We start from the raw sequence: 288,358 nt of genomic DNA on the forward strand, positions 1-288,358 counted from the left end.
ACCCCTGCTCAGACCCTGGACCCAATTCCAACCTCAACCTTAACGTCACGTCTTCACCTCCAAACTGTCCTTTCACATTTGACTCCCTGACGAAGGTGCACGATCGCTGAAAAGCCTTATATAGGGCTTATAATAAAGGCAACACATGCTGTAAGTGTGATAAGTGGGCTACAAATACATAATGAGCATTCATGATGAAATGTTTATTTTCACTGCAGCGCATCCTGGAGAGAATGACGCACCACGTGATTCATCTGCTGTATGATTAATCTTTTTAATCTTTAAGTTTAACTTCCATTATAATGAGATGTTGAAAATAAATATTTATTATACACATTTATACAGCATTGGGAAACTTTAAGAATGTTTGTCACGTTTTTCCTCCTACAGAAATTACATTAAAACAATTTCCATTTTCATATTTTTGAAAAGGCTCTAGGGAGCCACTAGGGCGGCGCCAAAGAGCCGCATGTGGTTCCAGAGCCGCGGTTTGGTGGTCTGATCCGTGCGCTTCCATGGTAATGATGACCGTTTCACTGTAATCGCATCATCCGCCCACAATAACAGTGGTTTTAGAGAACTCTGAGGGAGCCTTTGTCTGGTTCTTTCACAGAATCTCCTGGTTCTGTGTGGCTCGGTGGGTGCAGTGGCATCGCCTGGTCCCAGGCCAGCGTGCACGTCTCCCATGTGGAAGATGAAAGGATCAGACATAATGGAGGAATGCAAGGATGGGGCCCAAACAGCTGCAATTATTTTTCTACTTAGGGAATCTTTTGAACTTTTGAGCACGTGCTGTGAGTGAAGAGCAGAGCCCAAGACCGGCGACGGAGCATCGGGTCAGTGTGCAGGAGAAACACGGAGAGATCTGATCCGCTCCTGACCGAGAAATACAACCTCAACGGCTGCTCACATTGGGATATTTCAAATCCAGTAACAGTTTCGGGATCGGATTTAATCTAACTTGGGCTAAAACTTTCACCCTGTTGACTTGGCGACAAATCTTCCCACTAACAGATTATCTCGGGTGGTTGGTTGGGCTTGTTAGCCCAACCTTGTGCGAAGGGTTGGGGTTAGCCCTTCAGAGACCCCCCCACAGACGCTGCATGGTGAGCAGATGTCCTGAGTGATGGATCTAGGCTGACACACCAAACACCAAATATTGGATTTTTGCCTCTCCAGATGTAAGCGAGTGTAGAGGGTGTAGCAGCTCAGTTCTGAAGCCTGTGTCCTCCTCAGTATTCCTGGGTGTCCCGGTGGCCTCCCACACTGGTTTCCTGCTACAGTCACTAAGATTCTGACAAATGCTTGTTGGTCCCCTTCGGTTTGCACGCAGATTTCCATCTGATGTATGCTATAAAGTTCCCTGTGAAGCAAGAATGCCAAGAGAAATCTCCCATGAGATTTTTCCTTATTGTAAATCACTGTGAATCAAGACAAAAACACTTACTGGAGACCAGAGAGCCCAGTTATGCAAGAACCACTGGGGCAAACAAGGCAATCTGGAAAGCATTACTCCGATATTACAATAAAACTGCAACTGCAAAAAAATATCCAGTTTAAGCAATAAAGTGGGATTGTCATCTTAACTTGTGTCTAAATGGGCCTGTTTTCCGCTGGAGTGTGGTTCCATTTGTTTTAACCTACAAAGCCCGCCACAACAGCGGCTAAATATCAGACGTGGCTGCTAAAGTGGGCAGAGGTGAAGATGTTTACGACCAAAACCCAAAGGGTCAGGGTTAGAGGTGGCGCTCGGGTGTGTTAAAGACAATTGAGTCTGCATTTTTAGATCAAGGTGGAGATTAACAGATGCAAAAAGTTCCCTGGGAGCAAGTGGCCAGTGCTAAGGTACGCTAACATACGTAACGTGGCTCGTCCTTCTGTTAGCAGGCTTATGCTAACAGTGTTCTTTATTCTAAAGTTTCATCATTGTGATTATTTTGAATTTCTTTATGAATTTGCCATTACACAACAAAACAGGGATGCATAAAACAAACACAAAATCTCCACGGTGGGAACAACACTCCACAAATCCTCCCCCAATGAGTGGAGCGGGCTGACAGAGCAGGCGTGGAGCATTCAAAGGAGGCTTTGTGTTGGGAGAAAGCCAACAGAATGCCGCACCTCTCAACGGGCTTTCTTAGTGTGAATAAATCATCTCATATTTGATGTTGTATCCAGCCCATCTGTATCCCCCCCGCCTGCCCTCCATCTTGTATGAACCTTTGCTAGCACAAAATGTACTAAAAATCCTGTGTTCTTTTTTAAAGGTGGATAATTTACACTCATCCTCGGGCATGGCACCATGAAAGATTCTGACCTCACGTCAACTTCATTACACCGTTTGTCATTTCCAATCTCGAGATTTTTTTTATTAGTTTTGCTGTCCTGAAACGCTTCCGTAGTTGATTCTCCAGGCAGCCATTACGACCGTTAGCTTCACAAGATAAATCAGCTGCCGTCTACTTCCTGCTGCTCTGTTTGTGTGTACCGTCGATAACTGAATTATATCCCACATCGCTGTAGCTAGCACCTTAAAAGGATGAGAAGGATGATATTACGCGCAATCAGTCCTGACCATCGTGGGTCCGTTTGCTCTGCAAACATCTCATACAAGCATAAAACTCCCATCGCTCTACCTTAACTCCAATCGACTATATTTTGCATTCAGGCTTTTCAGCTAAAAGTTTTTACCCAGAGATAAAAACAAGGCAGAAGCTGGAAAGTCGGCGCTCTCGGTTCTCTTTAGATTGGAGAAATAAATAAACAAACCAATGCCCGATTTTTAAAAGAAAACAAAGTGGAAAAACAAAAAAAAACAACAACTAAAAACCAAAAGAACGCGGGCGCTCGTTTTCCGCCGGTGACATTAATCCGTCTTGGAAACAGCTCCGAGCGTGTTGTTCTGTCTACTATCTAATGAGCAGAAAAACATTCGTTGCACCAAAGCTGCCTGGGAAAACAACACGATGAACTGCGCCTGAACCCACACGCGCGGACTCGTGGAAAAAGGGCAACGTTTGGCGCAGCAGAACCCGAGGACGTTCCTCTCGGTGGTCCTGGGGGCTTCGGCGTCTCCGTCCACCTGTGGGCCAGAGGCCGATCATTCAAGGTGAGAGGCGCGAGTCATGCCGCCATGGCACCTGTCTGCTGCATGTTTCTGTCATCGCAAGCGCTTCATTGAGCGGTTTCAGCCGCAAATTACAATTCAGCCATCATCGCCTCCTGGTCGCCGTGGCGATGGAGGGCTGCAATTACATCCAGGGCATCGTCTTGTGCGAGAACGAGGCTTTTGCCAAACAATAACCGCTAAAGTCTGTGCATGCCTGCGTTGTGGTGCGGTCCAAGGCTCCACGTGGAGCCCAGAAACCTTTGATCAGCGCCAGCGAGAACAAAGCGGGGAAAAGCGATTAAAACCTGGCTCCAATTTCGCAGTTTTCGCTCCGGTTGTATCACACCCGGATCCGCCATTATCAGGCGTCATGTTTCTGCTTTGGTTGATGTCGAACCCATCACCAATCGAGTGGGCTTGGAAAGACTACGGCTAATTATCCCCCCACAGTTCAACAGTCATTCAGTCCGCAGGGCCTTTTCCTCCGGAGCTGATTGGGCCGAGTCCGGACCGGATCACCGGTCAAGCTGTGCTCTTCTTGTCTCCTCTTAATGGAGCGAGAGGAACCCTAGCAGGAGAAGCGGAGCTATTTTTCCAGCACCAGACTTCCTTCCACAGAAACCAGATTTAATTGCACTCAAACGTGAGCTGGTGTCTCATCTGCTGCCACGCACACTTGAGAGCAAACAGCAAAACACTTTGGATCTTTATTTCCCTGCTTTATTCCACGCTCATCATTCAAACCCTCTGCTTCCCATTAAACAGCCATTATCCCCACAGCGTTCCCGGATGGACTGAGTGTTTCTGCTGACACCCGAAACCAAAAATCCAAACGAGTTGCTCTGTTTCATGCTCTCGTTTTCAACTGAGGGATAAACTGGACATAGAAAACTACCTTGGATACAATGACCTGGATGATTGAGAATCTACACAGACATCTGAGGGATAAACATTTCCTTTGCACGAGGTTGGACTCCAAAGTCCTGAGCGGCGGCTGCTTCCACACTCAGGATAAATCCTGAATCTGACAGAAAGCCTCGGTAGAAACATTCCATGTCCTTGTAAGGGCATGAAAAATTGTTTTCCAAAAAAACAACAACAGGATGAGCCTTCCTTCACAGCCATTACGACAGTCTACCTTATTCCTTTCTCATTCTGAGAGAGCATCATAAACATGAGGGGATATATGACCTCATGTGAGCAATATGTGCGGAGAAGACGACTGGCCCTCCCACTGGTGATGAACAGCGCGAGGAAAGTGAGGCCAGAGGAGGTTACTCATCTCGGCCTCTTTGGAATTAAGCTGAAAAAGGAAATAATGTGGGAGGGCCACTTTGTAGAGTTGTTAATGGGAGACTTATTGGAAGTCATGGATCAGATTTCATTAGAAGTTTTAAGATTTAGTCCAAGCAGCATGATTGGGAACAAGAAAAGCCTTCCTTGCCTCCCTGGGAAATTCCTGTAACTCCAATCACAATGGCATTTCCAAAATACACAGACTGCAGGCGTGCACAGCTCATGTTAACGTGTCCCGAACACGGAAATAAACAACTGGGGGAGATAAGAGCTGGTGCCGGTAGTTGCAGTGTCGCCGAACATCCTGCAGGTGGCAGCACAGGCACAGTGTTTGAGGCCTCTCAGAGAATTCAAAGCATCTCTCCCTCCCTCCTCCCTCCCTCACTCTATCCACCCCCCCACATCCATCCATCCCTCCCTCCATCCATCCCTGCTGACATTCAGTCATAATTTGATGAATAGATTTACTACCCCATCCCCTCTCGCGCCCCCACCTCCCCCGCTTGGACTCTATATACCCCCGAGGTAGGAAGTGATCCTGCTGCTTCTGCATATTAATTCTTTATTTTTTCCTGCTCCCCACCTGCTCATTTGCCCGCCGTGCACCACCGCCCGTCTCCTAGGCGTATCACGCGGCGTCCCTTTTACTGTCCTGGCTCCAGTTCAAATGTCTGTAAATCTCTTATTATAAAGGGTGGCCATAAACACCTAATGGGGCGCCATGAATATTTCAGAAGGCTGGATATCATACCGGAATGACCTGTGGAACTCTGCGGCACATCTCAGGCGGGTAACCTCCACCACGGGGAATTTTCTGGGTTTTTTTTTTTCTTTCTTCTGGCCCTTTTCTTGTCTTGATTGGATTGGTTTGCCTCTAGAAACAGAGGGGCCGTGGCCACGAGGCCATGGATAATCCAATTTATGGCTTTGCCATTTATTACAGATTTCTGTAGCTTTTGGGTCCACTGTCACATCGATTCGTTGATTGCTTGCTTAGCTGGACTCTAATGAGCTGCTGTCTGAATCGCTGCATAATCGCCGGCCTAATTCACTTCCTTGGCCACCAGACTCGTCTGTCGGTTCACCGCGACCAGGAGAGGAGGAGAATGGAAGGCTCTTCTCGGAGCAGACAATTAGCACTGTCATCCTTGAAAGGAAGTGCCATTTTGCAAATGTTACCCTTTAATAAATGCCAGTCTTCTCTGGCTGAGCCAGATTGTTGTCACAAATTGGCTCTTCGTGCGACGGAGCTCACATTATCGACGACACGCGTGAGTCGAGTAATCACCATCAGCCAAACATCGCGGAGGGAGACTCGAAGTTTGTCAAACCATTATCGCGCTCTACAGCAAATATTGGTGAGATCACAGCCTGAAAAGGAACACGTGCCGATTAAACCATCCGTCGGTTAGAAGGTTGAGTGTAGCGTGGAGGACAGGCTCAGGAAGGAGTTCATCGAGCCCGTTTGGGAGATGAAGCCACACTGAGATGGAGAAGGACCGAGGCGGAATAATGAAGACACCGGCGGAAGGATGCCGAGGAGGGCACCTCCAGGCAGGAGGCCCACAGAGGAGGTTTATGGATGGAGAGAGGAGGATGCAGAGGAGTGGGTTGGATGGAGACAGTCGCCGTGGTGACCAATGTGGAGGAGGAGGAAGAGGAGGAGGAGGAGACGCGTGTCCTTTAACCTGGAAGGAGCCAGGCACTATATGACGCACTCATGATGGCGTCAGATAGCAAAAAAACATGACCAGGTGCTCCTACGAGCCAAGCTCAGCTCATCTGGGCGGCCTGAGGAGGGAAGTAAGGACACAACGGGATACGTTTGTCACGAAGCCAGAGGGCCACGACGCTAACGCGCTAATGGAGCCGTCCACCGACGAACGCAGAGCACCTGTGCGCCTCGATACTCGCCGCTCCGACCAACAGCGCTCAACGTTAGCAAAGCTCACAGGGAGGACCATTTTCAGACAACATTTCTTTAATACAAAGTTAACATATCTACATACACAGTGGCTTTCAACCAATCATTGTTTCAGTTAGAAGTAACAGTTTGAAAGTGACGGCTCTCGGCTCTCATACAAAGGAAACACCGTTCAGCTGAGGCCTTTTCTGTCCGTGTTCTCTAGATGCTTTATTTTTCCGGATGCTATATTTCCTCCCCCTTCCCAGATATTCCTGTGATGTTGGCAGCTGTTTTCAAAAGTCTTTACATGGAGTCAGAACGGGTCAACGCACTGCACAAGCGTCCAAAGACTTCCACGGATACACTGTTGGCGTTCGCCAGTCTTTCCGAGTCCCAGAGGGCTTCAGGCCGCAGGCGACCCTCGCGAAATTCGTCGGGAGGCATCCGCTCGGAGGCCATGTGCCCGACACGGGGACCTTTTTGGTCGTCTTCTTCCTCCCTCGGTTGCGCCGCACCTGCTCCCGAATTCTCTCCGGCCCCGGGATGAGCGAGGACACCAAATGAAAATAAAATGCAGTGGACAGAAAATAAATCAACACAGGTCGCAAATTTATGACCTTCGCTGCCGCCATGTTTATCAGATCAGCTGGAATATTTTTGGCCGACGCCTCAGAATTCCAGGCAACCTTGGAGCTTCTGGGAAGATGTGGTTAGGGTTAGGCGTCCAGTTATCCGCCAGTCCTTAAACGCCTCACACTGTGGTGCTTTGATGGTGCGAAAAAACAAAGTCCCCAGTTTTTTAGACCTTCCCGTCATTCTGCGAATAAAAAACTCAACAGGATGTTGAAATCAAGACTGATCAATGAACTGAACCGTTATGTGAAGATTTTAAAAAGAAAGCAAAAAGAACTGGAAGGGAGTGAACAGAAAACAGGCTTCACATACGGCAAAGGGGGGAGAAATACGAGCCGAAACCTCCACGTCTGGAAATTTGATCACACGGAAACTAATTTGATCTTGAGGGTCAAATGATACAAATACATATAATCTGGATATTGGTTTATTTACAGGTATAGTCTTGATCATAGTGGATACCTAACCAAGGAATAATAAAAAAAAAGACCACATTGCCTCTGAAAAGAAATGTTAAAAAAAGGAAAAAGCGGCATCATTTCTTAAAAACTCTGAGAGACGTCGGCTGTACATGATCATTGAGTACGTAAAGGAGGGGCACAGAGAGCAAATTAAAACATGATTAGATACTTTTGAGTTCTTCTGTTTTTTTTAAAAAAGGAACACTACCGTCTAAAAATGATAACGAAGAACGTCAAAGATTAAAAATGGCATCTCCTCATCGGCACAGGGTGGATCTGAAAAAGACACATTTCAGCCTTAACGCTGATGTGGACTCACAAAACTGAAGAAAAAAGCCAACAACACGCAAGAAAAAGGACTGACCACATTATCAAATATGAGAACTGGCTCATATAGAAAAGAAAAGGTAGAAAAGAAAAAAAAGATGAGGAGAACAAAAAACTAGTATTAATACTAAATGTCTGGATATAATATATTTATATTCTCATTTAAATATATATGACTGTGTGAGTGTGCAGTATATATGAGCCCATACATGCACACTGACCCAGACATGTTATTTTGAACATTTCTACAGTGAAAAAATAGAATGTATTTCAACATAATATGAACAAATAAGCATTTGTCTTTTACTGCTAAGCTTTTAAAAATGTGAAACGACATCTCTGTTAAAAAAACAAACAAATAAAAAGGAAAACGATGTAAATGCAAATTAAGTCGTCGTAATACAACATTGATGATCTCGTTACCGTAACAATAAGGCTTTTCTGGAAATAAGAAAAGAGGACACACAGTTCTGTCCATCGCTCTGGTTTTAGCGCACGTGCACGCTCCGTGCGCTCCTCTAGACCAAAAATCCAAACCCGGTGACATCAGAGCCTTGATGTTCCTGCTCTTTCTCCACATTAGTGCATCGCATCCACTCGATACGCCTTCTTAAGAGCCTTTATTTCAAGTTTTTCCTTTTAAATCTGGAGATGCTAACGTTAGCGTACCATAAATGGGACTCTCCCGCCGCCTGAGCTGGCAGTCGAGGTCCGACATGGCCGCCTGGTCCGGCTGTGGCATCCGCACAAAACGGAGGACGAAGAAAACCCAAAGCAACTACTGGTTTATCCAACTGTTACAAAACACACACGCACAGTGGAACTAAAGGCCTTTTTTTTGTTTTTTTTCCCCAACCACATGGATGCACAGCTTTTACTCCAGGACTCTTCGCCAGTCACGCTTTAGTGTCATTTGCAAATAAATAGATGATCCGATAGGAGGTTGGAAATAAACGGAGAGGCGGTAAAGACCCATGTGTATCGGTGTTGTTCCCCCCCGGACGCGGGCGGGTTAGCGGGACAGGCGTCGGACTTCTTTCCTCTGGAGAGTAGCATGTACAGCACACACGAGATAAGCAGCATGTTTAGTTTTGACAGAAAATAGACTTCAGAAAAGAAAAATTAAGGTTGATAATTCCTCATGGGATTAAAAAAAAAGAGTCCAAAGTGATGCGAATGAGCGTTGGTCACTGCCCGGACTCCATCCTGGCTCGGCTGTCAGGTTTGTCTCCAAGCTTCTCGTCCACCGGTCTCGTCGGAGAGACGGCGGCACCGACGCCCCACGATGCGAAGGTCCGAAAGAGAGAGGGGGGGTGATTGTAAAAAGTCACGGGTTTGATAGTTCTGAAGAATCGGCCTCATCTTCTCTCGACAGCCGAGGCTTTCTTGGGTTTCTCAGGCGACGGACAGAAACCTCCCGGAGTACCTCAGGGGTCCATTCTGGGACTTTTCCACATTTGTAGTTTGTAGTTTTTTTTTTTTTAGCTATATGCTGCTCATTTCTGCTTCATGGAGTCATTTGACATTTACGTGAGTAATCAGACTGAAGTTTCCACGTGAATCAGGCGTGTTTGATGACAGATGGTGGCGGTTTCAGAGGATTTTCTCCTTTTCTTTTACCAAATTTTGGACAACCTCCCTCTGGATACTAATTCAAATGGAAATTCCCTTTTCACTTGCAGGCATATGAGAAAAGAAAGCCCCCCCCCATCTTGGCTACATCCGTTTTTTTTTTGCTGCTGTCACGAACTCTTTCTTGTTGCTGTCGTACCGCGATAAAATATCTGGAGAAACGTCCACAAATGTTTACAATGTCCTCCACTTTGAAACACTTGAGGTGAGGTAAGCAGTCTGACGTTTGATCGATTCCACAGCTTGAGCCACAGCGTCAGGAGGATGGGCCCCCCCCCCCCCCCTCGCCTCCCACCCACAGGGGAGGGGGTCTCTAGGTCGAATCGGAACTACTCTACACCGGTTTTCCTGGCGTCTGGAAATCTACGATAGGATCCTGGTTTGGATTAGCCATGGCGTCGTTGTCGTCTGCAGTCGTTGGTTAAAATTTTTAAAGTTTCTATGGCTCAGGAGACTGTTGGGGGAGGGGGGGGGGACTCGGGAGGGGGTGGGGGGGGATGATGGCTTTTTTTTTGTTTTTTTACTCTTTTTACGTTGCATAGTGATCAAAGCTTCCTAAATACTCCAGAGCCGCGTGATAGCAGAATTGGTACTCATCCTGTAAGAAAGGAGCAGGAGACAAATGCATCAGAATAGAATCTGGGCTTTAGTGACAAATCTGAGGGGTCGTCTGGTTAAAACTAATTAACCGGTGACCGTGTCCTCGCTACGACAGGAGAGATAAGTCAGCGTTTCCTGGTGCTAACGGGCTACGCTAACGCTAACTGAAAACCGATAGGTGACCTCTGACCTCAGTCTGGACCATGGCCGGCCTCTGTGTCCGCAGCATCTTCACGGTCTGGAAGATATCGACCACGCCTTCGTAGCGCATTCGCTCCAGGACGATGCTGAGGGTGATGAAGACTCCGGTCCTCCCCACGCCGGCGCTGCAAACACACGGCCAGACGGCGGTTAAAGGTCCGACCCGGGACAGTTTGGAGGCTCGTAGCGGCGAAGAGCGCAGGACAGAAGCTGTCCTCGACCCCTCCCTGACCCCTCACTGCAGCGCCTGTCCCGTGCGTCCACGGGGGGACGTCCTGTCCAGAGGTCCCTCGTTGACGCTGTATTTACACGTTAACTTCAACAACGTTCATATTTCAGTGTGTATGTTTGTTCAGGGCTGCTGCACAAACATAAACAGCCTGGTTCCAGCACACCCGGAGGACGACTATAGCAATCAAGAACCGTCTTGAGTTTATTAAACAATAAAAAGAATGTTTATGTTTATTGTTTTCATTTTCTGACGCCAAAGTGTTGAGTCTTTGTGGAGCTCCTGATGCTCCTGCAGCGCTGGGACGCAGTCGGTGTGGGGAGGACGCACGTGAGCCACACTCGCTCATGAACGGCCCGGCCCCTCCCATTAAGCCCCTCCCACGTGCGGAGTAAATTCGGCCCGCCGCTCCACAAACGTGGGCGAGTCTTAACTCCGCTCCTGAAATACTCGAGAGCTGCCTCTCTAAGCCGCTTTGCCGCGGAGCGACTTCCACTTCACCGACGGAACAATAATTGATATGACAAGCCAGTTATTTGCGGTCCTTTCGGCCCCCAGTGGCGTTTCGTTGAGTGAGGAGCGGAACGCGGCGGCTGCTGGTCGGCATCGGAACGTGGGCACCTCCGAAGTTCTCATCTGTCGGCAGATGAAACCATGATTGGGATGGGGGGGGGGGGGGGGGGGGGGGGATGAACGGCTGTAATTAAATTACTTCGAACACAGAAGTTATTAAGCCTAATCAGGCAGAACACGAGACAACGGCCGACAACCAAACCCCGGCCCACCCGGAGCCTCCGCCACGCGGACTCTCAACAGAGCGCCGGCGCCGCCCTCTCCCTCCGCCAAGATCGACTCCGAGCGTCTGAGGAGACCGAGAGGATTTGGTGTCCCCGTTCACAGGAAGTAATCAGGCAATTAATGACCAAAAGCATGTGGGTCCTTTAGATAGAGGCTGAGGAAGAGGAGCAGGAGGAGGAGAGGATGAGGAGGATGAGGATGAGGATGAGAGGAGGATGAGGAGAGGCTGAGGAAGAAGAGGAGGAGGAGAGGATTAGGTGGAGGAGGGGATGAGGAGGAGGAGGAGGAGAGGAGGATGAGGGGGAGGAGAGGAGGAGGAGGAGAGGAGGATGAGGATGAGAGGAGGATGAGGAGGAGAGGCTGAGGAAGAGGAGACGGAGGAGAGGATTAGGGGGAGGAGGGGATGAGGAGGAGGGGATGAGGAGGAGGAGGAGAGGAGGATGAGGGGGAAGAGAGGAGGAGAGGAGGATGAGGATGAGGAGGAGAGGCTGAGGAAGAGGAGGTGGAGGAGAGGATGAGGGGAGGAGGAGGAGAGGATGATGAGGGGGAGGAGGGGATGAGGAGGAGAGGATGAGGAAGAGAGGATGATGAGGAGGAGAGGCTGAGGAAGAGGAGGAGGAGAGGAGGAGGAGGAGAGGATGAGGAAGAGAGGATGATGAGGAGGCGAGGCTGGAAGGAGGGAGAGAAGGAAAGAGGATTAAGAAAGAGCAGAAAGGCAGGAGGGTGAAAGAAGAGGGAGATGATGAGAGGATTGTCAGAAACTATTTCAAGAAGACGAGCGTTCCTCGCTAATGTGTGTGTGGCCGCTGCTGCTCGCCCACCTGCCCCCCCCCAGCGCTCCGTTAACGCAGCACATCTTCCCCTCCTGCTCTGCTCCAGAATCAAACAAACCCATCCAGGCATTCATCCGCCGAACACGTCGGCGCTACATCGGCGACCTCATCGCTCACGCCAGTCTGGTGACTCCTCTTAAAACAAGAAATCATTTAACGGCGACAGCTCCCCCTGCCCCCGCCACAGCGAACTTGTGGAGAGGGAGAATAATTCAGTCTCATTGGAGCTTCCCTGACACCACTTAGAACTCCCCGGGGCCCGTCGGACGGGCGCTGACATCATCCTTTAAAGACAAGGAGGTGACGTTAGGTTTGATGATGTCATGGGGCAGAAAAAGAGACTCATTCTGCAAGAAAAGACCAGAGGAAACAGATGAAGCGGAGACAAAGCCAAGGAAATTTCTGCCCGTTTCTTTACGGCGTGGAGCCAAGGCGCCGCCGCCCAGCAAAGATGCTCGTCAGGAGCCACTCAGTGACTACTGGGCGGGGGGGGGGCAAGGATAAGCTACGACCTCAGTGGTGACCACAACCAAATGGTTTCCCTCTGCCCAGCACATCCCGTTAATGACGAAGGTTACCTTGGAAGCTACATCAGTTCTGATGAAAAATGCATGGCGTCGCCGTCGTAAAAAGCGGCGAGAATGGCCGGATCGTTTCGCCGGGCTCCTCTTTACAAATGCCACGGCACATCTCGGCCTTATCAATTATGGAGGAGAGGTGCCCGCGGAGGTGCGGGGCTAGCGCGCCGCCATGGCGGAGCGGGCGAGGAGGGATGGGATCGAGCCTGATGAGGCCGTTACAGCTGCGCCGCAGGAGATGCAGCGCCGCAAGACATTAAGCACCGCGAGAGGCGATTCAATCTTAAAGCCTTTAAAGGAAGCGCCGCCTCAGCCCGGAATGCTGCCATAGAGGGAACATTCCCAGAGCTCCTATTGGCTGTCTTTAACTGAGAAGATTACCTGCAGTGGACGGAGATGGGTCCGTCCTGTCCAAACTGCTCCTTGGTTTTATGCACCTGGCCGATGAAGTCGATGAATCCCTCCCCAGACTTGGGAACGCCCTGCTCCGGCCAATCCGTGAACTGGAACTGTCGGACCGTCCTGGACTGGCCGTCCTGCAAACACGGAGGATGAGGATCAGGGAAACAGGGAAAATAGGAAGCACGTGACATCTATCAGGCGTGCCGGCGCGTTGAGGTGCGCTCAGAGCAGGCGCTCCCAGTTAAAGCTAATCGATAGCACGTCAGCCGTCACACGCGTCTTCCTCGCCGCGGCGAATAGGATGATCCCGCCCTGTGATCGATGCGCTGGCCTGATGGAGGATCGGAGCCGTGCAGTTAAGACGTGAACAGAAAATAAGGAAAAAAAAGGCCACAGGGTGACGTGCTAATGCTGAAAATGTCAGCTTGGACTTGACGCTGTAATCTTGTTTTATTGCTCCTCGTGTGAGTTTACATCTTGATAAGAGGCCAGCGAGCAAACTGGGATGTTTATCCCGCTGCATGCTGGTCCCAAAAGTTGAGCTATTTTAGCGCACGGACGCGCGAGTTGGTAAAATCCACGTCTATCCTGCTCCAGCTTGTTTTTTTAGCGATAAAAATCAGTAAATATTGGGAGCAAATATAAACAGGCTTAGTAATATATGCAGAAACAACAAAATGCGCCACTTTAATCCCCTTAAACGGTTGCAAACATGGTTAAATCTTCCATACTGAAGGCCCCAAATATGGAATTACGCTATTTGCCAATGCTTCGACATAACAACAGCTTAAAATCTGATTGTCACAGCGTCCCGCCTTCTTATTCATCCATGCTAATGATTTCTCATGTCAACAATTCCTGCTACGAGCTGCAACAATGGACGCACCACGAATGCAGCTATTGTACGCGGCGATATAAATAAACCGCCTATTGAATCCTTGTGTTCTGAATGTTAAATCCCACTGTTCCGCATGCTGACGCGCGCCGCGTCGCTATCGTAGCCGCTGCTAATGGCGGCGCACCTCCAGCACGCTGCCAAGATGCATTCAGGTACATTTGTTGTACTTGACAAACGGCGATTTGGATAAGCTGCTTGTCTCCTCGCTTCTCTTATGGTGCGTCGCGCATTTTCTGCCTTTGTTTTTCATCATGAAAATGGTTTCTTGGGGGAGGGGGGAGAGGGGGATTACAACGAGAACACAATAAGGAATATGGACAGAAGAAAGAGTAGTGTGGCGCCAGGACAGGGGTAATTTACACGTACGACCCAAGGGCCCGCCCGGCGTGTCCAATTGGGCGATTAAACACGCGACCGCTTCGATAGATTTGAGCGCCGAGGAGCAGCAGCGTTGCTGCTAAATCACAGCGGCACAAAACGCACTTTCATGATCAGAGGCAGGAGAACGACACGCACTTTTATCATTTAGGGAACGGACGCGAGGTTCGAGTGGTGTCGGGTGGCGTGGGCGGAGCCTGGCCACGCGCGAGCTGATGATTCGCTGACAGTCATCACCTGCGGCGTCCCGTGGTTGAGAGAGCGAGAGAGAGAGAGAGAGAGAGAGAGAGAGAGAGAGAGAGAGAGAGAGAGAGAGAGAGAGGGAGCGCTCGTTTTCTCCTTTGTTGCTGAATTTATGGACCGCTTTGTTGTAGGACGCTATGATGTCATGCTACTTTGCAGCTGTTGGCTAATGAAGCACCAGCCAGCACTGAGACGCCCCCCCCCCCATCCACCCCCCCGACCTCGGGATGACAAAATGAAGCTGTGAGGTGCAGCCTGCGTTCAAGACCCCTAACGGTCCGATTCGTTTGGACCGATCCTCTTACCCTGGCGTCTGTGACCTTGAACTCTCGCAGGATGTACTGGGGCATGTTGTACTCCGCCATGGGGTCCACCACGAAGTACTGGTACCTGGCAGAACGCTCCGCGGGCCAGTACTGGTGACACTTTTCCTTTGGGAGCAAATAAAAACCAATGATCGACTTTAGAGGCGAGGCAGGATTTGACCCGGCTCCGTCCTGCAGGATCTCCTACCCGTCCCATTTCTCTCAGTTTGGTCAGCATGACCACGATGGTGGAGTTGTTCTCCCACAGCATCCTCCAGAAGTCCTCCGTAGTCTCAGCCAGAGGGCCCTGTGTCGCAATGTAGGCCTTCTGTTGCCTTGAGAAGGAAAAAGGATGAGAGAAATCATCACGCTTGTACACCGACTGATTCCACTTCCTGTTTCGACCTCAGGAACAGAAACCGCCATTTTCTTTGTCTGCATCTTCTCTTCTTACCTGTATCCGTCGATGAAGCTGGCGTTGATGTAATCGGATCCCTCCAGGCCTCTGATTGGCTGCAGGCAGACGCGGGTGGTCTCGTAGGGCATGATGTTGACCAACCGGTTCTTGAACTTGTTGCAGGGGAGGTTGGCGCTGATGAAGCGAGACGTGTGGGCTTTGGAGTTGGCCAAACGCTGGAAGAGACGGGGGAAAGGACGTCAGCGCGGAAGAGCGGGGATTTATTTAGGAATCCATCCTGCTGACGGAAAACTGCCCACTGCAGCGTCCGACCAGGCTGAGCTCCGCGATAACGGGGAAGGTCGGCGAATTCAGCACGCGCTAACGTTAGCATCTTAGCTTTTTTGCTAAAGATGGAATATAAAACAAGTCGAGAAAAAAAAACAAGATGCAGAAGGGGAAGAAAGAGGGTGTTGATGCCGGGGAGGATGATGAAAGGAGAGACCGGAGGGAGGGAGGGTTGAGAAACAGATCAGGAGAGGAGTGTGTAAATAAGTGAAGAAGTGCAATTATCCTCTGGTGCAGCGTGTGAGGTCCTGGAGGGCCGAGGATGAAGATGGAAAATAACCCTGGCTAACAGTCGGGCCGGATCCCACGTGCACGGCGCAGAAAAGATGCCTGAAAGTGGGTCAGTGGACCCCGAAATCAACGCCAACCGTCATCGCCTCGTCCTCACCAGGACCTCGGTGGGAGTTTTCCTGTCACGTGACACCCGCCAACGAGTCGACCGCGTGGAAACGCTTTAATCAGGCAATGTTTGGACGGAGAGAACCACAAGTGCAAGTGGGGGGGGGGGGCAACAATGGAGGCAGATTTATAGAAATGTGTTACTGCCACAACCTGAATCTCCCACCGCAGCCTAATTACCCCGGAGTTCAGGCGACGAGCGAGGAGCTTATCCAACTTTCCCTCCCCTCCTCCCCCCGTGCTTCACAAAGACACCTGGACTGGAGGTGGCCTGGCAGCGCTGGGGGAGGCGAATACCGCAGAGGTTGTGGGGGGGGGGGGGGCGTCCAAATGGGGTAGAGAAGCATGCTGGGTATTCTCAGGGCCGTTCCCATTTGTAGCTACAAGATGCGTTTCCCAGCGTGAAACATGCGTCACGACTACAGGGGGAATCATGTTTGGCCACAGCACAGCTGGCTGGAGAAATTCCATTGTCTTAATCCTAAACTCCGTGACGGTTGCGCTTCTCTTTGGGATAACAATGCAGCCGCCTGACAATTATGTTTGTGGTAATTAACCAGGTCGTTCCTGGCACGCTCGCCTTATTGTTGGGATTCTGCTGATTTCTCAACCCTCCCCTTTAATATTTGAGGTCCCAGCAGCCCCGCCGCTCCCGTTCCAGCTCGTGTTTTGATTAGCATACGCTGTGTTCAACAAATCTTCCTGCTTCAGTCTGACAACTTCACCCTGACTCCCGCTTCATCTTCCCTCTTGTTAATCCCTCCGGCCACGGTTTCACACCCAAGAATCACAACCCCCCCCCCCAGCTTCGGCCCACTCAGCGCCTCAGTTAGCTGTGCTCATTAGAGACGCTTTGCCCCCGCCCCCTGCCCCACCTGCCCCACGCCTCCATTTGTCATCATCAAGCTTTAATTACCCGCTCCTCCATCATTCCTCACCCACAGCTCCCTCTTCTCTCCCAGCTTTCATGCGGTGCAGCGTGGATGTTATTAATCCCCATTTGAGTCCTGACGCCAGCTCAGCAGTATCCCAGCGTGACGGTGGCGGAGATTACATCACTGGCGGGTGGCGGCGAGTGGAATCTCTGGAAATCTACTCTCATCTACGCTCTTTTTTAAAGATGGCTGGAGAAATGGTTCGGAACCAAGGCATGGAAACAACTTTTCCTAATCTGCGATTACAGATCAAAGGTCGGCTGTGGAACCGGGAACCAGGCTCGCCGCCTGCACCCGGTAAACTAGCCGAGTCTAAGAAATTGGATTTGCATCTTAAATATCTTCGGGGAACAGAATTTAAAAGGCTTACAGTCGTCCAGGACAAGGTGACTGAACTCACAAGGCGTAAACAATAAACTGCTTAAGTTAGCATTGTTGTGATTGAAGCCCCGAGAGAGACGTTAATGAGTCGCCGTGTGAACATTCCTGCCCTCTGTGGCCTCATTTGCACGCATTCTCCAAATTCTCTGCGTTTCAAGTCGGCCTAAACCGCAGCCACTGAAATTTCTACCTGCGTAGAAAGAGTAGGCCGTTTTCATTCATAAGAAAGGCTAAAGTTAGGTTGGCAGTGAGCATGAGGCTAACGGGAGACAAAAATAAAATGCTAAGCTAATGGCGCCTGTTAGAAATCAGAGGCAGCAGCCGTGTTTTCCTCAGAACTTGGGAAATGTCTTCTACTTGACCACTTTTATGGCTGTTTTTACATCCCGAAGCACCGCAATCAAGCGTGAAAACTTCCCCATCACACTTTTATGACGCGATACTTTCAAATGTGCATAAAAAAATGGGTGATAAAAGCTGGGCTAAGAGCGTAACATTCATAAAACTCCCTGGGAAAAAAAAAAGAAAACAGACTAAATGGGATCCCTGCTTAGCTACCTTAAACTCGAGCTCCATGCCGGTGACGTGCTCGCCGCTCTCCACCTGGGCCAGCTTCTGGATGTACGAGTACAGGCTCCTCGCCGCCACCTCCGTGTTGCCGCAGGCCACCGCCTCCAGCAGCGCGTCGTGGATGAAGCTGTACTGGTCCTCGGTCTGCACCATGTAGTTCCGCTGGGAGCGCATGAGCGTCACGTGGCCGTAAATGTCCACCGTCTTCTCGTGCTTGATGCGCTCCAGCATGGCGTCGATGACGATGAAGCAGCCCGTCCTTCCGACTCCGGCGCTGCAGAGAGAGAGAGAGAGAGAGAGAGAGAGAGAGAGAGAGAGAGAGAGAGAGAGAGAGAGAGAGAGAGAGAGAGAGAGAGAGAGAGAGAGAGAGAGAGAGAGAGAGAGAGAGAGAGAGAGAGAGAGAGAGAGAGAGAGAGAGAGAGAGAGAGAGAGAGAGAGAGAGAGAGAGAGAGAGAGAGAGAGAGAGAGAGAGAGAGAGAGAGAGAGAGAGAGAGAGAGAGCATGAACTATTATTGTGCTGTGCTGGCGGTTGTGTTGTAGGCAGTGAAACACGCTTTTCCCCTGATTCCTGAGGAATTTTCAGCCTCCCATTTTAAATAATTGAGTAGCGGCAGGAAAGGGAGTCGTCGGGAACACGGAGACAAACAACAGCGACGACAACAAAGGAGCGACGGAGAGACAAGCCGTCAAATTTCAGTTGTCCTGAAGAGGACGGTTTCAATGTCTGCGAGACGTCGCCGAAACCTCGCTGGTAAAAGGGGAAACGGAAGAGAGAGGAAAAAGAGATGGGAAGAAAAGGAGACGGAGGCGGGGAGGAAGACGACCGTCCAATCAGGAAGACGACCCGTCCCCGACCGGGATCAAAGGGTGTCCGACCTGCAGTGAGCGATGATGGGACCGGCGTCCGGAGGGTTGCAGGTCTTCACCCGACGCAGGAAGGCCAGGAAGGGGGTCGGGTACTCGGGAACGCCGTGGTCAGGCCACGCCGTGAACTGGAACTGGCGAACTTCCCGCTTCTCGCTCGAGCCGTTCTGAAGGAAAGAGGCAGGAGTGAGTGAGCTGGTGCGCCTGAGGAGGAGAAGAGCTGCGGCGGCCGTTCCCAGCAGGAACGCCAAGTTTCCCTCTCAGGACGGAACAAAAGCATCAAACAAATAAACACATAAATAAACGGCTGATAGATAAATGCAATAAATGTTGGGATTCTGTGAAATTCTGACCTTTTACCACAAACTCCTGCTTATTAATCAAGTCCGTGTTCGTGTTTACTTTAGCTGGGGTGGTAATAACATGTGTAATAACGTGTGTAATAACAATAACATCGCTGCTACCTTTCAAGCTCATCGCCGCTTTCTGTAATGGAAGAAAACCCGGCTTATTTGGGAAAAAATAGGGAGAGTTTGGAACTTCACATGCAGTTCTGGGCGCAGCTTCGGAACAGGGCGGCCAGTTTCTCCGGTTTTCTCCGGTTTTCTCCGGCGCTTCAGATGAAGCGGTTATAACACGCGGCGTTAAGAGGCGACGCCCTGCCCCCGGTCTGAGACCTTCGTACCGTACGGAGACGAGCGGTCAGCTCCCACCTCAAACTCAACCCTCCGCGCATCCACGACAGAAGCCGGGATCCGGAGGACGGGAGGAGAGGAGACTAAAATCCCTCCTGCATCTTCACCCCCCCCACAAGAGCCTCTAATGGAGGCACTGTTTGCATTTCAATGCAGGGTTTCTGCTTCCCTGACAGAGATTTTCTTTCCTCGCTGAATAAATGAATAAATGAACGTGGTAATTAAAAGCAAACTGACCTAAATCTTATTTTCCTTTACTTTATTTTCCCTGTTTCTGCAGATGGGGCCGGCTTTGGGAATTTAGAGGCTCTTCTCCCTCCCCCCTCCCTCCATCCATCAACAGGAACTGCAGGAACCTTCTGACACGCTCTCGTGCACGCCTCCTGCAACGTGCACCCCTTGACAGCAGCACTTCTCGCCACCGCGGGTCAGCTGACCCGAGAGCCTCACGTCCGTGTGATCGCCGGCGTGTTCATCAGGCCTGCGACGCTTTAGCTAACAGCTAACTGCAGTGGAGCAGAAGTGAATTCTCATCATAGCCTGCATCTGCCTCCGCCTGTGCGTGTGTGTGTGTGTGTGTGTGTGTGTGAGACTTGTCCAATTATGTATATTGGGTTTCGCGTCTCCTCACTTTACTTAAGTGCTCCAATTTGGCAGATGCACATAAACAGATGATCTACTGAGCCGCGCGGCGGACTGGAAGGACAATGACGATAAAAGCTTTCATGTTTAAGTAAAAACTAGATTAATTTGATCGCTGCAGGGCCAACAGTTTATCCCATTTTGCCTGGATTTCCTTGGTGCATCCATTTCCTAGTTACTTTTCCTCCCATTTGTGACCGAACGGGATAATGAGGCTGATTCTGGCTGCAGAGAGCAGCCGTGTGGGTGGGGGCAGAGCGGAGCTCCTCTCACCTTGTGCAGGGAGAAGGTGCGCACGCAGAACGTGGCCAGTTCGATGGTGTCCAGCAGGGTCACTTGGGTCATGCCGTATGTTTCTGTGCCCCGGCTGGGCCAGTACTGGTCACACTTGATCTGGAGGGTTGGACAGAGGGCATCGGTTAGCGTCAGTAGAGAAACGTGTGATCGTACAGATGCTGGTAATCCGTAAAGAAATACAGAGAGAATCAGTTTGCAATTAACGCTTTATTAATTAAAATGAAAGCCCATTTGGCGTAAAGGGGCCAGGGCTTGGTGTAATCCCACTTATCCACCATTTTATCCAGCTGTTCTACAGAACACCTTGAAAAAGCCATCCTGGGCTCACTCCAGCCCCCCCACCAACTCCACCCCACCCCTCGGCGCCATCCCACTCAAGATTGATACAATATGGGATGTGATGCCAGTGGACATCAGATGAAATGTGATGGCCGGGGAGGGAGAGACGCCTCACCCCGGATTCCTCTCCCATTTCCTGCTGAGGCGGCCAACTCGGACCACCCACCAGTCCTGATTGCGTTTGACAGGAGGGGGACGGAGGATCGGTAAAGAACTGAACAGGGACGGAGGGACGCGAAATGAGTGCAGGCGCCCGGTGTGTGTGAGAGAGAGAGAAACATGGTAGCGTCGCTTTCTGACCCGTCGGCTTTGTGGTCACTGCCGGACACATTTATCAAAAAAAACCCCAAAAACGACACCTTCCCGTGTGTTTGGAATCCTCATCCACTCACACGATCAGGAAAACTGGTGGGAACATAAATAAGTGTGTGATAAGCAAACCTCTTGAGTGAACAGGAGTTTATTACCTACTGACTATGATTTTTAAACAACGCCCCCTACAGACAACAACCCGTTACTACATCAACGCTAAAACCACCTGTCCGGAAATTCCACTTATTTGTTATTTCCCAAAGTGCAGCGTGATGTTCTTTCAAGAAAATACATAAAAATAAAGCAGGAATGAAGAGCTCCGGCTATATAATATTAAGAACCTCATTCATGTATTTAAACTACCCAAAGACAGAAAAACAGTCTCCTTCTTCCTTTGTGAGAGTTTGCCAACGCTCTCTTTGCTCTTTATCCTCTAACTTCCTGCCTCAACAGATGGTTGTGGGAGGCACTGGTCACACATACAGAGGGGAAAAGAAAGAAAAAAATCTCAAGGCCCTCTGTTGCAGTTTAATTTTAGTTTCTGCCCTGTGAAGTGAAAGCGCGGCAGCTTGTGAGCTGGCGGCGCCGCGGGGAACGCGCAGCAGCGTGTGCACGTCACTGCAAATAAAGAACGTAAACGGAGCCCAAGCCGGCGAGGGTCCGTGCCGCGGTCGTGCCGACTCATCAGATGTGTTTTAAGGTTTAAAAGCGACCGTGCATACCCGTGATTTCTCCTCCAGCCGGGTCATCATGACGACGGTGGCGGAGCGCTGCTCCCAGACCATCCTCCAGAAGTCCCCGAACGTCTCCGGTAACGGACCCTGAGTGGCAATGTAGGCATTCTGCTTCCTGTAGCCGTCGATGTAGTTGGCGTTGATGTAGTCGCTACCGGTGATCCCTGGAAGAATGAAAAAAACCACGGAACTCCATCAATTTCCGCCATCTAATTCGCTTTCGCTCGGAACTTTCAATTTGAGGATTTTTTTGTCATTCCGGCGCTATTTGCACCATCTGGAGCTTCACACATGCTAACCTTGTTTTTCATTAAATGAAGATGGAAATACTCCAGCCCGTCTTTTGCAATGAGGCCTCACACGTCTTAGGTGCAAACTGGATGTGACAGAGGAAAATGCTGGAAATGCCCGGCGAGAGCTGGCCGGCGTTCCAAAAACGCCCCGGCTATTGTTCGGAACGCCGTTGCGCTTGTTTCGAATCGCTAATCTCAGAGCTGCTGCCTCTCTCCGCCTTCGTCAAACTGGTATCTTTCTTCACCAAACGCTTTGCCACATGCGCCCGCCTCGCTTTAGGCGGCATCTCGCACCTGATTCACCACCAACGAGGACGGGATGCAGCTGATAATGGGAAGGAGCGAGGAGGAGGCCGTGCACGGAGCCGGGAAATAGCTGGGCTGAACATGGAATCAGAGGATCCCAGAATGCTCCAACGCTAACAAGCACGTGGTTGACTGCAAGATTTCACCACGGAGCCGTCCCAGAGTTGAGGTGAAGACTGTTCTCAAGCTCGCTGGCGCCCCCCCCCCCCCCCAAAGAAAAAAGCCAAGGCTGTTGCGAGATCACAGCAGAATTTTAAGCAACTTTGAAGAACAGACGGGGGATCTGTGCCGACAGCCTTCCTGACAAATTAACGACGTCAGAGAAATAACAGAAGCAGTTCTTCCCTAATTCAGTGAGGACAATAACGAAGTAATGAGGAGATGGGAAGCCGTTCCGACCTGAACAAAGGGGAGAAAATGAACTAAAGGCTGGGACAAATATCATTAAACAGATACTACGTAGCTCAGGCCAACGGTGCTGCCTTGGCTTTCGTCCTAGCTAAATGAACAAAGGCGGCGTGCATGAACGCGTCTCCTGCTGCAACTAATGGCAAAAACCGCTGCAGTGTAAAATAGAAATTTCAGACTTGATTAATTTATGTATTTATGGATGAGGCCTTTTTCCGGGGGATCTTTTTTTCCCACCTTCCTCACCAGGGTTGTTGCAGCCTCAAATTGTTCTGAAACCCAAGCAGAGTCGCTTGGCTTCCGCGATGACGCAACACCAGAGCGATGTCAGTCGTGAAGGGTGAGTCCCTCTGACAACGTCCCTGGAGATTCCGGAGCGCGTGGAAGAGCGTGTGGACGATGAGCACCGAGGCCGTGGGCAGTTGGTGACAGCGAGGTGGGGGAACAAGCCCCCAACCTGGAATAATCGGACCCCCCCTGTTGTTTGCTGCTCCTCGGACACAGTCAATAATTTGTCCTGAATCTAAACATTGCTTCGTGTTCTCTGCCTTTGTTCCTCTCTGATTAAACACAAAGGGATGTTCCACTGCAGGAATTTCAACATTTACATTGATCGTTTGGAGAACGTCAGTGTTTGTCAGGGTTGTTGTGCACAGACGGACATTTGAGTGCAGCTTATTCTAAAACTGTTCGCTCTTTTGCCATTTTATGGATCAAATTCTTTAAATAAGACCGTCTCCGTCATACTGTTATAACCCATCCCTGTCTAGGCCAGTAGAGGGAGGTAGAGAGTCTTTCCAGTTCACATTCCTAATGACTTAAACTGGTTTATAATTATGGAAATTTCCCAAATGATCCATCAAGGCCCGAGCTCATATCTGAGGCGCGTGGGTCGGCCTTACCTTCGATGGGCGCCAGGATGACACGGGAGTGGTCGTAGGCGATGACGTTGGCGTAACGATTTTTGGGCTTGTTCACCTCCAGGTTGGAGTGTTCCCAGGTGAACTGCTGGCCCGGATCGATGGACTGATGAGGGCCCGAGGCGTGCCGGACATGCACAGAGTGACAGAGAGAGAGAGAGATGAGGAGAGGAGAGGAGAGGGAGAAATCAGGGGGGCAATAACAGCACGAGTTCCCTCGGAGGAACAGGAGAACACGGAACACGAAATCAGCCCAACTCTGGCCAGATCCGTCACCGTAGAGGCAGAGAACAGTATTGATGACGGGAACGGAGCGCTGCCCCCGGGGGAGGCACGAAGCACGGCTCCACCAGTGCGGCCGTCCCTCATACGTGCTGCGTCTGGACTGAATAATTAAGCATTCCATTAGCGAGCCGTTGTTTGGCGACGCGTGTCAGCCCGAGACGGAGGACTGGAAAGTATTTGCATTGGAGCACTGAGCCGGGGGAGGGGAGCAACTGGGCCAAGCTAACAACTTCCAAGCCATCGTCACAGCGACCAGAGCCTTCCTCTGCTTTAATCTCTCTCCATTACCGCTCCCCCTCCCCTCCCCTCCTCTCCTCTCCTCTCCTCTCCTCTCCTCTCCTCTCCTCTCCTCTCCTCTCCTCTCCTCTCCTCTCCTCATCTCCTCCTCTGTCCTCTCCTCTCCTCCCATCCTCTCCCCTCCCCTCCTCTCCTCCCATCCTCCTCCCCTCCTCTCCTCCCCTTTCCCATCATCTCCTCCTCTGTCCTCTCCTCTCCCCTCCTCTGTCCTCTCCTTTCCTCTCCCCTCCCCTCCTCTCCTCCCATCCTCTCCTCTCCTCTCCCCTCCTCCTCTGTTGTCTCCTCTCCTCCTCCCCGCTCCCCTCCCATCCTCTCCTCTCTCCTCCCCTCCTCTCCTCCCTCCTCTCCTCCCCTCTCCTCTCCCCTCATCTCCTCCTCGGTCCTCTCCCATCCTCTCCTCTCCTCTCCTCTCCTCTCCTCCCCTCCTCTCCTCCCCTCTCCTCTCCCCTCATCTCCTCCTCTGTCCTCTCCCATCCTCTCCCATCCTCTCCTCTCCTCTCCTCTCCTCTCCTCTCCTCTCCTCTCCTCCCCTCCTCTCCTCCCCTCTCCCCTCATCTCCTCCTCTGTCCTCTCCCATCCTCTCCTCTCTTCTCCTCCCCTCTCCTCCTCTGTCCTCTCCTCTCCTCCTCTGTCCTCTCCTCTCCCCTCATCTCCTCCTCTGTCCTCTCCCCTCCCCTCCCCTCCTCTCCTCCCTCTCTTCTCCTCTTCCTTATCTGCATCTTTCCAACCTCCAGAGAATTCCAGTGTTTTTGTCCTCACTTCTTTCTCTCCTTATCGCCTCTCTGATAGTCACACCCCCTGTCTGAGGCGATGGCACTGATTTTTCATTTTCTCTTTGGACTAGGGATGCACGTGCACGTGCGGGTGTGTGCACGTGCCTTCCAAGTCCAAAAATGTGGGTCTTTTTAAGGAATTATGGCTGAATCATGGCTGACGCAACCTGATGTTCATGTTTGGGGAGTGGGGGAGGAGGAAACCTGCGGGGGCACCAAAGTGGGAATTGAACCCGGAACCTTCTGACTCCGATGCAACTGTGCTGCTCGGGCATCGTCTGGATAAATCAAGTGTGCTTTGTGGTTGGCATTTATGTGTCAGATCATCTCCTCTTTATCTCCCCGCTTCAGCTGAGAGGCTCTGCTCTCTCTCTCCTCCCTCAACTGAAGTTCCATCATTAACCCAGCCTCCGTACCTCATCTCTCTCCCCTCCACTTCTCTTTTTTTCCCTCCCCCTTTCCTCCCCGCTCACATCCCGCTCGGCTAAAAACCAATCAGTCAAAGCCCCGTCGAGCCGCGCTCGGTGAGCCGGGGCGCTCGGACGAGCAGCCATTCATCAAGAAAATAACAAAATTAAAATTACACTTCTCTATTTAATTTGGTCATTTATTTTTTCGGAGGGGCGGCCGAGGGGAAGGAACGCGGTGACGGCGAGGGAGCGAACAAGACGGAGTGGGAGAGGAGGCGTGCCGGCAGTTTAATGCTCTCTTTAAGCCAAGTAATTAGAAGTTGTTGTAGCGAAGTGTCAACTTTGGCTACGTGGCTCTCATCTCTCTTCCCCACGAATGGAACAAGCTTGTCCATTTGGACCCGGCTCCGATGTGGATTTATGAATCATTGATAGCCGCGAAATGCCGGATCACTACGAGGAGTCATTATCCTCCAACAATCACCAGCAGGCACGGTGACAGCAATCCGAGCTGCTCTACCTGCTCTCGACAATGCCGGCGTGCAGCGGGGGCGAGGGGGCCGTGAGTTAGGGAAGGCGGGGAGGGAATATTGCTCGTATGCAAACGAGGGCTGATTCAGCATTCCTGATTTCTAATCAACTGTGGTGTCATTTATTACGCCGCGGGCTCAGCTCTCAGACAGCTGTTAGCTAAACTACACTGTTCTTCTAGTCCTGTGAGGACTCCCTCTAACCCTTAAAGGTCTCACACAGCCTCAATGGGGACCAACCGGAATGTCCACACTTCCCAAAACTGGCGTCAATCGGGGGGTCAAATTCGTGTTGTGGTCCTCACCCACATGTACAAGACATCTCACACTCACATTCCACAAAATGTCTTGACTTTGCTACTAAAATATGCATTTTTAGTAGTATGTTGGAAATCCCAAGGTTTATTCAAAATTCCTGGGACATTGTGATCCTATTAACATCCAAATGAATCCATAAGACTTCCTGTCGGGTGCAGCAGTGGGTGTCGGTGTTGCCTGGGCCCAGCCGTCTATCAACAGGGACGCCCCTGTTGATAGACAGGTCCTTGGTCCTTGGTCCTTTTCAGGTAATAACTGGGGTCTCTGCACGGTTTGAAGTATTTCATCACTACGTCACTGGCTATACTGCTGGGGGGCTCCAGGTCAGATGGCCCCCACAGCCACGGAGGACCCCTACTAAAATAAGGGGGGAAATGCACGGCTTTGGTCTTGAGTCTTGAGGTCTCTGAGGTAGTCTTGTCGTTTTAATTGTCACTGCCAGGAAGAACCGCCACTGAGTGGCAGGTCTAACCTCTAACGTTGTCAACAAGTCCACAGAAAAGGCTCGAAGGAACAGAAACAGACATTTCCCCTGAGGGAGAGCAGGCAGACACACACACACACACACACACACACACACACACACACACACACACACACACACACACACACGCATGCACGCGCGCTGGCAATGAAAATGCAATCGGACAGAAATCGATACTCCTGCAGCAGAACCTTTGACCTTTGAACCTTTGTCCCACTCACCTCATATTCCTGCGAGAGCTTCAGATTGTCGTTGGCCTTGAGGAGCTCTGTGTGCTCGGCCAGCTCGGAGATGGGGATGGGAGGGTGATTCATCATGCCTGCTCATCAAACAGAAAGAAGAAAGACGCACCCAGGGGAGGAGAAGGAGAAAGGAGTCCGTTAGCACAGCAGATATCAACTGGAAAACACTGACGACTGGGGATTTCCTGCTAATATACCGACGGAAGGCTTTGGTGCTTGGGAAGCTTGTGCAGAACACGGTGAATTTCACACAAAGGAAAAAATAAAGAGTGACGTTATCGGCGCTTGACTGAACCAGGCCAGAGCTCAAAGAATTTTGCAGCGCACATCTGCAGCCCAAAAGATGAAATGCTTGGACTACTAAAACCAATAAATAGGAAAAATCCGGGAGAAAAAGACAGCCAGTCAGTCATATTGGAGCTTGTTGAACTCCTGATGAAGCGAATTCAGTCCCGGGTGACGAAACTTTGACCTGAAATATGTCTTTGACGATGGTTTTACTGGAGGCAGGACTGTTAGATTCCACTCTAAAGTCCTCCTTCTTTCATTACCTCTGCCCCGACAGCGTCCAATTGATCATTTCTCTCAACATTTGAGCTTTATTATATGCAGCGGCGCCCCTCAATCAAAGAGAAGGATGAGAGAGGAGCATCGAAAACCGCTTTTCAATGGGGTGAAATATCCCACAGGCCTAGTCCTGCTCTATCCGTAATCTCTAAAGCTCCAGTTATGCAGCGTTGTTGGAAAGTTGACACGTTGAAAGTTCAGACCGGCCTGACCGCTCCAGAGAGAGGTATTTATTCAAGGAGCCCTGACCTGGAGGGGGCTCACAGGGAGGAGAATAAAGGGAGTTTAGGAGTGTGAGTGATGTTGAGTGACAGTGTGAGCTGCTCCATTCCAGCCTGCCAGTTCTCCCACCCCCTCCCCCTTCTGTTGCTTCCCTCAAACCGGAACATGAAGACCCTCCAAAATCAGAGAGAGACAGCCAGTGCCGGGTTCACATCCAACATTTTTCCACTCCCAAATCGTTCTACCGTACATCCCAAGCGGCTGTGAGGGAGAACCAGCTCCCCAATTGGCAAAAATAGTGAGATTTATTATTTCTTCGCCTTACTCCAATATCCACTGAATATTGCATTGCTTTTGCCACAATATTATCTGCACTGCTGTGCACCCCAGTCACTAATCCATTTATGAACATAATGCTGGGGCCATGTAATGGAATATGAGGCAGCCATAGATCGCAGCTCCGGCCCTGCCAGCTCACTGGCAACACTGAGCGCTTTAACGCAGTCTCTCAGTCTCAAGGTCAAAAAGTCGACGATATGATGAAATCTCGTTGCAAAAAAAAAAAAAAAGAAAAAAAAATAGACGCACGAGAGGCTTTAGAAGCGTAACCAGATTAACCGGCCTTAATTTCCCTCCCTTTCAAAATTCTTCAAACGGTCCCGCCAATGTCAAGGGGGCCTCGAGTGTCTGGGCTGCTTTTGTACCCACAGTCTTCATTAGGGACGGTAAATTAGGAACGCCGGCGGAACGAAGCTGCTGCGTCGATTACACGAAGATTACCGGAGATGATTCCGGATGCTGCAGCCGGATGGACGCAGCGCAACGCTCAAGGAAGAACCTGGAGTCTGGCGTCACGCGTAGCCGAGGACACGGACAGGAGAAGGTTGTTGTTGAAGAGTCAGAGGCCTCCTCGGTGTGTGTGTGTGTGCGCGCGCGCGTGTGCGTGCGCGTGTGTGTGTGTGTGCGTGTGTGTGTGGACAGCTTGTCTTCTGTCTCCATGAGCTCCTGACATCCCCACACTCCATCAGTCTCCTTTCAGTTTGTTTTTACTGCCCACTTCACCGCCCGCATGTTTCAACACCGGCTACAGGTCGGAATAATATTTCTCCTCATCCCGATAAAGGGCGACAGGCTGCCAGCGGGATATTTGAGGGTGGGGCGTGCAACCGTTTTTGTTTTTTTATATTAGCCCTAAACTTTACTCTGACGTGTGAGGAAGCTGGAGAGATTTTTTTTTTTTAATCCGTTCGATTTGCCGCTTCCAGTGACTGGTTATGTTATCAGCCCCCCCCCGGTTCTCAAGACCATCGAGTCCACTGTGTCCGATTTGTTCCTGTATTTATTCCCAAAGCCAGCCTTTGCTGTAACCCACACGGCAGCAAAGTCATCCAAGGACAGCCTGTTGTTATTTCTCTCCTCTCTCCCTGCCAAAGCCCTCGTCTTCCTCTTCAAGTTCCTCTTCCTCCCCCCCATCCCCTCCCATGATCAATGAGCACGGGGGCAATAAAACTAGCAACTAATTGCACATTTGAAATCTAGCGATCCGTGTCCGCGCCCGAGGACTGTGGCGATAACTCCCGATAAGGCGAAACATCCTCTCTACCTAAAAGCCCGTTCACCACGACGCCTGTCTGCTGGTACGAAAACCAGAGCGGCAGAAATAAAGCGAGGGAAAGAGAGGAGCCCCCCCCCCCACTTGGATGATTCCTCTGCAGTCAGCAGAGGTGGGGCGGGTATCAACTGTCGAGCCATTGTTTGCAGCTGCTTTAATTAATTCGGCTCGTTATCTCTTAGCGCAGAAAGAGCGCGTTACTTCAGAACGGAAATGGAGCAGTGCTGGTGAAGGGGAGGGAAGGGGAATGGAGGACGTTGGGGGGGGGGGGACGACAGGAGGAAGAAAGAAACCAAGCTCTTGTAATTCTGTAAAAGGAAATTCACAATAATGAATCACTTCTCAATCATCTCCACATCAGAACACACGGTTATTTATGCTTGTTGGATTAATGAGCAGCCAAAAAGCCTGAGTGACTCACGTTAATTACCACAGAAACACAGCAGCTAAACAGCCCAGTTAGCACTGGACTTTAGCTTCGCGGTGTGTAAAATAAAGGCTGAGTTTAATTGGTGAAGGGAGGCAAGCCATGCTGATGCCAGAACCGTGGAGACTAACTTTCAGAGTCAAATTCTGCGTCACTCTGAGGGCTGCTTAGACCCGAATCTGTGGGGGACAGCAGAGATCATTTAAAGATGAGAACCTGCGTCAGACACATGTTTCACAACAAGAACAGGCTGACAGAACACACAAAAATCCAAACACAAATGGGAATTTCAGCCCAAGACAATATGAACCCTTCTGATATTTGACTGTGGGCACCATGGAAAAGGTCACGGAGGTCAGGGATAAAGTGTCGGCCGTCTTGAAGCTTAAATAAGCAGCGAGAAGGGGCCGCTGGCAGGAAGGAGAACAGGGGGAAAAAATCAGTGTGGATTTCCTGATGAAAACCAACTCTAAAAGTCTCCTTTGTCTGCAGTTTGTTGCTCAGGCATTCGGAGTGAAAGGTGTGGAAATGTGTCCACATTCTTCCCTGACAGCTCTGGAGCCGGCGCCGATGGCGCTCGCTGATGGTCTTATCTGCTCCAGCAGAGGCTTCTGAGGCTGCAGCCTGCGCTTCTGTCCAGATTCCGCCGCGTCGCAGCGGCTATTAAACCAAAAATGAGCCATCTGCTCCAACATCAACCGCGTATCTGTCCTGGAAATAGGTTGATGGGAAATTTTGCCCGGTAAGAATTTTGCTTTGCTCACTCGTCTGTGGTGGCAAAAGAGCTAAAATGGAAGACTCTTTTTATTACTAACGTGAAAAGGTGGCTGCTAAAGAGATCTTTTTAACTTCTCTTTCACTGAACAGCAAGTGTGCTGTACTGGGTTTACCCATTTCTGGGAGGACGACAGGCCAGAAGTGCTGAATAAGAGGCGAGGAATGAAGACGTTTGAGCTCCCTCCCTCCTCCTAATTGATTTGTGACAATGACTAATTAAACCTGGCAGGGGGTGCTCTGATCCACCGTCTCCAGACGTCATTCATCGCAGCAGGAGGGAGCGTGTCTGATTGCGTTGATGTCGCGCTGGCGGGCGCACACGCTCGCTGGGGTGGGCCGGGCGCGATGTTTACAGCTGTAGGTGGGGGCGGCAGAAGGATGTAGGCCGGCGTTACGTGCGGGCCAGAGGCGCCTGGCTGCTAGCGAAGCCTTGTGCTCTGGGAGAATTACGGGGCTGCGCCGTGAAGGGAACGCAGACGGAGCCGGCGTGGGACAGGAAAGACATCAGAACCGTGCTGCGCGTTGAAAAACCACAACCTCGGTCCACCTGCTTTCGGTTCCAACAAAAAGCTCTTTTTTCCTCCGGTAGGAGACGCGTTTGTCTCGGAAGAAACGACTGAGCTAACGGGCTGATTGGACGCGCTGCAGATTTGAAATGAGTCGTGCTGCTTCATTACTTTGGCCCCATTTGCCAATTAACCCTCAGGCGGCGATGGAGATAATGACAAAATGTGCCAATATGCTCTTCAAGTAGTTAAAGGGTGTCACGTGACCCACAGCACAAAGTGCACAGCACGCACACACTCGACCACATGCATCGGCCCGGCCTTTAAGGAGACATCATCATAATCGGATTCTCTTTCGCTGTCCTGCAGCACTCGGGGGCAGCGAGTGCACGCTGCTGATGTGGCATATGCACTGCTGGACCGGAGCCGCGCATTAGTGCGCTGCTAGCATGCTCGTTTGAACAATGGTTGCCATTAGGTGACGGGGACGTTCGCAAATGCTCACCGACCCACTTAATTGGGTTCAAATGTCCGTTCAAATTAAATTCCCAGGGTGCGCAGATAACAACTTCACCCAGTTCTGGATACTCCGTCTATACTCCGAGTCTCAGCGTGCAGAGGTGAGCGTGAGCGAGGCGCCGAAACAGATGTTATTTAAGCGAGGAAGGCACTGGAAGTCATTGAGACAAACAGCAGGAAGGACCATGATCATTACACCAACAGCGATGCACCGAGAGCTCTCAGAACCCCTCTGAATGCACGCGGCGTGAAATTCAGCTTCGCGGAGCATCTGAATCAATCAAACCAAGAAGGGCGGCATGCAGCCGGTAACAGGCGGCCCGGGGACTTCTACAATAACCCCATTTGCCTCCTTGCGTCACTGACGCCGCCTGTCCGTTAGCAAACCCAACCAGGGAGTCACTGTGGCCGCAGATTTTAAGGCTCTGATCACGGAGTTTAACAGAAACGGCGCCAGGTGGCCGTCCAGGCAACCCAAGCTCGTCAAATACGAGCAGTTGTAGTTAAAAGAATGTAGTGATTAGAGACCCGTAGTTTTCTGGCCAAATGCAGATGATATTTGGGTCGAACAGGTGTAGACAGCAACCCGTCTCCCACCGCTCCTCATTTCACTGCATATCCTCCTGCTCTCATATTCCTCTCCTCTAATGTGAAAATCTCTTCTTCTCTTTTTTTTTTAAAACCAAGGCACAAATGCTGAAAGAAATGCCCCATTTTGAAATCCGAGCCTTTGATGGAGCTGCGGATGACAGATGGTAGAGAGACAACTAGGCTAGGAGACAGACAGGAGGGGAGAATGTGATGGAAAAAGGAGAGAACACAAAAAAAACCCACTCCGCATATTTACTCCACCTCTTGAGGATTTGCTCTTTTCCCGACATTCCGTTTAACATGTGACAAAGGTGCTTTGACAATGAAGCGCACGTTCCTGGCCTCAGTCAAAATAACAGGAGATAATTCAAATAATCCATCCAATAATCCATCAAGTGGAACACTGCTGGGCTAACTCCGGAGGAACCAGTCACATCTGTTTACGGCGTTCCCCTAAACGTACCAATAACCTGTGATCAAAAGTAATTACCGTCAAATGGTGACGCACAAAGGGAGCTAACGAAGATGCCGCGCGCGTCTTCGCTATTCACCCAGCAGAAAGACAGGCTGCGTCTGAAATGGAGTCCCAGCATATAAGAGCCAATTTGCTGTTGTTAAAGCTGAGATTTAGGGTGGATGAGCACCAAATTGAAAAGAGAACCTCGGAATAGGATTTTAATCTAACGGCTAAACACTCACAACGGGCGCAAGCTTCCAAATACTCGCTGAATACGAACGACGGCAAACACACCAATATGGGACATTTTGTCAAAAATGACGCCGGAGACGTCCAAGAACATCGGCGCACGTTTAAATGTCTCCTTTTGCATCATTTCAATGTAAAAATATGTTTTTTTTCTTATAAATATAACAAATCCAACACAGTGCCAATTAAAACTAAAAATCTAAAGATTGGCGGAACAATGAACTGATGTGTGTTTGCTTTTAAAAGGACTGACCTAATCTACTGTCCCTGCAGTCAGACAGATCATTAAACCGCCATTTGAATTAATTAGGCTATAATTCTTCAACGATCTTAATAGTCGCGGTAAATTATGTTTTTGATCGAGATCCGACTCCGTGGCCTGCATCTGGTGGAGGCGTCATGTTGTCTTGTCTACGCGAGGCTGTTGTAGCAGAGCCATTACTGTGATTGATGCGGCGCTGCCAGGACAAAGACATGAACAACGACACGCCGGCCGTAAATCCCGGCCGATTCCTTCATGCCAACGACATGGGATGGAACGTCGGGCCATTCTTGGACGCGTCCTCTTTCCCAGCTCTTATTCTCATCTACGGGAGTGTGTGGCGCGTGTGTGTCCGCTGCTTCACCTGGAGTTTGGAAGTTGATGCGTCTCATCTCCACAGGGTCTGTGGGGTGATGGGGGGCGATGTCTGTGTTGTTCAGCAGGCACTTTGTTCGAGGCTCCGACTCTTTTCTTTTGCGACTGGAGAGCAGCCAGGAGACAAGAAGAAGAAAATTACTTCTCAGTACACAAGGACTTGGACGGGGAATTGAGAATTCAAGCAAGTAAACACACACACACGCACACACACACACACACACACACACACACGCTATAATTACAAACATCTGCTTTGCTGAGGCAGGCTACTTTCACTTCCCCTGTAAATGCCAAGCGTACAGCTAAACCTTACCTGTCAGGTTTGCTGTTTCCACAGAAAGCATCGAGAAGTCAAATAAATGTATAAAGGTGGCAAAACACAGCACAAAGGGGGGGGGGGGGGGAGTGGGAGGCAAGAAGAGGAGAGACAAATCAATAGTGAACAGCACAAAATTTCACAGGGGTGAACGCTGGACACGCTAGTTAGAACGCATCTGCATCCAAAACAGTGCGGCGCACGTGCGCAGGTGTGTACAACAGGTGTGTGTCAGTGTGTGAGGAACTACCGAGCGAAACGTGACTAGAGGCGCCCGCATGTGCCAGGCTGCGTCTCGGGCTCTTTGTCCGTGTCAGTGTGCTGCGAAGTGTGCGGTGACGTGTGTGCAGTAGGGCGCAGACACAGATGGGAGAGGGTGATGTCAGGGCCAAGGGCAGAGGCGGGAAACGGCGTTCACCGGGGAGCAGGACGGATCAGAGATACGGCAGAGCGGGCAGAGAAAGAGAGGGGAGAAAGGAGAAAAAAAGAGCCAAGGAGAGGTGTTCCACTCCCTAACCACCAAGATGGAGCTAAGGCAAGGTCAGATAGTCGGGGATCATCTGACAGTAGAAGGCTGCGCTTGTCTCATCTTCCCTGATATCTGTGGACACCACCGCTCCCTCCCTGACTGCTGCTCATCCCAGTCGGAGGGGCTAAAGGATGGTGAACCCACCAGCTACACATGGAGGACCCTGCCGCAGGATTCCTAATTGCAGTTTTTATTTTCAATATAATGCAAGAATTCCGCAGACTCCTCGGAGGGCGTCCTACTTCTTTAGGTAACATTTACCAGTTGCCTCCCCCTCTGCTTTCTCATACACCCTCATTTATCCCGACCCATCATTTTCCAAGGAAAACAAATGTTTACATGCCATGTCATGCTTCTGAGGATGTAAACCACCAGCCGCCCTTTCTAAGTGGGCCCCACAACATGCAATTAATGCCCCGATCGCTCAAAGCCCCGACAGAGGAACTTCAACTTCAAATGGGGAGAAAACCTCTGAAATGCTGCTGCGCTTAACCAAAATAAATGAACACCAGCATAACGAACAAAAACAATTCAAAATATATGTAATATACCGTATTTTCCGGACTATAAGCCGCTACGTTTCTCCCACGCTTTGAACCATGTGGCTCATGCAGAGATGCGGCTTTTCTATGAATTCTTCTTTGCCCCTCAGGGGGGCGCTGTAGCACGAAGTGCAAAAATGAGACATTTTTACACCCTCACCCCCTCATAATGGAAAAGACACGAAGAAATTCCCAAGATGCAGCTTTTAAGTCCATCGATCTGGCTATCCGTGAAGGAAACAGAGCGGCTGCACGTCAGCCTGCCGTTAATGAATCTATGGTGAGACGTTGGCGGCGGCGGCGGGAAGAATTGATTCAATGCCAAAAGACAAGAAAGGCTTTCAGAGGGCATAAAAGCAGGTGGCCTGAACGTGAAGACGTTCTTGAGGACTGGGCAAACACAGAGAGCAGAGGTGTATCCACTGGTGGTGCTTTCTTAATATCTTATTTCTCAGCCTGGATATCGGCGGATTATAATACAGAGCAGTTTATATGTGACAAAATATATATTCCTTTGAAATTTTAGTGGCTTATATTTAGGTGCGCTCTATAGTCCGGAAAATACAGTACATCCGGTGCAACGTGATGATCAGTTTTCTGTCATTTGAAGTTGGAAAACGGAAACAATGTCGTCTCCGAATCCTCAAAACGATGCCCACGGAAATCCCGAACCGACTCACTTCTTATATAAGAGGATGGCGATGACGATACAGATGATGAAGACCACGGCGAGCACTGGGCCCACCACCCATATGAGCCCATCGCCCGTCTCGATGGGCAGGGGGTCAACCTGCACCGGGGTTATCACCGTGTCGGTGTAAGCGCTGGTGGCGAACATTTTCTGTGCAGGGAAAATCAAGGAGAAACGCCACAAAAGGAGCATTGAAAAATGTCCAGTGCGACTTTGCCGACTTGAAAAGAATCCTCCGATGAAAACACTGAAAGTTTGACTCACCCCTGCGGTGCTACTGAGCTCAGCCAGCAGGAAGAAGACATACTCCTGACCTGATTCCAGGGGTTTGTTCTCACAGTTGCTGTAGCTATGGTCAGTTCCCACCGTGAAGCTGGACGGCAGCTGCTTGAAACAGGCGGTGATGTAAGGGCTCCTCTGGTCCAGCTGAGCCAGCTGTCGGCGCGAGCGGCGCTTTGGAGTCACGTCTCTTAACAGCTAAAGGCACAATAAGCTTTACTGTGATGTTTACTTTCCAATTTTAAGCGTCGACAAAATGACACAATGAAGCGAGGGGGAGGGAACCCGGAGGGAACCCGATGCCACGGACGGGCCGGGTTTTCTGTCTAAGCAGATAGATATGCATCTCCACCTGGGATCCCTGTTTCCATGGGGAAATCAGTTGTCTACCAGGTAGGACAGAAAACCCGGCCTGACTGGGAATCTCAGGACTTGGCTGCCTAGGCCTGGCAGATGTGGCAGATCTGGTATTCTAGTTGTCCCCAGGAGACAGAAAGTGGACCGGGTGAACGTGTAATGACCCCTTTTGCTTTAGGGGAAATATTAACATAACTGACAAGGATGCTTCTCAAATATTTCGATCCTGAACCACTGAGAAGGCTCGTATTGTGTCCGGGACATAATTTAGGTGCTTTTTCCCCCCACATATCGTACCTCTTCCATGTCCATCTCATCAGGGTTGATGAGGTTCTTTATCGTTCCTGGTTTCCTCTTCAGAGGTACGACTACCACATAGAAGTTCCTGGAAAGACGAATAAGTCACCGAATCCAAACATGTAGGATTATTGGATACATTTTTATGTCGTTGCTCACCTGACATCCTTGACATCTACGGGTGAGAAGAACATGGTGAGCATGTTCTCCGGTTTAGCCAAGAGGTCCAGCTTGGGCTTCTTGAGCAGAATGAAAGGTGCGGTCTTGGCAGTCACGCGGTGTCTCGGGCCGCCGTCCGTGCTTTCTTGGCAGGTCACGGTAAAGTTGTAGCTGGTGTTGTGTTTTAGCCCGTTGATTAGGACCCTCATCTTTTTGGCATCTACGACCATCTTCTGACGGTTGTACTCAATCTGGTGTAACAGAGAACCCAAAGATAGTGGTGAGTAATTCATGTTAATATATTAATCATTAATTCAATAATAACGAATAACATAAACACTGGATTAACATCCACTTTTGAATTAACATCCACTTTTATCGTGCAATCTCCAAACTCACCGTGCAGTTGAAGGGAGACCTTTGATTGTACTTCCACGCAATCACCACGGTGGTCTTGGTGGCCCACTTGACTGTGAAATTCTTTGGAACATCTGTCGAGCGGACGAGCAGAAGAAAGAAATAAAACGGAAAACGTGCATCAGCAAACTGAACAGGCGGTGGGATCAATGTAAAGATACAAAAGACAGGTTTCCCCGCCACGCTCCTCTGGGTTGGAGAGTGAGTGTAAAGGTGAGCTGTGATTGGCTGTGAGAGAGGCAATGCCACTGGTTAGGACACACGGTACAGAGGACTGATGGACGACAAAACCCCACGCAACACAAGGGTGTGTCCACTGGCTAAGCCTTCTGGGTAGTGCCAACCCGGCTCACGCTAGCTTTGAAAACGCAAACCTGCCGAGGATTCAGGGCCGAGAGCCAACAATTCCTACACTTGCACAGAGTCTGGGTTGGTGCTACCAGTGAGCTGCCAGGAGGGCACAGAGACAGACCCCAAAAACAGCATGCCTACAGTCAGCAGCAGTGCATCGGGGTGATGCCATGCCACAAGGTTGCCCTATTCAGGGAGGGGGGGGGGGGGGAGGAGGGGTGGAGCAGTTGAATAAGAAGGGGGTGCAGAGAGAAAGCATTTCTTAAAAGAATTCCAAAAGCAAAAGTAATCAAATTGCTCTACATCCTCTTAAAAAGCTCTAGTAGTCACGTGGTGGGTTTGACAGAGGTCCTACCTTGTCTGAACACTGGGGACGTGAGATGGCATTCGCTGCGTGACTGTGCTTGGGTTGCAAGCATGACTGACAGGAGTGTCTGACCAACCAGCACTTACCTCGGAGACCTAGGCTGCTCTCCTCTTACTCAAGTGACTGACTTTAAACGGACTGACTTGGGTTTTACCTTGTTGGGGTAAGTGAGGTGAGTATCCCACAGCAAACACATTTAAAACAAATCTTTTTTCGTTGTTGAGAAGTGGAGGAGGTTGAAGGAAGGGGTGGGGCACATTTCTATTTTGTGCTGTTGCAGAGCAATGTCCAACCCCCGGCCAACCCGGCTGGGGAAGAAATATATAAGCCCTACCTGTTGGATCAAAGGCCATTGTCCGATACTGGATAGGCGGGCTGTAGGGCCCTGGACCTATGCTGGTGTGTGCGCGAATTTTCACATCGTATGCCGAGTTGGGTTTAAGGCTGTTGAGCACGTAGCTGGAGTGGTTTGGGGGCAAGCGGAGCTCCCGTGGCGCTCCTCCGGTCCCGGCTTCTTTATAGGCCAAAGTGTACTCTGTGATTACCCCATTTCTCTCCGCCAGTATCGGCGGATTCCAAGACAGCTGCACGGAGCAGCAGGTCACGTTGGAGCCCTCGTTTATTTGAGGGTATCCTCCTGGTGTGTTTTCAGGCACACTGAGCTCCACCGTGGCTTCCTCCCCAAAGCCCCTCCTGCACTTGGCTGAAATTTTAAAGACATACGTGGCCCCTCTGTGAATGCTGCTCACAGAGTACTGTCTTTCTTGAGGGGCAAATTCCAGCGTGGCTAAAGGAGCAACATCTTTCCTGCCAAACTGCAGCCGGTAGCCCTGCAGGTCGGTGCCGCCGGTTACAGCTGGCGGGTCCCAGCGAACCACAGCCGTTGTCTCGGAGTCTTGAGCCACTGATAGAGTGGGAGGAGCAGGCACTGCAGGGACAAAGGAAAACAAGCTTAATTTCTATATTTCCCCAAAGGGTGAGAACATATATTTAGGTTAAAGGCTAAAGTGGTAAAGAATGGACTAAAACTAATGACGCCAACCATCACAACCCAAAGAAATGATCCATGTCGACTCCAGCCTAAATCATCCCTGTGCTGCAAGGCACCGCTAAAAGTTAACAGTGCAACTTTGAGCAGCCAGAGCCATTACTTGTTGTAAAATGGATGACCCACAGCGGGGCTCTAGACACCATTCTTCAGGCTGGCCCAGTTTTGTTGCCGTTAAGGATGACTTGCCTTAACTCTACTTTTAAGGACCCATCCAGTTGATTGACAGCTATGGGAGGCTTCTGGCTGAAAGTGTGGCAGGTGCCCACTCGAGTCCCGACATTCTGCGAGCCGTTTCCTGTTTGACAGCCACGGCGTGCCCCGCCTCTCCCTCGTCCGCCTCAGCGTGGCTCCAGACGCACGATGCAGAGGCAAATCTTGCGGATTTCCTTTATTGCAGGAAGCTGCTCAGTCTTGGCAATTAAAACGCCCAATAGCCCGAGTGCAAACGATAACGCGGGAATTCTCTTTCACTTTCTGCGTCTCGAGCAGTCGAATGTTTTTTTGAACGGACCGTGAATTTCCTGCAGCAGCATCACCGCCGCACCGGCACACAGAGGTTTCTGGCCTGTTGCCCAGCGTGGACTTTAAAGTAATTTGAAGAGAGCGGCATTAGTCTGGGACAAAGTATTCCATTCTCAGGAGAAAAGTATCCTTTTGCCGTCTTGTGTGTGTTTGTGTATGTGTGTATCTGTGTGTACGGGCCTTGATATAGGGTATATATTGCTCATCTAAGCCTCACAACACACACACAGACACACAAATGCAATCCCCTCTGTGCAGTCTCCCTCTGCTTATACTGCTCATTTCCGTTTGCTAATGGTCTTTTCTCTGAGTAAAGTTGGCTATTTGTGGGTGGAGGGCGGCAAGATGACAGAAGCTTTTCTGTTAATGGATCGTTGGGGGGGGGGGGGGGGGGGGGGGGTGCAGCATGAAATGAATGCTCCATAATGTAGGTCTGGTGTCATTTCAAAGCTAATCAATACAATATATGCACGTAAAGATGCAAGTTTTCGCATCTTTTTTGGTCGTGAATTTTAAAATGTGCTTGTTGGCTGATGAATTCAAAGCTGCGACTTCTGCCTTCGCTCAGGGAGCACTGATAAGGGCTGATGGGCGGAGATGGATCCGTGCAGGGGTGGGGGTGGCGGTACGGGTTGAGCTACAGGGTGATGAGAGGGAGAACAAGGGCACGAAAATGAATGAATGAGGGGATGATGAAGGTGACCGGGGACAAGAAGCAATCTGCAGCAAAGGGGGCCCAACGGGGATTCGAGGACAAAAATGTGTGCACGTGTGTGTGGGTGTGTGTACATGAGTGATTCTGTAAGTCTTGGACACCTTGATTGTCTCCCTGTTCACACATACACACACACACACCTTTCCCTGACTCACCTCGTCTCCCAGCATACACTGCCCACCCCCTCCTTTCATTTCCTAACCTTTCCCCAGTCTTTCTCTCACTCCACCCCCCTTCTTCCACTCTCCATGTGTCCATTTCAGGTTTGACCTGGGGACAATCCCTCCTTGTGGGTCTCGTGGCACGTTTCCCATCAGGCCATGGTATTAACAGCCAGCTGTTGACGCTCCCTCAGCCTGATTGAGAAAAGGCAACGCTGGACTCCTTCTCACTTCCTGCCGCTGTTGTGCGCATTACATTCGCTCTCACCCAAACACACACACACACACAGAAAACAACCATATACTGTCTATAAGGGGTATATCAGGGGTATAGGCACTTTCTGGCTGCTTCACTCTCGCACGTGTGCAGCAAAGGAGACGGATAACTTCGATGGTTGCTCGATGTTTAAATGTCATGGATGCGCATGTCTGATAAGAAAGATGAGTAAAGGCAATAACCGTTGTTACAGCAACTATTTCTTTCATATTTTGTCCTAAGATTTTGTGAAAGTCAAAGATATGAATCACATAAGAATGTTTGTTCTGCATGACTTCTAAGGTAATTTCTGTATTTTAGTGGCCAGTCATTCTGTGCGTTCGCTACAGAATGACAGAATGCAGCATAGTTTTACATGTTTTTCAGTCCTTCCGAAAGATCTTTTGGATACAGTCATGGCAAGGGAGGGTTTTTTTATGTCTGGAAGACATGTGTCTCACCAAGAGACATCAAGAAATATTCCACTTGTAGTTACTACTCAGGGGTTTCTGCATGCTAGAGAGGCAACAAGACTAAGCCCTCCATTTTCTGGCGGCAGTGGTGGGTTAGTGAGCGGAGTCTGAAGATTGAGCCCCGGGATGGTCGGACACCGCAGACAGAAGAACTCCATCTTAGGACCTCATATAAGCAGAAAAACAAATTTCATTTTCAGATATTCCATTGAAAATCCTGCCCTTTGCTGCACAATCCAACCACGCCTGTGAAAAAAAACCCTCTTAACCTCCAAAACGTCTGCCGAGGCCTCGTCTCTCCCCGCTTCTCAACCCCATCCCCTTGCTATTTATTCTTCCCTCACAGCAGAAACCTTCTCTTTACACTTGTAGAACCGAAAACACAAAGTTCTGCCTCTGTGGGACGGAAGAAAACAGCTGGGAGAACAGTCAGCCTGGCCTGACAAGCAGCCCGAGGTGACAGATTTCCCTCACAGCTGAACGTGACAGCGCCTTTTGTTTTGACATTTTCTTGTTAAGCAGGAAAAAACATAATCCTTTTTTAATGGAGCTTTATATGGAGGCCTTTCCTGTAATCGGCATTTACACATAATGACTCTGCTTTCTGAAAATCTGAATTTATTATGACGCCAACACCTATAATGAATTCTACACATAAATAATGGACAATAGTGTGCCAATAGTTAGAAGCGTTCATAAATATTTCAGATTTCAATTAGTGTTGTTTGGCATATTCATCATTAAAAGATTTGTAGCATGTTAGTAGCTATTAAAAGCCCATTTTGCAGCTCTTGCACTGATTTAACCCCTTACTTCAGCAAGTAAACAATGCTAACGTATAATATGCTTGTGATTAATTATGACTGTCCTTAACGTGCTGATTTTCTTGTAAACACCCTCTGGGCACATGCACTACAATTACAAAACTTTTAATTTAACGATCATAATGCAGCTCTGAGAGATGAAATCTTTGGAACAGCGATTAGCAGATATGTTGCATTGACATAGGACCTTAGAATTGGGGGCAAAAGACTTGAGACCGTGATTATTAAACAATTCTTAATATTCCTGTAATCATTATTATATCACATAAACCATTATAAATTACAACTAGATTCTAAGTTGCTATGGTGTAGCATACATTATGTATGTTCCTAATGAATAATATAAACCGCAGCCTGGTAAAATATGAAGTTGTGTCCATGATTGTTTGAGGCATCCCAGTACTAACTGGCACAGATGCTAACGCAACACAGTGCTTTTATATTGGCTTGCTGCCTTCAATTTTCTGGAAGAAGGCTTTCATACTCCCAGGCAGGCGGCCTCATGTTCATGCTAATGCCGCTAGCTTCCAAACAGGCTCAAGTGGTCTTGTTAAACTTGTGTGCCTAACGGTGGTAACAAGGGAGAGAGTTCAAAAGAAGAACAGGCTTTGTAGCGTGCAAACATTAGCCTCTGGTATTTCATTCCTAAAGCTCAAACAAACGACCCAACAGGGATACTGGAGCCGTCATAATCTATCTGAAACGTGGAAACCTCAAAATAATTCATGCCGTCTCCCCGATACAAAATTCTCCGGCGGAAAATGTGAAAGGAAGCCTCAAAAAGTAGAGCCGCATTCTGGGCCGTCGCATTCATCCACAAACTGCAGTTCATTGCAGCAAAAAGACCCCAAACGAGACTGACCTGCACCTTTGGTCACCACCAGTTTGGGCTTGCTGCGCGCACCGTCGCCTTTGGTGGTGTACGCAGCCACCGTGATGGAATAGGTGGTGTCTGGCTTGAGTCCTCCAATGACCATTTCCTAAAGGGAGATGAGGGGAAAATAAAAAGGAGGAGGAAGAAAAGGTTTAAAAGGCGCCTTCAATTTTTGATGATCCGACCCCCATTTCATGCAGGACACACACCCCTAAGCAGAAGACAAGCTAAGTACTTCCTTTTATTTATTCTTTACAAGGCATGCATTAAACGTAGCGTCTCCTGCTGAGCGTCAGAAGACCGTTCCGTTTCGTAAATCCATAAGAGCAGCAACGGAGTGGGAGGGACATTTAGGATGTAAATGGAAAGTAGTCCCCCTTTATTCTTCCTCCAAACACCCTCACTTGGTGATAAATGCTTGCTGAATGCATCCTGCCCATTTGCTGCCCGTTTTTACCCCGGCCATTACGTTTCTGCGAGTCCTCTTCAAAGAGAGGCTTCCGATCAATTCTAATGAATTTTTCAAAGGGAACAGGTTTGAACGAGTGCAGAATTGGGGGGGTGGGGGGACTGGGGAAGAGGTCAGTAAAGGTAAATGAGCTGTGAGGGCTGTTTCAAAAATCTCCAGAAATCCAAAAAGTTCCAAAACTCTCGTCAAAACCTAATTCAAAAATGGTAAAACTTAAAAAACCACACACACACACACACAAAGATAAAGAAAAACACACATGGCACGAGCAGACAGGGCCAAACCTACTGTAGCAACACACAGCACGACACAAACAGCGGGCAGAGGGTGCGGCGGATGTTGCATCAGCCGCCATAAATCGTGGAAACGTGGTGGCTCGCGCAGACCCGGCTGGTCCGCAAACTTCCAAAACAAACTTCCAGAAGCTCTCGGCATGAAGGCGGCTGATGCAATACCCACCGGTTCACAAGGCACTCAGGTGAAACATCGTACTCACGTATTCAGCCGTATCGTCCGTTTCCCACTAACCCCCCCAGCCAAAGAGGAGAGCGCAGGAGAGAAAGGAAGAGCGCTTTATTTGATTTTTGGTTTCAATAAAGAGAGAAAAGAAACAGGTTTTGAGAGAGTGGGGGGGGCACTGCAGGTTTAGAAGCAAAGAGCGGGAAACAGGTCAGTGGCTTTGTGAGGCCAGGAGAGGCAAAGGTTGTGTTATTAGGAGCAGCTGGGGGGAGGGGGGGTCTGACTGGTACCGACGTTAGCGACATTAGCTGTAAATGTGTTTAATCGATGGGTCATTTTAGGGAATTAAAGAATACACACGAGGGTGAATTTATTCATTTCTCAGAATATGTAGAGTCGTACACAGCTGCATTCTTTCCAGTGATGTTGAGTGTTGCTTAAAGGCTGTAATTTCCTGTGGTGAGAGTGCTGCCGTGTAAAAAAGTGACACCCGCGTGGGATGCTAAAAAGAAAATAAAGGAGACCATTGTAATGGTTTTCATTGCAATTCCAGCTGTCAGCAGAAGTTGAATTTTTGGGGGGGTAAAAATGTTTTCATGCCAATTTGACTGTTTTTTTGGGGTTTTTTTGTTAACCGAAGGCAGAGGGTCCTATAATCAGCATTTGCTTTGAGTCTTTGCACAATAAGACGTTTCATGGTGGATGTTGCCGTAAAGACGGGGTCTGGACAAATAAACGGGACGAGAGAGAAGCTTTGATTACAGCTCTTCTCCAGGGAGAAGAGAATATTTCAGCCAAACGGAGAGAAAGAGATCGAAAAATAACCCCCCCCCCCCCCGCCATTGTTCCCTATGGCGCAACATCAGGAGGGAGCGTCGGTTTACATTTCAATGACAGGATCGGTTATTTTAAGCCGCTTTGGGTGGTGAAATCTCAGCTGAAACGACAGGAAGCTAGCGAGATACCTGTGCATCGGCCAGCATGACGTCCTTGATGAGGGGCAGGCCCCGTGACTCGCCGTTCTCCACGCGCACGTAGTGGACCTGGTAGCCGCGGATCTGGCCGTTTTGCTTGCCCGGCGTCAGGGACCGCCACATCACCTTTATGGCCGTGGAGTTCAGAATCTCCACCTCCACGCGCCTGGGAGGAGCCCCGGGAACTGCGGGCAGACAAACGGAACGTCAAAAACAAGATTCACCAGATCCGGCGCAGCTCCCCGACAATCATCCGGCGCTCGACTTCAGCGGGACGCGGTCGCCATTTGTCTCGCGCCCTTTTCATTAACGTCTGATGCGCGTGTCTGCTCGGCGACAGCCCTCCATCACCACGACAGGTGCGTTGGGAAGGCCTCACTCCTCGCCGCGCCACGTGCCGGCCTTTACCAAGACGAATGTGCCATTAGCGGGGCTCTACCCATGAAAACTGCTTCCCAGGATCCCCTCTCCCCCCTCTAAATCATAACCTCATTTCCCAGCAATCTTGTTTATTACCGAAAATCTTCCCCACCTAATCAGGCTCTACTTTTACATCTTCAGGCGCCGCGGCGAGGGCGTCGGGCCCGTCGCCGCCCGGCTCTTACTGCAGGGAGGTGTCACAGGTAATGGATGTGACTCGGGCGGTGGAGGATGGAGGCCGGTGTCAGCCATCCGTCACCGGTTCAGACGGGCTGTGACGTGCCCACATCTTTACCCGTCACTTAATAGATTTTACTGCGACAGCTCCTGTCCTTCATGGCAGGTTTTTATTTGGCTCTTTCCACATTTAACTAACGTGACAGTCGAGACGTTAAAACACCTCCGCCATATTGCAAATATATCAGAGACCGAGTGTCTCCAAACGTCTGTTTAATTGTCCAACTCTGGACGGAGGAGGAGCGTACCATCTTCATCGGTGCGGCAGATCAGGGGCTCGCTCTCAGGGCCTGGCCCGACCACAGTGGATGCAGACACAGAGACGCGGTACTGGGTCCACTTCTCCAGCCGCTGCAGCACCACCTGCTCTTCGCTGGCAGAGGTGGAGGCCTCCTGCAGGAAGTCCTGGTCCACGCTGCCCCCGTCTGACGGGCCCAGCACCTGGTAGTGCACCCTATAGCCCGCCAGGGCTCCGTTCTGACTCTCCAAAGGCGGCGGACGCCAACTTACCCGCAAGGTGGTAGAGCTGGTGCTGCTGCACTTAATGTCTTGAGGGGGGGCTGAGGGCTCTGGCGAGGTGGAAAAGGAGAGCGAGGAAGGTAGGGGGGGGGGGATGAGGATGAGGAGGGCGGGGAAAGGGAGGGGGGGAAGCAGGGTTGAAAATTTCAAAAAAATGGGAGAGATAAAGAAAATGATAAAAGGGTAAAAACATAAGAATAATTCAAACAAAAGGCTGCTTAATAAAGGAGGAGGCAAATGTGTTTAAAAGAAAAACACACCCAGCAGGCGAATGGCAACTGAAAACTGGGAAACATACGATGGACGAGCTGGTGTAATAATGAATCAAGATGGCTGGCCTCGCACAGAGCCCGGGGATAGACGGACGTGAGCGACGTCAGGACGGAGAGGCAGCTCGTTAATATCACACAGCCAACTGTTGCAGCTCCGGAGGAGATTCAGCTGGCAGCGACTGACGCTCGCCAGATAAAAAGAAAAGCAATCCTCCTCCATAAGCATTTGCCCTAAACTACAACCTCCAGCTTAAATGACCACCAGAATCATCACTTATCCTGCCGCGAATCACAGTACAGGATGCAGGACGATTTGCCTGATTAGAATATTTAATTCTAGGTTATTCAGTCAGACAGAGCGCTGCCAGATGGACGAGGTTAAACTCCCTGTGTTCCATTTTCAAGCCTAAAGGCTTTAGTCCTCAACAAGTGAAAACTAAAGGTAAACATGGCACTCGCAAGCAGAAAAACCCTCATTTTCGCTGTCAGGGGCTCAGCAATTATGCCAATCAAGGTGCCACTCTACCGTCCACACAGGGATTAATAACATACTATCATGTCATTAAAGGCAGCATTAAGTCAATGGAATATTTTCAAAAGGACGCATTCATAAATTCAGCTGGTTCTGTTGCCCGGGACCCAATGCGCTCGTGACGGTTTACAAAATAAAATGGCTGTTTGTGTGGGAACATGTTCTCTCCATCTTGATGTGGTGACAGCTCATTATCACATTCAGAAAAGGAAAAAGGAAATCAAAACGGTAGGAAAATAACACCAGAAATCAATCAGTTCATTCCACATTCAGCAACTCAGGAAAATGGTTACAACAAAACACCCAATAATAAGCAGGATGCTGTCATTCCCCCCAAAAAGGAAAGAAATAATGAACAGAAGGAGGGTACGGGGAAAATGATTTTCTCTGTAACCCAGGCGACTTGGGGGGGGATAAAAACAAAACAAAGTTTGCCAGAAAAACAGTTTATGATGAGAAAAGGTGAATTAGAACGAACAGAAAATAAGAGTCAACATAAAAAGACGCCAACAAAAAGAATTCAGAAGCACCGTTTGCCTCATACGTACCTGACTTTCACACTAAACACATTTTAAAGACTTTCTTACCACCAGCACCTGACTGGCCTGGAGTCAGTGAACAGCAACACTTTCCCTCCCTGAAGGCAGCCAGGAGCTCTGACATCAGCCCACGGTTCAGGTCAGCCACCGAATTTAAACCTTTTCCAATTCTGAACCATCGCTTTGAAGGGGGTTAACGGGAGGGAGAGAGTTGGTTCTGTGCTGTAGCCATGGCTGTGTCATACTCGTATATGTGGGCCGGAGGGTCCATCAGCCTGAGAGTTGGAAGCCAAGGGCCCGTTAATCCACGCAAGCTTAACTCCTCCTGAAGGAACAGGTAAAATAAACCCCATTTCATAGCCTTGTATCTCTGAACAAAACAAACTCAAACAGGGTTTTAGGTGGAAAATGTGGCTCCTCCTAATGAAGGTTTGGAGTTCCAACGCACAACAAATAGGACGGGACCTTAGCCACACTTTCCAAACCCTTCCCTGTGTCCAATGGGCTTATTTACTTAGGGTCTTACTGGATTTCAAGCCTTCGACTTCCTTCCGCCGCTCATATTGTACTTGCAAAATCTCCACGTCAAGAGCGATCGCTCAGTTCTCCGTCTTTGTGGGGAGGGGAAGGCCGGGAATCTGACAGGGGCCGGGCTATCAGAGTGCCCAGGCACACCCGATAAGAGTTTAACACCAACTGGGGCACGGCTTTTCAAAAAGTGCATATCTCCTGAAGGGCTGGCCTCGGGATTATGGACAGGAGAACTGTACGTCCACAAAAGAAGAAAGTCAGTTAATATTCCACTTGGAGATACTCCAAAGGTTCCCAGCAAGAATTTTCCTTGTGTGTGTTTTTTATTTGGTCTGTTTAGATCCATGGAATCAGAGAATACTCTTAGTCCCGGTAATCCCGACACCCTACACGCCTCCGCCCGACAAAAGATGCAAACACTTCATACGTGCCGCATGGCCGGGGCATGTGCAACCAAAGCGGGAGCACACGTGCACTTTTTTAATTCATCAAAATCCTCCAACTGCAGGATGTTCATATTTGTAGATCATTATGGAATTAATCCTGCCTGATGCCGAGTGGCCCCCACGCACGAGTACTCCAATAAAGCTAAAAACCTCTTGCCACTACAGTGCGTGGGGGGGGTTCGAGCGGAGGAGGGGGCTAAACTGCTTGTTTGGCTCAACACAGAGGATTTGGAATCTGCCACTTTAATTTGAGAGATAGCATTTACTAGCTACTGGCAGGTTCGAGGTATAATCTCAATGTGTAACAAAGCCCGACGATCCAGGGGCCTCGCTCACAGCTCAGCGCCGAGCATGAAATTAATTCTGACGCTATGAAATGGGATTCTTATCTGCCACTCTGGGACCCTGCAGTCCCTCAACTCCCACTCCTAGAGTCCATCTTACCACACGCTAGCGTAGTTTGTACAATAACCGGGGAATACTGGGAGTCTTCCCAACTCTCGGGCCGTGGAACCATTCCGGCCACGTCTGAACGGGCTGGTAACGTCGTTTTTCCACCTAGGCTGGCTGGAGCAGCATGTCTCAGGAGGCCATGTTTCTGAATGGGGCCTACTGTGGTGCATTTATAAATGCTCACGAGAGGCCAATCAAAAGAGATTTTGGTGCTCTTGATTAAAACAACTGCGCACCGCGATCCATTCGGATGATTTTTAGTGCTTTATCACAAGTTCTTCACCCAGCAGTCCCCATGACATTGGCCCCCTGGCTGCCTGGACTTAGCACGGACTTCAACCATCAGCAAACATTTTGTACCACATATAAAACAGACAAAAGCAGACCGAGGAAACACATCGTCTGACTGGCTTCTAAAGTTGTGGAGAAGTGTTTCAGTCTGCCAGCCGATACGTTTGCTTTATAGTCTGAACACACAGCTGTATTATTAGAGGCCAGCACAGAAAGGTCCAGAAATCAACAAAACACCATTAAAATTTGCCGCAGTAGGAAAGTCAAAAACACGGGCAGCTGAGGTTATGGCAGACTGAAACCCTCAACCACATAATGACTTACCTCAGAACAGCCAAAAGATCAAATTATGTATTGTGCTGTGGGAAACTTTTGTTTTGCCTGGCTCAGACTGTGATTATACAATGAGAAAAAGTGGGCCATACTCGTTTGAAGGGGCAATAAAAACTACCAGCGTGAAGCTTAAAACTGGAAGGTTACAGATAGAAAAGCAAGATCTTAAGTAACACACTCATCTATATGGTATTTTATAGAATTCACCCAGCAAAACATCTATTTATGGTCAAATGCTGATGGATGTCAAACACGTACGGAAAATTTCCGATTCTGCATTTACAATAGAGGAAACTCAGAACTTCTCAAAAGATTCAACAGAAAAGGAAAAGATAGTAAAATGAGCGAGGAGGTTAGCCATTTCAGAGAAGCGCTTTTGTTCCATAAGTAGAGCAAGAGGAAAAGAGAGAACAGTTTGGGAGGGGGGGGGGGTCGAAGGGAAAGAGAGGAGTGGTGGGGGGGTCAGGAAACAGCAAACACGGTGATGGGTGAGGATGTGCACAGAGACAGAGATGAAGCTGTGTGAACATTAAGCAATTTCATGCCTGGACTGGACACAGAGCAGGTGATCGGTTCTCATCAGCACCCCCAGTGGCCAGGGGTGCGTATTGCATGCAGCTGCTCCCTGCCAGCGACTGTGCTCTGCCTGTGTCAATCTGCTGCCAAAAAAAGATAAAGTGAGGTGGTTGTTCCAAAGCCTCCATGGCTCAGATGGGGGGGTGCTGCCAACAAAGGTGCACTGGTAGAAACAGAAAGCGTGTTAGAATACTCCCACCACCATGGCTCTCATCTGTACCAGCAAATGTCCACCGGCTTAATCTCTGTAGTCCGCCGTAAACACGACCACTAACGGCGATGGGTGATCTATTCTCATTAGTAATTGCTGAGTATTCGGGTGACTTTACTCCCCATATATCTTGCATGCCTGTAAGATACACCACCGCTCTTATTTTTAGTGATGTCCTTTCAATAATTCAGCGGCGTTCTTGCCATCCATAAAGCAGATGCACTCGGATGAATTGTTTTTTTGTGCGTGGAGGCCCAAAACTAAATTGATTTCGTGAGAGCCCTGGTGGCTTTGGAGGAGAGCTGACATTTTTTTGTGTCTCTGTCGCGTGGAGGGAAGTGCACTTGCTGTGGAAAAGGAAAGGTAAGCACAGAGCGGAGTGAAAGGAAAGTTAAGAAGTTCACAAATAATTCAGTCTCCGCGGACGTTTGGATTGGCTCGTTGGGTACAATCACACAAAGAAATAGGAGCAAATTAAAAAAATCCACATCGCCGGGAAGTGACTCAACCTCAGGTTTCCCACAACACTGTTTACGGTGTAAAAATTCACTTTACGTAACAGAAACATACAGTCATATTTTTACACTGCAGTTGAAAAACAGTCAAACCACATTTTCGAGAAGGAAGTCAACAACATGCGAGTTCAAGGGGATCATTTCTGCATCTGTTTATAACGCCGATCACGTGGGAGGAAACAGTCAAAGTTCAGATGTAAAGATGTAGGTGTGAGGGAATCTTAAATTTCAGCTAGCTTTCAAATCAACTTCGCTATGGTAAATTCCTTAATACCTAAACCGCAGAAAGAAGAGAAGAAAAGCGTAATAATGGCTACATACTGGCTTGGAAGGTCTTCTGGGATATTTCATTGGTGAAGGCTCCGATGCCTTTGTTGGAGATGGCTGCCAGGGAGAAATGGTACTCTGTGTTTGGGCGGAGACCTTCCACCACATAAGAAGATGTGGGTGCAAATGCTTTGTTGATCTGTTGACAGAAGTTATTAAGAGATCTGACGTGAAATGACGGCAAACAAATCGCGTGAGGGGAGTGAAAAGCACGGCCTGTAAAGCCAAACACAGTGACACTCCAAAAAGGAAGCGCTAAGATCCTTGCCTGGGGGCCCAAACTCTCCCTGTACCGGAGCTCGTAGTTTATAATCCCTTCTTTCTCGTAGGCCAGGTCCCAGGTCAGTTCTATGCTGGTGTCAGACACGCTGCCAAATTGGAATTTGGATGGCTGACCTGGAACTGAAGAACACAGCAGAGGGTATTGTTGTGAGTCATGTTATGTGAAATTAGCAAAGACATATTCAATTACCACTGGGAGCGAAGGAAAGTTGCCAGCAGAGTTACTTTTCCTCGTCAGTGATTTCCTAATAAAACTGCATATTCGTTTGATACCCGCTAACACAATGAGTATTATAAGACTTGGCAAGAGGAGACAAAAGATTTGATTGAATTATTATTTTTCTTATAGATTGTAATTGGTGGAAAATTTGTGCCTTCAGGTCTGATCTGAGGCTACTAATCGTTGGAGTTTCTGAGCCCGTTTGATCTGTTACTTTAACAGTCCAAGTGAAAGTCTAAGATGCACTTATTTTTCCTGTCTTTGTCAATACTCGTCCCTTCTCGACCACAAGGTCACCTGGTGAGGCAAGTCGGCAAGTGCGAGCAAGGCTAATGGATCTTTTTAAGATTTTTTAACAACTCCTCGATATTGGACTTTAATCCATTTCTCTGAAATTGAGGTGGGGTGGAAACACAAACCACACCCGGGTCAATAGATAAATGTCGCTGAAAATAAAGGAAATGTTGGTTGAAAAGGGGCTGCGTCTCTAAAATCAGAGGACATGCACTTACCTCCTTGCAGTACTTTAACATGGACGGGCTCTGAAAAGGGTCCGTCACCTACAGAAGTGAAGGCCAGAACTTTGATGGTATACGTCTCTTGAGGAACCAGACTCTGGATGGTGGTGATGATGCTGTCTTGGACGTTATGGATCTGCCAGAGGCTCATGGGCTGGGAGTCGTCCATGGTGTAATAGACGCGGTAACCCTTGATCTGCCCGTTGGGCTCCTCCGGCTCTTCCCAGCGCACCATCATGGTGTTCTGAGAAATGATCTGGGCCTGGATGTTTCGTGGCGGACTGGCGGGGGCCTGCTCACCTGTCCGTGTATCCACCGGTTCGCTGGGAGGACCCTGACCAATGGTGTTCACGGCTGAGACACGGATTTCATACTCTGTGTTGGGGTACAGCCCACCGATGCTATAACGCGTAGTGGTAATGTCTTCCACTGTCTCGTATTTGCTGTCTGGGGATTTGGCTCTATACTGGATGATATAGTAAGTCACTGGGTCCGGGTTGCCCGAGTCCCAGGTTATGGTCACACTGGTGGCGGTGGTTTCAGTAACCACGGGGGTCCCTGGAGGCTTGGGCAGAGCTGTCATGGTGGTGGGGGGGAAACAAAGGAAGCCTCAACGTTTGAAATCGGTTTTAGAGTTATCTGGTATTCTTGGTGATATTAATAAATGAGCACAATCTCTTACATTTAACAGTGATCTGTGCCACAGATTCAATGATGCCAAGGCTGCTCATGGCCACGCAGGTGTAGTTGGCTGACTCACGAACGCTGCTCAGCTCGAGAACGTTCCTACCTACTGGCATCTCGTCCTCCGGTGTCAAATCCTCGGCGTTCAGCATCCACTTGACATAAGGCATGGGCGAGCCCACCGCCACACACGTTATGTTCACACTGGCGCCGGGCATTATTTCCTGACTGGTTGGCGGAATAGAGAAGCGCGGTGGCACCCGCCGGACTGGGGGGAGGCATGAGGGAGGGGGAGAGGATGACAAAAGAAGGTAAGGGAGTCAAAAAAAGAGAAAAAGAGACGTAACAAGAGAGGCAGATAAAAATGGACCCTTCTCAAAGGACTAATCAACACAAAGGGTTCGACATGTGCAATCTGAACTGAAACACAAGTCTTTCAAAACATAACGTAGAAATAATGAGAAAGAACTAAACTAACAGAACTGCTTCAACAACAATGTACAGTAGATTAACACTAAAGCAACGATTCATAGCAACAAGGTTCCATTGACCAAAATTTGACCCATCACAGCACAATTAATGACACAAAAATCTATTACTAGTTTCTCATCTTTGGGAGTGAACTGCTGTTGTTCGCAATTAAGGCAGAACCTGATCGGCAACACTAAAGGTCTATAGACAGGCCTCGCGCTAATGTTAGCACGCAAGGCCCACACGGCAACCCGGAACTTCCTGTCCTCTCAAGCACTCATGCCAAACGTGAAGTCAGCCATTATGGGCCTCTCCTACGGCACAGGAAGTGTGGGGTTACTGGGGTAGTGACCATTTCTCTTCGGTCTGTGGGTAGAATTCTAGCACAGGTTTGTTTGGCGCCCTACCTTTCTGGCTAACGTATGGTAAAGATGAGAAACTTTAATCAGATTTTTGTGGTTCAGGGTAGATCCACTGGACAAAGCCTTATTAAGATCTGACACGGTTCCATTGATAGATGCAGCTATCAGTTTCACAGACAGCATGCATAAATAGACCGAGGTAAATCAAGAAGTAAATGGTAACAAAATCAGATATAAAAGTTGAGATAAAATGCATAGAGGGATATAACTGAGGGGTCGCTAGCATGCCCAGACAGGAGACGATTGGAGAGGAAAGAAGATTTACAAGATAAAGAGGGGGAGGGGGGGGGGGGGAATAAACATCTGAGGAGAGGATAGAAGAGAAGGAACAGAGGAGCAAAGAGCGACAGGAGATGAAAAAGACAGGGGAGGGTTCGGAGCAGGGTGAAGGGGGGGCGGGGGGCGGGGGGGGGGCTACCCGCTTCAGTGCAGTGTAAAACTTAGTTTTTCTTCAGCAAATGTGACAGACTGTGACGGTGCACGTTGTCACATCGCAGTCCCAGTTAACACACAGTAAGTAGAGGAAGAAGGCGTGGGCCTATTAATACACAGAAACAGAGCTGTAGCGCTTGTGGCAAATAGAGACTACTATCACAGAGTGGTGGGGTTACGGAACAGAACTGTCTCAACAGGGAGGAGATATCCAGAGAACAGGAAGGAGAGAGTGGATCAGGCAGAGAGGGAGATGGGGAACAGACGGAGACAGCTCAGAATCATGGGGGAGGCTTGGGCGGTACGACACCGAGCGAGTCTGAGACGCAGAGGACGGACACCAGAAGTGTTGTTTACTCATATGTGCCTTCATTTATATACATATATATATATATATATATATATATATATATATATGTATATTGTTTGATGAGGGTGGTGTGTGTGTGTGTATGGTGACAGATTAAAAATAGAGTGTTTATGGAAACCATCCCAAAAAACATTCAAACTGAAGGAGGCTATAATTTGTGTTACATAAGAGGTCTGATCCTGGAGCTCAGTGTCAAAATCAAAATGTTTGTTGGGAGGCACAGAATGAGGAGGATTTAATGTCAGTGTCAGAGTAGAAAACTAAAAAAAAAACAGAAGAGTTGACTTAAAAGACAGACAGACAAGCCAAGAGAGGCATGGACAAAAGACAGGACGCGAGAGGAAAGGATAGACACGGGCAGCACGGCCGGAGACAAGAGGGCAGACGGGAGCGGATGTTCGCCCTGACACGCCGCGCACAACGCAAAGGGAAAGGGCGGAGGAGGGGGAAAGGAAGGAGGAGTTCATAGGTGGGGGGGGCAGAAAAGGAGTGAATGGGAATCAAACCATACAAACCCAACAGAAATGAACACATCATGGGTTAAAGTGGGTTTTCAGGTCTCGCACACTGGGGCTCAAAACAAGAATCCCGCCCACCTCTCCCTGCCCGCGCCTTAAACACAGCACCACAGTGTGGACGTGACTTAGGAGGTCATGTGGTGGGGGGAGTGTGGATGGGTGAACAGGACTTTCAGGGTGGGAGGGGGGGTCACCACAGATAGGTAGCATTCCAAAGAACACTGTCAATCCAAATGGGATTCAAATGATCGTTGCATGGGAGAGTAAGGACACAGATATAACACAGTCTGGGGGTGGGGGGGGTTCACTTGATATTTACTGACCTGAGCACCAAAATAAAACCTGTAGGGGCCAATCATGTAAGTAGGTGATTGTTTTAAGGCTTTTAACAGCCACTTCAGTAATAAATAACTCACAACTTCTAACTCAGAAACACTGGAGGTGTAATAATTACTGGCTTTAATTGACAATTCCATTTCCTCTCAGTCCTCTAATTTGCTGTCGAGAATGTTACTACGTCCAGCACGCTCTTGAAATGGGAGCAGGGACATTGTCAACACTGGCAGATGTTGTTGTCCTCCCCAAAAAAAATAAAAAAAATAAAAATGGACTAAATGAGAAAGACACGTAATATTGGCTCGGTCCAAATGGCAAGAAGTGAAAAAGAACAGCTGAAAAATGAAGAGGCCCACAGAAACAAAAATACCGAGTATCTGTATTTTCATTTGGCAAATAACAATAAGGACTAAGCAAAGGTGAAAGGGCAATCCCATTCCTCACGAGGTCATGCATGGGTGTGCCTGTAGCGTGAGTGACATATAGGGTGTGTGCCCATCCACTGGGGCACACACCACCAAACTGAAAGAATCCAAAAATGTCACCCAAACCCATCCAAGCATGCCATCCATTCCCAAATATAGCACTGTTCCACACACGCGCACACGAAATCAAGTGAGGAAACAAATGAAACTGAACAAAATCCACGAAAAGAAACGACATAAGACAGGACCAGGGTGCAGCTGTGTCCCACACAGTCTTGCATCGACGCTATTAGATGTTTTTCCAGCGAGATTTGTGTCTTGAAATGCACTTCTGATGAAATAAATGGCCTAAAGCTGATAAGACAGAGTGGGCATGTTGGCACGAGGGGGAGGGGAGGGGGGGTGTCCAGTCAATGTGATGTGATGCACTTCTCTCCCCGGGGCTCAGGTCAGCCGATGGACCGGGAAGCTGTAGGGGCTGAGTGAATGAGGTTTCCCTCCAGGAAGACGTTTCCCTTCCTGCCCGGGTCCCAACGCTTACATGCGCATTAGTATTCCTCTAAAAAATATATCCTTAAACTTCGTGAAAACAGCGCATTAGGATTTTGGAGCGACAACAAACGCAAGTTTGTAAGTTAGCGAGAGCCCGACGTGTCGTCTAGTTCGGTTGTGAGGACGTGAGTGCAGCCCGAGTTCAAAAGAAGCCCGTGGCTACATGTAAACAGGAATGATATTGGAGCATTAATCTCAATTAGCCATGGAAAAGGCTTAATTAGAACTTTGCCTTTATCTGTACAAGGACAAAAACAGAATATTATTGCGCATGTAAATGGAGCCTCTGTCAGGGCAAATGAGTGACTGCAGTGGTGCAGTCGCGACTCACTGCTGGTCAAAGTGCAGCTTGGGAAGCCGCTCCTCTTAACAGCGTGCACATTATGGCTGACACATACAAATTTTGGCCTTTGGAGGCATCGCAATGTCAAGCGCTCGGGGTCAGTTGACGCTACGCCGCCGCAGGTCTCAGATCCACGTCGACGCATTAACTCTGGGTCTGACCGCGCCGTTGCCCCGAACGTAGCGAGCGGGGCGAAAGAATCCCAATTGCGTGGACGGGCTCCTCATTCACAGAGACCGGGAGCCCAGCCGGCCCATTTTGGAATCGAGCGAGAGTGAATCAAACATAGGCTGTTCTTTTGGAGTACTACCAACAGTTAATCTCGTTTCAAGCCCCAATGTGGAGAGAAAGACAGGAAGCCTTACAGTGAACGAGGTGGAAAGCAGTCGAGAGAGAACGCCAGAGTACTGCACTACCTCTAACAGTGGGCGGTGGGTGTCGTGGAGGGGTTCGTGCCAGAAAACAGAGGTCAGAAGGTGGACATTATCGGCCATTTTGGTGAGACAGTCTTTTTGGTTTTTGGTTTTTTTCGCTGCCCCAAAATGAAGGAGGGGGAGGGGAAGCCAAAATAATGTGCAGCCTTTAGTGTCACCTTGAAGCTGAGATTACACCCTCTTGCTGCCTGAGGACACAGGCGCAGTATGGAGATCCTTTAGACACACTCGCTGGGTGAGTCCTGCGGCATTTACATATGAGCCGCAGGGGTCGGCCCGTATTAACATACCTCGGCTGCGTCGATGCTAAAAAGTCACTATCGGGAGCTCATCAAAATGGAAATTATCACCTAAATGAAAGCGGCAAAAATCGTGGGAGGGGTGCCGAATAATGGATTGAGGGGATTTGGGAGTGTATCACTTTTATTTTCAATCGACTTACAGATGACGAGCAGCCAAATAATAATAGAAGTGTGTGCCCTCGCTGCGATGATCCCGTCAGTCAATGTTACCCACAGGACCGGGACAGGGAATGCGTTCTACACCGAGCCCCTTAAAACCGACGCCATTCTAAAAGAAGCACGGCCTTCTGGGGGGCAGCTCTGAATTTCAGGACCATTTGAGACAAACATCTAATAGAGAGGGTCGGGCATTTGTTTCCGCTTTGGCCACCGAGAACATAAGGTGTAATCTAGCTTTCTTTCCCAACGTTACACACAAATGCACACAGCGGTGGCATGCGAGCACATTCACCAGCAGGCAGGTAACCAGTGAAGGAGGGCAAACATGCGCATGCACACTGGACATCACAGCGCAGTCTTTCTGCATCGGGCCTGATCTCGGCACTTTACGGGTTTGGTCGGGCTGTGTTGTTCGAAGGCGGCCGCGGTCAACGATTGACGAGCCGCTTCTGTACATGGATCGAGGGTCTGCATGTATCGCCCACGGGGGGGGGTAAAGGCGTAAATATGCCGTTGTCTAGGGTGACGGCTGAATGAGGAGAAACTAAGTGCAGCTTTTACGAAGAAAACAAACTATCGGGCGTCAATATCAAGGTGCCCTTCAGCAAAACGTGTTCCTGCTTCAAGTCATTAAATCATAAGTGCTTCGATGGATTTCCAAAGGTTGCCAGAGTGTCTAGCGCTAATCTGTTAGCTGTTGAGGCAGTAGTGATTTTCAGCTGTTACACGTGAAGACCATCCTAATCCCCTGGAGATCAGCAGGCTCTGAGAGATACAAATATTTCCCATTTAGAGGAGAGTGATGGCAGAGAGAAGCGTCTTATCTCTTCTACCTCGATGAATAAAACGTCTGATGTCGGGGCGCGGTGAAAGCGCGATCCCTCTTCAAAAACGCCCTGCGCGGAGGTGTAACGCGCACCGATAAAAGATCGATGTTTACGTAAGAGCCGGAGATGACGCAGAGCCTTCGGCGCTGGGAACCAGGGGATTCTGCCGGCACCGATCTTCATTCTGCTCCTAGGTTGTCCGATTTGAGAATCTCCATTAATTCGGCACATCAAGCTGAAAACCACTTCGGCGCTCTTGATGTGTGTGTGCGCGCGCGTGTGTGTGTGTGGACAAGAGCGAGAGATTTTGAATAATAAATTATTGTTTGATTGAATGTCACGGCAGCGAAACAGGCTGGACTCGACCAATCCAATCACCGGCCGCCGCCATTTGCACATAAACGTAGCTTTGAGCGCCCGCTAAGCAACAGCAGATATGATGTCAAGGTCGTTATAATGTTATTGATCCACACAGCACTGTAAATGGCGCCTTTTAATGGCTGCCTGCAATCACCCTGGAACCTAATCAGGCCCCAATGGGGTCTCATTCCTTTCAATAATGGCCGGCTGTAAACAAGATGACAGGAACACTGGCTGTATACACACTTATCATTTCATTCGGCATTTGCATTTGCACTCCGTGAGTCAAGAAGCAGAGCAGCATCAGATTGAAAAAAGGAACACAAACCTCACACACAAATGAACCACAAAGAGAGGAAAGAAACTGTAATAATGGCGGGGGGGAAACGTAAAAACAGGAAGGTTCGGAAAGACAGAAAGAAAACACAAACACTTGGGAACACAACACAAAGAGAACGAAACCACAAAAGCCAAAAAGGCCGTATCAGGGAAAACACTTGTGAGGAAATTAGAGGGAGGATGGAAACAACAGAAAAAGAAAAAACAACACAGGAAATGCTCAAAGAAAAGGGAAATAAACGGCCAAAGTTCTTTCTGTACAGGCATGCAAGCACAGTTACATTCTCCCATCATGCAACAGGTCCTGTTATTTAGGCATGCTGCGTTTCCATGACAACACATGCAAGAAAGCATTTAGGTGCAGAAGCAGTACCAAAGGATGCAAAAACGAGAAAAGGCCCCACAATGCAAACATAAAAGTAAATTAACAAGACCCGAGCTAATCGGGTTTGCTTTCATCATTTCTCCCTTGGAAATAAAGCAACATTTCTTTCATAATCACTTAACAGTTTGGATTAACCGATTAGTATTTCTTTCTAATTAGTCATGAATCGAGCTCTGCAATAGGCAAATACAGCTAAAATTTTAAACACGTTGATTTTTCTTTGCTTTCTTTTATTTATTTATTTTTCTTTCAAATGTGGGTTAAAAAAAGTAAAAAAGAAAAAACACACCAACCTTCTCGAAGCTCTGAGGGATGTAAAGGGGTTGATGCAGAACACAATGACATGAGGAGAAGAGAAAAATAGGGGAAACACAGAGAGAGTAAAAAAAGCCACCTCAAGGTGTTTAGCTGCAGCTACATTTCCCTTTTCTTTAATTTTTTGCCCTTCTTTTCCATTTGTCCCTGCTATCAGTGACACCCAGTTGGAAAGTACACTTGCCTGCACCCACCCCTTAAATAAACTTTGAACCAAAACAATCAGATTCACCCCAGTGGCCACACTGTCGCTTGATAAGAGGAAATTATTGAGGCGCCACTGGAGTCAAATCAAGCGTAGCATACTCATAATTCAAAATTTCACAAGGTCCTTATAGCCACAAGGAGAGCCTCCTGTGGTGGCTGTATTTGCTTTGGTTAGCAAAGGAAACCAAATAAAGAGAAAATAAAGAAAACTAATGAGAGATAGAAAAGAAAAAAAGACAGTTTGGGCTGAAATTAGCAGCTGCAGTTTAAGACAGGCGCCGTAAATATTGTGTGGTTTCAGTGATTAGCAGGGAAACGGTGGCTTCCACCGGGGGAAGGAGTCTCAATCGGAGCCAATACAGAATGACCTTGAAAGAAAATCAGATCCTTTTCTTATTTCTGAGTAGGTTTGGGTTTTCCTTTCCTTTCTTCTAAATCAATCCCCACCACAGCTGCTAATCTCAGGTGCATTTTGCTTTGAGAACAAAACATAGTAAACATCAAGTATCAGAATTGATTGACAAAAGTTAACTGAAAACAGACAAAGGTCGACACCATCAAGGCATAACAAGTGTGTTACATAGTGTGGAAGTACCTGAGCAGTTATGACCCCTGTGTTCTCTTAATAAAAGCATGCTGATGGAGCCGGTGTTAATGGAGACTGCGTGGATGACATATCTGTGCGACCCCAAACAACTCTAGCGCTGTGTCAGCAAAGTGTTCCCACGGCTATCGTTAAAGGGTTCTTTCAGAACTCTGAGCTCACTAGGAACCTCTACGCTGTCTCTAATTCAGTCTCGGAGAACGGCTTGAGCCCCGACGATAAACGTAGCCGCCGAGAGACGCTAATCTTGCTGAGCCAGGTTTCTTTCCTCCCTTTTTTTTTTTATACCTTGGACTCCTCGCGGCTGAATTCTCCCTCCCTGCGCCGCTGCTCCTTATTATTTCTCAACAATAATGAAAAAGCAGATCCCTGACCCATTTTATTATGTCAGACTGGTGAATTATTTATCGGGAACAAAGTTATTTGGTACACAGCAGAGGGAACAAGCTGAGCAGATACCGAGGCAACCTCATTTGATATGCACAAAATAAATAATGTATGCGGAAAATGCATCTGCTTCAATTTATCAAAGCTCTCTCGACTGGGATTTATTGTCATTTAGCATCAGTGGGTACTGGAAGGCCTTTTGGGTTCATTGGCTGTTTCCTATGAAACTCACTGTTCCCTGCGACTGTTTGATTTTCATATCGTCACATCACAGAGCTGTTTAAAAGATAATAACCCACCAGCAGAATCAATGGAACAGTATAGATTTATGCTCCCGAGCACCAGGAGGAAACAGCCCACCAGGTGTACTATTTATAACACGTGCGACTGAGTTTTCATTACACAGTAAATCGCGTTAACAGTCCATTTCTATTCATTCACCACATCCTCAATAACCACCCCCAAAGGTGGGGGAGGGGCATCAAAAAAGGGGCGTTGCGATTTTGATTGGTGGGTAATAACAACCTCAGCGCGCAATCAAAATCCACACTTACCGTTCTGTTCCGGTACCTGAAAGGAAAAACGGTCAAAAAGAGGTCTTCCCGACTCTTTGTGGTGGGGGTTCCATAACTGATGGAGAGGGAGGGTCGGGACAATTACAGATTAAAAAAGGTGTCTCACAACTGGGGGAGTCAAGACATACGGCTTGTTGTGCTACACATTTCCTTCCGAGTGAGTAAGGGCGGGCGTTCGAAGACAAAATAACATTATAACAGAGAAGAACGTTAGTTGGTCAATTGCAGTCTGACATTGGGATGTTTCAGTGCATATGAACAGTGACATCAGGGCTAAATTCCTACCAGGCTGGTGATGGTAGTTCACAAAATGCATTTTAGTGCAGGTATAGTTGAGCTAAAATGGAAGCAGGTATCATTTAATCGGCGAATCAAGTGAGCGGGTGAGTATTTTTTAATTGCATTTCAATTAATTTAAGTAGTAAATTATTCATTTTGGCCTGGCTCTGGGGACGGGTTTCTCCCTACCTCGCACATAAAGGTTAGCGGGGGACGAGTAGCGCACGCCTTCCACGTTAGACGCCACGCACTCGTACTTCCCCTGGTCGGTCTCCTCGCTGTTCTCGATCTGCAAGGCACCTGGGAAACGACAACATTGGACAAACAAGCAGGACAACAAAGAGAAAGAGAGAGAAGGGGAGAACAAGAGCAGAGAGGGAGTGATTAGTCCATCTCTTAGTGGCAGTGCATGAAGGAGGACGACAATCTTCTTAATGGAGGGTCTGTTGCATTTCTCTCAAGCATTTTGTCGGGATTTGTTTCCCCCCGCGATGCTAATGCCGGCTGCCGTGACAGACAGAATCCTCTCCGGCCTCGGCCGGCCCCAAACGAAAGAAGAAAAGAAGTTCAGTAAATGGAAACACGGGCCGACTCGGCCGCGCCGAATTAGCCGGTGCATGACATTCGATCTCGTTCGAGAGGCATCCGCCCGAGCGATGCTTCCAGCGCGCCGAAAGGCGACGCGACGCCTTTGTGCGACGCGTGACACGAACAAACGGCCGAGGGAAGACGCGGCGTGATTTTTGGAGTCGCGGGGAAATTGGCAAACGTGCGGCGCGAGATCAAATGCGCCGCGACGCTGTTTGGTAAAGCGGCGAAACAGTTCAGGCAATTTATTTTGCACGATCACAGTCGCGACGAGACAAAAATAAAGAAAAGGCATTGCTATCAATATGATGATAACCCTTCCGTTTGGCGCCCTCTTTAGCATGCAGGCTGCTCTTCTGCCTGTCATATCTTCAGGTATACACACGCATATGCACCCCTTCAGGCTGCCTGTCTTCCCTATCTGGTTCAAGATTGTATAAACGAACTCAATCAAAACATGTCTAGTAGTGATGCCCAATGAACGATACGTGTGTGTGTGTGTGTGTGTGTGTGTGTGTGTGTGTGTGTGGGGCAGGAGGACAAGAGCCTGATCACTCCTTGTTAGCACGCTGTTGATGGCACTTCCTGATGCTATCATTAGGGTTTCTGGCTGGCTTTAGCAGACAGATTGCAGCTCTGGCCTCACTGTCTAACACAACACCATCACTCGTTAGCATTCAGCCAGGACACATCAATTCGCCAGCTGCAGCCCAGGACGCTCTGTAACATACCATAACCGTCGCCATCACTGGAAGCGGCGCAGATGGGGCGGCGTTGTACAAGCTGTAGTTACTATTCTGCTTCAATAAGGCCTTTGAGCTGGGCCATAAATGAGCTGATCGAAGCTGCTTCATTATACAGATCAGTCACTCTTCCACCTTGGCCGGAGCCTAAACCTCAAAGACATCTGCAGTCGAAACAATAAAGTAGACCTGAAGGGGAAAATGCTCCACGGACTCTCCCTTTTCCTCATCTTCATTTGCCTGTTCGGATCACATCGGCTTCATTCGTCCGGTGGGAGCCGTTCCTAGCAGAGGGCTGACGGAGCCCGTGGAAACGTGCAGGTGGAGGATTCCTGAAGGCGCCGCGCGCGCCGGGATCTGATTTCACATTATTTTGACGTGTGCTCGAAACAGCAAATGCCAGCCTGGTGGCAGGTGGGCTGGAATGTGCTCAAAAGCCTAGCGCTTCCACACCAGGGAGAACCCAAAAAACCCCAAAAAGGAAGTGTTTGTGAGGTTCAACTCCAAGAGGAGCTCCGAAAGCTCTGCCAGCAGCTCCTTATCCTTGGTAGCTGTGCTGAATTATACATCTCTAGAAGACTAAGCTGGTGCAGTTTTGTAACGCTTCATAAATAATAATTCTGAAGAGCAGTTGTGGTAAAGAAGGACTCTTTGTTGAAGCTGTCAAACAGCTAAATCAGCTCCTTTCGATCCACGTCCAGAGGACTTCTTCTGAAGGTCGCTGACACAACCATCAACATCGGCGCCACGGGCTGCCGGGAAATCAGACCCCAAATAACGTGATTACCAGCCAATTAAAAGCAGCACTGTGAATTTTACATTATAGTTACAAAGAAGAGTCAAGAAGAAGAAGAGGATTCTTTGAGGACTGAAAGATTTTTATCTATTCTCTGTCATCTTACTTCCAAGAACCCAACTGACTTCATTAGATACCGTGGCTGCTGCGTGGAAACACTGGAGCGAAGGCAAACGAGAGATTGACGGAGGGAAAGTGAAGCAAGAAGGACGACAGCGGCGCAGACGGAGCTCGAACTGCAGTGGAAATCACTCCAGTGGTCACCTGAAAGCATGGAATCATATAAAGCAAAGGTGTGTAAAGGCAGCTTTCTGTCCATATCCAGTTTATTTCGGAGATGTTTTCCACTCTCCACTCACATAATACCATGTCCTGCTGATGTTCCTGCTCATGAAATGAGTAATTAACTGCTTCCAGCCCATAAATCTGCTTATTGATGTCCGTGCAGAGCCTCTGCTGGTCACCAGTGTGTGTCCACGGCAACAGCGTCAGTGTTTGTCCTGCTCCGTCGGGGTGAGCGGACAGGGGAGGTTTTTTTTGTTGGTGTTGTATTTATGACAAAAACAGCACAAACGCAATGAAATAAGCCCTGAAATTGATCTTTCACAAGAGAGACTAACAAGCGGCGCGCCGACACAATGCTCGTTTAATGATAAATACCTGTCTGGTCACAAGCAATTTGAGATCTGTGTAAAAGCTGCTTGAATTAAAACCGGGTTGGGGCGCCGTGGCGCGACTCCCCGTCTCCAGCCATGAGCTCTTATCACAAACACAACAAAAGGCAAAAATGGCCGCAGTGTTGCTCGACTTTATCAGGAAGCATGAAAGCGGCCGGCGGCCCAGCAGGCCTGACTGGCTCAGCCTCTTTAATGGCGTGAGCTGACTTTGTTTCAAAGCCCAAATAACCCAAATGTAAAATCACCTCCGTGTTGTATTTGTTGATTGATGACCAGCAGAGCCTATCGGGCCACGCACGGCCGTCTGCGACCCCGAGGACTCGCCGTCTCTCACGATTCCTGTTATCTGGGTCAGAAAAGAACAGACCGCTGCCAGTTCCTGTGTTGATTGCGTGATCTCGGCTGCGCCATTAGAACGGGGGGGAAAAAGCCTCCCGATTATGACATCACTTCCACATGGGCCAATTAGTCCCCAACTGAACGCCATCCATCCTGCCCACCAGCACTCACAGCCTCCACCACTCGCGGCTGTCTTGCGGCATGTTCGCTTCCCTTTTTTTCCAGGCAGTAATGGGAGATGGGCGTCTGACATTTGTCCCGGCCCTGACAGCCGCCCCGGATAACCGCGCCGCTCTCAACACGCCGGTCTGCCGGGGTGCAAAAACACCCTTTTCTTGGGGGAGCTGAGAGATTATTAGTCTTGATGGGAGATTCAGCAATCTCCATAAAACTCTAGAAAATGTAACTCCGTGAAACATCAGCCTACTGTGTCTATTAAACGAGCTGAATAATAATGCGATATTATTATTACCACTAATGATAATAACAATAAAAGTTGCTGAAGCTTGTAGCACCTCAGTTATGAGACGTTCCAGCCAACAGTATTGTCTTAAATAGAAGAAAATACAGTCCTTAAAGTGCGAGAGTGTAACGCACGAGGACCTCTGATGTGCGACAGGGACGAAAATGAAAAGAGAGGGATGGATTGGTGCAAGCGAGAGAGGGAGAGAGGAGGGGACGAGTGGAATGGAGAGAACAGCAGTGCGGAGCAGAAGGAGAGATGGAGATAAAAGAAAAGCAAGGAGGGGGCAGCATGGATGATTAATTTCAGAAAGTGCCTGAAGCTGTGGACTGCCCACCCCTGTCGCTGCTCTGTAGCAGCTTTGCCATGTGTGCCCCCCTCCCTGTCTCATTTGTGTAATTCAATTAGTGTGCTCCAGTGGGCCTTGATTGATTTGTTTAGGCGATCAACAAAATGGCTGGCCAAGTCTCCCTCCTGCTTCCCCTCCCTCTCCCTCCTCCTGCGGCCCACTCAGACCTGCCGGTGGCACACTCTCCCTTTCATCGCTCCGACTCTGGTTTTTCACTCCCCATCTCTCATTAATCCCTCACTCCGCTACCCGTCATTTCATCTTTGGCCCCTCCCGCCGACACTGCTCGGGAAAGTGCTCCGCAATTAAAGGCAGAGCAGACGACGCGCTCGGAATTACAACGGCGAGGAACGGCGGGCCGTGAAGACCCCTCATGTATGGCGTGGCCACGCTGGTGTCTGTGGAGAAACATTTGCTGGCCGTTGGACTCAGAACTAGTCTGCCGATTCTTGGTTCTGATCAGGGTCCCCCCCAGGCCAGAGCCGAGGCAGGTGGCGAGCCCTGGAAGCTCTTTCTACCTACCGGTTTATTTCAGGCTGCAGCACCCACGAGGCTGCGCATGACTGCGGGACGGATGATCGATTTTACATTCTGAGCTTCAGCTTTAAGGCTCCGCCCCCTTTTTTGTAGGCGACGTCAGCCTGCGCCAGCGTTCACCCTGATTACTCTGATTAGTCTAATTATTCGGAACGGCTCGACCCACCTTCATTATCAGTGTTTTTGGGTTAATTCATAATAAACCAGGAATGTGCGGTTCTAAAAACAAACATTCCAACCCACCCCTCGCCCGTTACTGCTGTTCTGCAGGTCCCTGTCAATCCCTCCCTCCCCATGTGTGACTTTCCAGTGAGTCATCTTTGGAAATTCAGGGCACTGTTCTAGCCACGCTGTGCCCAAACTTCTCCGAAGAGAACTTTGGAACACCGCTGTGTGCTTCAAACCCTCTCTTTTCAGCCCCGAGTTCCCCCTGCCGGTCTCACGTTCTCAGCAGTGGACCGCGAGCTGTGCTGGGTTCCGTGTCCGGCTCCTCTTCTCCCCTTGTTTAAAAAGCCTCAGTACCCATCTTGGATCTTGATCCTTCAATAAATGCCACCGTTCTCCTAATATCTCTATCCGGCCCGTCTCATCTTTCTGTCGCTTTGCTTCTTTTTCTTATCACTATATAAGATGAGGGATCTCTTTCCATGTTAGTGCATGTGGATTCGCCCTTGATGATCCCCATTCACATTAATTGAAATTAAGACTTGTTACACGGCAACGCAAATTGATTAATGGGGGCTGGTTTTGTCGGAAAAGCTTGTGGGTTTTTATTTGGAGTTGACAGCTGATTGCTGTTCTTTGAGCACGTTTAGGTTTAAAAGATCAATGTCATGCACGGCGCCTATGGAATGGGGGAATGGGTCCAGGATGGGGGAAATCTTTTACATCTTTTGTAATTTTAGAATGTTTATAGCGTCGCCATGTCTGCGGCACACATGGCGTGACGTGACTGGGATCCACTCACCTGCGCCACCTGTGAAGCGAAAGCATTAAACCACAGTTAGCGCTCTGAACACACACTCTGAGCCCCTTTCACATCTGCAGTCCAGCGGACCGGATCAGGACCCCCACCCAGAACACACGCCTCTGCCTGCCGCAGCAGGAGGGCCACCACATCACACCGCACCTCTGATGCAGCGGGACGTTCCAGGGAGATGTTTGAGGCGTGTTCGCTCCACCCACGCCGCCTTCCTGTAGTCGCTCATGCACAGGCATATGCCTCGCTACCCCCCCCCCCCCCACCCATCCCCGACATCTGTCGGACAATTTCACCGTCAGTCCACCCCCCCCAGCAGCTCTCCATCCCAAGGTCTTCCACCTCTGTCGGGGTTTTTTTGCCCTCTGATTTGTTTTCCTCTGCTTATCTGTCAGTCATGGACCCCCCCAGCCTCTCCTGCTCTGTTCATGCACCAGCGGGGGGTCAAAAACGCTTCCTTCCGATGCATTCATACAGTGCACGTGTGAAAGGGGCTCTGTAAAGAAGACCTCGGAGACAACCTCTGTTTTTGAATCACATCTAAAAGATAACTTACCATGTAAAATTGTTGGACCTACAACAACTTTACCTGTGTTCCCTTGCCGCTTTGCTACTCCGCCCAGTTTATTATCTGGGGTTACAGGTTGTGGTACCATAAAAGGGGGTGTATGTTGTTATTCTTGGAGAGACCGCCACTGCGGCCTGCACGTTGCTATAAAAACGTGACTCCGGCTCCAGCGAACAGATGGATGAGGAAGATATCAAAGCGGAAACTTAGAACGGGAGTAACGGTTGCCTGCTTGGACTGATTATTTAACCTGGCCAGCAAATAAGGTCTTCAATACCCATCCAGCGACTTCCTTCTCTGGCCCATCTACCCAATCCCCCCTCCCCCACCCTCCTGACAATCTAAACATCCCCTCCCCCCACTCCTATCAAACACCATAATCTTGTATCATTATCAACCCAATCAGAAATCACTCGGTAGTTTCCTGACGCTGATGCTGAGGAGCTAGCGGGGTGGTAAACACACGCGGGACACGCACACAGGACACACACAGGACACACACAGGACACACACAGGACACACACATGTTGGCATGAGCGAGGGGGAAATGGGCAACAAACACGTGACCACGCTCACAAATCCCAAACACAAATGGTGTGTTAGTGGAGACTATTTTGGAAACTTTGAGAGGTAGAACGCTGTTAGATTAAAGCAAGTGGGTGGAGTTAGCAGGAGTTATGTCTGGTTTAGTGTTAGTTAAAGAGTATTTTAACCCTTTTTCGATGCGTTGGTCCATATTCTTACCTCGAATCGGGGTGCCCTCTGGAGGAGACACAAAACGAAGACACAACACAAGTTTAGTTCAGCGTTAGTGTTAGTTAAGTTCGGAGGTGTCCGGATCGAGATGTGGATCTCTGGGATTACATCTAATTATTAGGTTATTTCTGGAAGTTTCAGAGTTTTTCTTTTACCAGCTACTGTTGTTATCACAAAGGAAGAATGAGGAGGGGGGATTATTTGATTATTAGGTGTTTATTGTCTCATTTTTGACTTCTGTATTCCTGTCGGATTCAGATGATGAAGTGTGAAAACTGGTGGCTAGTCTTCAAAGATCCTTGGGCGGAGTCATTCTATCAGCCATGCTTGGTATTTCCATAAAGCCAGCTTCACTAATGGCACAGCTCACACACTCCCACCACTGTGCATGCGAATGATCAGACTTGGTGCAGAGAAAATCGGTCAAATTAACGTAAAGCGTCCTCATATGTCCCGGCTGTCTCTCTGAAGCTTTTCTCTGCATTGGGGAAATGCAAACGATTCAACCGAAACACACCGCGTCTCCACTCTTGCTCCTCCTACACATGTGTAATAGAATCATGTAGATTTTCATTCTGACAGAATTTCATCACAGAACAAATTTACTGTCCCGTTAAACTTCAGGCGGTGCCTTCAGGCGACTACAGGCGGAACCGAACACATACAAATTCATCCTGCACGTAAATCTTCACCTCCTGCTCCATCCCATCTCCTGTTTCATTCAGTCTCCTCTATTTTTATAGCTGGGTTCTGACTTGAGTTGTGTGTACCTCCATTCTTTGTTTATGGTAGGTCTGCCAGCTATTGTGTTACATGCCTGCCTGCAAGCCAAAAGTCCCATTAGGCCCAATAAAATATTGAGCTTATCCTGGCTGGTGGGCTTTTAAATATAGCTGCTGTCATGTAAAATGCTGCCCTTATAGGCAGAGCTTCAGGTTTCTTTATGAGTGCCAACATCAATTCAACTCCCTTTCTCCTCAGCATTAATCTGTCCTTTCCTTACAGCCCCCTATTTTCTTCATCAAATGTTTTTTAAGAGCTTATAACCCCCTTTTTCATTCTTAAATGTCTACTGCCCTTTCCAGAGTCTCTACGTATGAACCTTTCCCACAGTTCCTTCCTTTTACTTTCCTCTTTTCTACTTTGGATTTAAGGCTGACTCATAGCAACAACTCGCCTTTGGCCACCCCTTGAGGGTGCCAACAGGGCAGCATAAATCATGGGGAAGTGCCCTACTTAGTATAAATGGCCTGCAGGCCCAGTGCTGAAGGTCAAGGGTGTCTACAGCCTATTGAGCCCCACACTAAAGGCCTGGCCCCTCTCTTTGGGTGTGCCCGCATTCATCCAAATTGGATACAACTTAATACAGCAATCCTTGGCGCGATGTTTGGACACCATCTGGTATTATTTTTGAAACTCTGCATACCAAGCGTCCTTTGTGAGAACAGCAGGTAGAAGGTAATCAGTTTTGCCCAGTTTGCAATGCAGGGAGGCTTTGGTTCTTGTGTTTGCCTCACATATAAAGGGTCCTTAAACCCATTAACTGCTTTATTATGTTATATTTCTGTAGGGTGCATTCACTGTCCGCGGTAATCATCGGTCACTGAAACCAGGCAAAACAAACGTTAATTATTCCGCCTTTATTTTGGAGGCCACATAATCATCACAAGACAAAAGGCAGGTCACAGGTCTGGGAAGGAGTTAGTGTTGGATTAGAGGGCTGCAAATGCTAGCTGGTTTATTTGGCCTCAGCTGATGACGTTTGAGGTGAGGGTTGGGGTTAGCTGAGGTTAATGTTAAGGTTGGGTTTGGGTTAGGATTAGTTTATGGTTAATAAAGCAGGTTTTTTGAAGGGAGAGAGTTATTAAAGGAGGAAGCAACAAAAGCAGAGACAGAGGATTAATTGAGAGGAAGAAAGGAACATGGGGAGACACTAAAGATGTCTTCTATTTAAGCTGTGAACTGTATAAAGGAAATCTAAGCCGTGTATTGTGTATATTTATAGTAACGTTGTGTGAAGAGCTGAAAATAGAATAAATATAAGGATCAGGACAGACAGGCTGGGATAAACCTGCTCCACCTGTGTTAGGGCCACATCCTACTGCCCACATGCTCTCCTGCTAAGCTTTGGTCAGCCAGGAGTTGATCAGCTTAGCGGCACAAAGACCCAAATACACCTCCAGAACGCTGACCTCCTCAAATTATAAAATGCGGCATTACGCGCTCCACAGAACAGCCCATCTGTTTCTTAACCGACCCTGTGAATGTATTACAAATATTAGTGAAAGATGTGCTTTAAGCCGGGGGAAATCTGGCCAGATTCACTGCCCATCTGCGGAGGATGGGGGCGTGGGGGTGCGCCACTGGCCGAGCGTCAAAATATGACCACCCTCCGGAGGGCGACTGGCTGACCTTATCGCCGCATACATTTGTCTGGGTCGCTGGACGCGTCACAGCAGGTCTAGCAGAAACCTCGGCTCTTGTTGCTACATCTGCAGAGGTCCGTGGCGCCCCCCCAGCAGGGGGCGGGGCGGCTGGGAGGCAGCGGGCGTCTGCCATTTTTAGTTTGAATGCAACTGAAATCGATCGGTTTGTGTTGCTCGTCATTTAACACCAGGTCTCCGCGTGGGGCCTTTACACTAAAAAATGACCTTAATCTTCAGGTCCTCCCGGTTCCCTCGGCCTGACATGGCTGCAAAGGGCTTGGGTCTTCAGCCAGGGGGGGCTTGGGGGATAAAAATGTCAGACTCACTACACACCTCTGGAGCACCTCCTCAGGGGACCCTGACACAAATATCACCACCCCAGCAGCTCAGCATGACCTGGTATATAAGCAGCCAGTCGACCAGCAAATCAGCTACCCAGAAACAGCTGTCCGGTGGGCTCCAGCTACCATGTTCTTATCCTGCTCTCGCATCGGGCATGACTATTTCATATCACGCTTGAGCGCTATCGATGCATTTTGCACATTAGCGGCATCCATCTGGTTGAGTAGGGGCCGGTCCCAGTCTGTTGACAGTCCACCAAACTGTCCCAGCTGTCTAAGTATAGAGTTTTTAAATCTGGAAAACCAAAGCGACCCCTCAAAGTTCAGAGACAAAGGAGGAATTGGTGGGCTGTGTGCACAGGCCTTTTTCTCATTAGCACAAATCCAGGAAAAAAAGCCCCAAAGCTAACATTACCTTGCTATTGAAACGAAAGAAAGTAATTTCCTTTCCAGCCCTCCCACGTGCATGCAGAGTATGAACCATAAGTAAAATATACCTGGCTTTATGAGGCTTGCTTTATTTCGGCAAGTAGTTCAAATAGTCGGGAGTATAGAATTTGGAAAATCACTTGAGCTGCTGCCCTCTGGGCGGCACATTTTCAACAGGAGCTGTGTGAGTCAGCGGGGGGGTGGAGAGGAAAGAAAGCCGTCGCCTCCAAAATGGTGGTCAAGGGCGACTCGGGTCACCGCGGGGATTGACCACACAACAGAAATGCCCCGAGTTTTATGAAGACCCGTGGTACCGGGGACGCATTCCTGGATATTTTTGGGCAGCAACTTTAGCTGTTGTTGTTAAACTTGAATTTTAACTATGAACATCTGGAACTGAAGAAGAACAGAGACACTGAAGTCTTGAAATCGGGGCTAATTACTCGCACAAAGCCAGCTGTCAGGAAGCAAGTGAGAGAAATACATGGCCGCGGCTATCGGTAGTCTACCGCCTCAATAACGGAATCCCGGGAATAAGGGGCAGCAGCTACTTCCCAAGGGCGACTTGAATAGGATTTTGTTTATGGCGAGCTGGGACGTGTAGCCAACACATCTCTGTCTGATGCTGCCTGTCCTTGATTTGCCTTTCAGCTCGAGGTGTGTGCTAACTGTGTTTGGGGGGGTGGGGTGGGGGAAGTTAAGCTGATAGTGTGGGGAAAACAAGGGGAGAAAGGGGGTGTGTTTGGGGAGCAGGGTAAATGGAGAGCAGGGGGTGCATGCTTTCTGACAAAGACGTTTAAATGTGCTGTCTGCTCAAAGGAGAGATGGGCTTGCTGGGCTAAGTCACTTACCGATGGTTTCTGAAAATGACAAAGCCGGAAAAGTAAGAAAAAAGGGGAAGAACGACATCATTTATTCAAGGCTGGGGGTGAACGGAGCTGCCAAGCAGTCCAGGTCCACAATCATTCATCAAAGTTTTAGGTTTTCTGTCAGGAAGGAGGGGGGTCAATTGTGGAATACAGACATTTTTTAATGCATCATTCATGCGGAATTAATTGCTTTATTTGGTGAAGTGTGTTGTGGGAGACATTTTGCTGAGTTTGCTAGAGTTTTAGACATGACAACAGACAACAGACAACAGACATAGAAGAGAGACAAGAACACTCAGTTGTGGGGAGACAGGACACATGAGCACGACTGGGGGGGGAAAGATGGAGAAAACAGATAAAGAGAGGTGATAAAGAGGGAAGTCAACAGGCAAGAAGTGCAATTTCTCCTTCAACATCCACAACGAGCCCAATAAGCCATGTTACAAGAGCCCCCGTTTTTACAGACTCACACGATCTCCCGGCGTGCTCGAGTAAACACAGCAAGAACTGTCACATTTCAGACATTCCAAAACGAATAAGAGCAGATTTGGCAGAGGATTCTGAAGATTTCTCTGGGAAACCAAGGACAGTTTTATCTTTTCCGGACATCCGGACATGAAAAGCATCTGAAGGCGGAGGCGGAACCTCAGTGGCGGCGGCGCTTTATGTGCCTCCCTCTGCGCTGATTTACAAAGAATTGAATTTTTTTCCAAATGGTGACAAATCATTGACCTAAAATATCCACCCCGTATTGCCCAGAGCCACTTCAGGCCATCACTTAATTAGCTATATAATTAGACTTTGCTTTCCTGAGCCTCTCGGTGGGGTTTAATCAATGGGAATGAGACAGCACAGCAACAGCTAGGCTGTGTCAGTACAATGTGGACCTTGTTCTGGTTGTCTAATATGACACACTTCTGGGGTGCTGTGAATCAGTTGACCTCCTTTGCTCAATTTAGGCTCCAAAACAAATTGCAAAATGCTTGTATAACATGGCCGGAGTAATGTGGGTTAACACCAAAACTCCTGGACTTCTTTGCAATCCAGCTCATTTAGAAGGACAACACCTACGAACGCATGGGCAAAAAGGATTAGAACAAAGTTTGGTTGATGAGGCGGAGAACAAAACTACCCTGAAATATAGAAATGTCATGTCAAGGTGGAGAAGCAGCTAGCTTGGCTGCTTTTCCAGCTTCCCTTACCTGAGCGTAGCTGCTTTATCCGGCCATTACTTGCACTGGGGTCAATGGGAAGGAAGTCTTTGTACCAGGTGATTTCAGGATCTGGGTTCCCGCTGGCGGCGCACAGCATGGTGGCCGTTCGAGTGCGCTCCACCACTTTGAGCTGAGGGCCCATGTCAATGTTGGGGAAGCCTGGTGGAAGCAGGTCCTCTGTGAAAGATGAGAGCAAGAGGGGGCGGTTGAGTGTGAAAGCTCAGAATTAGCCAAAAAGTCCCCAAACCAGGCTGGATGCTGGGATGTCTGAGCCCCATCTCAGTCAAAACCTGAATTTAGGTTTAAAAAAAGGAAATCAGGTCTATTGGTGCATATGTATGCAGAACTGCTTTAGCCTAGAAGGCTTTCTTAGCCCAGATTACCCTTGACAAACGCTCCTCAGGAGCGTGAGATTATAGCCAACCATGTACAAAAGCCTCATCATAAACCAATTGAGGATATAATGCTTGAATAAACATGCAAAATGCATTTCATTAAGAGGACGCCTCAAAGTGGAAAAGAAAAAGCCTTCACTTGGGCTGAATTTACAAATCCGGTTACGTGGCACCTTCCCACGGGATTGTTTTTGTGCTTTAGAACATAACTGCTGTAAAACAATCAGAAAATAACATTTCTCCCCTCCTCCCTCTCTCCATTCTCACTGGAGTTGACACGACCCCCGCTGCTGTCTGCCTGTCGGCGACGACAATCGTACCCTTGAATAGAATTCTTACAAAACAGCACAAAACCAATCCGGAAATAAAGGTTTAACGCGGATGAAAGATCCACAAACCTTCGCTACACAGCCTTTCAGGAACAGTGGAGAAAAGAGAAGGACAGAACAACGTGGACGGAGCCATTATGATTGGATCAAAACTGAAAGACGCATATTCTTGACCATATGTTTTCAAATATTGAATCTTTCGGAGGAGAAAGTTTGCTGGACTTGAGGGGGCCCGGGCCCGAGCTCAGACACGTTAGCGCTAACTAAAGTCGACGTCAGATGGGCGCGGTGAATATTTCAGGAGGTCGCTGCACAGAAATCCAGACATTTACACAGTTTAGGGCTCCGTGCCGTAGCCTCCCATGGATTATTAATGATCACCTCTGTACAATCTTTTCATACCGAGTTCCCCCCGAGCTCACAAAAGCAGCGGCAACCTGGAGCTTTCGTAACATCACAACAAGACAGAGCAGTGTGTTAGGACGCGTTGGCTTTCCTGTGAACCCGTGTATGATGGTGTAGCAACACTGACACCGGGCCAAAGAAATCCTGCAAGGAGCCGAAGAAACTGGATGCTAACAACCGCTAGCCAATATCTACGCAATCAGCCATGGGCACGCTAACTGATCTATGAAGCAGAGCAACGGAACCAACACCTGACTATATATTTAGACCCAGAGTCTCTGCTTGTGCAGCCTTTCCTGAATAAATGACGTGGACGCTGGTTGCTTCACCAGGAGCCTCTGATACGCTTCCGCCCACCAAAGCCTACAGGGTCTGTCGATAAAGGCCGCCATGCAAAAATAAATAGATCACTCATCAAGAGGGTGGAACTGCAGGGGACGTTAGAGTGACTACGAAGAGGAGAAGGGAAGCGGCGGCGGCGCGCTGACAGTATCTTGGAAGACCCTGAAGGGCTCTTTTCCCATAATGGTTGAGCAATCACATTTGCTGGAGGTCCTCTGCGATGACAAATCTTCACGTTGCAAATAGAACAGACAGATGCGCACAATTGGTTAATGTCTGGAGATTCTGCCGAGAGCCCTGACTGAGGCCAGGAACCATCGGAGAGAGCCGTGTGGCCGGGGGACCGGCGCAGGCTTACAAATGACCCTTTTTTGTTTAATATAATGTTAATTCATTCAAATCTTGCACATTTTGGATTTCTGCAGTCACATCGGGCTTTTTGCACTTTGCCGGATTGCCGCCATAATTGCGTTGCCTTTTCCTGTAGCAGCTGCAAAACCTTCAATTAGCCACTTTTAGCAACGCTAAAAGCTAGTGACCTATTGTTGAAAAGTGTTCTGCGCATAAAGATGGAAAGCAGATTGTGGACTACAGCTCTGCAATGGGGCTCGGGCATTTAAAGATATTCTAATAAAAAAGATAAGCTACTTCTGATTAACTGCAAACTAACTTTTGTTGGTCATCAGCGCGTGAGCAGTTTTTCTCAGAGAAAGACAGAAGAGAAAGTCAACTGTCCGTCAAACGCTGTGGGACGTCCCTGCGGCCTCTGCACCAATTACTCATATTGTTATTTTCACTCGCTGAAGTGATTTAATTCCATCAGTAGCATAATCAGGTTAGCTGATTATCCCGCACCATGCGGACTGTGCGGACTTTAGGCAACATCTGTGTGTTAATATGATGAGAAGATGGGCAAACCCATCAGTAGGCTGAAATAAAAGGAACCAGAGGGGATTAAAGGCCACAAACCGTTAGCTTGACGCGCTAACTCGCTGTTTTTCAGGTGCATGACGCACTCCGAGATGTTAACACGTCATGTGCGCCGCTCTTCTCGGCGCTGCACATGCAGAAACATGCCGGCAGCTTCATTTTCTTTCATGGAATGTTGCAGACTTTTGTTTAAAAAAGAAAAAAGAAAAGAAACGTGTTTTAACAGTTACAAAGAAAATGCAAGTTTCTAATTTCCAAACTAGCACATAAGGAAATAATGACATTACAGGAACTGCGGAACGAGTCAGGATGTCGTATTTAAGTGCTGAATATCCAACAATATGAGGTCGTATTTGACTTTCCCTTGTAATTAACATCATTATCGCAGAGCATCGCACATATGGGATATGAATAGAAATAGAGTTTCTTCTTCCCTGAGTTGAATAACTAAAGGAGTTTCATTGAACTGTTTCAGCAAAGGGAGATGAAGGAACAGTGGAACCATCCAGGGACAGAGTAAGATAGCAACACGGGGGAAATGTAATCACAGGGTCTCTGGCCCGTGCTCCGATAGCCTCTCTGGACAGCCGTCGCAGCTGAATAATGGTTATTATACAGCCAGCACTCAACCTGCAGCCTCCACTCCACCGCTCGGCTCCAGGAAAATACGCCTCGTGTCCCATTGGTATTCTCTCCACATTTACTGCAGCGAGCCATCAGAAACCACATTTACATCAGAATCTTCCAACTACAAGCTGAGGGATGGGAATTGCGGACCCCATGCTGGACTGGAGGAAACAAGAAACAGGAACGATTGGAGGCTGATTACTTATTGTGCCAGGATATTAGTTTGTGGGTTCGCGAGAGGCAAGCTGCAATCTAATTCTGGATGGATTTATGTGTTTCGCAGATTTAAAAAAAACAAAACTGCAAGCAAGCAGTTTTTCCTTCTTTTTTTTTTGCTAAAGAAAGATAATGATGGCGGCCAAGAACAGGATATTTTTAAGAAGAAATGGCAGCATCCGCCACAGATCCTCACTCCCCATAGCCAAAAGAATCAGAACAAAAACTCCACTCAAATACCAACACAACTCTAGGAAGAAGTTGGCAGGAGGCAATTTTTAACCCTCAAACTGGTGGTACAGGATTAGGGTACAATTTCCTGACCATTAGAGTTGGGGACAGGAACAAACGGGCTTTTATGGAGAGCACGAGGCCCAGAAAGGTGAAATACGGAGAAAAGGGCAGAGATCTACTTAAATTGGGATTAAATATTAGACTGTGCGGGAACGTTCGCTGCCTCCGACAGTTCTACTGCTTTCATTAAAAATGAAAAAGGAAGCTGCGCCGGCTGTGTGACGAGGAGCCGCCGTGATGGCACAACACAGGCGAGCGGGAGAGGTAATTATCTGGGACAGCAAGGATCCCCTGCCTGGGAGAAAAGGTAGAAGGGGGGAAGGAAAAAAACAACTTAAAAAGAAAGAAAATCTCTTAATCCATCGGAGTGAAACTCTCCCGTCTCTCCCGCTCTCTCCACTTCCTGTCAGGCTCCCGAGGCATCTGTGGTAAGACAGGCGAACACCAGGGGAGACAAGGGATGAGGCTGAAGCCATTAAAGGAAGTGCCTCTCCGCGGAGAAACGTCAACCAGTCAAGACTGGTTTAGTGATGGCTGCTCCTGAGCATGTCGCTGTGTATCTCCAAGTGTGCACGTGCACGCGCCTGCACGCACCTGTAAACACGCCGTGTGCGTAAGATGGGCGTGGACTTGTGATGCCATGAAATTAAAGTCATTCTTTGGCAGACGAGGACCTAATCTCCCTCAGACAGCTATCTTTAAGAACTCCACTGAGGGGGGCAATTAGGCCGGTGGCGGCGGGTCTGGAGCCATTTCTCATCAGCAAAGCTACAATTTAGCACGTGTGACGGCTGAAGTAATTGGGCGATTGTATTTTGGCGTGGCGTTATGATGAGCAAGCGCCGTCTTTACCGCGGCAACAGCAGTTCAGGACCGCCGGGAAGGTGGATTATGTGGAAATCTGGCCACAGTAGGAGATCAGAGCCAAAGAAGAGTGGAGGCTAATGACACCCCCGCTCACAGAAATAAACCAGCTGTGTGCTCTGCTTGTCTTTGGGGGGCGGGGGACACAGGGCGCTTTGGGTAGGACAGAAAGACTGGATCCGGAGCGCCACTGGACCTGCTGTTGCCTTTAACAGTCAAGGACCACGATGTTCCTAAAATATGAACAGCTGTTGGGAGAGCCAGTTGAATCCGGGCGGCACTCCAGAAGACAAGTCCTGTAATCACCAGGAGGGCCTGGACAGCGTCCCCTCGGCGGATTCCTTCAGACGGCCATTTCCTTTCTTCTCTCCCTCTCACTGTTTGCCTCTGATAAATACATCTATTGGCGTGCGTCGCTAAATACGGCCACGTTCGCGCTTTATTTATAGAATTTGTCACTCCCCGACATGCGAGGGTATGTTCCCATGCCACCCAGCATGGTGGGAGACGAGCCTCTGCCATGGAAACCTGGGATCTCCACAACTGGTCACACTGGAAATAAATGTGTGATTCAAACTGGACCAAGATTAATCAAAAAATAACAGTAATGACCTTTGTGGCTAAGCTAATGATTTATACCCATGGATCTGACCTGGGCTCCATCCTTCCATCAGACAAATCCATTCACCTGTGAGTCCCGACCCAGCAGAAACGCTGCCACCCAGGCTGCGAAGGGAGCCTGCAGGTCCCACTTATCGGCTCAGCCAATCCCGCAGGGCCCCAGCGCGACCTCTGCCTCGTGCAACTTCAGTCGCCTGGGCTGCTGGGCTCATGTATATTCATGACGCCGCTGGTCCAGGTCACATCCCCCTCGCTTTTCTTTATGCATGAGCTGGACCACTCCAAAGGTCATTCCACTGGAAGCGCCTGTCTCCCAAATCTCATTTCTCCGGGACCGTTGGATTCCAGCGCGGCCGCTGATACCAGCGGTGACGATTTCATCACCTTCTGCCGCGCCTTCGGGCCGGTTACAGGGCGGCGCCGCCTTTATCTCCACTTCTCCTCACGTTGGAGGCTGGGGTCAGATGTTTGTCCAAAGGTTCACGAGGGAACTAAAACAAGATGGCGGGAACCCCTGCGCGGAGGCCGACACCATCCATTTCTCCCCGCTCCCCATGCATCACCTCTTCCCTCCCTTTGTCTGCCCCCGCCGCTCGAAGTGTTTTCATCCCACAATCACAATCGCTCATCGCGCTCCGAGCTCAAAGGTCGTGAACTCTCCCTTTTGAGGCAATGAAACCCTTTTTTCCTCCACAAATGGGGGAAGATGGGGCCAGAAAGGCAACGTGATTTGGCCTGGCTACGAGTCCATCGAAGAAATATCTTCACAAAGCAGAGAGGTGAAATATTTGTGAGAAAAACAACAACAACAAAAACGGCATGGAGTTATTGGGGCCGCTTCCTGGTCAAACCCAACCTATTGATTTGTTGTTTGCGCCCTTCAACGCCAATAACGTCCGTGGAATTTGAGCCGGGCACTTCATGAGCGCCATCACAGAGCAAAACATCTCGACCAACAATATGAAACTCTCCTCCACAAAACCGACAGCCTGAACAGTCAGAGGAAGATCCGACACTCAATCATCCGCGGGTGGAAAGAAATGAAAGAGGGTGCAGGGAGCGCGTGAGGAGCCTCTCACAGGTGTGCACGCAGGACGGAGCAAGTGCTCTCAGAGCAGGTGAGCTCCACGGTGGAAGCACCACTATAAACACATGTATTATTTACTGGGGGGGGGTCGCGAGTGCTGCTGGGGAACGACAGCGGACCCAGAACAAACCAGAGATAAGCATGTGGCAACAACAGAGGGGCATAAGCTCGGAGTGGGCGAACCCGGGGCTTTGCCCGGCGACACTCTCTCTTTCCTCCGCATTTGTGCTGGTGTCATTTGAGGACGCCGTCCTCCGGTCGGCAGACGAGTGTGAGCCTCCAGGGCTGTCCAGGTGAGCAGTCGAGCCCCGATAACATCGAGCACTCAGGTCCGAGTCCTTTTAACCCTGAGCTAACTTTTTTAAAGTGCAACAAAGGCGGCGCATGGAGCTCAGCCAGTTCTCCTGGAGCAAGTCAAAACCGTTCCTTCTTGTGCATAAGTCATACCTCTCGGCTGTTCTTTTCAGCTTTTTCTCCCCTGTAACTTTCTTGCTCTTTGTTGTGCATGTGTGAGAGGCGTGGGAGAGGTCAAAGGTCATCTCAGAGGCTGGCTGAAAGGAAGAGGGAGAACAGCCAGATCTGCTGCTGCTACTGCCAAGCTGTCTGTCTGTCTGTCTGTCTGTCTGTCTGTCTGTCTGTCTGTCTGTCTGTCTGTCTGCCTGCCTGCCTGCCTGCCTGCCTGCCTGCCTGCCTGCCTGTCTGTCTGCCCGCCCGCCCGTCCGTCCGCCCGCTTGCCCGCCTCTCTGTCTGCCTGCCTGTCGGCTCTGTCTGCCTGTCTCTCTGTCTGTCTGTCTGCCTGTCTCTCTGTCTGCCTGTCTCTCTGTCTGTCTACCTGTCTACCTGCCTGCCTGTCCCTCTGTCTGTCTGTCTGCCTGTCTCTCTGTCTGTCTACCTGTCTACCTGCCTGCCCGCCTGTCTGTCTCTCTCGTTCGATCTCTCTCTCACACACACAGTAAAATAACTCTTACTTGCTCTCATGTCTCTCTATGTGTCCTATAAATTTTTCATCCAGCCTGACCTGAATTCACCTCTACCTCTAAAATAAACACACTGAAATAAGTATTCAAGCCTTTTACACCGCAACAGCGCAACATTAGCACTACAAAGAGAAAAGACAGAGGGGGAAGGAAGTGACCACAAACAAAACAAGGGCTGAAAAGGAAAAATGGAAATCTACAAACTGACTTTCAGCGCAAAGAATTTTTGTGCTCCCCTTTTCTCGAAAAGTTGGGAGAAAAATGCAGTTTTGGGAGGCCCCGCAGCACGAAAGGGTCATGATCCAGCCCACGGGGAGCGTTCCAAAACTCCGTGCGCATATTTCTGAGCTTGCTCATTAGGCACGGATGCACACGCACCGAAGAAATGAATAGCTTCCAAATCTTATGGCAACAAAAACACTCCTCAATCCGCATTCTCTTTCTTTTCCTAACTGCTTCATAAAAGCAGAGAGGATCAGAGCTGATGCCGAATCAGTGCAAACGCGTTTTAGAGCTGCATGAATATGGAAATAATTCTTCACAGCAAGATGCTTGATTTCAGATGCAGAGAGATTACAGAGTGTGACAAAGAAATGGCTTGTGGGGAAGCAATTTTCACTTTCCTGCTATTGTTGATTTGTCATTACTGGAGACCACAAATGAAACTGAACTCTAATTAAGATCATTTGTCCAGCCGAAGACCAAATATATTCAACCCCGACACATTATTATCAGATTTCTCCAGGGCACTTCATACGCAAGGCTTCAATAAAAAAAAAGGATAGAGCGCAAAGAGAGAGAACAACCGAGAGACGAGACAGTTTGGACATAACGGACAGTGCGTGAGAGGACCCACAACAGGTGGCAGGAGGCGTCTGGAGGCATGGCCATCGGGCAACCGCTCCATTGGTCCATATCCTTTCAACTTTCACTCCTGCTCTCCTACCAACTCACAGGTGCTCCCACCCCCATCACATCATAGCGCTAACCAACAGCCCCCCCAGCGCTCCTCATCTTATACACCGAATTTGCCGGGCTTGATCTCCTCACTCTCTGCAGGTATCACGACCCAGAATCCCATTAAAATTCACCATTACCTCCCCCTCCGCGCGAGTGTAGCCAATTAGCAGACAGCCTGATCAAACAGTACCGCAGGCGCACATCATCCAACCCCCCCCCCACCTTTTCCCAGGTGATGTTAGCTGCACCTTCCAACCTGAATTTACAGTATGCTTAAAAATCAGCAAAGGAAATAAAGTGCATTTCAAACAACAAAAGAGCTGAAGTACAGACACGAGAGCTTTCTTCCACCTTCCTGAGGTGGGTTTCACAGACCAGGCAACAGCAGGCGCAATCCAGCCACAGCTAAGGCCGCGCGCGGTTCTTAAATATGAGCGGCGGGATAAAAAACTAAAGAGATAAACCGCTTAAATATTGGCAACGGAAAAAGTGCCGTGGATGGAATCCAGACGAGCAACTTGGCACAGGCGGAGGAACATGAGCGGGGGGAGGCGGAGGAACGGAGCAGAGAGGAAGGCTGAGTTTCACCAGTTCCGCTTGGTTAGGAATGGCCGGAGAAAACCGGCAGAATCTGAGAGGCGGGGTGGATCTGATCCAAAACGCTCATCGCTGCCGCCTCCAAACCAATATTGAACGCTATCGGTGGAGAGGCCTGATCAGAATGGCAATAAAGATATGTGAAATAAAGCCAGGCAACAGGTAAAGCTTTTCCAGCCCAACAACATAATTCCAGACTTAATGGAAGCTCCGGAACTTTGAGACTTTGCGATATTTTGCTTCCCTAACGTGTCGCCTTATGTCTGATGGAAATCCTGCCGCAGACAGATATTATAGTTCCAACCTCTGTCATCAAAATATCCCTTTTTTCTCTCTTTAGGAGGCCTCGAGGGAGAATTTATCAGCAGCAGTAATCACAGGGCTGAAGACTACAGGAGCGTGATAGACGTGCACACAAAGCAAGATAATGCCCCGCCATCTCCTCGCAGCAGCGTGAGCTGACAGCATCCCAGTGGCAACTCTGCCTTCCCACTGACACCATTTGTTTATCAAAAAGAGGAAGATCCTGAACACACTCACGGGATGAAAAACAACAATGAAAAAGAGCCACAACAGAAACCCCCAAACCCAGACAGATCTCCAGAGTGGCTCCCTGTCCAAGGACTCCCAGAGGACTGTGTGAAAGTGCTGCCGGAGCCAGATGGCCCCCATCTTAGGTATTCAGCTGAGGCTGCGAAGCACCAGCCAAGGAGGTGTCACAGTCGGCACGTAATGCACCCTGCCACGAACGTGCACGCGCCCGTGCACCAATGCACAGCAAAGACAACAAAGGAGAAAGTGGCGTTGGGTCACTGTCACGGAACAGATGGAGTTTAAATTCGGTCTGTCTGTCATGTTTTGTCTGAATAAATCCCCTTTATTACTACAAGTATTTACACCTTTCAAGCTTTGCGTGCGTGACTGGAAGAGCGCGCTCGATTGTATATGCATTCGATCTGACAGGAGGTGGTTGTGTTCCTGCCTGATCCTGTTCCTGGGCTGTGTTTCAGCAGGCATCAACGCTAGCAGGGCAGAGTATCCACGTGCGTGCACGTGTGTGAGTGCTATGTTGTGTTCCATACTATTCCAAACCCAGGACGCACTCCTCCGTCCGTCAGGGCAGACGAGTCGGGCAAAGACGGCGTCGCTCCGGTGTGCAGACCTCATTTGTATAATGCTTCTGCATGTCAGGGTCACTTGGCTTTGTTCACGATTTTTAAGGTGCAGTCAATGGAGCTCGTGCACGTGGAGCCACCCCCTCTCTCTGTGTGTGTGTGTGTGTGTGTGTGTGTGTCAGGGCTTTCCGGCCAAGTCAACCATCTTTCCGACCCATTTTCTTCCTCTCCAGGTCCCAGAGCCCAACTCCTCTGTCTATGCTGGATGTGTCCCTCGTGCCTTGTCCCATATCCCACAATCCTTTGCCACTGTTCCAACAACCCATGTTCTTGTATTGTCCTCCTCACCTATTCCACGCCTGAACCGTATGTTTCATCTTTGGCCAATTTTTGGTTTCCACATCCTTCATCCATCTTCCCCCTCCTCTGCTCCACTTTCACCTTGTTCTATTGGTGGCTTTTCATCCATTCCCACTCCATTACCAAATCCCCCCCCCCCCCCCATTCACATTTTTACATTGTTCAGCATATATTTAATCACCTAGATGCTCCATTTTCTATATGCCTACCTACTCTTTCTGTGCAGTAATGGTTTAATGTGCCGCCCCTCATTAACACTACAAAACAAAGAAAACACGCTGCCCTCTGCTCAGCTCGCACCATCGCTTTCATCACTCTCTCCTCTCACCATCGGCCTCAGCAGGAGAGCTGCTGCCTTCCACTGGCTGGCCTCTAGTGGACCTCTAGGGGAGTTAAAATTGCATGACCTTACATTTTCCTCTCCATCTTGTGGGCAGTAAATAATGGTGTCTGTGTGTTGTTTCAGCTTGTTTCAGTGGTTTTATATTCCGCATAAAACAGATGGTGAACCCTGCTTTTTTTTTGCTCCAAATGAGGTCCCCCAAATTACTGCACACAGTGTCTGGGTGTTTGTTTCGGAAAATACGAGATGGAAGGTCCCTGAATGCATCGCCAACCTGCTCTAAGCACATTTCATTAAAGTTGACCGCAGGAATGAGATGCACGGATAATCTGGCATGCTAATGTGCACTGACCACTTTGTAATAATCTCATCAATTAAGACAAATTTAAACAGCGTTTGGGATTTTTACACACCCTCACAGTTCTGGCCAATCACAGCTGGGATAAACGCCGAGGCAGGACGTGAATGAAAGGCAAATTTACGCCGTGAAAATTAACATTCAGACAGCAGCTGAGAAGCTGACAACAGTCCAGACACATCAGAGTGACATAAAGCTCAAAAGCGCCAAAAATGTGTCTTTTTTTAAATAATGTTCCACACATGAGATTTTGTCTGTGTTGAGTTTGGGTTCAACCAAGGTTTGCTGGCGTGTCTGGTCTAAAACAGTCAGTAAATCCTGATGCACTGGCAAGTAGCATTTTTTGAAACGTATATCAAGTTTTGGAGGTCATCTGAGGCAATCAATCAGAGGGGGTTGTTGCTAACAATTACTAACCCAGAACGTTGGACCAGGTTTCCAGTCCCTGGTCCAACATCTCTCCCCTAGTACTGTCCCTCTCCCTCTCCCTCTCCCTCTCCCTCTACCTGACCGCCCACTGATCTGTCAGCCAGGAAGGCCTCACTCGAGCGCTGCCAGCCGGGCAGCAATAGCTCAGCTTCATCCAGCCCTGGAAACACGACAGATGGCAGCAAGGGAGAAAAGAAGAGACGACAGAGAAAGAGAGAGAGAGAAAGTGCACGTGCGTGCGTGCGAGGGCAGGAGCAGGTGCAAAGAGAAGAAGTGTGTGACCACCAGCTTTGAAAATGGTGACATCTGTGTTCAAACTAAACCTGCACCTATGGCAACCACTGATCTTATGTTTGCATCTTCACATTGTGTGTGTGTGTGTGCGTGCGTGCGTGTGTGTGTGTGTGTGTGTGTGCTGAACAAATAGAGGTGCAGCTGGTCTATGACAGTTGATTAAATTGATGGATTGTTCAAGCTTCCATCTATTTGTTGTAAGCAGACTCTAATTTAGCTGCACAAAAGACTGAGAAAGCGATTGTGGCCAGTCTGATGTATCTGTTTTATGTATCACTGCTGATGTGACCTACATTACATCCCATAATAGGGTTACTAAAGCACGCCATTGATTATTTTTGCTACATTCATATAATTGGTTCATATCATGATAATGTATGCACGTATATGCATGTGTGGATATTTTGTTCAATATGGAAGGGAAACAATTCTAATGAATCGAAACTACGTCTCATTAACAATTAAAGGCAAAAGCCGCCGTGTTAATAAGGAGCGCAGCAGCAGCTCCGTGGCCGGGCGCCAGCACCGCCACGGCATCCACGTTAAAGATTTCCTCTCCGGTTGCTCCTCAGCGCTGCAGGACTCACCTCGGATGATGGACAGCTTGGCATTGACGGTGATCTCGCCCTCCACGTTCTCGGCCACACACTCGTAGATGTTCTCGTCGCGCGGCGCCCGCAGCGGCTGGATTCTGAGCACGGCGCCGGCGCCCTCGTCGAACTCGATGGTCTGTAGGAGAGACAGCAAGTGTTGCTCCAGCAGCTAAAAGGTGTGTGTGTATCATATATCGGATAGGTTCGTTTGACCCCTTTACCCCTCCTGGGGTCACAGGGAGGGTGCACATGGGTGAGGTATGTGAGCATTTGTGGCTCGGTACCTTGCTCAGGGGCACCTCAGCAGTGCTCTGGCACCTCCTCCTGCTACCAGAACACCTTCCATTGGTTTGTCCGCACTGGGACTTGAACCAAGAACCCTCGGCCCAGTTCCTGCCAGCCCCCCACCCCCTACTCGTAGTGGATATTTATTGACTAAATAACAGCAAAGCATCCATCTATATGATGGGAGTCAGTGTTTAAAACACGGCCCCTGTTCCATATCAGATCTCATTTAGACTAACTGATCCTGATGTGTAAAACGCCGAGAACAATGCCGCGTGTCTGATAGAACCTGCACCTACTGATGAATTAACTCATTAACTTTAATGGCTCCGCTTAATCAAAATCCATTTTGGCCGGAGTTTCATTAGAAACCGTGCAAACTTTGCGTCCCTCAGCTCTGCGATGTGATGCCGGTGGCTGCGTTTGACAGCGGCGCAGCTGCAACGTTCAAAAACCACCACGAGTTTTGAGCACCTTACAAATCAAATTCGCGGCGTATATCCTCCGACGAGGAGCCGGCTGAAGTCTGAGGAGGACGGCCGGAACATAAATGACGGCATTCCTGAGCCAGTAACTCCTTACCTTGGATATTGATGGTCAGTGACAGTCGCTTTGCCGAGCTAATCTGAGACGAAGCGCCTCAAACTGTCGGCCTCAAACAAAGCTCCCATTTTAAAGGACATTCCGTCGGAAAGCCGCTCAGACGCAGAGGTCTCGCGGATACAAGTGGGAAGTCTCCGGCAGCCCTGCTGCTTCCCTGCTGTACATCTCTGGGCTAATTAGGCTAAAAATGCCGCTGAGCGTGGCGGCATGATCACAATCAAAGCAGCTGTCGAGAGTTTTTCTAAACGCATCGAAGCCTCTTCAATTCCTTTTTTGGATTTTTTTCTACAAAACGGAGGCAGGGAAGCATCCAATCAGCCGGCCCCGCTCACGCCACTGGCTTTGCTTCTCGCTTAGTATGCAGAAGAAGAGCACGTTCCAATACAACTTGTCTTTTTACTCCGTCCTCCTCCGACACGTCGGCTGTCCTTCTCTTGATGTTGGCTTTTTATTTTATTTTTACCCCGGTCGCCTTTGGGCTGCCTGCGTGCCGCTGACGCTCACAACGGCGGCAACTTTTTAATTAAGAGACACTGAGCATCAATCACGCACGTTTCGAGGCGCCATCTGGGACGTCTGCCACAAACTTACTGAAAACCTCCCCAATAACGTGCAGACGTGTTTATAAAACAACCCAGAGCACCGGAGTCAAGCAGGCGACAGCAGCAGCCGGACGCAGCGAGGACGAGGACGGGGACGAGGACGGGGACGAGGACGGGTAACGAGTGTGCTCTCAGTAATTGGGCGACTGGACCATGAGGTGGGGCTGCACGTTGCTCCGAGGTTAAAGAAAAGACGGAGTTGTGCTGAACCTTCTCAGAAAGCTGTGGGTGAGCAGAGCTACAAAAACACCCTTTCCAAAAGCTCTCTGAGGGGGACGAGGAAAAAGACTTTGTTGCCAGGCCGTGCTGAAAAGTGTCCAAACTCAAATGGGACTGTGGGGAAGACGAACCAGATCCGAGTTCCTGCCTAAACCTCGCAGGGTCACGAAGAGGGTGCGTGAGTGACTGTATCTACTCTGGATCTCCACCAAAATCCAATTTAAGGCTCATTTACATGCATTTTTTGTCCATTATCGCTGCTTTTTCGTGTATTTATGTGTTAAACAACTCACCTCTATGCGCTGGGAGTTGACCTTCTTGCCTTTCTTGTTCCAGCTCACTTTCGGCTTGGGGTCGCCTGCTGCTTGGCACACAAATGAGACCACGCCCCCCGAGACCCCGATTTGGTCGACGGGAACTTTGGTGAACCGTGGTGGAACTGGGGAGAGGACAGACAAAGAGGAGGACATTAGGACTCGGCAGGAGGAGACGTCCAAGCGTCTGCAGAGATCCCGAAGGCCCGCCGTACTGACGGGATCCGGTCTGGCCACAGCGCGTCTTCGGGCAGCAGCGCCGACCGGAGAATTCGCCAGACATCTGCTGCTGATGTCCCGGGGTCGGGGGCAGTGGGAGCGTGACGCTGGAGATTCATCGACGGGACCTGATGCTTTTATTTGTCAGGAAAAGCTCTGAAGCGCTGGGACTACTGGGCCGGGCCGCACGCTGCGGTGTTTGGGATTCGCCGGCCAAGATTCCTCTTTCGCAACCGCGCTCCTTATTATCACTTACAACTTCGACTTCAGACCAAAGGAATGTCGAAAACATGCCTTCCTGGAATGTGGATCCAACCGATTTGGGAACAAATCGCGGGGAACAGTGGAGCGCAGAGCAGCACAACACATAAATCTCTGGTGTTTGAGTGAAATCGACCCTTTGGTGTCGACCCGGGTCTTAATTGGACGCTCGGATGTCTCCGGGATCCTTTGATTTGAGCCGCGCTACGTCAGATCGGCGAGATTTTGGGCGCAGTCGGGCGTTTGCTTCCACCTTTCACGTGGGACATTCCCGACAACAAGCCGAACAGGAAGCAAAAGAAAGTGAGGGGGGAAAAAAGCCCAGCAGAGTCCTGAGGACCTCGTTAAATCTGAGTCATACAGATACAGTATGGAGGAACGATCAAACGGCCAGCGCACAGCCAAATTAATAATTAAGGGACCATGGGCCGACACCCGTCCCCAGGCGCTGCTAAACACATATGAAGGAGAGCTCCTGCATTCATTATCACATAACGAGAGACGGAGAGTGGGAATTTCAGAGAGAACCGAGCAGATTACACTGAGGCCTGGTTGCAACTGTGCAAACAGATCTGATGCAAATATTACAGTAAAGTCAGTCAATGACTCACGCAGAGACCAGACCGGGACGTCTCACACCCCCGGGGGCCACATCCGGCCCCCGCGACTATCCTGGAACAGCCCCTGGATAACCTGCCGCCTCCAGCGCGCTGCTTTTATTTTGAAGGATTGCTGACGCGCACAGTCGGGGCCTCCCCAGCACTTCATCACCAGCTAAAGCTAACGCTAAAGCTAACGCTAAAGCTGTTCCGGCACCGCCCGCCTCTATCAGACGCCGTCCACCTTCCTCAGGCTTGCCTGCAGGAACGTCCTGCTCCTTTCCTGTTTCCACTCAATTTTTTTTTTAATACCCCTTTTTCCCTCGGAGGTGTTCGGCTCTGGAGGTGCAACGGCGGCGGGGCTTATGAGGTCATTCCCACTGTGCACAGCGCAAGAGCTCTGAATCAGTCTGCTCCCATCATGGAAGTGGAATGGAATTATATATGATCAAACATGGTTCTGAGTGCGGGATATTGAGAGACGCCACGCTGGGCTCGATGAATCAGCCAAAGGGCAGGGATGAAACTCTTTCCACTTTTATAAGAAGTATTAAAGGGTCGTGGAGCCTCCAATCATTTTAATGATGGAGGACATTGATTCCTGGCTGTCTGGTGGCTAAAGGAAACTTGATGATTCCTGCATCCAACAAATCTTTGGCATCACTGAGTCCCCCTCTGACACAGACTCTCCCCTTGAAGCTGTTGCTTTAATGTAGGCCTCAGAAACGTGCGCTAGCCCTCACATACCGTTTGGAACGTGGTCGCGGGCGCCGTGTTGACAAAAGCAAGGTGACGAACCCCAAACTAGAAGAACTCTGGCCACGTCTGTCACGGCCACAGAGCCATTAAAAATGCTAATTGGATTAAAGAATCCGAGCAGGAAGCCTTTTTGATTGCGCCGGCGAAGACGATATTCCCTCGCGGCACCGTACGTGCCTGCTTCTCCCTTTGAAGCTCCACACAAGCGCTTGACCGTGCTGCACGATGGCGGAGCTTCCAGAGGACTTTGATTGGTTTCCTCTGATTCAGCGCGATCGTGCACACCGGCTCCTCGGTTCAGGTTCACCTCCTGGAAGACCTGCGATGTTCTCAGCATATGGCGGATTTACCTGGTGCTCAACGGCGCCTGCAGACGGTTGGAGGACAAACCAAGAAAGAAGTGATGGAGCTGGAGTGTTTTGTAGGGTAGAGTCCCCAGAAGGATATACAAACCCCAGGAAAGAACTGGAGAGGAACCATCTCCTCCAGACAGAGCTCGTTTCTCTCGTCTATGGATTGACGTTAGCTTGGTTAGCAGGGTTTACCTGCCACCACAAACACAGAATGGTTCCACCCGTCTCTCCAGAGCTTCCTGGTCTGCCTCCGCTGCCTGAACCAAACCGCCTTAGAAAAATATGAAGCTTTTAAATGGATCAAATCGTGGTTTCAACCTTTAAATGTAAAAGAGCGCACTCCCAAGTACGTTTTCAAGACTAAAATCTTGATTTGTGTCATTTTCAAAGCCACGAAATTTAGCCAAAAATAAATGCTTTACTTTTTAAATGAATGTGTCCAAGAGAGAGACAAAGAGAGACGGAGAGAGAGAGAATCTGGTGTAAAAGAGGTGCCCTGGACCCACGGCTACTGCCCACTCTCCACTTAGGAGTGTCTGAAGTTACACACAGTCATCAAATAAAGCTGGAGAATTACAGGTTTCATCCGTGACCGTGCACACCGTGCTGTCTGATTTCACTCTTAAATGATGCTTTTAGCCAGTGGTCGCATCACTTTTCGAGCAGTAGGACCAATATTTCAAAACAACCAAATGATCCTAATTCGCGGGAATCAGCTCTCGGTCTAAGTGGGTCTCGGTGGAAATGAATGACGCGAGTTGGTGGCTGAGATTTGGTGGCGTTCTGCTGTGACGCGCCCGTCCCTGCTGCCCCCAGTTACCCACGCATCCAGTAAATGTGGTGTCCTGTTACATGAGATGACATTGAAAAGACTTTGCATCCACTGTGGCCATTAGTAACCTTCCACCGACGGCCCTCTTTATTATCCCCGACAGAGTGAGGTCCAGCTCTGCCCAGATAAGCACACAGGCCCCGTCTGTGTGTGCCTGGCAGGGGGACGTGGCCCGAGCTAAAATAACCAGCGACGGGGGCCCGGCTATCTTCACAAGACCCCAAGAATAGAACAGGATCATGCAAACATGACCGCCAAGCGGGGAGGAAGAGGAAAAAAAACCCCACACTGTCCAAACAGGCGCTTGTTTAGCTAATACAGAGCCACCTGCTAGTGTCCAGTACTCCTGTTAGCACTGATAAGACAGGGTACACGGGTCTGTGATTAGAACACGGCAGAGGAAGTGAGGCAGGTGTGGGAATACAAAATGGCTCCATTATAGCACTTTACTGTTGTCGTTTGGTGGGGGGGGGCTTTTTAAGGGGAATAAAGGGACCCGCTTTATGACTCATACGGTAATTGATGAGGAAAAATCGCTTCCTGGGCCGTAACTGGGAGACATTATCCTCTGAATTAGTAAAGTGCTGGACAAAATGAGGCATAATGTCCAGAGAAACGCAGGGGATTCTAAAAAAAAGGCACTTATCCGCCTCGCTGGGAAATAGGTGCGATCCACATCACATGGAGCTCTTTTGAAAGGAGCAGATGCACGACAGCGGATGACACCGACCACTTCTGTCCCTGCCTGGTGTCTGGGCCCGGGACAAAGGCCGCCGTGCTCGCAGGTGTTTCGCAGACGGCGTCTAACTTATTTCGCGTGCCCTCGTCCCACGCGCTGCCACGTTATCGCAGCAGACACTCGGCGCTCCGACGCTCGGCGCTCCGACGCTCTTTTTTTTGGGGGGGGGGGAGTCAGCTTGGTAATCAGTCTTCAAGCTAATTTACTGAAGCTAATCTTAGCCAGGATTCCACTCCAACTCACCAACCAAACAACACACACACCTTTGCACTTCCGTCACCGTGGGGACGCCGACATCATGCATTCCAGCTAAATTCCTGACCATAATCCCCAGCGCACGCTGCGGGAGTTTAGTTTAGTGATCTTAATAGAAGCAACGTCTCTAATAATATGAGGGAGTTTGATGTGTGCAGACTTGGGGACGCTAACGCCACCTATGGCGGCTGTCCCTCATTTCCTGTCCCATTGGGTGGCCAGTAAAGGGGAGTTTCTGAGGCTGATGGATTATTTAAAGTCATTGATAATGCAGCAGCTCAGCACTGGCAGTCTGTCTCACACTGTCCACGGTGCGACCCCCCCCCCCACGCATTGTGGCCATCGCTATGGAAACCAAGCTTCTCGGTTTTATTTCACATTTTGTATCACCATTGTGCCGATTTGGGGAAAATTCCCAGTTGTTCTCGGAAAGTTCCCAAACGTGATTTACCTCTCTGCCATCGACACAGCAGCACGCGAGCTGGAGGATAAAAGGGTGGAAGCTAATCTCACGGTTCTGAGGGCACGTTTAGGTTAAGTCTCATTTCATATGTAACCTTTAGCACTGTGGTCCAGGCACCAGGGTTAATGGAACAGTTGCTTTACCAATTAAAAGAGAAGGACGGAAGGCTAACTGGGATTTGAACCGGAGAAGCTGGGCTGGGAAGCAGTTGTCAGTTTAATGAGCAACAAAACCCACGTGGCCCTTGACGGATGGGCTAGCCGCTCCCTCCGACTTAACAGTTCAATTTTCTTTTTTCAACATTAGCCTGAAAACAAATAATAACCTCCAGTCCCAAATCTGAACCGCGGCTCTCAAGACAAGACTCGGAATTGTTGAATGACTTCATGCGGAATTTCTGCCCATCTGCCCAATTATGGAATTTAAGCGTTAGCGCCACGTATGACCAGGAAAACCCAATATTTGCGTACACGCCCTTCTTTGCATCAGAAAGCGCTCCGCCTGCACCGGCTGTGCTCTGAACGTGCACGCGGAGCTCAGGCATCACGCTTCATGGGGGATTCTGTGTACAGGATGTGGGAAAGCAGAATAAAAGGAGTCTCGGAGTGTGCCCAGAGGTGACAAACTCACGCCGTCACAGCAAAGCTGCATTTTAAAACGAGTCGCACACTCATAATCTGTGCAAATTGGTCCCACTGAAACCATTGTTAGCGGCGGAGGAGAAAAGTGGGAGGCGTTCCGTCTCCTTCTGCCCACTGGAAATGAACCGAAGCCTCCGAGAAGCAGGAGACGTCGAGCTTAAGAGTACGTCCCATTTCAAAATGACTATAGAAGACGCGGAAAAGTATTTCATCATCCGATAAAGGAGACGACATGAAAAAGTTGTGCTAAAACCACAGAAGAGAATTAGGAAATGAATACAAATCAGTCCTGCCTCTTTTCTCGACAGGAAAATAAGTGAACGAGGCTTCAAATCCTGCTGGAAAGTCTTTATTTCCTATTATTCCTATTATCTTTTCCTGTGTTGAAATAATTCCAGGTATTAGCCAAATCACAAGCGTCCATCATCCCTTTTTGTTCCGTGCAGCTGGAACATTCAGGCTCAAACGCATCTACATCCTGTTATTTTAGACTGATGGGGGGGGAAAATCACCGATCCATTGTTAACGTGCTTTTAAAATCCACGATTCAACCGTATTCATGCATGTGTTGATGACAGGCCGCAGTCGACCTCATTGGCTCGCCGTGGCGATGGACACATTGTCCGCTGAGCGATGTGACGTGTCAAAAAAAAACAGCCCCGCAACGCGCTAGCTGAGCTAAAACGTGCTAGCTGAGCTAAAACGTGCTAACGTCGCATCAATGCTGAACCAACAAGGAGGAACAGTAGAATAGAGCTCACTGCAACAACATGAAATCAATTAAAAACAAACTTCCCCTCGTATTAGCTCGCACAGACGAGCATATGTAAAATTGAATTTCGTAGAAAATGACTCATATTAGCTGTAGCGACGAGGAGAGATAAGCAGACGGGAGAAGACAGAGTCGAGTGGAGGAATAAGCGGCGAGGAAGCCAGATGAAGGGAGCACGGACGAGAAAATAACAGCTCCGCTAAGGCGTTTCATTTTTTCCCAATTGGCGGCTTCAAAGGGATATGAATAATTGAACAGCCTCACCCCGTCACTGAGAGGACCGGCCAATTACTATCAGGAATACTTTGCTACGAGTGCCACTACTGAGGACTGGGAAAGGCTGATGGAGGAGGAAAGGATGGGCGGAAAGGTGGGAAACCGGAAAAAGAATCCAGGTTTGAAATTAAAAAGAGGGCGTTAGCTTGTGCAGAGATAGCAAAACAGGATGTATGACAGGATGCTACATGACAAGATTCAATAGTGGCGTCAATTTATGCTAATATTCAAGCCTTTCTAATTATTTTAGTAATAACATTCCACTCATGTTATTCCTGTGGAGATGAGGTGTCATGCTTTAGTGGTAGTTTCTTCTTCTCCAATATGTCTTTTTAAAGACTAGCAGGAAGAAAACTTCCCAAGTATAAATTTAGGTGGTTCGTTTTGAATCATTTGGTCAACTAGTGTCCCAATATTTCTTCTAAATCACCTAAAACTGGAACGTTCTGAAGCGTTGTAGCGTTTATCACATCAGAGGTGAAGAAAAAGGGGCTTCAAACGGAAATCTAAAAACTTCTTGTCTGGCCTGGATTTCCAAGGACGCGATTGGTTCCAAATTGACCCGAAAAGCTTTTTTGAAGGCATTTTCCCTCTAATTTTCCTCTCGTTTGCAACATTTAGATGTGCTTGATTGCTGTTGGCATGGATTTGGTTTCCCTCACTTCGGGAGAAGGTACAAACACCAGACGTCCATAAACCTCTCTGAAGATTAGAGCGTTTTTACACAGGCTGATCCACGCCAGAGTTGATTGATTAAAAACGGGGTGAAATGATGTTTTTGTGGCACTGAGACAAACTTTTCCATCAACGAGAACGTTGTCCTGATGCCTTAAATGTTGCTTCTGAAAGAATCGAAGCCACGGTTGAAATAAACAAGCAGCACTGACCCGTTAGCACGCCGCGCCCGTTAGCACGCCGCGGCGCCTACACATGCACGTTCATTTCCCAGCGCGTTTGACAGAAGCACGCAGGCAAATGTAGGCACAGATGCATTCTGGGAGCTCGGCATTATTACAGCTCAGGTGGCCGCATTTATTGAGGCGTCTTTCTTTTCTCTTTTGATTAAAAACGTCTCCTTCCTGCTTTGATTTATGAGCGTACGTGCAGATAAGGAGGGTGGGGGGGGGTGACATCATGCTTCCAGCCGGGCCTTTTCTCCTCCGTGGACGCGCTCGGGCCCCTCCGCCCGGTCGGACCGCCTTGTAATGACACCAACGCGCCATTTTGGCGAGAGTGGCGAGATTAAGTGCGCAGGTGTGACGGACGATCCGGGAGAGAGAGGAGATAATGAGCGTTGTGCGTAGATTTAAAGACGTAATGGATGGACGTGTGTGGTCCCAAATGGAGGGAATGTGCACGTGTGTGTGCACGTGTGTGTGTGGCGAGGTGCAACGAGCCAGAGAGACGTGGAAACAGCGACGGCTGAGCAGAACCGCTCATGTTCTCCTCCTAATTCTGCGTTTGGGAGCTGAGCACCTGCACGTGGAGAGCAGCGTGAACCCTCCTGACGTAGCGGCGGCGAGCGGAACGCAAAACACAGCGATCCGAGGACGAGAACAAAGCCGAGAACAAAGCCGAGAACAAAGGCGAGAACAAAGGCGAGAACAAAGCCGAGTGTTTGCATTCCACAGACGGCAATTTCAGATGTTTGCAGCCAGCTGAGCTGAAAGACTCAGAGTCTCCTCACAAACACTCCAGGATCAGGAGAGGAACCAGGGCCCCTGGGGGGGCTGGACCCCCGGGATCAACCGAACCGCACAGAGGACAAAGTCCTCCTCCCCACTCCTCCTCCTCCCTACTCCTCCTCCTCACTCCTCCTCCTCCCCTCTTCCTCCTCCTCCCTCTTCCTCTTCCTCCCCTCTCCTCCTCCTCCCGTCTCCTCTCTCCCCCTCCTCGTTCCTCCTTCTCCTCCTCCTCACTCCTCCTCTTCCTCCCCTCTTCTCCTCTCTCCTCCCTACTCCTCCTCCCTCCTCTTCCTCCTCCCCACTCCTCCTCTTCCTCCCCACTCCTCCTCCCTTCTCCTCACTTCTCCTCCTCCCCTCTCCTCACTCCTCATTCCTCCTCCTCTTCCTCCTCTCTTCTCCTCTCTCCTCCCTCCTCTTCCTCCTCCCCACTCCTCCTCCCTTCTCCTCCTCTCTCCCCCTTCCTCCCCCCTCCCTCCCTCCTCCCCTCTCCTCCTCCTCCTCCTCTTCCTCCCCTCTCATCCTCCTCCCTCCTCCTCCCTCCTCTTCCTCCCCCCTCCTCCTCCCTCCTCCTCCTTGTATCGCTCTGCAGAGCCTCCTCATTGTCGGGGCTCCTAAAGCTGTGCTGAGCTCATCTTAACAGGGAAATGGTGCAGAACAAATCCTGAGCAGGAGTTGATGGGATGGGATAAGAGAGTGCTGATGTTCTCCATCACCAGAGAATTTAACGGGGGGGGGACTTCTACAGAGAAGAAGTGAGTCTAGAACATAAATGCTTCTAGAAAAATGCTGCCCCCCCCCCCCTTCATTCTAAAATGGCTGACTAAGAAAAAGCCAACATTGGACGAAACCGCGCTTGGCTTTAAGCGCGCTGAGCAGTCCAGTGAAGTCCCCCCCCCCCCCCCACACACACACACACACACACACTGACCACAAAACGGCGGCGGGCTCATACTCACGTAAGGCGTAGGACCCGGTGAGCAGCAGGGACAGCAGCAGAGAGGTCACAGGCAGCCGGAGCGGCAAGGAAAGGTGATGGACGCTGCCGGCGGCCATGTTGGCTCCAGGCGGGAGGTGGGAGGGGCCGGGGAAGGGCGGGGCGGGGCCGAACTTCGGCCGGGCCGGAGAGCCGAGGCCTCAACTGCTCGGGTTCAGCTGAGGGATTCACACAGGCGGCCGGACTCTCTGCGAAACAAACCAAAAAGTGGATTTTAGGCACATTCCATCATTTGGAATGTGAATTACTGACAGCGAGAGCAGCACTGATGGAAGGACGAGTGAGTGTGTGACAGCATCACACACCTCCTCATGAACAGGGAGACACTCTTCTTCCTAAACCATCACCTCTTTTCTTTATTTGTCTTCTCCTGCCTAATTAGACGCCCAATGATCTCCTTGGCACCGTCTCTTTGTTTAGGAGCAATTGCTGTTAATCCTCTAATCGCGCACACACACACACACACACACACACACACACACACACACACACACACACACACACACACACACACACACACACACACACACACACACGTTTTCACATATTTCTGTGATTTGCTTCACACACACCCTCCTCATTCACCCAGGTAAACCTTCATCGAGGTCGTGCTCGTCCCAAACCGTCCCGGCCATCACTGACAGGCCCGTCCTGAACGTGCGCGGCCGTACGGGACAAGCGGCGTCTCGTCGACGCTCGCGGCGGTCCATCGGGGTCGTTTCAAACCCCCCTACCCCCGCTGCCGTCGCCATCTGTGTTTTGTGTCTTCACCCGCAACGTTTCAGCCACCCTTCATCTGCCGCCCGCCCGCTGACACCCAACAAAGGCGCGGCGCCCGATAATAGGTGCATTGTGGGAGGAGTCTTAAGGGAAAAAGAGGCTGTTGCTGAAGGTCAGTTCATCTTTCATCACAACCACAAAGGCGCTCGTCCAACATGTGTCTGATAATCTGTCCTCTTTTTTCTTCTCCCGTCCTGGAGAGCAGGTCAAGGGAACGCGAGGAGGGAGACGGACACAAAGGGTGAAAGGGTGGGCGGGCGCGCGGCGCTCTGACAGACGCCCTGAATGTAGAGACGGTAAATGCTTCTGTAGGCAGAGCGAATCCCACGGCGCCCGCTGGGAATCGCTCACAACCTTCATGGGAACGCGCCGGTTGCTGGGGTTGCGATTTGTGGCCCTCCCACGGGGCCGCGGCGTTTTATCTCCACCTTTGGCCGCCGTACAAACTTCACAACACAATTACGGCGGCTATTGTTGCTGAATGTCCTCGCGGCGTGTAACCTAAGGCCGCGTGTGGGCGCCAGCACCGTCACCAGGCTTGTTCTCTTTAAACGAGTATGTAAACTGAGACGGAGGCGCGTGTCATCCTGACTACGGTGTAAAGGCGACGCAGAGCGGCGCCGGCGTGCGTCGTGGTAACGCAAACACGCCGTCATTTGTGTTGAATGGAGCGCGTGCTGGAGCACATCAACACATCACCGGCTCGTTTAAGGCTTCGCTGGACGCTCGTCTCGGTAGAATTCTGACAAATAAAACCTGGATTTGACTCGTTTATATTTAGATATTATCCTGACGCCAGGCCTCTACATCGGCAGGACGACGGTCGGCGGTCTGGGACTATCAGGGATTCCGACTTTGACATGGTCAAACTCGAAATGCAGCTGATTCCCTGTGCAATATTGATACTAATGCGCTTGATTAGTGAGCCTGAGAGGGCCGACGAGACGCCAATTTGTGCCTCAAATGAGAGCAAGAGGCGTCGTGAAGCCGCACAACAATAACGGGAGTGTACTGTACGTTCACACGCACAATCGCGCACACAGACGCAGAAAAAGTGTGAAATTGGATTCCGCGTGAAAGAGAAAACAATCACTGGAGGGAGCAAATGAATAATTGTTTTATTAAACAAATCATTTAACTCTGTGGAAAGTTAAAAAGACTTCAATTTGTTGAGTGTTTGTCGTTTTGGGGTTTTTTTCCAATTCAAATGCACAAACACGCTGTGTGTTTATCTCTGATCCCACAAATATCCCATCCTGGATCACGCGTCCTGCATTTGTGGACGGGACAACATTAAAGGCGGCGTGACGGCGCTGTGGCGCCGTTAAAGACGCCCTTTCATAATGAGCGATGACCCTGAGACGCCCAGAACAACAGCTGCCATGTGACCACAGCTCCAGCACGGATCCCACTCAGGACAGCGGCACGCCTTCGGAATCCTCAGAAGGTGGAAAAGAAATAAATACACGACTAAAAGAATCTCATCTGAAGTGATTAGCGTTACAAGATTAATGGGTAATTATTGTTATAAAAACCAATTTCCTGGATATTTGACTGTAAATTTAATCAAGAACCCAAAACAGGCCTTTCTTCCCCCTTATTTTAAAGCAATAAAACATTTAAAATCCCCAAACAACCGACTGTTTAATGGCTGATTGTCAATGTTTGGAGTTGGCTCAAAACCATTTAAGCTCTTTCTTTGCCATTTAACTTCAAACTGAGACGTCTCTCTTTTCTCTCTGCTTTACTTAGTTCCGTTAAGGAGGATGAATATTAGCAGGATTTAACTTCACATGTGAACTCAACGTCCACCCACGAAGTCAGTTTTCAGTCTTAAGGCCACGTGGAATAATTCCAGGTCCAGGACTGAGCGATTAACTGAGTTTGAAACCCACAAAAGCTGCAATTAATTCTATCCCGACCCAGCGGACTCTGTAGATACGCTAATGAATAATTAAGATCTAATATAATCCATCATTGGGCCGATACAGCTGGAGGCTACATTTACAGTTGGGCATATATTCATCGCTCCATAAGTAAAGGGATATCAGAACTGGGTCATTTATTCCTTACATACCTACGTGCACACATTCTGTACATTTTCCCGCCAAACTAGCGGCGCCGTCGTAGCACCGACAGCTCACGTTTGGGAAAGCTCGGATGCGAACCCGTAAAACTTCCAACCACATCTGCTGTGGGCCCTCCAATATTGCTTAAAGATGCAAATCTTGCTGTATATCTCTGCTGTTCCTGTATTTATGAGTGCATGTATGCATTTATGTGCTCATCAGATGGGCTTATTAGGTGCGCTTATTTATGAGAGCATAAACATGCAGATGCAGCGCTCAGCAGTTTCTATTTGTGTTCTCACGGGGTGCGGCCAGAGTTTATAGTCCCGCGTACGAAATTTAGTGTCTCGCTCCGACTTCCTTGTACTCGGAGATTTCATCTGCGCATCATCGCCCGCGGAAAGAGTGATTACACGAGTCGGGGGACAAGTTTGGTACCTCTGGACCCCAAAGAAGAAAATAATAATATAATAATATAATGAATCTTAGGAAACAGTGTTGCTGATTAGAACTGGATTTCTGTTAGGAAAGAAGCTGAAAACATCGTCTCCACAGCAACCGCCCCCATTAGGTGCTAAAAGGCATTTAGAATCTGCATCCATCCGTCTGTAAAATGAAAGGGGGGGCATTTATACATGTATGGGTGGAGAGGAAGGTATGCTTGGCATTTAAATATATACCATTGATCAGACTCAGCATCCTTCAAAGCCGTCATCGGCGTATTTTCCTCCACCACCACCCCTCCCCACCCCCCGCCCTGGAATTCATGCATACTAAACTCCTGCTTGCATTGCAGATGTTTGGTGGGGAATCACATGGATTTGCATGGTCCTGCCGGACCATTATGCAAATGTCCCCGTGCGTACCTACCTGCCATCCTCGCTCCTCGCCGGCCTGAAAGATTTACATCGTAGGAATTGGAAACATGGTGCGCTTGTCAGGAAACGTGAGCCGGCGCGGATACACGCTCATGCTAGCTTGACGAGGCGTTCAAAACTGTAGGAATAATATGTATTTAGCTCGCGCTTACGCGACAAGATTTTAAATTAAAATAGAAATATCTGTAGTTTTTTGCGACCCCGTAAATGATTTACATGCTGCTAACGCACTTTTATGTCCCCATAACGATGCTGTGACCTCATTAGGAGACACAAAATTCTCTCCCGTGGCAACCGCTCCATGGCGTTGCTTTCCCGCGAGTCTTTTTCAACCTCCCAGACGTGGAGACGGTACCTGACACCAACACTGTTTTGGTCCTCTGTCATCCCTTGAGGCTCACCCAGACCCCTGAGAACACACGGGTCCCCTGAGCTTTGTTTTGGAGCACAGCAGCAGCTGAACGGCACAAGGATCTCTCTCTAATCTAAAAGTGTCCAGCTTTTCTTATGAATCAAGCATTCGGATCAGGCGACCGTGGCCCCAGGATGGTTGTATTTAATGCTCAAAAACATCTGATCAATGTTGTCCATAAAGAAGCACGGGAAAAAAATGCTGCGTTCACTGACAAAAAGAGCAATTTATCAGACGAGTTGCTCAGGAAAGGAGTTAGACATCTTAAGGCTCCTCTGTCCAATAAAGACAGCAGATTTGGGGGATTTTAGCTGAGATTCACCTTTGTCGAGGTTGAGTGCACCGTGGCGAGCCTGGGGGGGCCACGTGGCGGCGGCCCGCTGATTGGAAGCTGTGAGGTATAGACAGGCAGCTGACCCCTGAAATGTCGACTTTATTGCACGGCCGTTTTGTTTACCACCGCGGGAGAACAAACTATATCAGTCCCGCCTAACCTCAACACTCGTCAGGAGAAAACACACACTGGCTACGAACTGGCACGGATCCGGAGAGTCAGTGATTCCAGGGGGGACTCTGATGTGATCACAAAAGGTCTGCAAAGATCTTCACCCCATACGCACAAGGGTGGTTTAATTACGGGACACTGAGAGATGCTAGGTGCCATTAGCAATGACGGGTTGGAGCGTGTATGCACAAGAGAGCGTGACGCTAGTTTCTTACAGAGAGAACGGGACACCTGTCGGAGTTTGGAGCTCTTGTGGGGGGGTCAAAAGGATTTCAAGTGATCGAGGAGGCAGCGGGGAAGCAAGAATCTGGGTTTGTTTCCAGCATATGGCAGCGCTGGACTTCAACACAAACACCGATATTTGCATCTACAAAATGTCAACATCCTGGCAACAAACACACACACACACACACACACACACACACACACACACACACACACACACACAGCCGCAGCTCCATTCAGCAGACAGGTCCTCGGTGAAGACCACCGTGGTCCGAACCTGACCGGGCTGTTCGGGGTTTTGGGTTCTGCGTCTGCAGCTGTCAATCATGCTGTGTTGCAACGCACAGACAGATGGCGAGGTCGACCCACGTCTGCCTGTTCGTCTTCCCGTCACCGTCCTGCAGCAAGAACTGGAAACGCGGAAGTGCAGCTGGGTTTGACGTCTGTTTTGTTTTGCCTTTTTTTTTTTATCTGAGAGCACAATTATGTGAGCAACAAAAGATGACAACCGTGAAACATGACAAAACAAGGTGTCTGGTGACAGCTCTGTCACGTGAACGTCAGAACCGTTAGCAGGCTACAAGCTAATGCTATAAAAGGCCGACAGGGCACACGTGACAATCCTGCTGGTGGACTTTTGCTGATGACTTTCTCCTTTTAGATTAATAAATGACAGGACCAGGCCAAGAAAATGCCAGTTTCATAATCAACGGAATGAACAAAGTTCTGTTTGAAGTTTCTCTGTGTGAAGCAGAAGGACCCCTTTGTTCCGAGACCAAATATGGGGGCTCAATGCGTCCCGTGTGGCCTGCAGGATCTGCCAGATGCCGCCTGGGCGACTGTGGGAGCCAATGAAAGGTATCACTGGGCGGCAACAATGCAGCGCGATCCATATTAATGGCTTTCTGGGCAGACAGTTCTAGACACACAGAGCTAGCGCTGTTGTCGTCCTTACGTTCCTCCCACCAGTCAGAACAAAGGCCTGATTTTGGTGGCAGACACAAGCTTATTGTGCACGACGGACACGAGCAGATGAACGACGATAACGGGAACAGTGTCGGCGCGGCAACTCTGTAAATACGACGACACGTGAGTGTTACGCGTGTCGTTTTGCATGTTCCATTCACACAAACGCGCCCTTCCACCGCCATCATACAGCCTCACCCCCCCACACACACAGCTGCACGTCACCTTGACACGGCATCCAGTTGAAAACGAGTCCCGGTGGGCTTAAAGAGGCCTTCGGCATTTGGGAAAGGGCGTTAGGGATGGGAGGTGGCGGGGGGTCAAAGGTCAGAGGTTAGACAGCTGGTAAACGCCTTTAAATCTTTTTTCTCCTTTCTTTTGAACCCAACACATTCCTTCACAGCAGGGTCCTGCTAACTATAGCCAACTATCAATGCCGCCGTGCACATGTGAGCTTCTGGGGGCCTTTTTCTCTTATTCCTGCCCTGGAACGCACGCGGTTGCAATTTTCGGAGACCAACGAAGACAAACACTAATTTATTCCACCGCATTTATAAGAGCATCCGGACGGGTGGGTGGTGGGTGGATGCCGGGTTTGTTTGTTTTTTCCTGTGTGCAGTACCCACGCTGATTTTAAGTGGCGGCAGATTGTGTGTGAGTGTGTGTTGGGGGGGGGCTTTTAGTGCTGAAGCTAATGCATGAACAAGACCCCCTTTCTGCTCACCTCACTGTCTTCTCTGCTGCTTCCTGCCACACGGCCTGGAGACCATAGAGAGCAACCTCGATCATCACGCTAACAAATCAGAAAAGCGCTGCCTGCTAACACCCTTTTTTCTTTCCCCAGTCGGCCACCGTCAAATAAAAAGACTGAGCAGAAAAATTAGGACCAAATATAAACTGCTAAAGCGTAAATATAACCAACACCTGTTTACCCCCCCACCCCCCAATCTGAGAAGCACAATTGATCTGATTGCGCAACGACACAGGAAACACTCCACTTTCCCGGGAACGTGAGCAGCCGACGCGGTGGCGTGGAGCCTGAGTAGGTGTGTGATAGAATAGTAACGCTCTGCTGCTCCTTTGAACTTTGGAGGCGTCCGGTTTTATCACTAAAAGAAGGATAAATGGGTTTTAAGCACGTCTTTGCTACCACAGGCTTGACTTAATCCCCCCCCCACGCCCGAACGCGCCCTCCTTCATCGGCAAACACACGACGAGCTGCAGCAGGTGAAAACCGGAGCATCTGATGAGGAAGCACGAGCTCGGCGTGTCGCAGGTGGCGGGATAGAGGAAGGAAGCCTAACAGATTTAAAGGAGACAGACGAACATCCCATATTATCCCCAGACAGCTCCACAGCCGTCAGCTCCAGTGATCTGGAGAACAATGGCTACTCAGAGAGAGTGTTTTGGAGAGTTCACACTCCAGAGGCTCTGAGCGCTCCACACTCGGCTCAAGAGCACTCGGGCTGCGATGGCAGGGACTGTAACTCCTGCTGCCCTTGAATCAGCCGCTCCTGACTCGCACAGTTGAACCTCCTGACGAGAGTTAACCCAGACACTTTAGTTAGCCGGCCGGGGACAATCAAGCGAATCTGAGCTAAGAACTCCTTAAACGCACCGCTCTCCCCTGTAATCCACCTCTAGATTACCATGTTTTTACAGCATCATCCATAACCAGATTTTACATCTGTCGCAGCTTCTCGCCGGGCCTCGGGGCAGATTTTCTGCTCTTCCGGGACCCATCCGAAAGGGTTTGACTTGGATTTAGACTCTTGGTTTTGGCTACTGGTGTCAACCGCGATGTTCTGGGGGGATTTTTGGCCAGCCTGGATTACAGCACCCTTAGCCTCCTCATCTTGTGGAACTTCCTGGAGGAAGCATTAGATGATAAACACAAAGCGAGGAGAGATGCCAAGTTCCCATGAGAAGGCTCCGTGGTTTAGAACACACCCTGGAGCCATTATCCATGGTGCTGCGGTCTTTGCCAAGGATTCACCATCACCAGCCAACTATCTGCTTTTTATAGTGAATCTTAGGAGGAAGCGCTGCCGTCTCTTCTCGTTCCGCATGTGCGGCTTTCACTCATCTTCTGTCTCTTTGCTTTTTCTTTTTTACTAAATAAGCTGGAAAGAGTTTTGGAGGCAACACAAAGGCAAAAGAAACTGATTAAATTCTGCATTATCTCAGGGGGTCATATTAATTCAATAACTACCAGGACGTTACGGCTTTATAAGACAATTACACAAATACGAACAATGAAATGTGATTTACTGGATCCTTTTCAGCTATAATCCAAATTACATTTCCAATTTTAATTTCAAAATAGAGCCACGACTAACCTGCAGACAGCAAAGACTCCCTCTTAAGGGCAGCTCTTTTGTTAGTCCAACATGCATTTGCACCTCCTGATGCCCCCAAATCTTTGTTGGGAGGCTTTACTACTGTCACAAAGCCAACAGGAAGAACTATGCAGTGTTATTTTCTTGCTAAATAGATCAGGGTAGTAAAATGGGTTCATTTGCCAGTGCCCTGGCCTAACATCACTACTTCCCATCAACACTCTTCACATTTAGAAAAAAAAAACACGTTTGACATTTGTAAATTCATTACTGAAATCATTCCTGGGAAAAAAGTAATTCCATCGATCTGTTCCACCCACACCTGTACGACAAGTATGCATCATTCTTAAAAACCGTCTTTCTTTTTTAAGTAAAATTCTTGAGGCTTTCAAAAACATTTGCAAACACTACAAACGGGTCTGAACCGGCCTCACATAACCTGCCGCCACGACCGGGAACAACAGGTGAGGCGGCGTTCCTAAGAGCTTATCGACGGGGCCCAATCGAACATCGGGGAGCAGATGTAGATGCACGGTGAAGAAATATTAGGGAGCCTCAGTGACACAAACAACAGGTCAATTAGTTAGCCAGAGAAAAAGTGCTCAGAAACTGAGAAGAACATTTAAAAAAAGCTGGCTCCCGCAGCAGCGAGCAGTTCATCCTCTTGGCTCCAGAAACAGGCTGGATTAGACCCAGCCGGCGAGCCCGTTTCTTTTTTTCCCTCCATTTTGTTTCTCTTTGTTTTCCTTATTTACCATACGAGTTGTGTACCACTCGCTTGCTTCACATATTTGGATTACCCTCACTCACATTTCTTCATTGGACTGGAAACGTCTGGTTTTTTTTGGGCCACGAAATGGATGCAGGCTGGAGTCCAAAGCCCCTAATCAGAGCTGAGGAAAAGGCTGACTGGAGAGCTGTGATTGGAGGGAGAGGAGGGGGAAATGAAGAGATGTAGCAATTAAATTCATCATTTAGATGATCTACATCGTGCTGGAGGCCCTGACTCATTGGTCCTGGTGTGGACCCTAAAGACGTGTCTCGACTGTGCACCTCCGTGTAGCAAATCGCGTGTGGCGGTGCGAGTGCGAGGCCTGACACGGCGGACCTCAAGCTGTTCAGCTTTCGTCAAGCGCACTCAGCAAGAAGCGGCCTCTCCATCTGGTCATCCCCCCCCCCCCAGCACCGCCATGTTGTGTGCGAGAGCGGTCACACGTTCCCACGTGAATGCCTATGTGCAAATGTTACGCGATGTACCTGAACTCATCACCTCTGTCCTCGGATGCTGTGAAATCAATCATTTTGTTCATATGAGAACAAGAGCGTCCAGACTGTCACAGAGACCAACAGAAGGCCGTTGAGACGTGACCTTACAGGTCTGAAGGATTTGAGATGGCGAGATATGTTTGTCTGAACATGTCGTCCTGGTACCAACACATTGTTAAGAGCCCCTCGCCAACGGTGTCTGGGAGCTGTCCAGATGTCTGCCCAGACCCGTTGGAAGAGCAGAAATAGCAGTGAACACACCCAATAGGCTGCCTTCGCTTCAGAGCATGAGCACGTCGCCTGGACCACGTGTTCAAATCAACTCGTCAAAGCCTCAACAGGCATCATGTCGACATATTGAAAACGAAATCAGGTTGTGTCTCGTTGCGCTGCAATAAATAGTGACATGCTGTATAATTAATACAACCTCACTCTTCACAGATTTCCATGGGAGATAGTAATTATGATCATGACAATCGCTGTAATTACACTATTCATCATCGGAGTGTGCCAAAAACAGTCATTCCGGCTTTATTTGCTGGTTTCCTTCGCCTGAAGCATCTGCACTCTGGAATCGTGCGTTGGTGAACGATTCCGCTCGGCTAGAAAATGTGAGTTCTGCAACAAAGATCCCCCGTTTGGCCAAATGCTTCTTGGGAAACGCGGGCAGGGACCGCAGGTTTGGCGAGTGTGTTTGTCGGTGTGTTTGTCACTAACTAGGTCCCAGGAGGTCGGCCCGATCGCCCGGGCATTGCAGCACGGCCCGTATCCAGGTCGCCTCATGAATGAATGCAGGGAAAAGATCTCCGGGTGCGTGAGACGGGCAGGAACCTTTAGAGCTTCAGCTCACCACCTCACAGCACCAACTTCTGCTGCTTATGAAGTAAGCAGCGATTGAATTTTGGGACTTTCGTCTGACGTTCGGGAGCCGTTCATCGTTTCCTCTGAACAAAGATTCATTCAGATTGACCAGTCAGCTATCGATCTTTCATGTCCTTTAGCGTCACTGGAAACACCGCGGAAGCAGTAAAAATGGTGAAATACACCTTTGATCAGTGGAGATCATCCTCTGAAACTGACTTCAGGCCCATTAAACACAGGAAACAGCAGCAGAATGTGTCATTGTCAGCAAAAGACCACGTTGGACATCCAGATCTGTGATTCTTGGCCCCGGTAACAGAGACATCTGGACCTTATTAGATATTTCGATCAACACTAAGTTGTTTCTCTTCAACACTTGGAATAATTCATGGGGAGTCGTTCTTTCAATCCAAACATAATGAGGTAACTAAGGTATATGAATATTGAAAATGCAGTGTGATTATTGTAATCATACGTATCGAGAATGTGAGAAAATCTGAAAGAATACAGCCGTATTTGTTTGTATTCGCACAGGCAGACAGTCATACTTCAAAGATCAAATTCTGCTGTTTTTGATGAATATTTTATTTGTAATTTAATCAGGCGCAGCCAGAAACATGGTTGATTTTCTCCAAAAACCCAATGTTTTGTTTGATGCAGCCATTCGAAAGACCTCGGGCTCTTTTCTCTTTCATGTTTACCCTCTTCTGTTTGTATTATATTTTCCCATAAATGCTGTCATTCATTCTCCGCTCCTCCTCGGCATGCTGCCCCTTCGTTTTGATGACAGTCTCTTTGATTATTTTTACTTTCTCTGCTGCATCACTCATCTGCTGGCTGTTTACCATTTATGCCATCCATCCATCCACCCATCCACCCATCCATCCATCCATGGATCCATCCATCCATCCATGGATCCATCCATCCCAGACTTCCTCTACTCTCTAGGAGAAGAAAAGAAGGTCTTCAGGCAACAACGTGAACAGTTTTGGGGTTGTATCAACGTGCACGTAGGCCGATTGTTCAGGCTCAGTAAATAAGCTGCAGGAATGTGTGCTCAGACGCCGCCTGCTAAGCAGACTGATTACCGGCAAAAGCTAAACGAGCCGTGCCTTTAATAAACATTTTGGAAATGTGTGAACACCCTGATCATTATAAGGGAGGAGAGCCTCCTGTTTGGCCCCTCGCGGTAATGAGGAGGTGGGAAGGCAGAGGAGGAGCAGGCTGGGGGGGTGGGGGAGCGCTCAAATGACACCCTGACATTTGAGCCTGAAACAAACGAATCGATTGGGATTAAATTATTCATCTGTCTGTTTACCATGAAAAATGGGGGGGGGTGGGGGTTAGGAAGACATGATGAGGGAGAGGAGAAAGGGAGGACCGCAGCGTGCACTGATGATCTCCAGCAAGGAGCAACATCCGCAGCAGCTACTTTCACACATTTTCCTCCAATCATCCCACACGTGTCTTAATGGAAACGAATCCCAAATTTGTCGGGGGCCTTTGTGGCAGCCGTCGGTATTTAACAGCATGTCAACAATCCTCCCATAAGGTACAATCATTGCATCAGCGTCGCCATGGATACTGATATCCAATAATAATCCATACACAGTAGCTGGATCGTGAATCACGAGAACGGAGCGGATCCAATTAGATTCTCTGTTGCGGTTGGTTTTAATCTTGACATTTTGCTCTGATTTAACATGACATTTTGGCTAAAGAACAAGGCTGCAGCACCGTTTGCTAATTAAGGGTGATTACCCAAACTTTCCCACAGAACAATTCATTTATATTTAGGACTAAACGTTCAAGGCTGCATGTGTAAGAAGCTACAGCATGTTCAGGTTCCAAAGCCCAAAGGTTCCATTCAAGGAATCCAACGTGGACGCTGCTGTATTCCAAGCTTCTGCATTCCACGGGTGGAATAAATGTCCCAGCTTTTAATGAGTGGGTGGGAGCGGAGTCCTGGGGGGGGTGGCGATGGAAGGCCGCACATAAACACAGGCGTGGGTAGCACACGGGAGATACTACACACTGGCACAAAGGGGCTACTGTGCACTCGCGTGCACACACATATGACACAAGGCTCTTTCACGTGTGCGCTCTCTTCGGAGAATCCGATCAGAATCTCCACATTTGCATGTTAACATGCAGAAGACGGCAGGAGAGCGCCCACGTCGGGACAGCGCGAGTGAAGACCACGGATGTGGGCAGCGCACACATGCACGTGCACGGTCTCACTCCAACGTGACTGAATCCAGACTTCAGTCAGGTGATATCTTCTTGTCCCTGAGATATCCCCCCCCCCCGCCGCCCCCTCCTTCGAATGTTCGTATTCTTCTGCTAATGCGCCAGTCATACCCACTTCCTGTTTTGCACACTCCAGGAGACAGCGCGATTCAATCCGGCAACAAAAAAATGCATTCATTTACCTCCATGCACGCGGCTGCTCCAGATAAAATCAGGCTGAAGTTCAGGACTCCAGTGCACGTGTGAATGCAGCACTGTCGTGACAGCAGATACAGCGAGCATCACAAAAAGACCATTGTGAAACAGAGAAAAGGGGTTTATCCTCAGTGACATAAACTAAATATTAACACATCTTAACTGAGGACCCCTAGTGGTCGGATTTGGGAAGGTACAGAGGCAGGTAGGGTAGATTAATAAGATGCATGAGCATGTGCGATGTGTTGACACGTCGCTTCTTAAAGTGTGCTGGAGATAGTTAACCTGAGCTGCAGCAGATTGTATTAACCTTTTAGAGGAAGTGTTTGCATATGCTAAAAAGGAGGACGGTGCCGTCACGGCACGATAGCCTATGGGTTGAATTAATGAGACTGTAGGTATCTGCATGGCTGCACATTTTAACTGGACGGGGATGGAGGGGGAAAAGAGATGAAATGGGGAGTGGGGAGGTCAGGGCAAGCAGAGGGGCTGAAAACTCTCTCTCTCACTCACACACACACACACACGCACACACAGAAACACACACACACACTTGTCAAGAGCTTCCCCCACTTACAACCTTCAATTAACCTTCCTTTTGAATACAGAGGTGTGTGAGGAGTAGTCTCAATGTGTGTGTGTGTGTGTGTGTGTGTGTGTGTGTGTGTCTGCTGGTATATTCCTGCTGACATCTCTCTGTGTGCTGTTCATTCGCCCTCATGCATCTGCTTTTATTCAGCTGAAAATCAATTTTAACTAGCCCACCCCACCCCAGCACCACCTCTGATCACTCTGCATCTGAGTCTCATTGAAATTCCGAACACCGAAGACACTCGCTTCTTTATTAGCTCGGCGCCGCCCGGCTCCTGACGTCCAGCTGGACACCCAAGTAGAAGTGGTTTGTCGCTTGAAAACGTATCGATTCGACGCTGTCGGCCGCCGCTTTAAATAAGGCTTCGCTTCAGACGGAGAATTCCAGAAAGATTGTTTCGTTGAGGTTGTGGTCGTTTTCCAGAGTTGGTGGTTGGATGCTGGCCCGCCATCGCCGGTGATGTCTGCCGACAGGCAGCACATGGATGAGGCTCCACCTGGAGTCTCGTCCACGTCACCATATGATGAGCGACTGCCACCACAGCTCAGGATCACTCTGTAGGGCTGACAGACACCTGAAGGCAGGTGGTTCCCAGCCCCCATCACTTTTTTTTAAATCTCCTTTTTGAAGACGTCAGCCAAGAGTGTGACGGCGTTGGCGTGTGGACCATCAGCAACAATGTTCAGACGCTTTGCAAAGATTGAGGTAAATGAGGAAGCAGGAGGGATTCAAAATTAATTTGAAAAATGCAGTCGTGCCTTTTTAAGGATTCAGCCTGTTGCTGCTTTCTTCACTCCCTCAAATACCAAAAATAGCACATTTCAGCTCTGTGTGTGTGTGTGTGTGTGTGTGTGTGTGTAACTGATGAGAGCTGCATAAACACTAAACATCTGTGAGAGACTTCAGATTGAAGCCTGTAGAGTGTCGATGCATCTGTCTTTGAAATGAGAAGAAATCTCTTCTGACTCTTCGTTTCCTTTCTCCTTCTCAGCTCCCACACACACACAAACACACACAAACACACACAGACAAAATCACACCAAACACACACACTTTTCTGTATGTGCTCTGTCTATATGGACAGTCTGTGAAGTATGGGGGGGGGGGTACTGCAGCATATTTAGGGTCTGTGGATTAAAGGTGTTCCTGGGTGCATGTTCTGTTCTTCACGTGCGCCTCGTACATGCAATAACATGACCGACTTCTTGATGGATGCAAAAACATCATAGAGCTTTCTGGAACACTTGAGGACCTTCAAGAATTCATTCAGACCCCCCCCCCCCCCTTCCCCATCAGCCATTAGCCTACATCAGAGGGAAAGGTGTAACAGAAGGAATGTTAAGGCTGCATAAACGCGTCATGGTTTGTATCTTAGAAACGAGGCAGAGCGAGAAACTGTTTCTTTTTTTAAATGAGAGGTGGGAAGAAAGGTGCAGATGAGATGGAGACTGGAACGGCCGCCGATCCCCCGCTCTTTGATCAGTGGTAAAGCAGCCCAAGATGTTCTCGGATCTACCGCCGCTTGTTAATTAAATAGGGCCGAAGTTATCAGATCATTTATGAATGGCAAGACAATGAGACAGCAGCCAGGGAGTTCTGGGGGGGGGCAGCTGGGTAGTCGGGGAAGTCGACTGCTTGCTTTTGTGACTGTTTCTGCTCGGCAGATACGCTGTACGAACCAGCAGAATCAAGTACGAGCATGATCTGGGCGTCTGGGTGCATACCGCCGCGTCCAGCTCCGGTTTCAGAGAGGAGGCCCATCAGCAGGATTCTCCCAACATCCTCAATAAATCACAGCTCCGTGTGTTGTTTTAGCATCAACTGAACAAACAACAGCGGCTACAACTTCAGCTCCAAACGGAGGAAATCGACCAGCCGGCGGCTGAGCCGTGCGTCATAAAGAGAGCATTATTTTGGCTACTGTAATCGACTTGCATTCCTGTTACCGTTTTTCTACTTGAGTGCCCTTCATGAAAGATGGAACGAGTGATGTGGGAGGGCAGAAGAGAGGTAGAGCGAGGGAGAGCGCTCTGCCTGAGGAATGCAGAAGGGAAAAAAAACAGAGCAGAAGAGAAGAGAAAATACAAAGAGCGGAGCACGAAAGAGGCACACACGGGGAGAAAATCAATACTTTGCCTTGAAGAGAGGCCTATACCAAAGGTGCAATTATGCTAAATGTGTTGTGTTTACGCAGCAGAAGGCCACGGCAATTTTGTAACCGGGGGCGGTTGAAGCCAAATTAAAACATTATGACCACAGGGCATGAAACCTTCCAACATGTTTATCTCGATTTCACCATGCTGCCACACATTTCCTCACCTTTCCCCAGAACGTAAAGCAACGGGACATTAGGGGCGGAGAAAGCCGCAACATCGGCGCTATTTTTTTCATCCATGCCCCGTCACATAACAAATATTTACATTTGGAAATGGAAGTTGGTCCAGAGTGTTTTTAACATTCCTTGGCGACTTTACCTTTGGTTCCCCATTTGAAAACTATGGTTTCTCTTCTGTGTATTCAAATCCCGTTCCCCACGGGAAGCCCGATCCTGGTAGAGCCCAAAAACACCAAACCAAACTGGAGACAAAGGATTTCCCAACATCAGAATGATCACCCAGAGTGTTGACTGTCAGGCTGCAGCTAATGGGAACGCGTAGATGTGGGAATATTAACATTTCCAGGTGCCCTAATCAGGCCTGCATCTCAAGACATGTGCCGAGGGGCATGGATACAACAACAGCGTCGCATCGGGGATTGAAGTGATGTCCAGGGAACGTTCATCACGGACGCTACCATGTTGTTGTTTTTCCCCGTTAGCTGAAAAGAGTACGCACAAGGCGAGATTTGGAAAACGCCGCGACATTTTCAACAGCGGTTTGCACCAACGGCGATGTCGCACTTCTAATCCGAACAGAGGCCTTCACTCAAGCGTTGCTCAGCGGTGTAAAAGTCCTTGTTCGTCACAAGAGGGGTCCGCCACGGAATCTGAGCTGACGTGTGAAGGACGGGTTGACAGCGTAAGGTGACAGTCGCCGCCAGTATGCAATTATGGATCATCAATTCCAGGAGTGATACGAGCAGCTGTGAACTATATTACCCATCAGACTTTACTTGCCAGAAGGAAAGGCCTCAACATCAAGGAGCGCCATCTGATTCCTTGTGAAGTGCCAGGCGATAAGTCAGCGCCACTAAAAGATCAAAGCGCAGAGGAAGATCATTCACCTTACGTCAGGCGCGCGGCGGCTTAGCGAGAAAATCCACCGAAAACGATGAAAAAGAAAAAGCGCTGTGACACGGCGAACGACACGGCGCCGACGTGTTTACTCAGACGCAGCGTTTGGAGAGACTCTTGCTGGAGAAACTTACTCGTACGTGAATAAAGGCAACCTTGAAATCCAACCTCGTGCTGCATTCACCCCCCCCCCCCCATCTCCATCGTGTGATTTCAGATCCACCCGCTGTGGAGGTCAATGGAAATCAGCAACTGCGAGCGAGGCAGACAAGCCTTCAGAGGGGGTGTTGAGACGAACATGGGCGGAGAAAATATATCAGACTCAACATGGGGGGGGCGGGAGGGGGGTCGTTTTTGTCACCGAATCGGCTATGAGGAAAGGTTACACCCGTTTTGTTTCATTGACACCGTTTCATCTTTCAATGTGGGAGGAGAGCGAGGAGTTTAGAAGGGGGGGGCTCGTGAAGGGTACTAGGTCAGGTCCTTCCAATGCCCTGCCCTGGCAGGATGGTACCACACACTTATCTGAGAGTGCTCCACAATTGCCCGCAGGCAAAGTGGAGCATCATTAAAACCCGATAAAGCCCACATCAGACGGTGAAGTCAACATCTCAGACCTGTCAAAGCCGGAGGTTCTGTGTGGCTAACTGCCCGCTGTCACTGCAATCACGCTTCTGTTTCTGCCCCTCACACCTTCTGATTTACCCCCACTCGCATTCTTGTTTTCAGGCACTCTCGTCCTCCCAGTCGTCTCGGACTCGGAGGAATCCTTCCACAAAAAATGCCACTTCTCCTCTTCCTCCACCTCCTCCTGCTAGAGACTCCATCTCTCACTCCTATTGGACTACAGACACACACACACACACACACACACACACACACACACCTTTGCATATCTAGCTCTCCCGCGCCTCATGCCTCCCTATCTCAAAGCCTGTGGAGCTTTGCCCACGCCGCCCGCACCAACGGGTCAAGTGCACGCAATCGCCTTTGCTGACAACTCGCACCAACTCAGATCAAGTGAGATCACGGACCGTTTAAAAATATCTCACGAGTTCGGCTTCTATCCAGAGCCAAAGTGTAAACAAGCTTCGGAGGGAGCGTAATTTGTGAGAACACTGAATGGATGAGGTTTTGAACTCTGAAGAACAACTTGAGCATTTCAGATCCAATCTATACTGTCAAAGATAAATAAATGCAGATTTTAAGTGCTGGGTCACAGTTTCTTCGCACCCACACACACACACACACACACACACACACACACCAAACTGTCTCTCAGACAGCTGCTTTATATTAGAACAATTCCATCAGTCGTGTTCGCAACCATGTTAAATCGCTAAATATTTGTAAGATTGCTGTAAGATATAGAGACAGTTAGACAAGCTTTTCCTGATACGAACCAGATTGCATCCCATCGCATGAGAGAAAACAGAATCTGCTCAAACTTCATTCACGAAAAATAGATCAGCAACTTGGACGACAGGTACTTGAAGGCAACTAGAAGCCTTCCCTGAGGGGCTCCTTCCCTCTCGGCTGAGTCGACTTTGACTCAAATTTCTTCCACATTTCAGAGATTCCGGAAAAGGGCTCAAGAGTTTACTTTTGGTTTTTCGTGGTGTCAAAATATGAGCAGTCCGTAAGATATCATAGTGAAGGTGTAGTACCTTGGGTTGGGGCTGAAGGGCAACACCCTCACCACCACCACCACCACCACCACCACCCCCCCTGCATTTGAGAGTCAATTACAGTCTTGTTTGTCCAGCAGATACATTGAAGCCAAGACTGGGGGGCAAAGTCACCTTTGGATTAAGGCTCACGTGGGGGTGTGCAGCTCCCCCTCCCGCTGCTGGGTGAATATGGGGGGACAGTGAAGCTACAGGACTGCACAGGCAGCTGATGGATAGCTTGTTTCAAAATGGTTCTGTACTTTCTGACCCCATGCGGAGGAACGGGACACATTGTCCATCAGAAAAAGCCCTAACCCAACACACACACACACACACACACACACACACACACACACGCACACACACACACACACACACTGTACAATGTCAGATGGACAGATAATTGCATGCTAATATCCATACCATTTGGAACGCTGAGGCTTGTGTAAACATACACACAAACATACACAAGAACACACACCTAATGCTGCTGCAAATAGTGGAGCAGACTTCATCATCTGAGCCTGGGCCCATCTGCTAGAGTTGATTTTGGCTACTTGAGCTGACAGCATCGTGTTTGTGGTCAAATGACAATAACGGTAGGAAAATTAAAGACATCCAGACGAGAGTCATCAAAAGACCAATAAAGACTAAAGATGAGCTCATTTTCAATAGTGAGGCGGCCGTTCAATCCATGTTCGTTGTTAAGAAATTTGTATCTGTTTGGCAGAGAATTGGACTTTGGTTGTTTTAGATAAGGCTGCCAACTTTAACAAGTATAGTGTCTCAGTCAACCCCCCCCACCCCCCCACCCCTTTCGCTCTGAACCACGAGGGGTCAAACCTGTCAAGCCTCAGCTAATTCTGTCTAGTTAACAAACTAAAGCCTCAGACCACCATCAAACAGGTCCTACAGAGGTCATTGTGTGGAAGATCACACGCAGCTCTGCCACTAGTCAAAGGCACTTAAACACATCAGCATTGACAGAGTCATCTAAGGTTGCAGACGCCCTGTGACAAAGTCTCCCCTGACTTGTTTAATGCTCCGTGGATTCTACACAAAGGAGAGGAGGAGGGGAAACTGAGTCCATTCTCTGTGAAATTCTCACTTTGAAGTGAGTGATGCAGTCGAAGTGAAGAAAAATAGCCCGCTTCAAAGAATGGCGCTCATTGCTCAAGGTTTCTCTTGGCTTTTTGTGTTCTGCTCAGCCTGACAAGCTCGAGGTTGGATGTCCTTCCACAAGATGTTCTGCAGCCAAACACAATTTAGAATCCTGCATACAGGGGGGGAAAGGCCAGTCTCACATCTGTTTTGTCCACCCTGTAAAACGCCATATCAAACCAGATATTTTCCCAAAATGCTGCGGGAAAGAAAAAAGTGTCCTGGAAGGAAAGATGACTTTGATGAAACTGCCTATAACCCCAAAGGAACAAAATGTGACAAACTTCCTTTGGCTGGACATAAACATGACATTCTGGCTTATGGTGCACCTCCTCAGCTGCTGTTGAATATTTAGATCCCATATGACACAAACAGAAGCAACCATCCATCATGTAAAAAGCTGTCCCTGTGCTCTCCACCAATGTCTTCAGACAACCAGGACCCCTCTCTGATTTACAATGGTGGGGGCCTCTTCATAATGAACCGAGTAAGCAGTTGAGCCCGAGGGCCGGTCCATTACCTCCGCATGGGGGTAGATACCACAAGCAGCGGTCGGTCTCTGTGTTGTAAAACAACATGCTGTAAAAGTTGTTAATGCTGTCTGAAGATTAGTGCTGGGACAATGAGTTTGGCTTAGGTCTCAAACCTCGTAAATGGCAAAAATGATCATCTGTTGACTTTTAAACGCGTTTCCAGGAACAGCTGTTTCAATTAATATCGACCAAGGCATTTTATCATTTTAGCCTGAGCCTGACACAAGCTAATGCTACTAAAACAACATTTACTACAAGGCAACATGGTAGATATCGTGTGCAGAGCTAGCGGCAGCTTCTGCAAACCTTATCGTGCTTAATGGGTCGCCTCACTTTTCACTGGTTTACAGTGGGAATTCACAGCTGCACGGCAACATGAACATCTTTATCTACTGCACTATGACACAGAGGCCATTAGCTACCTCACTGACCTCTACAACAATTAGCAGTCGTTTGCAGACCAAATTGCTCTTCAGGAGTCGATATTTCTTACACAAACTCCAATCAGCCGACAATGTGAGGCAACAGAGATGTGTTAACATCCCTTAGCCTTGTGATTTTCAATCAGGTGACTGAAAACTAACTGAACTGGGCAGTTAGAGGCGATTTCTGGCCAAGGCAGTTCATTCATATCCCCACAAAGCCCTGGCACGGGCGTCACCCACAGCAGTTGGCGAGTAGGGTGGCCATCATCGGTCTAGGTTTGCCCGGGTGCCTATAAGACAATTTGGCTCATGTTAAAAAAGGTTCTGGTTTTGCCTGCTATGGTGTAGGGCACTGGTTCAAATTCATTAACGCTCCTTTATTTCCATGAAAATGGGAGACGGTCTGCTTTTCATTTATCTCCTCAGTCTTTATTTCACACGTGCAAGCACTTCTGTTTTTTTTAGTTATGCTAACCCCGGGGCACGGCAAGGGGGGGGTGGGCTTCAGCAGCCACCTCTATTTCTGTTATTTCTGTGCCAGAGCTGCTTTTGTCTTTCCTTCTGTCCTGATGGTTCCAGTGTTACCTCCTCCCCATTGAGAGGACAGATTGGGGGCTGTGAGGAGGCAAATGTCATAAGTGCTGCCTTGGGGGGGAAATGGATGGATTTATCTCCAAAGTCTTCCAACCCAGCCCTCGGGCAGAAGATGGTATCACAGCAGTGGAAAGGGCCCATCCTCGCTGCACTTTTCTAAGTGACAACTGCATTGAGAATTAACCCGATTTGTATGGAAATGCTGCGGTTCGCTGAAGGACCCAGACCTCACACATCCCGCGGAGGCTCCAGCTCCACGTGTCACATCCGGATTCACCAAACACACACCTTGCGTTAGCCGTGTTATTCCCTGTCTGCTCACCGACACCGCTCCTGCTTCCTTTAGGATGACTTCCTACCCGCGAAGAGAATTTCCCATCTCATTCCCACTTGGCGGCATTGGGGCTACAGGCGTAATCAAATCAACACTAGCACTCCATTTCCCATTGTGTCGACACAATCTCCCCATATCAGCGGCAAATACACGGACCCCGACAACGGCTGTTGTTTATTTCCCTTTGAAAATCCATCTCCTTTTCACCTACTGTGCCTTTCCAGTCCCCTTCTTGTCTAGATAAAAACACCTGGTGACTGTGCAGATTTTAGTGGTGGGAACGTTCTTAGGATGTGTAGATAATAGTCGCATTCCAAGGCTGGGAGCTAAACAGGGGTGCAGCAGGCGAATGGGCTGATAAACTGTCTCAGCATAACTGGGCCGTCCCTGAGGCATACTGGTGACCAGATAACAGCAGGGGGTTGATGAGCTTTAGCAACATCAAGTTTACGTCTTGTAAATTTAAAATGAGTGTAGTAATTACCTAAGATCAAGCCGATTACTGCAGACAATCACCCCCAGTGCTCACAAAATAAACGAAATGACTAAGATTTCAAAAATGATATTTGAAATGATTCTGCCGTGTGTTTAATCCACAAACAAAAGGATGAGAAGCAGCCGGCCCAGGTCCCCACCCGACGCTCCGCTGGTGCTAATCTCCCCAACCCCCTGGCTGGCAACTCTGATTGCCGTGTTGTCGTTCTTCCAGCCTCTGTCGCTTTTTAATCAGGATTATCTTCTTTGATGCCGAGATTCAAGAGTTAATTAGTGAGCCAGACGGTGCAGGCGCAAGAAGCCCACCAAGAACCACGGACATGATCTTCATCACCAAGTTTGAAGGAGAAGCTGGTCACCACAAAGCAGCAAAGGGCAACTTCTCGAACAGAACAGCTCGTCTCTCACTCTTCCCTGTCAGCTGGAAGCGAACAGAGAGCCTGTCTCTACTTGCAAACGTCACCTTCCACTCTGGGAAAGGCTTTCCTTGCTCCACTGTGATGAGCTCGACAAACCCTTCTTTTTCACAGTAAAATATTAGGAGAAAGTGAGCAGAAACTCATTTCACTTTGGCCTTTTCTGCCCTCTCTTTGTGCCATTAGTATCCTGAAAGCTGTATTTATAGTTCAAAGAATAAAGGCGTATTCTAAAAAAGACCTAAAATTATAATTAAAAGCAGGTTGTGCTGACAGAACACAGCTTTGTCCTGATGGAAGGAATCTGAAAAAAAAAACCTACCCACACAATGTCATCTGCATATAAACGATATACACAAATTGGCCAACGCGGCGATGTAGCTTATATTCCCAGCGATGCACAGGCAGCCATTTTCTGTGCTAAAATAGCTCGCAGAGCGAATGTGCTCCATCCCTCATAAAGCGGGACACGTATCCCCCTGATGCACGGGGATGAACAATCAGCCTGACAGGCAGGTAGTTACTCCTTCTTAACCCCAGCGAGCAAAGAGTGATGCAACAGAGCAACAGCGTGCTCGCCTTCCTCCTCCATCTCCTCCCCCTCCTTCCCTGCTCTGTCTACTCTTTCCGTGTCTCTCCTTCCCCTCCATTTCTTGTGCATCGTACTAACTCCCCCCCCCCACACACACACACTCGTGCTTCTTAACTTGCATTAAACACAATTACTTCCATCTAGCAATTACCCGCCGGCCCCTCTTTTGCTAGCGTACTTCCCTTTCTTCACACTGTGACAACAACCCCCCCCATACACTTTTCTTAGCAACACCCTTTTCTCACCTCCCACTCTCCCGGGGAGTTGAATGTGCCTCCTCACACACTTGTTCTCTTCCCCCTTTTCCACCTTTGTTTTCTCCCATAGCTCGCTGCCTTGTGTGGCTCCGCCCCCCCACCCCAACCCCTTGTACCAGATGTCCCTTCAGCTTTGGCGAGTGTACGTGGGGAGAGGGCACGGAACAAAGGGACAGGGTGGTGGGTTAGGGGGCAAATGGGGAGGAGAGGCCATTTTGCCCCGAGCTTTGTGTGTGTGTAAAATCAGTGCGACTGGATTACTAGAAAAGCTTTCGTTTCTTGTACACACGAACAACTTAAAAAGAGAAAAAATGATTATTTCAGAAGTCAGATGCTTTTTTTTTAATGAAATCTGGCTTTAAATTCACATTCTCTAGTGGGTAATCTCCACATTTTAATTCACAATAAGTAACAAATACATCAGTGTTGTATTTCTGTTCAATTAATGCTGAAAGACGCAACAAACAATAAACAAGTTTAGCTAAAATCAGAAACTCCTGGCAAGCAAACGTTCCACTTTGGATCTGAAAATCAACTGATTGATGTGGACAATAATAAGAAAAGGTCCTGCGTCCTACAGATGGCTCAACAGGCTGCCGTGGACCATGGAGCGGCACGCATGAGCAGCAATTAACTGGAACATGTTTGTTTCAGGGGTATGGAGGGTGTGTGTGTGTGTGTGTGTGGGGGGGGGGGGGGGGTCCATTGCTCCTCCCATTAACACTTGTCTGAGACCTCACAGGGGTCAAACTTCCAGGGCACAGAACACCAGACCTAGTTTGCAAATACAGGGGTGGGAGGCACAAGGACGGGCGTCCCCATAGGGTCATCCATCTCTGGAGACCAGCTGGTGATCACACTTAATAAGAACTTAACAGAAAGCATGAGGAGACAAAGACAGGGAAACTGGAGCAGATGACTGCGCGTCGGCTCCAGGAGGGGCGTTAATTACTCTCCACATTAAACCCATTCCATTCAGAGCATTATGGAGGAAGATTAAGGTTTACCAGACATTTACAAACCACTCCAACACGTCTGAGATCATACCGGGGCGTCTCTTTGACCTGCTCTGGCGAGCCTTTCAGGGTCTGCCCAGGATCACTGTGGGCTAGTTTCTCCAACCTGGGCTTTTCAGATTAGCCGAGACGGGCTGTGACTCACGGCCCGACCTTGCTTGGAGCAAGGTCTGCCGATCGGCAGGTTTCAGGCCTGCAGCAACCACCAGTGGTGTCCTCAGCAAGGGCTCAATAATCCCACCTCAGCTACCTCCCCTGTTGGTCCAGGTAAAAACGCCGATGCTCCCAAGTAAAACTCATCCTCTGCAAATTAGATTCTGAATTGTTGTGACCCAGACAATTTATTTTCTTGACTAGTTGAGACCAATAATCCTAACGAAGATGCCTCGAGGTCCCTTGAACAGATCGGACTCAGCTAAACAGGAGTGGAATGGGTACATTTTGTTCCGCTTCAAGCGTGAGCGACATATTTTTACAGCGCATCAAACATCTATGACGCAGCTTCGTGACACAACTCGATCTAAATGTCCGCGGGTGGCCGCCGACTAACTGAGAAATTGCGATTCAGATCGTATATCTGTCAATTTTCCAGCTCTATTCTGCCTAAAATAACCCGTTCGGAGAAGCAGCTTTGCGTGGTATGGCCACTTTACGTTCAATCGTCATGTGGCGGTGACAAAAATGTGAAGCAAAGGGTGGCTAATTCGTGATTCAGAGATGAGAGGGGGCATATTTTGCGAGACAAGCCGATTCCTGTGCTCCCAGCCAGACTGATAGCACCTCGTGACACCCCAAGTGCACAGATTTAGCACTTGGAGCGTATTAAAACGAACAGACACAATTAGCCAGAAGTGCAACGGCACACATTTCTCTCCAAAACTAAAATGAAAAACCACTTCGGAGCAGCTGGCGTTATCTGTGTTCATGTGTATGATGCTAATTGCTAAGCACTTGATACTACCATAAGGCTCCACATTTATCAGGCACCAATTCCAGACGCAGTTTACATGGGTTTCAGAAAGTCTGGAATTTGTTCCTGCCTCATCCAATGCAGCTAAGTTATTGAAATTTGAAAATTCCAACAAAAGTCGCCGACATTGCGTAGTAAAGAGGTGCAACTAGAAACACTTGAGACTTTGGTTGCACGTCATAAGGGAAAACATAAAATTACATGTGATTAAATGGCCGAAAACTGCACGAAAAAGAACTTCTGAAATACCTGAAGTGAGCTCATGACAGTGAATTGCCCCCAGCCGTCCTGAGAGGCTATTAGCTATCTCCAATCTCCCCCGCGACTCCCCTTTGATCCCCTTAAAAATGAGAAAACACACCCTACATTCGAGGTTGGGGAAATAAAGAAAAACAGCTCGCAAAGTAATAATTGCAAAGGAAATGAATTTCAAAACCCCGAGGAGGACACGTCTGCGAGACCTCCGTACTTGGGAGAGGTAAAGAAAAAGAAAAAACCACATCATATCCGGGGCACAATTCAATTAGCTTTTCTTCTGAGTGTAAGCAGAGAAGCTCCAGGGGAAAATCTTAAAGTTTTGTTACCTAAAAGTACTTTTCAAGGATGGAATGTTCTCGCTGCCACCTCCTCCTCCTCCTCCTCCTTCATCAGCACCACTTACACTGTTGTGCTGCAACATGTAACAAATAAACAGAGGGACGTCGGCGTGCTGACGCTGCAGCCACAGAGACGTCCCTCCTCTGATGGCGGCGTCTGGCAGCTCATCCTTGGCATTTTCATTGCCTTTTTTGTCTTCCTCACCCATTTGTGTGACAGTGATCCGAGTGATAAATCGTTCAATTAAAGCCTCATTAAGAACCCAGAACACATTCGACACGCAGCCTCTCGGCGCGCACTTGGTCCAATTACACGGACGGACAAGACTCCAGCGTGCTACTGACAATCAACATGTGACTCTTATCAAAAGACAAATGGCTTTATTTATCAAACCAAACAGGCTGATTTAAGGCCGGCGCGTTAAGACTGATGGTGGAGCGTCTCATCTGAATAGTTCGGGACTCATAAAGAATAACCTTCCGTTCCCAAAGTCAGACTGTGCAAATTGCACTCTTGAATTTTGGCTTTTTAATCTGCTTGTTGCAGATGCTTCCCCCCAAAAATCTGCAACAGTAAATGTCAAGACAGTTGCAAACAGGCATTATTTGCTCCTGCCTGTTCAGCAAACCAAGAGCACCGCTGCTCTTTTTTTGGCTCGCAGTTGCTGTCGGGAAGGGAGGGTGAAGGATAGTGTGTGTGCGTGTGTGTGTGTGTGTATTGTGTGTGTGTGAAGGGGGGAGGGGGGGGGTGCCTAGGGATGATTTATTTAAGCTTTAAATGTTCTGATAATGAGCTGCTGCAATTCAAACTGGACTCAAATGACTCCAGTTACTGTGGCCAGCCTCACATAAATGAAGGTGTGTGTGTGTGTGTGTGTGTGTGAGGCCTGAACCATCAGCTAGCGTTCACAAAGTGGAAACCAGACGCTACGAATAAAACAAACACCTATGAATCATTGAGGGAAAGAAGTGTGTTGAAACATAAAAAGAACTTTGCTATGGGTGGATCACTGGATCCCTGCAGGGGATCATTTATAGTGATAAACAGAATCAACGCGATCTATTCATGATGAGAGTCAGTTTGGATGAGGTTTCATCGCAAACAAGGGGTCAGAATTTCATGGATTTGTGTGTACGTATGTGTGTGTGTATGTATGTGTGTGTTGTTGTTGTACAAAAATCGAATTCATAAAAAAGTGAGATTTAAGAAGTGACTTTAATCTGTAATCAGGCAAAAGCAAAGTGGGACATCGAGCCAAATCAATGCTCTTTCACACCTTTAGGAGAGATTTTTCTGCAGAAAAAAGGTGTTTTGTTGTACCAGCAGGGACCAGTCGGCCGGTAAAGGAGGTTGTTCAGTGTTGCGAGAGGTGAAGATCGGTTTTTTACAGCTTTTTCTTTGACTTTTGGTTCGAAAATGGAGTCTTTCCAAAGTTGCGCGGAAAGCAAACGTGTAAGAACTTACTTCATCGACGCCGGAGAAAGTATCTCCGAGACCTTCCCGGTGGAGTAGCTTTAAAAATCCGCACTCTCCTGGAGAGGGATCGTATTCCACAAATAAAGACCGTTATATCCCACTTTCTTCTGCGGCGGAGGAGTCACTCGTTAGCCGACGGAGAGAGTAGAAAACACTCCTTCCACGTTGGTTTGTATCCCTTTCCCCCTCGCACCAGCCTCTCCGAGCAGGATCTCCCCAGTAAAGGAGAAATCGACCCCCCCTATAATAATCCGTGCGCGACACCGCCGCGCAGGGATCTTTAAATGTTGCCGTGGCTCGTTATCTCCGCGTCCCAGGTTTTCGTCCTTTTCTTCCTAAATCCACCTCGTACGGACTGGGGGTGGGGAGATGGGAGTCAAATACCCCCCCGACTCCCTCCCCTCGACTGCAGGGGAAAACACGGAGCCTTGTGTTGCGTTTACTTGCACCCCATAAACTTCGTCCTCATGCGCGCTGCAGAGGCGGTGCGTTTACGTCGCGTCGGAAACAACATACACGGCGAAGACAAGAAAGCGTGCTGCTTTTTAATGAACCAAGCGACAACAAACAAAACGACGATCAAGTAAAACAAGGTCTTGATAACAAGTGCGACGTAGATTCAACACCATTAATGGCGAAACATTAAATTAGATCACTTTCATAAACCACGTAGAAGCACAAATTAGATAAGATGCGTAGAAATAAGGTTTTGTTTTGTTTGCGACTAACAACACAATCTCGGCTGCCTATCGAAATTATATCTATCTTTTTAATTTTTAATAAATTATATGTCTACTATCCTGTCACTGTGTTATATTATATCTCTACACTGCAGCAAAAATAAGGGTAATGGTTTTAAAATGGAATTGTTTGTGCTACTAAATTACTCCAAGTTTCGTGAAAAATCGTTCCTATTTTACACCTTTGAATGCAGCCTTGCGCATACACACTCTTGGCGTGTACTGTATATAGTGGGTAAAATCCATCGTGCTGCCCCCCCCCCCCCCCAGTGTCAAAAGTCCAGACTGCCTTTGACACCTTGCTAAGTTCCCTTTGGCTTTCCAGTGGCTGCTGCTGCACTTCTGATTGGCTGCTGGCGTTTGAATTTGAAAGGTGACAGCTGGTTTACACTCTGTCCAACAGGAAAGCGAGACGTGCTGGAGACACATCAGTCAAGCCAAGCTACGACAGCTTAGCTCTCTTTGTGTGCGATCACAAACTAATCCAAACCAGGACGGGTGACCCTCTGATTTATGACCCTCTGCGTTCCCCCTACAGATAAATGTTGATGTTAAGCATGCCGCGGCAGAGGTGTCCACTTTTCCAGGAGGGTAAACTGTCCAGGAGGGGGATCCTCCATAAAATAAAAATGCTGCCCTGCTCCGCTGGAGGGACGGCAGCAGGAAATTGAATTCAAAGGTTTCAGGCTGTAAGGGAGGGAAAGCGTTTAAAACAGAGCCATCTTTGCTGCGTGCTGGCGGAGCGCTGCCCTGAGCCACAAGCAATCCTCCACTGCCCTCTTTCTGTTCTTTGTTTAAAGCCCAGTGTGACATGTAACACACCATAAAGAGCTGAAGGGAGGTGTGTGTGTAATCAATTTAACTGCTGGCTAAAGAAGGGCATTTATGTTACACAGATTCCTCCCTTGGCTTCTTACACTCACTGCAGCCCCTTATTTAATCAGGCTGGTAAATCTTAGCAGCCATCCGGAGCCCTCAGCTGCTCCCCAGGTGCCACCAGCCCTAACTTGGTAAATTTCACTTGGGTAGGGAAATGCGCGCAGTGGCCGGGGACAGCGCTTTGGAGGGATAAAAAGAGCACTTACCGGGTGACATGTGCAATCCATAACGGAATAATGAGACTCCTTCACACGGGGAGGTTTCCCGCCTGCTCTGCCTCTACAACCCCCCCCCCCCCTTCTGTTTTCCTTGCGAGCGTTCATAAACGTCATGTAAATTCAAGGAGCGGAAGATGCGGCGAAGCCTCCGGGGAGGCCGTTTAATCGCCGGTGTCTTGTTACCGCATCGCCTGACATAATGTACCGTGCGAGGACGCTCCAGACCCACCCGGTTAAAAGCGCCGAGCACTTTCTGCATCCCTCCTGGTGACGGTGATTTTCTCCATGACAACATCTGGCTTGTCAACAGGAGAATCTGTCGGGCAACATAAAAGCATCCCGGAGATGAAGAAAGGCCTCCGGAATTAAACACAACCGGCACGTTTCCGATGCACGTGACACGTGGTGGTTGGAGTATCGTTTGGGGTGTCTGTTTACACTCTGAGGTTTGGGATGTTGCTATGTTGTGGATTCATTATCGTTTTGCTCTTCCGTTGTCTAGTTGACCTGATTCAGTAACACGATGCAGCCTGGAAAGCAACGTCGTTGTGGTGGATTTGGCTCCCTCTATTGGTGAGAGTCCAGATGACAGAACCTCTAATCTCACCCAATCACTTTAGGCTCTTGTTTGGACCCTAAAGTGATCATGAGTACTACCAGTTCAGAGGTTTATTGCTGACCTATTTATAGTAACCTGGTATTGGTAGTTTAGAACATTGACATTTCATTTATGCAGCATTAACATAGAATGTTTATTTGGGGCCCCTTTTTCTGGATTCAAGTAACGTGAACACGAGAAGCAGGAAATTTATCCCCATTTTGAGGGCTTATTTAAAAGCGAATCAACAGCGAATCAGGACGGCAAAAAGAAGGAAGTGGTCCTCCGGTTGGCCCCGTGACCCCATCACCTGACCGCCGTCATGTACAGACTTGCAACCCAATAAAAGATCACAGAGCGCTGAACTTTCCTACACTAATACGTAGAGTCTGTCCAGTAAAGGTCTCACCCCGGTCCTCTCCCCAGGGAGAGTGTAAAAAAGAACATGCCCCCCCCCCCGCACCCCTTATTGTCTTCCTGCTCTTGTGTGTTCATCCGTCACCCCCGGGGGTGGAGGTACAATCACCTCCGATAGCAGCGGGCCATCAGTCACTCTGTCCCTGGAGGCGACGGCCCACTTACTGCCAGCTCGCGCTCAAATGGAAGACGTTTCATCACCTCGCTGGAAACACAATTAAAAACACGCGCTCTATGGTTGGCGGCCCCGGAGAGGCAACACCCCCCCCCCCCCATCATAAGTTTAGTAACTCTTATTTACTCTCCCTGCAGCCAACTTGGCAAGTGTAAACAAGACACTGAAGGAAAGTCAACGCAGAGCCCAAAGATTGACGTGTAGCTTTAGCATTGGCTAGCAAATAACTTTTTTCACACTGGGAGTCCAGTTGGAGGCCGGTGTGTTTGAGGGCTCTGTGGGGGTGGGAACAAGGAAAACTGATGGCTATTAGAGCTCAACAATGCTGTCTCTTATCTAGCACGATGATAGAGATCTACAAAGAGCCTGGGAGAGATTATAAATTCATTACCTTGATACACATGTGAGCACTTTGATAGATAGGAATTTGTGATTGGGAGCTGGAAGCTGTGACTGTAGGGATGGAAGTGCGATATAGACCTCGGATTAGAGAGCAAAATGGTGTTTAAGCCTTAATACATATCGCTAAGCTCTCCATGTAGCTCTGGCTGGCAGGTGTTGCATTGAAGGACTCCAATAAATATGGACAACACGTTGTAATTCCCCTTCATGGTACGAGAAATATCCTTGCGGAACGATTTTAGAGGGCCGAATTTTAGACATGACGGCACTTGGATAGCATAGCATAGCATCGCTAACATAACATCAGTCCTCTTGCTCGTGTTGTCTTTAACCCAGGCATGAATGATTTTCTGGTGCATCACTGTCAGCAACATGAACGCATCTCTGTCAACACATTAGCCTCTTTAGTGAGGACATCGTATAAATGTCTAATTACGGAGCCAAAGCTGCCTTTTTTCATTCTTCTTGAACTTCACAAGCTTAATTAATAACGTTGCTTCTCGGCAACATTCTCCCTCCAGCTCCATGGAACCACTCTGACATTTAGAGCCACTTAAAATACCCCAAAGAATTCCAGAATAACGAGTAAAGATGGGAGGAGACAAAAGCAGAGACACAGCGGGACTATCTTATCTCCCTGACTTGGGTCTTACTACCGATCCGTTTGTAGCGTGTATGCTAAAAGTTACCATGGTAACCATGACCTCAGCTGTACTGCTGTGTACTGGCGAGCTCATCCATAACTTAAACAGCTATTTTATGAAGTGACTGAAGAATCTTACTTTTACTTCAAAAGGCTGAAAACGGTTAAAAGCAACTTAACTGTGATTATGGGATGCGGGCATGAAACGGTGATGTAAACCTGCATACCTTCTACTCGTTTATTGCGTAACCCTTTGCTGAAAAGATGCCAAATATATATTGTGTGGGGATATTTTCACGCAGAAAGGCAGCGTTCTTCACGCAGTAACCTGAATGCATCTTTTGTGTACGTGCTCGCCTTCCAGCCACTTTTTAAATTTGCGTTCATGCGGCCCTTCGTTTCTCCCTCGTGCGCCATTCAATGGGAGCCATTGTAAACGCCGCGCTGTAAACCGTGCTGCACTTTAGTGCCTTTTGGTTCAGCGCGTGCGCAGAAATCAACGCGCTCTTCAGCCAGGGTTTGCGCGCGTGCGTGACCCTACCCCACAGAGAGGCGGGCGAGGCCAGAGAGGCTGGGGAAGGATGAGCGATGCCAGAGGTGGTTTTCGACCAACCTCTCCGCCGGCTCACTGGCTCGCTAATGGCCTCCTCGGTGGGTTGGCTGACCGACTTGCTGGCTCTCAGCGGCTCCTTCTTCCATATTTGGTAGCGGCGGTTGGGGGAGGGTGGCAGCGAGGTAGTGGAAGGGGGAACGGCGGTTCGCTGTTTACACGTAGGGTCGCGGGGTCAGCGCGCCCGAGTGCCGTGGAGCAAACACAGATCACTTAAAGACAGTAAGGGAGCCAGCGAGTCATGGCTATACAGCCGTCAGCTGGTCGGATCGGGGCAAATTCCCCGGGAAAGGCACAGTCCATGTGTGTGTGTGTGAGGGAGGGAGACACTGAGAGAATGGTGGATTATGGTGGAAACTGCAGGAAAAGAGGAGCTTCCACAGGTAACATTCCCGCTCCTCTCCACCAGCCCGTGCTGCTCTCTGGACAGTTGAGGAGAGCCAGCAGAAAGGAAATTAAAGGCAACCATCCTTATAGTCTTTCTCTCGTCCGCTTGACTGCCCGCATGCCTGCCTGCGTTCCCTGGGCAATGTTTATGCTATGCCCCGCTCGGGACAGAATAGATTCGCCCACACAGCACTGTGCTCTCATCCAGAACCTAAGTAGGTCTGGCAAGCCCGAGTCACAGTCCCATTCACTCTCACTCCTCCGGATTAGGCCCTACGGCCTGTGGAAACACAGCCCCGGCTGCATTAATAGAACCAAGATAGCATCTCGCCGCCCCGCTGAAATAAACGCACATCCGCTGCTTTAAACGAGGGCACATCAGCAGGTTGTTGGTTTAATCCATCGCACGAGTGCAGCAGGAGTAGACTTTGAGAAAGTTTAGCGTGTCGGCGGCGCGTTCCGAAGCAGCAGAGGTGATGGTTGAACTCCGGTGAATGCAGGATTTAACCTCCAGGGGATGCACCGCTGAGGAACCATGAAATTACAGGTGCCGGCACCATCAGAGTCATTACCGCCAAACTTGAGGTCCATTTCTACATCTTTGAATGCAGCAGGAAACACGTGGAGCATAAATAATAGAAGAACTTGAAAGAATGCCTTTGTCCCCTCCCCCATGGCTGCTACGCGGTGCAGGAAGGTGGCGGCCCTCTAGGCCATGGATCGCTCTCTGCAGGAACCCGGCAGACCCTCGACACCAGCTGCAAAGATTAGTGGAGCTTTGCTTAATTGTGCTGCGGACATCTTAGCAGCCACTTGAAAAGCCGCAGCTCTTTTCCTCCGGTCTTTAATGCTCATCCAAGGGCGGCTGCTGCTCATTCAGGTACAAAAGCTTTGGGGCTTTGAGCGAGACAGGTGGGGAGACGCACACCTGGAGGCCCCCTGCACACGTCTGGATCAGGCCCCGCGTTCAGCCAGCCGTGTTCTCCCCGCTCGGGACATGCAGTCCAGAGCATTATGTCCATTATGGGATGACATTTTGTCCAATTACAATGCTTTTCTCCCCCTCCTGATGGCTATATTTGTAGACAAAGTGCAACTTGGGAATTACACCCGCCGGTGATGTCCAATTCTGCACAGATGACCTTTATCAGCTCACTCCCGCAGGCTGTCTCAGTGCCGGGGTCTGACTTGTAAAAGACGGTCTTCAGAGCCACAATTTTCAAAATTTTGCTCGCACTTATTCCATCACGCTGTTGTCACTTTTCCTGGCACTGTATTAACATCACTGACAAAAAAAACTCGTCGTCGTCGAGCTTTGACCCCAACACGTCGCGCACCGTTTAAGAAGTGCAGCCGTGGAGCTGGTCAGAGTTCCTAGCTTGTGGAATGCTTTGTTGCCGGGGTCCAGATGTGCTAACCTGCCTCTGCAGATGAATGAAGCAGGTCTCTGAGGCTCCCCTTCCATCGTAGCCCAATATGGCGAATCCAGCTGTTATTGCGAGGCCGGCGCCCTCCGGCGGGAAGGCGCAGGGGTGTCTGCCACCACATCTGCTCTGACAGCCATTAGCTGACGCTCTTCGGGAGCGTCGGCCAGCAGCGCTAATAATCAGGAGACGATGGAGCGGAGGGTTAGCGTGAGCGCGGGATGAAACGACAGTGGAGTCAACTACAGTAGATTTCTGAGCTGGAGATTTAATCATCCCGTCGACTGGAGCTGCAGAGCGGACATTTTGTTCAGCCCGGAGAATCTGGCGTGCTAATATTTGAATGTTATTAATCACAGATGGCATTTAATTCCAGAGGAGACGTCTGTGAAAGTGTGATGTCAGTGATTCAGATGGGGGAGAAGTATGTGAGCTGTGAACAAAGAGCAAATTGGCTCTTTCCTCTTCATCTTCCCCAAATATAAAAATCTTTTTAAAAATCCAATTATCAGCTCTTTGAGTTTATGTTGTGGCCCACAAAGCAAATCTGGGTCGTGTTTTCTGAGAACGAGAGCTTCATCACATCACTGGACCGATTTAACACGTGCGGAGTAAAAGTCAGGTGGAGCGACCAAAAGCAGGACAGCTGCACTTTGATTTTTAACTCATTCGGGAAATAAAATCAACACGGTGACATCATTTCTGTGGAAACTCTGGATTGTTCTTTTAAATGGTCCAACCAAAGTTACTGAAGTCCCACAGGGACCAGAAGAAGAAGAAAGCTGGAGAAAACCTGGACCAGCACACTGAAATATACACGTGGTGTGTGCGTGTGTGTGTGTGTGTGTGTGTGTGTGTGTGTGTGTGTGTGTGTGTGTGTGTGTGTGTGCGCGCCACGGTAAAACAACTGTTGGAGGCGCACTCACCACTGGGATGCTTTCAGAACTTTTTGAGCTTCATATCTTCTTCTTGCTCCGCTGTCTTCTGCTTCAAACCTGGTCTTCTCCTGGCTGTCCGCTCACTTTTACCTTAAAGTAGATAGAAAGAGTGGGAGTGGGGAGAAAAGAGAGAGAATAAAAGGGAAACGTTAATGAAAGGGACTTCTAAATGAACTGCTCCTCAAGTGTTGGGTGTGTGTACTCCACCGGCGTCAGTCTCTCTCTCTCTGTGTCTCTCTCTCTCTGTGTCTCTCTCTGTGTCTCTCTCTCTGTGTCTCTCTGTGTCTCTCTCTCTCTGTGTCTCTCTCTGTGTGTGTCTCTCTCTCTCTCTCTCTGTCTCTCGCCCGGATTTTTTTCTTTATCATCTCCAAACGAGCTCGGTCCAGATCTGCGGGGGTGAAGTCAACGCTTGTGTGGCTAATGTCACCAGTGTCTCGATAGCGATGCTCGCGTAGGGATCTGTCCTCCGCCCTCGTGGGCCGGGCAGCTGCTGTGCCTCTGGAGGCCACATCTGCATCCTCCCGGTCGGGGGGGCAGCTCTCGGTCCACCCCGCGCCCCTCCCAGTGAAAATCTGAGGAAGGTTGTCTTCAGGGAAAGGTCAGAGGAGCTCCTCATTACCCTTCACTTAAAGTTTCCTTCAGGGGACTGGCAGGAAATACGCAGGAGCTCCAGGGCTGCGATGGGGAAAAGGCCAGGAGAGGGGAAGCGCGGCGTCAAGCCGTCAAAATGGGTCCTGCCATCCAGACACGGACGTCACATGGATGCAGAAGCTCTCCGGAGCTGAAGCGTGTCATTCAAGCGCAAAACACAAAGACGGCGATTTGAAACCATTCTCGAGGCAAGATAAACGGAGCCCATTACGTTTCTGCGGATGAATTTGTTAATTACGCCCGCTGCCGCCGTTGTCAAGTGCTCTTCTTCTTTACAGTAATTAAAAACGTGAGCATTTTACATCCCTGCGTGTGGCTGAGGAGAGAGCTCAAGCGCGGCGTAATTCAGAGTTACTGAGCGTTCTATAAATTAGGCTGCTGCTCGTCTCTCTGTGGCGTCTAACTGAATTGCCGCAGGTAATAACACACAGCGTGATGGCGTCTTAACAGCAACCTCACACTGTGTTGTAGCTAAAAAAAAAGAAAAGAAAAAAGGGCGCAGTAGACGTTTGTGCCTGGGTTTGATTCCACATCGCACCACTGTTGCTCTGTAACAGGAGGCTTAGTGTGTGTGTGTGTGCGTGGCGACCCGGTGTGTATTCCTGCCTCTCACCCAGTGGCTGCTGGGGTCCGTCAGCACCCTTGTGACCCTAATTAGGGAAGGTAATGGCTAACAGAAACACACATCCGCTTCTATCTTCCCATAGCTTCTGCTGTTGGCCACGTCGTTGGCGATGGTTGCAGAAACTCCCAGCATTCCCTGGGGTCATCATTACCCCAGCGGTCAATGACCGACACGAAAGTTCCCAGATAATATGGCAACACCAGCCAATCGGCATGCGCCGTCTGGCGCTCCCATCATTGGCGGGGTTGGTTGAGCGTTCCAGGGAGCGTGTACAGTATTTGTATGTGGTGGGTTTGGAAACAAGCAGCTTTGGCTTCTCTACAAGTGAATGTGAGCTCATATGTGTTCTATTGAGAGCAGGAGGGGGAGGGAGGGGGGCCTCCCACATGCCTGGCTACCAAGACGTACACGGGCGGAGGGGGGATGGGCGAGGTGTTAATGTACAACAGTAATTCACACGCTGTTGCTGAGACACTCCCTCAGCTTGGCTGTGCACCATTAATTAGCTCGGATTTAAAGCTTAGCCGAAAGTACGGACTCTAGGAAGTGGAGCTAAAGCGCCCTCCAAGATGCTGGATTTGCTGGCGAGCATGCAGGTGAGGGCGTGATGCTTAAACTCCGCCAGCGTCTCTGTGCTGAGTGTTTGAGGCGAGGGGGATGGGCTAGGCTTAAGCTCACTCATGCCGAAATCAGCCCTGGTTTGTTTTCTCATGACCCTGCAAGATACTGGCTTTAAATTTAGTCGCCGTGTGGGGACAGATGGCCGAGCATCATGGTGCACGGCGAATGGGGATACGAAAACATGCGTGCCCAAAAAAAAACATGCTGATGTATTTTCTCCCCAGCAATGGGATGGCATTCTGTAAGTACGAGAAAATTAGGAACAAGGATATAGAGGGAAAAGGAAGGCTTAAAAACCCAAAAGCCTGAGCTGCCATGCAAATATAAGAGAGGACCAAAACTGTATTTCAACCTCAGACGACGAGCTGCTGTGTGTTTTTTAGTTCAGCTGCGTTGGCAAACCCAATTCTTGTGTCATCAACATACATCAGCTCAGTGGTTGTTGAATTTGTTGTTGAATTTACACCCTTTATTGGAGATGTGTAAAGTATCAAAAGTGAAGTTAGTGCATCTTGAGCACCCTCTAGTGGACGAGTGAACCATTCTAATGTCAGCAACCCATTACAAGTATTATGTTTCATAATACTGAGCAGCTTCCATGATATGACTGGATCATAATTTATGAAACATTCACCAACTCTAACTTTAATCTCATGGTCTGATGACACTGGCACAATAGGTAATGTTAGCTGCATTGCTAACAGTTATTAGCTGTTTTCAGCTGCATGCACTGATTGCAGTTTAAGCAACAAACACCATAAGTGCATCTGTTCATCAACACATCGAGACTGAGAAACATTGCTGAAATATGACTTATGTGAATATTATTATTCAGCAAAAGTCTTCCAAAGCTGTAATACTGTTGCCTAACCTATAAACCTTGACCAACTTATAAGAAGCTTCAACAATATTTGAATAGAAAATAGGTCCATTTTTTCCTGTTCCAAAGAAAATATAAATAAACTCTATAATGACCTCCTCCTTGGCAAACAAATATAAAGAATAAAGCAGAGACACAGCGGTGTCCTTGAACGCGTCGTTACCTGATTAGCCATAAGCTGCTCCAGTTTGGAGCGCCGGCTCGGTGCCGAAAAATGCAAATGTGAAAGAACAAGAATCGACCTCATGGAAATGAATGTTTCAATTCAAAGCCTTGCAGCAAGGCACCAAGGCGCTACTCAAGGCCCCTCTGGACCCCCAGGAAGCAATAATGAGACATTCATTGGATAATAACCTCCTTTAGTCATTCAAATGTATTTTAATCTACTCCAGGCAGCATTGTGACCCATAAAATACTGCAAATGACCAAATGTCTACATTTCCTGCCTGTGCCCTTCCTTTGATGGGTATCCCACCTTCTGGGCTCCACAGGGAATAGAGACAGCTGTTGCATTCAAGGTCGGCTGTCCAGGATCTGTGTCTTACATGTTTCATTTCAAACACTGAAAATAAAACAAATTAGAAGAGGAAAGGTTGTACGACTGTGACCAATCACCCTCCCTCCCTCCCTCCCTCCCTCCCTCGCTCCCTCCCTCCATCGCCCTCTCCTGAATTTACTGTAGCCTTTGAGTCGAATGAATGAAAACGTGCTCTTTTATCGCTCGATGGATTTCCGTGCGTTCAGGTCTTCAACAGCTGATGCCGAAGGTCTTCCAGAACTAGAGATCCTTCAGAAGTCCACACTTATCCAGAGTGCCTTTGTCCTGCAACCTTATTATCCTCTGCTGACTAATCCTGTCGGAACCCTCGCCACCGTTCTTGGATGAAACACTCCAGCAGTCAGCCGTGCCGTCTGAACTTTAATTAACGTGGGCTGTTTTGAGCAGATAAGTACAACTGCTCTCATTAAGGCGGCGCGCTCTTTGTGGAGCTCCGGTCACAGACACTCTCAGGCAGCGGGCCTACTTTTTTTTAATTGGACCTGTCTTATTTACACCTCTGCTTACTTAGTTCTGGAGCGAGGGGAGCTTCATCTCCTGTTCTCTGGTGTGAATCGGCCTCAGTGTCTGTTGGCCTGTGGTGACTGATATTCAATTAGTCCATCTGCCAGCCTGCACGGCCTGGAATTCAAGCGCCCGGTAAATCAGCTGCTTTGACAGCGCCCAGGTCGATATTAATATGAACTCCGCCATAAATAATGTTATTGTAGGTCTCCGTGTTAATGGCCCATGATGTGATGGGCATGATAAATGGAACCGCGGGTGTTCTGTCGCGGAAAGTCTGCGGATTTGACAGGGACGGGGATAAAGAGACAGACGGATTTAATCCCCCGTCCGCGTCCTTCCACTGGGACGTTGGTGACATTGTGCCGGAAAGGTGCCGAAGTGGTCGCAGCTGTCGTGGCGGTCTGAGGGGCGGGCTTTGCAAATGTGTGTTGGATCAGTAGGCGGTGAGGACGGGAGGTGTTTTCAACTGGACACGGCGGATTAATTATCATAAATCATCGCTGGGGCCACGTTTACGACTCGGGCATCAGTCATTTCATTTAGAGGGGCAGAGCCTCTGCTACCTGCTTCCCAAATGGAGGTTTGAGGCGGCGTTCTGGCGCTTTCCAACCGGAGCTGTCGGGATCTGAGAGGCCTCGCCGCTTAAAAATGTTCAGACCGAGTTTCTGCATCAAGCCGAATTACTTATTCACATGCTCCTCCGCGCGAGCACGACCCCCAGAATGCAAATATAAGCTGCTGATGCTGTGCGCACGTGTCCCGTGTAGCGGCGGCATAATTTGGACTCCGAGTGGTAGCGCGGAAAAAACATTCAAACATTCATGCCTTAAGGTTTTACATGATCAACAAAGCATCCAAAAGCTGTGCAGGCCAATCATGAAATAATCATAAAATTCTAATGACCAGCTCCCGAGACGCTGCTTCTTTACAGAGTGTTGCAGGAGTAACAAACATGTTTTGTTACCCCCTCGCAGGCAGACAACCGCTCGAAAATAATGAAATGACTGAATAAATCTCTGAAAAGAATAATAATAAAGCTCTTGTGCTTATCTGTGAAGGAAAAGGGGCTGATGCATGGCGATGGCTGCACACACACACACACACACACACACACATCCTAAGATTTCTGTATTTGTGAGGACTTTCATAGACATACTACATGACTTTACATGACCCGAAACATGCCTTTAGCCCCTTCACCTAAACCATTTCTAAACTCAGCCTCTCAGCCTTGAAAGGACTGTTTGAGGGTTGGGGACCCAGTTAAAATGTCCTCACTTCCCAAAAATGTCCTCCCTGTGCCCGTGGAATGAGTAGTTTATGGTACGTAATACGGAGCAAAAACAAGGACACACACACACAAACACATTTCAGGTCATCTAATAAATTATTTGAGTCATCTGGTATTGTGGTAATTTCTGGAAACAATTTTTCAAACTAAATTTGTCCTGTGTAATGATGTCACCCCCCCCCCCACACACACACACACAAACACACACGCACACACACCAGGACGAAGGGTTTCGCAAAGCCTGGATCATCCCTGCTAATCCACACTCATTAAGGATGAACTGCATGATAGCGTGCCACCGCCATTGGCCTCCGCGGGCTCCCGCCTTGTTTACCCCACTTTCACACGGGTACAAACTCACCCCGACACGCCGGAAAAGTGCCAGTTTTGACGGTGATTCTAACAAATGACCGCAGATTGTGCCATGCGCCGCTGCTCGAGCAAGCGGGGCAGCGACCGAACCCACCAAGCGTTATTCCGAGCTTGTCTAGTTGGGAGCGACGGCGCTTTTATGTGGGACCAGTCCAGGTGATGCTCCTCTGACCAGGCGTGCATGTGAAGTGAGACTCGACCTGTCAGTCAAGACTGTCGGCTGGGATCGTTGCCAAAATGTGAAAGGATTAAAGGTTTTAGCAAAAACTCCCAATCAGTTAAGGAATGTTCCCATTTTCCCAAAGATGAGAGAGATGACGTTAACGCATCTTTTCTCCTTTTGTTTTTTTACCCAAGGACTGTGACAGAAATAGAACGTCCATCCCCAGCACTTCTCCACATGGCTGAGAAGGTCATGGTGAGGGGAATCTACCTGCGAGCCCCCTGGGCTGAACAACAGCTCCAGAGCTGCTTCCCTTCCAGCCATCCAAAATATCCCTCCCTCTGCGGTTCTTAAATAAATAACAGATATGCAATCCTCCCAAGATGGGATCTCTGTTCTCCAGCACGAATTAAAAATTTAAGCCCATTTAAGTTGGTGCCCAGCGTAACCTGAAGCGATGTGGTTGCGACGTGTGATACCAGACCAGGGCTGTGTCGCAGAGGCGCTCCGTGATGCCCGATGCTCTGGGCTCTGCATCCAGGGAGGATGTTCCAGGGAATATCGCGTAGCTGAAAGGTCATGGGATCGCTCTCGTAGCGAAGTGGAGTTTCTACCCGCAGCTATGTTTCCTGTCAAAGTGTCAAGACATCAAAACGTCTGAATCGCTCAGCGACACCAGGAGCCAAAAGCCTGGGACGTAAAACGCTCCATGACTAGATTTGGCCTCACTCTGAGGATGATTTAGCTGTGTCACCTTTGCTTTCAGTCAACGCCACCACACACAGGCACTGAACACCAGCACCGCAACATCAGTGTATCTATTACAACCCCCCCGACCACTCTAGAACAGTGAAATATGGTCTCATTTGGAGCTTTTGAGGCTCAGTGTTAGTCCACAAGTCGGCCCAGCACTCATTCAGCTGCTGAATCAGCAATAACAAGATGGTTAACATTGGAATCAGTCCAGTTGAAGCGTGGTGGACCTGGTGAAAGTGAAATGATGGGTAGAGCAGACCGGACAGATGTGAGCAGCTGCTCATTTCAGGGTTCAGGGTTTTGTAAATGAGAGACCTGAGATCTTTGGTCCGATTAGAACAAGTGGACCTGTCACTTGGCTTTCAGCAGTGTTTTTGAAGTTTACAATGAAGATGAATCCAGCTTGGATTGTTGCGGATATCCCTCACCAGACAATGAGAGGGAGGAGTCGGGGACGGAGGAGGCTCAAAAAGATGGCGGCAAACAGAAAGAGATTCATCTGGAAATCAGTAAACAACCTTTGCATTAAGGGAAACTGTGGTGATATGTGAGCTGCTGTGTGGGTTTTCCTTAAATTTGTTCAGATGACTTTGTAGCAACAAGAGCAACAACGGTTATGAAATAATTTCTTTGATTGATTTTATGAAAATACAAACTCCATCTGACGTGCATTTTGGCTTTGGTGAGGTCGCCTTAGACAATCTTCCAGTCGACATATACATTTAAAATAGCAGCAATTATATAAATGAAGAAGACTCAAAATTCTCCCTCTAATTCTAATTCATCTTTCAGAAGAAGAGGAAGAAATAGACAGTATAAATCTTCACCCAGCATTAACAGGAGACAACAGGTGAAGAAAATATCCTGATTCATTAAGCAACAGAAGGCTAAATTAGTGTGTGTGTGTGTGTGTGTGTGTGTGTGTGTGTGTGTGTGTGTGTACGTGTAATATAGAGGGAGCATTTTGTCTTTTGACCTTCATTAGCATTTTCTTCATTAAATCTGAGCATGACTCCTATTGTATCTTGCAGTCATGTGATTTAAGCATTCGCCCTGGATGACTTTCATTAAGCTTTTGTCCCTCTTAAACAATAAGATCCTTGATCGAAATCCAGTTTAAGACGTATTCAAATTCACTAGAATAAAGTGGAATTAAATCCACAGGCAGCCTGCAAATTTCAATTCGCTTAAAGGTCAGTCCCGAACACAACGCGGCGGCTTTAATCTAAAAGATAAATTTAAAATAATACAATACAAAACCCGAAACAAAAAAGGGAGTGAAGATAAAACAGGAGCAGGATCGCTTCCCTCTATTGACCCACTGCTGGATGAACCTAATCAGCAGATAAACCAGACTTGAAACACCAGAGGCGGCGCCCGCGGCCCCCTTTCCGGCGCCGTGCTGCAGAATCTGAATGGAACGGGATGATGGCGTTCCTCTCGCAGAAGACGTCAGAAACAAGAGAGCAAATAGAAGCAAGGCCCAGCGACCAGTGTTGCCAGTTAGAATCCACGTCTGTCCTGCAGAAGCCCTTTAAACTGCTGCCTGGCTGTCGTGCTGGATGAGAGGCTCCAGCAAAATGAATTCAAATAATTCTGTTTCTATTGAGTGCTCCTAAAACCACAACGGACCAGGTTACCCATCGTTATACACATGTCATTCCCGACGCATCGCGTCTGTGCCCTCCAATTAGGCGAGACGAGGTGACACTGACATTTTTGCTTGACCTCATAATGAAGCAAATTGTGAAAATAACAAACAAAAATATTGGCTGAATTCATTTGTTACCGGCAATTTGACTTGTATGACGCTGCTGCCTGAACCACCCGAAGGAACGAAAGCGAGGGCGGGAAACGGCGCCGATGCCTGGCAGGTAACGGTGGCCAGAGCCTCCCTTCCCTCTCTTTAGCTCGACAAAAGAAAAGACAAAGAGTAAAGGACCCGGGGAGCCCTGCACTGTCCTCTCCTAATTGTGTGGGAACATCATTTTTCCAGCACAGCTCACGCTTCCCCGTCCCCGAGAGGCGCTTTTCACAAACAGTCATCATTATGTTATGGAAGCCGCTGCCAGGCTGGGTTGGAAATGCAAGTGGAGCCAACGAGCGAGGCATCGCGTCCTTTGGGTACGGAGGCGAGCGCAAATGGGAAATTTGAAGAGGTTGGGATAAAATAAGGGGTGGGGGGGCAGAGGAGGGGACGGGGAGCTGTGTTATATGTCTTTTACCGTCTCTGGAGAATTATTGATTCTGGAGTCTCATCTGGGCTTCTTTGTGGGTTTAAGTTAAAACACAGACATGAAAGATCAACTTGTTTTTCTTTGCGCCGCTCATCCGCACATGGATTTCCTCCACTTGCCGTTCTATTTAAAGATTCCAATCTCCCACCATTCAATAGGAGCACACTTAAAAGGGCATATGTAAGAGGATAAAAGCAAGGAAACCACTTAAAAGGAGTTGTAGCAGGATGCAACTAATGACCGTCTTGATCAACGGGTGTTTCATCTTCTCCACATTATCACAAAATTCAATAAAAGGAAAGGGGCGTGGCTTCCAGACACTCCCTGTTTGTATTCCCCCACCGCTGGTGCCATCACCCTGCCAAAAGAAGCCATTATTCTTAGGCAGACATTATTGTTTCATTAAAAAAGAGCCGAGTTCTGGTGTCCTACATGATATAAGCTCGGCCGTCAATGCCCAGCCGGTGTTGTTATTGATTCAGACATTTTTCAGGATGCTACTGATAATGGCTTGACAAATGGACTGCTCTCTCCCTCCCCCGACAGCCAGTACATCTCCATATGTTTCTCTGTCGCCAACTTCTATTAGATTCTATTATGTGATAGGATATCACCCCCCCGGTTGAGTGCAACCGGTAAGTGCCGGGAAGAACAGAGATGCAGGCTGGGTCTGATATGAAAGTTCTACGTTCTGGCTTCTCCATGTTGAACCTGGTGGGATTATTGTGAAGGTTCAGAAGGCAATTTAGTGTCTCCAGGTATCACTGACACCACTCTGACCTCCAGCACCATGGCTGGTTCCCCAAGCGATGGAGTGGAAGAACGTCCTTCTCGCCGTGTTTGCCCTGCAGGAAGCAGCTTGGATTTCAGTCAAAGTGGGGGGAGGGAGCGTTTATTTGCTAGCTTGCTACAGAACACACACAAAAAGACCCCACATCAACCACCCCAAACCAACAAATGACTGTAAGCTTGGAATCTATTGGGAATCCATGTCCAGGTGAGGAGTCTCAGCTACATTCCATCCAGCTCTTCCAAGGCTGCGGCCAAAGTTCACGTCTCCTAAACAGAAGTCCTCAGCGGTCCTCATGGGGAGAATATGAATTATCTGACCTTTTGATGGTCATCCTGCTTTACATACGTTTACACACATCAACAAAAGTGCCATCTTTGGTGTGCTGACACTGAACCGGATTATGGGATGCCTCATCAAATGGAGACCCCCTCATTTAGATAATTATGAGTAAGTAGTAACGGTGATGACATTAAAATCCCTTCAGAATATTACAAGACTTACGTGTGTGCTTGCAGGTCTCCTGACCTTTCAGTAGCTGCCCCCCCCCCAGTGGCTCTGAGCTATGACAGGTTCTGAGAGGAGAATGCAAATGGACGCCGCCGTTTGTGCCCCTCGGCACTATTTAGCTGAGTGTGATCAGAGTTCAGCTCACATCCGGCTTGTCTCTCTCCCCGAGAGCGAGAACAGAAATAGTCTTTGTCACCGGTGACCCAGCAGGTCACCTTTCACATACTGTGGCACGCCCGCCCGGGTGAAACGTGGCAGTGTGTCACAGGTTATCTTTTACGTTATTATTCACCAACAGCATAGCTACGATGCCCAAACGTACTCTGGGACGCAGAACTGTCGGAACTGGGATGAAGAAATGATGAATGACGTCCCAACGGGAAGCTCTCTTGCTCCTCTTCCCTTTTTTCCCTCATAGCATCAATAAGGCTTCAGCGTTGTCATTTTCACCGGTGTAATCTGAGCAGAGCCACCCTGTGCTCAATACACGCGGCGCCGTGCCAGCCCGGCGAGGAGCGATACACTAGAGCAGAAAAATTATCTGAGGGTGAGGAAAGCAGCAACAGATAAGAGGATTACGCCACTATTATCTGCCCCAGGGGCTCTTACCCCAGAGTAGGAAACATGGTTAAAAAGGGCAGAACCTATTTTTTTTTCTCCTGGCTCACAGAGGTCAAAGGTCACTCTGACACAATAACCTTCACTAAAGTGCAAAGGCATGTTCTGCTCACACCATATGGACGGACCTTGCAGCTGCTTTGGGATTCAAGGACGGAAACACCATCTCCTTTCGGGTCAGTCCTGGCCCGCTTGATCGGAGATCTCCCGTTCCTCCATTATGACTCGAAGGCAAACAACAAATGCAATCTCTCGCGAAAGCAACCTTTCTAATACAAACGCAGGGGCTCACTGTCCAACAGTCAATATTTTCTGAAGGATGGCCTCCCTTGAGAAGCAGCGAGCAATCTGAGGGGGCCCGCAATGAAAGAGCCCGTAATTGCATTCGACCGTAGCCCTCACAAAGATGTCGTACATCAAATGCCAACAGATAAAAAGGCAACCGCTAAGAGTTAATCAGGAGAGTAGCTTTCATGGCCACGCTGCAATTTTTCTCAGTATTGCATGAAAAAAAAAATGCGGGAGCTCATAAAAATGCACAAATATGAATTCCTGCTTTGACAGTTTAAGCCTAAATACACAGACACATTAGTGTTTCATGTACTAGTGAATGTTATCTATTATACTTAGTGGCTGCACATCACGCTCTGATTTTATCTTGTTTACCAACACCGCCTGACCTTGAGACGGAGATGAGTGCGTGTTTGTGTGCATGTGTGTGCGTGTGCTTTTCAGTCCGCTCGTGTTTTTCTGTGTGTCAGGAGCTGCGTGCACCCCCAGTCTCATTTAGCTGATTCAGGTGGGTTCCAGAGCCGGACCAATTTGCATCCTGAGTCAGAGAAGCCTGAACCAGAGGCTGCTTGAGTGTTTTCATCACTTTGTGCCAGGACACAGTTCTGCGGCTGTCATGATTCTTATGAAATGACAGGCTGGAAAAGCGGGAACCTTAATCAAGGTGATGGCCGGACCCCCGGGTCTGACCTCATACCAAATTTTAATCAGGTTAATGTGCACAACCGATGCAAAGTAAAAACTGATCAATAGCCCCTTTTCCACAGCAGGAACCTTTATTATTTAGGCCCATTACCAGTGAAATAAACCCCCCCCCCCCCGCCCACACACACACACACCAAAGCAAATAACTGCTAGCTGCACCAATTCCTGATCATAAAGGTTTCTGGCAATATTGGTGGAAAAGGGCCTAATGGAGGAAAAAGGGAAAACATGCCCCCCACCACTGGACTTCCACCCCTTTACATGCTAAGATGCTGATAGAAATATGGATGCCTCCAAGCTTGCAGCTGTCAGTCACATACTCATACTTAAATTACCCATAAAACACTTCCCTACCTAATTTTCACAACTGCGAACGCAACAAAGTACTGAGTATTTGGGGTCGTCGAAGTCATCCCCTTAAAGGCTTTTACAAATTGAAAGCGTATAAGGGGAGCTCTTATGAACAGGGTCATTTGGATGAAAAGGCACTCTTCAAGTCTATCCTTAAGCCATTCACAACAGTGGCCATGAATGGCTTCCTATTAGGATTTGAAGTTACTTCTCTTCCTTGCATAATTTAGTATTTGCTATGCTATCCACATTCTAATCCATGTTTCAGTTGTCTTTGGAGCTGTCCATTTACACTAGCGCTGGACACGCTCCATTATGTCCAAGGCTGAAACGTCCCGTGGGAAGAATTCTTCATCGCTACCTGGAAACCCAGCCGGTCCTTCTTTGACTGTCAGGGCATGTTGACCCAGGCTGTCAACAGCAATTCTCTCATTCTGCGCTGACATAAACCTCTGTCAGCGTCCCGTTTCCTGCACAATGAAGGCATAGAACACTACTCCTGTAAATATTGAGCCTTTTTATGCAGCTAAAGCGGCAGCATTTCCAACAAATCTAATTCTAAATGAAGAGATTAACACAGCTTGTAATATATGGGTGATTCCTAAGTGGCTGAAGAAAGTGGCCCATGAGGTGTGGATCATTATTCATATTCCACAGGCAGGGGAACAATAATATTGTACTTTACTTATGCTAATAGAAACGGCAGCATTTTAACAATACACTCTTATATTTTCCCGCAGCATCTTCCTAATTATTTTCAATGAGACCGTTTCCTTTAATCATGTCAGGTACACACCAACAGGTTTGCCAGTGTTGCGTACGAAGAAGCGTTTTAAGTTCTTTACATATCAAAATGGCACTTTAAGAGTTCAGCGAGGGGGTGCCTGCTGCTGCACTGACATTAGTGTATCAAATGTTCCCTCAAATACCCAAGGCACACCTGGGAACTATTTACTTCAGGTGGGCTTGTTTAGACAGTGATTTTGTCCAATAAAACCAGATAAATGGAACTCTGCCCAGTCCTGGTTTGGTCAGAATGATGTGCAAGTGCAAGCTTATTTCAGAAATCTCACCAATCAGCATGTGCAAGCAGCGCTGGGTCGGCCGGTCGAAACAAAACTGATTTGCAAGAGCATCCTGACGCCCAAGTCGTCAAGACCAGGCGCTCGCTGTCACCTAATGTGTCCAGCTACTGGTGCTGTGGGGAGAAGCGTCTCTGTTTCAGAGCAAATATCAGCTGAATTTGAAAAATAAACTGTTATTGTACGTCACAGGTGGCCCAAGCACATTAAGATGATGGACGTCACTATCTTTGGGCCCATCCCCCAGGAATACTAGAGAGTTTTCTATTGCTTTAGTCATGTGAAGCCTGAGGTGTCACCCGAGCACATGCTGAATTTAACATGTATGTAAAAAGAAAGTTCAAATGACAAAAATAGTGCAGCGCTTTAACAGAGCTCGGCCTACACACTCTGATCCCCTCTGTTAAAGTCACACTCTTCAAACACGCTGCACTGTGTCCTTGGGAGATGGAAGTTTGGAGCTGTTCATCAGACATCTGCTAAGTGCCTCATCATGAAAGTGCCGAGTTTTACTCCCTCGCGCCGCCTTGCCAGGGAGAACTGGCAGGCGCCAAGAAGCCTTCCACTCCATCACCAAGGTGAGGTGAATGACAACAGTGAGCTGAGACACAAGAGATAGTCCTAGAGGGAATAAAAGGAGGAAAGGTAGGCTCCAGTCACGTCCGCCTCTTCTTCTCCGTCTATCTTTACCCTTATTATTCCTTGCGGCTCCTTAGACTCCTCGCCTCATCCCTCAGGTCTGTCTCTCCTCACGTTGTGTCGGTAGAAATGTGCAGCCCAGACACGCCTCCATCTTCTGAGACAGTCCAGGCTCCTGTATGAGTTGAGGAGCAGATTCCTGACCCAGGAAACTCAAAATTCCTGCTTCTATGCTGTGTTAATGGGGCTGCGAGGACTGTTCATCATCTGCTCGTCACTGCTCGGCTACATTTCCTCACTAGTCAAGAGTTTCTGCCTGCTCTTCACAGGCTTGCGCACACTGAAGCGGAAACAAAGAGTTGATTCTCTCCAAACTCCAGAATTCCCCACAGAACAGAACTGTGAACAATACAAAACGCTGTCAACAGTTTCCTGTTTGTTGCACAAAAAGGGAGGGGGGCATCGGAATTTGGACATTTTCCAGTGCTGAAGCTCCCAACGAAACAGGTAAATATTAAACTACAGATAAAAAGATGAGCTGTGGCCCTCAAACATGAAGAAAATGGGACCTGAAGATTCCAAACATGCCATCAAAGTCTCTGTCTGGAAGAATTTTACCGAAATGTCAACGATTCCTCTGCATGAAAATCTTCAACAGAGGGGTTTATTCAGAGGCTATATCATAAGCAGGGATGAAGCAGGCTGTAATCACATCTGAGGATCGGCTGTTCAACCTACCACACCTGCAGTCAGGATGAAAGTATCCTTAGGCAACAGACTAAACTCCCAAATGCAGCCCAAGGCAAAGCTCTGGGTGTGTGAATGTTTGTCTAAATGTTCTATCTGGAACCGTAACAGGTCTGAGCCTCTCAAAGTGTGATGCCTTCAAAGACGTCAGATTAGAGTTCCAATTAGTTTTGCCAGCGTAGCCCGACCATCTACAGCTGTTCGCGCTATAGAGAGGTAGACATTGATTTATGCCATTTCAAACCATATCAGGATAATGCAGGATTAAATAGTTGTGGGAGCTAAAGACCAGTTTTTTAAAGGTGAATTCTAGCGTCAGAAATGGCCACGGTGCCCTGCGTAAACAGTTATGAGCAAAACAGACTCTGCACAGCAGGTCACAGGCTAGCAGGAACGGCAAATGTCGGCATGAGTGTGGAGTTTATTGACATAGATTGCACCCAGAAAATGCAATTACTGCCCTTGGGGACTGTCAGGGTGCAGTCTTCCACCACAGCTCTAAGACAAAGAGACCGTGCAGCTGCCATCTGTGGAATAAATACACAAGGAGCCACACCGAGTGTCCAGATATGTATGAGCTGAAGGGTAAAGGATTCCCCCTGGGGTCTCCGGCCTGTCAATGGGCTACAGCCTTTCTGTTGGAATCCAGGCTGAGAGGCAAGCCATCCATCAGGCCTCAATTCACACTACATGAGCCGGGGGGGGGGGGGGGGGGGGGGGGGGGGGGCAGCAGGATGATTAATGTGCCTCTTGTGTGGTCAGTCTCTTTTACCATAACACACACACACAAACACACACACCTAAAATGCACTTTAAATGGAAGCTAACGTGTGTCTGCTGGCCATCTTCTGTGGCTAACCCAAAGCTAGCCCCTCTTTACCCTGAACCGAGCAGGACAGTGATGCAGGATATGAATCTACCCATTATTTTGATGCTTAGCTCCTCTGCTTGAGCCCTTCCACTCACTCCTGCAAAGCAGGAGCTCATCCAATTCTTCCTTTAAGGTCTTTTTCCTGCTCTAATTCACGCAATTGAACACCAACAATGGGATCGTTCTCGTTTGAGAAGGAACGCGGCCTGTTTGGCCATTAATAGCTCCACGCTCAAACTCATTTTTGTTTGGCCACAATAATGCTGTGGAGTTTATAAGCTGCACATTAAAGCAACCACAGATCAATTGGGCTGCGAGCAGTCTGGAGGTTATTGTTGATGCGCTGGTGGGCTGCTAAGATGAAGCTGAGGCGGTTTGGAGGCCTCACTGGAAACGCTCTCACTCACTATTGACGAGTGGGAGCGATCGGTGGAAAAGTCTCCCAATTGTAGGTGGAAACAGAGACCACAAAACACATCCTCAACGTTGTTGGGAACAGAAACTCGCCTGCAGATAGACCCAAAACAAGACAGTACAACATAATGGAATATCTGGTCACCATGGTGAAGGAATAAAAAAACAACTTAGAGTCAGTTTGAATGAACAAGAAAATAACAACAAACATTAACATAACAATGCATAAAACCCTGTCATTGCCTCTCTTCAGTCCTCTAAACCTACATTTCTTACACATTATCAAATGTGCATTTTTCCTTGTGGCTATTTTTTCCCGATCCGTCACAGATGGTTCTTCCAGGCTTGTACGCTCAGTGTTTTGAAACTGCATTAAGTCTGACACATCAGATAAAGAAATGGAGAAGTGGTTCCCAAGGAGTGGAACGGTTTTTAGGACCGTTCTGTGTGTTACCCTGCCACACTCTGGGTGGGGCTCCGGCGGCTCCACACCATCACTCAGGCTGATGTATGGGTCCAGAGGGTACAAATGAAACCTGTCACAACAAGGGTAATGATGTCAGAGTCACTATAGCTCACTGTTGGAGGAGCTGAGAACGAGAGCGCTGCGGTAGGAGGATGAGTGGAAGTACTGGAACGATAAGGGAGGAGGAAAACAGGAAGATGAGCGCGGCTAAACAGAAAAATGAGGACGGGCAGGAAGAGGAGAAAGTTTAAACAGAAAGGAAACACAAACAGCCAGAAGCTGAAACAGGAAGTCGAAAATAGACCAAAATATTTGACTTTATTCCATTCGTCTATACGGGTCTGAAGACCGCCGGCCCAGGTCGGAGGTTTAATCCCAGTAGTGCAACCTGACACAACCCCTGGGCCACACACACACACACACACACACACACACACACACACACACACACACACACACACACACACACACACACACACACACACACACACATTTCACCTGAATCAAATGATACTAGAACAGAATAGAATAGATGATTGGTGTGAAATCTGACATGTCATCATTCATCCTTTCGGCTCTCTCGTTGCTCTCTTAACCTTTCTACTTTTATTCTTCCTCTGTCCTCATCCTCCATTATCACTGACATCATCTGTCTCATCCCTATTCCTAGCACCCCCCCCCCCCCCCCCCCCCCCACACACACACACACACAAAGATGATGCCTGCCTTCTCCTCTTTGGCAATCTCTCCATCTCAAGATGTAGCCACTAATGGATTGAAAGCCATTTAAAGATTAATGCCGGTCCTGGTATTCTGAAGGGCAGTCAGCCCTTCCTGCCGTGCATGCCCACACACACGTTTGTCCAGTAGGAGATGTGCACATGTCATCCCGGCAAAGATGCCCTCTTTGTTACCAGCCATTAGAGGAGGATTAACTGGCCGGCCAGTGCGAGCACATATCACAGCGTGCCACTTATCAATGAGCAGATATCCATTAAACGGAGAAATTTCATCATTAAAGGCATCACACTGGCTCCTAAGTATGAATTCTCTCTGCAGTGCCTTTGAAATATGCCTCAATTAATCCCCACCATAACCAATGATTTAATTGTCTATTAAGCTGTAAAAGTGCGCTCTGTTTTGTATTCATGCGTTCCTATTCAGCAGCATCTCATTGATCCTTATTTTAAACCGCCATGAATTACGTTTATTTGTTCCAAGTACTTTCAGCTTGGATTTTTTTATTTTATTTTTATCAATAGAAGGTTGAATCAGAGAGAGCGAGATAGAGAGAGAGAGGGGTGTGTGTGTGTGTGTGTGTGTGTGTGTGTGTGTGTGGGGGGGGGGGGGTGTGATTGATTTCCCACTCCGACACAACAACCACAGAACACACTCACTTACTGGGCACCTGAAATGTTTATTTATGCTTTATTCCCCCGGCTTGTTTATTTGTGTTGATGTTGTCTATATTACTCTTAGATTAAATGAAGCGCTGCACATATTTTAACTGGGGTGGTCAAAATGAAGATAATCAAAATTGTCTTATTTGCATGAATCATTTGAGCGAATGCTGCACTCCACTCACTGGTGGGGGCTGCTGCTTCAGCGGTAACTGGACCACAACTGGATCAGGATGGACTAACGTTTGAGCCCTCTCCATCATGTTTAAAACCTGACAACCCAAGACGGAACGGCCGGCATTTAGTAGCACTTCCTGTTTAAAGTCGTCGGGGATTCCTCTGCAGGTGCAGCGATGGCGGGCGGGGGCCAAACTAAGGGCCGAACAAGCGCTTGGCGAGCTCAAGATGCAAGATTCTGGAGAGGAAATCTGTTTTATACTTAAACCCTGAACCATCTGAATGATTCCTGTGACTCATCCCAGTAAAGAGTTTAATCCTACGACAGGCCTTATATTTGCAACATGCTTTTTATAAACTCTACTTGTGTTTTCTCCGTATCTAATGTCAGGACTTCATCAACACTCCAGTAGTCTAATGAGTAAATTCGACTTTAAAAGTGAATCTAAGATGGAAAGAAGAAGCAGATCTGAAGCTTCGATATGCAGTTAAACCTGAGTGCCAACACAAGCTGGCAGCTCGAGTTCTGGATGTAAGTCTCATAACTGGCAAATCACATCTCATTTATAGGACAGCCAAACATCCTTAAGCGAGACAGTGAAGCCCGGACTGCTCATTCACATTCAGATCCCTGCGAATAATAGCAGATGACACTCCGGAGCGCGGCGCGTCGGCAAGGCCACCACGAGAACAACAGCTGTGGGACTCTTTGACCTTCGGCGTTCACCATCAGGCGGTCCTCGATCAGGCAAAACTTTTGAAACATTCCACTCGCCGGGATTTTAAGGCGCAACCTCGGACGTAGCTTAAAACAAGTAGCTTAAAACGAGGAAAAAAGCAACAATAGTGACACCAAAAGCAGACATGAAAGCAGCCTTTGATTGCCCCGCATGGGTGCCAGCTCTTAGACTTCATTATTAACGGTGCGCCGCAGTCACGGTTCCTGAAATGATCACGCAGATGTGTCAACAGCTGGTGACCTTTAGCGCTGCTCTTTCAAGCCACTCATCATTCTGGCTCTTATACGGCCGGAGGAGGGCGTGCAAATGTGGAAGCTGTTGATACGAAGCAGCGGCAGAAACATGCGCTCTCACATCAAACGTAAAAATCAAACATTCCAGAAAAGCCCACATAAAGGGACAGATATCCCAGTGTCTTTCTGCCAAATTGTGCATTTTATTTAATTGAGCATCTGTCCCTGCGGATATCTGTGCACGTCCACGCTGCACAGGAAGCCACTTTGAACATCTGTGGTGGGTGTTCCTGTGAAGCCGGCGAACGCGGCCGCCTGAGCCCTGCTAAATATTTAATAGGCCTGTCTGATGGTCGTAATCGCCTTTAAGAACAAAAGATTCCAAACAAAGGCTGCACAGCTCCGAGTGGCGGGACAGGCCGGACGAGACACAGAGGAAGAAGAAGAAGAAGAAGAAGATGTGCGTTGCAGAGTTTTCCTCCAAGAAAGCCGCGCAGTGACATCAGAAATAGACTTTTACATTCTGCAGCATTTGGAGAAAAGCAAGAAGCGGCGAAACGAGCTTCTCTTCACAAATTTAGTCAAAGCGTAGCGACAGAAAAAGGAGGAAAGGAGCTTTTTAAATAGCGACGTCTTTGCTGCGCTGAGCTCAGTGGTCAAACTGGGTTCCATTGTGTCGTGGGAGCCACCCGGGACTCCCTGAAAGAGTCCTTTTAACATTTAATCATCTATGTTTACTGGGAGATCCCAGTCAGCTAGCTCAACATCTCGTTACGTGACGGCGGTTTAGCCCACCGTCGGGGCCGCAGCTGCTGGCTACGTCTAAAAGACTTTCCAACGTCTTGAGGACAGCTTCTTCTAAGCCAGGCATTGTTTTAGTGCAAAGTGCGATATAACAGTAGCTTCCTTGGTTCTGCAGGGCCCTGTCTGATCTGAGTCCAGTGTCTCTCGCTACCAGCACAATTCTTGTCCACAACTGGGGCTTGAACCAAGAACCCTCTTCTTCTCAGGCAGCAGTGAAATATAAGATGGAGGGACTGGGCTCAGGAGCTCGTTGGTCATAAGTATTGTTAGCTCTCAGCTCCAGCTCTCAGCTCCAGCTCTCGCTTCTGTTTACACATTTTTTGGATTTTCTGTTGCAGAACATGTGAAAAGAGTGCATATTCTTTATTATTTATTAAAAATCTACCAGTCTTGTGATTTGCTGCTTTGCTTTGGTTTGGTCGAGCGCCTCGTGTCATAATAACATGGAAAACTTCTGTGGTTGGAGAGAGAGAAAGCGTGTGTGAGGAGAGGGGAAGACGACAGGGAGATGTAAATAAGGAGGAAAGAGGAAGAGAGGAACAACACAGGCAATCAGTGGGGAATAAGCTGGTGTGGAGCTGAAGGGGGGGGGGGAGCGAGAGGGAGCGGGAGCAGCCAGGAAAGACGGGAGAATCAAAGACAGAGAGGAGGAATGATGGACAGGAACACTGACATAAGGCAGGAGCAGTCATCCAGATAGGCAGCTTTTGATGTCAATTAACACTGCACTTTAGACAAGTACATGAGGGGATGGGGGGGTGTGAGGGGGGGAGAGATGTAGGGTGACCCAGGGTGACATCCTGACTCACGCCGTCCTGTCCTCGTCCATCTTACCGCCTGACGGTTTTAGACCGCACTGACGCCTCGGAATGAATCCACTGACCTGACCCCCCCCCCCCTCTCCTTCCCCCGTAAACATGCGAAGAATACGCGTCTTCCATCTCTGCAAAGATGAATCAAACTGATGAACCGGGCAGCCTTGAAAAATCGACAATCCTATTTGGAGTTTGTCAAAGGTCGAAGGGATTTATTTGGCAGGAAGTGATGGAAGAGAAGAGTTTTCATGTTTGTCTTTCTGTATAAGAAGTGGACGCGACAAGGGTTTGGTGGACTTGTGATTTGGGTGGATGGGGGAGGCCAGAGTGGGAGGGACATGGGGTCAGAGAAAAGAAAAGTGGCCACAGGCAGAATGTTGGGAAAGGCAGGAAGTTACAGGGTGACTAACAGGCTGCCACGTGCACCTTCCCAGGATAAAAACCACCAACTAGCTCAGAGGAAAACTGCCCCAGATGCCGTTAGCCCAGCCCCATAAACTACCGGGTCGCATTCCTCATCCCTCCTCAACAGTGAGGATAAATTGCCTTTAAGTAGGGCGTCAGACCAGCAGAAAGGTAGAAATCTCCAATGACAGACTGGACCTTATCCGTCTCCACCACCAGGACAGCCACCATAAAGACCCGTGTCCTCTCGGTGAACGGTGGGCGGGCCTTTCCATCACCAGCAGACGGGGATCGGCGCGCGAGAGAAGCTCGGCTTCCTCCATAAAATCCAAAATCGATCCAAGTGACACAAAGTAAACAACCAAAGTCTATTGCCAGGATATCTATATGCTGGCAGGGTGACACGCAGGTAGAGACGGAGTGAATGATGAAAAGAAAAGGCAGGAAGGAGGCCAGACAACAGCACTTCTCAGACTGCTAACTAGAACTAGCACAAGAACGAGCAGATACGAAGAAGAATACTGAGGTCTTGAAGTGATTAGTTAACAACCGTGATAGATGTTGATGTTAAAAGCACATTAGACTGAGGATCCATCTGCTCTTTCCCCTCATCAGTCCCAGCAGGTGGATTAAGTGCTACTGGTGCTACTTTCTGTGGTTCGGCAGGTTTTCCAACAGTTTTATCCTCGCGCTGCTGCTGCGGCTAGCGCTCAAGACCCATCCGCCATTTGCTGAACTCGCCAGCTGAGGTCTGCAAGCATCTGCGAAAGGCCGCCAGACGTAAAGGACCGTGGCGGTGAGTTGGGCCAGAAATTGTGAAGTTTGGATATGATGTTTGCTGACAGCCCATGGATGAATGTTGCTGCTTCACTGACACAGAAGACATGAAAATGACAGTACGAGTAAGGATTTCCACCCTGAACTAAGCCCCTCCCTCACTAATCCTCCTTTGTAACCACGCTTAACACCCTGTTAGCGTTGAGTCTGGCCAGAGCCCTGCTAATAAAAGCTGCTATTGAGCTAGGCCCTGGAGAAAGCATAGGTTGAGCAATCAAGAAAAGGCAAAACAATTACTCCAACCTAATAATCAACGATTCTGGACACAAATAAATCTCTGGTGTCTCCTTCAAGGAACGGAACGTGGGAGAGGGGCCTTACTAATGATACAGAATCCTACTGCTATGTTATCATTAGCTAATAGCTACGCAGCTGCACTGTTTAGTCTGTCTGGTTAGAATGCCTGACACGGTCAGTGTAGCCATTCCAACGTGCTGCTCCCTTTTTCTTGCATCCTTGAAGCACTAATGGTAACAAGAGTACAATTCCTCCGAGAACCGAAGTCTCCTCTCGTTTTTGTTCAACGTGACGAATTAATTCTGGTGCCTCTCAGCCTCTGAATATTTGTACATTATGGCTACAAGAAGACATATTTGCATGAGCAGGCCCATTAAAGCAACTGCTTTTGTTTAAAACGGTGTCAGAACAGCACAGCTCATTTAAAAAAACATTGATATAATTTTATGATGCAGTAAAGTCTCTAGAAAAAAAAGGCCACAAGGGTGTGCAATGCATCATCCACCACGGGCTAAGTGGAATCAATATAATGCACACCGGAAATGTTCTGCTCCACTTTTTTCTTTGTTCTTGTTTCAAATGTATACAAAGCGTAGGAAGCCTAAAAGGATGCTGGGAATTACACTAATAGGAGGAGAGCCTGGCGGCGAACACCGGGGGAGTCAGGTAAGACAAATCTACCTGGATTTACAGGAGCCATATATGAGCTGCTAATAGAAGACTATAGACCAGGCAGAGAGGAGAGTTCAGCTCCAAGTGCATGCTGCAAAAATCACAATATCCAAGTCGGAGAGCTCGCAGAAGAAACGCGGCCGTTTCACCCCGGTCCTTTTAATCTGCCAGTGCTGGAGGATCCTTGCAGACTTTTCTGCATCAAGATGAAAACAAGTCGTTTTCCACTGCGGTATTGAAGATAAATACAGTAGAAATAATGATAGACTGTACTGCTGCTGAGGCTGACAGGCTGGATTCCACTTAGCACAATAGCAGCCATAACTCTGCCATGATCAATAGTGCTTCATGACTTGTTTGGAAGCGATCCCATCCCCCACCCATTTATATCCATCTGTTCCGGCTGCATTTCCACTCATTTTCTCCTTCCTGTCTCACCTGTTTTCTGCCACTGCCACACCTTCATTGCCTCACTTTCCTTATTGACTGGCTTCCCCTGGATTTCTAAATCTTTTAAACCTGCAGGAGTTCTGCTTGGCTCTCATTATTTTCGATTTTCCACACCCAGGACTGCTCCAGTACATCCCTGCCTTTTGCGTCCCTAATCAGTCCATCTCCCATGTCCTTATTTCCTTGCTGCTTGCACTCGCAATCAATAAAATTTCACAACTTCATCATCATCAAAGACCCTTTTTTTGCTTGTCTGCTCTAATAAGTAGCTGAGTCTAAAAAGTAGCCGGTTAGGACGGAGCGGAGATTTGCCAGGTTGATCGTGGGTCTGTCCTTTGTCCTGTCCTGTCCGCTGCTGGCCTGTCCCTCTGTTTCTTGTCTTCCACCTCTTGCGTGTCCCTCGCTCTCTGCGGTTCACAGGTTTCCTGGAGCACACTGTTGCATCCCAGCGGAAGCCCGCGCAGCGTCCTGCCATAAATAATTGAAGAGGACCCACGTGGTCGGGCGCGCTCGCTCTAAATGGATTATTCTGAGAGGGATCAATGCTGCCTGTGAGGGTTTATCAGGACCAGCACATGGAATGCAGGAGGCCTCCTCTGTATGTCTCAGTTTTGTCTGGCGTGTAATCACCACAGATGAGGCAGCGTCCAAAGCGTCCCGAGTGTGACGTAGACGAGACGAGACATGGTGGAGGGGTCAGTGGGGGGGGGGGGTTGTGTGGATCCAGACATACCCGCCGGAGTTGTCTGAGGAGGGGAAAATGCTACCGTGACCTTCAAGAGCTCCGACCCTTGAGAGGGGGCGTCGGCTGTAGTCACATGTCTGCTTGAGAGGCCGCGTCTCGGCCTCTATGAGACGTCCTCCCCGCCTGCGTCCCTAAAAACACGCGAAGACTGAGACAGCATCCTTAAAACGCGTCTGATTTCCTTCTACCTTGAGTTTTGCACGGCCGGTGCGCTTTCTCTGATTCCCGACGCTCCTGCGCATTCGTCACCGTCTGGAATACACCTGAATACATAATGTGCTGTTCTATTCCCAGCTTTTCTGGAATCGCTCTTCACCGCCGCTGTTATCCAGCAGCAGAGAGCCTCCGCGCAAACAGCCCGCCGCTTTGACCTGAGCGATTTATTCAAAAAGGAAAATATTTGTACGTGGATTTGGGGACCGTATGTTTCCCCACCAGATTTCCTCTCCGATGTGAAGAACACAGAGCTCCAGCCGCATTAAAGAACCAACAATTCGCCCTCTTCGCCGATTAGCAGCAACGAAATGCTAGCCGCGCTACCAGATACGAGCGCTCTGATGTGTCGGTCTCTCGCCAGCGTTACGCCATCTGCTCCCCGGAACTGAAAGGAAAGTTTAGCGGCAAATTAGCATCGCTGGAAGGGTTGAGGTGAGCGCTCGAAAGTCCCATTTTACTGCTTAGAATTTTGGATTCTAAGAGGAAGAGCGCGATGCAGTGGGGGTGGGGTGTGTGCGTGGGGGGTGGGGGGGGGGTACCCTGCTGTTTATCAGGAGGTGACAACTAACAAGCACTACCCTGGTAATTAGCCTGCCGCAGAGCACATGAGCGAGGTTCTCCATAAAGTGCAGGATTATGATTAAAGATTTTCTTTTTCTGTGTGTTTACTTCCTGCTGCTTTACATATTTCGGCCCTGCTTTCCCAACCATCCGTGGCTGCTCCCGTTTTAGCTGTGTTAATGACACAGTCACACACTTAAGCTCGGTGGCCTCTAATGAGACTGCGGAGTTTGACTTATGGCCCGTCTTATAAATATAATAAGTGTGTGTGTGTGTGTGTACGTGTGATTGTACATGTGTGCACATTACAAATGCACATACTAATAACTGTGCTGCTGCACTCTGTCTTTAAAACACACACACACACACACACACACACACACACACACACCCATCACATGCTTGAATGCGGTGACAGGTAGCATGACTGAAAGAAGAAGCAGAACTCAACTGTTGCTATATCTGCAGCAGCTCTGGCCACACCCTGACGCCCAAACCAGACTGAAGAGGAACGGGTTTTTCACACTTCTCTGTTGGAAGCCGTCCAAGTGTGCAGTCGTGCAAGGTCGCCGGGCCAGGAGGAACAGAGCCGCTGATTCCTACATGATTCCATGGTTCCATCCTAACGATGGTGGGGGGGGGGGCACCGCTCTGAGGTGAGTTAATGTCGTCACGTTGTAAATAGCAACGCTGTCATCATCACCTGTGCCCCCACCGTTAATCTGCAGCAGCAACATGAGCATGACATCATCTGCTTCTTCACGCTGGCGGGGAGACGAGAGGCCGAACCCTCTACAATAGTAGTAAAAATGTGCATGAAGTGAAACACCAAGAAGGCAAATGACCCCCCCCCCCCCACACACACACACACACACCAGCATAAATCTGCTTACAATAACGAAATGACTGTGGAATTAGGTGTGTGTGTGTGTGTGTGTGTGTGTGCGTGCGTGTGCGTGTGTGTGCGCCCTCTTTCAAATCCCTCTGCTGTTGTCAGGGGAGTGATTGGGATGTTCCATAGCCATAAAGACACAGCAAAATGTATACACTGAGAATTTTCAGGGGAGATTAGTTTAAACGGATTAGATTAGCCAGATTAGATGGATCAGATTAGGTAGATTGGATACCAGCTCAGATCTACTCTCTCTTGGTCGGAACCCTGCGCGTAATGCGGCCACAGCGATCGCAAGTGGGGCGGAACAGGGTGGGAAACGGACGAGGCTGCTCCTGCGGGATGTGGTCCAACAGCGAAGTCCGAAGTCAGAAGAATCGGATCGGGAAATGAACGGAATGTTAGTTCTGGAAATGCAGATACTTTCAGGGAGTCATCGAAAATAACAGACGCCAACAGGTTTGTTCAAAGTGAATCTTCTGGCGTTTAGTCTGGTGTTTCATATCTCTGCAGGATAGCTGCAGTCACTTCCGATCAATTTGAACGGACAAATAAGAATTCTGTGGATTTGGTGATTATTTCCCTTCGTATCAGTTGAACACAGAAGCCCAGAAGAAAGCTCTGCTTTCCGGGCCGAGAGCAGTTTTTTTTAGTGGCGGATTAGTTGGATCAGTCAGCGAGGACATCAACGGGGAGCAAGACACAGACTCCCCCTCGATGTGGAAGGAAGAAGAAGAACCAAAATCTTTTCCAACACGTCACCGAAGCGATGCGCAAATCCGGTTTGCAGGGACGCAAACCGGGCCGGTACTCGTTAAAGGTCCGAGAAACGAGTGGGTGAGAGAGAGAGAGAGAGAGAGAGAGAGAGAGAGAGAGAGAGAGAGAGATGGGGGGGGGGGGGGGGGGGGGTAAGAAACGTGGGTAAAATGGAATTTCCGACTGACGCCTGCACAGGAACTGGATGTAACTGTTGGGTTCTAATAGACCCCTGTGAAGATGCACTTTATGCCCCCCCAACACACACACACACACACACACACACACAGTCTGCTTCACATCGGGATTCAGCGCCCACAAGTGCACCGCAGACCCTCCACCCTCTCCCCCGCCGGTGCACCACCCAGCTTTCGTGTTTTGGTGATACTAAAATTGTCATGAAGCCGGGGTGGGGGTGGGGGGGGGGGGGTCTGAAAGCGTCCACAGTGATGGAGATCTGTGGCGCCCGTCAACAGCGGCAGCCTCGCGGGCTCCCCCGCTGAGTGTCGGACAAACGGGGATCTTATCTACCGCAAATCTCCGCGGCGGCCGCCCGAAAGCTCCCGTGCAGCGCGGCGAGAATCACGCACGACCCCTGCGCAACACCAACAGCCCCCCCCTTAATTCTGTGAGCGCGTTCAGACGATGGCAGAGGCGAGCGGCGGTGAAAATATCAGGCGGATGAAAGTGCTGGAAGTGGACGGAGTGATGGGACAAGGAGAGATGGAGAAGTGCGCCTACCTTTGGGCTCAGTCTCGGAGTTCCTCTGTCTCTGCTCAGTTTATAAACCCTCACATCTTCATCATTAAAGCCGGCAATAATCCTCGGGATTGTGGTAAACGCGTGCGTCCCTGTAGGTCGGTCCAGTGAAGATTGCTCCACGGGCTCCTCCACCGAGTTCTTAATTATTTTTTGTCTGGTACGTGTACGTGTTGGACAGGTTTTTTTTTTTGGTGTCGGGGGTGGGGTGGGGGGTTGTTTAAATCCTCTCAGGAGCGCAGGTTGGTCCGGACGCGTCTGGATACGGCAGGAGGAGTCGCTTCCTCAGCAGCAGCCGCCGTGCGCATTTGGAGATACCAGAGCTGTGTCCGCGCAGGGAAGATGAGGGAATGATGTCATGCGTCCGGCCCTCCCTCTCCAGCCACCCCGTCGACACGGCTCCTTCCATCTCACCTCTACATGGCTAAAAATGTCTTCAAAATCCGGCGGAGAAAAAGAATCCAATAAAGATAAATTTAGTAACAGTTTCCAGAGGTCACTCAATCCGAATCGGACTCTTCGTGCATGTTGCAGCGCGTCATCACGCCGATTTCCCGTTTATTGAAGTGGCTGAAGATGTGCCGCTTGTTTCCGGGGGCATCTTCTCCACAGAACCTCGGTCGTTGCTGGTGGCTGCGTGCGTTCCCGCACGCCTCGCTGGAGGTATCGGCCGCTGCCTGCCCGCATTTGCGGGGAGGTGGTGGGATTCTGGCGTGAAGCTGCTCTCCGAGACTCTTAAGGATCCGGAACAAAGTGCTTAAATGGCGACACCACGAAGCGTTAGCACAACTTTTGAGAGTTTCCTGGAATTTTGGGAACGCATCATCAACATCTCCCTCTTTTTGTCACAGTCAATTACTCGGTGTCTTTATTTTAACATTAGATAAATATAACCCAATTAAAAACACAATCCAATTACCTATGATGATTCATTAATTGAAGGAAGAAAGCTATCAATCCTTTTTCTGCCCCAATGGGGACAAAGTAATTACCCCGCCAGTCACTAAATCAAACAATTAGCTTTCCTTAATTGATAATCAGGTTCAATTTCCCAAGCCACGCCCAGGAAAGTCCCCTGACAGGCCGTTACTGATCGTGTCATGAGGACGCACCTGGTGATGATGGTCAGGAGCAAAAACACATTCAGGGGACCTTCCTGGAGACGTGGAGGTCTGGGGAGCAAACATGTACATTAGAAGATGAAGAATGTTTAGTAGACTCGGGTTCCTGGTTCGTCCATGAGAGAAATGCTGCCAGCACGATCGAGACCAACCCGAAGACCCCCCAGACCCACACAGCGGGGAGAAGGTGGACACATGTTGCCTGATAAAGGACACATATTTGACTCAATTTCAGTATTTAATATATCAATATGAAGTCTAACAATTACTGCCACATTATGGACTAATATTTTAGCTAACATATGTCATGTGTGTCCATCAAATCTGCCGACCTTCTGTACAACAGTAGACACCAGCTGCAGGCTACTTTTCTACCTCCTGACATTTCTGCTGGAAAAAAGAAAGCTGCAGGGTTGTTTAATCAATCAACTTCAGCTGCAGCTTTTACTTAATCACATCTTTAAAGTCGCGCGGCTGCTCTCCTCCGTCATCTCTACCGGCGCGTGGACGCTCGCAGGGACAGGCTGAAATGGATCTTGCTGCAGACGCCGGGCCCTTCAGAAAGAGTCCGGAATTCCAGAGGCCTTATCCTGGAGCCCGGGAGCGCGTGGGACCGGTGGACGGGAGAAGGACGCAGCAGCAGAGACGGAGTCAGTGTGTATTTATGTGCACACCTGCAGCGTTTATCGCCGTTTCCAGAATACATTCGACTGCTTTCACCTGAAGGTTGTACAGGAGGAGCAGGCTGCATCACATGACCCTCTGATGTCCACTTTCATGATGAATCGCACCGTATATCAATGCCTACATGAGAGAGGGGCGCGCTACCCTTCACGTAGCTCCAATTTTCATCTTTCTGTCAGCATTTACGCATCAACGAAAGCATAAAAAGGGTTCCAAGCGGCTGATTTTCCATGTGCACATCACAGAGGTGATCTGGTTCCCTGAGAATGAAACAAAAAGGTGAAAAAAAGAGACAAATGTGTGTTTGTGTGTTTCAAGCTCTGCAGGCTTCGATTGGTGGCCGCGTGGAAACCCGAGTGCACCTGCGTGGGACGTGTGCACGTGTCCACCACTTAAGGAAGTGTGACCAAATGTGACCTGGAAGATGGACAGATGAAAAGATTCTATTGTGATCCAGCTTTTTCTTTATTTTTTTTGGATTAATCGTCACGTTGGCATTTCCAAAGGTGAAACTGTGCAAAATTGGCATTAGCCTGCGTTCAAAAGCCGCCACTAAAGCAGTTAGCCTTAAAGGTCCTAATTCACCTTTAACACGAGTCTGCGCGTTTGGCCACTTCACCTTTGACCTCACTTCCTGTCTGCAACTCAGCATTATTATAGCGTGCATCACTTCATATCCTAGTTTTGCTTTTACGCCGTTATTCCGGTCCTGTCGTGTTCACGTGCGTGTTTCCATGAAGACCCAGCGACCCAACAGTGGGGAACACGCTGTCATGGTGAAGAGACACGTTTTCAGTGAAGTGGCGTCCCACAGGTACCACCTGTTCTGACAGGCTCATTTGGGGTAAATTCTCACGTTAGATGATAAAAGCGCCACTTTGACACCACGGGAGGAACCCGGTTGGGCCTCACACCGGTCGCGTATCGGCTCAACCCGCCGTGCCATCAAAGCGTTATTTTTTGGGATTATTTGTCAATATGCTCAAAACTGTGGTTCTCGTTCAGCTCCCCCATCTTCACGGCTTCATCTCCACGCAGCTGTGTTGTCTTTCCCCCTTCTCCTCCCGCCTGACATCTCCTCCAAACCTGCGCGGGGAAACAACTCTTAATTAGGGAAGAACCGGCGGGCGGAACGTTTGGGCCGAGCCTCCGCCATCAGGAGCCGCTGGGGTGAGCAAGAAAAGCTGGAGGAGGCCGTTGATCGATCGCTGATGCGTTACCTGGCTTCATGACAGGCTGGAGGAGCTTAGGCTGAGATGAAGACAAAGATAATGCACCACAGCCACGGCTCCTCTCAGAGGCGCCATCACCTGTTTCACCACCCCCCCATCCCCGCTGAATCCGCACTAGCATAAATATTAGCACTGACCCGTGGTTAAACGTCTGGCATTTAAAGGACATGTGTAGGAAATGAGAGTGGATAGAAGAATTGAATCGATATGTGGATTCCACCTGGATTTGTCACCGTGGAACGTTCCGAGCGTCGAACGTTCCGACTGTCGTCAGAGGCATCATCAAGCCGCTTTGATCTGATCTGCATTTCATGAAGATTTTATGAAAAGTAGACGAAATTTATTCCACACGAATCATTAAAACCGCGGTGAAAACTTGTTTTTTTCTTTTAATATATAATGAAATAATGAGCGGGTGAGTGACAGTTCTCATAATGAGACTGAACACTATGTTAAGAATATTAAATTCCAAACCCGCCGTTTCTGTGCTGCTGCGCGCGGCTTTGATGCAAAGCAGACGGTGTAAACAAGGGTGTTTTTGGAAAGAATACACCATCAAAAGTCCACCACAAATATGAGTGGGCTGCCTTTGACTCCTCCAATCTTCCCTGCCCATATTGGGTTCATATTTACCGCCATGACATTGTATTTATTTGGGGCTTTGATTACCTCGGCAGGGAGATGTTGTCTCCTCAGCATCACACAGTCAGACTCTGCGTATCACTGCAGCCTCGCTTAAAACATTAAAACTGTTACATTTCTGATGATCGTTTGTGGCTGATGTCCTTTTAGCTAACAGAATTTGCAGGTTTGATAGTAAATGTTTGTGTCAACCATATCTGTCGTTCTATATGTGCTGCATAAGCATATATGTTAAAAATGCATTAATACTTACTGAATAATTACTCATGAAGTGGTATTTCACTATTAATTCAAAAATATTTTCTGCTTTTGTGTAAAAAGAGGGAATGCTTAAGGCTGCAGTTCATAATCTGACCAGATGGGGGCCAAAACCGATGAGGTAAATGGCAAGATTTTCAAATGTAAGACTAAATCCCTGAAATAAAAAGATGTTTTAAGGGCACTGACATAACTAAAAGTGCATAACAGGGTACATCCAAGCACTCACTCCATCTGTAGAGTTGGGTTAAACCTAATAGCAAGATGAATGTCACCATGGTGATAAAAAGTATGAACCATTGGCATGGGAGTGCAAAAACCATGCGACTGTGTGCCTACAGGAGCGCAGATGCTGCCAGCATTGTGGGGATTTGATTTGCTGTGACAGTTAGCAGGAAGAGAAAGGCTCCAAGTCCGAGCTCACACCAGAAGCAACACCTCAGCAACATGTCGGCCCTGGGAGCCACCAAACCGTTGCGACTTTCACTCCTTTTTTTCCAGCTTAGCGGTAACCGCTAGTATTGAGAAACAGGCAAGGAGAGGGCGGTGAAGTCTGCCACGGTGGCACGTCCTGACCCGGACTGTTCCTGTTTAAAAGTTCAGCAGAGGCAATCATGAACCCCCCCCTGCTTATGAAGCCAGACACTTTCATCTCATCATATTTCCTTTTTGCACTGGAAAACTGGAAAAACGCGAATGAAAACACTGCCGAACAAGCGCAGGCAACGGTTGAATCTGTGCCATCACGTGTGCAACACAGGGCATTAGAAAATATTGCAAAATGCACCAGTGTGGTTGCAAACTAGCAATATCGTCCCCAAAAGATGAAATAGGAAGTGATGCCGTGCAGACAGCGACGAGGTGCAGCTGTATAGGAAAAGTTGTGTGTAACAGAGCGCCGTAATGGCTGTGTGATAGTGTTGGTGGTTTACAGGAGCCACTGAGAGACACTTGGCTCATTAGGCTGAAATATTGCTGGGATGAGTGGGCGTGTGAGCCCATGAGCAGAAGACGCGCCGAGGCTTTGATGGCAGGTACAGCGAGCTCATTCTGCTCTTCCTTCCCTCTCATCTTCCCCTCTTTTCACTTCTTTCGCGTTGTGTCTTTTGATAAAGTCGCTACAAGGCTGCAAGATTGTTCTGGGAGGTTTTCAGCGTTTCCGCACCCGTTTTTTTCCCCTCCCGCAGGATCGGCTCCTCATTTACTTCTCCTCGCTCTTCCTCAGTGGTTGCCGTCTCTCCCTCGCCGAGCGCTGCGTCGATATGTATAGCAACAGCTTGACAAGACTCACAGGTGGGCGAAGGTGTTAACATCCCTCACGAAGACGAGGAAAGGGGAGGATGATACATGTAAATGTGGGCTCCTTGTTTTTGGTGAGTGTGAAGATTCAGCCTCAGCTCAGCAGCGTGGACGAGGCTGCCCCCAAAGACCCCGGCTTGCTCTAAACTTCGATCCCGATTTCCCACCTCGGGATCGACCCCTGACCCGAATTTAATTTCTCCCCCCAAAATTGAGATTTGCTGAGGAAAGGTGCCCATAAAGGTGCCTCTGGGCCTGATGCAGGGTTCTGCCTGGGCTCGTCAGCAGGGACGATTAACAAAACGAGTAACGAGCCTCAGCTAAAGTTTGTGATATGAAGTGTCTCATTGGAATGATACATCGTGTTCAGTCAAATGGCAACGTCTGGGTTCACTTATTGAGGAAAAAACACTTTTTTTAAAGGGGAACATGCATTTACGACGCTGTAAAAAAGACATCGAATGCTTCTGTCCAGTTTACATTCTCCAGTTAACCCCCAGCAGATCTGACATCCAGGGTCTCTGAAAAATGTATCCAGCTGCCCAAAAAGCAGGCAGCACACAGAGCAGCAGCCGGGGCGTCAGCGGGGTGAAGAGCAGCTCGTCAGTGCATTAACTCCCAGCCGCTGCCTGTGAACCAGCAGCCCTCTCGCTCCAGCGGCCTGATAAGATCTGACTTAACCTTGGTGAGGTGCATCACCTCCAACAATAACACCGTCATGTCACAATTACAGAATGTCAGCGTCGGGGGGGGGGGGGGGGGGGTGTTGGTGGGGGCAGCAAACCAGCTAAGGCCAATGAGATAGAGGCCAGTGTGAGGATTTGGGCTGGCACCTACCCTGAAACAGAAGCCATTTCTGCTCAGGTCGGGTTTGCATTCACAGTTTGGAGCTGCTGCGACGTCGTTAGGATAGAGCTTCAAAATACGCAACCCTATTGGGGAAGGGGGGGGGGGGGGTATGAAATGATTACAGTGGTGCTGAATCTGTCCTTTAAACCAGCTGGTAGTCAGGGAAATGCCTCTGCTGCAGCCAGTTTTGAGCTACGATGTTAGAGGGAAAAAAAACAGTCCAGACGGACAAGCAAAGAGTAAAATAACGAGGTCTTTTAAAAAGAGAGGAAAATAAAAAAGGAGAAGAAGCATTTGAGAGAAGATGGAAAACTTAAAGATCCTCAAGGTCTGAATGGAGAGGAGAGGAGAGGAGAGGAGAGGAGAGGAGAGGAGAGGAGAGGAGAGGAGAGGAGAGGAGAGGAGAGGAGAGGAGGAGATAAGAGGAGAGGAGAGGAGAGAGGAGGGGAGGGGAGGAGGAGATAAGAGGAGAGGAGAGAGGAGGGGAGGGGAGGAGGATATAAGAGGAGAGGAGAGGAGAGAGGAGGAGGCACAAATGTACTGGTGTTATTATTATTTTTATTATATTTTCTGATGTGTCTTTGACTCCTCAGAGTGTAACAGATGGTTCCCTGTTTGAAGCCTTTTTGTTGGGGTCGACGGCGTTCCGCTTGAATTTGCTGCTTTTCCTTCTTGCCTTGCTCAAGGGTACCCCAGTGATCTGTGTCCTGGCACCTCTCCCTGCTACCACAACACTTTCCAAATTCAGTCGGCATCCGGGCCTTGAACCAATAACCCTCTGCCCCACGGGCCGAGCCAGCTTTAAAACAGCGTCAACATGGTCTCTCGTGTGCTTCTGTTGTTATTCCATCAAACAGTTTCATCCAATTTTCTATTTTGGGGTGTGAACAATAACAAAGTCAGAGACGGCCCTTTGTTCAAGGCTGTAATAACAGATGGAAATCTGAGACTTTGAAAATTAAACAGATCCCCTGTAGCAGGTATGCTAATTAAAAGTGGAGAAAATGTGATGGTTAGATAAAGGCAGCAATCGTCAGGTGCGATGTGTAATAATTCACTGTCGGAGGGCGGACGAAGGTCCTCCCAGTGGTGCTCGGGGCCTCAAACATCTGTGATGGGACCTGATAACCCAACCCAAAAAAGAGCTGAAGTGGAATAGTTCAAAGTTGAGGGTTTGATTCTCAGCCTGACGTAAATACGGTTCCCCAGCAGCTGCCTCCTCCTCTGACAGGTCGGATGTGAATAAAGGAAACGCAGAGGTGGCGGGTGAAAGTGGCGCCACAACCGCAGGTCGCCCCCGCTGGGAGGCGGCGGCACCTGCGTTCCGCCGTCCTCAGGGGTGTTGCTGCTTTCCTCCGTTGTCCACAGCTCACCGTTGCTCATCCATTCTTCCTTCAGTTTGTGTTTTTTAGGGTTTTTTTTTTTTTAACACAAATTAAACTCCTGCGTCCCCTTTAGGGAGACGGCCGGTGAAGAAGAGGTGCCTTCAGAGGCTTATTATCAACAGCGTCTGCAATGGTGATACGGGGGTATTTAACTTGAGCTTCTGCCGCTGCCTCTATTTGTCTTCATCTGTCTCACTCGGCCTGTGCTTCCCCGCGTTTGTGTCTGTGTCAACAATCGTTAATCATCTGTAGCCGCTGCGACAAATGCTCTGGGACACTTTGAGTTAGGTTAGAATATTGACCAGAGCACACGCGTGACCACGCGGAGGGATACGTCTGGACATCTGGACGCCTGCACGCAGCAGTCGGTGTTTCCAAATGTCATTTTCCCGCTCATATTAGCACCCAACTAGCATAAAATTAGCCGTGAATTCTTTTAATGATGCTATTTGAAATGAAACAGAGAGGAACGGGTCGTGCTTATTTGAATGGAATCAAGAAAGCCACATAAATAATGCAAATGACCCAAGGACGTCACACGCCGAAGAAGGGTTGCCGTTGCTAAGCGACAGAGGCCCGGTTTGTAATATCACACAGGAAGATGAAAACACAGTTGTGGTTGCAAGAAAACAGCTTTATTGTGACAAACAACTTTAATGTAAGCACTGAGACACAGCCACGTCTGATGTAGTCCTGCAGTCGGAGCGGCGAACCCGAGCGGCGCCCAAACCCGCGCATTTAACCCATCCATCGGTTCAGGCCTAAGGTGTTGGGCCCTGTGTCAGGCTCAGGTGTTTACTCGCTCTCTTCTGCTTTGATGCATTGACAGGCAACATGGCTGCTATTTTCCTATTCCGTGCAGCCAGTGTGGTCCGTCAAAGGCGCCTCCCGGCTCATTTCAGTCGTGGGGTCGACTTCTTTGATGCGGCTTCAGTCGGGTCACCTGACCTTACACATGAGTGTGTTGACACTGCGCTCTTTGTAATAGCCGCGGAGCTCCGTCCGGCTCGTTCTTATGCGTGATCACGTCTCTGGAAATCTCCGACGGAAACGTCCCAATCGAGGACGGCAGCACGGCGGCTGAAACTGGAAGCGGAGGGAATTATTGGTGTTTTGAGGCAGAAAGCTGGAATTTAAAAGTGAGTCACGCCGCTCCGCCGCAGAATCGGAGGCTCAGCTGTCTATCCGCCATTAAATGACCCGTTTATTGCTACACGTGTCGCCCACGTGTCAACTCTGACTGCCCGACTGTGGTGAGGCTCCCTGAACTCGGGGCCAAACCCCCCTGACATCAGATCCGAGGGCTGACGTGACCTCGATGCCGCGGCGCCGACCCGTCTTGTTACACAGCTGCAGCCTCGGCGCCCGCTGAAAGTGGCGGAGCCTGTTGCTGAATCCAGATCGCGAGCGTTTAATTGGCAGCCGGTCGCGTGGAGCCGTTAGGGTTAGGTGAGATTGAGAAGCGTGTGGGGGGGGTTGATCAAAAGCAGAAGGTCACCGGGGTCACCTCAGTATTAAACAATCATACAAAAGAGAAGTGGTGCATTTTGGGTAATGCGCTTACCAGGCGCGGTGCTTCCAGAACCCTCGAGTCACCGTAGAAGGGTTGAAATGAGTGAAGAGGAACATGAGCGGAAAGATCACAAGAACTGAAAGAACGCCAAATTTTTGAGGCTAGTCCAGGACCCTCACGGAGTTGGATCATCATCCAGAATAAAGAGCTAATAAAATAGGCCTACTACTACCAACACAAGTCACACTGCAGAACTTTGGAGCAGCTCTTGCTCAGCTCTGACACAAAGCCGTGCAGCATCTAAAGCCCCCGTGACGGATTCTGATTAACGTTCTTATGACACCTGAACGTCGGGAAACTCACTCGTCACACCCGACGGGAGTATTTCCGGTATAATTACAGCAGATTTGCGAACAGGACAGAGCTGACAGTCGGAAATCCCAGCGTTTCCATTCAGGTGTTGGCTAAATCTGCCGTCTCTTATCTCAGACGTGAAGGTATTTAGGACCGTTTCAGAGAGATGCAGTGCTGAGATATCAGGACGTCTTCATATTAAAACTGCCGCGTCCTCGTCACAGATGTGGACATTTGGACTCCTCCGGTGGGCACAAACCTGCTCAGAGGGACCAGATGAACACGACGGAGACCCCAGACCCTGTCCCTGACCCTCTGGAGTCCTGTGGAGAAGTTAGTTCCTCTGGCCACAATAGTTTTATACATCTATGCAAATCTGCACTTGCACGCTATCTTAGATTACACGTTCAGTTTGGGAAAGCGAGTGTGGGGACGGTACCGTCCAGGAGAGCACAGGTTTGTTTTGTTCTGAGGCATCGGTGGATTTGCTCCAGTTATCCCTCCGATTTCAGCCGCCCGTGATGAATCCTTCCACCCAGAGCTGCGCGGAGCAGCATTATCATAACAGAGCTTGAGCCCAGCCGATCAGATAAAAGGAGGCTGTCCCGGGTTTTGTCTTTCAGCAGGTAAACCTCAGAGGGAAACGCTAACCAAGGTGCTGAAATACCATCCAGGAACTCCTCTCCTGACCTGAATTTAATGAGTCTGCACCAGCGGAGGGAAGGTTTGCCCTCACGTGCTCGTTCTGCTGGTTGGAGACCAATACTTTACTGCTCTGGAAAGTTGCTAAGCATGCAGAAACGTGCACATCCAGCCTTAACTTGTGTTAGTAGTGCATAAATAGTGTATTTTTGTATGTGTTTCTGTGCTCTGTGCCTCTCCTCTCCTCTCCTCTCCTCTCCTCTCCTCTCCTCTCCTCTCCTCTCCTCTCCTCTCCTCTCCTCTCCTCTCCTCTCTTCCCCTCCCCTCCTCTCCCTCTCCCTCTCCCTGGGGGTCTGTGGTTCTGGGGGTCTGAGGGTCTAGGGTTCTGGGGGTCTGTGGTTCTGGGGGTCTGAGGGTCTAGGGTTCTGGGGGTCTGTGGTTCTGGGGGTCTGGGGGTGTGGGGGTCTTTGGGTGTGAGGAAGGTGAACCTGGGGAAGGAGGGGGGACAATCAGAGACAAGTGAGACACATGAGGACAATTAGCATCAAGGGAGACAAGAAGGAGATGGGAGAAGAATGGAAGGAAAACGTGCACATCTATCTATCTATCTATCTATCTATCTATCTATCTATCTATCTATCTATCTATCTATCTATCTATCTATCTATCTATCTATCTATCTATCTATCTATCTATCTATCTATCTATCTATCTATCTATCTATCTATCTGTCTAAGTGAACAGCAACATTCAGGCTCTAGCTCATGATATATGTTTAGGATTCATGGCTGCTGCTGGGTTTATCCCCTGGAACTAATAAAGACTGACTGATAATGTTTAATTATGAAGCATTACAAATTATTTTACAAGAAAGAGCTGCTGAGGTAATTCAGTCTGACATGCAAGGCCAAATGATGCACTGGAGAGGGAGGGAAAAAAGAATAGATTATGGAGAAAACAATTTGCTTTATCACATAAATGGTGGCGGTTAATCTCTCTTGGTAAATTACCTGAGTGGAAACGGCCGAAAATGAACAGGGAAATAAAATGTGTAAACGGAGGCTGTGATAAACAGACATTTGGAAGGTTTATTGGTTAATGAACTACTTCTGATTCGCTTGTTGAATGTAAATCCCATCACTGCTGCCATTGTGGTCCAGATGAAGAACCCAATCCAGGATAGGATCAGTCTGACTATAAATCACCGGGCAGCTCCTCCAGAACCCCACCTATAGATTTACTTATACGCTCATTAGTAAGATGGTGGGAAATTCAATGCTACAAACAAACTCAGCAAAAGCTGATTCTTAACATTAAGATGGATTATAAGGAGCTGAAGGACCACAGTTGGGGGGGGGGGGGGGGGGGGTAAACATTGGAAGGAAATTAAGGTTTCTGGAGACACCAGCCTTCCAACAAGCCATATTTGGGACTTCCACACCCATCAGCGCATGAGCACTATAATAGCCTGTCTCTGTCTTCATGACCTCTTGACCTCCAGCATCAAAACTCACCGCGGGCCCGTTCCTCACATTTGTCCTCGCGCAGGTGAGCTGCGGTGATTGAGGCCTGATGTTTCCTGCTTGCTGCACACGATCCGGAGAGGAGGCTCGGTCTCGGCGCGAGTGGCTCGTAATTAAAACTCCCTCGCTTCTTGGCAGCTGTCCTGTGACAACCTTCTAATGGATTCTGCACCGGCGCTTCGGCAAACACCTGTCGCCCCCTGGAAAGACGGCGCTCGGCCTGCCTGCTCCTTTTATATTTCAGTCATTATTTCATTACTCATGCTGCGCTTACATTCTGTCTTGCCTCGGGCACCCCGCTGTGCACTCTCCCTCTCTCTCACTCAGCGCCGCCGCCCACACATACGTGCGTTAACATGCACAAACTCGTGTCATTAGCCTAAAGAGCAAGTAGGATATGAAGAATGAATGTGGCATCGGTTTAAGATTGTAAGAAATGTGTGTCGGGGTGGAATACACACGGAGACGGAGGGACAGAGGGGGGATAGAGGGGGATAAAGGGTGAGGGTTCGGCCGGGAATGAGTCGTGGCCACATTAGCACAAAGCTTCCCCAGCTCTTCTCAAATGGCACAAAACATCAGAAGCTGCTTTTTATTCGGAGGATTCATCTTTTGTGCTTGTTTTTTTATACATTTTCAGACAAGCTCAGCAGTAATGACTGCTGATGTTCAGGGCTGTAACGGCCCGGCGTGCCGGCTTCTGCCCATGATGGACTCCCTGGCGCTCTGGAGGGGCTGTAGAGAACTGCCTCTGCCTTCAAGTGCTCTCCAGCTCCTTGTTCTTGGGCCACCTCTATCCCACTGGTACCTCCACAGCCTCACTTTTCCAGTGCTCACAGCTCGGCCGTGTGTTGCGTTTCTGTCAGGACGCTGGTTCTCAGACCTTTAACAGGTTTTTCTTTTTTACTTCTTCCTGTCTGCGTGGGTTTTGTAAGCCCGATATCACTTCCTGGACTTTTCATGAATTATTTTGTCATTATCTGAGACACCCTGGGATTTTATTTAAAAAAAATCATTATTTAACTTTGGATCCCACGATTGTGATGTTTGGTTGTGGAATGAGTGTCAGCTCGTCAGACTTGAAAATGTGAAACCCTAAAATCCTACGTCACTTTAATGCAACACTGGGCTGCGCATTTTATTACAAAACGTGTAAGGAGAAAAAAAAGTTTAAATCTTTAATTTACTGTCCATTTCCGTGATTTACATTATTTTAATAAGCGCCCAGCTGCCCGCCTACCTGCTGACTGTTAAAGTCAGGAAAACTCCAACTGCAAAAGACTAAAATAAGAGTGTCACTGTGCTCGAATGAATATGCGTCTTTTGTAAGGAATTCAACTTATTGAAGGAATAACTGACAGCGCACACACAAGAACACACACCCACACTGAAATTTGCATAGCCATTGCTGACAATCGGAAAAAGCTGAATCATTGGTGTGCTAGCCAAATCCACTGCACGATGAGGTGTAACCACTGCCAACCCATTTATTTTCCGTCTGAACCACTGGATGGTCCTGTCGTCAGAGTGTCATCACCTGCTTCTTCAGCTAGCTGGAATCATTGAAAATTGCTTTTTCAGCAGCCACCTGACCGCATTGCCCGGCGCTTCACCCTGACTCGGGGGGGTGGGGGTGGGGGGGGGGGCACTATGGGTCCATAAGAAGCTGACATTGAGACATAAACAGAATAAAGCTGATTATTAGAAGTACTGACTGAATAATCCTTTTTTCTAGTTGTAAAATTAAAATTGTTGTATTTTAAAATAGTTTACAGTTAAAAAACAGAAGATAGAAGTAGAAAAACCTCAAGTTAAAGTTGTCCAAAAAGTGTATGAAAAAGCATTGACGTTGTTTTTATTTGCTACTCCTGTTAAACCATCTGTTGGGATGAACTTCTTCCCAGAGGCCGGAGTTGTCTCTGGTGGGGGTGTGAGGCATCGAGGATGACGTTCCTCGCTCGGCTTATACGGGGCTTTGATGTAATATCCTGAATCGGTGGAAAGAGAAGACCCTGTGATCATCTCTGCTGTCTTCAACGGCCTCCTCACGCTCTTCCAGGCCGCACCTCACAGAGAGGCAGCTGGTCAGGATGTTCTCTTGGGTGCTCTTGTAGAAGGTGCTGAAGATGGGTGGGGGAAGGTGGGATCTCCTCATTAACCACAGGAAGAGCTGCGCCCCTTTTCCCGTGATGTGGTGTTCACAGAGTAGGTGATGGAGTCTGTGATGTGCACCCCCAAAAACTCGGTGCTGCTGATCACCTCCACAGCTGAGTTGTTAATGAAGACAAGAGGGTGTCTGGGCTGGTTCGTCCTCAAGTCGTTGATGATCTCTCTGGCTTTGTCCAAGTTCAAGATCAGGTTGTTCTCCTGCCCCGGTTCACCAGCTGCCCACCTCCTCTCTATAATCATCATTATCCCCATTGAGGCCCACTACTGTTGTGTCACCGGCAACCTTCACAATGTGGTATGTGGCAGAGGGTGATTCTAAAGGGCACTGAAGCGACCTGGGTCAAATGTGGGGGTGGGTCATGGAGGTGACATGAGCATTCACCAGTCTCTTGAAGTACTTGCTCATTATGGGCGCAAGTGCGACGGGCTGGTATTCATCGGAACGAGATTGTAGATTTCTTCGGCACAGGAATGATAGAGGTCTGGCAGGGTGTTTGTTTCCGAGTTGCAAACTGTAGGACTGTTGGCCTTATTAAGGCTGACGATGCAGTGGGAAATGCCCATAGCCTCCTTACTGCTAGCGCTGGGGGTAGTGAAGCTCACCACATTAAATTCCCCGAGCATGTAAAAGGGCGTAAAGTTCAGTCGGAATCTCAGTCATGTCAGCAGAACTTTGAGACAAGTCGTTGTTGCTGTTGTGAGTTGCAGAAGTTGCTGTTGTGTGATGTAGATACACAGCCCCCCAGTATATCAATTTATCACCACACTAATATCACAAATGGTACAAGGGGATTATTTATTATATTTACAAATACCTGTACACCACGGGTGTTTCGTACAGCCAAACAGTAATTATGTTTCCCTCTCATTTTCCGCAGCAATGCCACGCTTGATGATGTGTGCATGCGCTACATTTCAAGCCCAATCACTCCTCCTATCAGCACTTGAAATGAAACAATTCCCATACCATGGATGGCGTTACAGGATCACTTGCATCCAGCGCAGAGGTGGTCGATATTATGATGAAACTCCGGCAAAAACAGGCAACCTCGTGTCAGCTCGGATTAAATTTATTACGGCTTTCCATGAAAACATTATGGGACTGGAGAAAGCAATTTATCTGTATTGGAGATGATGAGCAGTCCCTTAACGGAGGCCTGAGATGCAATCTGCACTGAATACTGATGGAATAAATACCTTTTCTTGGTAAGACTCCTGTCAGTGGTGGTAAATTGATCCTCAGGTAAGTGTTGTTCAACAAGGCTCCAATTAGGACCAAAATCAAAGCTCAGTGACCCTCGTCTGCAGGAAGGAGTCATCACTTTACTTTAGTAGAGCAGGAATATCGCCAACAAATATGTTTAATCAGTTGGACTGCAGCAGAACTGTCTGACCTGATGTAAATCTGCGTGCAGCACTAGTTGGTTCACGTTCCTCTTACGTTGTCTGTAGACGGCACTAATATTCTGCATAGCCAGACTCACAGTCAGGCTGGATCAAGTAGATCATCGGTAGATTCATCGGTGGCTTGAGCGGCTGTTCGGCCCAGACGAAGAGCCACATTTGGGCGGAATCAGTCTTCAAATCACTGGCATTTTATAACTTGACATGCAACACGAGTGCAAAGAGACTATTATTTCCAGCACGCACACATGTTATGCTTAAAGCATGAAGCTGGTATTGCTTCATCCATTTTACAGTATGTAAAGTAATAATGTAACAAATTTGTTGTCAGGACTGGGTGTGGTTTTGCTGGTCGTTCACATTCATATTTAATGGGTGTCTTTGCATGTGTGTAAGGCTGGAAAACACACTTCCGTTACGTTTAGGTGTAATTCTGCTACATTAGCTGCTACATATGATCTCATCAAATCACTTGGCTGGCTGGTCAAAAGTCTCTACTGGTTCCAGTCTGCACATTCTTCCTGCACCACAATCCCACAAACCCAGCCGTAGAAAAAAACTAAGTGTTTTTGATTTATGACACGATTCCTCCAGTTTGACCAGCACAAATGGAAGTAAAGCTTTTTCACAATGGCAGACAGCGAACATAGTGGGGGCCGATAGGGGAGTTGCTCCGAATGCATTTGTCTTCTTCAGGAAAAGTGGAGACAGCAGTGACTTAATGTGGAACACAGAGTTAAAGGGCAACATGATCTCTCTTTAGTTTTGGAGAGGATACAAAAATCTCCACCACAAGAGCTGAAGCTCGGAAGCCTTTAACTAGCGTTTCCATTCATGCACACGGCTGCAGTTACAGACACGCACAGGCTATATGACTGTGCATACACTGTGCTCCTACACCCACACTTGAACTACATGCGCACTCAGAGAAATTCCCTCTCCCTGCTCCAGATTTTCTTCTGCTTCTGCTCTCACCTCCGAGGCATAATCAGCCTCTCTAATCCATTCCCTTACATTAAGTGATGCTTCCTTCGCTACTTGGCCGCCAGCGCTCAGCGGCACTAGCTGTTGACAGCGCCATTGTTTTCCTCCGAAATCCCCCTCCCAGTCACGGGAGAGAGATGGAAGGGAAAGAGAGACAAATCCCTCTGGCTCCTCTTGGAAGATATCCTCATTTTTTGTTACCCCCCTTAAGAAGACAGGCTTCTTTTTCAGCTTTTGTTTGGGGAATGTCATTGAACAAAACAAGCAAGTTCTGCCGCCATCCCCGCCTTTGGAGTGCAGCTATTTCAGGCAGGAGGATCATGAGAGAGCTTCACACGGGCAACAAATTCTTTATGTCTTGATCCAAAAAAGCAAGTATTCTTTTGGGGGGGAATATTACTGAACAGGAGTCGGTCCAGATGTCCAGAGGCTGCACCAGTGGCACCGGGATGGCTGTGTCACAGAGTTAATCCAGCCACTGACAGTGTTGCAGAGCGAGCTGAAATACACAGGAATGCTATTTCTGACGGGAGCCAATCTACACTGAGCAGATGGTACCAGACAGGAAACACACTCTACAAAATGTACAGTGAAGCTGGTGAATTTATAACACAAAACAATTGCACACGTACAGACTACAGACAGTGTAAAAATAGGCATCAAGTATCTAACTTTATTTTCACCCCTCTGCAGGCATAGAAGCTGAAGCAGCCATATGTCTAATGGAACTTTGGAGTTAGCTTCAATCACAATTTCTTAAATCATGCGAGACAAAGACACGGCTGCTTATGTCTACAACCCTCACAGATATGCTGATATCCATCCAACTGGGCCAGTCGCCTCACTGGCACCAGTGTTTGACATGTAAAAACACTGTCTATACAATAGAAATGAAATATATGAAGCAGTATAAATGAACTTTGTGTGTTATTGTGTATTATCATGGGTAAGACATGTCATCATTTGCCTTGATAATGCAGGCACCGGCGGCACCGCAGGCAGAATAATTGGGGGGAAACATGTCCATTTGTGTTAGATTTACTACATTTCTATGCAGAGCATATAGTGTGTGATGACAGAATAGATGCATCTGCTTCATTTTTCTCAGCCTTGCTGTGTAGTTTATACTGCTCTAACCTAATCACAGGAAGCTTATCAAGATGAGAAATACATCATTAAATCACAGTCACGTGCGATCGTTTTTCCCTGTGTGAGTGTGAGTTGGAGCTCGTGTCACGACTAATGCCAAAATGTTGTATATCATTTAATATTTGACTGGTGTTTGGCATCAACCAAATCTTACTGCAGAACTGACGGCTTCATCGTTTCTGTCTTTAATTTCTGGGTATAGCTGCTGTACACTTATACAATGGTGCGGGATCACATCCCCAGCAGCTGTGTTGAATTAGAAAGACAGAAGTCGTATTATATTTATGTGATGCTCATCGTCCTACGGCCTTGTAATCGCCTGTAAGACCGAAAAATAAAATCTCAACCAGCCTCAGAAATGATCATTGGAATTATTTTCAGCAGCTTTGTTGCTCTTGTTCATCTGTACTCAACTACCGTTTCCCAAAGAGCTCCAACATATGATGAGGACTCATGAAAGAGCGCACAAAACGCACCAACTGATTAGTCAAAAAAAGCATAAAACAACTTTATTAGCAACTGAACTGAAGAAGCAAAACGTCTTCAAAAGAGAAGAAATGCAGCCCAGTTGACAAAACTACCTTGGATAACTTTATTAGCACAAAGAGGAATTCACATTACGCACATGACCTGTGAGCCCATTTTGAACAGCTCCTCTGTAAATTACCGTAATGTCCATCTCGGTGAGACCTTCTGGAGAGGAAAAGTGTAGTTTTGGGTAATTAGGTTCAGCTGACATGTCTTTGTTCAGCTCCGGCTAATCTTATATTTAATCTTTGTAGCGTCTAAGAAAGGCGTTCGGTTAGAGTCTTGATGGTCATGGCCCTTTGCTTCTGGCTGCCAGCGCTGCTAGAACCCGTCCCTGGAACCCTACCAGGAGCATAGCTTATTCTGTCTCAAAAGAAAAGGCTGCAAAGTCCTATTTCATGGGCAACCATGAAGTCAGTGGTATGTGTCACTTCTTCGATTGATTTACGGAGTGGTTATTTCATGCACCCTTTAAACCTCGCAGACCCACAATGTCCCCACAAAAAAATACCCCGTTCAGAAGTAGCACACATCTGACAGGGCCTCTTTTCAACACAGGTTCCTTTCAGAACGTCAGTCCTGTCATGAGGCCGAGGTTACATCACACTGATGGACGCATAGTCTGAATTTAACTTCTCAAACATCATCTGGAATACTGCTTCCTTATTTCACGGATGGCAAACACTCAGCATTGAAAAGTGTTGCGAAACAGGCCTTTTTGCAGTCAGATTTCAGTTGTCTGGGTGATGCCTGTCTCGTTATTGTAGCACTTGGAGTGAAAACAGGCTCCAAGGACCAATGCTTTAGATAAGAGGCCTTTGTAGTTTAACCTGCATATTTGTTTCAAATACCTATTAGCAATTATGGTTTGGTGTAAACTGCTGAGACGATGTGTTCCGCTCAGGAAGCAGCTCACTGGTGTTTCCATAAGGGTCCATCGAGGTGAAGATAAATGGAAAGCTTTGGATCAGAGGGCCAAAGAACTGCTCCCATTTCCTCCGACAGCCCTGAAAGATCAGAATCATTGAGAGTGATGAAATGATCTAAAGCAAAGACGTCTCCCCCTGTTGTTGCCTCCGCTATTGTCTCACGCTTGCATATCTCTGTCATCATCTACCACATTTGTTCAGAGAGCCGATGGAAAAAAAGCCAGTCCTCTTCGCTGGAGAAATGTGAAATTTAGCTTCAAACTGTTGGCATATCGCCGCAAAACTGCCACCCAAGGCAGAAAAATCACAACAATGACACTTCGGATTCCTTCAGCAAAATCCAAGAACCGTCGGTGGTTCTTTTGTTGGTCCCCCCTCCATCGCTGGTGCCTGCTGTCAGTCACCGATCTTCATATCAGCACTCCCACCTGTGTTGCTGTCCGCTGTGCATCATCTGTCGTGGGGAAGGGGGGGTCTTTGTGAGAAGTCATCATGCACAGATTCAGGTATTATATAAGTTTGACACACATCCTTAAAGAATCTGGGGCCTTGAGTACCTGAGGGGGTGGGGGGGGGGGCTGTAGCTGCAGACCCAGAAGCCCCTGTTCAAGGGTTTGAGTACTGCTGACTCTGCAACAATCTGCCCTCCTTCCTACATTTGCTAAAAGGTCAAAACAGTTCCAATTTCAAAGTCTTGGTGGCAAAGTCTCCTTCCAGGTCCAGTTTTGTTCAAACACAGCCAAACTGAGCATCTCAACACCCAGCCATACCTCAGATTTTCCTCTTTCTCCCAGTTGATCCCCTCTCCCGGCGTCCCACTCTGGAGCTCTACTGAGCACCTCCGTGATGGTGCCCTGCTTGGAAAGTTAAAATACCTTCTGATGTTTGGATAACTTTTATGTCAGCCCTATTCCATTTCATTGATTTTCAGGGCCAGGGCTGACTGAGGGCTACAATAATTGCCCTTGAAAGGAAGTGAATGTTCCTCATTTAGAAAGAGAGCGTGTTGTTCACCGAAGCGTGTAAAGATCCCGCCAACATTCTGGAGGTAACACACTAATAATTACATTCTGCTTTTATCAAGATCGCTCACATTTGGATACTGATGTGCCGCAGCGTCAACAAAAGCGAGCCTGGGCCAGCGGAGAGAGAAAAAGCTGTGCTTCTGGAGATTGGCTGTAGAAGGTTCATGCACCACTAGACTCAATTACACACTAGGACTGCAAGCACTGCTCGCTGAAAACGGGGAAAAAAGCATTTGATTTGTGTTTACTGCAGAATTGTTGTAAACATCATTTAAAGGTGCGCCATGTGTTCATTCATCATTCTGTCTTTGGACCATCACCCAATCAGATCGCTTCACAATTACCCCTGAGTTATGTTTACCAGCCTTTGATTGATTTTATTAATTACTATCCTTAGATTGATTTTCTATAAGTCTGTGTGTATGTTGTTGTACATGCTATAGAGTGAGGACTAACGTAAATATTTACCTACCAATGTGAGCACATTTTCTCTGGTCCACACAAGTTAGAAAAGTCTGTATGAGGGTAAAGACTTGACTTTTAAAGTTAAGCTTAGACATGAGTTGGGGTTGAGGTTCGGACAAGTTGTGATGTTACGGTGATAGACTGGGGAATGTATTATTTCTATGAAAGTCCTCACAAAGACAAGTAAAAGCATGTGTGTGTGTGTGTGTGTGCGTTCTTGTACAGTATATGCTACATAGTAAGGACCAACATATGCATTTCCTTAAAGTTAGGACAAAGATAAAAGGTTTATTAGGACCTTGTTTTCTTGCAGGAAAATCTAATAGAATATTACATTTAAAATCATTTTCTTGACGGTGTGTCTTTATTTGTTAGTGCTCATGGAAGCTTTCTGGTTAAATAACGGTTGAGATTAATATATTAGTGAGCCAATAAAACCAGCAGGGATTTGAAGTACAGGGCTTACTGGAAGCAAACAATCCCTAAGTAAAAGGTTTTTGTACAGAAAAGAACAGAAGTGATGTTTTGAGCATTTCAATGAGAACGAGCTGATCTGCATGACATATCAGAGTGTCTCACTATCTTCCTCGAGCACATTGTCGGCTGTTCTGATCCCTCGTGTGCCTGTTAACCCACAACACTTCACCGGGTCACAAACGGCAATCATGAAAGGCCGGGAGAACATCTGAACACGTGAGTTGGAGGAGAAAATCGTGATTTAGCCAATTATGAGATGGACCTGGACCGTGGCACGTTGAGGCGAGGGGAGAGACATTAGCGCGCAGGTTTACGAGGTTCACAGACGATCGATAAATAGCTGGAGAAAACCGGTACCAGTGGAAGCCGATGCTGCAGACGTGTTTTGGGCTTTGGGACTTGAGATGCAGTCACCAGTGGAGATTCCTGAGGGGATATCGTTTCCTGAAATTTCCAAAAATGCTTCCAAATCACTGCGAGCTGCTGCAGGGTTCGCGGAGAGTTGCCTCCTAACTCAACGAAGAGGCAGCAGTAACAACCTCTTAGTGTGACACATACAGATAATGACAACATTTGCACAAATTAAAAATAAAATGTAGATAATGGAATAATGGGAGGAGGGAGCCAGCACAGTCATGTAGAAAAAGTCCCCAAATGGTGGGTGGGTAAGTGAACTACGAGGCATTTGCATGAAGCTAAAAAGAAAAGCTGATGGACTGAATGTACACTAATGCATCTAAATTTTCCTCTCTTTAAAAAACCTGCCAACACACCAACTGTCATAAAACCCCCAAACTGTGGATGCATTCTATTTTACACAAACCATACGTTGTTGTTGTGATACCGTATTTTCACGACCATAAGGCGCACTGTATTAAAAGGCGCAGTCTCAGTTATGGGTGCGCACCGTATTATTAGGTGCATGCTGAAACATACAGTAAAAAATGACAACGGAAGTAAAACCGTGAGTATCGACACATTTATTGAACAAAATATTCATTCTTCCTCCAAAAAACCATCAAACTTTTCATCTTCTGTATCTGAATTAAACAGCTGCACGATTTCAATGTCCAACATCCCGAATTCCTCTTCTGAATTGGACTCACCGACCGGTTCCGCTTCAGTGTTGATTTTGTGAAAGCGCGTTAGGGTTAGGGAAGTTGGCCACCCTCTCCTGGTTAGGGTTAGGGTTAGGGGAGATGGCCACCCTCTCCTGGTTAGGGTTAGGGTTAGGGGAGATGGCCACCCTCTCCTGGTTAGGGTTAGGGTTAGGGGAGATGGCCACCCTCTCCTGGTTAGGGTTAGGGGAGATGGCCGCCCTCTCCTGGTTAGGGTTAGGGTTAGGGGAGATGGCCACCCTCTCCTGGTTAGGGTTAGGGTTAGGGGAGATGGCCACCCTCTCCTGGTTAGGGTTAGGGTTAGGGGAGATGGCCACCCTCTCCTGGTTAGGGTTAGGGTTAGGGGAGATGGCCACCCTCTCCTGGTTAGGGTCAGGGTTAGGGAAGTTGGCCACCCTCTCCTGGTTAGGGTTAGGGTTAGGGGAGATGGCCACCCTCTCCTGGTTAGGGTTAGGGTTAGGGGAGATGGCCACCCTCTCCTGGTTAGGGTTAGGGTTAGGGTTAGGGTTAGGGAAGATGGCCACCCTCTCCTGGTTAGGGTTAGGGTTAGGGGAGATGGCCACCCTCTCCTGGTTAGGGTTAGGGTTAGGGGAGATGGCCACCCTCTCCTGGTTAGGGTTAGGGTTAGGGAAGATGGCCACCCTCTCCTGGTTAGGGTTAGGGTTAGGGGAGATGGCCACCCTCTCCTGGTTAGGGTCAGGGTTAGGGAAGATGGCCACCCTCTCCTGGTTAGGGTTAGGGTGCACAACAGATGTCCTTGCACGTATGGAGAGATGCCGCCTCCTCATGAAGTGAAAACACCAAGATTGCTCGATTGCCATTTTCAGCCGCATATTCGATGGCCTGCAGTTTAAAGTAAGCCTCATTCATACGCGTCTCGCTTGACCGGCGCCATTTTAGGGGATCCTTACGTGTAGGTGTGCCGCTAATCGATTGGCGGAGCGTTTACCGTAGTGCACCCACCAAAGGCGCACAGCAGATTTTGGAACTCAGTCCACACACAAGGCGCTCCATATTATAAGGCGCACCGTCAAAAATCTCAGTGTTTTAGGTGGGTCTTATAGTCGTGAAAATACGGTAATTGGTTTCTGATGCCACCTGTTTCTGCTGTAGTGTCTTTCTTTCCTGGGTTGTTGCTGTGATTCTGTATTTTAAAGGGAACTGGTGCTAATTCTCTGGGCGGTAACATCAACCCTGGGAAAAGACACCGTGCAAATATTCGGAGGTGAAGATAATGTCGACGGTTTCAAGTGTGACGTGCGGATTCATTTTTATCTGCAGCATTGTTGCTCGTGGGGATTTAAACAAAGAGGTCCAATAGCGAGGACATTTTTGAAACTGCAGGAAATGAGCAGTGTTGTGGCCAATCGAGGAGCGTCTAAGAAACAGCCACACAATGAGAGTCTGAAGCCTTCAACTGAACGGCTGATTGCATTATGGGCCTGCTGAGCAGCTGGCAGCTGCTTCCTGACAACACAATCTCTCACCGCTCACTTCAAAATAGTCAATTAATGGGACTGAAATGGTGCGATGTCTGTTGCCTGCGCAGATGTTGAAGGCGGAGATGAAGAAGACGGACAATTGTGCTGCCAGTTAAAATACACGCGCGTGAACGTATGACACAGCTTCACTTTACTGACTTTACTGCGAGTCCTGCATCACTATTGTGAGATTATTCCTGACACAATCTGCCTTCTCTCAGCGTAAACCTCTTATGAGCTCGAGTCCCTGCCGGCAACTGACACATGCTGTATTTCCCCATTACAGCAGTTGCAAATAATAATTTCCATAGATATTCACATATGCAGTCATGGGCATCTCTGATAAATGATTTGCGCAAACTAAAAATGCGAAACATGGGAACTAAAATCCCTCAGGCACCGGCAAAGGCACATTTACTGGCACATTCTCAGTCTCTCCACAGAAGGATGTGAAAAAGCTGTAATTGGCTGCTGTCTGTTCCCACATTTTAATGATCATGGATGTTCTTTTCGGCGAGGGAGGTGCAGGGACAGAAACACTCCGGACAAACAGTAAATATCCGTATTCACAGAGCGGATGAAGTTTGGGGGTGGGGTGGGGGGGGGTTCCCTTTCAACTAAGTCTATTCAAAACAGATGTATTAATAAAATCAATTAATAAAACTCCAAGAAATGAAAAATAGCAGTGCAGCTGAGCCACAGAGCTGCTCCGAGTGTCTGGAGTGCCATCTGGGCGCTCGTCCTCATGGGTGAGATAAATTCAGCCAACTCCCCCTCCCCCCAACTACAGTACAGCCCCAGTGGTGGCCCCTCCAACAACTGCCACAGAAGCACACGCTCTACAGGTCAGATGAGCCACTTTATGTCATGTGATCATATCTGGCCACCCGATTTCCACATAGATGGACGCCAGGATAAGCTGAGTCAAGTTTCCCTTCGTTATGAAGACATTATCCAGCTTTAATAATGGTCTAAATGCTCAATTGTACAGGCAAAATATGCTGAATACCTTTACTGTCAGAAGGTCTGAGCAAAAATGTTCCCAGAAACTGACACGATAAAGTCAGAATTCATGTGTTACAATTGCATTAATCTCTGCACTCGCTATCAGCGTGACAGGGTACACCGAGGAAGGATAAGCTGGATTTAGCGTGCTTTTTTCCTCTGGGTTGCGTAAACCAGATGGCTTTAGCTGATTCACGCATGTAAGTAGCATAAAATCATGACATGGTGCAGCTTGACACTTCCTCCTGTGTCATCGGTGCGCACTAGCATTATTTGTTATAACAGGAACTCCTAGCCTGTGTTAGCCTGTGTTAGCCAGCCTGGTACTTGTTTAGGTAACTTGATGGAGAGTGGTTGATAATAGTCAGACTGTTTCTTAATCACAATGGACTGCGCCTGCAGACCCGCTTGGACTGGTTTGGCAGCTGGTTCGAGGCTCCTACAGCTCCACTTTTTTTAAATCGGCGCAGATCTTCACACATCAGGAGGCTGCAGAGTTGTACAGCGGCAACGCGCCAGAGCTGGATGGCAACAAAGTGGCTCCCGTGGTTCTCTCTCTCCGGCACAGTGAAGGTCAGGACAACAGCTGTGAACCTCCTCAGACTCCAGCAGACCCCAGATGTTTCTTGCTCCCTCTTCCCCTGTCTCTTTACCTCATTCTGTCTCCCTCCCTCCCTCGTCAAACCCAAAAGAAGCAAAGCTGCGCTCCATTGATGAGCTGCTTTATTGGGCCAGTTATTTGGCCAGTTTCTCTTAATGTTCCCTGATTTAACAAAGGCGTCAGGTTCCCTTCCTAATCCCTGATACAGACCTCCACCTTTCCCTCTCATGCACGCTGGGTAATGTTTCGCAACCCACTGGGTGAGTAGATGACCCGGCAGACCAGAATCCTGGTCTCACTGTCCCAAAGAAAATGGCCACAAGTGGTTCCAGCCTGCTACGAGTGTGTTTTTCTGTGGTGATAAGATCTCCTTCATGCATTGGAGGCGCTCCCTCAGCTCTGACCACCCACGCTTGGATCACTCGAGACTCTTGTGGCGATGGGGCGTAACCCCCCCCCCGAATCAGCATTACCCACTCGCCTTGTGTGAAATGCCTTTTTTTTGTCTTGTTTGCATGAATAAGCAATGACGACTCACAGGTTGCCCTCATTACCTGCCCAAACATTACAGGTGTGATTGCATAGGCGCCAGGAGTGAGAAAGAAACGTTACCTGCCTCATCAACCCACACTGAACGTGTGTTCTATGGCTAATTATTGGGATTTATTCCTCTATATTTCTCTCCAACCCTCCCGTAGTTCGTCTGAAAGTAGGGAAAAATACAAATACACTGTTTAAACACAAAAACAACATATTAGACTTGACTACTGTCATGTCTACTGAACTTGGAACAAGTCTAATTAAATCCAAACTGAACCTAAGCTAATCTAAATTTAAACGTACCCCCGCAACCATCAGGAGAAAAGATTGTTCTTCATCCAAACAAACCCAGTTTTGAACTGGCAACACTGACCTGATTTCATGGAAGATGAAGTTGATGCTGAAAGTCAGACTACTGGTTTTCTTCCGTTCTTCCATCCAGAGTTACACATCTGTCAGATTTCAGAGTCTTATTACAGTAAAATACCGAGGGACATGTGAGGACTTATATCTGTGGGGGGGATGGGGGGGACATTAATAAGGCGACATTTAAATCCTCCTTTAATTGATTTGACCTCGATGTTCCGACTTTAAATATCAAGAAAGACGAACTGTGCAGTCCATGACTATCAAATTGTGGCGTCTCTGATTAGTCAGCCTAGTTCCTGTGAATATTTCCCACGTGACTCCGTCGTTTTCACATCGCAGAGACGTCCAGACGAACGATGCCGTTATATATGTGCGTGCAGAATGCATCGTGCACAGCCCGTGGTCCTACGGGAGGAAGGACGAGGGTTTAATGCAGAAGTGATGTAAAGCTCGATGCATTTAGACGGTTCAAGCAGAAAATACAAAAGGAAAGATGACAAACTGTGACGCACAAAGGTCCCGAAAGCGTGACAGGTCGGCACAATTGACACACGCACAAACAACGAGCCTGTTCGTGGCTTCAAAAGGATGCTACAAAACAAAGTTTACATTTATTGATCTTTGTTCCTGAAACGAGCCCCGCGGTTGCCTCGTTGTTGCACCATAATGAATGTTTGATTCCACACGTGGAGGACATGCGGCCAGGAAATCAGCATGGCGGTTTGACAGCAATCTACTGCGCTGCTGAATGCATTCATACAGCCACAGTCGCGCTCATGCACGTTCTCTCAAATCAATCCATTAAGCCGAAGGAGGAGCGGCCGTAAACTTTCTCATCGGAGCTTCTGGAACATCAATCACAACGAGGCATTGACGGTTTGATGGCATCAAATCCGCCTGTCAACATTTTGCTTCTAATTAAAGGTGCGTTTCTCGGTGCGACTTGCTGCGTTTAGCAGTTTGCATCCAAACAACTGGAAGATGTTAAAAAGACAAGAGAAATCGCCGAAAAATCAATCAGAAGCCAAATGAGATGTAGATTCTGTCAGTTATTTCCTCGCCACACAAGTGGAAGATTAAAATGTGTGTGTGTGTCTGGGGGGGAGTCAACAAGAGGAGGATCTGCTTTGATTTCCACAGTGACAGTTGGTTTGATCTTCTTTTCTACATTTCTGTTCCCGCTGATGGCAGCTCCTCATAACGAGTGTCGGGCGTCTTGATGAACCCTCTCAAGCAAAAGAAAACGTCACGATTGTACTTTACATTTGCTGCATTGAGGGACGAGACAGACAGTCCAGCATACAAATACCAAAGAACTACAAAGAAGAGGCACAACAAAGAACCCGATGACGTTTCTGCCTGGGAAATATCAAAAACTCATTTAACACCGATGGAGACAGATGTTCCCTCAGACTTTTATTAAATGCACGCTGGCTAATTCATTTTGACGCTATGTTTGATGGAAGTGAGTTAATATAATTCAGCCGAGTGCATGAGGGTGTGATCTAATTGACTCTGAAAGGTAATCTATGAGGTAATCCTGTGTTCAACAGCAAAGGTAGGGGGCCGTCTGGCTTTACACGGCGGGGGGGGGAGTCCAAACTGAAGAAAGTGAGACAGCATGTTTAGTCAGACATGAAACTTTCTTTTCTTTTAACTCTTACAAAGTAATTTACTCTTCGGGTTTCCCATCTTTGAGGAAATGTAACTGACCAAAGGACAGGGCCTAAAAAGGGACTGACTATGAGCTAAACAGGTAAATTCTCAGGTGATACCTCAGCGTTTGTTGGCTACACAGGATGACGTCAACCGTCCTCACGACGGTTTGAACCAGGGTAGAAAAACAGCATTCTGACAAATTATGCACGTCGAATAAATCATTGATAATTAGAGGAATTCACCGGATATAGAACCTCCCTGCTCGTTTGGATCAATACGCTCCTTCTCCAGCCTGGCCTCACCTCTCATCCTCTTCCGTCTCTTCTCATCAGTATCTCCCGCTCGTGGCGTAGAAACCTACTCTGAAACGATCCGCCGTCTCCTCAGCTCGATTCTCCTCATGATTCCACCACGGGAGGCTTTCAGGGCCGAGCAGCACCTGGTGGGCGAAGACGCTGATGAGGCGGGCTGACTAAACGTCCCCGGGGTCCCCGATGAGCCGCCTTTACTACGAGATGGATGAAGACGCCCCCCAAAGAGGCGGCAGGCTCCTCTGAATCAGACCGCCGCTATGGGCTAATGATGTCGGCTAACAGTGGTGGTTTAGAAGGGGGGGCGGGTTCAGGAGTGGCATTAAATACCTTGATCTTCATCTATGCCTTCATCAAACACCACCACCCTCCAATAATCAGACAACTTGTTTCCACCAACAGTCTGAGGTGACAATAGCGTGCAGCCACTCCCTCACAAGGCAGTTTCCAAGCAACCAAACCCACATGCTCTGAACTCTTGGGCTTCACGTTGGTATTATTTATATCAGTTTACTTTTATTAGACCCGTGTGGGCATTTGCGCTGCATCTGTGTTTGTTTAATCTCTTCTGTTGTATCTGGAGCGGGCGCCTTTCAGAGGGATATTGGAGGCATTTAACTCTGAGACTGATGTCGAGTGACTTACAGCTGATGATTTAGAGGCACGGCTAACTGCCACGATGCAGAACAGAGGGATCCTGTGACTTTTTGGTGATATGAGAGCCCCTTTATGACTGAATTTATGTAGCAGCTTTGTAGGAGGATTCCTGACACGTGATTGGGTTGTTTATTATCAAAAAATAACCTTGTTTGGGTCTAAAACCTAATAGGAAATGTGATTTTTAGGCAGGGCGACGGTAAATATGAGCCAGTCTTCTCTTCTCTTCTCTTTGTCGCCTCAGTGGGGAAAATAAAATCTTGAAATAGTGAAAATAGATATATTTTCCTTTCACCATTGAAGTGACTACAATGCCGCTTCCATCTTGTTCTGTACCGAGAGCATCTTTAAACACACCTGAACCACACTTCTACCAACAAGACAAAAAATACCACCCATTATTCTGCTTCCTGTTCTTCTCCACACGCAATTTTGAGAGCTCCATGTTTCCAACGCGGGGCCTCCATGTCACCTTCAACATAAACTACTGGCCCTTCATGACACGGGATCGCCAGGACACCCACACGGAAGCCTTTTTAATCACTACCGTCGTTATTATAATATTGGAATAAGATCACATTCCACTATTTCTCAGATTATAGAAGTTGCTGATGAAGCACCGTGGCGCTAACAGCGTACAAATTTTACTGCATTGCCTTCATGTAATAAAGTACCTTATTTAAGATAACAGAGTCAGAAGATTAGCATCATTTCAACTAATGCTTTAGGATTGTTTAAAGATTTCAACTGGACAATAAGAAAAGAGACTTCAAGTCTCTTCCCCTTGTCCATGCTAGCTGAGTCTATTAAAGAGCTTCAAGAGTTGTGTATGAATCCTTAAGAATAGATTGAGTTGATTTAAAACCTAAAGAAACACATTAGCCCTAACATCTTGAATTGTTTGTGTGTGTGTGTGTGTGTGGGGGGGGGGGGGGGGGGGGGGGGGGCGTGTCAGGGTTGGTTTCAGACAGGTAGACCAACAAAAATGCGTGATTCATCCCGAGTGTCTGGCGGAGAGTGAGAGAGCATCAAATGGACAAACTTGGAGTGTGTGAGGGAGGTGTAGCTTTTCACAGAGCGATGACTAAAAGGAAGGAAGAGAAAAAGGAGGACAGGAGGCGGGTGAGAAGTGGAACGTATGAGCAGGCATGAATGGGTGGCTGCGAAAGGGAACACGGACAGACGTCTGCCTCAGCGAGGACGGGACGCTTGAACGACGGGGAGGTGAGATCGTGAGAGAAGCAAGCTAATGTAAGAGCAGCGTCGGTGGCTAAAGGAAGCTCAACACGCCGCTAAAGACTTTAACTGGCTTCCAGCTGCGCTAATCAGGATTTTGTGCAAAAATGCCCCAGCAGCAAAAATTAAAAACGTAGTCCAAATCAGACAAGCAGTTCATTATCTGACTGTTGCACGTTTGGCATCTCCGACAGCGAATCTGGGCCTATTTGTAAGCCACTGAATGAGCCAAGGATCCGTCTGAGGATCTAATATTGTTCCTGGGTGCTACATGTGCTCGGTGCAGATGTGTTGAACATCTGGCTCGTAAACATCGTAAGTGCAGCATCGAGAACTGGCTGCACGAAGAATAAAAGTCAACATCAACAGTCAGATTTGCCAGCGTTTCCAACATCCACCCTGGAGAAACTGGGCCCGGTTTAAAGTCTGGGTTAGCGCGACAGATCCCCCAAATGTTGGAAGCGAAACTCTGTCGTCTGTCACGGTGCAGCGACGGAACAGGCTGTTCCACTCAGGCTGCCGCAATGAAAACTGACATGGGATGAAAAGAGGCCCGATTGTCATTTAATCCGTTCTGCTCCTAAAACCCGACGTTCTCCAAACAAAGGAGCATGTTTCCAAGGTGGCGCCAAGCTCTAAATGTTCTATAGAATGCATCCGGCATCATTCCCACGGGAACCTGATATTTTAATGTTATAAAAATATATAAATGTGTTCAACAAAGGTTGTCGTGCTTGTGCAAATATTAGACTGTGCTGACATCATATTTACACTCCGGTGGAGCAGAGGAGCTTTTCCCAGAATCTTGTCTTCTGTAATATCTGTCAACAAGACCCCCCGGGGATCCCTCAGGTAGAGAATGCCAAATTCTTCCTGTCGAGCTCATATTTATGGAACTTTCTGCTACTTTTCCACTGTTTTGCTGTTGCTGTTGGTTTTGGGGCGATGTGACACTGATTTGATGTGGTTGTGCTTCACCACCAAGACGAAAAAGTGGTTAAAATATCCTTTTTTTATGTCAGTTTTGTGTGTTGTATCAACGCAGTGTGATGCCTGGATGGGTATCAAAGTCCCCTCCTGACACCCTCCAAACACCCATGTTTTCACTCTTGACTCCCAATAATGAAGCCTGAGAAGCTACTTCTTTAGCAACATCTCTCCATCGAGCAGGTTTTGGATAAATATGGATTCCAATTCAGAACATGATCCTGAATGCATCAAGACGTTCAGGCACCCTGCTGTTTAAAAGTCAACCCTTGTTCGGAGCCCTTTTGCCACCTATTTGAATGCACAAACTGTGCTAATGCTGCATTCAGGGGCAGGGAGGAAACTGGTTTTCCTGAGATGGACGATGGATATTTTGGCCTCCTCCGTCCTCACAGGCCTCTCCTGCTGCAGCGTTCCTCACCTGTGCTCTTCAGCTCTACACACCATTTGGCCTTTGCACATTCTTTTGGGACAGGCGCCGTTCCCTCTGCACAACTTTGGGCTGCCTCTTTCCTCCAAAATGATTACCCATTTGCCAGCTGCTCCTCTAAACTCTAAACTAGTCCCTGCTGCCAATCGTTGCACCAGTGGGAGACATTTGTTTTCCTGCTTCACTGCATTAACCACACCCACAAATATCTGAGCGATTGCACAATAGCAATCACAAAATAGATGAAGTGTCGATAACAAGCTGCAACAGGAAGTTTGTCGGTTCCGTAATGTTAACCAGCTAAAGGGCTTATTATGGTTCCGCGTACCCCATCGGTATCAGGAACGTGTTTCCTTCGCAGGTGGACAAACAACACACGACACACGACAACACATCGATTGTATAAAGAACAGTCTGAAAGCACATTTTCGAAAGCGCAATCAGAAAAACACGACACGTTCAGTTTATCGTAATGGATGGTGAACAAATTTAGATCACCTTGGCCCGAATGGTACAAGTTACAACACAAAGTAAAGTTGGAGAAGCGACAACTGGAAATGATGTCTTTTTCTCCTTTTATTCACAGCTCCGCCGTCTGCGTTCCTTCCCTGCCTTGTTGCCTAGCTGCGGCGGTTGCTCCATAGATAACACCCTCCCTACGTTAACCCTCCGTTAGCCACACGGATGGGGAAGCGTGAACTAGGCTTCAATCTCATGAACCAGGATGGTGTCAAAATGGACACAAAAGATGCACGTTTCACCGACTATGATGTGGAAGCCATTGCTGGACAGCTGGTGGAAACATGTAAAATCATCTTTGTGCATAAAAGTTTGGGTTTAACTATTGTTCATGTTTTAACGTTGGCGTGAGGCGAAGCAACGGACTCATATCTGCTGTTGAGTTTCACCGAGCTTCAGTGTTCGATGACTAATTGGCTGAAACACTTATACGAAAACAAAAAATGAGGCGGGACACCAGAGTGGTTATACAATAATTACACAGCAATGAGACTTTCAGCACAACCAAAGCTGTAATTGCTGGCAACACACGAGGCGCTGACTTAGCTTCCTAAATAACATGTAACTTGTTCAATTATCCTGAATCAAATAAAGTACAAAACGAGTTGAGCCATCTCTCCTGGCGTGCTCCGTCTCAGGGGTGTTTCTGTTTAATTTCCTGTTGGATGACAGCCTGTAATGACACAGAAATATGAAACAGCTCTAATCTAATCTAAGGAAGAAAAAATATATAATCAAATGACGGTTACAGTCCAGACCTCTTTTTTTATTTTTAGTCTGAGTTTAGAGAGCTAATAAAAAAAAAATCACTTCAGAGCAGATCAGTGTGTCATTGTTTGGGATATTCATGATCTTTGCTCATCCTCATACGATGACCCGCGAGGGTAAACAGGCACGCTTGGCCGTGCACGGTGCCGGTGCACCCGTCTTAGGACCTGAGCACACATGATATGACCTGGCTGGTGGCCCCTTGGCCCGGCCAGCTGCCCTGTCCTCTCAGCTGCCTCTCGCTGGAAAGCAGAGAGGAGCGCGGCGGCGGTCCGGACCAGCCTGCCAACAGTCTGGAATACCGCCGGCCGGGCCTGCGGTTCTCAGGATGCGTGGCGCCTCGGAGCGTTCCTAATCCCATCTGTACCTGCGCCCCGTGAAAAGGTTGCAGAAGACCGCAAATAGATTCCTCTCAGGTGATGTTTCACGTTCTGATCAGATAGTCAATTTACAAGGTGTGTGTGTGTGTGTGTGTGGGGGGGGGGGGGCTGTTTATCACCACGCCAAAAATATTCGGACAAATTCCGTGCAAAATCATTTTGCCTCGTTTGTCATGCGAGCCTGGAGTTCCTCGTCCTCGTCTATTTCCTGCCGATTCAAGACCACGAAGGCAGAAACATCATCCGTGTTTCTACAGCCGGACAATGAGAGAAAGGAAAACGCCGCCTCACGTCACGGTGGCAACCCCCCACCCCCCCACCCCACCCGAGTCACGTCCGACCAGAGAAAAGCACTGACGCTTCCAGGGCGTCTGTTTTTAGCACGCTGGCTAATATTGACAGAGAAGGCCTGTCTGGGCTGATCTTGGGGGACCCGGTAGGTTCAGCTGACTTCACAGTCCGTCTCATTAGACCGAGCCAGTCACCCCTATAAGCATAAATCACCTTATTCTGTACGTTAGCGGTGACAGGTGGAATATGATGCCCAGCTCCTCAGCATCAACAATGTCACATTGTGATAGTTTTTAATGCTGAAACATTTAGTTTCTTTAGTCTGGGACGATACAGATCTGACAGAGGGGGCTATAAATATACTTTTAATACTATAAATGTTGATCGATACATTTAATATACTCTATCTGCCGTGCATACATTGTGAAGCAGGTCCCAGGAGGGCAACGCTTGGTGAAGAATAATAGATTTCCCTACGATATCATGCAGTGCAAGTGCTCACAACTATAGTAAAACACACAAGCAAGCTGTGGGTCTGCCACAGTAAAAGACATGGCCTCCTCAAAATGGTGAAAGCTAAACATCCTGACTAAAGCTTGTTGATGTGACAAATGTAATTAGATGATTCAGAGGCTGATACGAGTCCTTTTAGGGGAGCTGCACACCTCCGAAGCCTTTATCCACCGTGTTTCGTCCAGTAATGGATGTTTTGTTGCCGTCTCTTGTGGTGCGTCTACATGAAGAAGGCGCACTCTGTCATCCAGACATCCCTGACCTTCATCCCCTCCTCATCATTTCTACGTGCACATAATTGAAACCGTTTCATATCCTTCATACCTTAAATCAAAAAGGAGCTCCAGAGAGTGAACCCCTCCTCCGTCCCCTCCGTGATGACGCTCGGTGGCATCTGGAAGCCCTCCATGTGTTACCTAGCTTTAGCCTCAGTCTATGTAAGAATAACTCCACCAGAGAACACGTTAACATCGGGTATTCTCTTGTTTGCGGCCCCGTTTGAGCGACACACACGAACTCTCAGATAACGTCGATGATCAGGGCAATAACAACATGACGCTGGTCCAAATATTAAGGTGCCGGAGGACAGACGAAGTGGAGGCAGTTTCCTTTCACAGCACCGACCGCACCCTGTTATTTCTCAGGCCCCTGAGATTCTTCCCAATTAAACCGCAGCAGTCGGTAGTATTCAAGGGGATAAAAGACTGTACGGTGTTTCTCATTAGTGAGCAAACCTTTCATCTCGCTCAGCTCAATTCAACTTATTTTTTCGTTATGGTTGACAGGCCAAGCGGGGGGAGACGCGCACACTTGAAATTGTCCAAACAAGTAAATCAATGGCTCTCTAAAAAATACATGTTTGCTGCCTTTTTAATAACCTCTGCAGTTATCCCGACCAGAGGAGTGCTGGAACACGTGGTCCTCTATAAAATGTCCTTTTTCAGGAGATGCACTCGGGGAGGGACGCGGGTCTGAAGCTGCGGAGGTTCGGCTCTGCAGGACGGACGAGCTGCGGTCGCCTTGTCCTCACATCCGCATGGACATTTCAAGCATTTTAAGCATTTTTGGTTGTTTGTTAAAGTAAATGGAGGTGGGGCGTTGCCACGGCGATGGACCAGGTATCATGACCTCCTCAGCTGGACCCTTGGTTCTACTGGGTTCTGATTCCAGGTCAGTGCAAAAAGACATGAGGACGTAAATGCCAGTGGTGGTCCGTACAAGAGTCCCGACAGCGTTCGCCACCTCGCTCCATTCACCAAAGTACAAAATATTCCGTTTTCCGAGACCCAATCAGCACCGAGCTGTTGGGCTCATAGAGACGCCAGCAGCTCGAAATGGGCGAGAAATCAACATCGCTGCCCTTTGGCACGAATGAGTGCTCATGTACCAGCTAACTGATCACTGGTGACCAGGACTCCCAGTCTGGAGGATGTTACGCTGTCACCAAGGCGACTGTTTCCTGTCTGTTGATCAGCCAGAACGGAGAGTTCACAAGAGAAAATAGAATCCTCAGTGACCACAACATCTCAACGCACAGAAAAAAAAGAAAAAAAAAGGCTTGCATTTAAATCTCTGCTCTCCCTTTTCTATCAAATCAGACGGATCCAGTGGATTTCTGATCATCTGTTTGTACAGTGGCGCCTCAGGCTGCCCTGTTGCCAAGGCAGCTTGCTACATCTGCGGGCTAATCTGACAGCATCCATCTGTAATTCACTTTATTTAGTAGCATCCATAAATGTGTAATGCTGTAATGAGGAATTGTGCACATGCACAAATGGAGTCGGGGGGCGGAGCCTGCGTGAGCTACGACGACAGCATTAGTGTCCACACGGAGCTGCAGCCTCCACATAGCCTCTTTACCTAAATCAGGGTGCCATTCTCTGTGAATATTTCATGGAATGTAATTGAACAGAGCTGTGGCACCACATTAAAATTAATGTCATGTTTGTGTCTGCTGCATATTTTCGCCCAAACGATTGTAATGGAAATGATCACACGCCTGAGCCTGCATATAAAGAGAGAGGCTTCTCTTCAGCTAAGTGTCTGGGATGCTAATGGGGGGGGGGGTGTTTTATGGCCGCAGACACAGAGCAGAGTGCAAGTGAGGTGGAGCAGGCGACACAGCATCTCCGTGGAGCCGGCACCTGGCTCCCTCTGCATTTATTTCACTTATTTGTGACCCAATCGTGGTTGAAATGGGTGTCTGCGGGGCACTGCCCAACATGTTAATCGGAGGAATAAATCCATTTAAATGTGGCGCACATTTGAATACACCTTTTAGATGTAGGACAGGAGGACCGAAGCAGTACATAGGGATTATTTAAATCAGTCACATGGTCGGGAAAATGGCAGAAGGGTGGCCTTTATGTTTTTAATGCCTTTCTATGACTAATTATCATGCAAACGCAGGAAAGCAGCCCCGCCCACCACAATGTGCCGCACGTCACATGCTAATTGTGAGTCGCGGAGGAGAACTTTCCAGTGAGGAGGCATGTTCAGCCGTGACAGCCATATGGCCTTTATTACCGAATGAGTACACAGCAGCGGCTCATTAAACTCAAAACTTAACAGTGTCTTGTGGGGCGACTGGGGCTGCCTGTCAGCCATCATGGGTCGGGGTCGGGGGCCACGGAAGGGCCTCCCCCGGCGACAGGAAACACATATTTGAATTTTAAAAAAGTGTGTATTTACTGGCCGTGGTAACTGCAGATTTTCACATGGAGAAAACTAGGTCCCGATGTGCTACTGGGCCCAGGCCCGGGCATGTTGGCCTCCTCACCGTGTGCACACCGGCGTAGCCCCACACCGCCGTAGCCCCGCACCGCCGTAGCCCCACACCGGCGTAGCCCCGACCACGTCGGGGGATTGCGTTGTGGCTGCAGACGCCTGCAAACAGAGTGACTTCCACAGGAAGCATTAGCGGGATCTGATGGCCGCGTCAGGGCCGCTACAGCTAATCTGCGGCTCATCTGCTCAGTGTTATGTGTCCTCCCTGATGGCGGCGAGGCAGTCGCGCGCAGCGCCGAATAAATCAGACTTCCTCGACTAACTGCCGAAGGAATTCGGGCGAGAGCGAGGCTTACCGGGCCGTTTCCAGTAAACCTAGGACATCACAAACCACAAAAAAAAGGGAAAATGTTTCGCAAAGGATGATGGGATAGCATGGGATGAGCATTGGTCGTACCCTACATTTCCCAATGCATTATGGGATACACTGAGTGCACTAAAGGGTCTGCCCTACAAAATGGCGTGCACCCTAGTTAGTGCACTATATAGGGACTAGGGGCTGAGGTGATAAGCAACCCAGATGGGTTTACTCTGTTTACTTTTTTACATGCTCGATTTCAGCCCTGCTAATGTGTTTATATTGAGCTCCAGTCCAGTTTCAGCCGTGACTAATGCAGTAATTTAATTTAGGCGTCACGTGACCCTCTTGTATGCGGCCTCGGTGCATGGAATTAGCCAAAACAAGCGCTGCTCCTCAAAGCACGTGCACAAAGGCGAAAAACATCCTTCAAAAACTGCTCGTGGAAGACAGTTTCCTTTCCTTGGCATCAAATGTAAAGCTTTGTCTCATCCGACAGGGGGTTCCTGTCCGGGCTCCAGTCACGCTAATGCCTTGTCAGCTGACACTAGCTGTGCTAGCTGTGCTAGCTGTGCTAATTGGAGCTCTGAACGGTGCAACATTTAAGAGCGAGCGCCAGTGCTGAATTCCTCTAGACTAGTCTAGAGCAGATGCACGCCACCTTCAGGTCCAGGATACAGATCCCGTTTTCATAACAGTTTAGAGTTTTTCTCGTTGGTTTAATGAACCTGCAAATGTGCTGCTGCTAATTCTGCTCTCACATCAAGTTTCAGTTCGTTTCCTCTCTGCTGTTCTCAAATCAAAGCCCAGAAACTATCGCGAAAAGGGGGAAAAAAACAGGGGCTCAGAATTTAAATTGTCAGCTGAAAGAATTCAACAAGCAGCTAAAATAGAAGCGGCGGTTTGCTTTTTCCTTCTTTGAAACAGAACCGCCAAGAAAAAAGTTTTTCTCCTCCTTTTTTTGCTGCTCGGCGCCCAGCGACAGTCCCCCCAAGAATCTGCGGCGCGTGACTCACGAGTTTTAAGCTTCGCTTGCTTCCTACACCTTGAAGCACTGCCAGAATTAGACCTTTCACTTTTTAAAGCTGATTTGAAAAAAGTAATCCATAACTTTACATTGCGGGCCTTCAGCTGCTGCTCTTTCAAGACGCCGCCTCTCCAGCCGATGCGAGCGCCGCGCCACAGTCTTAGCTCTGCACCAGATTATTCCTCTTCCGCAGCTCCTGTCAATCAACACATTTAATAGCGGCTAAAAACTCCTTGTGACCGAAATGTGAGGACGCTGGTGTCCGAGCATGAGCCGGGAACCTCCACCTTCTCATACAGAACAAACGGTTCATCCCTCTGCTTGACATTTAGCTTTGCATCGACGGGCTGAGCGTATGTAAAACGGATAATTAATTAGCATGCTAGCTCGCAGCCAGGGGGTGTTTCTCACGCATACCTGATGCACTGAAGCCGTAATAACTCAACAGGAATGTTAATTAACGATGACTTTCATTTTTCAAACGTATCTGGGTTTAATGACGGGACGAAAGATTCCCCGACGTGACCGTTTTGTAAAGCGATGCCATCTTCTTCCCACGCCCGCGGGCCGGGGAACCGTCAGGAATAATTGCTGACAGCGGCTGGTTTCCTGACCATGTGCAGACCTGCTCACGTTCCGCTCACGCGGTTCCGGCTGAAGCTGTCGGAAGAGCACAATATAGAAAGTCGTAGTTCGGCGACTGTAAAGGGGTTTGAAAACCTCGATGAAGAGACTGGGGGGGGGGACTTCCATCCCGCCTGCTTGTACCGCTGAAAGAATTCAAACAGACTCCAATCCTGCATCTTCTCATCCATCTTCTCATTAGTTCCTGTCTAAAGCGGGAAGGAACCCTTTTGTTCCTGACAGGTTCCTCCTCTGTGTGTGATAATGGGGAATCCACAGAAGCGCTGGGATTCAGATTTAACCAACAAATGTCACAGGCCATTAACCCCCGCTCTCTCCCGAGGATTCCCTCTGCAGGAACCGCTTACGCTTGATATTTAGGAGAAGTGACTCCGGGAAAGCCTCATCCTGCGAACTCAGTACAGAAGAACGGTACCTGGAACCTTTACGGGGCGACAGCGTCACCCGCACCTCTGGAATCTGGGTTGGGTGGGATTAATCCTCCTCCGAGCAGCGCGAGCGGCTCCTACTGATCTGTTATTTAACGATGAGCAGCGAGGCAGCGTCCTCCCGTTCTGCTGTACTTGACCCCGGCAGAACGCAGCCATGCGAGCGCTCTGGGTCTGCGTGATATGAAGGGAGGCCCACTTCTGCCTCCCACTGATGTCGGAGCGCACACTAGCAAATGAGCGATTAGAGGCTTAATTCTACACTTTCTGTTTCATTCCGACGTCTTTAAAAAGTCTTCTGATCTTTTGATCACCTGCCGGGTCAGATCTCAGCTCTGCATACTAATGAGCTCCTCGCCGCTTTGGAAGATCACCTGCGCACGGGTAAATATACGGGGTTTTCCGTACTGTAACGCAATTACTTATCTGTTTTGTCTGAAGTAATAAAGCTCTGCGACGAAATCCAAATGGATCAGTATGTTTATTCCCACTTTGGAGGATAAATAGCTGTAAAAACGCAAGGGTGAGTCCTTCCAAATCTCTGTTTTTCAAATGTTATCCCAGTGAGGACATATTAGAATACACACTTGAAATTCATTTATTTACATATAAAAGGAAGTGGCAATTGGATAATTAGCTTGAGCTGCTAGCAGCGCTACGATGGGGATGCTGTAGCCACAATTGTGGTAAAAACAAGGAGGAACCACATTAAAATGGCTTTGGGGGACCCTGCAAACCCAGTGGAGCCTCTTATTATTACTATTTTAGGGGGGGGGGGGGGCTTTGAAATGATGAGCAGAAGGTTATTGGACAACAGTGGGAGTCAAACAGCAATCAGATAAAAACTCCAGCCGAGCATTTGAAATGCTGAACGGACGCCGCTGAAGCAGAACAGCGTGAGCGTGATTCCAGAGCTCGGCTGCTTTATGCGTCTCTAAATATTATTCTATCGGTGGAGGAGACGCCGTTTTCATACTAAAGATTGGAGCCTTCGGCCGTTTCTAGGCTGCAGCTGACAGACCTGACCTGGTTTATTTCAGAGCCTCTTTCTTTTGTCTCGTTGGTGCCATATGAAGGCAGATCTGATGTGCTGAGTCTGGCCCGGCTTCATCAGAAGTACCTCCATCCTCTCCATCCTGACGAGCTGGCGATGCCTCAACTCCTTCATTGTCACAACCTTTGTGCTCTAAGTATCAACACGCACAAACCTTTGCAAACTAGCCACAAATGCACCGTCCAAACACAGATTTGGACTGGTCACACCTACGAGATCATACCTGGCCGTCTCTCTCTCACCACTGATGGCTGTCTCTCTCTCACCACTGATGGCTGTCTCTCTCTCACCATCTATGACTCTCTCTCTCTCTCGCCATCTATGGCTGTCTCTCTCTCTCACCATCTATGGCTGTCTCTCTCTCTCATTATCTATGGCTGTCTCTCTCTCTCATCATCTATGGCTGTCTCTCTCTCTCACCTCCGATGTCTCTCTCTCTCACCATTTATGACTGTCTCTCTCGCTCACCATCTATGGCTGTCTCTCTCTCTCACCATCTATGGCTGTCTCTCTCTCTCACCACCGATGGCTGTCTCTCTCTCACCATCTATGACTGTCTCTCTCTCACCATCTATGGCTGTCTCTCTAACCACCGATGGCTGTCTCTCTCTCTCATCAGGCCTAAACATCCAACACATATCCCTCGATACGTCACGGTGACCGGCAGGTCAGCGTCTGCTCCGAGCATTATTCATACTCCCCGACCCAAAACAACCTTCTGCGTTCACGGAACAAGCGGCGCGGCATCAGTATTCACGAGTGACTCGCACGCACCTGAAATCAAACAGGAAAAGACATCTGTTGGAGCAATATCCAGAAGACTGTGGAACAATGTGACTTTCACACCGTATAAGATGTATAGTATTCATTAGGTGGAGGAGCCACCAGATGGAGGATAGGCAGGAAGCCAGGACAAAAAAAAGGAAATTGGACTTTGAAAAGAAAGTGGTGAATTATTGAGCATCTGAGCTGATGACACTGCTTCCTTTTCCCGCGTGGTCACCTTTAAAAGCTGCTCCCAGACCGACTCCGATCACCTCCGCTAATGATCTCGCTAATCAGCCCCCCCCCTCCCTTAAATAAGCCCTGTAATTCATTCATATGCGATGCACATTCCGCATTTCATTTGAAATAATGAGACACGAGGAGAGGGGGACAGATGGGAAGAGGAGTGTCGCAGAATGAGAGAAAGAGCGGCTGAAGAGAAAAAAAGAGGAAGAAATCAGAGACCTCAAAATGTAATTTGTCGGCCTTTTCAGACAGCCAGCGCCTGAAATGAGCATTAACAGAGGCGCAGGAGTGTTCTTTAATTGGACAAGGCCGCTCTTGACATTCTCCAGTCAAACTCCGGCGACGTTGGCTGGGACAGGATGTCTCCGAGCTGCAGATGATGGTCTCTGCCAGGAGCCGCTGACTCACCGGGGCTAGCATCGGCGCGGCGCGGCGGCGTTATCGTCCGTCATCAGCGTGTTGTCCTTCGTGATAACACCGCAAAGGTTTTCAATCACTATCAGGGAAGAACACGCATCCATCACGCTGCCTCTGACGTCTGAGGCACTTTTCAGCCGTTCCCAAGATGGATGTAAATGTAATGGAATTTACGCGCGCGGTATATTTGCCTTGTGAATTCACAGCACTTCCGTATGGCGTGCGCGCGGATAAATAAAGATGGATGACGCGTTGGCGCTTCCTCCCACCTACAGAGGGAAAAGCAGACGCTTACGTGCGCCGCTGTCCGCTGAAAAATCTGCTCGCCGTTAAACTCGCTGCGGCGGTGAATGGCGGGCGGTCTACGCGCGGCGTCTGGGGGATTCAGATCCTGAGTCAGAGCTGTGGTCGTGCGTGATGACGGCGAATTAACCCGCCGTGGTCGCTGGGACCGCCAGGATGGAACCGACACACGGGACGACTGAGGACCCAGATTGGTACTGGAGCAAAGGACCGTGTTCCTGCCAGGTCACACGAACGTTTCAGTCCTTAATCTTCACGAGTCTTGGATTAGCTCTAGCTTGAATGCTATCGCCATCGTCAGTCACATGATCAGTGCATCGTGATCTGTGGCTCCTTCGGGTTTATTCACCTGGTTTTGGCCTCTAAATAGGCAAAAGTCGACACCTTAAAACCCGAGCCAGTGATTTGATGATTGAGCTTCGTGCAGTCTGCACTTCCTGTCGTCGCCATGGTGACGGGTCAGGCGGGAAACCAGGGTCCTAACCTCACACGTCCGATCATTAACGTGCTGCTAAACGTACTTGTCCCGTTAATGAAATGTTAATCTGTTGGACGTGCATCGAGCTTTTGAAGCAGTCGATCGTAAACGCGGCGTGAAAAGGTCAGAGTGCGCGCGCTAGCTGTTCAGCGCCACGCCGACGGTGGGGGTGTCCAGAGGGGTCTGTGATGGCGGGCACGACTCAGATACCACAACAACACACACTTCGCTGCTGTTTTCCAAGCAACAGAAGCCATAAGAAACCGTTAACTGCCCTAAACCCACCCTAATGGGTGAGCTTAACTCAACTCTCTGGGACATATTCTTCACATCCTGGTGAGGTCATCAGGTACGGGTCATGTGACTAATCTGGGGGCTGCACCCCTTTACAAAAGTGAAGCAGGCCATTAAAAATAGCTTGTTTTGCTTTACCAAACGTTACTTTAAACGCATTTAACAGTTCCAGAGGTCCACTAACCAGAATACATGAAACCGGTTCTGGTCATAATAGTTTCCATTAATAACATAAATAAAATAAAATCTGTCATTGACCAGTAAAACCCCTCACGTTTGGTTATTTTTAAATAAGGAATACAGTGACCTTGCAGTGACCTTGAACACAGTGTCAGGTGATGGTCACACGTCTGGACCTGCGAGGCTCCAGCCGGTTGTGACGCTTAATTAAACCAGAGTTTCATTTGTTCTCCTCTGTTTGTGGTGACTCGTTAGCTTCCCTTCACCCGCGGTGGCGTCGGAGAACGGCCCTTATCTCCGTCTCTTTCGCCTCAGTTGCTTCAATGCAGCGGCGCTTTCATTTAAAGAATTCACTCTCAGCAACGGCGTTTCTTCTCTGAACCAGTTTAACATAAGCCCTTTTAAACATTTCATTTCATTTACCTTCAAAAATAAGTTAAGTTTTTAAGTCGTGGAAGTTAAGTTCAGTTCAAGCTCATCAAAAGAATGAGGTCAAAGAGGCTTCCATTCATCTTTTTGAAACAATTAATGTATTTTAATTTAGTGATGACTTCATGGTGGAGGCTTGCTGCGAACTTTGACCCCTGCTGGCTTCTGTGGTCCTGCTCTGGCCTGTCCTGATGACACTGAACTCACTGTAACCAGCAGGGGGGGCACAGTGGTGCAGGAGCAGCAGGGTCTCCTGGAGACAGGACATGAGCCCACCTCCCTCTGGGAGGGTCCACCTCCCTCTGAGAGGCTCCACCCCCCTCGGAGAGGCTCCACCTCCCTCTGAGAGGCTCCACCTCCATCGGAAAGGCTCCACCTCCCTCGGAGAGGCTCCATCTCCCTCGGAGAGGCTCCACCTCCATTGGAAAGGCTCCACCTCCCTCTGAGAGGCTCCACCTCCATCGGAAAGGCTCCACCTCCCTCGGAGAGGCTCCATCTCCCTCGGAGAGGCTCCACCTCCATCGGAAAGGCTCCACCTCCCTCTGAGAGGCTCCATCTCCCTCGGAGAGGCTCCACCTCCATCGGAAAGGCTCCACCTCCCTCTGAGAGGCTCCATCTCCCTCGGAGAGGCTCCACCTCCATCGGAAAGGCTCCACCTCCCTCTGAGAGGCTCCACCTTCTGTGTCGGTGCAGGGAAGCATCACGCCGATGCTCCCTCCTCACCTCGCCACCTTCTGAACGCTACTTTTTGTGGTTATTAAAGGGATTATTTGAAATGACCCCAGACGAGGGTTGGATAGATGCTACCAAGCGAACGCCTCACGATTCATTAGCGGCTGCTAGCTTGCCGTTAAGCTAACCAACATTCTCTCCTTCGCTGTCGTTAACAGTTTTACAGCTGGAACAACTGGAAGCTCAGTAACTTAAAGGGTTTCGAGCAGGAAATTGCGCAATGCTGCTAATGAGGAGATGAAGTTGAAGGTTGTTTTTTCTCCTTTTCTTCGTGAGAACACAGTGAGGAACCCATCCAACAATAGGTCGGGCCCAGACTTCTCTCAGAAGCACAAATTCCTCTCCAGGCCCGGCTAATAACGTTCACTCTGGGAATAATGGCGCCATTGTCTGCGCACTCGCTTTTCGATGCTGCTTTGTTTCAGCAAACATAAGTGTGGCCGCCTGCCTTTGGTACAGGAGCATCCAATTATGGGATGGCTAATGGGAAACTCTTAAAATAATGAACTGCTCATAAACCTCCCGAAAGAGTTCGTGATGAGGCCTTGAATTCATGCGAAAATGATAAATATTCTTTTTTCCCCCATCTCATCGTCGTTTATCACTTATTAGCATCTCAGTAATCTTTCAGCCGCTTAATTAGCATTTAGAGAACAGTCGACTTGAAACAAACAAAAAGCAGCATGCTAGTCCGTGCATACATTAGGTCCATTTAATCAGGGCACCCAGAAGGCTTTATTGGATTTGTTTTCTGTCTGTCTTGGAAATAGTTACGAGGGTGCACGGCTAACTCTTAATCTGCCACTTAATGTCATGACGTGCGCGGCCTTAATACAATGTTTGCTATTCCGGCGACCCACACGCTGACATTTGCAATAAAGGAGTCGGGAAAATGCAATTAGACAAAGATCCAGATCAAATCTGAACGAAGTGCATAGATGAATCTGATTTGTTCAGTTAAGATTTATTCAATATGAAAGTTAATTTTTTTTAAATGTTGCATAACTTTTTAAAACATGGTTGAACATAGTTTATGAATCGTTAAAATGGTTTAGTTTCTTATGGTTGAAAGGGTCTGGTGATCATCTGAACAATTGCTGAGATTAATAATAATAAAGTGTTGAATATTGATCTTTTCTGTTACCCACTCTGTTACCCAAGTTATTGATACACACATACACACAATTTGTTATTTTAGAGGAGTGTGTCAAGCGGTAGCCCTTCACACGACTCGGTACCCATGACGTAGCTCCAGTCAAAAAGGTTGGTGACCCCTGGGTCAGGGTATATTGTGGAATCCAGTCAGTTTGGATTGTTTGTAATGTCAAAACTCCTCCCCTTAAGCTCATCTAACTGAACCTGATCTAGGGGTTGAACTGGTGGGTACACTATTCTGTCCTGATTCTGTCCTGTCCTCTAAAAGCAACCTTTCAACCTGGGTGTCATCACACCCTCATAAATTTCCTCAGGGACGCTTCTGTGATGGACACTCTTCACTCAAAATGCTGTGCAAACTTGTGCTTAATAAACAAATTTAAAAAAAGAGTAACCCTGATGAATCAACACCCATTAGCAAAGTCTCACTGTTCCAGCTGCTTAAAATCACTCCCAGTGTGATGCTGCCCCCCCACCCCCATGCTTTCCTGCAGGCGATGTGCTGCTTTGCTCCAAACCCCAGAGAATCTTGTGTCCCACACTCTGAGAGGCCTGAAGGAGCACATCAGTGCCTGATACAGTCCCTAGTTAAATAACTTTACCTGTTCAAGATTCAGTGGCTACATTAAACCGATAAAAGCATATTCCTGCTTCCTGAAAGGACTTTCCAAAATAGTCGAGCTACAATAAAAATGGATTATTTCCATTTCCATTACTTTGGAATGTCAGTTCAGAAACATTTCCTTTTCCCATGCTGGCGGTTGCTCAGACCGTGGGGGACTGGGCTGAAGCTCAGAGTCCTTTGTTCAACCCCCAATGTGGCTAAAAGTTCTGGTAGGAAGGGGAGGTGAACCATCTTGGTACCCTTGAGCAAGGGACTCCACCAATGCCCACATAGAGCCCTGTGATGAGCTGTGGCTCATCCTGGGGTTTACCCTGCCTTCACTCATATGAGCACTCTCCTTGTGGCCCCAAAAGGGATAAAGTGGTCTGTTTGCCACCCTTTCTAATATTCTTTCCCACATGTTATAAGAGTGTTTCTGGTCTCTTTTTATGTGACTACATTGACTAAATCATCTAGTCCAGACTGTGGAGAACTGTGGTAACACGGTGATGAAGGTGGGGAGAATAAAATGTGCTGTTGCTGTTACGTTTTAGTCACTTTACAACAGAGAGGACTATTCACAAGCAGAAACTGTGAAGAACGCATTTGTGAAGCTTCAGTTTCGTACTAAAGAATGACAGTTCTGGAGAAACATTAAAAAAAGCACACACACCCAAATATTAGAATGGCACATCATGGACAGCAACTCACAAGGGTCTGATATACACCAGCAAAAGCAACAGAAGGAAACCTTAAAAGGCGAGACCAAAGCAACAAAGCATGTTCCTGTTTTCACTGGAACAGATATGACAGGCAGCTAAAGATCAAATTCAAACTGGTTTCCATCTGTTGAAACGCTGTCTTATTCTAGACATTGTTCCTCTAGTTTATATTTAATCAGCGGTGATGCCGTTAAGATAAGGCGTTATCTTTTTCTCTCTCATAAAAACATGCCCTCGCATGCACTCGCATGTTTTTATGAGAGAGAAAGAGAGAGATACCAGAAAGAGAGAAAAAGAGAGAGAAAGAGAGAGATACCGGAAAGAGAGAAAAAGAGAGAGAAAGAGAGAGATGCCAGAAAGAGAGAAAAAGAGAGAGAAAGAGAGAGATGCCAGAAAAAGTACTTTTTAATCTCATTTACTGCTGCCTGAAGTCAACCCTGTGTGTGTGTGTGTGTGTGTGTGTGTGTGTGTGTGTGTGTGTGGGTGGGTGTGTGGGTGTGTGTGTGTGTGTGTTTACGACTCCAACATCCATCCGGGATCAAACTACATTTATATAGTTAAGCTAAATCAAAATAAAATGAAGACAAATGACGCAATATTTTACGTATATTTTTAAAACAACTGATATTATTTAATTAAACACGCCAATACTACTAATAATAATAATGACAACGATCAGGGAAAAGCAAAGACATTTCAGGTCCCAGTGATGGATGAGCCACTGTGGGAGTGGCAAAAAAATGTTTTAACGCATCTCTCCCAGCCACGTCAACTCCTGCCTATTCTTCTGGAATCAGCTCGTTAGCGCACTGATCTCTGGATCCTTCAGATCCTCACCAGATTAAAGGTTGGTGCAGCTCTAATTTTACATTAATGTTATATTTATTTTACATGCTTCCATTTTACACATAATGGAGCGACACCAGTTTGGGATTTATACATTTAAGGCAGCAGAGCAGCCAAATCGTCATCTGGGCTTTTTGGCTCACCTGTGCCCCTCATATATTTGACGCAATGGTACATTATGGTCGTTAAGTATTATACACTGGTGTGGAAAAATGTAAGAGATTAAAAAAATCTAAACCTCGCCGTTTTGAAACAAGCCCTGTCCTTAATAAAAAAGTGCAGATTTAAAAAGTAGAAAGGAGTATTTTTAACTACTTTCCTCAGACTCAGTAAAGTACCAACGTCAGTGGAAGAGGAAAAAGCAGTAATAATTTTAATCAATCTACGTAATTTTAAGAAGCAATTAGCAATTTTCTTCAGAAAAGGCACAAAATGTCTCACAGAAGCCTTGAGACTAACGACAGATAACTAGTCTTTTGGACATGGGCGACTCTGTTAACACCTGTTTACCTTTCTGCAGGATGTACAGATCCAAGCGATTCAGGACATTGATTGTCAAGTTGGGAGCTCTCGTTCTGGTGGTTTTTTATCTTGGGAGCTACGTTTTCAATTTCCAAAGCAGTGGTGTCAAGCGTGACCATGAAGAGCAGGTTAGACAGGAGCAAACCGCCACTGAGGACGTTTATCACTATAGTTGGCCAAAATGCCAACAAAATCTGGCTGTGGCCAACATGACAGGATTCAACACTTTTCCTCCGATCTTCCAAACTTTCATGTATTATCGGCACTGTCGGCACTTTCCTATGCTGCTCGACGTTCCTGACAAATGTGGAGGAGCTGGAAAATCAGCGGACGTCTTCCTTCTGCTGGTGGTCAAGAGCTCTCCACTGAACTACGACCGCAGGGAGGTGCTGCGTAAGACCTGGGCCATGGAGAGGCAGCACAACGGGCTGTGGATCCGGAGGATCTTCATATCAGGAACCACAGCGGAAGGTCATGAGAAGAAGAGGCTGAAAAAGCTCCTGCTGGCGGAGAACCGCGAGTACAATGACATCCTCCAGTGGGACTTCACCGACAGCTTCTACAACCTGACCCTGAAGCAGATCCTCTTCCTGGAGTGGATGGAACGGAGCTGCCCTCACGTGCGCTTTCTGCTCAACGGAGACGACGATGTCTTTGCCCACACGGACAACATGGTGGAATACCTGCAGAACCTGAAAGGGAACGATGGAAGCAAACACCTCTTTATAGGCAGCGTCAATATTGGCATGCCGCCCGTCAGAGACAACTGGAGCAAATATTATGTTCCAGTTGAGATATTCGCGGCAGACTCCTACCAGCCCTACTGTAGCGGAGGGGGCTTCCTCCTGTCTAGGTACACAGCTTCAGTCATATACAAAATGTCTCAATCCATCACCATCCTTCCCATCGATGACGTCTACATGGGGATGTGTCTGGCCAAAGCCGGACTGAACCCTGAGTCTCATATAGGCGTGAAGCCCTTCGGACAAGACATTCCCTCCAAAAAACTCGACGCCTACCACCCCTGCTTTTACACGGAAGTGTTACTGGTGCACAGGTTCCTCCCAGCTCAGCTGTATCTCATGTGGAGCAGAGTCAACGACCCTGATCTGAAATGTGACTCCTTCAACAAAATCCCTGAGCGCATCTGAACTCAAACTGTGAGCTTCATACAATCAGCAACTGCTCTCCCTACAATGTTCAAGTATTTTCTACGGAGATTCTATTGGACAAGATGCTCGTTTATTTATTGTTACATCGGGAAGAGGAGCTTAATTTAAGAATCCCTTGGCTGTCCTGGTAAGAATATTTCATTATGATGCACGCAGGTCTTGTCATAAGTATATATGGCGTATAATTGTAATTATCAGCATTTTTTCTAACTAAATGCAGGTTTAAAAACTAAAAGGTTATTTAAAAACACTGCTGAATGCGTGTTGATTGTGAATGACGATAAACGACTGCAGAAGGAACCAAATGATTTGTTCTAAAATGTGCAGAAATCCACAATCATTATGTGAAGGTGAATCTTTATGATAATGGTTCAACAGGTCTTGGTGTAGAACATTCTGTTCTGATGAACAGGTTTGTGGCATGCTGCCCCCGTCTTACCGCCAGCAGCATTTAGTAATCATTTCAGTAATCGCATTACTAATTCTTTATCATTCTTTCTTTTGAAATAATTCTTTCTAGTTCTTCTTGTCGTGTCTTCATGTGCTTGGGTTTATTTAGTCTATAGTTAAAAAAGAGATTGATGGAGGTTTTAATCAGCGTGTAAAAGTGTAGTAAAACATTTCCAGAAATATTCCCAGGATACTGTAGCATCATTGCAGCTGTACAGAAATCAGCCCTCAACACTGGTCAGGGTATATTGTGGAATCCAGTCAGTTTGGATTGTTTGTAATGTCAAAACTCCTCCCCTTAAGCTCATCTAACTGAACCTGATCTAGGGGTTGAACTGGTGGGTACACTATTCTGTCCTGATTCTGTCCTGTCCTCTAAAAGCAACCTTTCAACCTGGGTGTCATCACACCCTCATAAATTTCCTCAGGGACGCTTCTGTGATGGACACTCTTCACTCAAAATGCTGTGCAAACTTGTGCTTAATAAACAAATTAAAAAAAGAGTAACTCTGATGAATCAACACCCATTAGCAAAGTCTCACTGTTCCAGCTGCTTAAAATCACTCCCAGTGTGATGCTGCCCCCCCACCCCCATGCTTTCCTGCAGGCGATGAACTGCTTTGCTCCAAACCCCAGAGAATCTTGTGTCCCACACTCTGAGAGGCCTGAAGGAGCACATCAGTGCCTGATACAGTCCCTAGTTAAATAACTTTACCTGTTCAAGATTCAGTGGCTACATTAAAACAATAAAAGCATATTCCTGCTTCCTGAAAGGACTTTCCAAAATAGTCGAGCTACAATAAAAATGGATTATTTCCATTTCCATTACTTTGGAATGTCAGTTCAGAAACATTTCCTTTTCCCATGCTGGCGGTTGCTCAGACCGTGGGGGACTGGGCTGAAGCTCAGAGTCCTTGGTTCAACCCCCAATGTGGCTAAAAGTTCTGGTAGGAAGGGGAGGTGAACCATCTTGGTACCCTTGAGCAAGGGACTCCACCAATGCCCACATAGAGCCCTGTGATGAGCTGTGGCTCATCCTGGGGTTTACCCTGCCTTCACTCATATGAGCACTCTCCTTGTGGCCCCAAAAGGGATAAAGTGGTCTGTTTGCCACCCTTTCTAATATTCTTTCCCACATGTTATAAGAGTGTTTCTGGTCTCTTTTTATGTGACTACATTGACTAAATCATCTAGTCCAGACTGTGGAGAACTGTGGTAACACGGTGATGAAGGTGGGGAGAATAAAATGTGCTGTTGCTGTCACGTTTTAGTCACTTTACAACAGAGAGGACTATTCACAAGCAGAAACTGTGAAGAACGCATTTGTGAAGTTTCAGTTTCGTACTAAAGAATGACAGTTCTGGAGAAACATTAAAAAAACACACACACCCAAATATTAGAATGGCACATCATGGACAGCAACTCACAAGGGTCTGATATACACCAGCAAAAGCAACAGAAGGAAACCTTAAAAGGCGAGACCAAAGCAACAAAGCATGTTCCTGTCTGTTCCAGTGCAAACAGTCAGTCAGGCAGATAAAAATCAAACTCAAACTGGTTTCCATCTGTTGAAACGCTGTTTTATTCTACACACTGTTCCTCCAGTTTATATTTAATCAGCGCTAATGCCGTTAAGATATCGAGGCGTTATCTCTTTCTCTCTCATAAAAACATGCCCTCGCATGCCCTCGCATGTTTTTATGAAAGAGAAAGAGAAAGAGAAAGATACCAGAAAAAGTACTTTTTAATCTCATTTACTACTGCCTGAAGTCAACCCTGTGTGTGTGTGTGTGTGTGGGTGTGTGTGTGTGTTTACGACTCCAACATCCATCTGGGATCAAACTACATTTATATAGTTAAGCTAAATCAAAATAAAATGAAGACAAATGACGCAATATTTTACGTATATTTTTAAAACAACTGATATTATTTAATTAAACACGCCAATACTACTAATAATAGTGACAACGATCAGGAAAAAGCAAAGACATTTCAGGTCCCAGTGATGGATGAGCCACTGTGGGAGTGGCAAAAAAATGTTTTAACGCATCTCTCCCAGCCACGTCAACTCCTGCCTATTCTTCTGGAATCAGCTCGTTAGCGCACTGATCTCTGGATCCTTCAGATCCTCACCAGATTAAAGGTTGGTGCAGCTCTCATTTTACATTAATGTTATATTTATTTTACATGCTTCCATTTTACACATAATGGAGCGACACCAGTTTGGGATTTATACATTTAAGGCAGCAGAGCAGCCAAATCGTCATCTGGGCTTTTTGGCTCACCTGTATAAATATAGAGAGGTGTATTACATTCGCTGAATACACCAGAAATACCCAGTAGAACTCAGCTGCCGGTAATAACCCCTCATATGTTTGACGCAATGGTACATAATGGTCGTTAAGTATTATCCACTGGTGTGGAAAAATGTAAGAGATTAAAAAAATCTAAACCTCGCCGTTTTGAAACAAGCCCTGTCCTTAATAAAAAGTGCAGATTTAAAAAGTAGAAAGGAGTATTTTTAACTACTTTCCTCAGACTCAGTAAAGTACCAACGTCAGTGGAAGAGGAAAAAGCAGTAATAATTTTAATCAATCTACGTAATTTTAAGAAGCAATTAGCAATTTTCTTTAGAAAAGGCACAAAATGTATCACAGAAGCCTTGAGACTAACGACAGATAACTAGTCTTTTGGACATGGGCGAGTCTGTTAACACCTGTTTACCTTTCTGCAGGATGTACAGATCCAAGCGATTCAGGACATTGATTGTCAAGTTGGGAGCTCTCGTTCTGGTGGTTTTTTATCTTGGGAGCTACGTTTTCAATTTCCAAAGCAGTGGTGTCAAGCGTGACCATGAAGAGCAGGTTAGACAGGAGCAAACCGCCACTGAGGACGTTTATCACTATAGTTGGCCAAAATGCCAACAAAATCTGGCTGTGGCCAACATGACAGGATTCAACACTTTTCCTCCGATCTTCCAAACTTTCATGTATTATCGGCACTGTCGGCACTTTCCTATGCTGCTCGACGTTCCTGACAAATGTGGAGGAGCTGGAAAATCAGCGGACGTCTTCCTTCTGCTGGTGGTCAAGAGCTCTCCACTGAACTACGACCGCAGGGAGGTGCTGCGTAAGACCTGGGCCATGGAGAGGCAGCACAACGGGCTGTGGATCCGGAGGATCTTCATATCAGGAACCACAGCGGAAGGTCATGAGAAGAAGAGGCTGAACAAGCTCCTGCTGGCGGAGAACCGCGAGTACAGCGACATCCTCCAGTGGGACTTCACCGACAGCTTCTACAACCTGACCCTGAAGCAGATCCTCTTCCTGGAGTGGATGGAACGGAGCTGCCCTGACGTGTGCTTTCTGCTCAACGGAGACGACGACGTCTTTGCCCACACGGACAACATGGTGGAATACCTGCAGAACCTGAAAGGGAACGATGGACGCAAACACCTCTTTATAGGCCACCTCAATATTGGCATGCCGCCCGTCAGAGACAACTGGAGCAAATATTATGTTCCAGTTGAGATATTCGCGGCAGACTCCTACCAGCCCTACTGTAGCGGAGGGGGCTTCCTCCTGTCTAGGTACACAGCTTCAGTCATATACAACATGTCTCAATCCATCACCATCCTTCCCATCGATGACGTCTACATGGGGATGTGTCTGGCCAAAGCCGGACTGAACCCTGAGTCTCATATAGGCGTGAAGCCCTTCGGACAAGACATTCCCTCCAAAAAACTCGACGCCTACCACCCCTGCTTTTACACGGAAGTGTTACTGGTGCACAGGTTCCTCCCAGCTCAGCTGTATCTCATGTGGAGCAGAGTCAACGACCCTGATCTGAAATGTGACTCCTTCACCAAAATCCCTGAGTGCATCTGAACTCAAACTGTGAGCTTCATACAATCAGCAACTGCTCTCCCTACAATGTTCAAGTATTTTCTACGGAGATTCTATTGGACAAGATGCTCGTTTATTTATTGTTACATCGGGAAGAGGAGCTTAATTTAAGAATCCCTTGGGTGTCCTGGTAAGAATATTTCATTATGATGCACGTGGGTTTTGTCATAAGTATATGTGGCGTAGAATTGTAATTATCAGCATTTTTTCTAACTAAATGCAGGTTTAAAAACTAAAAGGTTATTTAAAAACACTGCTGAAACGTGTAAAATCCCTGTTGATCGTGAATGACGATAAACGACTGCAGAAGGAACCAAATGATTTGTTCTAAAATGCGCAGAAATCCACAATCATTATGTGAAGGTGAATCTTTATGATCATGGTTCAACAGGTCTTGGCGGAGAACATTCTGTTCTGATGAACAGGTTTGTGGCATGCTGTGGCACGTCTTACCGCCAGCAGCATTTAGTAATCATTTCAGTAATTGCATTACTAATTCTTTATCATTCTTGCTTTTGAAATAATTCTTTCTAGTTCTTCTTGTCGTGTCTTTGTGTGCTTGGGTTTATTTACAGTCCATAGTTAAAAAAGAGATTGATGGAGGTTTAATCAGCGTGTAAAAGTGTAGTAAAACATTTCCAGAAATATTCCCAGGATACTGTAGCATCATTGCAGCTGTACAGAAATCAGCCCTCAACACTGCTCAGGGCAGGGGTCACCAACACAGTGCCCGTGGGCACCAAGTTGCCCGCAAGCCTGTTCTAAAAATAGCAAAACTCGCAGGTGAGGTGCGTCTAAGAAAATTTTCAGATCACAAATCACACCTGCATTTATATAGATTTCAAAATGACAATGTCTTAAAAATAAATAAAAATATAAATAAAGTGAAGGTGAATTCTGACCTAGTTCAAAGGTCAGTATTGTGCGCATGAAAGAACCTTTGCGCTTGTGGAGAATAAACTAGCGGGCAGTGAAGATGGTGAGTGGAGGGCAATTTTCTACCCCAAAAGCATGGCAAAAAGTAGACAGTAACTTTATCATTTTCAAAGTGAATGGGAGGAAGAGTAATTTTTTACTACTGAGTATGTTGCATTTGTGGGGCGACTGTGATGACAGCAAAGCAGCTCAATGTGGAGCGACGCTTCACTACGCGTCATCAAAGCTACAATGCTAATGCTAACTACCCGCCGGGAAGCATTCTACAGTCAGAGAAGCCCAGGAGCTCAAAAGTGTGTTTATAAAATGTAACAGATTTTGAGCAGAATTGCAGTAGATTTGTTCAGTTAAGATTTATTCAATATGAAAGTTACTTTTTTTTTTTAAATGTTGCATAACTTTTTAAAACATGGTTCAACATAGTTTATTATGGTTTCTTATGGTTGAAAGGGTCTGGTGATCATCTTAACAATTGCTGAGATTAATAATAATAAAGTGTTGAATATTGATCTTTTCTGTTACCCACTCTAAGTTATTGATACACACACAAACACACGCACACACACACACACACACACACACACACACACACAATTTGTTATTTTAGAGGAGTGTGTCAAGCGGTAGCCCTTCACACGACTCGGTACCCATGACGTAGCTCCAGTCAAAAAGGTCGGTGACCCCTGGTTTAAAGCGATTGTTGACATTAGCGCTGCTCCGTCACGGTGCGCTAGCAAGTTGGTGGGAAAGTGACCATTTTTTAAACGTATCATTTACTTATTTTAGCGGATGTTTCCCGGAGCCACCCAGGCTGCATTGTGGGTAGAACAATGTGATGACAGGGCTGTCCTTCGGGAGCATCTAATTAGTTCCACTAGGGGAGCAAAGCAGCAGCACACCGTGCCCTGATATTTGGCTCGTGCAGTCAGCGGAAAGATAGCCGCGGGGCCCGCTTTAATTGCAAAACACCACCAGAATGTGCGCCTGAAACTTCACCTGTCCCTTATCAGGGGTCTGTGGGGGAGGGGGGGGGGATCAGCGTGCGTTCATGTGTGCAGATGATGAACCGCAGTGTTTTATTACTGCTGTTTCAGCTCATCCCACCCATTATTCCTGATCACAGGAAGACACCGATAAAATACAAATGCAGGGTGTCCGATGTGGTTTCAGTGGGATTCTACGTGTCCTTTCAAAATAAAAGCATTGAATGCTCATTATAATGTCTCTGTTACACAGTAGAGTGTGTGTGTGTTTGTGTGTGTGTGTGCAGATATCAGGAGCTGTTTTTTTCCTCTTCCAGAAGATGAATAAAAAATGTTTCCAGAGTTGTAGGAAAGTGAATAATTGAGGAGGCAACGAGGAGCAAGGGTATGGTTTCAGTGTGTGTGTGCGTGTGTGTGCGCGTGTGTTCAGGCATTACTGAGCATGAGGATGAGTCGGTCAGACAGCAAAAAAAAATATATTCCAGGAGAAATAAGCATCATTTTTTAATCTTCCCCTTTAAGCCAACAGACTGATGATTTTAATGTTGCTGAGTCATGATTGTAGTTTAACTTAGCTTAGTTTAACTAGTTTAAGTGTAGTTTAACTTTATACGTTACTGTTGGTGTCACCGATTCATTTCAGTTTTGTGGACTTTTTCCATGCATTGGAAACCCCGGAGGGGGCTGTGACTGATGGACCTGGAGCCGTCACGTCCACACAGCTGAGGCTTTGGTGTGGGATCTGCTCCACCAGTCCGTCCTCTACGGGTCCGTGGTCCATGCAGAACTCTGGTCCATGTGTGAAAGTCCTGCACCGAAGGTTTGCAGCCAAGGCAACGGTCCGGCTCGCCAGTCCATCAACCACTGGGACCACTCAGTGTCACCTGGGGGTGGGGGGGGGATCTGTCACGTGAAGAGGAGAAACAGGTCTGAGGAAGTGGACCGGTTTATTCCGACCATTCTACAGCAGGTCCTGATTTACTGCACTTCCTGTGAGGAATTCTGGTCCGGAAAAGCAGCTCCGGTTTTTAGAAGCTGTCACTGAGGAAGGATGACATCAGGAGAAGGACTCAGAACCCCCCCTTGAACCCTCTCTGGGTTTGTTTAAACTACACAGTCAATTATTGGTGCAGATGTATTAAAAACACACTCTGTCGCGTGAATTAAACATTCATAAACGTAGCGGCGTTCCCAGCTCCGTAATTATTCCGGCCGCCTCTCACATAAATTCTCGGCCACTTCAACATCGCCGCTCAGCAGCTCGGCTGCTTGGGAAAATCACACATCATCAATATTACTTTCTAAAATGATCCTCGGGAAGCCGCTCCCGCTTTGATGAACAGAACGCCGCCATATTCCGAACGCGCCACTGTTTGCCGCCTCGGGGCTGCAGACTCCTAAAACAACAGTCGTCTCGCCAGAGTCGCTGGCGCTGCTCTCGTTGGCGGGGGCCTAATTTCCCAGCGTCCTCGGCGACCCCTCTCAATCTCCGGCGCGTCAGATTTCTGGGCCGTGGCGGCGGGCCAAGGCTGAGCATCCTGACGGGGTCAAAGTGGCGTGTGTTAATTCCTCCTGCCACTAGAGGGGCCGACGTGGGGGGGATGGGGGGGTAAGTGGAGGAGGGAGCAAGAGAAACAGTTGAAGGTACAGTTGAAGATAAAGTGAAGCTACAAGAGCCCAGATAATAGAGAGGAGAAAGGATGAAGGTGGAGGGGAATCATCCATCCGGAATACCGATGGTCGGCGTCAGACGTTTGGAATTAGTTTAGATGGAAAGCATGATTAGAGGCTCATTCCTGTGCTGCCCTAAGAGCTGGTTTCCTCCTCTTCTGAGGTCTAACACCCACGCTTGTGGATTATTATGCATCACCTGCAGGGAGTTAGCTTTATTTCTAACAAGCTGCCTTATTTAAAGGCTCAGGAATATCTCTTTTTTAATCATTTCCCAATCTTCTCCTAAGCTGCGATGTTTGGTAATCAGACCTTTGACTTTGCACCCTCTGCCGTGTTGATTAATTCTAATTTTAAAACAATGATGAGCTTGCCGCTGCGCCAGTCAGTGTTAATTGGAGTTTCTTGGCATTCATGTTAATTCGCCCCCTTCGGCTTTAATTGGGTGCTGACAGGCAATATGTCTTTTGTGGCTTGGAAGGTTGCGCAGCGTTAGCTTATTGTTGGTTGGAAGTTGCTCATTAACTCCGTGTGATGACAGTGAAGGTAAAATAATGCTTAGATGAAAAATACATGAAACAGGAGTCGCTGTTCATTAGATGAGGGATGTTTCTTTCATCGGTTATTCACCCTGATTTTCATGCTGCTTGCCACTCAATTTGGTCAATATTGGCTTAATCCTTTTATTTCCTGATTTACTGATCGACTGAAGAGCAGAACCACTCGTGGAGAGTTCTCTGCTGCGTCATTAGCTAATCGGTTTTGTTAAAAATACTTCATTACATATATTATATTGGATATAAAGTGAGTGGGCTGCATATACGGATGTCAAAGGTTACGTACGGCTCTTACTCCGCCTTCACAAAGCACCAGCTGGAGGAGCTTTGCCAGGTTCTACCACAGCTGGTTCTGGACTCTTGGACATCAGGAACTATTTCCTGCCACTGTTGCCATCAGGCTGAGCTAAAATGAGGCCTAAAGAGGTTGTCAGAAGTGGGATTCGAACCCACGCCTCCAGAGGAGACTGCAACCTGGACGCAGCGCCTTGGACCGCTCGGCCATTCTGACGCATGTGACCTTTGACCCAGGGTGTGAAAATGCTCGGTATTCTTTGCCATATCAGCCATTTAAGTTAGCATGCTGACTTTTCAGGACATGCAATTCCCACACAGAAACGTCCAAAATAAAACCCAGAACCTTTGCTATGCTCCCATCTAAACTTCATGATCGGTGTTGGTCTTCCTTCCTTTCTGCGGTCCGACTGAAGGGTGGATCAGCCGTATGGCCGACAGGTGCAGGCTTAAAGCAGCTCTCACGTAACCTTTAGGAATGCTGATAACAGAATTATGAGACTAATCAAGAGGATACTTCACTCCCATCCGAACAGTGTACAACAAATAAAATCCTCTCTGGGTGACCTTTGTGCGAGCAGACATTGGCAAAATGAAACAAAATTACTTCTCAGCATCTGAGCGGATGATTACAGGAGCAATAAAGCGGCTTGTTCACCAGAGTGAGGAGGAAATCTTCTAATCTGACATTTCAAACAGGATGTTTTACATTAGCGTCCAGCTCGGTTCGGTATGCCGATGATGAAGAGATATAAAATGACCAACTGGGAGAGTCGCATTTAAAAAAGCTGTCAGATCATTTATCTGGTTACAAAGAGAACCGATGAGAAGTTTATTTGAAGCCCAAATGGTAGTTCTATAATTGCTTTTCCCCGGGGCGCAAAGGACAAAATCAAAAGGTTTTAAGAAACACACACCTTTTTTTATAGCTGTGACATAATTTCCACAAAGAAGCGCTTAAATATCTCTAAAAGAATAAAAAAATAAGAGCGTTTTGCCAGTGCATCATGCTAGCAGCCATCGCTATTGCTAATATACAAGAAAGAAAAGAAAGATGGAGAGATGAAAGAAGATCTGAGGCCAACACCTGGCCTGTCAAGAGTGTCTTCAATCATCAATAATATCAAATCATGACCGTCTTGGACAGGCGAAGCCCCCACCAATAAACCAGCGTAATTACGAGCTGCTAGTTTCTCAGCTTAAGTACGCCACATGACGGAGAAGTTAATGAGTGTTCGTATGCCTCCTCTCTGTTTCCAGTTGCTGACCTGAGCTCAAAGTTCACACCCAGAGTGATCAGGAGTGTTTTTATTATAATCACGACTCACACTCGTCACAGCGCTCGTTCCTGCAGTCCCAATACCATCAAAACTCCTGCAAGTTTCCGCCTTTTCGGCCTGATGCAAAGAGCAAGTGGGAGAGTCCTGCAGTCGGGTTCAACTTTGACAAAAGAATCTCAAAGAACTCTGACGAAGATTACGGAAAGCCCAAAAATTGCTGGTGGTGAACTGGAGGGCTTTTTTTTTTGTTTAATCTTATCATACTTTTAAATGACCCCGTTATTCAGAGCATGGAGGAAAGTTATTATGCGGGAGACCAGGCTAAAATTAGCCCGTTTCGCTCTAACAACACTATTAAGTCTCTGTTATTCTGGCGGCCAAAAAAAGATGTTAAAAAGGTCACGCACTTTGATATTTAATTGGATGGCCTTTAGCCTTGATCACGACACACATTCGCTGCAGCATTGTTTCCAAGCTGCTCGAAGTCACCAGATTTAGTTTGACCCTTTCATTTTTCAGCAATATCTGGTATTGATGATGGGGGAGTCGGACTATTGCACAGGCTTCTCCAGCACATCCCAAAGGTTCTCCATGGGGTTGAGGTCTCAACTGTGTGGTGGCCAATCCATGTGTGAAATAGATGGCTCATGCTCCCTGAACCACTTTCACAATTTGAGCCCGGTGAATTCTGGCGTGATCGTCTTGGAACCTGCTCGTGCTGTCGGGGGAAGAACAAAAATGATGGACTAAGCTGGTCATTCAGTATGTTCAGGTAGGTGATGTCACGCTTTGGGCAGGTGAAGCTTCTAAAGCTGGACCTGACCAACTGCAGCAACCCCAGATCAGGGCTGCCCCCAGAGGCTGGTACAGGAGGCACCAGGCGTGATGGTGCATCACTCCAGCTGCCCCTCTTCTTACCCTGATGCACCCATCCCTCTGAAAGAGGGTAAATCTGGATCCAATCTTGATGCTTCCATAAAATGTAAGCCTTTTTCCAGTTTAGCCCCCCTGACTAGTCTCAAGGCTACTCAGCTGTTGGGTCCCAGGCCCCTGAGTCCCCTGCACAGGGGCCTGTTTACTTTCACTACTGAGCAGCTCTGGATTCTCCTGTTGTTTTTCTACTCTTCCATTTCACCAAACAGTTAAAGTAATCCATCATTCTGATCACATCTCTTCCTCAAAGATGATGGTTCCCTACAATCCCTCCAGTTTTTAATCGCTCTTAGCCATATTTTGGTAGTTTCTGCCAGCTCCTGAGGTGGTTTCTCTGCTTGATGATCCCTTTAGACCGACTCCCATCTCCTCCACGACCGCAGCAGGCGTCTTGACATGGTTCTGTAAGAAACGAGCCTGATTGCATCAGTTGGGCTCCGCTAACTTGTTGCCAGCTGAAAGATAAACCCCCGTGGGACGTTATCCTGGCCGCTCTCCTGTCACCATGGATGAGCTAAGCACAAGCTTATGTCTGAAGCCTCCTGAGGAGACTGCAGCCTGACCGCGGCGCCTCGGACCCCCGCCGTGTTTGCAGTACCACACGCTGTCAGGTTTATTATTAATCGGACTCTCATTTGATCTCCATATTTCTGCCTCATGATGGCCAAATGTTGCACGACGCATGTCTCCATCATTATTCCTGTCACACTCACTCACTCACGCACTCACACTCACACACACACACACACACACACACACACACACGCACGCACGGGTTTCTGCCCAGCGTTTATATGCTGTTATAAAGTGCAGTGGAGCGGAGCGGCCTTATCCGGCCCTCAGGTGCGAGTTAAGGTCCTGCAGTTATAGAGGTGGGAAATGACGTGAAGCACCGGGGCACAATATCAATAGTGAGACAGCAAACATGGGCTATCGGTAATAACCTGGACCCCACATCCACCCGGTGCAGGATCTGATCACTTCCCAGTCTTTCTAGAACCCTTTAACCCATCTGGATGTGATAAGAAGCATGCTACAATATAAGTGAAATATTGACTACGATATTAATCTATATTTAATGAGTTTCACAGAGGGCACTCATTTGTCATGCCAAGCTATGAAAAATAAGCGTTTGATAACAATCTGAACTGGCAGGAAAGAAGCATGGCTCTAATTAAACCGAAGGCTGTTTTCAGAAATCGGCAAAAACTGAGAATGAGCATGAACACGAGTTCAGGAAGGTTCCCACATAATTGCATTTCTTAATCATGTAACGCTCATGTCCTGATCCTGGATCCAGGCTTTCATACATAATGAGCAGGTGCATTTGTTTTCACAATTCCAACAATTCCAACCCCTTTATCCTCTTCCTGCCTCATGATGTCGACTAAATGCCCCTAATCTTGTGGCTAACTTTGAATGAAAACGTCTGCTGGAACAAGGAAGTTTACTCCGACCGGGCAGCTGATTGTGACCCTCTAAAGTGGCAGCGAGGAGAAGAACAAGACAAAGAAGAGGAGGAGAGTGAGTCCGCCGGTCCAGCAGCAGCGTTGGAGGAGCGCAGGAGGCGGGTGAAGGACGAGGGTAGTCAGTCGCCCGAAACAAGGCTACTTCAAAAGGCGCTCAATAAATAGAGACGTCAAGTTAACTCCTGAAATTCTCCTGAAATCACAGAATTGTGAGGTTGCCCTAAAATATGAATATAACACAACATGAAAATAACCCCAACCGCAAAGATCCATGAGAGCTTCTTTACACCAGGGAGAATCTGTGAAGGTTGAGATTCCTCATTTCATTTCTTTCATTCCTCATTTCATTTCTTTCATTAAGTCTCGGTTTATCTTCATTTTCCATCACATCTCAAACTACAGCTGCTGCTGTTCACTTCTCAACACCTTCTCGATGCCGTCGAGGCTCCGCTTCCCTTTGATGGTTTGCCACAGAGGAATTGAAATACACTTGACACTGAGTTCTATTTTTAGCATATTTCCAAATGAACCAAGATGAATCGAATGGGGAACCCCCCTCCTCCCTGTCATGGACCCCACAATATGGTACTGATCCCCTCAGCATGCACTTTAATTGTCTATAATATTTTCAATGTACGCAGGTACAGGTGCTGCTGGCGGTAGAGACGTAACCATCTCTATCTGTAGTTCCCCGGGCCAGACCCCCAAACATGAAACAGTAGCAACAGGAAGAGCAGAAAGAGCCCTTTAGCAGGACCAGCCTCCTAAAGGGGACCCTGATGCTGATTGTGGACTAGGTAGAAGAGAAGGCCAACAGATCTCTATACTTGTTCTGTTTTTGTAAGCCTCAAGTCATGCACCTGGTGTGGACAACAGGCAAGTTTTGTGCCTTCCTGCCACTTAGTAGGAGGGCAGTAAAGCTTGAAATACCCGTGAACGTAAAACTAACAACTCGGCTGAACTGAAAACCGTCAAGGCATCGCGGTCCCTTTGGCCCAACCCCTGGATCCATCCTTGAACATACATTACAGCTGTGTTTCCACATCTGGCCAGCGAATCCTGGCGGTCCTCCGTGGGCCGCAGCACTCCCTGTCCCCATGCAGGCTGAGTGCTTTCACTGCGCCCCGCAAGAGCCGTGAGCCGAGCCACCGATCTACGACTGTGCACACAATTGGAGATGACAGGTTAAGTGGCTTACCTGCCCTCTGGGCCTGCTCATACAAGGATGCAGGACCCTGAGACATCGTAGATGGTACTGCACTTTGCATGTAACACTGGAGGTAAGATGAGGTAAAAGTCTCAGGTGGAAATCAGAAATCCTCCCACATAGACTCCAGCGAGCTTTTCTCCAATTTCTGTTGTGTCAGAGCAAGGTCGCTAACGAAGAAAAATGACTAAGAGCGCGCGAGAACTCCACTCTGAACATGTCTAAATTCAGTGTTAAACACTCGTGGGCCGTCTGCGACATGTTTCAAGTGTGTAGCAGAAGTAGAAGAGCCAAGTATTCCTTCTCCTCTTCACAGAAGTGGGTCGCTAATGTCGGAGAGAAGAGAGCACAAAGGGGATTTCATCTTTTTTCAAGCTCTGTCCTGTGAACAAGCGAGGTTGGCTTTATTGTCTGTCTGCTAATGACATGGTCTCAAAGTGAAAGGCTGCACCTTGTTATCCTGATTTGAAGGGAAGTGTTGGCTTTTTTCAGGGCTGACTGTGACGGTGTTCTTATTTAAAGAGCTTTTGAATATCGGGGAGATAAAAGTCAGCGTGGAGCAGAGCTCAATGAGATGTTGACGTAGGCTGTCAGGACATTGATTTCACACCTGGATAGATTCATTCCCCCTTTTCCGACTTGAAACACCGGAACACAAACTCCCCACTCACTCCTTTAATACACAGCTGCTGAAACTGGGACTCATTAGCCAAAGTTAGCATTAGGTTTAATTAGGGCCGTCACTTGTTTCATCTTTAATTACTATGATAAAGTGTGACGTTTACGCAGACGAGTCCATGCTTCCACACTGTAAAACACAACGCACGGACATATTTATAAGGAATTTCTTAGCACATGACTCACAATTAAGTTTAATGGATGGATCTGATTTGTCTGTACATCACTTTGTGTCACTCTTCCACACACCTCTCCACATTCCTAGATTACACATGCTCCTTTCCCATCAAAATTACTGTTGCACTTACATCAAAATTGTAGCCACATCAAACCTGTATTTACACATAACCACCATTGTTCGGCCTTTGGCGACGTTCGAGTTGTGATCAGATCCCTGGGTTTTTCTGCAGCAGACAATGTTTGACATCACGATGTTCCCGATCCCAAAAGAAGCCTTAGCAATACAAGAGCAGGCAAAATCGTTGGGCACAAGAAGCTCTCTCGCCTGGAAATGCTGCCTTTGTTGCATCTTTAAATGGGGGAAACTTGCAATGCCAGGGGAATAAAATCGGTGGGACATGCTGAATCCTTCCAAGTAAGGTTTTCTGCTCAGACGCCAGTTTGTTTCTCAACTCCCATTGCGATGTGCACATTACGATGCACAAAAGCGCTACCGTCACCACCAAAATTAACGAGTACACCCATGTTTGTCGATATATGTAGGGCCGAACAATCTGGGTTACATGGGTTTAAACTGTCAAAGAGGCTCGCTACATTCAGGGCATCAATAATGATGACACCTAGATTTAACCAATCACTCTAAAGCCTCTCTAATGGTACCGGTTTAATGGTATCCCAACATGTGACACCTGGGCGCCACCTACTTGTTAAACTGGGTGAGAACAGTTGCTCTGCTCTCTTATAACTCCATGAACCCTCCAGTCTTTTAACCTCTTCAATCCGTCTGACTCTGTATTCCAGAGCGGCCAGCCACTGTAGAAACGAGGGCACCGAAGCGCTGGTGGTCTCTGCCGGAGCTTGTCAGAGCGGTCCTGACTGTAGGCAAAACAGTAAAGCAAACACAGATGAAGCATTTGTCTGCAGCCCCTCCTGGATCCTGTGACGGGCAGCAGTGGTGCAAAGATTCCATCAACATGACAGACTACTTCTTGGAGGAGAGGAGTTAATTGCTGTGGGACCGGAGCAGCCTTCAACATCTATCAGCCGGCCCTTCTCCCGGCGCTGCGGGGTTGGAGGTTGGGTGAAACAGGGGGGTACCAGAGAGAGCTGAAGAGGGCAGGGAGATGTGGGAAACATCTGATTTCTTTTGACATCTCAGGCCAATAACCTTCAAAACAAAGTGCGCTCAGCTGCTGTCCTCATGGGCAACTCTGGACATCAGACGGACTCACACAGGCTGAGAGGAAAATTACCCAACTGCTGCTGGAATTACGCCCTTCAAACGGTGGATTCCTCCCCAATCAAATGGGATCAGGAGACCAATTATAGTAACGTTACTAAGAACATGAATAGTAACAAAGTTTTTGGGCCTTTTTATTCTGATTAGAGGTATTAAAATAATGTAAATTGTTTCAGCTCTGGAGGTTAAGTTTCACTTCTTTATTTGTAAGTCCTCCAAATGCTGTATGGATTTAATGAAACTGGGTCGAGGATGAAGCACAAACAAGTATTCAATCTGTTTTGGGATTCACGAGGATGTTGGCGGTCTTATATCTAAACCCATGCCCATGAGGAGACCTATTTCCTCCACTATTACAGGTTCTATATGTTTAACTACTAACTGTAGTCAGATTCCATAGGTTGGTGCTCCACTCACTGCTCTGCTGCAGCAGCGATTGAAATAACTTTTATTCAATCACATTTTCAAAGGCCTCTGTGTAGATGACACTTGTGTCTGTGCACAAATTAAAACTTGCGACTTCAACAGCGACGTTATTAGAAATGCGTCCAGGTGGTGGAAGATTAAAAAAAAAAAAGCTGCGAGACGCCAGTTAATGAAAGCGCATCACGTAAATTGAGTCGCCTGAGAAGATGTTTAATCATTCTCTTTTAAATTCTACGAAAACAGTCTGCTTTTTTTTCTAGAAAATGAACCCATCCTTTTTTCCTTTGCTGTTCCTGCTGAGAGGACACAGTTAGCCACACGCTCTGGCAGCATTCATATCTCGGGCCATCGCTGCTCAGCTGATGTAGACACTGAATAATCCGCTGGCTCTTAAAAGATATCATCTAAAAAATTGTGTTGGCGGGGGGGGGATAGCCAGAGGCTTCTGGCAGGGCAGACCACACTGCTGGCTGATTTTTATTTCACGGGTAATAAAGAGTTGCTCCTGTAGCGGGGCACCTCTGCCCCCGTCATTATTGTCTCTCAAAGAGTGTTTTCTCCCATTACTACTGGAGGAGCCACTGTGTGATCTGCAAAGAGCATGGATATGAGATTTAAGTCAGGTCAGGGCGGCTGACACAGGTGAACGGCTTTCACAGTCTGACATGTTTGCTATTAAACGCACCCGGGCAGTGACGTGATGTTTCACTCCCAGCTTTGCATCTTGATTAATGAGGCCGCACCAACCTGCTGCCTGATTGGCCTGTAATTGCCCTAACTGCCCTGTAAACATTCAAACAGAGCCTCACAGACATACAGTATGTTGAGGAACGCTGGGGACAGCTGCCGCCTATACCCTCGCACCCTCCCCTCTCCACACGCCCATCTCATCTTTCATTGTCGGGATGAAAGTGTTAATTGCATTTCATTACGGGTAATTTATGTCGTTTCAGACGAGCGATTGTTTAATATGAAGCTCATTTGAACGGTGGCAGCGGGACCGGCGGCTGATTGTGTGGAGAGTCATCCTGTTAGTGAAGGCAGATTCAACACGGCGCAAAAGGTGGATGTAGAAAAGTTGTGTCCTTTCCAATTAATTCTCATTCAGCCAGAGCGGCAATGCTAACAACATAGAATTCACTTTAAATGTTTAATATTTGAAGTGCTAATAATAAAATCCAGGGTGACTGGGGATGCTTCCAGACACCAGTCCGCCACAGGACACACACCATTCATGTTGTTGGACTGTGAGAGGGAACTAGGGAATCTCGAGGAAATCCACCACTTTCACTAATGAATAATTACTGCATGCATGTGTGAATACCCCCTGTATTTCTGTAACAAAGTATTCAGGACTTAATGGATTTTACTCAGCCTAAAGACTCGCTATCATTTTTGAGACAATGAACAGTGAAAAATTGGAATTGAGGGACAATTGATTGGTATTAAATGACTGTGGGTTTAATAGTATCGTCTATTATTGAACAATGTGTTTATTGAAACGATTAATTGATTAATTAAAACAATGGTTATCTTCACTTCGCAGTGTCTGAATTTTAGGCACAATAACCGTGCGTTAATAACCAGGCTTGGATAATAAATATGTTTATAGGCGGATTCAGCTTGAACAAGCACAAAAATGAACAAAGGATATCTCTTCTTTAGATTGGGGGTAGGGTTGGGTTCCGCTTCTCTTCCTCTTCAAAGAGGCCGGGATCCTCTAAAAATATCTCCCCGGCAGCTAATCAGAGAGAGCCAGGCAGTAGCAGCAGAGATGTTTGTTGTTGTTAGGCTCCTTTGGCTTCAACAATGCACTGGGGGAGAGGAGCCTGGACACGTCTGAGCGCTTTGATCAATAGCGCTGTGGTCTCTCTGAAACAGAGCCCGGCTGAAGCACCAAAGAGTTTTCCACGCGTTGATCTGATTGAGCCGAGCGGACAGGATGCGATGCGTCCATATGCAAGAGCGGCATTTGCAAACGCATGTTATAGGACCAGGGCTGAGTGGACTTAATTGGAGAAGGGGATGAAAGCGCGTGGCAGCGGCTACCCGCCCGGCCTGGCGGGCCAATGGACCCTCACTCCCTGTGGGAGGGGCTTCAGATCAAACACGGTGGCTAAGATGCTCTGATGAGCCACCAATTCTCTGTAATTAAACTCACTGATTGTTTCATCACACGTGCGCGGGCCAAGACCACTGAAAGGTCACTTGTCTAGGCTGTGTTACTGGAAATTTAAGCAAGCTTCATCCAGTAGCGTTCACTTTACAGGGCAGGGATGATTTAGGAGCATTTAGAAGCAATTAATAAAGATGGAAAATGGTGTTTGTTAGGACTCAACACTGTTTTTTTATCTGAATTTGCTGGAGTGATCCAAAACATTTTCACAATGTGAGTCTGCGGTAACTGGCAGCGTTAACTGGATAAAAAAGGGAAACGAGGATCCGAATGCACACTTAAAAGCATTTAGCTGAGGTCTAAATTCAAGAGTATGGTCCTATTTGACCATAAGTCTAAAATTCATCGCCTGATTTCAGGCTGACTGACTCCACTGAAGTCACCCCATTGTTAGAGCATCTGTGGGTCAGAGGAAAAAGGGCGATGGGATGTGTCGGAAAAAAATAAATAAAACGAGACAGCACTCAATACTCTGCATCTTGACCCAGGCGCACACTTCTGGAATCCATTAGGGCAAATTGCCTGGGAGGAAACCTGAATCTACTGTAGTGCTGACTTCTACTTATGCTTTCAGTCTACTTGGCCTTGGGCAGATTGCAATTGCAAGTGGATGAAAACAAGAGAAAAACACTCAGGAGAAGAAGAAGAAGCCCTGGTGCTGCCGGACTTGGCTGCAGCATTTGTAGTTTCAGATAGCCAGAGGGTGACAGTGCCCAGACACTGCAGAAACCGCAGCACTGTGCACTTTATTTATAGTCTTCTGAATGCTGCACTTGTTTGGACTGCACTGACGTAAAATCTGCCTTTATGAAGAAAACCTGTGATACTATTAGACGTTGACTAAGATATCTTACAGCAGCACGCTTAGACTCACGCCGTTAGCTTAAATTCTTGCTCTGTTTTGATTGGGGTGGAACACCGATGTGAACCATCATCTGCCTTCATCAACATGACCCACAGGCAGACTGGACAACAAAGCATCACAGCGGCTGGAAGCAAAGACTCACATGTCCCTACTGAAGGGATCTGTGGACACCAAAGACTGGAGTTTGACTGTTGGGACCATCCATCACTGAGACACTGTTTAGGCAGGAATATGTCTGATGGTCTTCTACAATGATGTTTGGGGAAGAATTTTTGCATGTTCAGAGTCAGAAGGGTGGTCAGTCTGTTCTACGCCCAGCTGAATTCCTGTCGTCTGAGCCTATTTTTCAGTTTGAGATCCTGAATATGCAGCTATGAGCAGGAGCTTCTCACCTGAGCAACCTTCAGAGAGACACGGAGCGTGAAGAATAGAGATAAGAGAGGAAACTCACCACAAACCCATCGCCATAGAAACAACACCCCCAGGCATCTGCCAAGTGTAGGTATCATTCAGTTCCTAATATGTCCATCTCCTGTTAAAAATAGAACAAAATTCACGCGTGAGTTTTGTCTATTTCCAAATGAAAGCCCGGCTGATGAGATCTGCTGATTCATAAGCAAGAATTTGTGAGTTCAGGGCGACTCTGAAAAGACCGCCGCAGCTAATCAGACTCCATCTTCTCAGCCAAAGGCCAAGGACGCTCCAGTCTTTAGTCAGGGGACAAAGAAGCAAACAGTGCTGTAGCTAACAGTAGCAATGTACCAGACAGCCCTGGTTGGAATGAATGATGATGGTAAGTGGGTCTGCCTTGTGGTGCACCAGGCATCTGATCTCTCCCCATCTAATTAGACGAGGAGTTATTGTGTCCCTAATGACTTTGCGTGTTGCCTGCTCCTTAAGAAGCTCAAGATAAAGGCAAGGACAAAATGATGTAAAGAGCATTATCGCTGAACTCCTGACGGCATTGCTTTAAATAGAGCCTGATTCCCTCCTTCATAGCCAGACTTTTTTGGTGAGATATAGTGGCTAATGAGAGCTCGCTATCTTGATGTGGAATTCACCCTCTCTAGTTGCTGCAGAGGAGGGAAATGGCGACGTGGAGACCAGGAAAAGCTTTTGTAGGCGATGACAGCGAAAGCGATGTTTACAGCATTTATATTTCATATTCTGGGAACTACAGTAATCCTTTACTGTCTTGTTCTAGTAGCTCGCTTGTCATCAGGTTGTCCTGGTTGCTGTAGTACAGATCTTGTTTGAAGGCAACATTTGTGTCGGTGGGGCATTAAAATCACCAATTTATCGGCCCTCTTGTGTGATAGATAAAAGGAAATGTTGCAAGCACTCCAGCAGACTGTAACTAAGGGCCTTTCTGCAGACACCAACCTGGGCATCCTTTGTCCTAAAGACATAATTACCAGTTACATCATCTAGAATAGAAGAACCAGAGGTGGCCTTTGGGCCCGATAAAATAGATGGACATCTCACCTTTAATCTCTCAAAAGAGCTTTTAGCTTGTGATAAGATCATGAGAAGATAGGAACCATTGTTGAATGAAGGACTAAATGAGCTCCGGCTGCTTTGTTAATCTGATACATATTTTTATTCTAGTGTTAGTAGAATTCGGTTCTTAGAGACTTGAATGACTTCTTGCACGTTTGCCTCCAGAGTGATAAGATTCAAGTCCCAACATCTAAGTTGCAACACACACAAACACATACAAACTAAAATCTAGAAAGGTTTACAACAGGAAGTGGGTGTATTGGTGTTTTTTAAAGAAACAAGGTGGGAGCTCTTAAGTTATGTTTCTTCTCACCCCTTTTCAAATATGTATTTATGTGTGTTTAACGTATGTCAAACGTTGTGTTGTTTTTTTTTTTTAACTTTGCCCTTCATATTCTACATCAATACTTCAAATAATCAAAAGTAAATGCCAGTTCTAGTAGGATTCTTCCCAGCGCCATTATCAAAGCAGAAAAAGAGAAAAAAAAGCACTTTCTTTCTCTCTGGTTACACAAACAGCACTTAGGATAAAAGCTTCATGGAAGTAAATGTACAATTATATACAGTACCCCGACCTAAAGAAATAACCTAAAGAAATATAGATTGAGAGAAGCATGAGCTTCCACAAATGCGTCTTCACATGTAAAATCTGGAGCTCTTTTTCCTACACATGTAGCTCGTCTGTTAGAATGGAGCGATACGACTGTGAAAGCAGCTGTGTAAAGAGTACAAGAGTGTGTGTTTATTGCTTAGGAGACAAACGCAGGACGTCGGCATCCTTCTCTTTAAATATACTGTATATGCAATAAAGGCTCAACTACGCTCATGTGCAACAGGTCAGGTGTATCGGCGTGCACCGCCTGATACCTTATCTTGCTTTGTCAGCAAGTCTCCACTGTCCCTGGGATTAATTGTGTCTGTCCACTTGAGACAAGGATGTCTCGCTAGTGTGTGCTCAGCAGCCTCCAACAGCCCAGTCAAAGAGGAGGAGAAGGAGCGAGCAGTAGCTACTGACTGATGCAAATATTTGCTAGCGCACCTTTTTCCAAAGAACATTTCAAAATACCTGAAGTACAACAATAGAGAATGACAAGAGACCCGGCCTTCATTAATAGAGACTGCCTCCTCCGAGTGTCTTGTTTGCCTTTTGGTAAAATGAATGAGAGGTGTTTTTGTTTGTCGTCCATACAAGGACCCGCGTAGGGGGCCAAAGTGTGTGTTTGCACATGCTGCAGTGTTCAGTTAGCCTTCAAAAAGTCCAGTGAGCCGATCAGGAAGTCCTCAGAAGTTCATCCAATTTTGCAGCAGATTGTCAGGAAATGGATTTGAGAGCAGGAGGAAATGAATCATCTCCAACAGGCGCCCAGGTTGCCTGAGTGGCAGTGTTGTCATAGTAACCTAATATCAACAACGAGGCAAACTTTTGGTGAAAATGCTTGCAATTAAATAGGCCAGACAGTAGGTCTGCCGACTGAGTCACGGCCTCATCTGAGCTCTAACAAGCTGCTCTACTAAAAGTCCAGACTAGCAACTTTTTTTATTTCATGCATTCACTGGAGATCGCCGGTGTTTGGGAGAGGTGGATACACTCCACTGACTGCTGAAGACTGCAGCTTTTGTTTGCCCCCCCCAAAGTATCCCGTGGAAGCAATTATTCGCCTCACTTGACAAATTTGTCCTCCTTTCACAATCTGGGTTGTCAGGCGGTTTAGAAAGGCACCTACAGATCCCGAGAATTCTGAGCTTGTCCTTAATGGTCCCATTAGGCATCTAATGAGCTCAATGAGAGCTCAACTGAGCCTTGGTAGAGACAAACAGAATCATTTCCTGCCCTTTTTAAAAGCACACTGGTCACTTCTGCAGCAAAAGAATATCGCAGTGATCCAAACAGCTGATCCATCATTACTTTGTGTAAAATAATGGGATATTTTAAAAACCGATGGCCCATATGACCTCCATAGTGACCGTAGGTTGTTGTGCGTTGCCTTTTATTTTCTGGATCAAACTTACAGAGTCGATACGGTGTAACTTCAGAGGTCGGTACTGATGAGTAACTGCTCATGAATGACTCCAAAGATCATTGATCCACTCCATCTTTCTCTTATTTCCTTCTTCTGCTACACGTGGACCAGTTCAATTGATCATAGCTCAAATCTGAACAGGCACTCTGTCTTAGAAGCGGACACCAACACCAACGGAGCGGCTTCGGGATGAATTCCACTGTGCACATAGTTCCCATAAACAGCTGATGCACAGACATAAATTCAGTTTAAGTGTCTTATATCTAATATTTCTTTTTTTCACTCTCTCTGCATAGAAAATACAAAACAAACCCAGACAGATGAAGGACAATTGGACTTTCACTCAGGCTGTTTACACCAGTTGCCATATTTGCCTATTTCCACCCACACTGACTCAGTGGTGAGAGGCAACGGTGCCAGATGCCGACTAGCGTCGTGAGCGATACGTTACTTCCCATGCAAAGTGCCCCAGACACACAGATTCACTAGTGGAGCAGCCATCTGTGGCATCTGTGATTCGGAATTCTGCTCAAGGGCACTCGACCAGAACTGGGCAGCGAACCACCAATTTTCAGTGATTGATTGGCTTCAGCTGCGGAGACCCCCCAGTCCGAATGTTCTGAAAGAGGAAAAACACAAAACGTGATTAAATTGCACATAATCACAGCCTGAACATTACAGCGGCAGATTCCATTTCACCACGTCCGTCCCATTATACAGTATGTTGTTTGTTTTCCCAGTTTCCATCAGCCTCCAGACACAAAACCGGAATAATTCACGCGCGTCCTGCCAGAAACTGAGTTACGGCGGGAGCATTTTCAATAAAACGAGAGCTCCGCGCTTTATTTGACGCGCTGCACCTTTAGGCGGGCGTCTGAACGCGAGAGGCCGAGCCATAACGTCAGGGCAATTTCACTGCAGCCAGGCCAAATGAACAAATGAAAGCGTAACAGCGGCGGCGGCCTCGGCCAACACGCCAAGGCCTCGGTCTCTATGACAAGGTTAAACTAAAGAACGCTGCCTGCCTCACATGTTTGCTCTCGAAAATGAGAGTCGACTGTTGTTGCCACCCAAGGTTTAACGTGCAACACTGGGACAAAATCAGCTATAAAATCAATCGCGTGCCGTCACGGAGTACGTGTGCGTAGCCTCCAGGGTCGTAGACGCAGCAGCGGCGTCTCTATACAGCACATGACCAGCACGGGGAAAAAGTCTCAGAGGTGAATGTGGAGGTTGGGAAGCTTTGAGGGCTGAATAAAAGGAAGGATTTCAATAGAGCGGACCGCTTTTTATTTACATCTAACCTTCAATTCCGTCACACGCAGAGTAGAATGTTCTGCACCCACATTAAGACATTTTCTAAATGCGAGAGCACAAAGTGTCCACGCTAAACATACAATATCCAGCTTTTATTCTGAAAACCCAGCAAACGTGCGAGTCGCTCGACCATGCACACCAGTCAGTGAACTGTAGATTATCAAAAAAAACCTTTTTACATACAGTATATCTCACAAAATACTTCAATTCTGGCAATTAAGACTGTTGTTGTCTTTAGATATTCAAACCCTCAAGTCGCTATGTTGGATAAACATAAAATAACTTCACAAGTTGCTAAATTAGTAAATGCTAACGGTTGGACGGCCGTCCCTGAGGAGGAGCACATGCGGTGCAGGCAGTATAATACATAAGAAATGAGTTTAGCTGTGAAGGCGCAGATTATAGTCGCTAATCTAATGGACAACATCGGCACGTGATGGCCTACAGTAGCACGCGTCTGGGCTTCTGAACGGATGCCCACAAAGTTCTGTGGATTAAAATTGCATCAAAAACTCAAGTGCTCAATTCCCGGAGCAGGAGAGGAGACCCAGCAGCTATCTGCTGCCGTGCTGGAAAGTCATCATTCCATTAGTATCCTTTCTTGACACCAAAGGGAATACCCCGAGGCCATTTCAGCATCACATCGCAAACATCATACAGCAAAGCTTTGAAGTAGCCTTCAGCCCAAACCTTGTCAATACAAATCTTGTAAGATCCTCTCTGGCATTTGCCGTTTAATTTTATTTTCGGTCTCCGACGGCTCAATATCAGGCCTGTACCGTCGTGGGGGAAAATATTTGGAAATCCTATCCAGTTATTACAGCACTGTTTAAAACAAAAAGACACGTGTCTGAATTTCTTATTTCAATTTCACATTTTCTATGTTGTTTTTAGTTTTTTTAGTAGTCTTAACAAATAGAATTTGCAGTTTTTAGAGCTACTGTCCTTCTGCACCTCCTTTGCCTGGCTGGCCAGCAGCAGAATGGTCCCCCTCTATGAGCCTGGTCCTGCTCAAGGTTTCTTCCTGTTGAAAGGGAGATGTTCCTGCCACTGTAGCTCGTTCCAGGGTCAGACTTTGGCCATCAGTGATTGGCCTGGACACGATCTCTATTGTAATAGTTGCAGTAAATAAATCAATGGAACTGTGTGTTTTTTATGTAACTTTCTTTTATTGAAGAAGACGAGGACCTTTTATTAGCAGTTAGATACAAAGTTGACACTGTGTGAGGACACTCAACAGGCTGCTAGCTAACTTCTCACTTTTTCTTGGGACGTGTAGTCAAAAGTTTGACAAACACAAATTGTATAGAACTGTATAAAATGGAGGACGTGACGGTGATGAAAACAGTCGACTGCGACACGACTAGTAGATCAACAGATGACCTTGTGGAGTGGGTCGGTAAATCAATAGACAGAGAGCTTAATGGGCTGGCTACAGCTGACAAATAGCCAAGCATGATTTATTCATTTATTAAATATAGCGTGGTGTGAATTAACAAAGTAATAACTCCGATTGTTAAAATTGTGTACAAAAGCGTTGACATTTCTTCAGACTCTGTCCTCATCTCTGCCCTGCCCTGCAGCTGGACCTTACCTATTGGGTCGAGTCCTAAAAGTTGTTTGCCTTGAAAACACCTGAATCAAATCTTTTGACGTGAAATAAAACCCACGGGGGTCTGTGAGGGAACCGTTGAGCGCTCTATTAGGCTTCACAAATGCCGTCTGATTGGGGCTGCTCAGGATGTTTTAATCAGGCCACCTGAAAACAGGTCAAAAACAAGCAGAAACGCCATGAAATCAAGTCCTGAAGTGTGTCGTGACCATATAGAAACCGGGTCAAAGGTCCAACTCTCTGCTCACCATCTCTTTCAGAAATCATCAAACTGATGGATGTCTGAAATAAATAACCTTCCCTGGACTCAGTGGTTCCATCAGCTTTACTCACCTTTGTGGACCGGCTCAGGTAAAGAGAGTCACCTCAGTGACATTGAAAATTGCGGGTTTCAGACCCAACGCACCTCTCTGAACCATTAATCTTGCTTCTTTCTGTACCTCCCAGCTCTGTCTCTGCTGTCAGATAATATGTTTAAGTCCAGAGAGGAGAACACTGCCACAGAATGGACGTCCTGACCTCGCCCAGGAGTCAGCAGCGCTAAATAGATTTTACTGCATCACTCATGTCAGAGATACACGACTGAAACCGAAGATTAATCACTTTAAATCTGGGTCTACAATTAGGAAAAATGGGGGAAAAAAGCAGGATATCAAAGCAGAGGCACACAGGTACCGCGGCTATCGTCGTGGCAACAGTCAACAGTCATATCTTGATCCATTTATTTTTCTTAGCATTTTAGGAGAATTCAACATTGTGTTGCCTGAAAGATGTTACAATCCAAGTTCAAATAATAACTAATGTTATGCACACATATCTAACTGCAACTTGGCCCACAAGAATAGGAAAACACTTGACCCAGAAAGTTTGAAGAATGGCACAAAAGAGTTTGATGGAAGGCTTTTTGACAGTAATACAGGGTTGCCGGATATTTTGGAATGAAGTGTTGTTTCTTTTTAAAAATCTCACTGTGTGAACCTCTGTGGCGTCTCTTTTTTTCATTTCTTCTCTCTTGTTTGACCACATCTGGACACACGTCCCCACCATGAATGTGAAGAGCTGAAATAAACGAGCACTCATCGTTAGTTTGCGATAAATTCTGACACAATCTGCACGGAAGAGCCTCAGGAAACTCATTCAAAGATCCGAGTGTTCTTATCTGCGCCGACCTTTTCTTCCCCATACAGCCCAAAGACGTCCGTAGCAGGTCATTAAGGACCTTTGCTGTTCCGTGAATCTGGACCTTGTCACCGTGGAGTTGCAGGATATTGTTCAACGGAAAACTCCAATCTTGAGTCTTGAGCTTTTTTGCCACAGACTCCCATGGGGTGAACATCAAACATGGGCTTTGATGGTGGTGGGCCTGGTGTGTGTGTGTGTGTGTGTGTGTGTGTGTGTGTGCACGGATTCTTCCAGAGAAATGTTTGATGTGGAGATTTCCTCACAGGTGGTACATAAAAAGGTCAAACCTTGTAAAATACTACAAACTGTCTGTCACAGAGTTGCTTCGGAGCAACGCGGCCTGTAACTGATCAAATACTCTGTGATTATTTTTTTGTCGTTGACATCAACATGCCGGCGGCTTTAACAGAAGAACCGCTTCATTTCCTCACCCATCGTTCCACCGCGGACTATAAAGGCGATTAATCCTGCTGGAAATAATGAATAACGCTGTAATGAGTGGACAAATGTGATCTGGAGGGCTTCTGCTCCTGGTCTGAGCGCGACCGGAACGTCGAAGAACCGATTCGCAGTGTCTGCGGTGGTTTATCTGTCATCTGCATTCAGGCTGACCAGTTTTTTATTATTTAAATGCATTTATGAGACTGGGAAATATGACTTCTGCATTAATTTAGTAGATAAGAGGGAGAAGAGGCCTGTGTTGCTAATGTTTCTTTTCAGATCTCTGTCTGTGTGGTGATATATGGCTGATTAAAGCCTTTACAAGTGCTCTCTTTTGATTATCTACCGCCTTGGATGGATGATCTAAATAAAAAACAGACCCTACGCCAGGGTTTACAAGGACGTCATCAGTGAATTAAGCACGGCTGAGTCTGCACCACACAATAAACCAATCAGCTCGCCCTTGTTCTCTGCAAAACTGCGTGCTCTGAGCTGGAGAACTTTTTTAAACTAATGGTCATCTGTAGACCACTGAGACATCATAACAATCCCCAAATAACATTTTAAATAACATTCCTAACTGATCAACAGCTATAGCAGTAGTAGCGCAGCCGCCAGGCACATAATCTCTTTAGATCTGCATTACAAACCAGATGTTTTATGCTCCACACACCACGAGGAGTTCGAGGAGGAGTAGACGTTCCACATCACTGAAGACGTCACAGCCCTTCGGTCATTAACGGATCTATCAACCTTCTTTTTTTTTTTTTTTTTTGCAGGACATGAATTGCTCCCTTACAGGAGCTGTTTTATCTTAAACTTGTCTCATGAGAGGACAGTCAAGGAAGTCCAGTCACTGTAGGCTCCATATTGTCCATTAAAGCTCCCCCCAACAACAATGTGTTCCAACCAATCAGAGGGCAGCATTGTGCATTTGAGAATGTTGTGCTTTTGCTCTGAATTACCGATACGACCTCAAAGACCTCCGTGGCGCCAGTGCCGGGCCGACGCAGGAGGTCCATCATGCACCTTCGTTATCTTCAGGGGGAGCTGCAGGGGGGCTGAAGAGGAGCTGCTAGCGGTGGCCAGTTTAGCGTTTGTGTTCAGAGACGTCTGCAACACGTCAGGTGTCATTTGAGAGACACGTGGAAAATATTCGCTGGGACACTGAAGAAGACTCGAGGTTAATCTCAGCGACTCAGCAAAAAGTCCCTGTCACAAAATATGTCAGCTGTGTGTGTGTGTGTGTGTGTGTGTGTGTGAGTGTGTTATAGGAGTGAGGCCGGTCCTCATGGACGTGTTGAATGTGTGTCATGTGTGTCCACGAATGCCATCAATCCAAAAACAAAACGGTCACACAGTCACCCGAGTGTGTGTGTCCCTGACTGAAGGTGTGTGTGTGTGTGTGTGTGTGTATGAATGTAAGCACGTTGGGAGGTGGCGGCTGGTGGGTGGGCAACACAATCATTTAACAAAATGAATCACTCTCGGACTAAATTAAATTTTGGCTGGAATTAAATGATGGGAAGTGGTCTCTGTGTGCGCTACCAGATCTCTGTGGGAGGCCAATATTGCTAAAAGGCTTTTAGAGGATTAATTTAAGTATTTTTTTTCTTCTTTGACTCCCACTCTCCCACCAACTTTTTTTCTTTGTCCCCTTTCCAGGTGCTCATAAACCAAAGCTCTCCCTTCGCGCTGACATTTCTTCAGATGGCGGCGAGCCAGCGGCGCGTTGTCTCCAAGGAGGTGGGCAGACTGTCGTGTCTTTGTTATTTATGTTTCTCTTTCGCTCCCCAGTTGGTCTAAACTTTAACGACATGCCGCGGAAGTTATTGAGAAATTCATTGGGATTGATTTGTGGAGCAGCGGCCCATTCTCACCCCGAGCTCAGCGGATATCGACGTTTCGTCACGGCGGCCTCCGGGCCCCCGACGCACTCGATGTATATCCTCCGCTGATGCACACAGCTTTGATATATCGGCAATCTAAAGATGTCCAACATCAATTTCTGTCAGCGGGACATTGCAGCGTGAGACCGGCTGTCGCATCCTGATGACAGCAGGTCGTTTGCCACGTGCGCCTTTAGACGTTAGCGCTCCCAACGGACCCGCAGCTAACTCAGCTGGTTGTTTCTGTTTAGAGGAATATCGTGTGATTGGTCAGGACTTAAGAACATCCTTACAGGCGGCGTGTCGACCGAACTGCGGCGGCAAGTTTTGAGGAGAGTTTGTCACAAAGAGGGGAGGGTGAAAAAATGGCAAAGGTGGACAGACGGAGAGCACGCGCGACGCTTGCTGCAGGGGGCGGAGCCTGTGAAGGCAAGTTCTCGTAAGGTATGAAGCATCCTGACCACAAATTTTGTTCTTGTTCTTTGTTCTCGAGACGACGAACCCGTTTCCGAGCGTTGAACTGGTGTGTCGCCCAGTGACTGTTCAACTTTAAAATCCAGAAATGTTGCTCTAAAGTGCCTCTCTCTACTTTCACAGACAGTTATTAACGAGAGTTCCAGCACTAAAAATGGCAGTAATGCATTGGAATCTTCTCTTACCGTCATTCGATTTAAAACGGTATTATTTACGACCATTTTATGAGAAATTGTTCCTAAATCTCTCCTGACAGATTATTCCATTGAACCTCTTCCTCAGTTCTTGCATTCGCAACTAAAAAACATAATTTCCTGCTCACCTGTCAGTCGAATCGCTTCCACGTCTTTACCTCGGGAAGGTGGCGTCGTCGTGGCCAGCGAAGACTTTGATGACTAAAACCCATCCCAAGTCTAAATGTCAGCGCATAAGCAATAGATTAGATGTATAAATAAAGAATTTTTACCTACTGAGTCATTAAAATGTATTTTTTATCAGATATTTCGATATTCTCATCAAACTAATCAATGTCAGTCCAGATCACTCTGACACACTCTGATAGGCTGCTGATGAATCAACGCTGGTTAGCTGCAGATTGTTTAGCTGACCCGCGTTCGGAGGAATTACCGAACTAATGATGCCACAACAGTGATGAATCGCTGCTGTCGCTGTTCCATCAGCTGTGTCAATAATTATGACCGGAGAGAGAGAAGCCTCTGACGGAGCCGAGAGGAAACGCACGTCGAGTGTTTGAATGAAGACGCTGCGTCTGTCAGGTAAAAAGCAGAAAGTAAGAAAGCAGGGAGGTAAATTACTATTTATTCTGAGAAGATAAAGCAGGTTTCAGACAACCTTCGGACCGGCTCAGTCTAATAAACACTTTAATCAGTACAGTTTTTATCATGAGCACAAACAGATCACTGGACCCACTGATTTTATCAAAAGCATCACAGAACCGTCTCCCAGACTCAAAGAAGCATTCATCCCGTGAAAAGGAGTCAGAAATAGCAGATTCCGTTGGTTCAATGACTGCGCCATAAACATGCTATCGTGGCTTCTCTGACCTTGACTTTTTATTTTTCAATGGATTCAATGGTTCACGCCTGATTTCCCAGCCTAAATAAATAGAGAACCATCGTCAGATGATCGCTGTAGTTGCCAGGAAAAGTTTTGCTCCGATTAGTTATGGATGCTCGATGGTTAAAAGAAAAAAAAAGTGTTGGGTAATCAAAGCTAACTGCTTCAAATCAGCGTGGCGATTAATTGTGAGATTGCGTTAAGTTGTTCCACAAAACATCAGCGATCATCAATTACATGTTTGAGGAATAATTAGACTCTCGCCTCGACAGTCAGAAACAATAAAAAACACTTGCTTAAGTAAATACAGCTGGTGTTAAAGCTGTACGTTAAATAAACGCCACTTCCCTGTGGATTTATGGATTTGGACTCTACTGTTACAGCAGCTTCAGTCATGCAGCCATATCAGTAAACTGTGCTGCATTCGGGGTCTCAATCCTCACCACAGCACATCTCCTCGTGAGAGTTCATGGAAATTAGACACCCACGGAGTTTCAATTTGAATTGGTAATTGCGGGCGCCGGAGTTATTTAATGGAGTTGTCATTTCTACCGACATGTCTTCATCAACAGATTAAAAGTGGGTTTTAAACGCCAAAGAGTAAAGTCAGTGATGGAGGGATGATGCGTTCACTGCCATTGTGTGACACAGGGAGAAGCACGCAGGTCCAGGAGTCCAAGAAGCCTCAGATTTCTTCATAACTGGAAGACAATGATGGTGGGATGAGTCCAGTCCAACAGTTTCTGGATAACTCCTGATCAGCTGGAATCATAGATCGTAGATCTTTGAAATCTCCTCATAGACCAGCAGCTGTGCTCCTGAGCAGTGGGCGTGTCCTTAACTGTGCTCCTCAGGAGTGGGCGTGTCCTTAGCTGTGCTCCTGAACAGCGGGCGTGTCCTCATCTGTGCTCCGGAGCAGTGGGCGTGTCCCCAACTGTGCTCCTGAGCAGTGGGCGTGTCCTTAGCTGTGCTCCTGAGCAGTGGGCGTGTCCTTAGCTGTGGTCCTGAGGAGCGGGCATGTCCTCAACTGTGCTCCTGAGCAGTGGGCGTGTCCTTAGCTGTGCTCCTGAGCAGTGGGCGTGTCCTCAACTGTGCTCCTGAGCAGTGGGCGTGTCCTTAGCTGTGGTCCTGAGGAGCGGGCGTGTCCTCAACTGTGCTCCTGAGCAGTGGGCGTGTCCTTAGCTGTGGTCCTGAGCAGTGGGCGTGTCCTTAGCTGTGCTCCTGAGCAGTGGGCGTGTCCTTAGCTGTGCTCCTGAGCAGTGGGCGTGTCCTCAACTGTGCTCCTGAGCAGTGGGCGTGTCCTTAGCTGTGCTCCTGAGCAGTGGGCGTGTCCTTAGCTGTGCTCCTGAGCAGTGGGCGTGTCCTCAACTGTGCTCCTGAGCAGTGGGCGTGTCCTCAACTGTGCTCCTGAGCAGTGGGTGTGTCCTCAACTGTGCTCCTGGAGTGTGCGTGTCCTGCCCTGAATCAGACCCCTGCTGATCACCCTCAGCTGCCTCATTTCCCACTCCTGTTTCTCTTCAAGCTCTCCTGCAGTGCTGATACCCAGGCAGGTTCCTCAGGGCCTGGGAAGATGGTCCAAAGCTTCCTGCTGACCTCCAACCACCTTAACGCTACAAAGAACTTTGCTTTGCTCTGTGTTCCATTAATGACTGTCTGTCTCTGGTCAGGATACTTCTCACAAACAGTCAGTTTCCAGATTGAACCTGCACCTGTTCCAAGACACAACAAAAGCTGCTCCAGAAAAAAAGGTTCCAGAAGTGAGTTTCAGGAGAACAGTGTCCTTCTGAAACTGGAGGTTCGTGCACATGTGCACTACAGTTTGGGAACTGTCATCTGTTTGTTCTCACAAACCGTGCGTGTTTGGCTTTACACAAACACGCTGCCAGCTAGTGGCCTGGCATGGAAACTACCACCTTCAGAGTGTGGCCCTGTTTTCACACTCGTTTCCATCTGAACACGGTTCCTTTCTAGAAAGAACACGTGACGCTGAAATCCAATTCGGTCAACTCGAACGTTTGGTAGAACATCACAAATTCAACTACATTTTTTAAACGTCAAAGGTTTCCTGCTTAGATTGTCCAGAATCCAACGGAAGGTTGATGGCGACTACATGAATTCAGCAGCTGTTCAGCATCATCTGAGGCTCAGAAGTGCTGAGGTTTGGGGCTGTGAAGGCAGGAGACGCTGGGGAGAACAACGGGCGGCGGAGTGCCTGTTGCAGAGCGTAATGCGCCGCAGACAAATAGGGCCATTTTACCGCCTGAAGGAGGAGAAAGAGCTTTTGAAATCATGCTCCCTCTCCAGGAGGCTGTAGAGGCGACGACTGATGGGGCGCAGATACGCAGGACAGCGTTGTGATGGGAAATAAATCCAGTTTAATAACGGAGCCAAGAGTGAAACATAAATACAAGCTTCGCCCCCCCCTTTTTTAATAATTCAGAGAAGGCCACAGCTCAGACGGCCTCAGCCGAGTTCAAACACAACAGTCGCGCACGAAGAGACCAGTCGGGAAACGTAGGGAAACAACGCACAGGATGGGAAAACTGGTGGGTTTTCGGCACTGGTTTATAGCTGGGAAGGTGAGATTGGGCCTGGGCCATCATGGAGGTCAATAAATCCACGCCTGTGCTCATATAGAGGGGAAATTGCACTTCCCCTTTAACTGACCATGTCTGCGGGGTTGTTGTCACAAACACAGTGTTGGTCGGTCGTCAATGGCAACAGTCAGCTGGTCCGAAATACCAGACACAGAGGAGCCATGAACCCATCACGGGCTTTTAACTAGCATCAAATTAGCTGATTCTGTTAGCGCTACTGGATTCACAGGCAAGGTTTTCCTGTCTTCCCGGTTTTGGTGGACTTTAACTGTGCGAGACGGGTAAATATCACCGGGAGTCGCGACGTGACACGTGGCCGCTGCTCGCTCTTTCGCTTTTATTTTTTTTAATTCTCTTTTTTCATCTCTCACGTTTCCTCCCAGAGCAGCTCTTAACCCACCCCCGCCAAGTCCCGTTTGACATGTCTATCAATATGACAGCGTTGTGACCAGCAGCTCCCTGAGGTGCACCCTCCACACACACACACACACACACACACACACACACACACATGACTATTTGACACATAACACCTCCCTGTCCGACCCCCTCCCTCCATCATCTCTCTGCCTTTTCCCTCACTGATACGCACTCTGAAAACATGACACCAGGGTACAAAGATGGACAGAATATTGTTGAGAGTTCTGCTACTAGAAAACGGCGTCGGACAGGGAAATAAAATGGTTTCGAGTTACATCGATAAAAAAAGCACAAAGCAGAAAATCCCACCAGAGATGAAACCAATCCTAATCTGTGGGAGCTCCACGCATTTTTAAGAAAACATTAGCCTCATCAATGATTAGCTCGTTGTCGTTATTAATTACTTTGTTCTTGTGGACAGGTTGATTTGTTTTATGTGTTAAAATGTTGCTGATGAGCCTCGAAGATGATTAAAGTGTGAGTGGAGGATCGAGAAAGGCACCGAGCGTCTCAAACAAATCAAGCTAGCCGTTTGTGCATTTAGCGCTCGCGAAAACGTTGCCGGTTTGGGAACTCTACGAGGTGGAGACGGACGAACGGGCCGTTGCAGACGATCGGTTACCTGTTTATTTCCACTCACTCATCGGCGACGCTGCAGTGGTCAAAGATGGCTGCCTGAGGAGAGGCGACGCAGGCGGCGCTGCACTTTGGGGTGTTCCCCATAAACCCTGCCGCAAACACCGGCTGCCATGTTCCCTCCATAAATATTCCATAAAGTGCGGCTGGGCGGCTGATATTCCTGAGATATATTGTGCCTTATTGCTGAGGGGCGTTCTCCAGATGCCAAATATATTATATATATACAGTATACTGTATGTGTGCGGATGGAGATTGTGAAGCTGAGACGCACGTGGGCGTGCGTGTGTGTGTAAAGCACACCAGAAATATACAGCACATCAGAAGCCCGCATACGAGAAGAAGACGTGCTTCCAGGCGGCAGCAGCCTCGCAGCGTTCCCTCCCTCGCTGGGTCTGGACGGGCGTCGAACCGCTGAAGCTAAAAGGCTTCATTTCATCTTCTTACCTGTCTTTAAACTTCCCTCCCCATCATTCCCGATGCTCCTTCTCAATGTTCCACCTCCAGCAGGTCGGGGCTCATAGTTGTATATGATTCCTGGTGAAAGAGCTTCGGAATATGCGATGAAATCAGTTCGTTTTCAAGTTCTTGTCATGTCACAGCGGCACAAAAGGCAGGCGTCTGCTTCTAAAAGAGGACCCCTGAAGGGCAGCAGAGGCCTGGCAGCACCTCGTCTCCAGCCTTCACTCCCATGTAGTCCTGGTTCTCCCTCAGAGGTCGGAGAGCCTGAGGAGCTCAACCCAGATGAGATGATAGAAGTCCAGTATAGAAGCAGTGGAGGCAACTGCTAGCTGTTGTTAGCACAGTCTAGTCCAGCTTTAGCATGCTAACTACATGCTAACTTTCCCGTTGCGCTTTGGTCAGCGTTACGCTATAATCCAACAAATTCCTTCCTCATTTATTTCCAGCAAAGCTTGGATCAGAGAAAGGGAAGGAGATAAAGATGGGTGTCTGACTCATGAGGCCTCCTCCCCACCTATCCAGGGTTCTCCAGTGATGGAGAACCTTAAACAGAACCACGGCTGTGGGCCGACGAGTCCAGATGAGCCTGATTAACTCCAGACCATCAGCATTATCTCACTGACTCCGCCCCTTTTTCTCAGCCAGAGCTGCGGCCTCCGCGGTGCACAACACACGTGCACAACAGGCATCGCGTGTTCTTCCCAAATCTGCCTCATTCACAATGCTTGTTTAAACACACACCGTTTTTATTTAGGGAGCCTCTGCGCACTGATCCTGTCCTGCGTCTTCACAGAAACACACTCACACACACTCTTTGTTTGCCGACACTGCAAAAAAAGTATTCCATCCTCTTAATCTCACTCTTTGTCACACACACACACACACACACACACATCCATGTATTGCTGTCCCCACAAAGATGGGGACTTTAATAGAAATGTTAACCTGAGCCAGCTCCTAACCCGAACCGTTCCAACTAACACCCTAAATCTAAAGGTAACCTCAATTTAGAACTTTGTCTCAACCCTCAAACCCTGAAGTTTTGGGGACCAGCCAAAATGGGCCCCACTTCCCAAACACACATACACACTCACACATTTACAGCATTTGGGAATCTGCAGACGCTTGTGTTGGTGTTCAGAGCAGATAAGCGCTGCACTTCCAAGACACACACACACACACACATGCACACACACACACTCCTCTCTGGAGTGCTGTCTGGAGGCAGACCGCAGCCAGCAGGCCCATCAGAGTCATGGATAGGAGTGATGAATACCTAAATATCTGGAGAGAGGAGCAGACAAAAGCAGTCGGTGCGGATCCTGGACGGCCGTCAAAGAGGATGAAGGAGCCAGGGGAGATTCTATCACGCCGGCACACACAGGAACAGGGCGGGGGAGGGGGAACGAGGCCGCCGCCGCCACGCTCGGGCCCGCGCCCAGGTTGAGGGATTAGTTGTTGCTACACGTACCGGGCACGACTTTCATTATTCGCTGTTTAGTCGCGCTTTCTTTGCAGGATCGGCGGCTCGGGAGCAGGGCGCCGCGTCACGCCGCCGGCTGACGCTCGCCGCTGCGGCGGACAGCGCCTCCCACCCCGCTGGAGTCGGACAGATGGGATGTGATCACATGATGATACCAACGTGGTGCTAAAGGCAAACATTTCCACACCGTACATTTATTTACATTGTTGGCGTCATCGTTAGCTTTGTTAGCATAATGATGGCTCATATTATTATTATTGTTGTTGTTGTTATACGAAGCTTTTACAGCATCAGTGCTGTCGTGCGGAGCAGAACTTTATATGTGATGTCGTATATAACTGCCGTAATAATGTCATGTTGGCAAAAAAACACAAATGGGGTCATAAACAAGGAAAGATGAAACGTTTTATTTTATTTTATGCGTTTTGTTTTCTTCCAAATCAAAATGCCGCTGTTGCCTCGAGCAGAGTGTTTATTTTCACCTGTGCTTCCAGCAAATTAGCGTTGTAGATCTCTAATTCCATCGGAAGAGCTGCTCCCGGCTGGGCCGCTCGTGTCCGGCAACGCTGTCGGGATCGCAGCATTAGCAGAGATTCTGTCGTAAACGCAGCCGTGACAGCGTTCAAATCCTGCACGCTCCAAGTCCCACACGGAGCCGCCGCATTATGCTAATTCCTCGCGGAACTCGGTGAACATTCCTGGGGTGAACATTCCGTTGTGACAGATGAGGCGCAGCTATCACGCAGGGCCTGATCAGTCAGACAAGATTTATGTGCGATAATCTGGCGACGCCGCTGTTTCGGCGCCACCGTTTCCGCAACGAGTGAAGTAAAAGTTTCAAAGTGGCGGGATCTCCAGTTTGGCGCCATCGGCGCGTCGCCGAACGCGATACACCATGTGACATACATGTGAAGCGAGGTGTTAGCGCCAAGGCTAGCTGTGCAAAAGGATACGTCTTAATTGCACCTTTCAGTGAATCTAGATTACATTTCTAATTGACGTGCCCGATGCTCCTGCACGCACATGCGCTGCAGAGCTGCCTGTGATTCACTGGCGTGCCCGCACCGAGCACGTGTTTACAGCCGTATACTTGATTTGTGCCGACGGCTGTCATCAAGCAGGGGTCCGGTCCGTGTCTCTGACTTCCATTCATCATGGAGAACAGGGTGGCGTCACCAAGTTAGCAGAAGCTCCAAAATTGGAATGAGCAAAGGGGGGATGCCGAGATGCTGGAAGAGCTGACTGAGCCAGACGCAGGTGCAGCAAATTAGGAGGGGGGGGGGGGGGGGGGGTAATAGCGCACAGCGGGCAACCTCAACAGGAAGTGAATCTGAAAGGAGGGGAGGAAGAGGTCACTGGGATCGGTACCCGCCCCCCCAGGGTCTGAACTGGACCTATATAAATAAGCATAGATGAGTGCGTGGTGCCCTCCTCTGTAGCTCCGACTGTCTCCTGATCAAAGCAGAGCTCCTCCGGTAAATCCTCCCTCCAAGAAGAGATCCAGAATCAAAAAGTCTGTCATGTACTATTTATGTGCAGGAGGTGGTCGACGACAACTGATAAGAGAGAAACTCGCGGCTCTGTCAAATTCGCTCCACCGCATTGGTGTATACAGAGTGTTTGAATACACCCCCCCCCCCCCCCCCACACACACACACACACACACACACACACATCTGTCTATCATGATCTCCTCAACATCACTACACTGATCCCATGTGTGAAGAGCCAAGCAAACCTTTATTCTAGTCCCGCTAAGCCCACATGCACGTGTGCATACTGCTCAGGTTAAGATTAAGACTAAATAAGGTTAAAAAAAACCAGCTAAAAATGTAGCTGCTGTCTTATACCTTCCCTTTTTGTTACCATGGCAACAGCAATGCATGCCGTTGCACCGGTTTAGGAGCTTCTCCGGGTCCGCCGCGCCTCGTTCTAACTGCTCCGTCTTGTTTAGGAGTCTGCCGAGGAACAGGGAAGTGCCATTCATCGCTCGTAACGAGCAGCGACTAATCAGAGAAGAATTGCGGGGGTGTGGGGGGGGGGGGCGTCTGCTGATTGGAAGTAGCAGGAAGTAGAATCGTGTCAGAGGAGGTGGAGGTTTGAACATGGAGGGTGAGGAGACGGACTACTTTGTAAAGATCTTTGTTTCTCTGAGACGAGAGATCAAACCTGGGATCTTCCTGGGGCAGCTTGATGTTCTCCAGCCCTCCGCTGGGTTCTTCAGGTCTTCCCCTCAGGGTGTCTGTCTGCGTGGGTTCTGCTCAGTACCTCCAGGCAACGCCGAACCCAAGTGCCGCCTTTTTCCCAACCAGCTTCGTGCGTTAGCGAGCGAGCTAATGTAGCCCATCTTTAATTCACGGCACCATCAACGCACATTTGCATCATCTGAAGGAAATTCAGGTCCCATTTTAGCGACTTCAGCCTGAGTTCCAGAGCAATTGCAGCCCTTTGTATTGTCTGACAGGCCAGAGTGACGGCTCCAGGAGAGGGAAGACTGGCGGGAAGAATCTAAACACTGACTGCCCACGTTGGCAGATTAATCACCTGAAACAGGAAGGAGCTCGTTTTTCCCCACAAAAAGGAAGTCACGCTTAAATGAAGTAACTACCTCCAAACATGCTTTCGCTTTCACCTCAGACCTCCGTGAAAGAGGAATGAAATATTCCTCTTATTTCGGCTGACATTTGCAGTTTTGGGAGCCTGGCAGCCTTCCTCCCCACAGTGGGTGTTGTTCTCCTCAGGTTGGGGGGTGTTTTTTGTTTTTGATTTTGCATGGCTACCGTTGCAAACACACCAAAAACATTGTGGGGAAAAGCCCCCTCCTCCTTGCACTACTGGGAGGGGGGGGGGGGACCACATGCTGAAGCTGAGGCCTGGGCATCACGCAGCGCCAAACAATATAGCAAACCCTTTGTTGTTGACTGATCACTGCTGGGATTTTCTCTCTTATTTCTGTTCAGCTGGCAGCACGTGGCTAATGGAGGGGTGCATGAGTAAAAGCCCCCCCCCCAGCACCGCCACCACAACCCCCGGCACCAGAGGTAACTGCTGGCCGCGCTTCACGTCGGCCTCTGCGGCGTTTTTCCCTCCCAAAGGCGACGCTGAGTGCGTGGAAGGACGCGCGGCGCCGCCCGGTCTTCAATCAAGCGTCGGAGGTGTGAGAGCGTGTGCACGTGTGAGCGACAGCGCGCCACATCGCTCACGCGCCTCTTATGCGTCGGCACGTCCTGGCAGCGGAGGTTAAATTGCATGGAGAATATCGATGGGTGCCCTGGGGGGGGGGGGGGGGTCGATCAATGATTTAACCATCTTTTATTGGTGTCTTTTCAGGTTCTCGTGGGGTTTTTTTTTGGGGGGGGGGGGGGGGGGGGGGGGGGTAATCGTTCTCATCTCCATCGCTGGCGTAACGGCAAATTCCGCAAACGTAACGTCTATTAACGATTTCAAAGGAAGATTTAATTCCAAACCAATAAACACGGAGATGCTTCGGGGAGGAGGGAAACGGGAAGATGGATCGGGGGGTTTGACGCCGTTGCAGCTCTGCGTTCGTCACACACGCGGATTACGACGGCGTCACTTTTTAATCTGCTGATGTGGAAAATGAGAGGGAAATATTATTTCCATTATGGGAATAATGAGAGGAGAGACAGGCAGGGTGAGACAAAACAAACAGGCATAGAGCTCAAATATATGGTTGTAAAATGCTGTTTAACAGGATCCAGCGCGATGAAATTTTCCGTCAAGTCTTCCAGCTTTGTTCCCTCAGCTGGCGTTGGATGCTAATTGCTAATTGATCCTACGCGGGCTAGCTAATTGTAGCAAATTAACTCTTTCTCTTAAGATTAAGTGCACACGCTGAAGAATATTTAAAAAAGGTGAATTTTCAACAGTTTTCTTGTCTTTTGTATTCACCTCCCGACTGTTTTCCGAATGTGTTGCTCCGAACTTGAAATAATGTGATGAGGTGAAATTTAGCATTTGCCAATAATCACTCAAGATCTTTTATTTTCTTTCAAAGCCTTCTGAAAGAACGGCGGGATGCTGCAAAATATTGGGCCTCGAGACCCGTGGAGGGCGTCTCGGCGTTCCAGCTGTTAATGGACAACCCGTGGCACCGTTCACCTTCCTCTCTCAGCGAGCGCCTTGCTAATGAGCAGAATAATGAATAATATATGGCATGTATGTCACGGCGGAACGGGACGAGTCAATCATCTCGGTGACTTCAAAACGGGCTCTGGCAGCCGCCTGTCAACATGTCTGAAAAGACACAGATGGGCAAAACGTTCACGTGCGGGAGGTGAAACCGGCTTTTTCTACCGTTTTATCCGACTTTGCTCCGTGTCCATTGCAGGTATCTGAGTTCCAACTAACACGCGGACATTCACCCCTTTAATTCTCTGTAGTCGTCAGCAAGTGATAAAAGCCCGTTGGAGGACGGCAAAGGTGCGTTTGCCCGCCCGTGTTTGCGTGCAGATGTGCGTTATAGATGGCCGCGGGCGAAGCGAGAGCCGCACTCGGTTGCGGCGACCCATAACGGCGCTCCGGGATGCTCCTCACATCCTCCCCTCCAGCTCTCCAGCCCTGCGTGGCGGGCCCGGTGACCCCGAGGCCGGCGTGGGAGCGAGGTGCCAGGTGATGGTGCTCGTTTGTCAGGTATTAAACATGCCCCCGTCGCACCGGCAGCTGGCAGACGGGAAAAGGGGGGGGGGGGGGGGGGGGGGGGGGGGGGGGGGGGACTCGCCGGCGCCACACATTCAACCAAACTTGAGGCTGCCTGACAGTCGCAAAGTACTGAAAAAAGTCGGCTAATTAGTCCCCGCTGACGTGTGTGAGCCAGCGCGCCGTCGTCCTTATAAATAAATGAAAAGATGAAGAGATTAAAGAGGCATTAACACAGGAGGCCTCCGCCAAGGCTGACACGGTGACGGACCAAAGGACAGCAGAGTGTCCCCGAGGTTCTGGAGGTCCTTCTGATGGGACGTCTCGTCCCAACCAGGACCGTTCACCTGCCGCTCAATGTGTCTTTTAATGTTCTCAATACAACACGAAGGAAAATCATTTTTGTGGGGAAAAGGGACACTTTTCATATAGCTGTCTGCTATCAACTTCTATTTATTTTATAAAATATTACATTTACAAATTAGCAGCTAAGTCAAACAAGGTGTAATTGTTGATGTCAGTCAGATTATTAAGGTGATTGAGGTTGTTTTGGTTTGTTGACCCAGTGGAGTCAACGGCTTTTAGAGGAGGGAAATGTCAGATCTTTTTTGTTATCTCCTTAAAAACACATAAATCCAGCTGTGACTGAGGAAATCCAGGTGTTGATGAACGTTTGGCGTTTGGAAGTGGAGAAATGCACACACATAAAACACGTCAATCTCAGGGAAAACACAACAACATTGGCCCTTCGGTGAAGCTAACGTGACGTGAAGCTAAGTTCTCGTCCCCTCTGGCTGAGAGAGGAGAAGTGACCACGTTTGGATGCAGTTTGAGGGAATTCCGAGGAAATCTCGCCCCACTCTTCAGCCATCGTCTCTGCAAACCCAATCAGCTGCTAATTGTGTTAGTTTTGCTCTGCTGTGAACACCGAGCGCTGCTCCGACCGTGAGATTAATCCCACGTGAAGCCCTGCGTGACCAGCAACGCCCCTGGTAGAGGGGTGAGAAGCTCTGGGGGTAAAATAGGTCATGGCACGAAAACACTGATCTGCTTAGAAGTGTGTGTGTGTGTGTGTGTGTGTGTGTGTGTGTGTGTGTGTGTGTGGGTGTTGGAGACCTTTGGGCTTCTCTCCAGCAGACGGGAGAAGGTCAAAGGTCCTCCAGGATGACCCGGGGCTCCCCCAGAGAAGACGGGCCTCCTGAAAACACACAAATATGCATTATTGTGTCAGCGAGTTGGCGACAACGTGAACGTGATCACGTCTCGTCCGTCCTGTCACCGTTAAAACAACCTTTGGGAGGCGGTCCAGCCCGAAGCCTCGGCGCGCTACAAACCACGGAGCGGCGATCACCTCCCGTTTCTCCGGCGGATGACCTCACCACGTGACCACGTAACCATCCATCATTTATTGGATCAAAGGCCACTTGGGTCTCGTTTTTCGGCTTCGCCCTCTGGTTCCGCGCGATCGCCAGTGACGCTCGTGCGCCGCCATCATGGGCGTAAAGATCTCAGGAAGAACTGCTCATAACAGGATTGACTCCAGGCGTCTCCTGCCGTCCCCCCGTCCTCCATACGCGTTCCCTTTTTGCTTATTAGACTAAGCAGAAAGTAATTATTTCTCAGTCGTTCCATTTTCTTGGCGGTGGGAGGCGGACGGGAGGCGAACCCCTTCCGCAGACTAATCAGCCCCGGGCGGGGGCTGCAGACGGCCCGACTCAGTTTGAAGGCCCCGATAAAATGAGAGAAAAGCCATTAAACGCCATGTTTCAACAACTCTGCTGTATTTTGCCTATTTATTATTTCCCCCGCTTCCCATCGGATTCACGTTCCGATCACAGCTTCTCATTTTCCTTTGAAACCCTCTTTTCATGCGTTTCCTCTCTATAACTTAATTCCGCCACGGCCATTCTCTCCTCGCTGCCCGAGGTAATAGCGGCGCCATCTGTCAGGACCGTGAAGGGCGCGGCGCCCGCTGCGCCGCTCACACCGCCATAGCCGCTGGACTGGACGCGCTAGCATATGCGACGGTCGGTGCGCGCGGAGCGAGATCTTTTAGGCCGGCAGGATCATTTGGTCTCTCCTTAAATAGCACAAACGTCCCATCGAGGTCAGATCTTCTGAAACAGCAGCTGAGCGACTTTAACAGAACAAATCCACAGCTTTGTCCTCTCGTCTCCTGATTACGCCCTACGCGTCCCGTGACGGTGCCGATCCACGTACTCCGGGGAGCTGCTAGCTGTCCCGTTTTGGGTCCTGCAGATGCTTCATGATGCTCTCAGGCGTCCATAGCTGCCACCCGTCTGGATTCTATACAGTCAAGTCAATTCCATCACCGGTTGCCAGACTTGTCAGGTTTTTCTTTGTCTCCCCCGGTGAAATGTGGGACAGGGAACACATCAGCAATCCTCTGAATTCAGCCACTCCCTATTTGTTCAAAGTGGGGGGAGGAAAAGATATCTTCTATTAGAACCCAGAGACTAAACCTGGCCCGCGGGACTGCAGGGTAAACATTTGGATATTATAAGCACTCTTATAAAAGCAAACACAATGGCAGCCTGAGGAAAATCAGATTATTAAGATCGCTATGCAAATGTGTACTTGAACGGGGCTTTCACGCGCGCGGTATCTTTTTCGGAGAGTGAGAAGTTACACTCCCTTCAGGGCATCTGCATCACTCAGCAAGGGCGCTAATATTAGCGCTGGCTCAGGAAATATTCCCCACGTTTGGTGTCAATGGCATTTTGAGTGATACCCGAGGTTTGTAGCCGCTGTCACCTCTGCCACCACGCGGTGTTCTCGTTCTAAGAATGTTCCCATCGATGTTCCTAAATCGGTCGTTTGAGGATTGGTGATTCCACACCATTGAATTGACACGCTATGCTAAAGCCGTTTGATGCTAGCAGGGACTGAATTGACTTTCAGGGCTGTGCATGTGGCTCCCTCTGTGTTTACCTATCGTGGCAGGCCTATTTGGAGAACAACGGTCAGCGCAATTTCAGTCGTCCATTTATGGCTGGCTGCCCCCTGAGGTCCCCCGAGCTCACCGGCTGACAAGATACTTAATCGTTGCTCGAGGTGTGTGGCTCATCTGTCAGTAAACCGAACGCTACTAAAAGATAAATGCCCTCAGGTGGTGCAGCGGCGTGTCCAGCTCGCCGACGTGGTTTCCTTTTTTAAAAACTCACCTGGGTGCTTGTCTAATAAAAGAGCAACAAAACAAGTTGCACTTTTTGAGATTTATCAACACGCGCTGCTTCTTTGGCCTCCAGGTGTAAAATGTTAACAGGTAGCTATCTCAGAATCCGTGCGGGCTAAAGGACAGTACGCTCACCTGGGATGACCTCCGACTCGGAGTCCTGATGACATTAAGAAGAGATAAATGCCAAAAAATACTCCTTAAAGCACATAGTTGTCTTATTAAACAGCATCTTTGCAGGAAACGCCTGTCACACAGACGCTTTCCACTGCGGTAGCCTCACCTCGTGCTAGGCGTTTTGCTACCAATGGTTAAATCACCCTCAGCTGCGCGGTTCGTACCTAAATGCGGTTTGATTTTGTTTCAGGACAGAGGCGGGACTCCTGTGTTAGACGAGCTGGGGGATAATGGGCCCAAACGAGCAGAAATGAAAATGCCTCATCATAGAGTGGCCGCTAATGGGAATTCGGCTGAACGCAGAGGGACCAGCTGGCGTAGCATGCTAATCATGCTATTCAAGCTAGTGGTGACTCTGGAGGATGTTTTTAAAGTTCGGTCTTCAGAGAGAGAGTGAATGGAAGCGCAGGAGACGGGAGGGGTCGGCTGGAGTGAGGCGGCGCTCCGAGTATCGGAGGTGACGATGAGGCTCAGGCGGATGGATTGATTCCTGCCTGTGTGAGGTTTTTCACCTGCCCCTGCTCGCCCGCCCGCTCTGGTCACCTGCTGCCAAACGCCTGTCACGGCGTTAGCAGGACGATGAAGACATCATATTGACATGCGGCCTCTCCGTCTCCCGGTAGCCCTGCCTCCCGTCTGTGTCCATCAGCGTCTGGTTTCCCCTTTCTCTCCCTCTTTCACATCTCCTGATCTCCCTCTCCTCGCTGTTTCCGCCTTTGTTTTTCCTTTTTTTTCATCCGCGACTCTTCCTCCGTCTCTTCTCTCTTTCTTACCGCCCCCGCAGCGTCTTGATTCTTGTTCTAAATTACAAAGTCAGATTGCGGTTGAAGATCACTCTGGAGCGGAGGAATACAAAGAGTTCAAGAGTTAAAGTTTCACGCCTCCACGAACTTCTGCCGAAACACAGATTTAATAACTGTCTTTAAATCTGTGAGGATTCATGACCCAGTTGTGAAACAATCATGCCTGCAGAGTTAGCGCCTGACAGTTTAACGTAGGACTCTTCGGGATCCATTTTTCTCGGCCCTAGAATGGAATGTTTGTTCCTTCCGTGCTTTGCAGCAGCAGCGTGAGCGATGTCTTGGTGTTCTCCGGTTATGGATGTCTCCGCGATGGTCCTCCTGCAACCCAAACAACTTTTTAATCAAGCTAGCATCTGCCTTTGGTTACTGGATCACATTTTTATTTGGCTCCCTCGTTCCCTCATAGTTCTCTACACACACACACACACACACACACACACACACACACACACACACACACACACACACACACGCACCTTTTCATTGAAACAGTTTGTGCTAAGAAGGCTTGTTCTCTCTGAAGAGGAGAGGCCACGTTGAGTATCTTTAATGATTTATCGCCACTGCAGCTAATGTTTTCAGAGCCTTTGTTGGAACAAATAAGTCACGAACAGATTCTTTTCCAGACACTTTGCAGCCTTCCATTTATTGTGCTTCTGTGCTCCTCCACACACACACACACACACACACACACACACACACACACACATACACACACACACACACACACACACACACAGCCCTCGTCAGAGATCACAATAATGAACGTTTTGTGTACAGACTTGAATTAGTCAATAGATTTTTGAGGAAATCCACGATCACCAATGTGGCTCAAGGGCGTTTCTGGATGTTCTCCCAGTTACTGCCAGGTTTCTCCAGGTGCTCCAGGTCCACCGAACGACCCCAAAACCCCTTAGAGGCTTTAAACGCACGGGCTTGAAGAGAAAATGATTGAATCAGTAACAATACTAATGATCTTGATCCTTCATTTTCGGAATCATCGGCACCCCCGGGAAGAAAATATTTGACAGCGGCAGAGAGAGAACGGTGCCTTGCAGTGGCGTGTGTGATGTCCTCGGATCTCAGCTGACCTCTGACCTATCATGAGGCGAGAGAAAGATAAAGAGGCAGAGCGCGGCAGGGGGCACTAAGAGGACAGGGATATATGGAGAGAAAAATACGCAACGACGGAAGGATGGTTTCAATCCCGTCTCTGGACCCTGACCCTTCTATGCATTTGAGAAAATGTGAGCTACTCCCAGGCGTGCGGGGCTCCATCTCCAGGACACACATGACTGATGCACTGAATCCTTTCTCGCGCTTGTTCGCTCCAATGAGCTCTGAAGTTCATGGGCTGCTCACTTGGTCTTCAATTTTATTTCCCGACTTGAAATGAAATCAGGGAATAGAAGTGGGAATGCAGCAGGTGAGCGTCACTGTTGGTCCACACTCCGTGATCGCTTATGGGCTTTTAGTAAAAGCGCCGACCTCTCGCCCAGCGTGCTGCTTACATTTGTGGGAGCGATTCTAGATATGACTGGTTTGTTGAGCAGATGTTGAAGAGCTGCTCTGTGATTTTGTTTATTTTCTAGTATCATGTTTTTCTCCTTCATCTTCCACATGTTTCCACCACAGAAGCCGTCGTCGGCGTTCAGCTGGACGCTTCCGGTCCTGGTCCAAATGCGTCTCCGACCATCTTCTGAAATGACAACTCTCCAGTCGTGCTCATGAACGCAACCACAGCAGTTTAGTTGGATTAACACGTTTCCTTCAGCTCTTAAATGGGATCATATGTTCACTTTTGGGCCTTTTCCACTCGATTGGTTCTTCTTAAACCATCTACTTGATTTTCAGGGTTTTCCAGTCGGCACCTGCACCAGGTACTCTTTTACCGAGCTGCGACTGCCCCTGAAATCACTGGATAACTGGGAGCAACTCGCCCAGGCTCAAACCCGCCAGTTTGAAATCGGCTCTGGTCCACCAGCGAGGCGCAGACGTTTCTGTGGTTTCCCAGGTCCCCCGGCTGCTCCCGGACATGAGTGGACCTGTGGAAAGGGAAACACCTCTTTATAAGGGCGATTCAAACAGTGACTTTTGAATCAGACGTGCCGGCCGAGTGTTGTCGCCGGGTGGACGACGGCACGACGCCTCAGTTGCAGGGAAGGTTGTGCTGCGGATGGTGCGATCATTTCTGAGTCGCAGGGAGGATGAGAACCCCAGAATATCATGTTTCACAGAGGCTGGGGGGGCTGCCGGCTCACCTGTTCATTTGTCCTCATCGACGTCGATGCCATGTTCTCTAATCCTCACAGAGACCAGATCTGGCGCGGCGTCCTTAATGGGCCCGCCACCGCCTGAACAAACAAGCCAATAGACAAACAAGAGGCGAGGACAGGATGAGGAGGGGGCGAGATGAAAGGCAGGGGTGGCGAGAGAGGGGGGTCGAGGGGGCGGCGAGGCAGCAAGGAGGCGGATGATGAACTACTAACGCAAAGACAAATCAAAATGGAAATGAGGCGCCACCAAAGAGCACTCCAGCCTCCCACCAGACGGCTCTGAAAGCCTGGCAAAGGAAGAGAGAGAGACGGCAAAAAAGAGTGGCTTCAACTCTGGAGATCGATACGACTTTTTACGGACGTTTCGAGAATCAATGACAAAAGCTAAACAACAAAAAAAAGAAGCCCAGATGACGGTGTGTGAAAGTCAAACTTGTTCCATTTAATTTCGTCATGTAGATTGAAACAGGCCCAGAATACAGTATTAATTTGTTGTAATATATGATATGAATCTTATTGCATTAATTATTACACTAAAATCAAGAAAATCTCACTAGTCAAGGCCACTAAAGTGCATCAAAAGGAGCGATAAAGCCCAGCGTATGTGTTTTACCGGCATGTGCAGGGTTGGCCAGCGTTGTGGTTCACCTGCTCATCATCTACAAATAACTAGTTTATTGAACTCACCTAGGAGACGGTTACAGTACCTTCACCTGCACCGTGGCTCCGTGGTTGACACTAGTAGTTTTCCTGCGCGTTCAGTCAGCTTTTTTTGTGGTTTGAGCGAGATTGATTCAGTTTATGTGTGGATGAAAGTTCTCATGGTGTCATGGTGGTGCTATTAAAGCAGATTTTACCAACAATTCTTTAGTGAAAATCATCGCCACATCAACATTACGGATTCAATGTGACGGTGCTTCAGGTGGAGGGGTGGGGGAGCTCGAAGCTGTGGAACCAACCCAGAGAACTCGATGATAGGAGGGGCCAGATGAAGAGATAGAGGGTGGAAGTAGAGGTCAACTGGGTCAGCATGAACCAACAGGACAAGAACGCTACTGGTGCCTTCGATCCCCCCCATCAATCAACCGTCAAAGCTCCTTGAGAGGGTGACAGAAAGTAAGACGTGACAAAAGGGTAAGCTAGGCCCTGCAGTCAGACTGGCAGGCATAAAGGGATAAAAGGTCACTAGTTCACAATTACACTCTTTCTTTCATCTCAACACTGCTAGAAAAGCAGCCAGAGAACAAACCTCCACCAGGAGTTCATGGAAATACACGTTTCTGTATCAGAGCTGAGCTGTTCTGCGCACTTGTCTACAAAATTAAAATGAATTTAGGGCGCCTTAAAATGTCCATCCTGCATTTTGGCAGCCGCTCTTACAAAGGGAAACTGGAGCAAACTGGGCCGTGCCCTAATCCTCAAAAGAATCTGGAAGTCTTTTCTATTTTTTCCAGTGTTAGTAGCACAAATCCAGTCACAATTCTATGTTCCAGTACTTCAACACAGAATGTCTCGATTCCCCTGACAAGAACCCACCAATCACACACAGTTCTTAAAGAGAAGAACAGGCCTCGGCCCATCTGTCACCAGTAGAGCCAGAAAGTGTGAGAGCAAAAAGTTATCAGCCTATAAATGGCTCCCAAAGTGTGTGTGTGTGTGTGTGTGTGTGTGTGTGTGTGTGGGTGGGTAGGTGGGTGGGTGTGTGTGTGTGAGTGGGTGTGTGTGGGTGGGTGTGGGTGTCTTTTGTTGTGATGTTTACAGGCGGAGCAGGAAGTGATGTCATCATCTTCGTGTGCAGTTATTGAGCCGACAGACTTTATTGTCCCAGCAGATGAAGCCACGTCTGTAATGTGAAGTCGGCCGTTATCTTGGAATAACTGTGTATTCATAAAGGAAACCTTTTGTTGGGCTGAGCCACGGGTTCGCTGGGTTCGTTACCTTGACATCGTAATTGGGCTGCATCGCTGAGTGGGCTGATAAATGACTGGTTACCAAAATAACATTTATGCTTATTTCCAAGGGTGACAAATGTAAAATGAGAGATAAAACACATCAGAGAGCTCAGAATGGAAATGAGACGAATATGAAAGCCGAACTGATAGTGAACTTTGAGGCGGGCCAATTTTAAATTTGCAAATTAAAAATGTCACTTTGTATGTGTGGCATTTCCACCAGTGTCAGTTAATGATCTTAATTAAGAGTTTGAAATGGAATTATGATCAACTCAGGCAGAAATGATCCTACATGACGGTAGCATAGCATGCTAATTAGCCTTTATTTGGGTTGTGTTTGTATTGCCAAAGAGTCCAGATAAGAACAGTTGTGTAAGATCAATACAAATCATTTATCTTATCTGATCTGTGGGCCTAAATTGCAGTAATGTTGGGTTAATGACTGACGAACAGGCTGAACAAGGTCCTTTCTGCTTGATAAGCAGCTTTTGATTCTGAAGGTTTTGTTTCTGTCAATTTAACACCTTAATAAGCTCCAAATGGTTTCACTCATTTACTGTATTTTTGCACTTCCAATGGCAACTTCAAATCCAAAGGCAGGCTATTAAAATTTCCTCTCTGTGGACAAAAAAATGTGGAGAGCGGCTGAATCTCATTTTCTGTGCGAGCGGTTTCACTGCAGATCACTTCCAGCCAGGCGATATTACTTTCAATCAGGAGTCATCGATTCAATGGCAGGACGGTATATTTCAAATTCCTTGTTTTACTAGTTGCCATAATTCAGTCAGAAGTAGGTTTTAAGTCAAATGAAATTGCTTTGGTGGGAAGAAGGAGACAATATCGCCTCTGTTGCAGATTGCCTTAGCTGAAGGGGGGAAAACAGTGTAGCAACTCTAATAGCAACGCTATATTAGATTAGCTGCTGTGTGCTGCCTATGTTGTGGCGGCGTGCAGGGATGTGTATAAAACAGCTGCGTCTTCCCCCGCAGCAGCGCCGCGTCAAGCTTTGCAACGGTACAGGATAATTGTGGTTCTGTCTCTAATTCAGGCTCAGAAAATGAAATGCTGATGTTCAGTGGTGGAATGTTGAAATTACGTTTTTTGTTAAACACTTTTAGGTTTTAGATATTCTTATGTGCAACTCCAGCAAAGGTGCACGGAGTCGGGGAATCTGCGTCGTGGAAGCTGCGTTTCGTGGCATTTGGTGGTAAACTGTAAAGACTGAAAACCTGTTTCACTGGCCAAGTATGTTCGAGAGCCCGCGGTGGCCGCTAGGGGGCGATGTAGATCTGAAATGACCGTTTTTTTTACTGCAGCTGCAATCATCTATAATCTACAAAGTGAATGTTTTGATTATATTCAGAACTTCTGGGACTCCTGGATGTAGACCTACGACTGTATTTGTTCAATGTGCAAATGTATTGGAGGTGACTGTAGCTGGTCTGATTAGCTGGTCTGATTAAGCTATGATGATTAGCCTGGAAAAGAGGTTGTGGGTTTAAAGTCAGGCTCATCTCTTTCTATCTGGAGTTTCCGCACTCTCCTCATGCATGTGTGGGATTTCTCTGGACGCTCCAGTTTCCTCCTACAGTCCAAAACCATTAACCCCAACATTAGGATGATTAGAGACTCGAAATTGCCTCTAGGTATGTGTGTGTGTGTGTGTGTGTGTGTGTGTGTGTGTGTGTGTGTGTGTGTGTGTGTGTGTGTGTGTGTGTGTGTGTGATAGACTTCGGCACTGCGGCGCGGATCAGGAATATGTGAAGGTTGTATGGACGGACAGAGGTTTTGTTTCTTGGTTTTCTTTTTGAACTCTGCACATTTCCAGCTCTTTTCTTCTTATTTGATATAAATTCCAGGACCGGCCACGTCTCTATACATCAACAATTCTTTTGCCAAGATTAAATTGCACTCGCCCATTCTCGAGTGAGGCCTGGGTACTTATTTTCCCTCGCCGTTCTGCTATTTCGGCCAGGAAACCTTGCCCGCTGGTTGGATACCCCTGTGTAAAATCAGCTACTGGTAATGAGCTCAGGATGGAAATTCTCTACAGGTTCAACTAAAGTTCAAATCGGCCCCACTTTGAGTCATTCCTGCATAATTTTCTCTGTGAGCCCCTCACCATAACATGAAGGAGTTATTATGGAACAATAACAAAAAATCAACATGCTGTATGTCCGCCTAGAATACCAAATGTCAAAATAGAATAAAAGAATGGATTCGGAGCTCTCTGCACCACCTGAAGCAGGTTTTTGACCCACTCCAGATATTTGGGACAAACACAACACGTCCCCCACAGATGGCTGGAGACACCTAAGCACCAGCTCTGCCCTTGTCCAAACGTCCTGCTTAGCACCGCCACATATTCGAACCACGTTCATTTGCATAATCTATTATAAACACAAATATGAGCGCTCTCAAGTTCCCAACGACTGCATGGATACGCACACGGAGGGTCATCGCCGTCCCTTAGGACTAACAAGGAAACAATCTCTTTGCATAGGCAGCTGTAATTTCCTTTCCTATTTCCCCTGCATGGACAGCAATTACTGATCCTGGGCCAGGCAGCGACGGCAGCTAATAATGCGGCGATATGATAATCATTGGCTTATTGGACAGCACATTAGAGGAGGGTTTGGACGTCAAGGCTGAAGGAACAGATGGAGGAAACAGAAACAGGGAACGGCACACAGATGGAGCCACCCAAACACACATGCATCCTTTCACGCGGAGGATACACACTTTTGTGGTTGGCAGTGTCCTCTTTGTCTCCTTTCCTCCTCTTCAGCACACTTTGCACACACCTCAGCCAACATCCTGCAAAAACCGGAAAAAAACCTCCCTCTGCTTTCTGAACTGGAAGTTAGTTTCCTAAAAAGAGAAAGACCTGGTAATGGAAGCGATAGAGGAGAGAACGAGGAAGCTCGGTCAAGAAGATGAAATCGAAGAGCAAAATCAGGAGGCGAGAAACGAGGAGATAAAGAGCAGAGATGAACGAGATGGTGGTGTTTGCAGAGCTGCCTCCTGGAGAGGGTTTGCTGTGACTGCTCGTGCGCTCAGCGTGCATATGCACGATAAGAGCGGGACGCTGTGAAAAAAGTCGTTTGTTTTTCTCCATACAACATCAACTGAACTCCTCACCTCAGCAGGTTTTACTGTCACTAGCATAGCGGGCTACCTCCAGCACCCTGAGCGTGTTAGATAACCCTTGGAATTACAAATCCTTGTACAGTATTTGGTTTATTACACATCAGTAAATTTTCTATAAACAAAAGATGAACGCAGCTTCATGCTAAGTCGCGTCTACATGCACATCTAAACTAGCGCGACTGAGTCGGATTCTGGGTGGCGTCGAGCCGGCTGACCTTTAACGCCGTCCAAGAAGACGTTAGCTGGCGCGGTAGCAGCCACGGCTAAATCAACGGCAGTGATGATGCGTTTAAATGTCATAAATTTGTTTGCTTACCAGCATCTCTCGCTGGGACCCTCCGGCATCGAGCGCGTGCACAGATCCCAGAGGCCAGCTCCCTGTCCATGTTTGGATGTCTCTGGGCTGAGTTTGGTCGAGCTTAGTGGCTCATGAGCAAGGCAGGTAACCACACATAATGAACTCTAACTATTTGCTACACCTCTGTGGTTGAGGGATGCTTTATTCAGCTGTGTCCCATCTCTTGAAAACCCCCCACCGGTGAGGGAATACAGCCTGGTCCCTATCTGGGAGCGTCCACAGCGACGTCACTTTACACTGAGCAGGTCCGACTCAAAGCTCAAGGGAGAAACCCGGAAGGACTGTCAACTGTTAACCCCAGTAATTGGAGTTTGTGATGCTAATGTTCGCGTGCTGCTCCGCAACCACAGCGCCCACCAGGCTGCTGAGCGACACTTGAGGGGGTAGGAGTGAGTGACAGCAGCGTGGAAGAGCAGACAGGCTGACCAGATGGCTGGAGCTGCAGCGCCTGCAGCCCTGTAGCTGAATATCACAGGGAAAATTCCAGAGAAAAGGGAGGCGATGCTGAAAAATACCAAAAAAAAGAAGCGTTTTGGAGAATCTCCATGCAGCTGTCAAGCAGCGCATGTCTTCTGTTCATGTGGAAGGTCAGCCAGAAGTCAGAAAGTGCACACAGTAAACAGACACCAGTACCTGCCGCACCAGGACGCTCCAGCTCCACCAGCTCATCCTAACGGGATGCAGGAGGTTCTTGTGGGCAGCAGAAGGTTCTCGCCAACTTCCCTGGACTCACTAACATCCGTCACATGTGATCAGCGGGAACCTGCCGTCATCTGACCCGGGTGCCACTTGTGAATCTGCCAGTTCTGCTCTCAACTGCCGCTCCGCGCTGCACGGGGGTGAGCGGTGTGCACGGGGGTGAGCGGTGTGCACGGGGGTGAGCGGTGTGCACGGGGGCCCCTTGAATCAGGCCCTCGTGCCACCCTCCTGAGCCCGTGTGCAACAGTTCAGGCAGAACCGTGCACACGAGTGGCCTGCTCAGTCATGTGACGGGTCTGTTGCCCTCCTCCAGCCCCCTCCCCCTCTCCTGGGCCACGGGCCCGTCTCTTTAACTCCTCCAGAATCTTTTACAAACAACTCCTATGATTCAGAAAGAAGGGTGAACAGGTTTTCTCTTCCACGAGGCCCTTGTTTACCCGTTTACCTGTCTGAAACAACACTAATGTCTGAATATTAAAGAAGCCGTGAGCACGGTGTCACTGAAAGGACACATTACGCTGCTCTGGATCTCTTATATCCCATCATTCCACTGGTTCAGGGCGGAGAGAACTGGTTAAACATTTCCCAAACTGCAGATGAGACAGATTTCCGTGAGCTGCATTCACGATGGGTTCTTTTGTCGGGAAACACTTAAAGTCACATTCAATTTGCCAATGGCAGCTTTCCCTTCAGCGGTGCCCTGGTGGTAGATTGGTACAGTCAAATCCCCACGTGTTCACTGTTAAAGCCCTTTGTAGACAAAGAATGTGTGATTTTTACAGACACGCTGATAGGGAGAAAAGAGAAAGCGGAACAAAAACTGAAGCTACAACAGAAAGCTAATTTCTGAATTGTTACAGGTTCATTTCCCCTTTATTCACCTTGTTTGGGCTTTTATCTTTTTCCTTTATTTTTTATTTTATTCCCTCTTTGTTCTTTATCTTATCAGCCCAGAGCAGGTTTTCCATGGCACTCTGGGAAACCTAATTTGATTATCAAGTACTGTATTTAAACCCATGGCCAGCAATTCTGTCTCCCTCCACTCCTCCCAACAGGCCATTTATTGCTACGGTTGCTAATAGTTGCTTCCCTCCGCCAGGGTCTGTGGCAGCTTTGGTAACTTGTAGCGTAGCTGTAGCGCAGCGTAGATAAGGTCCTGCCAATGCTACAGTCAGATGGTGGTGGGGGATTTTAGCAATAGAATATGACACACAGATAATGGAGACAAGACATAACAACATGTATGACAGGAAGAGATGGTGGAACGGAAGCAGCGGGGAGGCTCGGTCACGTCCGTGGTGCGTTTGGAAGCTCTGCCAAATGCGTCCGTCTGTGAACTTACCGTCAGGAGGAATATATCCTTGCACCTAAAGTCAAAACCAGCGTGTTTGCTGAGGCGCTGCTGCTGCTACCAGCTCTTTTACACGATACCTGTGATCATCCTGGCAGCGCCACAAGATGCTGCAGAGGATGGATGTTTATGTACAGCCGAGCTGCTCGGTGCGGATCAGACCTCAGGACCCCCCCCCCCTCACTAATGAAGTGGTAAATCCCATCAGTTTTCAATAGAAAACATCCTGTTAGCAATTATGTTACTCCAACGCTAACCTTGAATAGGCTCAGATATAAAGACCACGTAATTATATTTGCCTTTTATCTATGATGGAATTCCCCAAACAAAAATGCGTGAAAAATGAACAAACCGAGTAAAGGCTCCCATCCTCCGCCGGCTTGTGCTGGCGGGGCGGCATCAACCGCTGGATTAGCCTCCTCCACCTCCTCCTACAGCCGCTCCAACGGAAGCAGTCGGGCTCTAAAAGTGTCCTCCCTTTGCTGTCAGTCAGCTGTCATCGATGTCAAAGACTCGTCACCACCTCGACAAAGGACGCCTCGTTTCAAACCCACCGATCCCAAGTTTGGCTCGGCGCAGTCATCGGGCTTCCTTATCTCCACGGGGAGAGAAATGACAGCGTGAAATCATCATCCGGGGTGATCTCCTTCCTGTCGGATCACTGCTGGGAAAAAAAGTCAGACACGACTCCACAAGCGGTGTAAAGAGTTTATCAGTCTGTTCTCTGTGAAAACTAATAGGAACAGACCAGAAATAGAAGTCTTTCTCTCTGTTGAGGACAACAAATGGCGAGGGCGAGGGCCAGTAACAGCTGACAAACAAAACAGGAATCGGCGCCGTCTATTGGTGAGAATGGAGAATAAAGAGACTTATTCCGGGAGATTTCTATAAATCGGAATTCTCAATGAAGCGACAAGTTGAGACGAAGTTCAAAACCGATGATGAGATGGAACGAAACGAGCCATTTCAAGCATTTCCGAGCCGCTAATATGAGGCAGGTTTTCCATGCTCACTTGTCATCAGACTGAATCAGAGACTCGCTGTCGTTATCTGGAGCTGTGAGGAACCGTGAGGCCAAACAAGATGGGAGGACAATCAGAGGCCGGCGGGACTGCCCACAGTCTGCTGGCGCCAGGGACACAATTATCTTTAGAAAGCTTCAGTCAGATCCATTAAAGAAAACATTCCTGGGGAGGAGCACGGATACACACACAGGTGCATTTTCAAGCGTTCAACCTTTAAAGGATTGAACAGTTTTTTAGCAGCGTGCCTGATCTCTGTTGTTCCATGGAGCTCCGGGTCGGTTCAGACGTGGACCTTAAACCCACAGCTCTCCTCACGGGTCTGGCAGCAGCACAGTTGTGTTCACACCTGTGGATCAAACGTGCTGAACTGTGTGTGTGGCCTCAGCAGGTTGGGGCTGCTGCCGCGGCACCACGGGTGTGTGAGGCTGTGCTCACACAGATTCTGCAGTGTTCTTAAGAATCTGGGTCCATTTCCAGCTCTCCTATTTCTCCTTTCAGAGTGGGTTGATTACTACTGCCTGTTCACCTGAGGGCTGGTTACCTGCACCAATGCTAATGTGCTACACCTGCGCACCGCTGTCTCTGCCTATTTTAGGGTTACAGGCTTAGACATTCAATTAATCGGTGTGTGTGTGTGTGTGTGTGCGTGTGTGTGTGTGTGTGTGTGTGTCCATGCTACATTCTGAAGACCAGGACATCATTTTAAAGTGAAATGAGGACATTTGTGGGGACATTTGACTGGTCCTCACGTATCTAAAGGTCTATTTGAGGTTGCAGACGTCTGCACAGATGTGCTGGAGATAGGTTTGATTGTCCCAGTTAAACTTTTATTAGATTTTTAAATTCCTTCAGTACATTTTCTTCTTCCAACTAAGGATAAGAAAGTCATTTTTTTTAAAAAGTGAAATGATGAAACGATGATGAATGATGAAAAATGAGATAAAATGAAATTGGATTACTTTAATAACCATATAAAACGTCCGTTTCACCCTGAAGCCTCAGCCTTGATCTTTTTCCCCGTCCATTCTGACCTTTATCCTCATTTCAACCTCTAATGTCAGTCATGAGGCAAAACTACTAGCATACTTGTTATAACCCAAATGGATTGTCAATATTTGAGTCTGTGATTGGAAAAATGCTAATTGCTAAAAGCTAACGACCACAAAAAGAACAGACTGGAGTCTTTAATGGCATCACTGTGATAGTAAGAGTGTGTTCCTCCTCATTCCACTCCATCATGACTGTCCCATCTTCCTATTTTATGGGATATGGTGGAATTCTGCATCTGTAGAGCAACAAAAGCTGACTATAAATTAAGTGAGACCTTATTGTTAAGACCTTATTGTTCTGGGATTTGGGAGGCTTGTACAGGAAGGTGGTTCAGTGACATAAAGCAGAACAGTCAGTAAATGTACAAAATCCCTCACTCAGTGCTGCCGAGGTAAAGGAAACACAAGGACGGGTTTGTTGGGATCATTTTAGAAAAGAATGACAAGGCACTCTTTGCTGCCACCAGCTGTCCTGTCTGCCTGTCAATTCACAGGAATCAGAAATCTAAACTCGGATTTCGGAAGTTTTTTGACAAACTCCACCTGCATAAGAAATGTAACCAGCATGCAAATGTGCCTGCTGCATCTAACCACTCATTTAGAGAGGATTCACCCTGTTTGACATCATTCCTTCCCCCTCTTCTGTTCTTTCACATTCGTTTAAACACACGTTCATTTTGTGCCACCTGACTATTCACCTCGCCATCAAAATATTCACACGTGAAACAAATAAAGTGACTTTTGGGTCAAACCCTCACATTGTTGCTTCAGATCACTGTTGCCAAACTCAAGGCCAAGTGGTGCACCTCAAAGGCAACTAAAGAGCAAATGCACGGCGCCTCTTCCCTGTCAGGAGGGATTATTAGCTGACGGATCGTTAGATGCCAGTCAAAAGGATGCTCACAACAGGCTTTGGGTAGATTTGCTGTCATCTTCTTACTTTGACTGAACACTGAGATCTCAAAGAGAAAAATTAATGAAAGTTTCCGGTTAAATTAGGGCAAATTATTCTCCGGGCTTCATCCTCCGTGGCAGGAAAACAAAAACGTTTGGAGTCAAACGCATTGAGAGCCGATGAGGGGCATCAAATCTGTCAAGAGGAGTCATTAATAATTCTCCCATCAGCTACAGAAGCACTCGACTGAGGTTAAAAACCACCCGAAGCCATTAGAACGCCATAGATTCTGCTCTCTGTAATTCATTATAAATGCAGAATTAGAGCAGATTGCTGTTATTTATCTAATCTTCCTCTCAACACGATCCACCAAGTCCGTCAGCCAAACTCTGGTGAACAAACGAGGGAAGACGAACGCTGACGACCCCTTAAAGATGGCGTCCGTGTGTAGGAGAGCCAGCGAACGCCACCGTCTGCATACGAGGCACAGCCTTTCTGAGGCACGCTGCCTGAAACCTGAGGATGGATTTATGTCTATACTTGTCCTTATAATTCAGCACCATATGGCTCCAACCTGAACATCTTGGCCGTCACCTTCATTTTTCTAAACCACGAGTTGTACATGAGCTCACATCAGTGGAATAAAAACACAAACCAGACGCGCGTTTGTTCAAATGTGAACAGATGGACACTTGTGGAGAGTCTGATTGGTGCCTCGACAGCTCCTGATCTACGCCGAAGGAACTTTGGTGGCAAGTTTCTGCTTAATTTGCATCTCCTGATAGACGGAAACATCAGGATGTGAGATGGAAAAAGGTTGCCCGGTAACAGGAGCTCAGCATTGTGCATAAAGGTGGGTCGTTTTGATTTCTCTGCTATGTAAAAGCTGGCGATGTATCTATCACTCTAACCTGTTAAGGGAACAAGTCCACTCATCCTGATGGGCGACATTAGCCTTCCGGCAGGATCGTGCGGGTCACCGTCACTCATACGTGAATCATCCGTGATCTACTGCAGCCTCTCACCGAATCGTGGAGAGAAAAGACCTTTCGTGCCCACTGGAAGAATCCCAGATCCTGGAAATGGAGCGAGAAATGAGACACGACGCGCACGCAGGGGGACGCACCCGTCTCTGGGAGGACGGGGAATTACCGTCCCATTTTGTGGGGAGAATAAGCATCTCCCCAATAATTGCTCATCCTGGCAAAAACAAGATAGCTGTTGGAACATGCAAATTCTCCACATTGCGCATTCCGTTCCAGGAGAAGTGACAGCTCTTTAATATTACGATAACAGTGGGGCAAAGACTTCCATTCACCAAAGTGAGCAGCACCAGCAGTTGGAGAGGAAGCAATTTGCATGCTGATTTTCCCCGTGAAATGCCTGCAGTCTTTTTAATCACTTCACATTAACAAATCTTTTAATTACAATTTGTCAACAACCGCGTTCAGAATAAAGTCAGTTGCTCACTGATGAGTGTTCAAGGCTGCAGAGGACCCACTCTCTTTTCTATTAGGGTACTCGGTTCTTTTGAGGTGTTGAAGAGGTCCCTTCACGATAAATTATTCCCTCTGCACGGGCCAAATTATTATTTCAAGGAAGGCAACGTGGAGGCGGGGTCGGCGAAGGTTTATGAGACGAGACGTCAGCCTGAAGACAGTATACATCAGAGGGAAAACCGGTCCAAACCTCCTACATCTCATGAGTCAGGAGACGCACTCACAGACAACACAGACTGGGGGAGACTACAGCGCCCCCTGTGGTCACCACTGGAATAACAGGACATGGAAGAATGGCTCATGTTGATTATGAACAGGGCTGTCAGAACCAACACATCAATTAAGATGAGTCGATCTGCATGATTCATTCGAGGGAAAAGTTTTATGGATTGGCGCTCCAATGCTGCCTGGCAGCAGAACCAACTCAATCAAGATGAACGAGCCACCGGCCCTCCCGATGAAGCTCCATCAAGTAGCTCTGCAGAGCCTTTTTCTTTCACTGAAGCACTTCCAGTTCAGCGTGAAGCAAACATTAGTTCCTCTGTAAGTACAGCGGCAACGCCCCGATGGGGCCAAACCACCCTGACGGAGGGTCGGGGCTGCAGTAAGTCGACATCTGGCTAACCGCCTGACACAGTTGTAAAGTGGATCTTTTTTTTCTTTCTTTTTTTAAATCTAAGCAATAAATATCGTCAAGGACACATTTTTATGTTTCTAGATTTCTAGATTTCCTCAAACAAGTTAAGTTTGTAAATCCCCTTCTGTCATGACTATTTTTGCACCAGCTAAATGAAACAGCCAAAAATGATTTGATCATCGTTAATTTAATCAAAGGGATTAATTCAAACGAATACGCATCAGCCCTGCAATTAATCTGATTGAAAATTGTAATAGTTTGGCAGCCCTAATTATGAAACTTTATAGATTTAGCAAAACAAATCAATTCCACGGCCTCTTTTGACGGGCAATGTTTAGCCAATATGAGCCAGTAAATCTCCAAACAATGACTGATCTATTCTGTGATCATCACCGACCCTTCGTGCTGGTCTCCTCCCTCTGGTGGCAACAGAGGACGTGCTGCGAAGATCGGGGGGAGAAAAGCGGCGCGGGTCCAGCGTTGAAGACGAACCCCCTCCAAACGCTGTTGCCTTGCACCCCGGCCTGCCGGCACAGGCGCGGCGCAGCGGCAGGGCGGCGCTCGCAACCTCAGTGGGAGCGGGAGAGGAAGGTCAAGGACGGTGGCGCCGCTGGTGCTGTCAGACCAAAGCAGGTAGTAGAACAGAGCTGGTTTAGACATGCAGATATATGTGCATACAGTATGTGTTTTACACAGGCTCGTGTTGGATGACAAGAAGGAAGTGAAGTGTGTTGTATTATGCATGGCGGGGGGGGGGGGGGGGGGGGGGGGGGGGGGGGGTCAGGTGAGCTCTCGGTGCTGCGGAGATTCATCCCAAACCAAAGCTCAAAAGCGGAAAGGTCACAGGCCGGTTTCAGAGAAGAAGAGGACAACAATAATAACAAAAAATATCAACCAGAACTCTGTCACCGCTTAAACCATGAAGTGAGGGGAATTTTATTAGGTTTTTGCTCGGTGGCGTTTCTAACGCGGGTCTGAGATCAGATGAGCTGGAAAATCCACCTTGCAGACACACGGACGCAGCTCCGTTAACACGGGAGGAGGGATGAGGAAAGTTATACAGAATTCCTACATTTTCAGACCAACACAAAGTTAAATGTCTGAAGATTCTTCCGCTTTATGTTACCGCTGCTGCTCTTTATGTCAGCTGGGAAAACTACGAGTCACAATGACGGGCTAAAAAGTTGTCTCTGGCATCTAAAGCACAGCAGGTAGAGGAGTTACCATGGTTACCGGGAGGCTCCTTGTTTACCACCTTCGTCAGGCTGTGGCTGCTGAACACTGGACTGCTGGAGGTTGGAACCATGTCCACCAAGATCACAGTAGGAGAAGTAAGAGTTGCTGGTTAATGCTAACACGTGCTAGCCTCCTCAAAGTTCAGATTTTAAACTATGGAGATACTTCATTCTCAAAGTTTCAACTTTAAAGTGTGAAAAACACTGCTGGTGTGACGGCAGAGACCCGTTTATAACCTCCTGGTGTTCTGAAAAGTGCTAATGAACTTGGAAAGTCCACTGAACAAAAATATAAGTGCAACACTTTTGTTTTTTTTCCGCTCCTATTTTTCTTAATATTTCACCACTGGGGGGGGCGTATCTCGGCAGAGTAGAAATGATTATTAAGAGATGAAAACATGTTCATGAACAATATTTGAAAACTTGACCTTTCGTTTACATAGAAAAAGTCTTTAATCTTTGAGTTTGTCTTCCGTCTACACACACGATTAAACTATCCAAAACTGATTCCTGCTAATTACATTTTTTTTATGGGGGAAACAAAATCCTTATGTAACCTCGAGCAGCTACGTCTTTAGCTGCTAACTCTTACGCCAAGCTCTACTAATGGTGTCATGCTTATGTAACAGTTTTTCTTAGTTTCTGAATTCATAATTGAATTTCCTTTTTAAACGCTCTCAAGTCTGTTCTTCAAACAAGTCGGATGTTGCAACCTTCCTTTGGTTTCTGGCTAACTTTGAATCCAAAAACGCCACGTGACGTGAGGAACAGCATGTTCCACTCCCCCCACCCACCCACCCCGCAACCCCCTCCCCGTAATATGACAGGCACATCTCAAGCCTGTGAGTGAGAGAAGCTTATCCACGGACTGGCAGGAGACGCTGGCTCGCAGTCACGAGCTGCCGCCGAAATCATTTCTGGTGGAGAAGATGCCGGTGCCTCCAACACAGGCCCACGTCACATCTGCTGAACACTCGCTCCTGACTAAGTGAGCCGACAGCAACCAGCACCATCTGACTAAGGGGCCTACAGCAGCACGGGCGAGTGCTAGCACCTGGAACACGGAAAAAACACGGAATGCGATGGATTGTGGTTGGATTGTGAATCCACAAACAAGATTAAGGAAGAAATAGTGTTTGGAAAAAGGTCCAAGAAGCTTATTTGGGCACTTAAAGTACACTTCCCTCCATCCGAAGGGTGTTTGAGCTCTAATCTGATTTCCATGTCCGAGAAGGTTAATCTGCGTTGTCTCCTGCTGCTCATTGATCGAGGAGCAGGACAGCAGCACAAGGGGCTGTGACACCACAAGAAAATGTTTGAAATTTGACTGATGATGATGATGATGATGATGATGATGATCAGCCTCCCTTTTTTAAAAGAAATTCAGGCTCGTCTGATATTTCAAACTGCTGCAATTCAAATGAGAACTGATCCCAGAACAGTGAACTTTGCCTCAGTTCTAACCTTTATGTTAATGTGTCTAATCTAATCCTTCTGTCCCAGAATAAAGAGCAAATATCGGTTGGCTGATGGGTCTTTTCACCCCTCTGACAGGATAAGTTGATATCAGATCAACTTTTTTATGACCTTCAGACATGCAAAACTCTTTTCTTTCTCTTTAACTTTTGCCGCAACGCTTCGGCTTCCCCTCCTTCTTTAACCAGGACCCCAGAACTGGGGCGGCACTTCTGCAAATCTATCTTCATCGTTTGGCTTCTTTGGCCAAATACAGCAATAAGCAGCCTTTGTTTGGCTGTTATGATTTAATATTACGCAGGACCCAGTGCTGATGTCTCACATTAATCTTCCAAACATTAACTGATCCAGGAGCGGACACATATATTTGGCTCCCCGTTTGAGTGGATTATTAACTCTCAGTGTAATTTTATTGATCAAAAGTCAGACAGGAGCCACTTCCTTCTAATGTGGATGTTTTTAAAGTTGATCTGAAAGCATTACCACTGATTGATTGTGTCTTTTGCACGAATTCAAGCCTTAAATGTTCTCTGCTCTGGCGATCTGACCCTGATGCCGTTGAGCGTCGTTAAAATGAATCATCTTCTGTCTCTCTGCTGCTATGGCAACCACTATCAAGCTGCGGCGGATGCTCCTTAAAAAAAAACTTTCAAATTGGTGACTTGTGGCGTATTTGTCTCTGCAGCATCGTCTGCATATTTCATTAGCTTCTCTGCGGCTCTTCGGGTCCACTGCTGGTGATATTACAGCCTGTTTTTGTGGCAGCACTAGAAGCTTTTATCCTGCAGCTCAGAGGTCAGAAAACGACATTTCTTGTGAAAGTGAGAGCGACTCGGGCTCCCCGGTGCTTCTGCGCTGGAGCCACTTTCTTCCTCTTATCGTGCATCCTCACCCTTGCACAGCAAAGCCACAGCACCATAAAACGGAGCCTTTCTATTTCCCTTAACAGCCTTCCTGTGGAAAACAAAAAATCTATATACGTTTTGTGTCTGTGTGAAAGCGAAGGTGAAATATAACGAGGTTAATAGTCGGGTCCAGCAACATTTTTAGTTTTCTATGTCCGTGGTGGAGGTGGGAGAGCCACGTGTCACTGCAAACAAGTAAATTGGTCGCCTACGTGGGGGAAGGTGCCCGTAAGGGAGGCGGAGACAGCTGAAGGTAAAAGATTCCTCCTGCGGTGCAGCAGATCATGGATAACGCCACTGCTGTGAGGAGCTGTCAGCAACCGTGTGTTTAAATTTAGCCTCGGTTCATCGTGCGCACGCAGTTCGGCGCGGCGCAGCTCCAAGAGGCGGCTACAAGGTTTCACCTCGTCCAGCGCGGAGGAGCTATTCTGAAAACGACAATTACGCTGCCTCCCCGGATCATTACAGGAGAGGAAATAAGAGGCGGAGAAAGTGTGGGAAAGGGAAGGTAGCCGGCCGTCCATCCTAATTGGCGGGTGCAGCTTCCTCCCTCTCTCTCTCCCTTATGTGCTGCACGCATGATACTGCAGAGCAAACACAACCTTGCACTGACCCGCCCGCGACAGAACCGCCGCCTGTGCTCGGCGGTGAGAAAAGGGTGAGGATGTAACTGTAGCCTTAAAGTCCACGTGAAACGATTTGGAGGAGGCAGAACATGAGTCAGCACTCCCACATCAAAGGGTGAACATATTTGACTCGTGTGTAGGAAGCACCTCGCTTCAGGGGAGCAAAAACAGCAAGTTTTGAGATCCTTCTCCTCGGTGCGTAAGAGTGTGCCATCCCAGCAGCGCTGTTGGAGTGCACGGTCGGCCCTTGGAGAGGATGTATAGCATTTAATGTATGTGCGATTGGATGGCTGTTGTGGGGGGGGGGGGGGGGGGGGGGGGGGGGGGGGGTGGTCCAGGTAAAGAAGCAGAAACACAACATTGGATCAGTGCAACATCGGAGCCAAACGAGAGACATCCAGTATGACCCACAAAACATCAGCCGAGCACAGAAGCACATCCTCGGCTTCCCACAGCTGACACGGTGGGTGACCCCCCCCATAACGTATGCAGTTAAAGGTTTGCCAGCACTTTACTGTGAAACTCTCCATGTTTGGCCCTGTCGCCCTCAGCAAGAAGGTTCTGGACAGCAGATTTGTTTAATGGATGGATGGATGGATGGATGGATGGATGGATGGATGGATGGATGGATGGATGGATGGATGGATGGATGGATGGATGGATGGATGGATGGCTCAGTTTATTAAAAGCCATATTAAAACAATGCCCCAAATATCAGTCTACATGCAACTCTACACACACATACGCACAGACACACAGAAAAACAGGTTTACAGGCAATGCCTTGACAAACAAGTTGTTTCGCAGTTATAAAGTCACTATTGGTGCAAATAATAGGCTTATATTTGATAATATCTGATAAAAAGGGGGGGTGTTTATTGTATAAAACATCTCTTCCTGTAATACACTTCTCTTTTTTCACCTTGATGGATCCCGTGGGAAATATCTCTCCACCCCTGTAATCCTGGAAACCACTGAGCTATAGACTGCTGTGTCTGACGTATTATTCCTCGGGGAACGGTTGAACTGCAAGTCGCAGAATCACAATCTCATCAAAAAAAAAAAAAAAAAAAAAAGTGGAAGCAGAGATGGAGAGTCTTTGCTCCGCGCCGCCGCGGCCATGATGAAAACGCCGTGTCGGCCTTTGTTATGGCGCCTGTGTTGTGCGATGTGAAGTGCTAATAATGGCAATCATTTGTTTTCATTAGCTCGCCCAGCGTCAGCCAACATCTTGGCGCAGTTTGGCATCACACCACGGAGCAGAAGAAGTGGAAGGGCAGCCAAGGAGAGCACGGCTGGCCAGTGTTGAGCTGGTCCCCTGCCCTCCTCTGCCTGCCTGCCTGCCTGTCTGTCTGTCTGTCTGCCTGATGTTTGTATTCATCTACCTATATGCTGGGTACAGTCGCGCAGGTTGTTGTGACAATCGTTGGCTAAGATAACCTCGGCAGCTCTCCCCTGATCTGATGTGACACCAGGAAGGATTATCTCCCCTCAGCTGTAACTATAAAATGGCCTCTGTGTGTCTCGCCGCGCAGATAACGTCCGAGGGAATGGAGTCCCTCTCTGACGGGCTGCTGCTCGGGCTGTGGCATGGATCAAAGCTACTGCGTGCTGCCAAATAAAAAGAGGTAGAAACAGCTCGGTGAGCGATGTGCACGGGGGTTAACAGGCAATGACCCCACAGTTGCTGGGGTACAGAACACAAGGCAACCCAAAACCCATGGTTAGAGGGGCCAGCTCTGTCCTGGAAGGAGGGCTAAGCTGTCGTCTCCGCTGGAGAGCGACTCCCAGTCCATGAATGACACCCTGCACCAACAGGCCGCTCCACCCAAACCTGTGTGAAGAAGCAATAAAGCAGGTCCTTCCTTCCTGCTCTGGTCCCACTAGATCACTCAAATCATCAAACCAAGAGTTGACTTTCCCATAATACTTGAACTAAACATTCATTTGAACTGTCGAGTCTGTTTTAAGCTCATGAATGTTGCATCTTGGCTGGGATTCGTGCAGAGGACTGCGGGGGTCTTCTTAAATCGTGGTTAGATGCATAGATGGTCGTTGTGATTCTCTTCAGCAGTCGTGGAGGATTTCACAAATGTAAGCTAGCTCGGGTGCCCCGCACATGCTGCCGATCACAGCTCGCCTGGGGGGAAACTCACAAGTCCCGCTCGGCGTGGCATCAGAGGGTGTTGAGGCAGAAGTGGTGATAAATGCTGTGTCCTCTCAGAAAGTGCTAATAATTCACCATGATGTGGCCAAATGTCACAAGACACATTTCCTGTCCTCGCCGAGACGTGATTTATGGTCCCAGCTTCCGTCTATACGCGCCGGCTCCGTGAAAGCTGAAGGAACTCTGAACTCTGTTGTTGTGGAGGAGTCGCCGCTGTCAACATTTGGAGAAAGACCGAGCATGCAAATTCTCCTTCCTGTCCGGTCTGAAGAGCCAGATGGGTGATTTTACTGTCAGGAGAATTTCATTAGTGTTACTCGACATGACCACGGGAAAAAAAAGTCCCAGTTTAACGTGATCACACTCAGATCACGTACTTTCCCGGGACCGAGGCTGACCCATCTGCCGCCTACTTCCTCCACAGAAAGAAACCGTGTGTGATACGAGCTGCACGCTGTCAGGACGGGTGCGCCGTTACTCACTGGGATTCTTGGCTTTTGCACATTTCAGCACAAAAATGTTGGATTTTTCTCGATTCTTAAATGGTTTCTCGATGTAAACGTACCCGAGTCTCCACGCGAACTCAGCCGCATCCACCTCAGAGATCGATATCGTCATCTTCCGCGTTCATACAGTTCTTTCCTGGGTAGAAGTTTCCAAAACTCCACAAACCTTCGTGTTTTCCTTCTGGCTTTCCAGACAAAATCAATACCAGAGACACTGTTGGCTAAAACTGAACTTTTCATCAGTCTAAAGCCAGGAAAACGCTGAGGTTCCCTCAGGTTTTCGCTGCAGAGCCGACGCGTTGACATTATTGGTGTCCTCCAGATTCCTTCCTTTGCAAAAAAAACAAACCGGAAAACTGCACTTTGTGTTGACTCCTTCGGTCGGATTCATCAAGCTGAAGGAATCCAGTTTTGTTGTTTCATCAGTAAAGTTTGACATTGACGGTGGGTTGTAAAATGTTTTTTTTTTTTTCACTTTTAATGTGATGACTCGGACAATTTTGCTGTGCGTGAGAGAGGAGAGCTGGAGGACAGCGTCCCTGACGTCAGGGTAAATTGAGACGATGTGTGCGGAGCGTTGATGACAGCACTGTAAACAGCGGGCAGGTGGAACCAGGCTCTCCACGCCATCGCTTGTTCATAAGCAGATGGGCGCCGCTGATGGCTGCGGCAGCTCTTTGCGGACTGAATATGTAATTACACATTACACAGGCCGCGGTAATTGGGAGCCGTGCACAGTCTTCTGGTGACATCTTCTCCCCTCCCAGGCTGAAAAGCTTCATAGGTGATTCTTGCTACAGTTTCAGTTAAAGTTGCATCTTATATCGCATTAAAAGATTCCAAAGTAACTAAGTAGAGGTCAGAGTACTTATAGAAACGTTCTACTACAAAATAGTCCCATCGCTGGTTTCATCAGTGCACGCACAAGCATTATTTATAGGTGTATTATTTGAAAGTTTGTTGACGCTGCTCTCTAACCTGTGAAAAGACATTTTCAGCACAGTGGACTTGTGGACTTGTGGACTTGTGGAGAAAAAAGGGTGGCAACAGTCCTGACAGGGTTACATTAAAGTTGGAGGTGTTGACCATCAAACAGGTGCACAGGAACACAAAGGGCTTTAGTGGCTGTGGCTGCTGCTGCTGATGAGGATGAGGATGATGATGATAAGGATGATGAGGATGGTGATGATGATGTTCCAAAACTAACACATCTGGGACAAAGCCAGACAGCCGGGGCCTCGCGCTCTTGCATTTTCTTCCATTTTGATGGAGCTGATAAGGATCCGTTGGTCAGCTTCACTCACCGCTCTTTCGGTTTTGCCTTTACTTAAATGTCAGTGGTAATGAACATTTTGACTGATAAATATAATAAAAACACCAGAGGAACAACATTTATGAATCCCAAAGGTCAAACACGATTGCCAATATCACAGCAATCGGCAAAAACAGTTTCCCAACGTTCCGCCGTGGTCCGATCTCACAACTTTAAAGAGCCTGTGGAGGGTGTCTAACCCTGTTGGGATGCTCCCGGCCTCACACCTGACCTCAGAGGCACCTGTTCCCTTTGTTCTCTCCACCTGCAGCTTTGCTCGGGGGACTATTATCCGTCGTGATTGGGTCGCGATGCATATTTGAAACACGTCAGGCTACATCTGCAGGGGCTCTGGTCCATTTGGAGTCAGAAAGCAGCATGCTTTCATTGTAACTCCTGTCAACCCCCCCCCAGGTAGAAGTTCCTTTGTTTAGAAGCTTTAAGCACAGATGAGGACTTTATTACACTGGAGTCATGCTCTACAGCATGTGCACATTGCTGCAGTCGTGAGCCAGACTGAAAAGTTGCAGTCGGTCTTATTATGAATTATGAGTCGGGGGGTCGTCAGCTCGTCAGCGCCACCCTGGGTGCCCGCAGCGTTTGTCACAGAGGGAAGAGACGGCGGTTGTCCGAATTGATTCTCCTGGGCTGCAAAAACAAACACAGAAGCAGGAGAAAAGAGACAAATAAGCCACAGAAGCAGCCAAAAAACCAGCATGGAAGACAGGAAGTGGTCCACTGTCAACACTGGAACGTACAGGCTTCCGCTACGGAGGCTTCAGGTGTCACAAAAAGATACATACGGCTGCTTTTCTTCCGTTGTGCCTTTGTTTTCCATCCCCTCCTCCTTTGCGGTCCCCCACACTCTCGTCGCTGTGGTCCATTAGGCTGTCTGTCCACATCCAGAAGTGACTTTGACATTTGCTGAAACGCCCAGCGGAGTGTTCAGGCTTGAAAGGATATCCAATGCTTTGACCCAAAAACGCTTCCCCCCCCCACCCTTCTTTTCTATCAAAATCTCCATGGTGACACCGTGCACTGGGATTTTGGTTCTCAGATCAAAGCATGAATACATATATGAAAGGACCCCCCCCCCCCCCCCCCCCCCCCCCCCCCCCCCCCCCCGCCTCAATGTCACCCCAACGCACACACACTGAATCTACACACATGATGCCCCACAAACACAGATACACACAGTTATTCCACACCGCATGGCACAAAGGCACACAGGCAGCTCCAGCGTGAAACCACCGCTGGAACTCTGCACTTTGAATGAAACATCAATATTCTGTCGGCAAAGACAAAATGTCTGCAGGGAATCCTCCAGCGAATAAAAACAGGATACATCACCAGCAGAATCCTTCATAAACCATAGTCAGTAATCATTTCCAGTCCAGAATCACCATCCTCCAGATCTCCGCTGCCTCGGTCCTGCATGATCCGTCCAAATCTGTCCAGATCCGTGAAGTATACAGGACACGTCCAACCTGCCAGGCACATGGTGACCTGAGCCAGGCTTTACCCTGTTTAGCTCCAGGGACCTCCGGAACATAAACCCTTTAGGCTTTAGAACCTTAGCACGGAGGTGCTACAAGGATCCATCACATTAGCATGACGTTAATGTGTTAATGCTAATCTCAAGACTTTAGCATGTTTTCCACATTTGATTTCCGATGGACTCCAACCTTTGATAGTGTCTGTTTGAGATCCCTCAGGGATTGTTGACGGATCTATTCATGTCTCTGCCAGTAGGAAGAGCGTGGAGAGACCACCAAAAATAAAACATGGCTCCCAACAATGAATGCAGGAACGTATACCGTCCACCAGGCAAGCTCTGCCTCGTCCATCCAACCGTTATAAATGGAGCCCGGCATCACCCGTGCATCCCGTCCATCTCTGGGCAGCCGGCGTAAAATATTCGCCTTTTCCATTCCATCCACAGAGCAAGGGATTAATGGAAAGGGTGAAGCTGGGGGAGTTCTCCCGTATCCAGCTCCAATGGAAAACTCTGGAACTCTGACACGTCAGCATAGACGTCCATCACCACACGCTGGAAACCGGCCGTGCAGGTGGAACATTTAACGGTTGCGTCCTCCCGCGTCCTCCATACGGTCAAATTTGTATTTAGAAACACAGAGCGAAGGAGAACCACGTGACATCATAGATAGCACATACTGCAGCGCTATTGTTTGTGGTCTCCGGGTCTCCGGTTGTCACGTGGCGACCGTGGGGAGCACAGAGTTGCTTGTGTTTGCAGGTCCATCAAAGCAGTCGCGCCTTCACTCTACGTTTTAGACGTGTCAGTCTGCCAAAGGTCAGATGAATTCTGCAGTAGCACGAGAACAATCATGTTAACATGAGGGGGTCATGTCTAGCACATCAAGAGGTTTGACCTTTAAAGGTCAGATTTAGTCACTGACATACAGGCGTTATAGATTTCTAGCTTTTTGTCCAGCGCAGAATTACTTCAGAAGCTTTTCCCACATTGATATTTCCTGGAATCATTAACTTCCTCTGACATTTGCATCATAATTGTTGGAGATTATGCAGGTTTCTTTTATTAGGACTCTTGATCCAGCAGCCGATGAGCTTTTCCTGATTCCTCTCCAGAGTTTGCAGCTCGGTCACGTGATCACGCCTGTCCTTGCCTGCAGGAAACGGCTGGGGGGAGGGGGGAAAGTTCCCAGCAACTACAAAAAAAGCCATTTAATTAGAGGATCGGAATGTTTGCTAGCTGCACATCCTTTATTTTTAGCCAGAAAAGGGGGAAAAAAATCCATCTGACAAGATGTGTCACATCAGCTTTCCAGCCCTCAGTTCTTTTGTTTGAACAGGTATGAAATCTACCTTAATTAGTTCTAGGAATAAATGCTCCATCTGTTGTGTGAAACTCACACTTATTTTATAATTCTTTCCTGTATTAATGAGGCTGCCCCCACCCCTGATACGTGCACGTACGTGCACTGTATACACCTGTCTGTCAGAGGATGAGGTGATGCTGCTGGAGGAAGCAAATGTGACTGATGCCCTTTGCCCCTCACCACCGGAACCTGTCAGCCCCAGACACACACACACACACACACACACACACATGGATTCAGTCATTTATTTTCTAAATTGTCCCCCAGCCACGATTCACAAAACTGAAATAAAAACAGCTGAAACAAACAATCCCACAGTTTTCCAGCCTCCGGTCCTGTAGCGTGCAGCAGCGGAGAAATAATTGCTAAAAATACGGAACCCATCACATCACAAAGTCGGGCTTTAAAGCGGAGTGTATTTTTCCGGCAATGTATTTAATAAAACGCGGAACGTTGAGCAAATTTTACAAATCAGCTGTCTCACTCACGGCGAGCCTCGGGTAGTCTCAGGGCGGAGGGGGTGAGGACACGACTGGAAGAGGTGAAGCACCAACACAGGCAGCGTTCCCACAGACGACAGCCTAACAGCGCCACAGAGAGCGGCGGCAAACACGGCGCCGGGAACACCCACGTCAGAGAACAGGGCCCAGAAGTGAAGAACTGCTGCTGCCGACGGGTTCTGACCCGTCTGCCCAAGCAAAACCCCCGAAGCAACAAGAGTTTATGAGGAGGGAACAAGGAAAGTGTTACACAATTAGTCCCCAGTGTCATCAGGTCAACTTTATTTTAAAAGCATCTTCTACAACCTAGAACCCAAACACCTGACCCCCGGGAAAGCCACAGTCGCAGAGATAAACACCCTTTTAACAGGAATAAACCCTGAGCAGGACCTGGCTCATACAGGGGGAGAGAATAAGGGGAAAGGGAACGAGGACAGAAGAGGGAAGGACAGGAGATAGGAGAGCTATTGTAGCTAAAGCAAACCAAGACAAGCAATTCAACTGACAAACTGCTGAGTTTTAAGGATAATGAAAGAGAACTCTGTCCAGCTGCAGAGGTCCTGGGCACCTCCGGCACCTCCGACACCAAACTAATCCAGATTGGATTGTTGATATGCGAGAAACCTTGTTTCTTCCCTCATCCATCCTCCCTGAGTCAGTCCATCAAGCAGCTGAGTTTCCAACATGGTTTTCAAAGTGTATGCTGGGAGCAGAGTGTGCCTCCCACATTTCAGCCTGCTGGCTCAAGAAGGGGGGGGGGGGGGGGGGGGGGGGGGGGGTTGTCTGCATGCTCTCACATATGAGCAGAGATCACACCATGAAGCAGAAGCCGTCTGCTCACCGCACCGCTTCGTGTGGAGAGGATGAAATGGATGCCCCGGAGCCTGAGTCAACTCCCTGCTCCCTCACAGTTTGGTGTTAATGGAAGCTTAAATTGTGAGTTCAGATCGTGGACTGTTGGAACAGGGCTGGGGGGTGGGGGGGGGGGGGGGGTGCAAGGTTTGTGCAACAAAACAATCTATTAAGAGTAGAAATAAAAGTACAAGAGACGTGTTGCGAAACACCAGATTAGTAATGGGATTAAGGTGGTCAGGTCATTGTTGTAAAACTACCGCTGCGGTTTCGGGCGGAGCCGTTTCCCTGGTTTTTCGTGCACTCCAAAGGTTTTTAAACCTTTATCCTTGCTAACTTTCATCAATCTCCATTTTGCAGTTAGTTTCAAAGTCACCAGCGTGTTCCGTCTTTCCCGAGCTTCACTAATTCAACCAATCAGTCCCACCACACTCGTCTTTAACCAACCTCACACGCCCTGACTGCTTTCATTCCATCCAGCAGTCCTTCATCTCTTCTGTGCAGACCCAGCTCCTGTCAAACCCCCCAACCACTCGAACCCAATCATGAAGCCAGGGTGGAGGCTTCGGTAGAGTCTCTTCCTGACTGACACCTCCAAATTGAGGAGGGATGGATATAAATGAAGTCCAAATATAAATAAATACGGGTCATTGTGTGTTTTTTCCGGCCTTGCGGGGTGTGTTTGGACCTCTTATCTGTTTATATTAGCTGTCATTAGCGATAGGATCTGCTACTGAATGATCTTCTGAGAGGATGTTCGCATGCATAATTGTGTTTATTCACTGGGGGAAAACAAGCTTTCATCTCCTGCAGATAAGAGCGAACTTTTCTGATCCGAAAATTACACAACTGTGGTGCTTTATGAGCAATAACATGGCACAAAGATGTATAATAAAAGACGTTACCGCACGGTGGCTACACAGAATGTGTCTTATCTAAATTACATCTTAACTGTGAATTGAAACCTCTGAAAAAAAAATATATGTGAGATTGTGATAGTGAAAAATAAATTAGAAGTGTCAGCAGGCTAATTATAATTGCATTTGAAGCCTGTATTGGTTCTTAAATGGAATCTCGCAGGTGATCGGCCACAAATATAATTTCACTTACATTTCTGCCATAATCATTAAATCAGGAGGAAACTTTCCTTTCTTGGCTAACTTATTACATGTCCTCTACTCTCCTGGAGCCACGTTTAGAAGGAAAAAACAGCAGTGTAGCTTTAGCCCAAGTGTGGTTCACACTGGTTCAGAGACAGAAGTGTGAGAAGAACAGTGTCTGAAGCTAGGGAGACACACGTCCCTTCCTCTCTTATCGCAGACCCACCTGACACACACTGGAGGACAGTTTACAACAATCACTGTTCCAAATGGTAACCAAGGACTGTGGCACCAGCGCCAGGGGAACCGGACCCCTATGATTACACCTTAGGGTGGTGGGCTCAAGAGTAGAGGGGCCCAAGTAGCCTTTGCAGGCAACAGCCTCCTCACCATCCGCTTATCAACAAGCTGCCTCCCTTAGAGGGAATACTGGTCATAGTTCCTTTGATTTGTGTGTTTTTGGGTCATTTTGGCTCCTTTTCCTCCAACCAATTCATTGTGTAGGAAGGTTTAACCTGCTTAAGGTCTCATAATGATCTCAGTGGTGAGATGTCCCATCAGGAGGACACCCTGACCCAGACCCATCTCGCCTCGGGGCTCTCACACGCCTCCAGTGTAAAACCTGCCATTGTTGCAATAAACATTGCTGCATTGCACTTTTCGGTCATGCGGTTTGGTTGGTAACCAGATCACCAGCCCAGCAGGGAGGCGCCTCAGCTGCAACAGAACAACCAGCTGAAAGCCCCACACATTCTGTACTGTAGGGCGCCAACGATATTAGTTATTTCCCACAGTAGCATCACGATTTGTGCACGCATGTATTGAAGGATGCTGCGATTTTCAGTCCCGTTTGATGCATCGGTGCTGGAGCAGATGGCTGAAAGCAAAGAGAAAAGGGTGAAAAATCTGAATCGAAAGATGAAAAAGCCGAAAGAAAAGGCCGAGCGTGGAGTGAAAGACTGCAGAATGTGAAGGCTTTGATCAGTCTGCCGCAGAGTTTCTGTCTGTCAGCGCTCCTGTGAAAATTATTATTTTAAATCACTGGGCAGTCTCAGACCTGTGTAGAAGAAAATGCCTAATGATCGATCAATTTTCTGTCAATGACAATTTCCATTGGGGGTCAGAGGTCAACCTGAGAGGTCAGCGGTCCATCGGAGGACGCCATCTACTCCCGCCCGCAGCTAGACGCTCCAATCAACCAAATGTTTGAAGGAAATCGGAGAAACCATGTAACAAACCTCCTGCTATGAGGAGAATGTGCACCCCACACACACACACACACACACACACGCACGCACATGCACACACGCTCCCACCATCACTGGTGCGTCCGTTCACCCTCCACAAAGTGTGACATAATTGCAGGAGGTGATCGGGCATGATATCCCATCACCGCCATCTAAAATGGCGAGCTGTTAAAGGGCGATATTTAAAGCCAATGGGTCCATAATGAAGCTGGATGGTCAACGCTGTTTGGACCACTCTCTTAATTACCAATCTATAAGTGGATTTGACTTGACTGAATTAAAACCAGGTTAGCTTCATTCTAGTGCAGGTGAATCTGTTAAAGATTGACCTTTTCAACAGGTTCAGTCAGTCCAATTAATTATTTTCTCAGGGAGGTTCTAATAACGACTGCGGTGTGACAGTTGCTGCGCCACGGCAACAGAATCTACACAATTTTTCTCAGCAAAGTTTTGCTGAGAAATTGTCCGTTGCTAGAATTACCAAGAGAACCGCAGGTGGCAACAGCGCTATTCTTGTCCTGCAGCAACAAGGTTAAAAAAAAAAAGACAGACAGAAAGAAAGAAAGAAAGAAAGAAAGAAAGAAAGAAAGAAAGAAAGAAAGAAAGAAAGAAAGAAAGAAAGAAAGAAAGCTGGGGGGAGCATGATTTGGTCAGCGGGGCATAATGTGCCACCATGAGTTAATTGGGTGTGAAAAGACATGAACAAGAGCCAGAGCCGTCACTTCAGTGGGGGATAACAGAAGAGCTTGAAGGTATGATTATTAATGGAACATTAGAGTGACAGCTGGGATTAGCGCACATCGGTGTGGTGTCGCACTCTCCCGGATCCTGTGGCCAAGTCTTATCTGGAGCCGCTCCATATTGCGCCACCTAAAGAGTCGGTATCAGCATCTGTTCACTTCCTCTCTTAGATTCTTAGCCGACCAGCAAACGTGAACCAAATCGCGCTGGTTTTTCGGAGCTCCGCCCCCTCTCTAGCACAGGTGCACCAGAGTCAGGGCGGAGCCACCAGCTGCTCCTCAGGAACTTCTCATTTACTCAGAACCGACTTCTCCTCGCGGGCCAGTTTACTCACGTCACCGAGTTGCAACTGCAGAATTAACCCCGCAACCCTCCCCAACAGAGTCTGGACGTGCGGGGGGGGGGGCATTTTGATGCAGAACGTCCCAAAGTTTTTCGTAATCGTAAGAATAAAATTTGCATCAATCTGAAATGTTGTTACAAGCACTCCTGGCTGATTTTGTGTTCGTTGCCATGGTAACTGCTGGCGTTCCCCACGCTAAGGCACAAGCAATAGCCTCCATTTGACTTTTTCCACTCTAATGATTCCATTTTCTCCCTTTTTTTTCTGGTTTTACATTTAAATGGAAATCAGGCTTCAGTGACCTGACATGACCAGTGGAGAAGATAGGAAAATGTTTCTTTATAAACAGATTTTAAAGAAGACCCCTATATTAAGCACAGTTTCACTTCATGCACAAATCTGTAGCAACTGCAGCGGCTAATAAAGAGCAGACAGCGCGACGCCCTGTCAGGAGGTCAGCCATAGAAATTTGATAATATACTTCCTGGTCTTCTGCTTTACCGACAACAGGAGCGCTCATTAGATTAGCTGCCATTATGGAAAGGTTAACGTGAAATGCTGCATCACGACGGACCATCGAGGAGACCGACTGCATGTGACCTTGAAATGAAAGAACAAGGGGTCAAACTCGGGTCTGTGTGGGCTTCCGCAGCGAGAGGAGAATATTTAACATCTTGGCCACAGGTGAATGTGAGACAAAGAGGCTTTTTTGACCGTTACCTCTGTTTCCCTCCACAGCAGCCGCACCGCCAGCACAACCATCCGTCTCATAACCGCTGGAGCCTCCGGCGCCGATAGAATTTGTTTGCTTCAAGCAGCTCCTAAATCAATGTCATGTTAGTTGTTCTCGTAGGCTTAACAATAATTTATGCCCTTTTACTAATTATCCAACGCATGCTCATACCGTATTGGCCCGAATATAAGACGGTGTTTTTTGCGTTGAAACAAGACTGAAAAAGTGGGGGTCGTCTTACATTCGCGGTCTAGACATTATACCCATTCACAACGCTAGATGGTGCCAGATATATTTGAAGCGAATGCTGAACTTAACGTCCCAGGGAAAAGCGAACCCCTGTCACGAAGAAGAAAAATAAAAATAGCGGTAGCACGAAGAAGAAAAATAAAAAATAGCGGTAAGAAAGAAAAGAGAAGAAAATAAGAGAAGAGATAACAGAAAATAGAGAAATGTAGCGACAATCTGGAGAAAAGTGGGTCGAAGATATAATCATTTGTTTCAGATGTACTGTAATTATTTTCTGTATAAAAATTAAATTTGGTGTTCAAAAAGTCTTTTTTCAAACTTGAGTCTTGAAAAAGAGGGGGTCGTCTTATAATCAGGGTCGTCTTATATTCGGGCCAATATGGTATTATATATATGTAATTTCTGCAATTTGCACAATATTCCGATACTGTTGGTTGGTTTCTGGAGCTGATTTAAGCCTGACTTTGTGTGTCACATTCACATTCTCACTCCCAGCTCAAGATTCGGAGTGGAAATGGTACCCCCCCCCCCCACTCATTCAGAGCACGTATTAATGATTACACGGCGGGTTGTTTAACGTCCACCCGCGCTACAGCTAATTCCAGACACTTTAATGACCAGCTCCTGAGGTGGAAACGCTCCTGATGGGAAGCAGCCGTGACAGGTTGACCCCCTGTACCCACCCCGCGGAGGCAACGGCACGCTGCAAGATGTCAACAGCGCGAAGGGTGGCAGGCGTTTACACCGAAGTGGCCCTGTTTTTTTAGGAGACATGAAGAATTCCAGATGAGAGGATGGCCTTGCGAGGGCCAGTGAGACGGAGAGCTGCAGGAGCATTGATTCTCAAGCCGGGGAGACGGCTGCGGATATAATTACCCCTCCCGTTTCCCTACAACTCGCAGCGTCTCTCCAGTAAGCCTCACATTTATCAAACAGCATGTGGTGGTTTTATGAGACCCCCTCCTGGTGCCAGTAATGTATACAAGCATGAATGGACACAGTAGGAGTTCCGTCTCACCACTGGATGGAGACTTGTTAACTTCCTAAGTTACATTAACGCTCATTTTCTGAGGTTTTTTGGACATAATACACTAAACGCCATAAGATTCTGAGAAGACGGCAGCGCTCGAACACCTCACGGTACTGTTGATGCCAAGGTCATATCCTGAAGGGGCAACTCTCGATGCCTGGCCAGGGTCTGACTGGGCAAAACACAACATGAGCAATGGTTTTGCTTTCTAAATGTTTCCCGGAAAAACAAGAGTCACAGTCGCCCTCAATGAGACTTTAGGCACTCGAGCCGGATGCTGCAGGCGCTTCCCCCTTTTTCCAGGTTTATCCCAGGTATTTCTGTGTGAAAGGAGACTCTTATTTGTATCATCGGGCCCCAGACTCCCCTTGGAGGACCAGGAATACGCCTAGGAGAGACAGCCATGCACTCCCCAGTGGGTTGACCTTGGCTAAAAGGAAGACATTTTACCTGGAAAGCCATAAACATGAAGCACAGCGCAGCTGTTCGGAGGCGTTGTCGGCAGATATCTGCAGAAGGAGGGTCTCAGACGGCGAGGAGCTGTGGGAAGAATTCAATCAGAAGCATGAGGATAAAAGCAGCTGATGCGCTCTCAAACCGAAACAGTGAAATTAGAAACACGTGCAAGCGTGTGGCTTTTACCAGCCCGTCATTAAAACCACGATAAAAATGTTCGGCGCTGATGTTTCTCGGGGCTAAATGAGAGCTGAGCATGATGAGGGGAAAAATATCAAAGCTAGAGTCTTTAGAGAGGCCTGCCAAGCCTGCTGCATCCCAGTAATGGATTCTGCCTCGTTGTCGGCCCATTGGACGTTGTCTTTTCCACGGTCCTCACAGAAGACGTGTGGAAAACGGTGAATACCTGAGGGGAAAGAGGACCGCCGGGGCAACGTATAAAAAAATCCCACTGCACAAAGGCAACAAAGCGGATCCCAGCAGGGGGCCGCAGCAGCAATTTCCATCCTCCGATTCTCATTTCAGAAACACATCAACATGGAAATCGTCTTGCACGGACCCCTCCCTTTTGGTTATTAAACCCACCTGCTCCCTTTAACCACATCCGATCTATGGAACAGCTCGAATGTTCCCGGTTTGGCCCCAGCGGCAATTTAGGTGTTGACAGACAGATGCGGATCTTCAGTATCCGATGTTGCCGCCGGGACCCCTGCGAGGCGTCCTGATCAATAAAACCAATAAGATGCGACTTTTTTTAGACCAGGAACTAATTGTGGCCAAAAAAGAGAGGAGGTGTGGTTAAAGACCCAGGGGGCTCTTTTATCCAGGCCAGAACCTACCGTTGGAAGGGTTTGACCCGGAGGGGAATATCAGGTAGCTCACAACAAAGGCAAACAACGATCCGTTTGGAAATTTAAGAACCCTCAGTGTCCTGTAACCATCAGGAAGCGTTGGCTGGACTGAAGGCCGCCTCTCAAACCCCCTCAGCCTGTGTTTAACAGCCTCCATTGACCTCTATTCCACGCATCACAGCTACAGGTCAAACGGAACCAACATGGAAAGAAAAGCTGCGGGATATAAATAAGATCCCCCCGCTGCCTTCGGGGGGATTGTGCAATGATTTGGAATAATGGAACAATTTTGAAGTATTTAATCATCTTAAAATCATGGATGGATGGATGGATGGATGGATGGATGGATGGATGGATGGGATGGATGGATGGATGGATGGATGGATGGATGGATGGATGGATGGATGGATGGATGGATGGATGGATGGATGGATGGATGGATGGATGGATGGATGGATGGATGGCTCCACGCCTCCCAAGTGGCCGGTTGAACGCCGTTACAGCTGTGCGAGCGAGACGGCGGCACATTCTCGGTCCACTTTCTCATTCCCTCCACATCCGTCCTTCCTTTGAAACCCCCTTTGCAGGCTATCAAATGTATATTTCATACACCTCTGTCAGCGAGCTAACTTACAGGCTACATCGGGCGCTAACACGGGTACCCTGGAGAGACGCCGTGAGAACAAGAGGAGAAGGCATGCTGGGTAAAACCTTGTGCGTGGACGCGGTGCACGTGTGGGGATACTTGTGCAGTTGGGTGTGCTTTGTACAGTTTTTGTTTGGGGGGATTAAAATGTGTGTGAACTGAAATTAACTCTGCTAGCACTCCAGCACACTGATGAAAGGACAACAGGAAGTGAGGCAGGATATGATGATGAGGAGGAGGAGGAGGAGGAGGACAGAGGTGCATGCTGGCTGTTATTCTTGATGTAATTTGTGTGCAACTGTAATTGAAGACACAGTGAGATGAACAGGATGTCCATCAGATCCAACTTCCCACACAAACCACCAGTTAGCCTTGACAGCCCGTCCTGGTTGTCTTTCACTCTTTCTGTTGGTAGTTTTCTCCATTCTCTTGCCTGCGTTCCTTTGAGCCTGTGCCTTTCATCCTCATATATGGTTGAAATCCTTAATGATGTAATGAGACGTTGTAGGAATGGTGTTAACGAAGCACACACACACACACACACACACACCCGTCTTCCTGGTTCCGTCTCACTGACTGAGACTGATCAGCACTCCCTCCGCAGTTCAAAAGAGAAGCATTAATTGAGCTCAGGTCCATCAAGGCTACGGCCTCATTGACCTCTCTGATAACATCACCTGCTCAAGGGCACTATTTCCTGGTTTCTCCTCTAACGCGTCGTCTTCATCACCGGAGAGTTTCACGTGTGCCTCCGTTATGTGATAGCGGGGTCTGTCTGTCTGCCTGTCTGTCTGTCTGCCTGTCTGTCTGTCTGTCTGTCTGTCTGCCTGCCTGTCTGTCTGTTAAGAAACATAACTCATGATCAGATTTTAGGTAAATTCAAATTTAAAAGGGAAATGTTGATAATGGACCAAGGAAGCGCTCATTAATTTTTGCTGATGTCCCAGATTCACCAGGGAGTTTGACCTTTGACCTTCTACGGGCCAGGGGCTTTGATCATAAGGCTGCCTGCTGCATTCTGTAGCCTTGTATTACTAGAGCTTATGTTCTATATAATAACATATATTACCATGCTATACTAGGGGTGTAATTCACAGCATGTGGGGAAATAACCTGCCTGACGGACTTTCCGAGCTCTCCGACGGGTTTGTTTCTACTTTATAGATGAGATGAGTAAGCAAACAGCGTACGACTAAAGTCGTCTGTTCTGTTATCACAGGCTACCCTTGTCTCACACATCGCTCTCCGTGCACACACCTACACACACACACACAAAACCATTTTCCCAGTACGAAAAAAGGCTGACTCACTGCCGCTTCATTACTCAAGTGAGTTATGAGTGTCTTACACACACACACACACACACACAAACACTCTGATTGATATTAACCCTCTTTGTTTAAATCTTCTACGCCAACTGACAGCGAGCCAGGCTTTGGGAGGGTGGGGTAACGAGCGTACGCAGATAAGAGCGCCCTCTACTGACGGCTGGCAGAATTATCCTCTGCATCCTCCTCGGTCCAGTTGTGTTCGTGTTCTTTGTACTGGCCCTTGATTGTGGACAGTGTAGCACAATCACACACGCACACGCATACATGTACACGCACACAGCTCCATTCATCTTTTATGGCTAGCATTCACAAATAACACGCATCTCATCCCAGTCCAGTAAAACGGCACTTCAGATTCATATATAATTAAATATTGCTTCATTAAATCAGTGTTATCTCGCTGCACATATTTTTTACTTCGCCATGGCCTTGATG

General features: G+C 48.1%; 1 protein-coding gene, 2 long non-coding RNA genes, 1 other non-coding gene and 2 pseudogenes across 15 annotated transcripts; 2 read left to right on the top strand and 4 right to left on the bottom strand.

The window, feature by feature from the left end:
* Window positions 1–6,373: 6,373 nt before the first annotated feature.
* Window positions 6,374–158,743, bottom strand: ptprsa (protein tyrosine phosphatase receptor type Sa). Of its 11 annotated transcripts, XM_029828670.1 has the most exons (38): window positions 158,052–158,743; window positions 131,213–131,314; window positions 96,650–96,875; window positions 87,819–87,964; window positions 85,811–85,952; window positions 73,669–73,857; window positions 72,449–72,457; window positions 68,390–68,407; window positions 61,796–61,906; window positions 59,533–59,544; window positions 52,563–52,832; window positions 51,875–52,456; window positions 51,129–51,262; window positions 50,855–50,999; window positions 45,564–45,884; window positions 44,650–44,843; window positions 43,722–43,748; window positions 42,745–42,862; window positions 38,215–38,808; window positions 37,145–37,236; window positions 36,746–36,996; window positions 36,587–36,674; window positions 35,918–36,130; window positions 35,643–35,803; window positions 33,889–33,900; window positions 33,562–33,677; window positions 26,988–27,085; window positions 23,652–23,775; window positions 21,731–21,906; window positions 20,334–20,453; window positions 18,736–18,890; window positions 17,848–18,133; window positions 15,284–15,462; window positions 15,038–15,164; window positions 14,830–14,955; window positions 12,985–13,139; window positions 10,155–10,290; window positions 6,374–9,962 (listed from the first exon to the last, which is right to left on the bottom strand). In XM_029828670.1, the coding sequence occupies exons 3-38, from the start codon at window positions 96,744–96,746 to the stop codon at window positions 9,894–9,896; spliced, it is 5,793 nt and encodes a 1,930-aa protein (XP_029684530.1). In that variant the 5' UTR covers window positions 96,747–96,875; window positions 131,213–131,314; window positions 158,052–158,743; the 3' UTR covers window positions 6,374–9,893. The 11 variants fall into 11 exon arrangements, with proteins under 11 accessions (XP_029684530.1, XP_029684529.1, XP_029684531.1 ...); XM_029828669.1 differs by lacking the exons at window positions 131,213–131,314; window positions 158,052–158,743 and adding an exon at window positions 123,782–124,203; XM_029828671.1 differs by lacking the exons at window positions 59,533–59,544; window positions 131,213–131,314; window positions 158,052–158,743 and adding an exon at window positions 123,782–124,203.
* A 46,107-nt stretch (window positions 158,744–204,850) lies between these two features.
* LOC115246530 (N-acetyllactosaminide beta-1,3-N-acetylglucosaminyltransferase 3 pseudogene) lies at window positions 204,851–233,352 on the top strand (annotated as a pseudogene).
* On the top strand, window positions 208,906–211,674 carry LOC101073991 (N-acetyllactosaminide beta-1,3-N-acetylglucosaminyltransferase 3 pseudogene; annotated as a pseudogene).
* Window positions 215,601–215,683, bottom strand: trnal-cag (transfer RNA leucine (anticodon CAG)). The gene has a single exon. It is a non-coding gene; the product is annotated as a tRNA-Leu (tRNA).
* Window positions 233,353–252,370: 19,018 nt separating the features above from the next.
* On the bottom strand, window positions 252,371–260,571 carry LOC115247307 (uncharacterized). Its single transcript, XR_003886361.1, has 4 exons — window positions 260,236–260,571; window positions 259,561–260,106; window positions 254,128–254,220; window positions 252,371–253,911 (listed from the first exon to the last, which is right to left on the bottom strand). It is a non-coding gene; the product is annotated as an uncharacterized lncRNA (long non-coding RNA).
* A 367-nt stretch (window positions 260,572–260,938) lies between these two features.
* Window positions 260,939–263,093, bottom strand: LOC105417958 (uncharacterized). 2 transcript variants are annotated; one of them, XR_003886360.1, is made up of 4 exons: window positions 262,666–263,088; window positions 262,401–262,492; window positions 262,005–262,313; window positions 260,939–261,051 (listed from the first exon to the last, which is right to left on the bottom strand). It is a non-coding gene; the product is annotated as an uncharacterized lncRNA (long non-coding RNA). The 2 variants fall into 2 exon arrangements; XR_965401.2 differs by lacking the exon at window positions 260,939–261,051 and having other exon boundaries at window positions 261,128–262,313; window positions 262,666–263,093.
* Window positions 263,094–288,358: the final 25,265 nt, after the last annotated feature.

The sequence above is a fragment of the Takifugu rubripes genome, chromosome 20 (genome assembly GCF_901000725.2).
Source record: "Takifugu rubripes chromosome 20, fTakRub1.2, whole genome shotgun sequence".
Lineage (NCBI taxonomy): Eukaryota > Metazoa > Chordata > Actinopteri > Tetraodontiformes > Tetraodontidae > Takifugu > Takifugu rubripes.

Excerpts from the sequence above, each read along its gene's own strand:
- ptprsa (XM_029828670.1), bottom strand. The coding sequence starts at position 96,746 with ATGGCCGCCGGCAGCGTCCATCACCTTTCCTTGCCGCTCCGGCTGCCT. Across the intron at positions 21,907-23,651 it reads CATCCTGGCGCCCATCGAAG|GGATCACCGGTAGCGACTAC; the intron begins GTAAGGCCGACC and ends TCATTCTTCCAG. Across the intron at positions 14,956-15,037 it reads AACTGAGAGAAATGGGACGG|GAAAAGTGTCACCAGTACTG; the intron begins GTAGGAGATCCT and ends TTGCTCCCAAAG.